The sequence below is a fragment of the Aplidium turbinatum genome, chromosome 4 (assembly GCF_918807975.1).
Source record: "Aplidium turbinatum chromosome 4, kaAplTurb1.1, whole genome shotgun sequence".
NCBI classification, from domain to species: Eukaryota; Metazoa; Chordata; class Ascidiacea; order Aplousobranchia; family Polyclinidae; genus Aplidium; species Aplidium turbinatum.
In genome coordinates, this window is record NC_137475.1 from 34,067,485 (window position 1) to 34,331,575 (window position 264,091).

General features: G+C 37.4%; 8 protein-coding genes and 1 pseudogene across 11 annotated transcripts; 4 read left to right on the forward strand and 5 right to left on the reverse strand.

Annotated features, from left to right (window-relative positions):
• The first annotated feature begins 20,425 nt into the window (after positions 1–20,425).
• Positions 20,426–28,213, forward strand: LOC145768790 (UPF0193 protein EVG1 homolog). 2 transcript variants are annotated; one of them, XM_082580385.1, is made up of 6 exons: positions 20,426–20,512; positions 21,263–21,371; positions 23,040–23,102; positions 25,673–25,858; positions 27,167–27,307; positions 27,860–28,213. In XM_082580385.1, exons 2-6 carry the CDS (start codon positions 21,275–21,277, stop codon positions 28,051–28,053), a joined length of 681 nt encoding a protein of 226 aa, XP_082436511.1. In that variant the 5' UTR covers positions 20,426–20,512; positions 21,263–21,274; the 3' UTR covers positions 28,054–28,213. The 2 variants fall into 2 exon arrangements, with proteins under 2 accessions (XP_082436511.1, XP_082436510.1); XM_082580384.1 differs by lacking the exon at positions 20,426–20,512 and having other exon boundaries at positions 21,234–21,371.
• A 198-nt stretch (positions 28,214–28,411) lies between these two features.
• On the reverse strand, positions 28,412–44,882 carry LOC145768789 (MICAL-like protein 1). The gene is made up of 13 exons (XM_082580381.1): positions 44,671–44,882; positions 44,026–44,219; positions 43,007–43,101; positions 42,728–42,861; positions 41,669–42,517; positions 39,721–40,536; positions 39,038–39,114; positions 36,072–36,166; positions 31,565–31,688; positions 30,429–30,531; positions 30,148–30,221; positions 29,553–29,667; positions 28,412–28,947 (listed from the first exon to the last, which is right to left on the reverse strand). The coding sequence occupies exons 1-13, from the start codon at positions 44,814–44,816 to the stop codon at positions 28,773–28,775; spliced, it is 2,997 nt and encodes a 998-aa protein (XP_082436507.1). The 5' UTR covers positions 44,817–44,882; the 3' UTR covers positions 28,412–28,772.
• A 14,860-nt stretch (positions 44,883–59,742) lies between these two features.
• On the reverse strand, positions 59,743–62,258 carry LOC145769089 (uncharacterized). Its single transcript, XM_082580684.1, has 3 exons — positions 61,711–62,258; positions 61,062–61,234; positions 59,743–60,857 (listed from the first exon to the last, which is right to left on the reverse strand). Exons 1-3 carry the CDS (start codon positions 62,256–62,258, stop codon positions 59,947–59,949), a joined length of 1,632 nt encoding a protein of 543 aa, XP_082436810.1. The 3' UTR covers positions 59,743–59,946.
• Positions 62,259–81,748: 19,490 nt separating this feature from the next.
• Positions 81,749–133,019, reverse strand: LOC145769090 (cubilin-like). The gene is made up of 80 exons (XM_082580685.1): positions 132,847–133,019; positions 132,527–132,656; positions 131,891–132,052; positions 130,032–130,070; positions 128,499–128,600; positions 127,617–127,720; positions 126,891–127,038; positions 126,495–126,639; positions 125,905–126,036; positions 124,896–124,991; positions 124,616–124,740; positions 124,168–124,357; positions 123,862–123,980; positions 123,576–123,681; positions 122,914–123,045; positions 122,437–122,621; positions 122,078–122,240; positions 121,642–121,730; positions 121,112–121,216; positions 120,506–120,683; positions 120,076–120,236; positions 119,174–119,339; positions 118,364–118,592; positions 117,774–117,904; positions 116,833–116,954; positions 115,843–115,916; positions 115,329–115,489; positions 114,558–114,739; positions 113,930–114,086; positions 113,104–113,288; positions 112,605–112,765; positions 112,036–112,196; positions 111,298–111,447; positions 110,767–110,928; positions 110,055–110,260; positions 108,979–109,032; positions 108,669–108,829; positions 108,153–108,282; positions 107,452–107,600; positions 107,211–107,305; positions 106,683–106,851; positions 105,998–106,144; positions 104,949–105,057; positions 104,632–104,758; positions 104,156–104,282; positions 103,496–103,572; positions 103,109–103,258; positions 102,487–102,680; positions 101,774–101,937; positions 101,351–101,447; positions 100,997–101,097; positions 100,548–100,726; positions 99,862–100,083; positions 99,539–99,679; positions 99,003–99,193; positions 97,874–98,045; positions 97,225–97,425; positions 96,779–96,928; positions 96,075–96,199; positions 95,541–95,766; positions 94,512–94,699; positions 94,068–94,218; positions 93,664–93,817; positions 92,812–92,965; positions 92,523–92,628; positions 91,416–91,567; positions 90,658–90,784; positions 90,407–90,517; positions 90,029–90,162; positions 89,330–89,462; positions 88,495–88,615; positions 87,823–87,956; positions 87,081–87,157; positions 86,530–86,636; positions 85,928–86,071; positions 85,091–85,219; positions 84,244–84,334; positions 83,792–83,887; positions 83,183–83,325; positions 81,749–82,546 (listed from the first exon to the last, which is right to left on the reverse strand). The coding sequence occupies exons 1-80, from the start codon at positions 133,017–133,019 to the stop codon at positions 82,477–82,479; spliced, it is 11,211 nt and encodes a 3,736-aa protein (XP_082436811.1). The 3' UTR covers positions 81,749–82,476.
• A 9,958-nt stretch (positions 133,020–142,977) lies between these two features.
• LOC145769672 (beta/gamma-crystallin-like) lies at positions 142,978–145,822 on the reverse strand. Its single transcript, XM_082581347.1, has 3 exons — positions 145,723–145,822; positions 143,990–144,111; positions 142,978–143,485 (listed from the first exon to the last, which is right to left on the reverse strand). The coding sequence occupies exons 1-3, from the start codon at positions 145,729–145,731 to the stop codon at positions 143,362–143,364; spliced, it is 255 nt and encodes an 84-aa protein (XP_082437473.1). The 5' UTR covers positions 145,732–145,822; the 3' UTR covers positions 142,978–143,361.
• A 21,124-nt stretch (positions 145,823–166,946) lies between these two features.
• On the forward strand, positions 166,947–180,615 carry LOC145768570 (DNA damage-regulated autophagy modulator protein 1-like). Its single transcript, XM_082580096.1, has 6 exons — positions 166,947–167,092; positions 167,558–167,713; positions 168,205–168,304; positions 174,570–174,750; positions 178,888–178,913; positions 179,326–180,615. Exons 1-6 carry the CDS (start codon positions 167,016–167,018, stop codon positions 179,509–179,511), a joined length of 726 nt encoding a protein of 241 aa, XP_082436222.1. The 5' UTR covers positions 166,947–167,015; the 3' UTR covers positions 179,512–180,615.
• A 1,968-nt stretch (positions 180,616–182,583) lies between these two features.
• On the forward strand, positions 182,584–207,238 carry LOC145769357 (transmembrane protein 150A-like). Of its 3 annotated transcripts, none has more exons than XM_082580969.1 (7): positions 182,588–184,015; positions 195,260–195,369; positions 196,988–197,143; positions 199,459–199,558; positions 200,395–200,575; positions 206,086–206,111; positions 206,839–207,238. In XM_082580969.1, the coding sequence occupies exons 2-7, from the start codon at positions 195,293–195,295 to the stop codon at positions 207,067–207,069; spliced, it is 771 nt and encodes a 256-aa protein (XP_082437095.1). In that variant the 5' UTR covers positions 182,588–184,015; positions 195,260–195,292; the 3' UTR covers positions 207,070–207,238. The 3 variants fall into 3 exon arrangements, with proteins under 3 accessions (XP_082437097.1, XP_082437095.1, XP_082437096.1); XM_082580970.1 differs by having other exon boundaries at positions 183,974–184,015; positions 195,245–195,369; XM_082580971.1 differs by lacking the exon at positions 195,260–195,369 and having other exon boundaries at positions 182,584–184,015.
• LOC145768265 (uncharacterized) lies at positions 203,060–204,107 on the reverse strand (annotated as a pseudogene).
• A 29,021-nt stretch (positions 207,239–236,259) lies between the features above and the next one.
• LOC145769091 (uncharacterized) lies at positions 236,260–250,899 on the forward strand. The gene is made up of 7 exons (XM_082580686.1): positions 236,260–236,407; positions 237,947–238,112; positions 242,483–242,606; positions 243,056–243,353; positions 244,044–244,192; positions 249,706–249,859; positions 250,634–250,899. The coding sequence occupies exons 1-7, from the start codon at positions 236,260–236,262 to the stop codon at positions 250,897–250,899; spliced, it is 1,305 nt and encodes a 434-aa protein (XP_082436812.1).
• Positions 250,900–264,091: the final 13,192 nt, after the last annotated feature.

The window sequence follows — 264,091 nt, forward strand, 5'->3', positions numbered from 1 at the left end:
TTAGTTACAATTTCTGTGCTTGTTTAATTGAAAACAGTATGTCCGTCTTTAATTACGAGCACTACTAAAATATGTGACTTTCTTTTAGGCTATATTTCACACGTACTTGACTTGAGTCAATGCAACTTTAGACACAAAAATAGATTACTGGAAACACACTTCCTGATTCAAGTTTGCCATCTTTTGTTAAATCATTATCGTATGTCCTTACATAACTTACAGTTTTGATCGAGCTCTTTTTTTCTTAATGTTAATTTGTAGTAAACCCTGTAGGATGCACGAAAAAAAGCATGACTTATAACTGTTATTTTACACAAGTTCTCAGTGCATTTATCATTGTTGCAGGTTGAATTAAATTTTTCTGTAGAAAACTTTCAGCACAATTCCAATACAACCTGAAAACTTTCTACTTCGAAGCTTATCATTGATCAATGGTGAAAATGAGTATTATCATCTTCTTTCTAATTCTGCTGACACAAAATGTCAATATCTTTGCTTCAAGTAAGTTTTGATGAATTTATTTTTGTTATTTGTTCTGCAGTTATTGAGGACTGTATTTTGCAGTAGTGTGGTCACTCTAATATCTGAAGACGACGTTCTGATATTGTTACAATGCGTGTAACGAGACTTCGAAGCAAACTGCAATAATAATTGAAAAATGAGACCTATCAAATAAAAAAACAGAGCCCAAAATGTAGATACTAAACTTATGTTCAGCAAACGTTGTGAAAACTTTACTGTCTTCATCTTCAGTGCTACAAATGTTGAAAATTTAAAGCACTGAAGATGAAGACAGTATAGGCCTATAGTTTTCGAAAAGTTTGCTGAATATGAGTTTAGTATCTACTTTTTGGGCTTTTTGTGTTTTGATGAGATCTATCTTCTTTAAAACTTTAATAGTAACTCATGCATTGTGAAATGCAGTTTTGCTTATTGAATTATTTTTTTTTAGATAGGAGAGCTCTGCCCGTGCGACCGGTCATAACACGAGCCAGCTTGTTTGCAGCTACGAGACGTTTGAAGGATTTACATGAATCGTTTAAAAATCAAACCTTGAAACAGAGTCGTGATCTCTTAGATTTGTCTCAAACAACACCTGATCATATTCAGAAACTTTCAAATAAAACCTCCAACGAACTCAACGAGGTCAGCTAGATTTTTGTTGCAAAACTGTAAAAGTCAGTTAATTGTGAAGGAAACTGTAGCATACCTGAACAGCTAAATATCCTTTCACTGCACAATAAATGCCGTGTTTATTTTAAGGAGTTTATTTATATTTACAAGTGAATGTACTGTAAATGCTTTTAATCAGAAAGCAAATTATTTATTTCAGGTAGGCTCTTATGACATACGCGCAGGAATACAATAGGCATAAGGTAGCTAAATTTTGATGTTGGATGATGAAACGGTAATTTTCCAAGTCTAAAATAGCCCACTGCACAAATATCGCTTTGAAATATTGTAAACTTCGAAATAGGAAAGTTTTTTTCGGTAAGGAATTTAAATAACAATTATTTGGCAATAATTCTTAACACACCTCTGTGCTGTTTTATGTCGTAGCAATACCGTTGGGTTGCACAGTTGCATAGTAGTATACTATAACATTAAAATTACGATATTTTAGGAATTAACCAGTGGAATGTTTATTGAGTACGCGAAAAGCTTCATGAATGTGACTAGCGATCTGCTCAATCTTAACAATATTGAAATCTGGGAGAAAATTCTAAGACAAGAAAACTCAGGTATTTAGTTACATAACACTGCTATGCGTATCAGCTACAAATAGTTTCCGGTTTAATATTAAGTTAAATATGAAAGCAGAAGATTTGAAAGTGGATAACTTTCTTTGCTTTTGATTGGATATTAAGGGGTTTTCCATTTGTTTTTCAGAACTTACACCGACGTCATTACTACGTGACGTAGACAGCGTATTGAATTTTACTGTGCAGCATCTTCTGTTGGTCGATGCCAATGGAGGGCATTCTGTGCAGTCCTTGTTTTACGAAAGTTCAGAAATTGACGTCACTTTCCTAGAAATTATTAGTGAAAATGGTGTAGTGAACGTAAGCAGTAATAGCCATCGGTTTAACAGACACAAGCGGAACTTAATGTCAGTCTCTTCTTCTAACTCTGATGCCTATACTGTAGTTTCGATTACATACAAAACGTTACCGACCATCATTGGTAAAACGTTAGTGTTGGCTTCGTGGTCAAAACGTTCGTTACAAAACGCATCGCAACCTTTTGCCAATTCCGGTGAAAGCTTGTGTCAAGACTTGGGCTATTCATTGAGCGACTCCCTTTGCTTAATGAAAAAAGATAACCTGATTCAGAAAAGTTTGCGCCGTTTGAAATCATCACCAAAACTGGCTTGGTCTTTTCTTCCAAACTCAAGCGTCCGATCGATAACAGCCTACCACAATGCTACCAAACAAATAATATCAGTTCCAGTAAGATTCAATATTGAAACGTTTCCAAGTGCTCTGGACTACAAAAATTCAGCTCTTGATTCGGATCAATTAAGCTCTCATGCTTGTGTTTTTTACAATACAACAATAGACAAATGGTCCGATGAAGGATGTAGTTTTGTTTCAAAGGATGATCAGACGTTCACTTGTTTTTGCAACCACACAACCAATTTTGCAATATTAGTTCTTGTTCCAATTAATTTTGATGGTCAAGAAAGAGCCCCAAGCAAGTGTGATTTTGTTCTGGAGGTATGAATTGCATTAAAATTATAATTAGACTAAAATTAAAAATTAAAATCTAAGTGTGACTTTTCTTTTCTGAAGTTCAAATGATTCACAACTTCAGCTTTGAGAGCGTCAATCATAAAAAACGTAGGCTACGTCACGATTTGAACTCTTTCCCATAAACGGGATTTTAGTTTCACTTAAGCATATCCACAGAACGTTGTTATCGTGAAAACATAATACTGTTTAAAGTTATCATCTTGTTTCTTCCTCTTACAATATTGAGGGTTGGAGGCAATGCGCCATTATTCACGATCATGAGCTTGTCTTAGCACACTTTTATAATTTAGTTCATGCATTTAGATTTGTTCAAATCATTCCTGGTCTGCATTTGTTTATTACCATTTACTTTCCTCTCTATTAATGATGTTTATGCTGTAGAGAGTTACTATTATTAAGCTATTCATCCTGGCATAGCCTATAACCAGGCTAGGTAAAATCGCTTACAAGAGATTTCTTTGTGAAAGATTTTGATTTGTAAACAATAGCTGTTTAATGTTTACAGGTGATCAGTTACTTTGCCGGTGCTGTGTCAATCACTTTTTTGACAGTCAGCGTTGTGTTTTTTGCTTTCACAAAAAATGGATCTCAACGAATAGCCGAACGAAACATGGTCCATTTCTGTTTGGCTTTGTCAATGTTGCTGATGCACGCTGTGCTCATAGCGGATGACATATTGACTTACGCATTTTCGGGAGAGGGGGTTTCAAAACCAATTTGGTTGTGCACTCTCATTGCCTTCTTGACTCACTTTTTTCTCCTCTGCAACTTCACTTGGATGACTGTAGAAGGCATTTTACTTTATCGATATGTCGTGGACGGAAATTTACGAAAGAAATTATTGGGAAAGTGGAAATTTGTGATTGGCTGGGCTCTTCCTGCAGTAATTGCTGGAATTACTTTGGTCGCAGGAATGGCAAGAGAAGGTGAGTACGATCGGGAGTTTCCAAGTAATCTATTTTGCATCACTGCAAGAAAGAGAAGTCGTTAAACATATGATGATGGTTAAGCCTAATGGTATTGCTTAGCACGAGATGAAAATTTTATTTAGTATTAGCTTCTAATTACTTTTCATCGCTTCTATTAATTGCGATTTTGATGTTGAAGAGCATTAGAAAGTCTAACAAAGTTAGTGCTTTACTTTATTCGACGTTTAGCTTTATCTTATGTTTTTTGAATAAAGTTAGCAAGTTTTTTTTTTTTTATCTAAAAAAGAACAGTTGCAAACATTATTTCAATACAGTATTTTGCGATAATTACTTTGCTGAAATGGACTCTTTATTTTCGGAGTAAGATAAGTTTTGCTGAAGCTGAATTTAAGCAGCTTTAAGTATTAAAACTCATTGGGCCTGGAAGACCAAGCTCAAGTTTCGTTTAGAACAGCAGTAGCTTCCGCTAGGAAACATTATTACGTTTTGTTACTTAGAACAACGACGTTTCAGTTTAAATCATGGTTTAAATGCATCGTTCAATTGATAACGTGTAACCTGTTTGTTTTTGTAGAATCATACCTCCAACTTCCTCCAAATTCAACTTTGACCGTGCTTGAATATAAATGTAAGTAGGCGATTTGTGTTTTGTTTTTAGACCTTATCATATTGTCGATGCAGGCTGCGTGCAACGAGCGACAAATGTGCAGAATATGTTTCTTGAAAGCACGTTCAATGCGCACTCTTGTGCCGACCATTCTATTACAATTTATCTAACATAGGCTAGGCCTAACAGTTTTTGGAATTAACTCACCAACTACCGTAAGCCAACCCAAAAGGACAACCGTGATCACAATGTTTCAACTTTAGTTTATAAGCTAATTTTTCCTGGAATATTACAAAGAATTTCCAAGAAACGTATTGAGTGGCGTAGCGGTCAGTGGAGTGGTGTCTCACTCTACCGGCCCGCGTTCAATACTCGGTGCGTCACGGGAAGCCTCACTTAACTCTTAAATACTTGCCCCTCAATAGGCCTATTGCAACGTCTCAATTTTATTTATTGAAATGATTCAACTGCAGCCTAATGGGTTTTTTAAGAAAATAAGATCAAACAATATAAAAACTTGAATGAAATAAATATAGAGTAGTTCAACTGTATTTATAAAAGTGATCGGAATAATTTGCCAAAAAAGTTAACAGTGTATTCATTTAATAAATTTTATAACGCAGTGCTGCTGTAGGCTACTGTATTACGTCTCACCCGTAAAACACTCGCGCAACATCTTAGTTGTCGTTGTACAAAGCACTGCTGCTCATTATAGTTTTGTGCATCAATTAATTTCTGATGCTTGGTAGTTTCCACAAAGATGTAAGAAGTATGTTTAAAAATAAAAACATTGCAACCTTCAAAATGTTTTTTCTGAAAAACAATAAAAATTTGGAATTTTTTTCCATGATAACAATGTTGATCATATGTTTTAGATAATTCTTCACAGTTTGTTTGTTATTTATCACGTGACCTCGTGTGGGCGGCTTTTGTTCCAATGATGACCAGCATCACAATCAACATCATAATAACCATTATGGTCACAAGAGTTATAGCTCGATTAACCAGAGAAAGCACTTCTTTCAAGGTAAAAAAATAACTATTTTTTGCTCGCAAGCTAGCTCCTGACAATGTGTGATGAAAACGACTCGTTTAGCGTCTGCTTGCCTTATGGCATACCCTTTACTTGAATAAACTTGATCAAAGCTGAAGGTTTAGAGTTAGACCGAAAACGTGAGGCTTGGATAAGTTATAGTCGCAAATAGTTTAAATTGACTTTGGTAACTGGTAAGCAAAATAACTTTTGTATTTCAAACCAAGCGAATACTCTCTCAGAAATTTTTGATTATAAAAAGTGACAGTTGACAATGGTTAATTCTTTGAAGTGTTGCATAGTTTATTTTACCGCCCTGTATTACATAAAGATATCAGATGCAATACAATATCAGCACTAAACTGTGACTTAGCAGAATGCATTGAAGTGTTACCAGTATTAGTTGTTTTAAATGGTTTACTTCTGTAGGTAAATTTACTTCAGAAGAAAAATCTCTGCTGTAAATAAACTGCACTAAAAGGCTACAAAATGAGCTTGTGTCGTCAGTTTGATGATTAGACTTTGCATTTTTTGTTACAGCCGTCTACAGAAGTTCCATACGTGAATCAGATCAACATAAAAGTTTTGAAGAAATCTCTGCTCGCGTTTTGCAAGCTCTATCCAACTTTAGGAATTTTGTGGATGCTCAGTATAATCGTTGTGTTTTTCCAACAAACTAGTATTTACTGCTTCGTGCAAGTTGCTCACTTATGTTTAAATGGAATGCAAGGTACGATACTGTTAAGTTTAACATGATTTTCTAAATGCAAAACTATATCATTACACATAGGCCTAACTAGTATTATCATTCCCGGCTTTTTCAATGTTTTATGGCTCGAAAAATTTAAAGAAAGGCAACATAACGTAATTGGAATTTATAAGTTACTTTTTGTTTTTTACGTTTCAATTTACGTTTTTTTATGCTAACCATGATTAAGATGATAATAATAATATCAATTCCACAATACTTTCGCAATCAGAGACATAGAGAACAGAGAAGTATTTTTTTACAAAATAGGCTTAATATTGTTTATTTGAATAAAACTTATTAAACATGTTAAATTAAAGTGCATGGAACACAAAATTAACTTGTACAACGTTGATTCTTTTAGGTGCTTTTCTTTTCTTGATCACAATCATGCAAAGCAAGGAAAATAGATCTGTCTTGAAATCCAGAGTGGATACTCTTCAGAAAAGCACGCATTGTCTCGTGGATTATTTTCGTTCACGAAGCGGAATTTCCTTCCCATTTTCATCGTCTGAGAACAGAACTTCAGCAACCGACCTCAGATCCGACAAATCTACTGAAAACAAAAACACGACAAACATATTTTTGGACTGAAGGTTTTTTCCACCTTTAAAAGAAAACAATTCTCTTCTGAACTGAATATTGTAGGCTACAACAAAAATACAAAGCATGATATCACTGCTGCTACTATTTGCTAAACGGTTGATGTTACTAAGTTTTGTGTTTCTGTGGTGCAACAAAGTGAGCTCCCTACAAAAGTTCTATGAACTACATATTCATAACATATCAATTGTGCATGCGAGGCAGAGTTGCTTCGAAGCTGAGTTGCTTGTGTCTGTCATAAAGACGCGAGCCGAACGAACAAGGCATGTTGTCATAGTGACTTGACTTGCATGTCACAAAGGCTTTGGTCGCCCGACCGACGTTCCCTTGACAGACGAAGGTAAAAATGTTTAGATGTTTGATACTCTGTCAAACAAAGTTGTTAATCTGTGACAGACGCCCTGGCTATTTTATAATTATTTGAAGCACTGATCCACATTATTATAGCCTAGTTGAACTGAATTGCAAAACTTCTACTGTATATTAGTTATTATTGTTAGTGCCATAGTCTTGCCTGAAAATTAACTTATTGTCTTACAGCTTCACTTGTTGCCATATGGTTTTTAACTGGGGCATATTTACTTCTTTTGAGTAAATTGCACCTTTCAAGAAAGTGGGCTTTATGTAGGCTATCTGTGAAACAAAACAAAAAATAGATTCAAGTAAATTGAATCTTTATTATCAAAGTAACCTTTGCAGCCGGTTTCACCCTTTGAATAAGCCCCTTCTAACGATCCCGCAAGGGTGAAACAGATTGTAAGTGTAAAAGTTACTTTGATAATAGTGATTCAACCTACTTGAATTAGCTCTGCTTAGCAGTACGCTAGGCTTTGAGCACCCTTTTGTAGTATTATTACCATTAGCCGTATTAAAAAATAGATTCCGCAGAAAATCGTCTCTAGGACTCAAAAATAATTACCTGCCCAAATGTGCGACCAGAAATCTAGTCAACGCTACACAAGGTTAAAGAATCTTTCATTTTTCAATGCAAGGATATTTCGATGACTATATTATTAATATGCTAGGCCTACAGAATTCATATATTTTTGCATGTTTAATGTTTATCACTGAATAAGAGTTTGCTGTTGAAAACGACTTAGCCTCAAAGGTTTAACAAAACGAAGACGTGATTAGTGATTACTTAATATCGACAAAAACACCGCGTGACATAGCCTACTTTGTGTACTTTCAGCTAGGTCAATGCTTCCAAATCTTTTATTGATTCCGCTGCTACTGTTAATTATTTTTCTCCCGATAACTATGACCTATGGTAGAAAAGTTACAATGAAAAAACTTACATGTAAGAAATAAAGTACCGGTTGCAGTGCCGGTCTTTGGGGTGTGCAAACCGTGCGATCGCACAGGGCCCGCAAATTAGGGGGCCTGCAATTTACTCAGAAAATGCAGTAATTTTGTCATTTCCAATGGAAAAATTAAACAAAGGAATTAGCAACGAGAAAACATAGAGACTCAACGGGTGCAACCTATTTCGTCCCCTGAACATTTCGTACCCTGAAAAGATCGAGAGAAAAAAACAGAGCCGAAGTCGCTGATTGGAGTTGCCGCAAACATTTCAAAATTTCTCTCGATCTTTTCAGGGGACGAAATAGGTCGAAATTTGATTTTGATACTCCGATTTCAGAGGAAGAAATAGGTTGCATCCAGACTCTAGATAGAAACATAGCTTTATATCCGAAAAGTGCCAAAGAAAGAATGATCTTGTCCTTTTGTTATGCCACCAGACAGCACCATTTTACAGTACCGTAATATTCATACCTAAATTTTTGTTGAACATGCTCTCAGAATGCCCCAACTTGAAAGTAATTTTTCAAAATTTTCTGGAGAAGTCCCCCAGACCCCCGTCGCTGGGTGTCGCCTTCGCCGATCACGCCGTCAGGCCTCGCCCGCCGACCGTCAAACCACCCCCCTCCCCTTTCAAAATACCTAAATACGCTACTGAATTGGATCATTGTTATTGGGACCCGCAAAGCAAATTCCGCACAGGGCCCGAAACAGGGCCCTAAGACCGGCACTGCCGGTTGCCTACAGAATGCAACAATAGAGGAAGCGAAATTTTTTGTAAGAAGTGATCGAGTCGAGACATAGAAAACCTTAGAGGAGGCCCACACGCATGGTAGCAGTCGCAGTCACGATATTAAGATTACTTAGGTCTTTTGAGTTTGTCAAGTTACAGTTGTTTGTTTGTTTTTGTTTGTTTTATCTTTATCCTGCATTGCGGGAAAGCGGACTTGAGCGCTATGCATCGGTGTACGCCTTCCGACGTACACCTGACCCACGCTGCAGCCGACGGCAATGTCTGTTTCCGGTTGTCTACTCTACTTATGACTTAAATTTGGTACTACCCATTACTTAAAATTGATCACTGGGTAGAGGCAATTATCGTAAAGTTTCTTGCCCAGAGAAACAACAGCAAGTGCGGGTGGCTGGAGTCGAACATGCAGGCTCTCGACTGCGAGCCCAACACGCTAACCACTCGGCCACTGCTGCAGTTACAGTCGAACCCACGCATGTATTGGCAACAAATGGCAAAAACGCAAAGATCTGAAAACACAGATTGAAAGGTAGGCCTCTTGTGGGCTATGATTCCGTCAAAAGATAAAAAAATTTAAAGTCACAAGAAAATTGCAATCAGAAAAGCTTTGCGTCTACTTGGAGGAAAATACTGCTTTACCGTTTAGACTTAAGATTATAACTCGCGTTTTTAGTGACTGCTTTAGAGAATTTTGCAATTTAAATGGTAATAGCCTATATCCTATCAAGTGGTAACAGAAATATAGCCTTTTTTATAAATTATTTGCTAGCATGTTGCTTGTTTTAAATTTTTGTTAAAACTTTGTTCTTTTTAGACAGAGTATCCCATTTGCACTGATTAGCCTACTACAAATCAATAGCCTCAGGCTCGTACTACTTAATTTCTGACTGTTTTACTGCTTTTTCCAAATCCTTGGTCCCTGCAGCCTAAAAACTAATTCATAAATAGGTCATAAGCTATTTACAAAAATAGATCAGAGCAGTTCCAATGGATAATACCTGTTACCCTAAAAGCGTTTCTCAACTCAGTTAACAGCTTCTTCCACAAAACAGGGAAAAGAATGAATATTTTTTGCTGTTGATTTGTTTAAATATCCTTCAAAAATCGATAACATGAGGAATCGTCTTTGCCTGGAGTTTTGTTTCGTATGCTTAGCCATTTTTTTCTGTTTGGTTTGCAAACAATGAAATGGGTTGGAAAATTTCTAAATAAACGACCACAAAACCATTTGTGAAAGACACGCCAATAGGCTTCCATGGGCGACATGAAATGCGAAGTCGTAATACGGTAGGCTGTAAAGATAAAACAAAAATTCACTTCATATTAGTAACAGATCCAAGGGTGCAAAGAAAAAAACGTAATTTTTTTCTGTCTTTGTTAAACCTTCTTGCCCGCCAAGTCACATTACGTTGAAGAAACCAATTACTAGACACATGCTTTTAGCAGCAGATTTACATAATGCCTGTCCTTGCAACAATATTGTTTACATGTTTAGGCCTACTAGTGAGAGTCCGAAACATGTCTTGCATTTCGAAAAATTTTGTTCAACAAGAAAAAAGACAGGTTTCAAAATTGCTTAGTCTGCTTGCTATACAGTTGTTTCAAAAAGCTTTTTAGTCGAACCTTTATTCACAAAAATTACTTCCTAACAAAACTAAAACAACAAATTTTTCTTCAAACCGAAGCATTCTGAAATTTCCAAATTGTCTCTTTTCAAAAAAAATTTATTCTAACCACCTAAAAGCCTAAATATTTTATGAATTATTCTGAATTAACAACGAAACGATGTTGCTGTTATGTAACTAACCAAATAAAACTAAACGAAGTTATGTCAAAGAATTTTGCTTGAAAATTTCGAAATGTTTTTGTTTGATTGCTTGCATGGCCAATTCACAAGAAGACTAAGGTTGTTCATACAAAATTTTGATAACTTTGGATACCTACGAGGACAAAAAATAAGAAGTTATCATGGCTACAACTAAGCAGCTGTCTCTCGAGAAACGTTGTTTGTTCACGTCGTATTGACGTCACGCTTTCAACAAACATTAAACACATGGCCAGAAACTGGCTTTCGGTTTCTTGGCTCATAATTTGATCAAGTGCAAGCTGGTTTTGTTTAGTTCCAGAAGTCAGCGACGCTTAACAAAGATTCTTCTTTAAACTGTTTACCGTCGTGTGTGTCTACTTCAAAAAATAGGCCACAGTTCATTTTTTATAGGCGCTTTGAAACGTCTGGACAGTGATCACCACTGTGGAAAAATAGAAAAAGTGCGCTAATATGTTAATCAAACAAGATTACTAAACTGTATTGCTAAGCACCTATTCCAGCGACAAGCGTATCACTTTGCTCATCTCCAACAAACTGAAGCAGTCGGGTATCACAATCTCTTATAGCAAGTCAAAATATTTAAATACAGAAATAGCAAGATAAAATAAAGACAGCAATCTTAAATTTTAACGCAACATAGAAAACCTTTAAAAGGGCACTTAGTAGGGTATTTAGCTTAAACTCCGTTATTGGCTTATGATTATATAGTTTATATTAGCTTGTATAAGATAACGCTCAGCCCACAGCAAACCGCCGTTTCAAACTCCATTTGCGCAATTTGAAGAATTCAATAATTGTGTTTTGCTGATTTTACACTTTTGTGAAATACTGCAATGGAAATCGAAATCTAAAAAAAGTAAAATACCGGTACTATGTTTTTTTCTAAGCATCCATTCAAAAATATAAGATCAACTGTAGGCTATCCTACTTTCGACAACTGTAGCCTAATTGTATAAAAGTATTTTTGCCGATGATAATGAAAAGAAAATTATCCAACACTAGTAGTCTTATACTGTTTTATGACGTAAGCTTGCTCGCGTAGCATATGTTCACAAAAAATTAATACGAAGCTAATTTTGTAATAAAACAAGACCACAGTGTTGCCACCTTCTGCCGATATGGCGGACAAAGATATTATAAATTCGTATCGATTTATCTTTGCTCACTTCGCAGACGGCTCTTTATCTAAAAATAAATAGAAAATGTATTGTTGACATCTTTCAATACCTTTTTTCTGTCGCTGTTATAGCCTAAAACACAGTATAAAATAAATCCTAACCGTTTTTTTAAAGTGAGGTTGACAAGTGGATGTTTAAAATGAAACATATTTCTATTACGATTAAGTGCATTAGATCAATGTTGTTAAAATTAGCTCGATGGGGTGCTAATGAGTAATGATTCGCCAAGGGTTGTTTTTTTTTCTTGAGTATTCCACTATTCTAGTGCTGCAGGAATCCAACGTTTGGTTTCAGTGGGATGCTTAGAAATTTACATTGAAGAAGACAGGGTTGCACAAAAAGTAAGCTAAAAACTTTTTAGATGCTTTGCCCTCTTTAAACGGCTAGAAAAACTTTCTGAACAAAACTTGTGTTTTTTTGTCGACTGTAGGCTATTAGGTAAGTGTAGCCTATACTTTTCAGTTTTTGTGTTATTTCATGTAAATGTAATGTAATAATACGATATCGACTTGCCTTTACTGCTTAACACGAAACAAAAACATTACCGTACATTAAGAAATGCTTAGCATGATTTGGTCGGGAATAGAACCAATACCTAGTTGAAGCAGCTACAATGGTGCTATTAACAGCTCCCAGATAATAGTCTACAAACTTTCACTACAGTTGTCTTTTTCATATCGAACCAACGTCTGGCGACATTAAAGCGATGTAAAATGTGTAGTTGTATTGTCTGGGCTGGAATCTTGGAACCTTTTCATTTGCTTGTGAGTAACGTAAATCGCCGAGATATTGCCACCAATGCCACGATGTCATTAGATTGCAAGACACATCGGATGATATGAAGGCTGGTTGAAACATAGAATCAATGTGATCGGTGATTACCATTAAGACTAAAACTGTTGTTTATGACTTGGAAGCCCATCAAGCTAAATGCCTTTCTGGTTCTTTACTCTTATTGTAGCCTACATAGTCTATCACATACAAAACATAATGCCCCAGTTGTTCTAACTTATCATTTCGTTATGGAAGTAGGCTGCTGCGGGTGCTACCTTGTGCATACTCTTATTATTTGGTAAATTAATCACACACATATCACTCGTTTGCTGATGGTAACTCGCAACCGAAGACATTGAACCCAGCTTTAGCCTTTGAAAGGAATGCTGCAATGCCGAGTAGAGTATCTAAAATTATTTTCTTCAAAAACACATTTGCTCTTTCTTGTAGGAACGACACGCTAATTTATTTCATGCGTACACTAAAAGGACACAGGTTCAGATTGTGTCATTGATTAATTGCATTTAGGAAATGATCTACAACCACTGGCTACCCTCGTAGGTTGCAGTAATCGATATCAAATTTTTCAGTCGTGTAGACATACAGTAGGTAGCCTGTACCGTAGCCTGCGTTTTCGGCAAATGTCGCCATTGATGCGATTTTAAATTACTCTTTTATAACTCTAACCTTTTTAATTTTGTCAGAGCTTCTTGACGTTAAAAAATCTAGCGACTCAAAGGCTCAAACTGAGCTGAAAGCAATCTTTTAGTCAGGCTCTATCAAAGCTATCCGATTCAAAATTCTCAAATAAAATGAAACTGTTCCCTAAAATATAGGTTGGAATCAGTGGCGTATTTAGAAAGTTTGTTAGGGGGGGGGGGGGGGGGCTAAGACGTCGTGTCATTCAGCCGCGTAGCGGCTGACTCGGCGGCTGGAGGCCAATGGGGGTAGTACTAGTAGACTACATACGGGGTAGTCTCATCGGTAGTAGGCCTACACAGAAAGCTCAAATTTGGTGAAAATGGCTGTTAATGGGTTCAAATTTTTTTTCTACTTGGGTTAAAATTAAACTTGTTTGGCCCTTTAAATAGGGGGGGGGGACTATACCAAAATGTCATACTATGCGTTAGAACGGGGGGAGGGGGTTAGCTGAAACCATCAGATAGGGGGAGCGGGTCAAAAATCAAGAGCGAATCCACAGAATTAAGTTACTGTTCCAATCAATGAACCAACAAAAGATATCAAACACTTCAAAACATAAACAATAAGTTATATAGTTCTTCCGACCTCGAATACCTTTTGAACATTCTCAGCGATTTGCAATGACAATTTACAGTTTAATGCGATGACTGCGCTTGGCAAATATATCAATCACTGCATCACACTCGAGTAGCCTACAATATCCTTGTTTAAATATTGAACATCTGAGCTAGACCATTCAAACGTGGCTTGGTCATGGTCGTGCGGTAATAATTTTTCAAGTACTTTAGTGTTCACTGAAACATCGCTCATTGGAGGCAGTTGTAACTGGAAGCGTAGCAAAGATTCGAAGTAATTTATGGATAATCGCGATAAAAGTGCCGAGTTGTTCAGCAGCTTGACACGCATCCACAAGAGTTGCAGGTCGTTTATCCACAGAAACTGCATGCCAATTCGCTCTCCATCTTCGTAATTCAATAGCTGCAAAGCAGTTGCTTGGTTCAACAACCAGCATTTAATGGTAGAAGTCGAAAATCTCGTCAATCGGGCAGTCCTCATCTTCATGAATCAATGAAGGCAGAAATGTGCTGACTTTAAAAGCTTGCGAGCAGCGCTCATTGAATCTCGTGAATCTGTGCCATTCAATTGTCAAGAAAAGGAAGAAATACTGGTCGTTTGAAATAGATCTCCGCAGTTTCAGCTGGAATGTTAGGCCGATGTTGTTGTCTAGGTGCTCTCCGGGACATTGGGATTTCTTCGCCAAAAACTGAGCAAGCCTTGCCAAAAAGTTTTTTTTGCAAAATTTGTATTTTTTTACCTGATCATTAGGGGAGGCCATCGCCCTTTATCCTCCCCCTTAAATACGCTACTGGCTGAAATGTTTCCTTATGAAACATTTTTTGAACCTTTTTTCGATATTGATGTAGCTTTGTAGGCTATCATTTCATATTAAGTTACTACATTAGGCTACACTGTAAAGCAACGGTTCTCAACCTTTTATGGCTCGGGGGCCTAATTCAAAACCTAAATTTTGTAATGGGCCGCAACAACAAAAAGTCGTAAAAGAAAATATCACTATAAAACACAAACAAGCAATTAAATGTGAAGCTTGATGTCGGCCGTGACTTTCAATAGGTTCCCAAAACGAGGAGTAGGCTTACGGTAATCTTGGAAACGCAGTAGGCTACGTAAAAGCTGACTAAGGTGATGGCTCATCAATCCGTCGCACTGTTTGGTTTTAATTTCAATCATTTTGCTGAACACGTAGGTTGAACCAAATACAGATAGCCTATACATTTTTCAGTCTACATTGGCTACCAAGGTAGGATACTTTCCCTCTTGAACTCGACTCTAAAAGATAATCACATTGAAATGCTTGTTATATCAGTTCCACGTCTGACTGCAAGTCTAGCAGCTCCAGCTGAACATCATCGGAGGGATGATTTTCTACCTTCAGCCAACATATTGTTCTCCTGGAGAAGCATGAAGAATCTTTTGAGGCATGTAGCACGGCTTAATCTGTTAATCATCCTATGGCAGTAAATATGAGCACGTTGGCATATAGGCCTAGTTATCATTAATATTCCCCAGGAAATGCTTCAACTTACGATGGTTAAGGCCGGGCATTTGCAAGAATCCAATTTACTGTTGTTACAATTTCTATAACGTTAGACGTCTTCAGGGGCTTAGCAACGATATTTTCTTGGTGTAAAATGCAGTGTTGCCACATCACATGGCAAAATTATCCTCTTCACGCTATCTATTAACGAGTCCATGAAGATCTTGATTCTTTCTTAACACAGAACGACATTTATCTATTGAAAATGAACACACTTTTGACTAGTCCAAATGTGCTTTCAGAAGAGTTGCACGAAATTGACCAAATATATCTAACTTATCTCTATTATTTTATACCGCACTATTCTCTACTCCTCTACAGCCTGTTTTGCCTCAAAAGGGGAATCATCAGGAAGTCCTTATTAAAATAGAATTTAAATAAGGACCTCCTGATGAAGTTCAAATTGAGTTTGAAGGACCTCCTGATGATCCCCCTTTGAAGGTGAAACAGGCTGCGTAGACGTGTAGAGAATAGTAGCCTAACTATATTAGATGTTATTCGCTCTGCTTGGCTTTTTGCTTGGCATTGAGCACTTTTTGTACTAGGTTATTAATAGCATACGGTATATTGTATACCGGTATGTCTTTTGTTGTGTCGTGAATGGAATGCAAAGTCAGAAATTGCTAGCAATTGTTAACGTCTGGCGTAGCCTAACTCCCCCGATAAACAAAGCTAACTGCTCTGTATCCATAATGTCTTTTTTGCCGTCAAGTGCAATAGAGCAGTAGCCTATAGCTTACATAACCTCTCTGCAGTAGAAGCTGGCTATGAAGGTCAGCGAACCCCAACCTTTTTTCTCCCGCAGATCGGTTTTAAAATGAATATAACCTTGCGAACTGGCGACGAAAAAAACAATGTTTTATATCTAGACCTAGGCCTACCCCACTAGCTCACCCCGATAGCTCAGTTGATTAGCGCGTAACTTCTGGAACGAGGAAGCTTCAAGATCAAGCGGCGCTGGTTCGACTCTCGGGGCGTGCGCTTGAGCAACACACGTTAAGAACCGCTCTCCATTCAGCGGCATCTAATGGATGAAATAACTCCCCAGCAACAACGCTTCAATAATCGGAAACTTCACTGTGTCAATCTCGGTGACCGGGCCTGCGTCAGTGATTTAAAGCCTTTACAAGTATGCAAAACTGCCAGGATTAAGCTCTGCAAGAAGCTTTCCCAGTCCGAGGATAAAGATTCAAGCAATCAATCAATCTAAGCCATAATACCACTCTAATTTTTTAGACCGGTTTGAATGCACTTCAAGCAAGATTTGTAAAACAAACAATGTATTAAGTGAGGATGGAAAAGGAAACTAGTTTAGCAAGGGGTCTGTAAGGATTGCTCTCCAGAAAATTTTGATTAATTTAACGTTGGTTAGATCACTTCCTGTACACTTTTAGTGGCCTAGTAGCCTAATGATTTTTTCATCAAAACACACGCTTTGTGTTTGACTAATATCATCTAATTAAAATTAAACTTGTTTAAAAGTTTGAGTGATAGCCTAAGTTTTGATTTGAAATAAAGTTATTTTTAATATATATAGTTTTTAAGACAATAGAAGGATTTATTTAGATGAGTCGAAGGTTTGTATAAGTTAGCATTGTTTGGCTAGTAAAATTTCTAAAATCCATCTCAGGTGCCCCCACTTTTCGTACAGGCTTATATCTTATACTTATAGAAGGCAGATTTTATCTCATATCTGAAATAGGTCAATTTAGGGACAGTGGAATATCTCTGTTATGTAGTTATTAGGCTACAAGGTTTTTTTTGAATATTTCATTCGTATTTTGGTTTTAGGGGGTCCTTAGAACTTTACCGGTGCTATTTTTAAGTTCACTGCTGAAACCATAAGTACCGTACCCAATTCCACCCGTCAGATTAATGACCGGGGATTAAGCCTGCGAGAAAATGTTGCAAAATGTAGAAAATTACTTGTAGGCTAGGCCAGGGATGGGGGAACCATTTTAAAAGTAGGTGGGCCCAAAGCCGTAGCAGTCAAACTTGATCAAACTTCTGGGGGGCTTCGCCCCCCAGACCTCCCATAGCATTGCTGCATTCCTAATACTTCAAATCGCTTATACATTGTGTTTTCATGGTTGCCGTTTGTGCCAACCACCGAAAAAATTCCGTTTTTGAGCCCGATTTGGTCAAACAAATTACAAAATTGTTGAATTGCTCTATAGCGCTGTACAAAATATGGCGATGTAGCCTACACACAAATAAAAAGGCAAAATATACACACAGTTATAATACCTACCTAGGGGAAATAATCTGCAGCATTATACAGTAGGCCTACGTGCATGCACTGCATAATACGAGTATGTTATGATATCATTGTTTTAACCTTGGAGAAGAATTAGATTGATTTATAGATTGCTCCACCAATCACACGCAACCACACCCACACGTGCTGCCCATCAACAGTGGGCTCAACAGAAAAGTTTGAAGATTAGATTTCATCATTGAGCTATCAAAGATAACACAAGCAAAAAAAAAATTTTTTTTTAAAGGGCACGGCATGGGAGAGTCATTTTAGGGTATTTCAAAGCCCCTGATTCCTAAAATGCACTTGTTTTTTTCGAGTTGGCTCTAGTTTTTAAGATAGCCTACAGCAAAAACATTTTTTTGCAATTTTGAGCCCCTAAGTTATATAGATTTAACGTCGTGTCGTTTATTACATAGACAAAACTGAAAGTAATCCCAGGCACATTTCTGAGTTGTATAAACGCCATTTGAAACCAATCACGTTGATTACAACCCAAACAAATGGCTATTTACCGTTTACTGGCCTAGTAACAATCAAAATAGGCTACGACGTGAAGCAAGCCTTAGGATGCAAGATGTAGAATATACAACTTGTGCATTGCGTTCAGGGCCGAATTTAGCTGACGGGGGCCCGGGGCACTTTTAGATCAGGGGGCCCCGTGCAAAACATTTTTTCAAGCCTACGGCGCGAAAAACCATCTCTACGTCTACAGTAGCATCAGTCCAGTACTGTAGGCTACAGCATTTTGCAGAAACTTTAAAGGCCAAAGGGAAAAAAACAACACAAAATCACATTTTTTCCACATAGGGGGACCCTTCAAAAGTCGGGGGGCCCGGGGCAACTACCTCCTCTGCCCCCCCTAAATCCGGGCCTGATTGCGTTAATATATTTGTTGACCTCAACAGTATCAGACTTAGGCCTACTAACTAAGATACTAAGTAGCCTACAAACAAAATACATACCGGTACATTGTTTTGCTTATAAGCAAAACATTTTGTTTTGCTTATCAGCAAAACAAAGCCATCGATGAACAAACGCAATTCTTTATTATGGTATAGGCTTACTATATACTGAGCAACACCCATCAAGGTACGAAGGCCATTTATATAATTACAGAATGCAAAGTTGTGTTGTTCAATAAAGTAGCTGCTTAAAATTTTATCCTTGTTACGGAAGAATGTAATCTTGGTTCGAAATTCAATTCCTGATAGTTTCAAAAATTCGAAAAAACTAAGTGCATTTTTGGAATCAGGGGCCCTGAAATACTCTAAAATGACTCTCACCTTTTGTGCCAAATTTTTTTTGTTGGCTTTTTGCAATCAAACTAGTGTGTATCAAATAAGTGAAGAGCTTTTTTTTTGGAACTCCTTCTCTAATTTGCCGTTTTCACTACCTTTTCAAAGAAATTTGGCTTTCAAAAGTAGGTGGGCCAGGTCCACCCAGAAAATAAAGTAGGTGGGCCCAGGCTACCAGGCCCACGAGGCCCACGTGGTTCCTCCATCCCTGGGCTAGGCCTTCATCAAAGTTAGATGTACAAAAAATTTAAGATTACGGTACCGGTACGGTAGCCTACATAAAAAAAAATCGAAAAATGAAACATAGTTATAGCTGTAGGTAGGCTACTGATAATAAAGTGATTGGCCAAAGGAGTGAAAAAAAAAACTTTTGCAAACAAAAACACAATCAGTTTAAAATGTGGCACAGCCGCAACACCTTTGTAGCAGACGATGTATTATTATTTTTGAGATGTGGCGTCAAGATTATAGGCTATACAGTCTGATTAATAGTTATGCCTGTAAACACGTAGACTATAACTTTTGCTAGCAATGTTTGATGAACTTGTTTCAAGGAATTATTAGCCTATATGTAATTTGAATACTTTGAAATACGTAATCAAAGCAAAAAAAAATTAGACATAATTATTTTGTAATGGTTAAAACTTATAGTATGCCAACTATTGTAAAAATAAAATTAACTTATATTAATGTTTAAAATTGGGCTACATATGTTTGCGATTTGGCATAACTAACTCCTTTTTATTTGCCTTGACTACTGCCACAAAATTGTAAATGCCAAAATTAAGTTGTAACTGATTTCTATGGATACTTTGGACTTGTTTGTTTTTGTGGTCGTTTTTGATTAGAAGTTTTTCAATCAATCAATGGTTTATTTGCCAGAAACAGAAACAGTGCATGGTCGAAATATGCAAGTTGTATAGTCTATACCAGTGGTTTTCAACCTTGTTGGTGGAACGGAACCCAATGAAACATTCCAAAAGCTCGAGGAACCCCTGTTCAATAATTTAATTGCCTTATGCAAAAAACATCGTTTGATTAATAAAACTAAATTAAAATACTCAAGTTCAGATTTATTTATGTACAATAAAAATACAAACTGTAAAAAATTACATTTATTCTCATAAAAAATTCAATGAGAAACTTGAGCCTGGTGTTTCTTGCACAAGTCTTAACAATATAATAATAATAAAATAGACTCTCGGATTTGAATGTAAACTTGCGGAACCCCTAGACTTACTGGCGGAACCTTAGGATTCCGCAGAACCCTGGTTGAAAACCACTGGTCTATACACTGCAAAAGTGGCACAAGTTCCCATACTGACAGGGAGATAACGAAACGACCATACGGTCTACTAGTAAATTGCCACCTTACAGAAATGATAACTTTGTCACTTCAGACACAAACAAATGTAACAGAGAAATACAATGTTTTCGCACTTTAAAATACACACCAAAAGGAAAACCAACATTTATTTTAGTTAAAGTTTACACAAAATTACAAGAAATAAGCAAAGATTAGGCTAGATTTCCATAACATACAATTTACGATTCTCCATAGCTTTGTAAGATTAAGACTTTGGTTACTAGTAACGTTTTTCTTCCATTTTTGTAACAGAAATGTCAACTGGAGGTAAGTTTAAAAAATATAAACCACATAAAACAAATCAGGATTTAGTAGTTTGGGTATGTGCTCCACAATTTTTTATACCAATTGCAAACTTCATTGTGAGTATTGTGTAATTGTAGCCTACGATAAACCAACATTGGTCGGACACTCACTTGGTTGTGTATCTAACTAAGAAAATTGAGAATCAAATGCAAAAAAATGATGTTGCACCTAGTTGTTTTTTTTCCTTAATATTAATGATTCTTTTGAGTTTTGGTAGAGAGTTTACTTTGTTGAACTAAAAGCAAACTGAACAACAACACGGCATGTTGGATGCTTTTTTGAATGTCCTTGTTTTTTTAATGTGCTTTCTCGTCCATCATGATAAAAATTCTACAAAAATTTTCATATGTGTCAAACTTTTATCTGTTGTATTGCATAATCCATTCTAGCAATTTTTATTTAAGTGCATTGAAAATCAGTTTTAGATGCTTAGCAAAAATCAAACATATTTACAGATTTTGATTGTTTGTGTCATACGGTAGCCTACTAAATCTTGTATTCTTGGTTAATTTTGCCTGGTTGATATTAAACTGTTTTGTGCAAGCAATTTGAAAAACATTTATCTACATTTATCTAGGCCTATTGAATATTAAACTAGTCACCATATTTATTTGAGTATAAGTTGCACTCATATAACTATTTTTATGTTCAATAATCATGCTTTTTTTATTTAAAGTAAAACAACAGATTTAGTACATCAAACTGTATTAGGTGACTGTGTAAATGAAAATGACACAACGGCAACCAGTCGCCCAAGGTGGCATGTTTGGTGCATCATCCATGCCATCAGTAAGCAATCAAACTAAAGAATTGTTAAAAGGTCAGTTGATACCTCATTAGGAAATTAATCTATTGCTTTTAAATAAAAACATAGATAACTACAAATAATATTAAATGACATATTAAATGAAAGATATTTACACGTGTGAATGTTTAAATAGAAGTTACCGTATATATATAGATAGGAAATTAAAAGTGCAAAACTCTCAACATGATGACCACTCTCATAATCCTAATTTGCGGAAAAATAGCTGGAAGAAACGAAAAGGCTACCAGTACACAAAAAGTAGAAAAGGGTCATTATTATGCAGGGTTGTCGGTATTTTACCCAACCCAAAAAAACCTGGGTGTTTTTTTTTTAAAAACCCACTTAAAAAGACCCATAAAAAACCCAGAGCTTCATATTTGTCCACTTTTTATCAGAAAATTGAAAAAATGAACCAAAGTACTACAAGGTACTTAAAACAAACTTCAAATTAGGACTTAAGGATGTGATTGTGAAGGAAATTTCCAAGGATAAATTGAAAACACAGTGGATATTTCTGTACACAAAAATCAAGCAATGCCACTTTGTACTGCACTAAAACTCATTTATGAAAGAAGGCCTCATAGTTAAATACCCCTAGTGCTAGGGGTGTTCAATTTCGATTAAGGTGATATTCGAAATTCATTTTTCGTATCGGACATATTCGAAATTATAGCCGCCCTTTCGGCTGAACGCGGTTGAAAGTAACTCGAGTGGCGCGAAATCTGTCTTGTCACATTTTGCAAGCGAAAAAAGACTTCGACGCATGCGCATCGTCGATCACGTGACTATCACATGCTCTCGCGGGTCCAACGGCCAGGGATGCCAGGTTGGCATTTTTAATGCCAAATTTTACAAATTTCTCTCAAGAGTGAAGATAGCTAGGTTGTGCAATAGCAGAAAGTGTAAGCTGAGCTTTGTCGCAGTTTTATCCATTTTTTACCGAATCCATAGGCGTCTAAGCCGTGGGGGCAGGGTCGTAGCCAGACCGCAGAGCAAGGGGGGGTCAACTTTTTTTTTAGGGGAGGTCGAAAAAATTTAAACGGGCAAAATCATTATAATTGTAGCTGTTGCTCGAGAATATGTTGATGACTGTTGATATGTTTGTGCCATGGCAGCCATCAAGGCTAAATAAATTAGATATTAATGCCAGTAGGCTATACTGTAGGCTGGAGAAGTTTCTATAATTTTTTTGTATGTTTTTTAAGGGTTTTGAACACTTGAAATGATAAGACTAATTAATAGAAGGTCATATTTGAAATGAGTGTTTTATTGCTGATTGCATTGACAGCATATTTAGATCAATTGGAATAAATTTTGAATGAACTCCTATCTGACTAGCACATTGTCAGAGTGTATGATGCACTAGTAGACCTGGACATTGTGGACATACTAAGTTTTTAACTTTTCACTACAAAAACGTCACGTTAAAAACTGTAAATTTTGTATCCTACGTTCTCCCAAATTTGCACTGTTTGAAAACATTTCTATTTGGTAACTTTATTCACATAAAATTTTTGGTAGATACTTTACAAGCACTAGTAGCCTACTAAAAACGAAACTTTTATATTGTGAAAATATTTTACTGTAATATGAAATGAGTGTCTGAAAATATAAAAATATGGTATGATATGAAATTGTGTTAATATTTCTCATGTATCATTACTTGCGTTTATTTTTCAGTTATGATGGATGAATCCAAACTAAGCAGTTTTCAAAGAAGGAAATTGAATGAAAGTGTGAAAAGTAAGGATTTGACACTTTTTAATACTAATTACTTGCTCAAAGGTTTATTTTGAGAAATGATTACAAATAATTTAATTCAAACTAATAAATTTTTGTAACGAGAGTCAATCTATAATTTTTCAAATTACTTTTGCTGATTATATTCGCACCAGGAGTTGGAAAGCTTTCCAAATCGCTCGCAAGTTTGATTACTAAACAGTGGTGGTTAGGTGAAAGGTTGCCATACCAGTCGTAATGCTGAGATATAAATTAATTAAGTGAGGATCATCACACAGTCGTTGAAATTGTTTGGTGTCATTTGAATGTCAAAAACCATCACTGTGCATCGGAATTGTTGTTTGCAGTATTACACACTGCTTTGCTACAGCATATTCATACGTGTTTCAGCAACTTTATCTATCCAGAGGACTATGGCTACTGTTACATTATGGCCGTTTGTTGGCTGCTGTATCATGACAGTGCTAGCGGTTCAACTGCTCGTTCTATTTCTAACGATACAACCAGGGCCGGATTTATCAGTAGGCACAGTGCTGTATTCGTAAAAAAAGCACAGGGTATACTGTCTCAGATTTGATAAAGTGATAAATACACAACTTGCAAAATACTAATCTTTATTCTACCACAACATGAATTATCAACATCAAAATTGGACTAGAGGTACACAATTGTTTATTTTTTATGAATAGGCCTACATTCCAAACAGCCTGCCGAGAGGAATCTACATCTTTATCCTCTTTACAATTTGGGATTTAGTATCCTTAGCTGATTGGTGGTTTGGCAGCCAGGATCTTACACATTTTTTAACAGTAAATTGAGCCACAGGTGGTCCATTGCAATTAGCCTAAGTTTAGTAAACATCGAACAGCCCACATTATCAATAAGCAAAGATGCTCTTGAACTTGTGATAATATCGTTCAATAAACTGAAACCACGTTCACATTCTGCTGTAGAACAAGGAAAGTTGAAATAGCTGTCAAGAGAGGCTTCAAATTATTGGACACAATTTCAACTTTTTCACTAAAGTCTCTTAACCGTTGGATTGACTGTATTTCATCAATGTCAAAGCGTCTACAAATTCTTCTCACCTCTGCTTCTCCATGACGCAAATTTCCTTGTATCATTATTTCAGGTTGCAAAGTTAGCAATATCAACCAGTAGCTGACCATTGTTAGTGTCGGCATTAGCACAAAGTCTCATTTGCATTCTGCTAACAATGCTCTGAATGAATTGATTGAATGATAAAACTCTCAGAACGGGTTCATGGTACACCTGTATACCATTGGTCCTCAAAGGGTTAAGTAGTTAGTTAGTAGGCTAGTTGTCAAGAATCAGTAGCCTAAGGATAACATACGCACTCTATTTGGAAAACCAGAGGGTATACTATAGTTGCTCGAAAAAGCAGAGAGTGTACTGCGTATACCGCCGTATACCTTACGAATACAGCACTGAGTAGGCAGTTGCCTAGGCCCTAGGGCGGCAAAATATACGAATATATTGCATTGATAATACTGTACGTGAATATAATAATTCACAACAAATATATTCAGATATATAGCAATTAATAAATCTGTTATCACATCACACACATTTATAAACAGTGCGGCAAGTCATCGCCCCTAGAGTACTTCACGCTTGATTGGTTTTCAACAATATGTGCTGCTTAGCGCTTCTTTTAGTTATCTGTCTCGCTTAGTGTGGAGGACTAGGCTTTGTGCAATTTTTTATTAATCTTTGTTCGGTTTGTTTCACTGTTAGTAAATTTAAAGGAGCCTAGAAAAAATGTTTTAGTCAATGTTAGGTTGATGGAAAAGTTGCAGGCTATTTTGTGTAGGCTACTTGCCTTAATTGATGCTTAAAGTATGTAAACAAGCCAAAAAGTAAGACTAATTTACGAAAGAACTTTAGTTTCATGAAGTTTTATAAAAATGGCGGCATTGAGGACAAATGCCTGTGTTGTATCGAAAATAACCATCAAAAATTTTTTTTGGGGGGGGCAGCACTTTTCTTATCCGCCTGGGGCAGCACTTAGGCAAAATCCGGCCTTGGATACAACCGACAACACGTTAGCCATTGAAAATAGACCATGCTTCGCATACTTTAGCATGTACCAGTCGTCATGATCTGTAGTGTGCGTAAACGGGCTTGTTCTTCTCTGTTTTCTTTGTTCTAAGTTTTGACGCTATGAAAATAAATAGAAACAATTGTGCACCTTTTGTTTTATTTCTTCCTTTTCTCAAACTGCAGTGAGAAGCAAACAAACGACCATTCTTTACCTCAACCAAACTAAAAACTGACGAATTTTTCTCAACGTAGTCAAAAAATGAAACGTGTAACTTACAAAAAATGTGAGATCATCTGAAGGCAAGCGCGAGACTAATTTAGTTTTTCGCGCGGGCTTGCGGTGATCGAAGCCAAACGTCACAGTAGCACATGTTCATACGGTCTTGTTTTCTTTCCCTTGTAAGTTGTCTATGGTCTTTGTCATCGCTAGCAAATGAGTTAAACTTACTGATACAAAAATATGTTAAAAACTTTATTGAAATATCTCCAACTTCTCATCCTGTTTTCAGGCGGCCGCTCCCTCCCGGTCAAGGTGGCTCCTACTTGCAGCGAAAAGCAGCAACGCATGGAGAGTTTTCCTCCTCCTCAAAAATCTTTCTCAATGGTCGGAGTTCCAATGTCATCGATGAGAAGTCGAGAGGACATCGAAGAGAGTGGAGCGTATGACCGCCCGCAATTCACACCTAAACCAACCCGTAAGCTCGTTTTACATTAACATTTCTTTATTGGTCAATGCTATTTGACATGACTAGTAGGCCATGCACAATAGCCTACAGCTGTCTGACTTTTTCCTGTGCCATACTTAAAGCACGTGCATATTTGCTCCCATTAGGATAGCCGCGCAATTTGACTATTTTAAAAACTTCGTCGGTTGTAATATCAAGATAGTTTTGATCGTGTCTCGGGATCTCAGACATTGTTGTACTCGAGTACGTTTGTCTTTTATCTGTACACAGAATGTTATCTATTCTTTGGGAAGATTAATTTGTATTATTGGACGGGGACGAGTTTTTAGAAACAACATATGACTTTAACAAGACAAAAGAAAGTGCTGAGAACGGAACCTCATGATCAATGCAATGCAATTTGCATGCCTATAGTACCAATAATTCGTTCTCTTCTCGGCTCTGCTATTCGACAACCACACCTTTTGGTCATAGTCTTGCGAATCCACAATAGGCTAGTAGGGCAAGCAATGGCCGAGTGGTTAGCGCGTTGGGCTCACAGTCGAAAGCCTGCATGTTCGACTCCTGCCATCCGCACTTGCTGTTGTTTCTCTAGGCAAGAAACTTTACGATAATTGCCTCTACCCAGTGATCGATTTCGAGTAATGGGTAGTACCAAATTTAAGTCATAAGTAGAGTAGACAACCGGAAACAGACATTGCCGTCGGCTGCAGCGTGGGTCAGGTGTATGTCGGAAGGCGTACACCGATGCATAGCGCTCAAGTCCGCTTTCCCGCAATGCAGGATAAAGATAAAACAAACGAAACGAAAACGAAGGCTAACTCATTGAATTGTGTGAAAATCGCTTTCCCTAACAGTAATATTGTAGTCAAGGCCTACATACCAGGCGTGCACAACATTCGGCCCACGAACCTTTTTACGGAGATTTTGTTTGTCGTATCCAGGCTTACGCTCGGTGATTGACACTCTTCGTGACCACCTTCAGGCATGCCTTTAAGTGTCTTACCAAAGACACAGCCGCATGCTCATGCGCGGTGTCGAACCGGTGTCCCCATCGAACGTCGTTCCAGAGCTCTCACCACTTGGCAATGCAGCCGACTTTACGGAGATGAAAAGTGATAACGATGATTTGCTACTTTACGTTGTGTTGGTAGCAACTTTTTAGTGACTACCACTCCACCGAACAGCTGTCGATCCCGAAGATCTTAATGACTGATAAATGATTTAACTTCTTTCGCTGTCCAATTGCTTACGGTATTCAGTTTTTTAGTCCGTAGACATCTCCCCCTAAGACCACGATTGTTCTTTTCTTCCTAGGTTCATTAGAACGGGAAAAAGAGAGATTATCGAACATGATGGCCTACGGAGAAGACGTCAAGCCAAAATCTCACGAGCAAATTATAAAAGAACGGCGAGAGAAAGAGGAAAGTGTAATAAAGGTGGACAGATTTGATGAAGGTGAGCGCCTGCTGGTTTCTCGTCACTACAAATGTCATGTTTTTAGAACTCTGGATACTCAGCTCACAATCCAGTGGAGCTTGTTGGGAATAAATTTTTACTCATCGTGGTGTAGCGTGAACTTTAAATTTTAGCTGAAACGACCGTCCTTGCGTCAGTTCGATGTGCAAAAGCTAGTTGCCATCAATTTGAGCGCTAGACGTACGTGTGACTTGTCCGTTTCGATTTGGTAAAATCCGTTTGCGAACAAAAAACAACAGATTCAACTCTCGACGCTTAAACAACGCGTTTCACGGGCAGCACCTAGTGGGTAGAATAATTCACAAATAATAAACGTAATCTCCCTCAATTTCGGTAACCCAGTCTTCACCAGTAACTTCAAGTCTACACGTGCGTGAAACTACCAGGGTTAAGCTCCCAAACAGCCTTTCTCAGTCTGAGGATAAAGATTCCTACGACCAAACAAATAAGTTATGTGATATTTCTGATTTCATATAGAATGCCGTAATTACTATAGCAAGTTGAATAGCGAAGTATATTTATCATTTGTAGTTCAAAGTGAAATAGAAGAACGAAAGCAGTTCTTGGAAAGGATGGAGAAAGCTGGGCAAGGAAAGAAATACCGGCCTATAATTGCTTCACAAATATCGCAGCTGATCCGAGAAATGGAAATCATTGATATGAAACGAACCAACGAACTGGTTGAAGTTCTAAACAACATTGAAGAGAAGAAAGAAAAAAGTTGAATGTTCCCTTCTTTACTTTTTTGTCACCACTCTTCGCCTTAAGATTCACGAATCCCAAGGAAACGAAACCGAGGTATAACATCCGAAGATTTGCTGGGAGAAAACATTCTGATACTGGCAATCTCTAGCAACAAGAGGACACCATGTTGATTAGAATTTTTATATTTCATTTAATCTCTATACCACAGGAATCAAAAAATTGCACATCATTATGAAGATTGCTTTTCATCCCATGGTTACTGTGAAAAAACTGTAGCAGCAAGTGCAAGTAAGATTTGGTGCAATTAGCAGCTGGTGTGTTCCGTGTACAGTTTTAGTTGTATGATATCTGCGTTAAAAAAGTATTGTAAAAGCAAGTGAATAAAACAGTTAGTATTTAAAGTTGTGTTATAATAGAGAAACACAAAAGAGAAGCTTTCGCCAAAAGCATGATCAGTATTCAGCAGCTTGTAAAATTTGTAACCGTAAACACTGCATGACGGCAATATTGCTAAACCAATTCGCGCTGCACGAGTAGCATTTGCACAAAGACGAACTTTACCACAAGTGAAAGACGAGTAATCGGAAGTGAAAACAAACAAATATTTAAAAAGCAACTAAGATATGATTAGTCAGAGCTGACCTGTACACATTATAAACGACTGTGTGATGAAGTTATAAAATACAGTATGTGAAGATGTAAATTCAGACAAAAGTAAGGGTCATCAAGAAATATGGCGTCATGTGCTGGGGGAGGTTGGCAAATCCCCTTTGGGGGACTTCGGGGGTTTCTTTCTCTTGCTGAAGATTCTCTTCACTTTGTTTTTCTTCTTCTTTTTCATTACTTCTGAGTCGTTGTGGGAATCGGTCTGCAGCATCTTCATCCTGTCATAAGCGGCATCCTCCTCTTCCTCCCTAAAGATCAAGAGATTAAAGCTAGTAGCATTTGCACGGTGTTGCGACGGTGCCATATTTTAAACTGATTGTCCTACTTTGGTATCATGCACGTTACAACGTCCGCGTTTTGTCGCTTCTACCTTTTTCTAGACCTCTGCTGTGCATATACTGCTTTTCGTTGTGATGGTCAGAAATAAAAACAAACTAAACCGAAAGGTCAGTTTCTTACAGAATGGGAACATTGTCGGTATGATGTATAACGTTGTGAATACGTTTCAAAATGGGTACCCAGCTTGCAGAGCTGATGTAAAATAGAAATTTCGTTTTCTTAGTGGGCAGATAGTGGGCAAGGATGCCATACAAAGAAATGTCTGACGCATTTGACAAGAAATGGGCAGAGATTGTCAATCGTTAAAAAAAAACAACAAAAAGTTCTAGCCAATTTTATCTATGTACAAGTTTTTTTCAAGTAAAATTCAACGTACATGAACGAGATTGGTTATGAACAAACGCCACGCACAATGCAGTTGGACATCTAATTGTCTGATACACCAAGTAATGAGTTATACTCATACCCATTATCTTATGCCAGTTAACAATTGAACTACCAAGACGGAACATACTTGACTCTGGCTTCTTCAATGGAGGTGATGATTGTGTTCCTTCTCTCAACGATGTCCATCAGTTGTGCCAGTAATTTACTTTCTTCTTCCTTCTCTTTGTCGGACTTGTTAACGTCTAATAAGAAACATTGACTGCATGATTAAAAGTCTACACACATTTAGGAATGGTTATGTATCAATGCACTGTAGTGCGTGGTTGTGGAAGGATGGAATGTGGTACTTTTAAGTATTTTTTCAGGCAATAAAATATTCTTATCAAACATTAAAGAGCCCAAAATGATGATACTAAACTCATGTTCAGGAAACGTTTTGAAAACTAGACTGTTTTCATCTTCAATGCTATTGAATATCTTTCTTATATAATACCCTCCTTGTTCGCATGCTGTAGCCTACAGTTTGAATTTTAAATGGTCTTCTGTACGCTTAATAACGAACGAAGTTGTTTGTGAATCTCTAATTCCAAGTGCAGCACGGGGGTTGTTTTCCGGGCTGCTTTGGAATTATAGATGCATGGAAAATTTCGATCCGTAAAAAGAAGTGGTTGGAAAGGAAGCGGTGGTTGAACTGCCATACTCTTTAATACGTTTATACGTACCTGGTTTGTTCAAGAGCTTTCGGATTTTAAACTCGACATCAGCGTGTTGTTGCTCTAAACGTTGTTGTTGCATTCTGAAAATAATGCAGCTTACTGTAGTCTCAGCAAGCAAAAGTTTCTTTATGTTGTTTTATCGTCTACGACGTGAAAACGGTGTAAAAAGTTAAATTTTGCAGTCAGGGGTAGAGGTAGTGACTGTTCACTCAGCCTGGTCGCACAGCAAAGTAGGTTGAACAAGTCTCTCGTTTATACTGTTGCTTAGTTAAAGAGTGTGTACTTACAAGAAAACAAGGTCAGTTTCCCTTCTCACAAGAACATTCTTCTCTTGTACGAGATCGAACCAATCTCCAAGCAACTGGTCACTCTCACTCTTAAGTTCAGCTCCTAGAAAGGCGATTATTTTACCTCATGAACGGTGACGCAACAAGCTTTTTTTTTAAATCACGTAAAAATCTACAAATCATGCTTTAGCCGAATCATTCCATCGGTCATGATGAGATGATAAACACCAGGGTATGTAATGGCAAAGAACTGACGTAAGAACATCAAAACTTACAACAGATTCGTTTCAACAATGGGGAATACAGACGACAAGAGACGAAGCAATTGAAAATAAAAACTATGTTGTGGATTTTGGTTATCTTTTTATTGCCCAAGAAGGAGTTCAGTGATCTAGACGCAACCTTGTGCCATGGTGGCAGTGATTTACTTTTGCACCAATAGTTCAGGATATGACAGTCTACTGTAACTCGCAAAACTATTATTTTTAATCGCATAAAAATGACATTTTGTAACTCTTTGAGTTAAGACAAAGGTCCCGTACTAGTTATTGAGCTTTGGGAAATGGGATGATAAGGTTCTCATTATACTCGCATTCGGCACTAACGAGAGTACGGTGGGCAGTTTCTTTCTCTCTGCGGCCTTTCCTTTAGCAACTATGCCCAGCCAATTTCTTACACCCTGGGTAGAGGTAAGCGGTGTTTTTCAACAACCAGCTGAAGCCGGAAGTTGAACTAAGGTTGCATAATTGGAAAGCCAATTGAGTAGCTTACAAGAAAAATTTAATATCGGGTATTCCATCATATCTAAAATATTAAATACTGCTGCACGCCCAACAGGGTCTGCTACTATTCGATGAGTCCGATTCAGTGAGTTCCTAACCTCTAACCCCAAACCCCTAACCCTAAAACGGCAATGATAATTAGGCTACGGTACCCGATAATTTAAAAAAAAATTGAAAAAATCCCCCGTTAAGGGATCGGACTCACCGAAACGGGCCATTCCGCGCCCAACATACAGTAGCAGCTTAACTAGTCAGAGCAGAAAATATATCACACTGCAACATTGCAGGTATGTACATTTTGTATATAATAAAAAATACAATAAAAGCTAATCAATTGTAGTTTGATATTCGAACCTAGATCCATTTCATCTCTGAGGACTTCCTCCAATTTCACTCCCTTCTTTTCTAAATCTTTCAATTGAATGTCGAGAATTGTCATTTCATTCATTATCTCATCTTCCGTCATTTGATTTTTCACCTAAACATGAAACGAAATGGAAATGGGTTCATAGATTTGAAAATAAATAGTTTATCAGTTAAACCAGTAAAACAAAACGATGAAAGCCAGTAGCCACGTTAATAGAGGTAAAATAACCTCTCTGACTGAGCTTTCCTTATACTATAAGTTATAGTGAGGTAGATTCAATAAAACATCAAAGTAATATTTAGCACTTAGTTCAATTTAATAAGTGTATTTTAACATGCATGCAAACCAGGGCTTTGCAGTTGAAGCTGGCGCAGCAATGTAAAAGTGACACAACACCGAAGCAGTGTTATACTATGCCTTTATCAAAAGCCTTGCAAGGTAGTCTCATCTCTATAGTTTGAAGCAATGAATTAATCCTTGTCATTCATGGGCACATATGTCATTTCGACGTTACATATTTTGACGCCTGGTCTAATCAAACATCGGCGGCAATGTAGCGAAATTCTGGGGTAAAATTAGCCAGGCTCAAACGATAGTTTGCATAATAATTACTGGATTGCATCGTTCAACACTATAGAATTTAATTCGTAAACAAGGTGAGTGAAGGGTGACAAGTCCAATATGGCAAGAAACTCACAGTTCGTGGTTTTCGGGCTCCTAAAGCTACATCTTCACCCAGTGAAGGCATGCTGTAGGCTACTATGCTTTACAGTAAATTAAATCTATTCAATAGATTGTCGTAAATTTACATTTCTTTTTGCAGTAGTAAACATAATAATATTTTTATTGCTGTAAAAACAATACGTCATTAAAATTATAACAAAATGCGTTTTTCTGATGATTGCACGTTAACTGAGCCTGCAGTCACAGAGAATGCAAGATATTTTTTTTTTATAATCACATGTCTGGTAAACTGTATCTCATTCTGTATTTAGTAACAAAACATAAGAAACCACACAAACCGAGAAAAAATGTTCGAGAAGTTGAAAACATGTAATTGCAGTCGGCTAATTGAATTGGGAGCATAAGATCATCACTATGATCTGTCCCAGCTGACAAATCAATCTTTTTTCCCATTGAGTTGTCTACTGGAATAATGATCTTGCAATGCTGTTGACTTGACAGAGTCAATGTGTTTTTTATGGACAGGAGACTGACTAAATCATACTTATTTGAAGATAAAATTATATAATAGAGTTGCCTGACTAGTACCATAGATCATTGCTAGTACTAACAATGACACGCCAAAGGTACAGTTATGATACACTATTGAGCTTACACCAGTATAGCTTGCCCTGACTGTTCCAACAAAAAACGTTACCACACATTGGCATGCGTACTTTTTCTGTTACAGCATTTTTTCTCTAACACTTCAAACTTACAAACAGCATTGAAGCTTCCTTCAAGCCATCTTATTCTAAAATAAAACCTTTTTCATAAGAAACTAAAAATTATACATTGACGTTGGAGAAGAAAATAGGAAAGCGAACAAGAATGACACGTATGTCCGTGAGTGAAAATCAATGTATTTGTGATTTTATGTTTGCCGATACATGTCATAAAATGACAATTTCCTGAGTTTGTTTACGCATCCTCTGCTGCACCCATTACCAATTGATACAAGAAACACAGCACATTTCTCTCTAAACAATGTGATAGCAAGTAGGCAATGTCCTTGAAAGCATTTTAGAATAGACCAAATTGTGGGACTGCTTCCAAACTAAAAATATCCACCAAGTCTAACCAACGTAACTTAGATATAGCTCCATAGTAGGCTAGATCGAACTGCAAAAATGCCTACCTAAAATCCCTACAAATTTTCGAAAATTCTCCGAAATGGATTCTCCGAATAGTAGCAGGCCGCGCATGCTCAGTAGTCAGTAGCACTCTAATACCAAAAAGGTTTTTAAACCGAGCCAAATGCATAAACTTGAAAAATACATATCGATGTGATAAGTCAACCCTCAAACATGCGTCATTATATTCTATCCTTTAAAAAGAGTAGCAGACACATTTAATCAAAAAATCGATCGTTCATTATTGATTGGGAGATTTGCGGCATTCAAAATGAAAAAATAATGAAATTAGAAAAATTTGCCATAAGATTTTTGCCACAAAGCTAATGTGACAATTTAGGGAGCTTCTTTTATGCCATAAACCTTGCTTTGCCATAACCTGATGAAGAGGTCACTTCTTTTCTGTTAAAGATGAACTACAAAGCAAATATTCGACAAGAAAGTAGAGTTTACAAAATTGTTCAAAACAACTGAGCTTGGCAGTCGTACAGAGATTACGTATATATAAACCAGGAAGTCTCTAACGAATGACCATGTTTTGTTAGAAATTTACCACCACTTTACAAAAACTTTCAGGTTGTAAAATACGGATCACAGTATAGTTATGTAAAAACTGTAGTTTCACAGCGAACTTTTTCCGCTAGATGCGAATGCTGCATTTGCAAAGCAATGCAACAACTCAAACAAACATTGATAAAAAACATGTGCCAAGATATGTCATACAATGACCAGCTGCATTGACAAGATGTCTGAGCATTGGCAACAAGCGTTCAGATGCAAAGAAATGATCCTATCTGAACTAACGTCACAAATAACGTAACTTCAACGTCAAAACTGACGCTAGCATCCCACCGTTCTTCAACAAAACAGCTGGAGTAAGCTCCATTTTTATTGATACGGTAATTTCAGTCTCCAATCTCTCTGCAATCCTACGTGTGCAAATTAAGCCAACTGAAGCCTCATGACCTTGACAATTGTACTCACATGCCTGTTTAAACGAAGTGCAGTGTCGATAGAATAGAAGGATGACGTTAGTATCGCCACTTCCGACAAACGTCAACAAACCTAGACTATGCATACACAGTACAATACACAATGCATGTTATCACCCCCTAGGTGGATTCAAATGGTTAGTTAGTGCCGAATTTTGGAGAAAGCAAGTATGCAAAACGAGGACACAAAACACGACAGCAAATACCACGATCAAAAACCACCATATCGGTGTGTTGAATCTAAAGCAAAAGTAAAACGTTCCACGAGTTGATTGCCCTGTTGCTCACATCACATGACGCAAAGTGACATGCATTCTCTTTGCTTCAGTTGCATGACAAATCGGATGGTTAGTCTAGCGCAGCATATAAATATGAACGCTTTCAGAGAAGGTACTTTAATTGACAAATTTACCTAAGACATAGCAAACATGTTATTTTATTAGGGAACGTTCAAATATTATGTAACGCTTTTTTTCCAAATTTTTGACCCCCCCTCCCCCATGTAACGCCAACGTAACGTTTTTTTTAACCCCCCTCCTCCATGTAACGCTTTTTCACTACAAATTCAGCACAACAAACTACCATTCCGTACTCGAAAGCGTTACGTAACGTTTTGCTTGAACCCCCCGATGTGACGCTAACGTAACGCTTTGCATAAACCCCCCCTCCCCCTCGAAGGAGTTACGTAATATTTGAACGAATTTATTCACACATCCAGGACAAGAAAAGCACCAGGTATATACAAAATAACTTTCCCAACTAGGCAGTGAATTAACGATGGATTGCAACATCGATCCCAATGTTATAAGCCAACAACAAAAAACATGTATTCTACAGTGGAACAGTTCATGCTTCAATGCGTCGTTCACGCATTGCCGTTCACATCTTGAAGCAATTTAATTTCATCATCCAGGCGACATTGCCTCGGCCATGCATTCATGAAAATAGAACCTTTTTGCCTCGAAAGTGTTAGCGGTCAAGATTAAAATAACCCGGCCAGCATACGAAAACAAACGCCATATCTTACCAAATTTAAGCCGAAGCGATCTTGGAAAATAAAAGTAGATTCAAGATAACATGGCATTATGAACCATTGATGCAGTCACGAGAATTTAGGAGCAATGTCACAAATTTGTCACAGGTGAGTTGACAACAAGCTTTACCAAAGTGCGAATCTAAATTTCATTGTAAGCTGATATACTTTTGATAACCAACCTTAGGCTAAATGGACTTTTTTACTCTTTGAAATGACAATTACGAGAAAACAAAGTATGATCACTGAATTTCAAATCACTGTAAAACACCTTTCACTTGTACCAGTGTTGCCATATTGTCTTGGGTGGTCGAGCACAAGTGTCAAACCTAGTTTAGTATTGGCATGATAACAACACAACAAAATAACATAAAAAAATAAATATGCACAAAAACTCTATTTATCAACTACTATCCGACTAGAAACTTTCTAACTTCTATCAAACGTAGCAGGTCAGCCTCCAATCAAATTTAAATGCGTTCGAGCGTTGACAAAAATTGTTGATACAATCAGGTCAGCAAATTATCTCTTTATTACATTGATTCCAGGTCTGTAGACGTTGAATCAATAGAAAAAAGGTCTGACTTGCTGACTGAAAGATTACCCCACTTACCCTTCGCTTAACCAAGGGGAAACCAAATCCGGGGGCGGGACGGGAAGGCTTGAAGAATTGCTTTTGAACAGGTGACTTCACCTGCTGTGTCGGACCTGAATAAAGGCAAATAAAATTCAACAAGAATTGATGTTCTGCCAATAGTACTTTCGCAGGGCTCCCATTCCTGGTTTTTTAAACCCAGATCTGGGTTTTTTGCTACCAGTCTGGGTTTTTAAGTCTTTTTTTTTTTTTTTTTATAAAATGGGGATATCTGGCTTGTTTTCTGCATTTTTAACTTTTCTTAAATATCAATTGATTTTGCAGAAAATTATAGGAATTGCGAGCTGAATTACCATTCAAAGAAATTATTTTGCTACAAAATATAGCCTAATTAAAATAAATTCTGTCTGATTTGACAGCTATAGGCTAGTTCTCCCTCTTGATCACAAATGAAGCATTCAGTTTTCAGTTTGAGTACCGGTAATGACTTTCAGTCAAGTTCAATTGCAGTTTTACCAGGATGCTCTACTGAGTGAATACCACTAGTTTTGGTTCAATTGCTAGTTTTGTTTCTACAGTGTAGGACTGATTGTTTTAAATAAATGAATAGTGGTTTGCCTGCTGATTAATTAATTGATATACCAATCAATCAATCCTTTTATGTTTCGTCATTAACGCGTACCGGTACAAATATTTACGATGTCTGAATCCGATGGGTGGTACAAAATTTAAAGATAGCAGAAAGTGCAGTAGACATCTCGAAGCTTTTCTCTTAGCTATTATAAACATGTGTTTTTTTTTAGGTAATTTGTTTTTTGTTAGATAAAATCTAGGTTTTTTCAAACTTGTGGATGTGAGCACTGCTTTCGCAGCGCTGAAACCGAGATATAGCCCAGTTGTAATGCTGCCCAGAAAAAAGTTACTTAAAATGTCTACTAACGCAAATGGACACTTGACATAACCCTGTTGAAAAGGAGCGATCATTCAATTGACTGACAAAAGCAGCGGTTGAGAACTATGTGGCAGGAACTAGTGGTGCGGTACTGATGAGCCCAGCCTCATGGGCGAAACACGTGTCGATCGCTGAGTTCCTGCTACACTCGACTGCCGAGAAACACGTGTTTTTGGAATTGTCTTGATGGCTAGTGTGGAGGCTACACCGGTATGGTTAGCGAAACACAATGCTCGCTGTTCTATAGTGAGTAGTCAGGTGGTGGTGACGCCAGGAAGATCGCTTCTTTTCAACAGTGCATATCCTTGGCGACAGTTGGTTTAGTTGTTTTCTTTCCACAAAGGTAAGAATTCAATTCACTGAAAAAAGCAGCGGTTGAGAACTATGTGGCAGGAACTAGTGGTGCGGTACTGATGAGCCCAGCCTCATGAGCGAACACGTGTCTATCGCTAAGTTCCTGCTACACTCGACGGCCGAGAAATGACATAACCCTGTTGAATGAAACTTCATTTTAATGTGTTAAGTCAATTTACAAAAGGTCAATACTTTTAACACTTTCTCCGATTCGCAATTTTAGCACCTTTACTTGCATCAAAACTAGTTTGGCCATGGCCTTTGGTTTGACATTGAGCAAGCTGTACAAAATTCAAATACACTTTCCTAACCAGAACAGTAGTCCTTTTTTATTTTGGTAATAATACGTTCACACATAGAGGGATTTACAGACTGGGAAATGACCGTAATGTTTATGCTGAAAGCTAAGATCAATTGCATCTTACAAATGTATTTCATATTCCACATGAAGGTGATTGACTGGTGCAACAACACACGGTCCGTGATGTTTTCCGTGCAGATTGCTGATTTCATTTACACAGATGGCTTCCTGCGTGGGCTCAATTGCTTTGATTTGCCGCTTTTTGTCATTTCAACATCCAGCATCGTTGCATTATTGTAAGAAGACAAAATTGTGTTTCCAATTTACCTAAAACATCTGCGATTGACATGCACATTACACACATGCTTTTTCCTAGGCAATTAAGCGTCATGTGATTTTGACTCTCCGCTTCTTTGCCATTTCATTCTTATGCTTTTCTTTTTTCGATTTTAACGGACCACATTGCCAATGTCAGAGAATTCAAGACGTTTTGATAACATAATATGACATTTTTTTCTTGGAAGCACACAAGTGTGCAGTTTTAGTTAAACGAAAATAATTAATATTAGAACCCGTCCAGATATGTTGTAGCCCAGCTTGCAAATTTTCTATTTTGACATGGTTTCAACGTCTGGCGATGTTGAAACGACGCAAAGTGGCTGCTTTGTGAGCTGAAAAGCCATGGCTCGTGATGTCACTCATACTTATTGTCAAGGGACAAGCTGTCACGTGCCAAGCAACCAGAATGCATGTGATCAAACTTCCAGCAAGTTCCAGCCAAATTGCAACCTTTTTTACGCATTGAGGCGCAATAGCAGTCTCTTGACAACTTCCTCGAGCGATTAATTAAACGATTAATAATCTAAATCTGCGTCATAATTTCATGCACGAATTTAATTTTGAAAGCAAAAAAGAGCGTTATTGCAACGTATAAAGACGGAAATAAGTAAATATCAAAAATCAAACGCTCCGCGACATTTGAGGTGTTATAACCATGGCTATCTTGCTAGCAAATCGTTACTTTCGTAACAGCTGCTCCACCGTTCTATCTTAGCTACAGATGCAAACAGTATAAAAACTTAGTTTCTCAATAGGTTTAAGATTAAGCGGGAAATAGCTGACAGGGGCAAAATGCCTCCTTTCCAACAAAGCTAAATCAGGAAACTGGGGTCTTTTTGTGCCAAAAAAACAGCATTTGAAGAAGCAAAATGTAGGCCGCAAGCTAACTTTAGCTTCATCCTCCCTGGCAAAATTCTGGGTGCACTGCTGATAAAAAGCCAAGTTTGATTGTCAATATGAAAAGACACGATTGTTTCAACAAAGAATAAAATCGAAAAAACACACTATACTTATAAATGACAGATTTAAAGTACTTACTTTTTATAATCGTTGTGTTATTTTGTGGCATTGACGATTGAACTCTCACGGCCGTATCTTGCGTTTTTTTCACTTGCCTAATGAATAAAGGTAAAGTGAAACTGAAAGTTGTTAAAGCTATTCCAGTATCTGTCATAAAGTGGCAGATGAGAATTGCACCATGTGGGTGAGATGCATTTTCGAAACTACTAGTCAACTGCAGGATATTGAAGCGTTTGCCAACAGCTTCAACAAGTTTCAAAATAACAATGGAACTTAGAATCATGTTCTAAAACTTTGCATAACCAAAACCGTTGCAAAACTGCAACATCAACTGATGGTGAAATGATAAGCTTTAACAACTTAACTTTTCACATTCGTACTTCGACATGTCATCCAGCACAATCTAAAAAATCTAACTTTGCTTAAGTTTTACATAAATACAAAACCTCTTGACTTTTTGCTATAAAGACAAAAGAACAAAGCTAAAGAACATTGATTGTGAAGCATGAGCACTGAGCAGTATAATTAAAGGATCACACTTCGCTCAACAAAGTTTCGTCGAAACAAATGATTTGTACTGCAAACTTAAGTAGAAATGCGCAACTATGAATGACCTGGCCTGTGGCGTGTAGGCTACTAAATATGCGCCTTATAAAACTGGCTGATAAAAAAAAACAAGTTAATGCTCAGTGATCACCTACTTTTTAGCAAGTTGTACCATTTCTTTGCCCTTATTCTCTGCAACTTTTGAAGTATTTTGTTTGGCATGGGTTGACAAAGCAGGTTCCTGTTTGGCAACTTTGGCAGAAGGATGTGGCGAGTTGGATTCAGACAAGTTTGGCAACTTGGGACGAACCGGTACATGAGATTTGGGCTCAGAAAGGGGTGAAGATGTGGGGGTTTTAGTAGGCGAGGGGTTGGTTAAACTTTTAACGTCATGGGTTTTTACTGAAGCTCCCTGATTTTTTTTACGAGTTGGGGGCAAAGGCGTATGAACAGTCTTTTTTTTGTCTTCATATTCATCAGTAAAAGGGTTCAATCGAGCGTCGTCGGCACTGACCGTGTTTATGGTCATTGTCCTGGACTCAACAGACTTAGATTCTAGTTTTGCGTCGTTGTCAACTTTGACTGGAACGTCTTGTTTTTGATCCATTTTCACATCCCCTGTTTCGGCGAGAGTTTTTTTCTTGGGCGAGGAGTTTAGACCTGTTGTGGCTACGCATTGTTTTTCTACTAATTCATCACCAGACAGATTGGTGCTGTTATTAGCATGTAACTCTTTAGCATCGGCGTTAAGCTTGCTGTCGGCACGTCCATCAAGAGATGGAGTTGTTTTCGTGGATGTCGATTCTGATGAGGCAGCAAATGGCTTCAAACTGCAGTTCGAGTCACCTGTGCTGACGTTGGTTTCACTAAACTGGCTATGATTTGCTTCAGAACCAAAAGATGAATTATTGGAACGCGGACGGGTTTTAGGCTTATCTTCACTTGGCTCATTCGATGAGCTGGCTCGACTCCTGAAAGAAAATAACAGCAATTAATAACTATATCCACAAAAGTGAAGTAATATCATGTGCAACTGATCAAATGGAATGTATACGATATAAACGGAAATCTTTTTCAGTAAACATTGAAAGACGGGCACAATGGCATCACTTGATATTTCAGACAAGAAACCATTCAACGATTGTCCATCTCAGCCAAAAAATGTCTATTTTACATTACTAGACGTTGAATTTTTTTTACGTGGCTGAATGTAAAAACATAAACTTTTGCAGTATTGAGTAGAACAAACAGCAATTATAAAGGATATGCATTATGCAACCACGTGCTATTGAGAGAAACGCACTGCAAGGATGCCTGATTTTACTAGTTTTATTTAACGGTAGCCTATGTCAAAACTACGTTGAAAAAAAAAACAAAAAAAAAACGGAGAATTAAAATTATGGGGCGATGAGATATTAGTTTAAAGATCTGACCACGATGGATGAGTCGGACAATGGACGACATAATATAACAAACGAAATCAGTGAAGTTATAGAACAACATGGTAGGAAAACAAATAAATGTATAACTGTTATGGTTGGTCAAACAAGTTGACCGGCTAATGCTGTAAAAAAAACAAGTACGGTATCTATCCTACAACCAATGGAAAAGAACTATATTCACAAAACAATTAATCAGAAAGTTGGAAAAAAAATGAAAAAATCGTAAGAAAAAGTGAAAGATCCTGATATGAAGTGGGCTGGTTGTTGTAGTTGTCAGAAACTACTACCTAAATATAAGACACATCAAAAAGACTTGTGGTGTGTGACATATAAGACAGTTGGAAAAAGTGCCATAGGTTACAGATAGAACATGTAATTGTAAATGAGATGTTGAAGATGGTGGACGAAAATAAGTTTGATTGAAAGCATAAAAAGGCAATATCAAAGGCAAACACCTTTTGTAATGGTGGGCTACTGAAGGATGTGATTGGTATCCGCACAGAAGAAAAAGGCCAAAACGAAAAACTTTGTGAAGAACGAGAAGTCTTATCATGAAATAAAGAAGAGAATAGTGAACCTTCCGAGATTCAGAGAAATGAGAAAGTCAACCATCCGAAATAGGAAATATCTATACATTTAAATCAAGCCATTTTCAATCTACCTCGGTTTAGCTTGTGGTGGCTTTGGAATTTCACTGATCAGTGGACTAATTGCTGGTAATTGTGAATCATCTTTGCCACCTGTTGAACTTTGTTCGCTTGAGGATACGACACGTGTCTGCTTCACGTCAGCAAGACTCTTCAGCAAGGAAGGCAGCATTTGCTTGTTTGCGTCTTTACTAACTTTTTCGTTTTCATTAAATGACTGATGCTTTGCACCTATTTCACTTTTGGACGTTGAACTAACGGTATGGCTTTTGTCTTGTATTCCATCTGCAAATTCTGCACCGGTTTTGTGCTGTTCTGAAGGTTTTTTAGACAACTGGTTAGCATCTTCACTTTTGTGTGAGGCTTGGGATGGCTTGGGTGAAACGACATGGCTACTGGTGGTGACGTCAGTCGGCACAGTATCTTGTTTGGCACTCTTACTTTCGTTTTTATTACGCGCAGTTGATGCAGCATTAGCTGTGTTTTGTCGAGTATTACTCACTACAACTTTGTTACCAGTGGAAGAATGAGCTTCTTTGGAGTCAAACTTTGTGGTTTCATCATAACTCAATGCCATGTCTAATACCCTTGATGCACGTTTTGGAGATTCATTCGCTTTCTTTTTTGGGGAATTATTCGGTGAAGTAGTCGGCTTGTGTACAGTTGACACATTTATCATTGGTGATGGAGGCTTCGGAGATTCTTTTGCTGTCTTTTTAGACGAGCTGTTTGGTGAAACCGTTGGTTTATCTACAATCAATTTTTCTGGAGCTTTAAATGGGTTTTTGCCTGTGTTATCGTTTGTTTCGTCATGGAATGGGGAAGACCTGTTCCTTTGATACATTCCGCTAAGTGATTTAGTTCTGAAAAAATATCAATTTGATTGCAAAAACTAAAAACTGTGCATCAATAAAAAAATTAGCTTAATTAGCAGAATACTACAATTCACTTACACAAATAATTACTTATATACCTTTTAACCTTTCCCACACATAACCTATTGAGTTTTATTTTATCACACATAGTTGCACACTTGATATCACATATATAAACAATAAAGAAGCTTTTCTAACCTATGGCATTGACGATGATATATCTTTCCTTCATCGACATAACGCTCCACCAAGTGAACCTTTTTCTTGCAAATTTCACAAACACTGAAGATTTGCTTTTTCTCCACCAGTACTGGAGTAGGTGAAATTGGAACCTGGATAAACAGCAGTTTATTTACCTACAATAAACTGCAGTCTAGGGACTATTGCGCAATGTTTTTCATATCATAGCATTAAATAAGCATTAAGCAATGTTAAGAAATTGTTTAGTTTGTTTTAAAGTATATATAGCCTTCGTACCTTTGATTCAGTTGATTCTGGAGTAGATTTTCTTTTTGCTTCAACGAGGTCTGGAGTATTGGTTGGTGAACTACTGCGCTTTAAAGCTTTATCTTCTGTAAAACAAGTTTAAAATTTAAGTAACTTTAATATATGTTTCACTCAAGATAATAACAAAGCACCACATTTGTACTAAAAACCACCCTGTGAGTGCCCATAGATAAAAGTTATTATTATTTGTACTGGTTCATGAAATAGAAGTTCTCATGCAAAAGTTTTCTCCTAATTTGCAGGAACAAGATTATGAACAAAGTTTTTTTTTTACATGTATTAGCCTGTATCAGGCATGTGAAACCTTTTTTTATATGTGGACCAAACATGAAACTTTGAATGATAACACGGGCCGCATCAGTTTTTTTTGAAAACAAGAAAAAATTTAGAAATGGAGAAATATTGACTACAGCAAAACATTCTCAAGTTCAGCCTCAAATTAAGCCCAAAAACTAAAAAGCTAGTTGCAAAAACCAAGCACCAAAACATACAACCGCAAATTAGAAAAAAATGACACAAACTCAAAAAATAAAAGCCAAGTTTTTATTTGGGGAAAAGGGAAAATGCAAGGTTGGCAACACACTTAGAACTGTGTGCTAAATTCGCATTGTGAAATTGCGAGCCAGCATTATTATATAACAAAGCTTCAGCGCAACATTAATACACAGCGCATAAAAATTTACACTTGCTTTATTGTGAACTACATCAAAAAGTGCGGTCAGTTATTCACAAAGTTTTTACGATTCATTACTCTCGCAGTCTTGCATTCCGGAAACAATGAAATATAATTTGAAAAGGCTAGTATACAGCATACACTTTCAGTATTATGCCGAGTATTATGCGGGCCAGTACGACCGCCAGTTGCACATGTTTAGCCTCTATAATAAACCAAGCAAACATTAACCAAAGCTATAGTTTAAAAAGGAGGTTAGAGTTTGCATATAACTGTGAAAAATATAAGTTAACAAACAAAATTGTTACTAACATACCAGCAGGCTTCATGCTATGTAAGCAGTTGTAATACTGTGAAACGTAAGTAATTATGCTTAATTTGTCTGGGACTTTCATAGCAACCATGTCCTCTGCATCAAGTAATGCTGCAATACCCAACTCCTCTTCTGCTGTACGAAAAGCAAGCTGATTGTTGTGAAGAACATTTTCTTTTGACAAAGAATTAAAGTCTCTAAAATAAAAACAAACAGTATATAAATTAAGCAGTTTATAAAAACAAAACCAATTTCACAGCTTAAGGTTTGACTGTTTGATATTATTTATTTAATAAAAAATAGTGTTGGAGTCAAATGCGGTACGTAATGTCTATCAGTTATAATTTAAAACATACTGCATTACTGGTACCAGTAATTTTTATTTGTTATTATCGACTATGTGGCCGAGTGGTGGGAGGGCCTGAATGACACTTGAAAGGAATCAGAAAAATAAGTTAGAAATTGTTCTAAAGCATGCAGCTGTGTCATAAAAATACAATAAATAACATGCAAAAGAAATGGTGTCAGCTGACTTAGCATTTCTTCACTCCTGCCAGCTGCCCTGTATTGTATCTTTGATGTGCAATGTTCTGTTTTTATTGCAAAGGGCACAAGATATGATTATTAGTATCATTACTATTCACTTACATTAAGTCAGGTCTGAAATGATGTATTAGAGCACAAAACGCAAGACCATCTCTCCATGAAGTGGTCATATTCACAACATTCACATCCTTGTATCCAACAGTGTTATTCTTACACCACATTTGCAACGCCTTCATTTTTCCCGCCATTTTATACAAATAAAACACAAAAACACTTAAAACGTCAAGCTTAGCTCAGACTACATTAAAACTGCACAAAATCTGAAATAAATTTGCAATATGTCATAGTCTACACCACATCTGCTATTCAAAATTCTTAAAATAGTGTAGTAGCACACTTTTCTTGATCGGTTTTATTCTTGTTTATGCAGTGATTCTCTTGCTTTGTGGCCCTCTAATGAAAAAATAATGTCCATGGCTTTCTACTTTAATAGAAATTCTGCTTTTCTACTTTAATAGACATTATTGATTACAAATTTCACACAACCGGGTCCGATAACAAAGAATTACTTTCTTAGTCAATATGAAATTTGCTTCTTGTTTCAACTGTGTAGACCTGTTCATTCTACTGCTCTCACTCAAATGTTATTGACTCTCTGCTAACAAATGGCTTTTAGATTTTATTTTGATAACCACCATACTAAAAAATGATTTGTATACAACATTGTAAATTGAACCGCTGTACATAGAATCAAATACCAATTGATGTAAAAAAAGTAGCCTATATGTTGTAAACCTCCCAGCATTTATTCAACTTTGAATGTGATTGATTTTTGGCAGCAATAACCTAGCTCACCATACCTATTGTCAATTACCTACTTTGAAAAAATAATATTCTATAATTGCCTATCAGAAAACTTTTGTTTTGAAAGTCGGGACTCATGTTGTCAACCTCCTCGTGGTGAGTCCCGGTAACTGCACAAAACAGGCTAATGACAACAAACAGAGACACATCAGGGCGTCTCTGGGGTGGTAAAAGGATAAACCCTCGGCCCCAGAGTTCGAAGAAAGAAGCCAGAAGTCCCAACATCCTACAGCTTAACGTTGAAGGCCTTACGACTGCTAAAATCGACGTCGTACAAAGAATAGCTCAACGACAAAATGCCCTTATCATCATCCTCCAGGAGACCCACTGCCACAGCGCAGATAGGCTAGTGATCCCAAATTACTCACTAGCTGGGTCAATCCTAAGCAGGACACACGGCTTAGCCACATTTGTCCACGAGAAGCTGAACTGGAGACTGGTTGAACAATCCCCTTCAGACTCAGAGATTGAATGGCTAAGTGTGGATGTCAACGGCTACAAAATCGTAAACATCTACAAGCCACCTCCCTCGCCATTCACTCCGACGGCCATCCCAGTGTACCCCCACCCCTGCCTCTATGCTGGCGATTTTAATTGCCAGCACGTCGACTGGGGATACCGCATCACCAGCCCTTCTGGTGCATGTCTGGCTAACTGGGCATCAAATAACAACTATGCCCCACTGTACAACCCCATAGATGAAGCCAGCTTTACATCCGGGCGATGGGGCACTGGAACAAACCCAGACATGGCCTTTCCTAGCACTGGCAACGACAATCAGCTTCCGGACAGACGTGTGCTACAGAAGTTCCCTCGGTCCCAACACCGACCTTCTCTCATTACCGCAATACCGCTCAAGACACCAATTCCGAGTGAACCAGTCAAGCGGTGGAACTTCCGTAAAGCCGACTGGAATCGCTTTAGCCTCCTTACCAACAAGTTCACAAATGAGTTACCTCCACCTAACTGTCACAATGTGGACGAGGCCTACCAGGACTTTTGCAACACCATCTTAACATGTGCCAAACAAGCCATCCCTCGAGGTCGTAGAAGTAACTACACTCCATGCTGGGATGCAGAGTGCGAGCGCCTCTACCAATCTTTTGTTAGCTGTTCAGATGGTCAAACAACACCCTCAGCCGCCAAGGCTCTTCTGGAAAGACTCGATGCAAAAAGAAAAGAACGCTGGACAGAGACTATCCAATCTATCGATCTCTCGCACTCAAGCCGTACAGCGTGGAGCACACTCAATAACCTTACGGGACGATCAAGACAATCACCCCGACAATGTCCCATTCCTGCTAATAAGATCGCATCGCAGGTAATAAAAAATGGGATATATAAGCCGTGTGATCGTACCTCCGATCGGTTTGTTACCAAAGAAGTGAAAAAGCTATGGAAGATCAACACACCCGACCAGGAGAGCATTTCTAGCTCCTTCTCACGGAGCGAATTTAATGCTGCCCTCAAGCACCTAAAACCTGGTAAGGCCCCTGGTCCAGATAGGATATGTCCAGAGCTTATCATGCACGCTGGTTATGTTCTAAAGTCCTGGTTATGCGATTTCCTGTCGTCCTGCCTGCGCCGCCTCAAGATTCCTAAAGTATGGAGAAGATCTCTGGTCGTCGCGATTCCTAAGCCAAACAAACCACTAGACGATGCAAAGAGCTATCGCCCCATCTCCTTGCTCTGCATCCCTTTCAAGATCCTTGAGAGACTGATCTACGCTCGTGTCGAACCAATAATTGACCCACTGCTTCCCAAAGAACAAGCTGGATTCCGACACGGGAGGTCAACTGTAGACCAAGTCACACTACTATAAACTCAGGATATTGAGGAGAGTTTCTCGGCAAAAAAGAAAGCGGGGGCTGTCTTTATCGACCTAACAGCAGCCTATGACACTGTTTGGCACCGTGGCCTAGTCTACAAACTACTCCGCCTACTCCCTGACAGGCACATGGTCAAAATGATCATGGAACTCATCCACAACAGGAGTTTTACCCTTACCACCGGAAGCGGAAAGCCAAGTAGACTGCGGCGACTCAAAAACGGTGTCCCACAGGGATCAGTCTTGGCTCCCCTCCTTTTCAATGTCTATATGCATGACCTACCATCAACAACATCCATAGGTGGGCAAAGTTACTTTCAAAAGTAACTGAGTTACAGTTACATGGCCAAAATAGTAACTGAGTTACCGTTACAGTTACCGATTTTAAAAAGTAACTAGTTATCGTTACTAGTTACAGTTACTAGTTACTTTCAGTCAGCCTACTCACAAACCTGAACATAAAATTCTGCACCTGGCCAGCTCTGCATGCACGTCCAGTTTAACCGCAATGTTTGATATATAGTGTTAGAGCCATCCATGCTAACACAAAACCAACAAGGTTTTATTTAAAAAAAATTCTCAGTGGCTTATATGTTTATTTCCTTTGAGAAATACGAGCATTTCAAAGTGCTCGTCACTCAGGCCTGCCCTTTTGGGCTTTAAAATGTCCTTGCCCAATCGTCGTCGTCGTGTGAGCCTCTGGGGCCGAGAGTCTATTCTTTTACCGCCCCAGATTCACGATGTTCTCGGACTACACTGGAAGGCTACTAGAGAGCAGCTAGTTTTTGGTTTCATCATTCATGACACGCAGACCTTCCACTCCGTTAGGTGGCTTGAAGATGTTACAGTCATTGATGATGTCCGCCCCAATAGTTCAATTGGTTGGCGCGTCACTTCTGGAACGAAACAGCTTCAAGATCAAGCGGCACTGGTTCGACTCTCAGGGCATGCACTTGAGCAACGCACGTTAAGGACTGCTCTCCATTTAGCGGCATCTAATAGATGGAATAATTTCCCGGCAACGAGACTTCAACAATCGGAAACTTCACTCTGTCAATCTCGGTGACCGGGCTTGCGCCAGTGATTTAAAGCCTGTAGTCTACAAGTATGCGAAACTGCCAGGATTAAGTTCTGCAAGAAGCTTTCCCAGTCCGAGGATAAAGATTAAATCAATCAATCAATCAATGATGTGGTCTGCGGTCTGATCCTCGGCACCACATTCACAGGAGGAGGAAGAGGCCATTTCCCATTGATGCATGGTTGAGCGGAAAAGCCCGACGCCCGCATGGAGACGGTTGAGGCGCATCCATGCCTGTCTTGGTAGTGTCAGGGCGATGGAGCGTGTGTCGGCGTCGGGAATGAACGAATAAAGTCTGGTGATGAACAAGTGCTGCAATGAAAACAATATTTCTACTGCATCACTTGACGGAATGGGAGTGTTATGTTTTTAAAACAGTTTTTTTCATCGGTCCAATTGTGAATCTGGATCCGCTTAACTTGTCCTCAGGGTCCGCTTCCAAATACTCCTGTAACAGATTCAACCCCCATTGCTTTCTTTTCTTGGTTTTTGCGTAAAGTGGTGCAAAAAGTCCTCCATGGCTCTACCTACCACCATCCACTTCAGTGTCGCTGCTACTTCCCTCTTCAGCAGAGCAGTTTGCTTTTTCAATTGCTTGAAGCATGTTCTGTTTTATTTTGGTCTTCAATTCAGCAGTGTCGCTTAATGATCAGGCATTAAACACAGATAAGTCTAAATTGTGGGTGGAATGCAGTCGCAAGCTGAAAGTCGCTGTCCTCGAACCAATGACCAAATCTGGTTTGTATTGCTTCCACAAGAACGTCCAACAACGGCAAGCAAACAGCAATGCTGTTGCTGGTTTTAATGTCAGACACTCTTTTTAGAGGCATTGCAAGCGTTACACTAAATGCAATAAATTTCAACTTCATGAAGGTAAATAACTAACTGACTATAAGCATCAAGAAATTGCTTTTAATCGCTGCGTGTTTCTTGATGCTTATAGTCAGTTAGTTAGTTACCTTCAACAAGTTGAAATTTACTGCATTTTTATAAATGTTTTCAGGTTCCTGATGAGGGCTTAAGTTAAATCGAAAACGTTTGACTGTTAAACTTATTTGTAAATATGTAAAATATATTATTATGATGCCCAACCCTGTTGTATTGTTGTGTCTTGCCCCTCTTTGGTACATATTGATTAATCGCCAAAAACAATTAATTTAGCCAAATCAGTTATCAAAAATCGCCAAAAAAGAGCCAAATCATGAATATGAAGCTAAACGTCTTAAAATATCGCCAGATTTCTGGACTTTGGCGATAAATTCGCCAATATGGCAACCCTTCTCCACCAGACCACAAAACAAAAGTACAACCGCGCATGCGCAGTGCTGCGCCGATACATCTGCAAGAAAAATGCATTATTGCACAAAACGCAGCAAACACGCACTAAGCAAGACACAAACACGTGCAGAGAAATAAACTGCAATTAAAAACTGAAATTTCAATACAAAAGTAACTTGTAACTGGAACTGTTGAAAAACTGCTAAAATAGGAACTAGTTACCGCGTTTCGTTACTTTTGGAAAATAGTAACGAAGTTACCGTTACAGTTACTCAAAAAGTAACTAGTTACAGTAACTAGTTACTTTTGTAACTAGTTACTGCCCACCTCTGACATAGGTGGGCAAAGTTACTTTCAAAAGTAACTGAGTTACAGTTACTTGGCCAAAATAGTAACTGAGTTACCGTTACAGTTACCGATTTTAAAAAGTAACTAGTTACCGTTACTAGTTACAGTTACTAGTTACTTTTGGTTACTCACAAATCTGAACATAAAATTCTGCACCTGGCCAGCTCTGCATGCAAGTCCAGTTTAACCGCAATGTTTGATATATTGTGTTAGAGCCATCCATGCTAACATAACAGCACAAGTACAAAACCAACAAGGTTTTATTTAAAAAAAATTCTCAGTGGCTTATATGTTTATTTCCTATGAGAAATACGAGCATTTCAAAGTGCTCGTCACTCAGGCCTGCCCTTTTGGGCTTTAAAATGTCCTTGCCCAATCGTCGTCGTCGTGTGAGCCTCTGGGGCCGAGAGTCTATCCTTTTACAGCCCCAGATTCACGATGTTCCCGGAATAGGTGGCTTGAAGATGTTACAGTCATTGATGATGTCCGCCCCAATAGTTCAATTGGTTAGCGCGTCACTTCTGGAACGAAGAAGCTTCAAGATCAAGCGGCACTGGTTCGACTCTCAGGGCATGCGCTTGAGCAACGCACGTTAAGGACTGCTCTCCATTTAGCGGCAACTAATAGATGGAATAATTTCCCGGCAACAAGACTTCAACAATCGGAAACTTCACTCTGTCAATCTCGGTGACCGGGCCTGCGTCAGTGCAAAGCCTTTTATAGTCTACAAGTATGCGAAACTGCCAGGATTAAGTTCTGCAAGAAGCTTTCCCAGTCCGAGGATAAAGATTTAATCAATCAATCATAGCCGTACGAGATCAAACCATTTTGGGGGGGCAGAACGTAAATTTGCCCAAATGTGCACGCTTTTATAGAAATTGCCCAAATATAATGTATGCGGTGCGTGATAACAGTGAAAAACTAACATAACAAGATTACCAGCAGTGGCGTAGCCAGTAATTTTGAAAGGGAGGGGGTTGACGGTGTGTTTCGCTTATGGCGACACCCAGCAGTGGGGGTCTGGGGGGCCTCCCCCAGAAAGTTTTGAAAAATTACTTTGAATTTGGTGCATTCTGAGAGCATTTTCAACAAAAATGTGGTTATGAATATTCCTGTAAAAGGGTGCTGTCCGGTGGCATAGCAAAAGAATAAGATCATGTTTTCTTCGGCATGTTTCGGAAATAAAGCTACAAGTCTCTATGATTTCTTGTTGCTAATTCCTGGCTGAGATATTTGAATGTTTGGTAATGGCAAAACTCGCTCTTTGCAATACCCCCCCCCCCCCCCCCCCTGGCTACGCCACTGATCACCAGCTAGCTAGAATTTCTTACCAAAGTAGGCTAATCAAGATAGAACAACTGAATTCATCTTTGAAGATACCTTGCTTGTGCATTGCTCGATGCTTCTGCACTTTGGCATAGTAAGTAAGAGTAACAAATATTGTTTTACACACCACAAATAATAAACAGTGCCACTTAAATATGCAGTTGTGATGTCATAAAAGACTCAGAAAAATAAACATTGCAGGAAACCGGCTCAGGGTGACCATGCGGATTCAGAAAAAACTACATAACAATAGATAAGTTATAATTAAATGTAATAAAACACAGACATACTACTTCTGTTCAAATAAACTTTGTTCAATCAATTAAAGTAGTTTTGATGATACGAATTTTAGTACAAAAATAAAAAGGTCTGGCAGCACTACTACTAAAAATATAGTTAGGCTAGGTAATTTGATGACAAAAATAACTAATATACAGTATTCTAAGTTTGCATACAGACGATGACGTAGGATTCAAAGAACCCAATTAGCCTAACAGTACGTATTTACATTGATTCAATGTCTGAATATTGAATAATATTCAATCATCGGATTTGCAGAAGGCATCGTTGGATTTTCAAAAAATCGCCGAATAGGCAACTCGCCCAAAAAGGCTCTTGCCGAATAGGGAACTCGCCGAATAGTAGCAGAACCTTTTATAAAAGCAAATAAACAAAGCTAAGCAACACCTTAACATTACTTTTAACAGGTATAACATGTTTTTGTTAAATGTTGTGGTGTTGCTTAGCTATGTCCGTTTATGGTTGAAAAAGTACAGTGACCTTCCAACACGAATTGTTTTATAAAAGTAGGCTATTCACCAGATTTATATAAATTCATATTTTGTAGTTGCCCAAATCAAGATAATGCATTTATTGATATTATGAAAAAAATTAAAGACTTAGTAAATTTTGATGCCGAGGCAACTGCATCATGCCAATTTGGGCAGTTTTATAAATAGACTATGATCAGATAATTTCATATTTTTTTGTTGCCCAAATCTAAACGATACAGTTATGTAAATGGGAAAAATTAAGGAATTTGTTCATTTTGAGGAAACTGCCTCACGCTAATTTGGGCAGTTGCATAAACAGACTAATCAGTTTCATCAAATAGCCTAATTTCATGTTTTCAGCTGCCCAAATCAACACGATGCATTTGTGAAAATTAATAAAATTAGCTATATGGCAAATTTTGCCATTTGATTTGGGCAGTTTCACAAAACTATTAGAGACATATTTTGGTGGCTGCCCAAATTGGCATGATGCAGTTGGTTAAATGCATTTCGTACTACAATTTGATCACCATGGAATACAATACATCAATACGGGTGTGCCAAATGACAATTTTGCGGCACATTTCTTGTGCAAATAAGAGGCTGTACTTAGTTTGATAGGTAAAAGTTACTAATTTATAGTTTTTCTTAATTCATGCAATTTTGTAGCTTTTTATATAGCAATTTTTGCCCTAATAATTTCAAGATTTTGCCCGAATTTGCGACGTTTTGAAACAACAGGGGGGGCGGCTGCCCCCCCTGCCCCCCTGGCTCGTACGGCTATGCAATCAATCAATGAATGATGTGGTCTGCGGTCTGTTCCTCGACACCACATTCACAGGAGGAGGAAGAGGCCATTTCCCATTGGTGCATGGTTGAGCGGAAAAGCCCGACGCCAGTACGGAGACGGTTGAGGCGCACCCATGCCTGTCTTGGTAGTGTCAGGTCGATCGAGCGTGTGTCGGCGTCGGGGATGAACGAGTAAAGTCTGGTGATGAACAAGTGCTGCAATCAGGGCCGGATTTAGCTGATGGGGGGCCCGGGGCACTTTTAGATCAGGGGGCCCCCCCGGCAAAAATTTTTTTCAAGCCTACGGCGCGAAAAAACACCTCTGCGTCTACAGTAGCATCAATCCAGCACTGCACAGCATTTTGCAGAAACTTGAAAGGTTGAAAGGAAGAAAAAATAACAAAAAATCACATTTTTTCCACCTAGGGAGGCCCTTCAAAATTCGGGGGGCCCGGGGCACCTGCCCCCTCTGCCCCCCCCCCCCCCCCTAAATCCGGGCCTGGCTGCAATGAAAACAATCTTTCCAATGCATCACTTGACAGAATGGGAGTGTTATGTTTTTAAAACAGTTTTTTCATCGGTCCAATTGTGAATCTGGATCCGCTTAACTTGTCCTCAGGGTCCGCTTCCAAATACTCCTGTAACAGATTCAACGTGCATTGCTTTCTTGGTTTTTGCGTAAAGTGGTGCAAAAAGTCCTCCGTGGCTCTACCTACCTCCATCCACTTCAGTGTTGCTGCTACTCCCCTCTTCAGCAGAGCAGTTTGCTTCTTCAATTGCTTGAAGCATGTTCTGTTTTATTTTGGTCTTCAATTCAACAGTGTCGCTTAATGATCAGGCATTAAACACAGATAAGTCTAAATTGTGGGTGGAATGCAGTCGCAAGCTGAAAGTCGCTGTCCTCGAACCAATGACCAAATCTGGTTTTATTGCTTCCACAAGAACGTCCACCAACGGCAAGCAAACAGCAATGCTGTTGCTGGTTTTAATGTCAGACACTCTTTTTAGAGGCATTGCAAGCGTTACACTAAATGCAATAAATTTCAACTTCATGAAGGTAACTAACTAACTGACTATAAGCATCAAGAAATTGCTTTTAATTGCTGCGTGTTTTTGATGCTTATAGTCAGTTAGTTAATTACCTTCAAGAAGTTGAAATTTACTGCATTTTTATAAATGTTTTCAGGTTCCTGATGAGGGTTTAAGTTAAACCGAAAACGTTTGACTGTTAAACTCATTTGTAAATATGTAAAATATATTATTATAATGATCAACCCTGTTGTATTGTTGTGTCTTGCCCCTCTTTGGTACATATTGATTAATCGCCAAAAACAATTAATTTAGCCACATCAGTTATCAAAAATCGCCAAAAAAGAGCCAAATCATAAATATGAAGCTAAACGTCTTAAAAAATCGCCAACATGGCAACCCTTCTCCACCAGACCACAAAACAAAAGTACAACCGCGCATGCGCAGTGCTGCGCCGATACATCTGCGAGAAAAATGCATTATTGCGCAAAACGCAGCAAACACGCATTAAGCAAGACACAAACACGTGCAGAGAAATAAACTGCAATTAAAAACTGAAATTTCAATACAAAAGTAACTTGTAACTGTAACTGTTGAAAAAGTGCCAAAATAGGAACTAGTTACCGCGTTTCGTTACTTTTGGAAAATAGTAACGAAGTTACCGTTACAGTTACTCAAAAAGTAACTAGTTACAGTAACTAGTTACTTTTGTAACTAGTTACTGCCCACCTCTGTATCTGGATACCTTCACCAATGGAAACTGAAGCTCAGCGAAAGTAAAACTGTGACGGCAGCCTTCCATCTCAACAACAGGGAGGCAAAACGTGACCTGAAAGTGACCGTTAACGGCAAAATTTTGCCGCCCTGCCCAGAACCTACATACCTTGGGGTTACACTTGACAGGTCATTCACATACCGTCACCATTTACAGTCACTACGCAAAAAGCTGACATCTCGCGTCGCCCTGCTGAGACGTTTGGCAGGCACAACTTGGGGTGCAGGTGCTGACACCTTGCGCACTGCAACCCTGGCGTTGGTCCACTCCACTGCTGAATACTGCGCCCCTGCCTGGTGCCGCAGTGCCCACACCCGTCTCATCGACAGCCCAATCAACGACGCATTGCGAACTGTAACTGGATGCCTGCGCCCAACTCCAACAGAGTATTTACCAATCCTCGCAGGCATCCAACCTGCTGAGCTTCGCCGAAAGGGAGCCCTTATACACCTGGCTCGCCGGGCGGGGGATCCTAACCACTTGCTTCATGCAAAACTCAACATCCCACCTCAGGAATCTCCCCGGCAATTAAAGTCAAGACACCCCTTTGTGCCAGCTGCTGTTGAATTACTACATCCATTCAGCGATCATGCCATCAGCGCAGCACACTTCATGGAAGACAATTGGAATGCAGCGTGGTGTGCCACCGACACGAAACTACATCGTTTTATACCTCACCCGGTGGCGCGCCCCCCTGGTATGGACCTGCCTCGGCCGACTTGGGTCAAGCTCAACAGAATCCGAACCGGAGTCGGTCGCTTCCATTCGAACATGCACAAGTGGGGCTTGGCTCCCTCACCGGCCTGCGAATGCGGCGCGGAGGAACAAACTGCTGACCATGTCGTTCTCGAATGTCCGATCTATAAGGCACCAAATGGAACGCATGGTATAGCAACGCTGGACGAAGCTACACTCACCTGGCTCTCCATCACCTGCCCTGAAATTTGATTTAATCTGGTCTCAAACGAAAGAAGAAGAAGAAAACTTTTGTATTGGACTGTAATAAAGCGTATTCTAGTTTCCGAAACAATTTCCGAGAACTTTTGCTTCATTATGTATATATACTGCATGTGCATAATATGCATACCAAATAAGAAAACCAATTCATTAAGTACGGTAACTTTTCACAGTACGTCTAGTCGTGTGATAAATGCCTGGAATAATTTCCCACCAACAGTCATAAATGCACTTAGCCTAAATGCATTCAAGGCTGGCTTTGACAATCACTGGAAAAGTGATCCATTAAAATTTACCTTGGAATCATCTTATGATGTATTGTACATTAAATTTAAGTTACCGTATTATTGTGCTATGTCTTTTTCATATATACTGTACGTGACTGTGTTTTTTTACATGTTGTGCTCCCATAATTATCTCTTATGAAAGTTTATTTATGGTACCGTATGTTATCAGATATTATTAGTTACGATACGAAAGTGTAGCCTAAATGTCAACCTAATGGCGACAGCAACTGCTCAGTTGTCAGTTCAGTTTGTTTTTATTTCTGACCACCACACAACTGCATTGTATACATCAGAAAGATGACAAAGCATCTCGGTGCTTACAACATCTAATGTATTTGTCATCACCAGAAGCATGCTGGCAGTTTATAAAACCACAGATAAGGCGAAGCTGGCTTACTGGCTAGTAATCAGCAATGAAAAGTCAACAGTGGCTCAACAAAAAAGTAGAAAGGGGCATTCCCTAGATGCACGCTCTTGCATGAAAATACAGTCATTAATATTTTAGTCACCTGTATTTGTTTTGTTTTTGTGGTTAAAAACGGGGAAATCTGCTGTAAAAAAGTGGTGACCGACTACAACAAGTCGAACCTTTAAAAAAACAAAAACCAAAAAATTGGGTCTATCAACAACAATTCGAAAATGAAATCAACAACTCAAAAATTATCAATAGAAACACAAAATCAGCAGAAGCCAGAAGGTGATAATTTTCGGTCAAAGCAGCGAAATTTTTTCTGTTGAAGAAGCTTCATGTTCAAAGTATAAGGGTTGAATGGAACCCAAAACTCTAGATAGAATAAAAGAGAGAAGAAACTATAAAAACAAGGAAGACTTGAAATATGAAAGCTTTTACGATAATTGCCTCTACCCAGTGATCGATTTCGAGAAATGGGTAGTACCAAGTTTAAGTCATAAGTAGAGTAGACAACCGGAAACAGACATTGCAGTCGGCTGCAGCGTGGGTCAGGTGTACGTCGGAAGGCGTACACCGATGCATAGCGCTCAAGTCCGCTTTCCCGCAATGCAGGGTAAAGATATGAAAAACAAACGAAACAAAGAAGTCTTGCAACGAATCAATAAAATGACGAAAAATAAAATGATTGATTGATGATTGAATCAAAGGAAAACTTTCTTCACAAAAAATGAGCTGCAGGCTGCAGCAGGCTAAGATAGAAATAATTCACAACCTCACACGAAAAAAGCCACATCAGAAGCCAGAAGATCAAAGCAGTAGCAAGACAATTCAAATTAGTTAGCCTAGCCTTAGATAAACCTGTGTAAATTCTAAATAGGCTAAGGTGAATTTTTTTGGATGAAAATGAGACCCTTGTAAGATCCTTTACATTAAAGTTATACGGTAATAGACGAATCGCCCACCAACCGCTACATTTAAGTTATGCTTGCAAACTCGGAGTAGATGTGATGTGAGTGTTTGGCTGATTTTTAACATGCATTCATGTTCATGTAGTCAAGTGGAGTTTCAATGGATAGTTTTTGTTATTGCTTAGTGATCAATTCTTTATACTACTTCTGTAACTAGGTGGTTGATGTGCTTGTCAGGTTTGGGCAAGAAAGCTTAGAGTAGAATATAAGAAAGCAGGGGTGGATTCAGCAGGCAGTCTTAGGGGGGCGATTTCTGCTTAACACACATAACACAGTGATGTGTTAGGTCTACATGCATGTACTGAGCTTTTATAAATCAGGTTTGGGCAAGGAAGCTTAGAGTAGAATATAAGAAAGCAGGGGCGGATCCAGCAAGCAGTCTTAGGGGGGCGATTTCTGCCTAACACAATGATAGGTCTACATGAAAATGAAACCGACAATACAAATACACCGTGAATAAAGTTTCTTTTTGGTGGGATGATTGCCCCCTCCCCTGGATCCGCAACTACAAGAAAGTCAAGTCACTCTTTAAAAGTGAAGTAATTAGGCTTGCTGCTAGGATTTTTGTTGCTTTCCGGATTTCTTATGGCATCATGTAGGCTACCGGTAGTTGTAATATAAAAACAAACAAAATTATTTATTTTTTCAGCTATGAAAGAAAACTTTAGTTCTACAAATGTCTTTACGAACGTGTTGTGTGATTGGTTGTCACAATAGCGGTTTTAAGTTAAATAAATGGAAGAAGCTGATGTGTTCATTACATAATTGTTGTTATGGGGATTATGACTGTTTATGTTTACCACCATTTCAACTGTTTCCATTTCCTACGGTGAGAAAGAACAAGGAAGCCAGGGGAAGATGGACCAACAATGTGAAACGAAAGAAAATGTTAGGAAAAGGAGATTGGAAACCAAACAATGACACTAGAATTTGTTCTAAGCATTTTCCAGATAAGAAGCCAACAAAAAAACACCCTGATCCTACCATTGCTGATGTGGAGAACTGCAAGCGATGCAAAACACAAGATTCAAAGATTGTGAATTTAAAGGAATCCCACATGATCTTATTAAAACAACTATCTCAACAAAGGTTTGGCTGCGCAAATTTGTTCAATGATGATGATGTGAAATCATATACAGGATTTCCATCTACAAATGCATGGTGTGCAGTGTTGAACCTTTTGAAGAGTAAAAGTAAAGGCATTAGTTACTGGCATGGGCCAAAGCGCTATGGCACAACCCCTACACAAACATTTTCAGAAGCACCTGTTGCAATTCGTTCGCTTTGTTTTGAAGATGAGGTTTTAATGACATTCATGTACCTTAGGCTTGGTCTTGTACAATACGACTTGGCCCGAAGATTTTGTATATCACCCACTACAGTATCAAGGATTTTAACAACTTTAATAAAATTTATATCAGCAAATATGTCATCATTAATTTGCAATCCACCTAAAGATACCGCAGCCGCTGCATTGCCACATAGCTTTTTGGTATAACCTTACAACAAAGTTCGGTATATCATAGATGGAACAGAAATTTTTGTCGAAACCCCGAAAAATCTCAGTCTTCAGAGTGCATGCTGGAGTGAGTACAAGCACCACTGCACTATCAAATACCTTGTAAGTATATATCCAAATGGCCTATTCAATTTTGTTTCGAATGGCTGGGGTGGCCGTGTCACAGGCAAGCACTTGACTCTAAACTGTGGGTTCATGGACCTACTCGAGCCTGGTGATTTAATATTGGCTGATCGAGGATTCCCCATACGAGAGGATGCACTCATAAGACATGTTACCTTAATTATGCCACCAGGCAAAAGAGGAAAAGAACAAATGACTTCTGCAGATATACGCAAAACAAAAGAGATTGCAAATCGCCGCATTTACGTTGAAAATGCCATTCGACGGTTGAAAACCTTCAGACTCATCAAACATGAACTGCCAATCACGTTGGTCCATCTAGCTGATGACATTGTTAAAATATGTGCTGCAGTATGCAATTTAATGCCTTGTTTATGTAAAGAGTGTCCGGCATCGCAGTAGATTTTGGCTTAGTTTTACCTTATTATGACAAGTACGGTAGTGATGTTGCTTGGTTTTAATGTAGGCATATGCTTACGTTACAAGTATTATACTTTGTTTAGATGCTGTGTGTTGTTTCCATGTTTACCAGTGATGTCTTTGCATCTGTAGGCCACTGCACTTGCAGTAGCCAGATTTTGGGCTTTGGCTGAGTTTTACCTTGTCACATGGCAAGTAGTGATGTTGCTTGTTTTGAATGTATTGTGGACATATGCTCACATTACAAGAATTATACTTTGCTTAGATGTTGTGTCTTGTTCCATGCTTACTAGTGATGTCTTTGCATCTGTAGGCTACTGCACTTGCAGTTTCAACACAATACAAAATTTATCTGAATTCTTTAATCTGGATTTTATTCATGTCAAACAAGACAGTAATTATTGTGCAAATCAGAAGTGACCAAGCTTTAAGATGTAGCACATAGCGAAAGAGGCAAAAAGTTTCCAAAAACATTCTACAAAGTATATACATTAATAAATCAAAAACAATTTTACATGCTCAGGTGATGAAAACAGCTACTCATGCAGTGAATGGCAATGATTCCATACAAATGTCCGTAACTTGTTGCCAATCGATATAATAATCACTCAGTTTGTCGAAGTAATGGATAAAGGTAATTTGTGAAAAAACAATCCAGCTTTGGCTTTAGATTGTTCCAAAACATTTCATCAAAGTATATACGCTCAACTATGTAGTCATGTTCGCAATAAACAAATAAGTCACACCAATTTCTTTTAGTTACAGCCAACTGTCCTTGAATCTGCGTGTAGTAAGGATGGCTACGTTTTAAAGAAAAGCTGTAATTTATTCTTTGCAAATATGGCGGTAACTTTTCCTGCAAGGAAGAGTCTTTGCAGCTGTATGGGCATTTAATTTCTACCAGCCCACTTCCACAGCATGTGCAGCTCACTGCTGCGTTTGGGCTTGCACCTATGTAAATGTTCTTGCAATCAAGGAATATGCCACAATTCTTCACCACAACATAGATGTGACCTTGCGACTGCAACATCTTAGTATATACACATTTTGCTGTGGGTTCCATATCACAACCATGTTGCACAGCTGGAATATGGTTCAATGGTTTGCTTGTATTCATAATTTTACAAAGCAATGGGTCAAAGTTTGCTGCTTGGCTTGCATTCATTTTCATGATCTTCGTTGAGACTTCATGAAAAGCAGAAGCAGTAATTCTCCCTGTCCTTGCTTTCTTCCATAGCGGATTTGATGACTGCCCTCTTGTAGCAACTTCAATAGCATTAACCGTGCTGCATGAAAGTATGGGAAGAGGGAGTAAATTATAGTTTACACATTTGTGCATGTCAACCAACTGCAGGGTATCTTCAGGCATTGTTGATTTGGGTTTTGAGAAGGCTGACACGAAGCAGCTTTCTGGGACAACCTTCTGTAGCAGAGTGACCCATTCTTGTGTTGTTGTTGCTTGACAAGCAGAAGGGTTGAACTCTTTTTTCTTTTTATCCGCAAGAACTCTAGTATCTAAAAGATTGAAAACAAGCCAATGAAGTGATGAAATGTGTAGTGGCTACGATCACAAAAGAATGAATATAGCTGAATTGTCTTCCCAATCCAGACAATTCTAAACTTTTCCATCAGGCATTAAGTTAATGTTGTAGGCACTTATACTCTTTTTCATTAATTTCAATGACAAAACCAATAGAGTAATTACAATATTTAACCTACTTGTTTTTCCACGAATGCTCTTTTTGAAGTTCATATCATTGATCATAATAGGCGACACCTTGGTTTTGTCAGCAGGAACATCCCACATGCACGGCAAGGAGGTGCACGGTAATGAATTTTTTTGTTCAATCCGAAACAACATGGCAGTGATATGATTACAAGTTCCAGAAAGACTGCAAAAAATACAAAATTATATCTTCTGGCAATGGATTTTTGTTTAACTTGAAACTACCTAATCCGCCTCTTTGACCCAGTGGTTAATGTTAGCGCCCGACTCAAAATCAAGCGGCACTGGTTCAGTTCTCGGGATGTGCACTTAAGCAACGCATTTTAAGGACGGCTCTCCATTCAGCTGCACCTGGTGGATGGAATAATTCTCCAGCAACAACACTTTAAGTAACGGTATCGGAAAACTTCACTCTGTCAATCTCAGACCTCGGTGACCGGCGCTGTGTTAAAAGCATCTACAAGGATACAAAACTACCAGGAATAACCTATCAAAGGCTTTGTCAGGCCAAGGATAAAGATTTAATTAAAACCAAACCAACCAAACTAGCTTGAATGTGTTACACAACAAGGAAGTAGAAGACTCATCATGATTGGTAAAAGTAAGACTTCAACAAATAATCTTATTTCGTGCACAACTTACCCAGCAGTACAGGAACAATATGCCTGCATTATAGAGCCAGTCGCATGCTTCACACAAATCCACATGCAGTGGGGAATGTCATTAAGTCGTTGTGATGGAGTACACTTTGACTTGAACAAACAATATTTGCCCCACCGAAAGAAGTAAACCTGTTTCATCCACTCACTTTCCAAATACTCATATGCCTTGGTTGAGGTGGTGGACAAAAATTCCATTATTTCAGCTTCTTGAATGTAGGGCCACAGAGGTACTGCAGCACTTTCTGCCATCCACACATCATCAGGAAGACCAAGTGGATTTACAATTGTGTCTCCGTTTGAAAGGTTTAAAATGTCAGTGTATTCTTTCTTTAATTGAAGCAATGAATTTTGCTTATCTGTCGAAGGCTCCACTTTCATAACTTGGGCAGAATATGCCAAAGCAATCAGTTGATCCTTGGTCTTTTTGCTAACACTTAAACCATAACGTTTGCAAAAATCCTTCAAACTGTCTACTTTCCAAGTGGATAAAACTTGCAAGTCATGAATATGATGTTTGTCTTCATTCATACTGAATACTAAATTGAGATAGTGTTATCAACAGCTAAAACGTATGATAAGATGATGAAGTGATCAAAAAGTCAATATATCATATGATATAAATATTTTTGTTAGAAAGCAATAGCCTACTTATCAAATATCAGTGCTATTGATCAGCTGTAGCAGTGATAGTAGGCAAATAATTTTACTGCACAGGACGGTACTAGGTTTGTGTCATCGCAAAATCTCGATGCTGGTTAACTATAAATTCCTGAAAAAACGAATAGCTTAACTCATAATCCATGTAAAACAAAAAAAATCACATAATTTTTCTCAAAGCACCATTTTAAAGCTTCAGTGAACCTATCAAAACCTTCAATACACCTAGAACATCAACAAGTTTCGGAGCAATCGCTTCTTCAATCCACTTCCTACTCCGAATTCCCACGGTTCCCACGCCTGGGCGATTCGTCTATTGTTTCCAATGCTGCACGAGTGTGTTACTCGGATTCCTTAATCGACACGTGCGTTTGTTACATTTCAGCTGAAAGAAGGTAGAGGCTTTCGATGTCATGCTCTTTCTGTTCAGTGGCTGCTTCTAGACGCTTCTTTTCATTCTCATTTTGAATCAGTTGAAGAAGGTCGTAGGCTACAGTATGATTCTTATTTTGACTCACTTTTTTATGACAACCTGCATTGCACTATTACAACCAGGTATGGAAATTCTATGAATGCTTATAATCACTTGATAATTCAACTACCTGTATACTTGCTTTACACCTAGCCAACTGCAAAGGTTTTGTCAAAAAAACCCCCAGCTAACTGGTAACCTTTCAACTGTCTTTTCAAACAAGTATTTTTTAAATATGTTCTACATAGGCCTAACAATTGCTAACTGCCTTGTGTAGCTGAGTGTAGCCTACCAGCTGCACTACAAAACTTTCTGCAATTTTAAAAAGAACTGCATATTTAACGCGGTAGCCTACCAACTACCGCCCTTCTAGTGTCATGAGAATCAGCAATCGCTCTGAGCCTTCGTAGCCCCTTCTTTAGATATCCCTGTTTATTTCTGACTCAATTGTTTGAGTTGCCGGTCGTTTGTAGCCTATAGCCTATACTTGCTTTATTACCAGTTCTGGCTGTATCCTTGCGCAGGGATATCTAAAGAAGGGGATACGAAGGCTTTTATTGCGTCTGACAATAGAAGGGCTTTTGTTTATCATAAATAATCTGTGTTTATCGTAAAATGACAATTGGCACTAGTTTAATAAATCTTGTTATGATAACTTGCATTGCGCTATTAGCATCAGGCCTGGATATTCACAGCATGCTTATGGTTGCTTGTTAATTCAACTACCCATATACTTTCTTTACATCTAGCCTACTACAAAGGCTTTGTTAAAAAAACAGCTTAGGACTAGTAACTTTTTAGCTGTTTTTGTAAACAAGTATTCTTTAAATATGCTCTACGTAACATTTGCTAACTGCTTACTGTAGCTCATTGTACCAGCTGCACTACAAAACTTTCTACGATTTTAAAAAGAACCACATGTTTAAAGCACCACAAACTACCGCCCTGGTAGTGTCACGAGAATAAGGCAATCGCTGCGAGCCTTCATATCCCCTTCCAGTGGCGGCTCGTGCCATGGGGCTGCAGGGCTGCAGCCCCCTCTGAAAGAAAGAGAAAAAAGGGAAGATATGTTTTCCTCTGTGTTTGTCCGACCCGATTACTTTTTTCACTTATGGATTGCGGATTGAAAATTAAAATATTTAAAAATTTGTTTGGAAACATGGCTTTGGGACAACATTCTTTGCAGCCCCAGATTTTGGATTTCAAGTGCTCTGATTGGCTAAAAAATATCCTTGAAGCTCCACCTCTTTTGGTATTTTACAGAATACATAACAGCAATTTTTGAATCTGTTGGGGCTGCATGGAAAACAGCCCCCCCCCCTAACCGAATAATTCTACAGACTTTTTAAAGTTAAGTTTTGTTTCGCAGAGTAGCGATGAGACATGACTGTAAATGTGATAGCTGTAGGATTAGGGTATTCAACAGGTTATAGGATGTACCGGTACTAGGGCAAGAAAACAACAGTGCTAGGACAAGAAACAATAGTGCTAGGACAAGAAACAATAACTTACACTGGATCTCGAACCTCAATCGTCTTAGGCTACTGTGTGACTGTGATGTGCAGTCTGACCATAAAAAGAGCTCAACACCTGCTCTCCTGGGCCACATCGAAACCTGCTTTTGCCTGAGGATGGGTTTCTTTTATGTCCGGTTTTCTTTATCCATCCTATTATTGTTATTACAAAGTGGCTATTTTTACACACTTGTTGCCATAGTTACAATCAGGTGTTGCCAGAGTTAGGATTAAAGTTAGGTAGGGTTAATTAAGGTAAGGGTTAGAGTTAGGAATAAGGTTAGGGTTTTGATCTTTGCCCAGTTTTGATCTTTGCATGTGACTCCATGCTGCTGAGGGTTGGTATAGTATTTTCTAGGGCAAGGAACGATAATTGTTTCCACTCAGTGATCCGTCAGGAGTGATAGATAGTTAAGTTAGGTGCTTCACTAGTGTCTGCCCTCTAGGTCTAGTACCGGTATGCTGCAGAAGTGCATCTACATGAATGATTTATCTTCTGAATTAAACGGTCTTTCTGTTGGCTGCTGCATTGGCAACTCCTGTCTTCAATCATTTAATGTATGCTGAAGGCTTGTGTTGTTTTGCATCAAGTGTCAAGGGACTCCAGAAACTCATCAATGTTTGTCAAATGTATGTAGTTTCTCATGACATTATATTTAATTGCAACAAAACTGTTGGTATTTTATATAAAGCCTAGATGTTGAAATTTGGCTATAATCCGATCATATATAATACGGTATTTAAATAAAAATCGTATCTGCTTTGAGACCCTTGAAATATATTGGAGTAATAATTAACGCTTCTACCTGATGATAAAGACATGAAACGACAATTACGGTCATTGTATTGTTCTGAAAACATGTTAAAAGCAAGGTTTTCCAAACGTTTGATTGCTGTTAAAAATGTGTTGTTTCGTTCCTATTGTATGCCTTTATATGCCTGTCAACTATGGTGTAACTATCTTCTATCCAGTAGTAATCGCTTACGTGTTGGATACAATAATTGTTACAGAATGTTGGGTGCAAGTATAGAATCCGCCACCCTTGTCAACATGACGTCACAAAACGGACGCAACTACTACATAAAGGGTGAAAAAAAGGATGCTGAAAAGCGGCGGAATGAAGGTGATAAAGCGGAATGGATATGGATTTTTTGACAATTTTACTGTCTTTTTACAATAAAAACATTAAACCAACGCCGAGTGTTGAATATAACTACCTAGAATGACATAAAATTTACCAAATTGCATCAATTCAGCTAAAAATTTACCGAATTAAACTTTAAAAATAAAAATAAGAAACGTTTGCAACTAAATGTGTTGTAGCTATCTAATTTCAGCTCGCATTTTAACTTTTACAATAAAAGTAGCCTACCAATCTAACGCAACTGCAAAGAGTATGTCTTGCTTTATGCACCTGGAAAGTTTCAGGTTTATATCTTATCTACAAAATGGGCAATCGTCGTTCAAACGTAGCCGCTCGGCGACACTTTTTCCCAATGCATTGTAAAGGCGAATCGATCCTTATTCAGTATAAGCCACCCCCTGTTTGCAGTGATCGTTAAATAGTGCTTCCACTAAACTTGCTGTAGTTTTCTCGTTTCTGCTCGGATTTTAACAATTTTGCCATTGTTGGAAAGCACAATCATACATCTACACGAATCAATTAAACAGTAGCACAAAATAGGTACTAGCTTTATTTTGTGATAACTTAAACTTCACCAACTTGTACCGATTCTGAGCAAATTAATTTTTGCAATAAAATAATTAAATCTTTGCAAACTAAAAGAATATGTCTTGCTTTATGCACATGAAAACTTTCAGGTTTATATCTTATCCACAAAACTGGCAATCGTCGTTCAAACGTAGACGCTCGGCGACACTTTTTTCCAATGCATTGTAAAGGCAAATCGATCCTTATTCAGTATACGCCACCCCTTGTTTGCAGTGATCGGTAAATAGTGCTTCCACTAAACTTGCTGTAGTTTTCTCGTTTCTGCTCGGATTTTAACAATTTTGCCATCGTTGGAAAGCACAATCATACATCTACCCGAATCAATTGGCTACAAATCCAAAACAAGTACTATCTTTATCTTGTAATAATTTAAACTTTACCAACTTGTACCGATTCTCAGCAATTTAATTTTTACAATAAAATCATTAATCCTTTGCAAATGGAAAGAGTATGTCTTGCTTTATTCACCTGAAAAGTTTCAGGTTCATATCTCATCTACCAAACGAGCAATCGTCGTTCAAACTTAACCGCCCAGCGAAGCTTTTTTTCAATGCATTGCAAAGGCGAATCGATCCTTATTCAGTATACGCCACCCCTTGTTTGCTGTGATCGGTAAATAGTGCTTCCACTAAACTTGCTGTAGTTTTCTCGTTTCTGCTCGGATTTTAACAATTTTGCCATCGTTGGAAAGCACAATCATACATCTACCCGAATCAATTGGCTACAAATCCAGAACAAGTATTATCTTTATCTTGTAATAACTTAAACTTTACCAAATTGTACCAATTCTCAGCAATTTAATTTTTACAATAAAATCTTTAATCCTTTGCAAATGGAAAGAGTATGTCTTGCTTTATTCACCTGAAAAGTTTCAGATTGATATCTCATCTACCAAACGAGCAATCGTCGTTCAAACTTAACCGCCCAGCAAAGCTTTTATTCAATGCATTGTAAAGGCGAATCGATCCTTATTCAGTATACGCCACCCCCTGTTTGCAGTGATCGGTAAATAGTGCTTCCACTAAACTTGCTGTAGTTTTCTCGTTTCTGCTCGGATTTTAACAATTTTACCCCCGTTGGAAAGTACAATTATATATCTACCCGAATCAATTAAACACAAGCACAAAGTAAGTACTAACTTTATCTTGTGATAACTTAAACTTCACCAACTTGCACCAATTCTCAGCAATTTAATTTTTACAATAAAATCTTTAATCCTTTGCAAATGGAAAGAGTATGTCTTGCTTTATTCACCTGCAAAGTTTCAGGTTTATATCTCATCTACCAAACGAGCAATCGTCGTTCAAACTTAACCGCCCAGCGAAGCTTTTTTTCAATGCATTGTAAAGGCGAATCGATCCTTATTCAGTATGCGCCACCCCCTGTTTGCAGTGATCGGTAAATAGTGCTTCCACTAAACTTGCTGTAGTTTTCTCGTTTCTGCTCGGATTTTAACAATTTTGCCATTGTTGGAAAGCACGATCATACATCTACCCGAATCAATTGGCTACAAATCCAAAACAAGTACTATCTTTATCTTGTAATAATTTAAACTTTACCAAATTGTACCAATTCTCAGCAATTTCATTTTTACAATAAAATCATTAATATTCTGCAAATGGAAAGAGTATGTCTTGCTTTATGCACCTGAAAAGTTTCAGGTTTATATCTCATCTACCAAACGAGCAATCGTCGTTCAAACTTAACCGCCCAGCAAAGCTTTTATTCAATGCATTGTAAAGGCGAATCGATCCTTATTCAGTATACGCCACCCCCTGTTTGCAGTGATCGGTAAATAGTGCTTCCACTAAACTTGCTGTAGTTTTCTCGTTTCTGCTAGGATTTTAACAATTTTACCACCGTTGGAAAGTACAATTATATATCTACCCGAATCAATTAAACACAAGCACAAAGTAAGTACTAACTTTATCTTGTGATAACTTAAACTTCACCAACTTGCACCAATTCTCAGCAATTTAATTTTTACAATAAAATCATTAATATTCTTCAAATGGAAAGAGCATGTCTTGCTTTATTCACCTGAAAAGTTTCAGGTTGATATCTCATCTACCAAACGAGCAATCGTCGTTCAAACTTAACCGCCCAGCGAAGCTTTTTTTCAATGCATTGTAAAGGCGAATCGATCCTTATTCAGTATAGCCTACGCCACCCCCTGTTTACAGTGATCGGTAAATAGTCCTTCCACTGAAAGTGCTGTAGTTTTCTCATTTCTGCTCGGATTTTAACAATTTTGCCATCGTTGGAAAGTACAATTATATATCTACCCTAATCGAATAAATTCAAGCACAAAGTAAGCACTAACTTTATCTTGTGTTAACTTAAACCTCATCAACTTGTACCAATTCTCAGCAATTTAATTTTTACAATAAAGTCTTTAATCCTTTGCAAATGGAAAGAGTATGTCTTGCTTTATTCATCTGAAAAGTTTCAGGTTTATATCTCATCTACCAAACGAGCAATCGTCGTTCAAACGTAGACGCTCGGCGAAGCTTTTTTTTCAATGCATTGTAAAGGCGAATCGATCCTTATTCAGTATACGCCACCCCCTGCTTGCAGTGATCGGTAAATAGTGCTTCCACTAAACTTGCTGTAGTTTTCTCGTTTCTGCTCAGATTTTAACAACTTTGCCATCGTTGGAAAGCACGATCATACATCTACACGAAGAAATTAAACACAAGCACAAAGTAAGTACTAACTTTATCTTGTGATAACTTAAACTTCACCAACTTGTACCAATTCTCAGCAATTTACTTTATACAATAAAATCATTAATATTCTGCAAATGGAAAGGGTATGTCTTGCTTTATGCACCTAGAAAGTTTCAAGTTCATATCTTATCAACAAAACTGGCAATCGTCGTTCAAACTTAACCGCCCAGCGAAGCTTTTTTTCAATGCATTGTAAAGGCGAATCGATCCTTATTCAATATACGCCACCCCCTGTTTGCAGTGATCGGTAAATAGTGCTTCTACTAAACTTGCTGTAGTTTTCTCGTTTCTGCTCGGATTTTAACAATTTTGCCATCGTTGGAAAGTAAGAGCATACATCTACACGAATCAATTGGCTACAAATCCAAAACAAGTACCATCTTTTTCTTGTGATAACTTAAACTTCACCAACTTGTACCGATTCTGAGCAATTTACTTTATACAATAAAATTATTAAACTTTTGCATATGGAAAGAGTATGTCTTAAAAGTAGTAGGTTTATATCTCATCTACCAAACTTAACCGCCCAGCGAAGCTTTTTTAATGCATTGTAAAGGCGAATCGATCCTTATTCAGTATACGCCACCCCCTGTTTGCAGTGATCGGTAAATAGTGCTTCCACTGAACGTGCGGTAGTTTTCTCGTTTCTGCATACATCTACACCAACGGTGTTCAACTTGCAGCCGTACGGCCGCATGCGGCCGTCGATGAATAATTATGCGGCCGTTAACAGGTAATTTAATAAGCATGTGTTGGCGGCCGTGCCCTGTTTTTGAAATAAAAAAATTATTTCATTGATAAAAATGAAATGTATTTTAAATATTATACAGGGATATCTAGAACCACTGGATACCCTTGTAGCTTGTAATTATACATAATATTTCAAATTTTAAAACTTGAAAAACATTCTCATCATAAGTTTTTGTAGGCTAGGCTATATTGTTAAAATCGTTTTGAGACAAAACTTTTTCCTCAACCTAATTTCATTTTAACAGTAGCCTACATTCAGTGCCGGTCTTTGGGGTGTGCAAATCGTGCGATCGCACAGTGCCCGAAAATTAGGGGGCCCCGCAATTTAGGCTACTCAAAAAATGCAGTAAATTTTGTCATTTCCAATTTCCTTTGTCATTTCCTTAGCTCTATTACCAAAAAATGTTACGTTTGAACGACGATTGCCAGTTTTGTTGATAAGATATAAACTTGAAATTTTCTAGGTGCATAAAGCAAGACATACCTTTTCAATTTGCAAAGGCTTAATAATTTTATTGTATAAAGTAAATTGCTGAGAATTGGTACAATTTGGTAAAGTTTAAGTTATCACAAGCAGTGGCGGCTCGTGCATAGAAACTGCACAACTGCAGCACCCCCTGCACATTTCAGCATTTTCTTTTTTTTATTAATTTCACGTTTTTTTTTCTCATTTTCTCTATAAATCCTACGGACTAGAAGTTTCATGATTTCTGGATTTTAAAAAATATTATGATTTTTCAAGTTTTATATTTGGAAGCTCTGAACTGCAAGCTCTGCAGTTGCGGTCTTATAAAAGAAGAACAAAGATAAATTGTGACGTCATTTTTGGCTGAGGTTGCTTTAAAATCCCACAATTCCGAACTGCAAATTTTGCAGTTGCTGGTCAGGCTAGTTGCTGTAGCAAGTATACTTCATCGTTTTCAAGCACGATATTAGGTGGCTGCGACTTATGCTGTTACATGGTTAGACTAATGTGCTTTGCTTTCTGCACAAAAACATAAAGCTTAGACTAGGTTACTAGGTTTGGTCGCTGTACAATTTTAAGATAGTAGGCTAGTAGTTTAGCTAGTACCGGTAGGCTACTGTTTTATCGATGTATATTTTAAACTTTTGGGTTTTGCCATCTTTCCCTTTTGTTGGTGTCAAATTCGTATGTTTACTGTGTCGTTCTGTACATATTTGCTCCAGCAGCAAAAAATAAAGTTGAGTGGAATTGAATTAAATTATCATTATTGTTGTTACACCTAGGTTCATTGTTAATGTTAATTACGATAATAAGTTAAGGCCAAAGGTCACATGCTAAAACAGCCTATTTAAACTTGTTGAACATCAGGAATAACCCTTTAACTGCCACGAGCTCTTTAAAGGGCCCAAGCCCTAAACATTACACACTGTTTGCAATCACCATAACTCTGGTTTTTGTTTGCCAAACTACGTGGGTCTTACTTTTTTAGAAAGAAGAAGGCTTGTATTGTCTAAAAGTTGAAAAAAATCTACTAGGTTTGTATTTGGATTTTTTCTGCTGTTTTTAATCATTTATAGAGAATTTTTTTGTGCAAAGCGAAGTTTATGTGATTCTCTCTTCGCGTACAATGTATCGGTAACGCATCAATATCACCGTGACAACGTAGAAAGCTTAACACTTGCCTGACATCTAGCGGTAACGTTTACCGCAGTTTAAAAGTTTTTTCAGACATCTAAACCGAAACAAAGAAATAAAAGAAAACACACAACATTTTTGTAGTTTGTCAGAAATTTTAGTCATTTTCAAAAAAAAAATACTCAAAATTTGTAAACATATTGTAAAAGACTGTTGAAAATGCAACAAATTTCATGTTTTGATTTTTTTCTGGCAGTTAGCCCTACCGTTCGCAAAACACTGCAGTTCAAAATCAAAGCCTTGCTCAAGCTAATTTCTGAAAAATGCATCAAAAAAGCGTGGCAGTTTTAACTGCTCAAATAACCTCAGAATGCACAAAATACCACTAAAATAAGGTAAAATTTTATTGGGCGCATGCCCCATACCTCCCTAGCTTGGCATCGCAGATTTGGCGCTCGCTCTTTCACGTAGCCTATACCTCCGGTTGCAGCACCCCTGTTATAAATACCACGAGCCGCCACTGATCACAAGATAAAGCTAATACTTACTTTGTGCTACTGTTTAATTTCTTCGTGTAGATGTATGATCGTGCTTTCCAACGATGGCAAAATTGTTAAAATCTGAGCTGAAACAAGAAAACTACAGCAAGTTTAGTGGAAGCACTATTTACCGATCACAGCAAACAGGGGGTGGCGTATACTCAATAAGGATCGATTCGCCTTTACAATGCATTGAAAAAAAGCTTCGCCGAGCGTCTACGTTTGAACGACGATTGCTCGTTTGGTAGATGAGATATAAACCTGAAACTTTTCAGGTAAATAAAGCAAGACATACTCTTTCAATTTGCAAAATATTAATGATTTTATTGCAAAAATTAAATTTTTGAGAATCGGTACAAGTTGGTGAGGTTTAAGTTATCACAAGATAAAGATAGTACTTACTTTGTGCTTGTGTTGAATTGATTCGGGTAGATATATAATTGTGCTTTCCAACGATGGCAAAATTGTTAAAATCCGAGCAGAAATGAGAAAACTACAGCACTTTCAGTGGAAGGACTATTTACCGATCACTGCAAACAGGGGGTGGCGTATACTGAATAAGGATCGATTCGCCTTTACAATGCATTGGAAAAAAGCTTCGCTGGGCGGTTAAGTTTGAACGACGATTGCTCGTTTGGTAGATGAGATATCAATCTGAAACTTTGCAGGTGAATAAAGCAAGACATACTCTTTCCATTTGCAAAGGATTAAAGATTTTATTGTAAAAATTAAATTGCTGAGAATTTGTACAATTTGGTAAAGTTTAAGTTATTACAAGATAAAGATAGTACTTGTTCTGGATTTGTAGCCCATTGATTCGGGTAGATGTATGATCGTGCTTTCCAACGATGGCAAAATTGTTAAAATCCGAGCAGAAACGAGAAAATTACAGCAAGTTTAGTGGAAGCACTATTTACCGATCACTGCAAACAAGGGGTGGCGTATACTGAATAAGGATCGATTCGCCTTTACAATGCATTGAAAAAAAGCTTTGCTGGGCGGTTAAGTTTGAACGACGATTGCTCGTTTGGTAGATGAGATATGAACCTGAAACTTTTCAGGTGAATAAAGCAAGACATACTCTTTCAATTTGCAGAATATTAATGATTTTATTGTAAAAATTAAATTGCTGAGAATCGGTACAAGTTGGTGAAGTTTAAATTATTACAAGATAAAGATAGTACTTGTTTTGGATTTGTAGCCCATTGATTCGGGTAGATGTATGATTGTGCTTTCCAACGATGGCAAAATTGTTAAAATCCGAGCAGAAACGAGAAAACTACAGCAAGTTTAGTGGAAGCACTATTTACCGATCACTGCAAACAGGGGGTGGCGTATACTGAATAAGGATCGATTTGCCTTTACAATGCATTGGAAAAAAGTGTCGCCGAGCGTCTACGTTTGAACGACGATTACCAGTTTTGTGGATACGATATAAACCTGAAAGTTTCCATGTGCATAAAGCAAGACATATTCTTTTAGTTTGCAAAGATTTAATGATTTTATTGCAAAAATTAAATTGCTCAGAATCGTAACAAGTTGGTGAAGTTTAAGTTATCACAAGACAAAGCTAGTACCTATTTTGTGCTACTGTTTAATTGATTCGTGTAGATGTATGATCGTGCTTTCCAACAATGGCAAAATTGTTAAAATCCGAGCAGAAACGAGAAAACTACAGCAAGTTAAGTGGAAGCACTATTTACCGATCACTGCAAACAGGGGGTGGCGTATACTGAATAAGGATCGATTCGCCTTTACAATGCATTGAAAAAAAGCTTCGCTGGGCGGTTAAGTTTGAACGACGATTGCTCGTTTGGTAGATGAGATATAAACCTGAAACTTTTCAGGTGAATAAAGCAAGACATACCCTTTCAATTTGCAAAGACTTAATGATTTTATTGTAAAAATTAAATTGCTGAGAATCGGTCCAAGTTGGTGAAGTTTAAGTTGTTACAAGATAAAGATAGTACTTGTTTTGGATTTGTAGCCAATTGATTCGGGTAGATGTATGATTGTGCTTTCCAACGATGGCAAAATTGTTGAAGTCCGAGCAGAAACGAGAAAACTACAGCAAGTTTAGTGGAAGCACTATTTACCGATCACTGCAAACAAGGGGTGGCGTATACTGAATAAGGATCGATTCGCCTTTACAATGCATTGAAAAAAAGCTTCGCTGGGCGGTTAAGTTTGAACGACGATTGCTCGTTTGGTAGATGAAATATAAACCTGAAACTTTTCAGGTGAATAAAGCAAGACATACTCTTTCCATTTGCAGAATATTAATGATTTTATTGTAAAAATTAAATTGCTGAGAATTGGTGCAAGTTGGTGAAGTTTAAGTTATCACAAGATAAAGTTAGTACTTGCTTTGTGCTTGTGTTTAATTGATTCAGGTAGATATATAATTGTACTTTCCAACGGTGGTAAAATTGTTAATATCCGAGCAGAAACGAGAAAACTACAGCAAGTTTAGTGGAAGCACTATTTACCGATCACTGCAAACAGGGGGTGGCGTATACTGAATAAGGATCGATTCGCCTTTACAATGCATTGAAAAAAAGCTTTGCTGGGCGGTTAAGTTTGAACGACGATTGCTCGTTTGGTAGATGAGATATAAACCTGAAACTTTTCAGGTGAATAAAGCAAGACATACTCTTTCAATTTGCAGAATATTAATGATTTTATTGTAAAAATTAAATTGCTGAGAATCGTTACAAGTTGGTGAAGTTTAAATTATTACAAGATAAAGATAGTACTTGTTTTGGATTTGTAGCCAATTGATTGGGGTAGATGTATAATTGTGCTTTCCAACGATGGTAAAATTGTTCAAATCCGAGCAGAAACGAGAAAACTACAGCAAGTTTAGTGGAAGCACTATTTACCGATCACTGCAAACAGGGGGTGGCGTATACTGAATAAGGATCGATTTGCCTTTACAATGCATTGGAAAAAAGTGTCGCCGAGCGGCTACGTTTGAACGACGATTGCCAGTTTTGTGGATAAGATATCAACCTGAAAGTTTTCATGTGCATAAAGCAAGACATATTCTTTTAGTTTGCAAAGATTTAATGATTTTATTGCAAAAATTAAATTGCCGAGAATCGTAACAAGTTGGTGAAGTTTAAGTTATCACAAAATAAAGCTAGTACCTATTTTGTGCTACTGTTTAATTGCTTCGTGTAGATGTATGATCGTGCTTTCCAACAATGGCAAAATTTGTTAAAATCCGAGCAGAAACGAGAAAACTACAGAAAGTTTAGTGGAAGCACTATTTACCGATCACTGCAAACTGGGGGTGGCTTATACTGAATAAGGATCGATTCGCCTTTACAATGCATTGGGAAAAAGTGTCGCCGAGCGGCTACGTTTGAACGACGATTGCCCATTTTGTAGATAAGATATAAACCTGAAACTTTCCAGGTGCATAAAGCAAGACATACTCTTTGCAGTTGCGTTAGATTGGTAGGCTACTTTTATTGTAAAAATTAAAATGCGAGCTGAAATTAGATAGCTACAACACATTTAGTTGCAAACGTTTCATATTTTTATTTTTAAAGTTTAATTCGGTAAATTTTTAGCTGAATTGATGCAATTTGGTAAATTTTATGTCATTCTAGGTAGTTATATTCAACACTCGGCGTTGGTTTAATGTTTTTATTGTAAAAAGACAGTAAAATTGTCAAAAAATCCATATCCATTCCGCTTTGTCACCTTCATTCCGCCGCTTTTAAGCATCCTTTTTTTCACCCTTTATGTAGTAGTTGCGTCCGTTTTGTGACGTCATGTTGACAAGGGTGGCGGATTCTATACTTGCACCGAATGTTGTTTAATCTGCAGAGACGATGCAGCATCACCTCTGCATTCGTTGATAACAATATCACCATTTTTCAAGCTTTCATTTGTAAAAAATTATATCAGTTTGTAACCCGCTGTAACTTGTCTTCCAACCAATGGATATATGAACTAATGCGAACAGACTGTTACACTCAATCTTTGTATTTGGTACATTACGACTCAGCTCTTCGGAGTTGAGTATCTGCTTTGTTTCTACTTTCATCTTGAGTCTGATGCAAATAAATAAAAAAAAAATATCATATATATATGGATACTCTTATTTTGACTCTGAATCTACCTTCATTTAAAAAAATTGACAATGATTTCATTTGTCTTAACAGGTTTATGCTATAATAATTTACACTTTAATTGGAACATTTTGCAATTTATATACAATGGATAATTCTGTAATGTCATTGAAAAAAATTAGGTTTTCCCAGTTGTCTCTGCAAGAAAAACTTAGCATCAAAGCACAAGGAAGACCCACTCCAAACCTTGACATTTCCCAATCATCCACCAGTAGAGGTAACCCTTATGCAAGGAAGTTTAACAGAAATGTGTATGATGATCATGACTGGCTGTGTGGCTGCAACAGTGAAAATGCTTTCTTTTGCTTTCCCTGTTTACTGTTTGGTGGAGATCAAGAACATTCCTGGACCAAAGTAGGTGTGAAAGACCTGAAACATCTCAGTAGAAAGACAGAGAAGCATAGTAGATCAACTTTCCACATGAACAATACTTTGAGTCTTTCAGTGCTTGGCAGAGTTAATATTGCTACACTTATAGATTCTGGATATCAACTCTCCATTACTAAACATAATGAAGAAGTAACGAAGAACAGAACAGTATTGTCAAAGATTATAGATTGTATAAAATTTTGTGGCAGATTTGAATTGCCATTAAGGGGACATGATGAAAGTCAAGGCTCAAAAAATCCTGGTGTGTTCATGGGGTTAATTGATTTTGCTTCCAATCTTGACTCACGCTTCCAAAATCATTTTAATTCTGCAAAGGTATTCAAAGGTACATCCAAAACTATTCAAAATGAGCTTTTGGAAACGATTCTTGAGCTTTGCAAAAGCAAAATTAAAGAAGAAATATCACAGTCTGAATTTGTAGCAATCATGTGTGATGAAACTACTGACATCTCAGAGAAGACACAGATGGTGATTGTACTACGGTATGAAAGTCATGGGAAGCCTGTTGAAAGATTTTGGGGTTTTTTTAATCCTGCTAACCAGACAGCAGAAGCTCTGTCTTCAATCCTATTTCAGGAACTTAAAGTTTTGCTTGGGAGCAATACATCCAAACTTGTAGCACAAACTTATGATGGTGCTGCTGCTATGAGTGGTGCAAGAAATGGTGTGCAATCAAGAATCAAGCAAGTATATAGCAATGCACACTTTGTCCATTGTTATGCACACCAGCTAAACTTGGTTATACAAAAAGCCACTTCGCAGAATACCAGTGTCAGAGTCTTTTTTAACAGTCTTTCGGGAATCCCAAGTTTTTTCTCCAAATCTCCTCAAAGAATGGCTGCTTTGGACCAAGTTGCTCAAAGGCGTATTCCTCGCCCATCAGCAACACGATGGAATTTTAAAAGCAGGACGGTGAATGCTGTATCGGAGGTAAAAGACGCACTTATAGAATGCTGCTCAACTTTGGAACAAAGCAACTCTTCGGTGACTGGCTTTGCTGCTGCTGGTATAAAACGAATGCTCATAGATCCAAAATTTGTGTTTTGGTTAGATTTCTTTTCGAAAATCATGCCTCATGTTGACATACTGTTTGCTCAGCTGCAGTCTGTGGAGCTTGAGTCATTCAAAGTGCAGTGCTCTCTGGATAATTTTCTGTCAGCAATACAAAGAATAAGGGAAGGCATTGCTGCAGACAATGAGTCACCTTCACCCACACGGAGAATGCCTGAATCCCAAATCATTGATGCTAAAGAAGTATGTGATGTTGTCTTAATGCAGTGTCAAGAAAGGTTCAAGTTCACCAATCATCTTGAAGCAAGCACTTTATTTAATTTGAAAAATGCTTCACAATATGCAAGACAGTTTCCAGAAAAAGCTTTAGAAAAATGTTGTGAAGCATACCCTATGTTAATCAAAGACAAGCTCAAACCGGAGCTGTCTGTTCTCTATTCTAGAAATGACATGCATTCAGTGAGTGGACTTGTGCAGCTGCTTTCGTTGCTAAACCTGGAAGGAATGCAATCAACTTTTTCTGAAGTAATAAAGCTAGCTAAAATTCTACTTACCACTCCAATGTCAACAGCAGAACCAGAACGTTGCTTTTCATCACTGAAAAGGATTAAAACCTTTTCCCGCAGCACCATGTGTACTGAAAGACTTTCTGCATTAGCCATGGTGTCAATAGAAAATCGCTTAATAACTGAAACCAAAGATTTCAACGAGAGGGTAATTGACCATTTTGCCATGGCAAAAAGTCGCCGAATGGAATTCATCTATAAATAAAGGTCCGCTGTCCTTTATATGTGATGCTCAGTAATGTGTAGCAAAGAGTAAATGTGGCACCTATGGCTTGAGCGAGATCAATGGTTATAATTACAATATGTGTGTGTGTATTTGTTTGTTTTTGTAATGTTAGGTTCAGTCGTGTTCTCATTGCTTTAAGAATTGGCGCTCCAATTGTTTCTGGAATGAGGAGGCGACTGATTCTTAACTAATTCATCTACTTGTTTTAAAGTGTCAGGTTTGGTGGCCGTGCTTAACTATATTTATCGATGCATATACCGCAATATTAGATCCTTTCATGCACGTCTTAAACCATTAAGGTTTTGCCACCTTTTCCTTTTGTTGGTTTTGTTACTGTATTTCTTTTTTACAATATCATTTCTTTTGCATTCTGTCAAAGAAAAATAATTTGAATTGAACTGAATTATACTTGCCATCCAGTGGGCATTTATACTTGTGATAGAATTGAGATTTTGTCTTTGTCCTTCTGTATTGTGATACATGCAGGGTTGCTAGCTGGCTTCAGCTGGCAAAAGATAATTTTTGTAGGAAAGAATAAAAAATGTTAACTTCCAAGCATTTTTAGTTCTGGAGCAGTGGGTGCATACATGCAGGGTGCTCCAAAAAAGATGTAGCTACGGTTATACTACATGTATACTGCAATATACTGTGTGTGTGCGAAGATTATGTACTTTGTAATGAGATCGTTTTTAACTGCAAAAAGTCGTTTGCTATGTATTTTCTAACTAATCACTTAAAGTTAAATTTAAATCCAATTTCACGGCTCAACGGAAGTCAAATCAAATCTGTAGATAGCGTCAGATACTTGGGTGTATTTCTTGACACGGCAATGTGTGATGACAAGGATATAAACCGACAAGTACGATCATTATACTGTTTTACCAATAAATTAAAATTTTACAAGAGCTCCAGTGAAGTTAAAAATGTTCTCTTCCGTTCATATTGTACCCCAATGTATGCATGTCACCATGGGAAAATTATCACCAACGTGAATTAATCGCTTGCGTGTTGCATTCAATAATGCATTTAGAATTATTCACCATTTGCCCAAACATTATAGCGTAGGCTACGTGAACATCAAGTCTTGTGTAACATTGTATGTCGTATAACATTTGATGCATTACAACGGAAAAGGGCCTTTTTTTTGTTGGGTAATGTGAATCATCGTCAAACTCTATTGTTGATTCCCTGATAAGGTATGACTGCTATCGTAACTCAAACTACCTCCTTCATTATAATACCACTATGTAGGCTATGCCGTTACCTAGCCTTGATGGCTGCTATGGCACAGCAGTGATATCAACATTCATCGATTGATAAAGTTTAAATTTCTTTTTATAGTTGGGTGTTTGAACAGATTAAGTATGATATTTCATTTTGAATATTGATTTTTGTTTCGCATGTTTAATTTGTGTGATATGGATCGCATGATCTGAAATGGACGATTGATTAATAAATTTATTGCTTACTTCAGCGTCATTCCTGTGAATGTACTTCTGTTTGTCTTTTGTTTCTGTGTATTTTTTTGTGTGGATCGTATGTGGACAATCGTGTGCGATGCCGGCGATCGACAATAAATATTTGCAGACAACAAACTGAGCGAACTATTGAGAAAACGACGAAGTGCATAGAACATAGTTTGATTTGTATTTAGCACTGATTTTGAATATAAAAATTTGAAATATTAGTATTTTTCAAGCTCTACAGCAGCATTTTTGACTGTTATTCCACTCCCAAATTTCTTTTGAAAATGCTCTCAAAATGCACCAAATTAAATGTAATTGTAAAAAATTTTCTGGGGGAGGCCCCCCAGACCCCCCGCCGTGGGTGTCGCCTTCGGCGACACGCCCGCAAGGTTCGCCTGATATCGCCCTCCAACAATTCTTGGATATGCTGCCTTGCAGCCCCCCCAATTCAGGAGGCCACCAGCCGCCACTGTACCCCTTCTCTAGATATCCCTGATCCTTGCGTTATTTGAATATAAGTTACACAGTCAATGATCAAACGAAGGTCTTGTGCTCGGATCACCCCTTGCGACCAGGCCAAGTAGGCCTACCATCTTGCCGGACGGACCTGATATGAGCGGGTAGCTGATTCGATACAACGCCTATAACAGATGGAAGAAATGCATTAAAGAGTTTTAACAGCATGATTTTTTTTGGTGCCTCATTGACGTAGCTTCCACATGAATAAAAATAATAGCCTATGCTAGGCTATAAGTTTATTAAACTGAAATGAGTGTGGAGCTATGCCGAAATAAACTTGATTGGTTGTAATTTGCATGGGGATTCAGAAAGTAGGCTAAGTTACAACAAAACTACCGGTATGTGAACAGTCAAATCGCGCAGGCGGGAGAAGTGAGAATTCGGCGTAAGGGAACGTTCAAATATTACGTAACGCCTTCGAGGGGGAGGGGGGGTTTATGCAAAGCGTTACGTTAGCGTCACATCGGGGGGGAGGGGGTTCAAGCAAAACGTTACGTAACGCTTTCGAGTACGGAATGGTGGTTTTTTGTGCAAATTAAATGCAAATAATTAAGTGCAAATTAAATACCTGAATTTGTAGTGAAAAAGCGTTACATGGGGGAGGGGGGGATTGAAAAAAGCGTTACGTTGGCGTTACATGGGGGAGGGGGGGGGTCAAAAATTCGGAAAAAAAGCGTTACGTAATATTTGAACGTTCCCTAAGTGAATCAAGAATGCTGTTGCCTGTTATAGTTGCTATTATTACAACATAATAAAAGTTTTGATAGGATTGCTGAAGCTTTAAAATTGCGGTACTGTAGCCTACAGCTAAATAGGCCTACCAACTGAAAAAATAAAAAAAACTGATTTCATTGCAATAGTTTACTAAAAAAAAAAAAGCTGGTAGGCTAGGCTGCAAAATTTGAACAATTAGCTTAATGTCCATACAAACTAGCCGACTGTTGAGAGTCATCATGAACAGAGTTAGAAATAAATTAGCCATCACCCAGAAAAAAATCAGTGCCAATAGGCTACGGATTTATGTCTCATATTTCCAAGATATATGTAAAGACTAACTTAGGCTATTTGTATTGGAAGAAACAGCATTAACCACATATAAGTTACGATATGTTGACGACACCGTTGTGATAGCTGACTCAGGCAAACAACTACAAAATATTATCTGTATCAATTTGGCATGAAACTAAGTTATTTATCGATTTGGCATGAAACTATAGCCTATTCACAAGCAAAGACTTTCACAGGTGCACGAAAATTCAGTTTATATCAATAATATTTTTACCAAAATAGAAGCTTAGTGTAGACTGGACATCTCCATGTTTATCACGTCAGAAGAAAGCAGATTGAACTCAACACCGCACACCCCGATAGTCGAACCAGCGCCACTTGATCATGTAGCCTACTGTTAGACTCCAGAAGTAGCCTACATGGCTTGATCTTACAGTTTTTTTTGTTCGTTAAGTCAGGCGTCTAACCAACTGAGCTATCAGGGTGGGCAAATGATAAATAGTTCGAAACAAAATCTTGTCTCGTTTTGGCAGAAAATAGTTGGTATTGGTTTTTGTAATATTGTTCCATTGGAGCTTCCGGTCATCGTTTAAAACAAAGTTTTGTTCCGCTCATCAGATAAATCGATTCAAACAGACTTAAATTACAGCAGACTAGCCTATGTGGGCGAGCATTTGACATCAATAAATGAAAATGTAACTGAACATTTTGTTTATTGAAAGACACCTAAAATTGTAAAAACATCAACAATATGTCCCAAAAATCAAAGGTCATGAACTCACAAACATATAACTTTAAAGACTGAAGTGTATTCAAAAAATCATAATTAGAACATACATGGCGAGCAAAAAAAAAAGTAGACAATCTCGAATTATTAATATCTAAACGTAGGCTAATTTGGCAAAACAAAGCACGGTTGACAGTTTATTTTCGAGGTTGCAGAAGGTCTAAAATGAATGTTGTTTGAGATAGCTTATTGGTAAATGCATTTAAACAATGATTATTTTTCCTGCATGATTACCTACTTGTGGGTCACATATCGACGCATATACCACAGAGCACAGACGGTGTTAAATTTACTTATACAAACAATATAGCGTAACACAAAGGAAAGTGATAAAATTACACCCGTTTTATTTAAAAAAAAATGTTAGCCTACTAAGTATGGGACCACCTTTACCTTTTTTATCGACGTGGGCCTACCTTTCTAGACTACAAGATAACTAAAAGATTCTATCCGATCAATTTTTCCAACATAACAAGCTTTTCGCAATAAAGTGACATGAAAAAAGTACGATTATGGTAGATTAAGATACGAAGAAGTAGCCTAATATTGCACACGCACATAAAGCTCAAAGAAAAATTAAATTTGAGTAGAAAGCAATAAGTTTGTACAAAAATATACGACACGTCGACGAAAGCAATCAGCTTTCATATTCCACTCTGAACCCAGCACTGGTTTGGCTTCCCGGGACAAAATCGCCAGTTATAAACCTGAGAATAGAAAACAACGACAATTTATTGTCATGAAATATTAACTTAATTCGGTGAAGGAAAGAATTTTTGAAAGTTAGCTAAATTACCTTGCCCAATCGCCAAGATTTACAAACAAACCAAATTATAATCGGTAGATCACAGGTAAAAATAAGCCCAGAATCGCTGTTACAACTTGACGATAAACTGGTAACTCAGTCACAGTATGACCAAAAAAATCCAGGTATTAAGCTCATATGTGGAAATTAGTAAAGAAAATGATAGGACAACTTAATCTTGTTAATGGGTTTGTTTGACTAAGTGCCATGGTGACTTAAATCTAAGTAAAAGCTCAGACAGCAACTGTAACCTACATATCGATTGGACGGCTACAGATGTAATCTAATGGAAATGTTTGCAAACAACATAATGAAGAAAAAAATTGATCATGAAGGAATTAGCATTTGTTCTTGCATGACTTTAATGACAAGGTTTGAAAACAACAACGACTTCTAAGTTCTGTGTACCATATATGTTTTGTTTTGATTGACATACGATGAATAAACTAGCACATCGTGGCCTGGATTGCTTTGAAAAAACGCGTTTGACAGATCAAAGCAAGAAAAGAACAAATGTAAAGTAGGTTGCCAGGCTCACCTCACGGTCGCTGAGTTCGTTGGACTTTTAAGATCAGACAGAGTACCGCGACCACAGTATATCCCCATCACTACAGATGAGGTTGAGGGTCCCCCATATATCCAAAGCAAGTCGTCACCACAGAAGCATCCATTGTCGTTGCACTGTTATGACATAAAAGGTTAATCTAAACCTCAAAGTTTCAGCGGAAACACTTTCGGTAGGTGGATGATTGAGTAATTCTACAAGGCATTATTACGGTAATTTCGACTTTCTTGCCACATTTAATCATATTACGCAATGGGACCGCGAGAGGTGCAGCAAACAGGGCGTCAATCGCCCTTCCTACTGACAGACAAAGCATAAAAAAATAAAACAAGGAAAATTAAAAAAAAATCCGATCAATAGGCTCACTTTGGCAATGTTTATTTCGATTTAGCGATTGCACATGATGGTTTGTAATTAAAAGTATCCGTCGACGAACTATTCGTAGAGACATTTTCACAGATCTTGAGTCAAAAACCCCATCAAAGAATGATGAGAAGTGTACGTCAGAAGTAGATCGTCGATGCAGAGTTATAAACTAATGTTTACGCCGTTGGAACATGACAAAACTGACAAGTAACTTACAGAATAGTTGATATCAATGTAAGTGATGTGGACAGTGATTGGCCTTCCGACAGGAGCCCTGATAACGAAGACGCATTCCAAGTTTGGAGCGTATGGCTGAAAGCAAATAATAATCGTACTCGTTCATATGCACAACACGGCATGTGTTTTGCAAAAACGCCATAAAATCAACAAATTGGTAGTTTGTTATACTTCAGTACCAATAAGCTCCTGGTAAAGTTTAAATGAACGTTGATTCTTTACTTACAAGCAATTATAGATTATAGAAACTATACTGGAGATTTAGCGGACTGTTCGATATCTTTTAACCTTAAAAAAGGACCTCACATTTACACAAAACAAGAAGAAACGTTATCAAATAAGCTACAAGTCACACCAACTGTAGAGAATCACTAAAGAAAGCACCACAGCCGAATTTCAAGACTGTTATCCCAGTCGGAAATTTGATTCACCTGTGGGTACATCTCACTATACACGCTGCCGTGGTCTCCAGTTATATTTCCGCCACATCCAGAGGGAGATGATGTATATGTGATGTCATGTCTACGTCATAAAGGCTTGTTAGTTTTTTTAAGAAAAGCAGTTGGAATACTTTTTGTATATCAAAATAGGATAAACAAATAAACATGCTTTGAAATTAGTCGCCTGCATATTGCGGAACTAATTCATTTCTTCAAAAAAAGATTTTCAACGGCTTACATTTTGTGAAGCAACTGTAGCGACGTTCGTTTTTGACGCAGAGTAAATTTAAGCCAAAGAATTGGCTTACCGATGAATTGACAGTGAACAGTGACAACGATAAAGCATATACAACAATCTACCTACAAGCACATAACGAGATGATAGCTGCGTTAGCTTTCAGTGACTCAACAAAGCCTGGCAACCTTTAAAAACTTAACTAACTATCCAGGCAAATTTTCATCGCTTGAAACAACGCTACAGTAATCTTCGAACACTTAAACAGCAACGAATGTTTATAGATTTGGTATTCAGACTCATAAACTTCATAATAGTAAGGAAATAGAGAAGCAGTTGGTGCTTGTGTTCATTACGTGATAAATACCCCTCATTTTACTTTTCATTATCAGGCTGTCGGGGACAAACAACAAAGTATCGGCTCAAAATGTGATATCCAGTAAGCTAATAACCACGAAAAAGTGGCAAGTGAAACGTTTAAAACCTGCACGGCCATTGGGCAATCAGCTGAGTAGGAGGACATTAAGCTGCAAAAAATACGGCAACAACACTCAACAATTGATGAATCTCCTTGGTAAAAATTAGAGCGAACGATTTTCTCACCCTTTGCCAACGATGTAAGGGTCGGTTGCCAGCTTCATGTACACAGCGTTGTTTTGGGGGAAGATCGGGTCTGGAATGTAATTTCCACACAATCGTTGTAGTTCTTCGCTATCTGCTGTGCTTCCATTTCTGTACAAAATCAACAATTGGTTCTTGATGGCTAGGCCTTGACAATATGCACAAAAAGCCGGTTTATAAATGCAGTAGGCTTACATATCAATATCATAATGATCTTCTTAGTAGCACAGGAGTAGGCTACAACGGTTTACAAGTTGTGCTGAAGCCAAGGATAGAGTCCCAGTAATTTATCATACCGCACAGCATACAGCAATAAAAACAATTACCACAAAACTCAGGCTAGATTAAAGAGGAGATAACTAGGGGTATCACTGTTAAGTAGTAAAGGGTGACTAACCAGACCCCGGAAAGAGAAAGTACAATTAATTCCCTCTTCATGCATGGTTTTCTTCTCAATAATGGCACCTAATTAATTTGTCACCAGCCATTGTTTTTTTTACTATATAAACAGACATCACTGAGCAATAACACAACATTTAACGCCATAAAAACCAAAACAATCTTGCAAACGTTTTTGGCTATGTATATAGAACCGCAATTTAGTTGTAATCTTTGAACCTTGTTTAACTGGCACGTCTAGTTAGGACGGACATCAATCGTCAAACCTGATTTGAAATTATTGGTTAGATTATTTGTATTTTGAGAAAATTAAGAAAATCTTACGCATTAGGCAGAATATTTGCAAAGGAAACCTTTGCAAACAAGCCCAGTTTGACCCACAGGTAACTGGTACGCAAAGAAGTTACTTATTGAAAGCACCTGATTTCGAGATAATCATAATTGCAATTATTTTCGAATTCCACATCGAAAAAATTGAAGAAAAGTTGAATCTTGTTGCCGGGGTCCGCATGAAGAACAGTCTCGCAGGTCAAGTCGTGCACGTATGGATCAGGCCATCCAGGGCTGTTTGAAAATACAAAATAAATAAGTTCGCTACGATGACCCATTGTCAGCTTCAGGTTACTTCAACACAGACATGACGTTTACTGTAAATGTGATCTAAGGAAACATTCGTTCGACAGTTGGCAGAGAGAAGGTATGGCTCTCTTTGTAACTTACCAAAAGAACACGGTACTTAAGCAGTAGCACTAATTTAGGATGATTTTTCCTTTGCTCGCTTTATACACTGTAATTAAACGTAGTTTGGCTTGAAAATTTGAATCTCTGCAACCAGTTTATTCAAGTAGCTTTAAGTGAAATTTAAGAGCAAAATTTATTACGATCGACCAGACAAGTTATATTAGACCTTTAATAACCATTTAAAAGATCGGGCAAAGCGTCTCATTAAACAATTTGCTAAAAGAAGCCAAGAAAGCTAATACTGAAAAGTAAGTTGCACGAAAATTTTTTTTTTCTGTCACCTGAACAGTTGTCCTTGGTTCTGGGTTAGTGTCCTTGAACAGGTTGCTAGCTTGTATTGAAGCGAAAATCCCGTTCCTGTAGCACCGATGTCTGTGCGGAAGTTAATCTGCAACAAAAACGTAGTTCATATGGCTGGCACCGAAAAAGATCCAATTTTTAGCCTGTACCATGATTCTTTTAACCTACTTTCGACATTAACCTGATTGTGTTTACTGACTTTATCCTAAACCCCTAATATGACTACTGAAATCTGAAATGTAGTAAATGGTTAAGTTAATCTAATAAATTCTTAACTTAAGAATCTTTGTTTTTCTCGAAAAGTGCACAAAACATAACTAAAACTGATATCACATCATTTGGTTGCCACGATAAATACATATTCAACCATAAGACGCAACTCATGTTCAGTAAACGGTTCGTAAACTAAACTGTTTTCATCTACAGTGGTATTAAGTGATTCGAAACGATTTTCTCAACATGAGTCTAGTATCTACATTTTGGCCTTTTTATTTTTTGATAAAACATAACTTGCGCAATGCACATGGACTACCTGCACTATTTGTCTGAAACTATAGAAGTCGGGAGGCAAGTCAGAACCACAATATTGGAACACTTGACCATAATCACCTGCAAAACATCGAATATGAAAATAACAGATCTATCAAAATGGAAACATGTTAAAATGTTTTTCGCTTATTACTTCATAATTTCTTCGTTTGAGCTTTTAAGGCCGAGAGTCAATCTTTTTTACCACTCCAGGGTCGAGATGTTATTTTGTTCAAATAGAATCGTTTGGGTTTCAAACCGGTTTTCAAGACTGGGTTTCAAGCTATCACACGTTTCAAAATCTGAGAACATCAACAATCTCGGTGAGGTACGCTCACAACGAATTTCAAACTAGCATTAAAATACGCGGATAATTAACAAACTACGTGATTAAAGTTTTCAGGTGAAGTAAAAAAACTGACTATTTCAAAACTTTAGTTAGTTAATGCACTGTGTTAGTGCCACATAAAAATAAACAATTTTCCACATCAATAGAATACGCCACTGGCCGCCAACCACTACGTCAGCGAAGAATAGTTCGCATTTCATCAGCCATGCAAAACCAAAGTGACCTGCCTATTTTATCCAAACGACTAGCAAGCAAATTTAATTTTGGATATCTTCCAAAAGCAAAAGCGTACATATCAATGGCGGATTGGACTATAGTTCATCGCATGTTTGTTCCTTTTTTACTTCTCTACGTTAAAATGAAAAAAGCTAAAGTGAAGCAATACACAGTTACACACCCAGTGGATAATCACGTAGCTCAACATAAGCTCCAATGCAAGTCGTGGCAGAGTTGGATGAAGATTGGATGTCCATGACGTCAAATTTGATCTCAACATATCGGTTTGTCACGGTACCGGCATCCAGCGTCCATCTGAAGTATGAAACGAAGATCACGACTTGAAACAATTGAAAGTTTCTGTTCTTTTCCCTGACTGTTAGAGCCATCGTAGGTAGTGAAGCGACGTACCAATAAAAAACTTTTGCTTGCTCGACTAGTGCAGTGTTTGCCTTATGTAACTCAATATCGTCGGAATTAACTGTCAGAATCAACTGTTGTAGCACAACAATACAAACCTGCCTACCGTGAGTACGACTGTTCTTAACATAAGTATTTCGACTCTTTTTCGAAACGAAACAAATTTCAGTTTTATTTTGACAAGCAAGCAACTTCACTTTGCCATGCACTCGAAACGACAACGAAAGAGCATGAGCCTCTCAGAACGAAAAAATTGGGGTAAATAGCAAGAGCATAACCTAACGCTATAGAAGAGTCACTATTTAAAAAAAAAATAAACCAAGTTTCATTTCGTTTCGAAGCAAAACGCTTCTCATTTAATGGTCAAAACTTTACACACTGTAGAACGTAAGTATAAAACATCCAGACAATAATATACACAAGTACCCAGTACCTGCAGTTCAAAGCTTGCGTGCTTGTGGATATGACTGGTGATGGCAAATGAGTATAGCTTTCGGTAACATCATAAGCCCCTCCGCATATTTGTGGTTGTGTTTTGAAAATAGCGGTAAAACCTAATAAAACCAATGTTATTTGTAAGCTGTAAATCACAGTAGATTATAATCATAAATATCAGAGTTACATGAACTGATTGAACTAAAGAAAACTGTACACAGGGTAATGCGGATTCTAAGGAGGAATATAATCAGTTGGAATTTCGAAAACAGTTTTTACTGTAACAGTGGTCGCATGACCAAGCAGTTGCAAAACGGTTGGGAATAACTGCTAAATTTTATGAAAAAACTAAAGGGCACAATACCTTCAAATTACATTGCTTGTCTACTGTAAATCAAAAGTGTTTTCATTGAAAGTTTTTAGTCATTGCTTTTTGATGAGGATACATGCGTTTCAAGCTGGTAACGCAGGCGCGACGTTCGAAAGGACGTGGGTTCAACACCGCTCCAGAGCACGCGTCTGTGTCTCGGCAAGACACTAAGCAGCATGCCAAAATAATGAGAGCAGCTGACTCGACATACAATACGTCCCTTTGCTGCTTTCAGTTGTGTTGCCTCTGTGATCGCAGAGTACTGTGTGTTGTCGCAATGAGCGTAAAAATATGATTATTAGTATTATCATGCAAAAGCATTCGCTCCGTGTGTTCTATTTGGCCGTATCCGTGAAAATTGCAAACTTCTAAAAAATCAGCACTTTAATGCTATGCGTTATCGCTAGACAACAAGGTGGAAATTGTTTGCAGCTTCACATCAAAAAACGTCACGGCTACTAACCGGTATCTTCAACCAATACGTCAGAGATGAAACGGAAAAACAATGTGTTGCCAGAAGATTGGTAGTTGGCAGGTAAGTTGACGCCACAAGCAGTAAGAACAAGGGGATCGTACTCAGTTGAGCCGTCACGAATCTGCGTACAAAGAAAGTTTAGGTTATGCTGAGTAATACACATGGGGATTGGGGAGTGATGTGTTGGTAACAAACTAATGCGCAACAAAATTGTAGAAACCGCTTTGTTCCTTTGGGTGATTTGTGTTTGCGATTCGATTCACGAATTATTAGAGACAAAGCTGCACTTTTAGTGAATAATTGTAAAATTGAAAATCAATTGTTGAAGTGTTCTAGCTCTTTAAAACTGTTTGAAATGAAAAGTTTGCCCTAACCCTTCTCAGAAGAAAGACCGTACTTAATTTGACACCACAATGTCCCAGTGTCTTGCAATACACTTGCGCAAAAGTCAATCATTCTGGTTACAATATGATCACGCAAAGAAAGATGATCTATATGTCACTTTAGAAAATCAATTTTTAACACCTCATACCAGACAAATGACCGGCTAGCGGCAGACAAAGTTGTTCCTGACTTTCAAACACACGCCAGATTCAGATAGAATGCACGAATATCGCTTATCAAACAAGCTTTGACTAATCCAGAAAAAAAGCAAAGATAAAAACAATAAAACAACTTCAAATTTACCTCCACTCTATCATAGTCGCAACCTCCAGATGCAGTCTGGTTCTCAAGTCTGAATGAATCGAACCTGATTTTAATGTTGGTGTTAACTGGGGCTTGGATTATCCAGAGGCAGTTCAGGTTGGAATCGTAGTTACCTGAAAATAAAAAATTAAAAAACATATCGAGAAACCGCATTAACTTTTCAGCAACGACCTAAAGCTAAAAAAACACAAAGTCTGCAATTCCAATATCTTCTGCTGCAGCTCAGCATAATAAAAAGTAATCTACTGGTAACTTTAGGGAAAAATATTTTTACAGTACTGTAGATTTCTATGGTAGAAAAAGTGTTTGAGAAAATTGTGGTTATTTGATCCGCAGAGTGTAAATTCCAGTTCTTACCGGAATTATCCAGATCTGGAGAAGAAAACGTTCCTTCAGTTCCTTCCAAAGTCCCACCACATCCCTCAGCTGGGCCTGCCATTGCTCTATAAGACGCGGTAAAGCCATCCCCTAATGAAGGTGGACAGAAACATCATAAATTTAATCACTTGTATGGCACTTAAAGTTAAATTTAAGTTCATGATGATTACTGTATTAAACAGTAATTCCACTTAATACAAAATTGACATGTGCGCAAAATGCCAACTAACCTGTAATGATGTCATCAGTGATATATTCAATCGTCATCTTGCTTCCGGTGCTAGTGATGTAATCCAGCACTCGGGAGCCACAGAATGTGCCGATAAGAGGGGAGTGCGTGTCTATTCCGTCATAAACCTTACCAAGAGTATACAGAAGAACTTCAAATAAGAAATTAGCAAAACTAGAGTAAAACTGAGGCACTAGTTCGATTAATTACATATCTATGAAGTTAAAACTTTAAGTTTCGATTGGTTTAACATAATTCTAGAATCTAGATGATTTGCGCACGCAGCTAAAACTAACCTATTGTGATTGGGCACACGTAGCAGCTCAAAATTTGTTTCGATTAAAGTTCCAATAAATAAAGCGATATTGTGGTAAGAGTGATAAAATAATAACAAGTTATGAGTTATAATCCATGTGAGATACCCTAGATAAGACATGTGCAAATAAAAAAAATATTTTATGCCAAACAATTTAAGTGAAAAGTTAAGAGAGTAGCATACTCAACAAAGAATTTACAGAAAATAAGGCTTTTCGTTTACCGCTTTTGAGTTTGCTAGCGTTGTGCAAACATTTCAAGATACTGTGATTTTACTTGTGATTATGTATTTCAACCTGCAAATTTGCTGCATGCATGTTATCGTTGCTTCCTGTGTTAATAGAAAAATTACCATCATTTCATGACGGAAATGCCATCACAATTGTTGAAACCATCCATGCTAAGTGCTGAAAGAAAACAATACACACTCAAAACGGATTCTACCTTGACGTAATCGTAGAGGCAGCTTGAGTGTGCTTCCAAATCAAAACTACTGAATTTCAACTCAACAATTTTTTCAGGTGGGGAAACACTGATTTGCCAGGTGCAGTTGCGGTTGTTGTGGAGGTCAGAATGAGTGAAAGCGTTGATGGAACCTGTCAATCATCATAAGAAAGTCGATAAAGCGTCACTCACATGGTTAAATTTATTTATCTATATGACCAACGATTAGTCACATGGCCAAGCATTGCCCAGCCACCAAAATCAGTGGCGGTTATGGAGCACTACACGTATGTGGCGACATTTTTAAACAGTGGTTGAAGCACCAAAGCCACCGCATGTGAGATGTGCAGTGCACACCGTACGGCTCTACTACCAACGATTAGTCTCAAGCATTTAAAGCATGGTGCGGACAAATAGTATAAAAATTAAAAAGTGTGTTTTCATCAACGAAAATATTGTTTGCACAATTCTTGTAATTTCAGATCATGGATTCATGCAGTTCATCATCCCGGAGCAGAAGATTAATCCCACATCACACCGCAAGTTAGCATTGTACAATGTACAGTCAATACTCTATATTTGCAAAGTCATTGCTCATATAGTCTGCCACCAGGCATTCAGTGCCACACTCTCTGGTCGGAGTGCTGCCAAACACATTTGTTGATAACTAAGGAAAATAGTCCAACGTGGCTCGGATCAGCTGAAGATGGTCGAACAAACAACATAATTTTGAAAGTACATCAAATACAGTTACCATTCACTAAAAGCCTTGATCAACCTGACTGACATCATTCGAAGGTTCTTATTCAAATAGAAATTATGATCGGGCCACCCCCACTAGTGGGGAACAAACCGACGATGGATTATGATGATGATGATCCCAATCAGGGTGAAACAGCCTGTTGAGGTTTTTAGTAAATAGAGTCTGTATTAGATGTAATAGGTATTTTTGCTTAGCATTGAGCACTATTTTGTAGTATTAATAGTATTTATTGTTTAATTACGAAAGTAAATGAAAACTTTTATAACAACTTTGTCAAAAAATTAAAAATGTACAACCACAATGTCTACTGGGTACAAAACCAAAGGTTACATGGCAGGACTTACCAGATGAATCTGTGAGCATTCCACCGCAGTCTGAGCTTTCAAACACAGCTTCAAATCCGTAGTCAACAATGTCTTCATCAGACTTAAACACCACGAGTATGCTGCCCTAAAGCAACGCAATCATACCATCAGTTATTTTACAGCAACTAAATCTTGCTTAACTTCCAAATCAGACAAAAACTACTAGACATTTGGTTGTAAATATCTTTATAGTTCAATCTGAAGCCTAGCATAGGCTTAAAAGATAACTATATGGTGACATTTTTATTTTTCCCAACATTGAGCTTACCTCTGACGACAGTGGAGTAGTAGGACGAAGATTTCCACAGAAACTTCCAATTAATGGACGATTTCCACTCGAAGAAGGATCACCATAAACTCGAACATAGTCAAAGTCACACACGCTCGCCGTGGAACCAGCCTCGATGTTGAATGAAGTGAATCTGAATGAAAGGGCATGACGTAATATGCCGGAACCTTTTCGAATTGCCTGCTAATGTCATGAGCAGATTGAGTTTTTTTGACCAACATAAGGACAAATCATAGACTCTTGCACAACGCCATGACCTTCTGCCAACTTGGCAAATATTCAGTTATTGCAATTAATTGCTTTTAAGTCGGAGTAATCACAGTTGCGAAAAGACAAGCAGTTGTAATCAACAATATTGTCAGCGTAGTCCATCCATGTCTTGGTGTGAACTACGGTTAGTTTAGTTGTAGCAGCGTGACGCCTTCCCTTACGACGTTAGAACATACCTGCCCCAACGGGGGCACATGCTCAGGAGAAGCATCACGCTTATCAAATTGGTTTGTCTGTGACTTGCAGTTTCTGCTTCTGATTGTCGCTATTAGCCTGGGAAAGTTTCTAGTTATCAGAATTCAGTACAACTTAGACAGTTGAAAGAAAATCTAATTGGACAAAGTATAATTTGTATCTGCACTGCTGCAGTGCTGAAAAATACACAGAACTTTTCAGTAATCCAGCACAGAAAGCTGCATTGGACTTTGTTTCAAAGTGTTAACCTTGAAAACCGTAACAAAATCAAATAAAACGTGATCCATCTCATGGTTGCGATACCACACATTTTAACAACATTCGCGAAAGTAATAAATATGTTTTTCAAACTGCAAGGGTACTTACGTTAGCCTTATGAACTTGAACTGGCTGTCATATGTGATGAGAAATTCACAGTATTCATTGACGTTGTATGCAGACGGGTAGTTGGGCGATTGTATCGTGCCACTTTCGGCTGTGATCTGCTGTCCACACTGGGCAAGCCAATTTGCTTTAAACCCTAAAATCCGACACATTCTAAATAAGTCAAAATGGCGTCGAATAACGTCCAAAACTGTTTACGTCAAAAAATGACCAGAATTCTGACGCTGACAAAAGGTTTTCTTCTGCGCATGGTTTATTAGAGTCTTAGAAGATGAGTAAATACAAGTGGGCTACATCCACAATGAAATACAGGGTTCTGAGTTTGAAAAGTGTTTGTTAAACAGGCTATTCAAGAAGGGAAGATATATTCAGTCTTGTTTTCGTACCTTTCCTTTCAGTAGAGAAATCACTTCTAAATCTCAGCGCCATGTCCTGCAACGAGCTCTTGATGGGATCTTCAGGTGGGAAGGAGACATCACCAAACGTGCCACAATACCGAGATATCTCTGGAGACAATTCTGACGTTCCGTCAAACAGCTACAAATAAAAAAATCTGCATGCCAACTGTTCGAGTTTAATGCTTAAAACAATAAGGTTCTGAAGGAAATAAGCGTAAACATAAAAGCTTTAAATTGTTTTACTATGTTGAGATTCCTCATAGTTCTGCATCACTAGAAGAGTCATGCAATTTTTTTAATAACATGGCTGCAGCCAATAAAGTAAAAAAAAAATCATAATTTGTCAAAATTTTAAGAACAGCATTTCTTTTTTGAAATAGTACAGTTTGATTCAAAATTTGTTACAAAAAGAAACTTAAAAATTAGACTTACAGCAACATAGTCATACTGACAGCCATCGTGGTATTCGATGTAGAAATCTTGTTCAAATGTAACTTCAATGTGATAAGCTGGGTCTGCTATGACTGACCATACGCAGTCTGAGTTACGTGGGTAGTTTCCAGGGTAACCGGGTGACGTGATTGTTCCAGCATGATCGTGGTAGATAATATTTCCACAACCTAAGTGGGGAGTCATTTAGTCAGCGAGGAAGTGCTTTATATCTCTCTCCAATATCTGTATAATGAGAATCTCTCCTCCACAATTATGATTTCATACAAAACGACCCAAATGCGAGCAAAAGTTGCTTTTAACTCTTTCGCGACCACGGACGTATACACACGTCTTGAGGTTTTTGCCATGATGACCAAGGACGTACCCATACGTCCAAAGGTTAAAAGGTGTTTCAAGCAAAAAAAAAATGTAAAAGATGGCAGATCCATCCATAGTCTTTACCTGTCCGTATTCATTCTGCTGTATCTTCTAAAGCATTGCGCGCAGAAACAAAGTAAAATTTTTCTCATGTGCAGAATTGTTTTGGCATTCGATTAAACTACATATATTTTCATATTATTGTATCATGCTTGAGTAGTAAAGATTATAATGAAGTATACTTATCTGCCAATTTTTAATTTTTTTAGAAATTAGAAAAAATTCCGTTTGGCAAGTTGCTAATTGTACATTGAATGTTTTAAATTTTGTTGCAAAGCTTTGCATCTTCGGGTAGCTGAAGATGTATGCTTTCATTTGATGTCAAGATTGTGCGTCTACGTCGATCACATGAGATGTTACTACGGCGTAAATCCCACAGGTTTTTGTGAAAAATGTCTGGTTATTTAGATTAAAACGTCGTGACCTCGGTGGTTGCAAAAGAGTTAAACATGCGACGTTATCCATAAATCGTTTTTATGGAAAAGAGTAACTGTAAGATAAACTAGGTGTATTTACACTGCACTTCAAGGTGCAATCATTAAAACTTTTTACATAAAACAAACAAAGCAAGCGTCCTTTCAAAAACAATACCTGAATTATCTGCCGACCACTCGACTCTCCAACCTCCGGCTGAAACTGAAAAGTCACTTTGGAATAGAATAGTCACAGTGTTGGTGCCAGATTGGAATTCTGTGGGGGCGTTGGTGCCGCAGTAAGTGTCAATGAGAGGCGAGTCGATGGTGGGTCCATTATAAAGTTTGAGATAGTCGTATATGCAGCTGTTGTGTTCTTCTATTGTGAAGTCAGTCCAGCGCAACTAAACACAAACAATACGAAAACGGATGAATTTGTAAAGCAATTGTTTTTTTAAGATTTAATTCTAATTAGTTTAAAAAAATAATAAGAAGAATCATTTTAAAAATTGCAAATTAACATTTGATCTAGTAAATATCACTTGCAAGAAAAATGAAGTTTGTAATTAAAATTACATCAAGTCACAGTCATTACTGTACTCTGTAGGCTCACACGTTGACAAGGCCTTCGCTTACTGTTGGTACCAAACCAACTGTTGTAAATACACACACACACACACACACACACATCAATCTTTACATGACTACCTACATTAATTTTATGTTCCTCAGTGACCGCTATCGTCCACAAACAATAGTCGTTGTGGTTATACACGTCTGGGAAATTGGGGCTAGTGATCACTCCACTGGTTGTCCCGGTGACCAAGCCACCACAAGCTGCAAACAACATATGTTCCTAAACTTTTCTGTTAAAATCTATACAATAACATACAGGTCAGTAACGAATATTTTTGTTTATTTATTGTAAATAGCTTCGATGCTTGACAGCTCAAAAGCAACTGGTTACTCTTCAAAACAGGCGTGCACTTTTACCCCCAATTTACAGTATCTATTCGGCTTTCTATCTGGCAATGCAAACTAATAGACAACAAATCAAGAAAATTCGAAAAAAAATTACCACAGTTACACAATGCATTTATCAAGAATCTGAATAAAGTGACTTGCGTTCTTTTGGTGAGTATAAGCTGCTAGATCATCAGAAGAACCCAAGTCACTTTATCTATCAAATGCCTATTGAACAGTTTCACTCAAGGATCTAAATGTAGTAATATTGACTTCATAAAACTACTTTGGCAAAGAATACAGATTTTGCTGTCTGGGTGTATATTAATCAAACTTTTTTGCTGAGCATTTTAAAAACAACTGCTTTTCAACGAAAACGCATTTGTTTACGATTAGGAATGGCATCAGATTGACGAAGAAAACGAACACGGTTTGATTCTGTAAATAACTCACCACTAAACGAGTACTTGGCGAAGAAGCCGGTGTCAGTTGTGTAAGGATCCGACACGAACTGAGCGACGGCTTCGGTGAACGGGACGCCAAAAGGAGCAGGTTTGGAGCGTCCGCATAGTGTCGCCACTGGGTAACCATCGTATATCGATCCTGTGGTAGTGACAATAATTGACAAAATCATTTTTTGCTTCGGATGTATCATTTAGTTTATGAAAATTAACTTTATACCGAATATCAGATAAAAAAGATGTTGCTAAAACGTTAACTTCTTCGTATGAGCCTCTGGGGACGAAGTTCTAACCTTTTACCACCCCGGATTCACGATGTTCCCGGCTACACTGAAAGGCTACTAGAGAGCAGCCAGTCTTTAGTTTCATCATTCAAGAGCAGACCTTCCACTACGTTAACTAATACTGCAAAATAGTTATCGTAACTTTTTGACAAACCTAGACTAAAGGCGAGATAATCGTATTCGCACTCGACGTGATTCTCCAAGGCAAACGTCTCGAATTGGATGTAGATGGTCGAGTTGACAGCGTTAGGGTTCTCAATCGTCCACATGCACTCCATGCGGTTATCGTAGGGTTGTGGATAGTTGGGCGATGTGAAGTTGCCACCTCCGGGAAGGTTGAGTCTCCCCCCGCATACTGAATATTTCAACAAATGAATAAAAAAAGAAAAATGTTAAAACACCGAAATTAAATTTTATGACCAGCCTTGCACAAGACCCCCATCGCCACTCGTGTTTTAAAAAGAGAAAAATGTAAACTTCATTCCTTCAAAATCAAAAACAAGATGAAAACAGTTGTCGCGTCTCGGCTTAATTTTCATACAAGCTTAAGTACAATGGTCGGACTAGTTAATCTGGCAGGGCAATACACCCAGGAAAAGGTAACGCTGATCGAAACTCTAAGTGCTCCATGTAATATCCTTTTTTACTCAAAGGCTTGGTGTTTATTATTATAGCTTAACAACTGGGAGGACATCCGGCTGCAAATATTCTGCCTAAAAAGCTCAAAAATCTAATTTAAGTTCTTTCAATAACCTTTCTAATTTAAGTTCATTCATTTACATCAAAAATTGTGGAAACATTACCTCTTGGTTGGTTGGAATCATATGTGGCAAGAAATCCGCCATTGGCCACTGAAGCGTCGGTAGAAAAGACAACCCTCATGGTGTTGCCGCTGGAGGTATATGGAGGGGGCATGTTTCCCCCGCAACGACGCCCGCTTATTGAGGGAGAGTTGGAATTAATTCCATTAAACACCTGAATAATGAAGAGGTTTGGGACATTATTACGCAATCGTTACTAAGTTGAAGTCGTCGAAACTGCATTTACATTGTCAGAGCACATGGTCTGTCAACAACTATTACGTCATCTTGCGCTGCAACTGCGAGAAACTCTCGTCAACTGTTTTTTATTCAACAGCATTGAAGATGAAAACAGTTTGGTTTTCAAAGCGTTTGCTGAACAGGAGTTTAGTATCTACATTTTGTGTGCTTTATTTTTTTATAAATTGACCAGGCGTTCCAACCACTTTGCTCTTAAGGTTAAAACCCTGTAACACCCCATGTTGCATATATAAGACAACGACTTATGGTTAAAACGCCAGACAGCAAATCAGCCGATTTTTACAATGACTCAACGTTGAATCAATGTAAAAAAGCCTGATTTGCTGTCTGGGACAGGACTTTGGGAGATTAGAATGAATTTGTAAAGAAAATAAAACGAAAAAATACTTTTAATTGACCGTTGATAGCCCGATGCTACAAATTTGCAACAAGTTGCACTTGTAAATATTCTGTGTTGGTTGCACTACACCTTTTTAAAAAACAAAATCTAATTTTTTTTTTCTTTGGGCGTTACGGGGTTTTAATTATTCTTGAAACATATTCTATAATACAATGTCTACGTAGTATGTAGGCTACAATTGACATAAAAATTGAAACGATGATACGCATACTCAAAAAATAGTTACATAACAAGCATCATCACAAAGTAGCAAGTCGCTCGGCCTACAAAGTAGGCTATCGATTACACTCATCATCATCATCAAGTTCCTTCCTCTCGTCGAGGATTGGAGAGAATGAAATATCAAGTCTCTCTCTTGTGAAATTTTTCTATAGCAGTTTTGCAATGAAGTCCTGACCAGACATTGCAAATTTTACAGCAAGTAAATAATAACAACTTTTGGTGATCTTACTAAGCAATGTCATATCTAACCTCCACATAGTCAAAGTAGCAAACGCCATCTTCGTAGGGGTTCTCTATGTTGAAGGTGTTGAATGTCAACGTCACACTGCGGTCGTCTGCCACCTTGATGTTCCACGTACAAGATCGGGAATGATCGTAAGCATTCGGAAAGTTCGGAGTTGAGATCGTACCACCGGCATCCTCGAGGTCAGCTCCACAAGCTGAAAGAAAAAGAAATACATAACGAAAGAGGTAATAAACGAACTAATAGATGATTCCTTTATACATTACTTCAACATTATGTTACATGCCAATTTTTGCAACGTTTATCAATTTTAAACAACTAGGCTACTAAAAATCGAATTCAACAAGCTTCTACAGTTCCGTGAGGAAATCAGTTGGGATGCTTGACGAAACGTCTGAAAGAACGGTGGTCATCCTTTTGAACGTATGAGTGGGGCCATAGAAAAATCAAGATAACAAAATATGTCATTTTGTGCATATTTAGCCGTAGGTACTTTGTAGTTCTACGTGACATCACATTCAAGGAAACCATCGAAGCCTACCGTCTTCACTGGCAATGAAGTTCATGCTGAATCCTGACGCAACGTCGGTTGCGTCGCTCTTAAACGTCACGTAAGCTTCGTTTGTTAGTGTGTCGACGACCAGAGGTATGAAGACCCCACAGACAGTCTTCAACACTGGCCCTGCAAAAACAACGTTTTAGTTCAACGTTTTTTCGCTGAACAGCATAAAACAACTGTTTCCACTTCGCATTGCAGTCGAATATATCACATGAGCATCGTTTTACAACTTATAACAATACAATGAGGCACAATGCCTTGGTAAACGAAAAAAACTAACCATGGCGGTCACTGCCTTTCCTTACCGGTAAAGTTATTTGATCTGATTTCAACGTAATCTCCGGTCCCGTCTCCGCATGTAGAACCGTCAGTCACAGCGAGATTGAGCGCGTTGAATGTGAACGACAGAAAATGATAGATCGGCCCTCGTATAACCCACTGGCACGAGGTAGCTGTGGGGTAGTTCATTGGGTAGTTTGGCGAGATAATCGTGCCAGATGTGCCAACCAGTGTGCCACCGCAGGCAGCTGTGGATGAAATTAGAAAAGGATGTCATTATCGCGATGGAAGAAAGATACAACAGGCTAAAAATTAACATATTCAAGCTGTGATATCCATCAAAATCAACGTAGCCTGAATATTTTACACAGAGTGCAACTGGGCAGTGAGCAAGCAGAAGAATCTTTAATTCTACATGCAGAATTTAACTCAAATATAGAACTGAAGGAAGGTACAGCCACAAAAGATGGAACACCTTAGTATTGTCCTTTGAAATGGAACTGAAGCTTTGATTTCAAACCAGTGGTACGCCAAAGTAGTGCCAGTTTAATAAGCTTAAGGAAACATTGAAAACATAGAAGCAGAAAACAAGTCTGGTCAACTTGTTATAAACCAAGCTAAATCAATGTAGAAGCATATTAGACAGTCTTTCTTGTGCAACATTGATTTAATAAAATGTTTGTTCAAACAACAATCTAACACATCCCCATACCAATGCTGTAAGTTGCTTGAAATCCGAAACCGGCCGTGAAGGGGTCCGATCTAAACCTGACAGCCATTTCGTTGCCCGCAGACTTGGTAGTCGGAGGTTGGTCGCTTCCACAAAACTTTCCCAGCACCTGGCCGTCACCAGTGTGGCCCTCGATCAACATGACGTAATCGTAGTCGCAGCTGCAATGAGTTGTTTGCAAAGTTAGCTTAAGAGTGACGACATCGACATTTCAGGTTTTTTTTTCGGGAAACAGAAAAGCAATCATTTCGCAGCTGTGTTTACCGTTTTTATAAAGTTACGTCATTTTACGTAGATTTTATTTATACAGATAACGCATTTTTGATTTTTCAATTAAAAAGCTGATTTTAAAATTCTGATGAAAATAACTGTTCCATTCGAGCCACTTGAATAGATCCAGTTTTTACAAACTAGTTAGTTTATTAAATTACCTGGGATGTTCTTCCAGTTGGAAGGCCGTAAAATCAAGCTGCACAGATTCAGTGGCAGGACAAGATATGATCCAATAACAATCAATGCCCAACGGGTAAGGCTGCGAAGAAAATGTAAAAGTTAAGTTTTCTTTTGATTCTAAAATAGTATTTTTGATGAAATCAATGTATTTTTTTGTATTGCAAACATTTTAAAGAAACATTCTTAATTGGTGCATTGTGCAATTCGCTATTATCACAGCAAACTCGCAGCATCAGGCTAAAACAGGTCGTTAAAATCTACATTGTGAAGAAACATTCTTAAAATCGGTAAAAAATATCTGTGTGATATGCTGTAACTTGAACATATCTTACATTTGGGTAGTTTGGTGAGGTGAAAATTGCTGACCTCACATCGTCAGTGAGCAGCAATCTGCTGCCGCAAGCGGCATCACGTGACGTGAAGGTCATCCTGAAAAATAATTAAAACATTGTTTTTCTGATCGAAATCCAAGTTCAAAAACGCTCTTATTGGCAAATATGTTAGACTTGATAAAAACAGGGTTCTTCGGAACCTGAATTCTAACAATGACGTAGAGAAGACTGTACTTTCCAATACAGCCCAGATTGATGAAGGCAATATCTCAAAGTTATTTTCAGCTGGAGCACGAATAGCATAAGTGTTAAAGTCACGTGAAACGCAAAACCAAGAATGACCCAGATAGCAAAATCTGTTGTAGACGTCTGTAGACGTTGAATCAATGTAAAAATAACGGATTTTGCTGTATGGGAAATTACTTGAATCCAGAGCCAACGTTGGCGCCATCCGATCGGAAGCGGGCAAAGAGGCCGTTAGAGAGTGTTGCCAAATCTTGTGGGGGCGTGTTGCCGCAGTAGCGCCCATTGCCGTTTCCCCCGTTGGGGTTGAGAGGGGGAGAATCAGAGTCTCGCCCGTTCAATAACTAAAAAAAAAACATGAAGCGATTTGAAAGAGATAAAGCATTTTCTAACTTTTTTTAAAGTTATTTTTAAATTAAAAGAAAAAAATTAAAAATCGGCAAAAAATCAACGAAAACTAATTTCTGGTTGATCTACCATGCAATGTACCGATTAGATATCTTCGTAAGTTTACCAGTGATAACCAAGTCCCGAATGGGACAAAGATATATCTAAATTGTCAAATTTTACTTGTTGCAATCAATATCAAACAATGCACTAGAATGATTTGGCCTAGAAAAAATTTTTTTGTAATTTTTATACTGACAAAAATATTAAATATAATTGAACTAACTCCTGTTCAACACCTGGGACAAACACAACACGGAAGGCAGTTTTGTCATCTTTTCTTCGTAAAATAACAAATCTTGTCCTCTTCACATCTCTTCACTGTTGTCAGATGTTGAAAGATTTGAAAACGAACCCCATTCGGTTAGCTGGGGTAAAACTCCAAGTCCTTTTTCAGACCAAAGCTCATTTCCAAAGCTGGTTAAATAAGAAACAGCACCACTCACCATTACGTAATCACCGTCGTCTCCACACTGGATGTCGCTGTTAGCAACCATGAATGGCGACTCAAACGTCAGCGTTATGTTGCTACCAATGGTTGAAATAATCTCCCAATCACAGGTTGTTGACACGGGATAGTTGTTGGGGTAGTTTGGCGACGTAATTGCTCCAATGTCTCCTTGAATAACGCCTCCACATGCTGAAAGTAGACAAGATTTAACTAAAAATTATCACAATGCTTGAATAATTCTCTATTTGTTTGATCTGCCAATACACAGATTGTTAAATTTCTCAGTAAGCTTCAACTGCTTGCAGAAACGACTATTGAAGCTACATCTCTTCTGGTTGATACTTCTACAACTATCTTGTTCAAGAGTAATAACCGACTGGCAAAATTCGTCTGCAGAAGGCGTTGAATATTGTGAAGAACGGATTTTGCTAGCTAGGTACTGCAAGAGTCGTCAGCTGGTATCGAACTGGCAGCCATTAACTTTCAACTCCACAGTCTGATCACTCGCGTCAAAACACAGACAAGCAAAAAAAATGAAGTCGCAAATATAAAACAGCGCGTAGTTTGATATTTATAGCAATCATACAACTTGATAGAAACGTACAAACTTAGCATACCTTGTTGGTAGCTGGCATTGAACCCTGCATATCCAACACTGTTGTCGGACGCAAAAAAGATTGACATGTATGATCCAGAGGATGTTACTGGACCTGGTGGACCGCGTCTTCCGCAATATCTACCCAATTCAGGAGATGTTACGTTAGGACCTGTTGGAACAGATGTCATTGTTAGGCTAGGGAATGTGCATCAATGAATATGACATGTTAAAAAATACAAACTAATACAAAATAAACTTTAAAGCTCAGTGTTTATTATGTGAAGTTTATGAAGATTTTGTTTCTTAAAAGTATTCACACAAAAAGAACAAGGTTAGTCAAAACTTCATAAGTGCCTCAGAGAAGATACAATCCAAGACATGCATCAAAGTTCGAAAAATATCTCACCGTTGTAAAAGGCGAGGTAGTCGTATTCGCAAGAGCCGATGTTTTCAATGTCAATGTAGTTAACTGTGGCAGATACCCTGGAAACAAATGCCTGGTTGATTTGCTTTGGCATCAAAAGTGTTTTGGCTCATTACAGACAGAAGAAAGACCAATAGTAGTTAAATATCTTTTTTAGAAGCAAGTTCATAAAAAAAAAAAACTTTAACGTATGGGTAAAATAAGCTAAATTAAACATCAACCAAGGAGCGCTAACGCTTATATTAATGAGCCGTGATAGTTGTTAATAGAGTTGTGATTTGTGAACGGACCCTATATTTTAAACCGTAGACAAACAAAACCTAACAACCACACGGTATTTGTCTCAAGGAATTTCCTCTATATTTTATGTAAAAATCGAAATGCAAAGTTGAACCCGACACGAAAATGTACGTAAAGTTCAAAATAGGCCAAACGTTAAATTGTGCTACAACAATAATCGATTGAAGCAATCAGGCCAACATAAAAATTTACGAAATCTATAGAATCTATGCAAAATCTGTTCCTACTGCATTTCAACCAAGCTCGAACCCAGCACGACAAAGCACCGTCCAATACATGACTTTAGCTGATGACTTTGATAACGCTGATATAAAAATCAAAGATTTTCCGGTAATTTCTCACCTGTATCCCTCTGCGGCCTCAATGACCCACACGCAATTCAAGTTGTTTGGGTAAACCCCTGGCCACCCGGGGGATACGATGGATACGGGGTACACTGCTGCCACCAAGTGGTTTGCTCCACATGAACCTGAGTATAAAAATGATAAAACATTAAGCTAATATGCACTAAATTCCAACGACTTAAATTTTGATTGTAAGTTACTTATCGTGAATAAAAATTGACCATTTGACCAACTAAACTATTGAAACTTTAAAATCCCAGTTTTAAAAGACTAAAATCCATTCATTTCAGTAAGTTCGTGCGTGGCTGCTGTACAAATTTGATGGCTGTTCACTGAATGAAAATAAACGTTTAGGATTTCAAGTTAGAACTTGAGGTTTCTCGATCTTTTCTTTCAACGTAAAGATGCTTCATTCCATTTTAAACGGGACATCAAACAACAGACGATGTCATTAATTTCAACAAAGAATTTTACCTGGGGATACGGTTGGAACATTGGTGGGGTTCGGGGGAATACCAGCCCCATCAGCGGCCTCCCAAGTCATGTAGAATCCTCTCCCGTAGGCGCCCCAATCGGTGTGGAACCACATCAGCATAGCTCCCTTAATAGGGACAAGAAAAATCACAGTGAAAATTTTTCTTAAAAACTCTAAGTAAGTATAACGAGCTATTATTACACACATTTGCATTGTGGCGAAAAAAACTCTGGTGTTGCAAATTAAAACTAAAAGAAATTAGAAAAATCGTAATTTCAGTTGAAATGCAACCACGCCACTGAATAAAAATGCTTACCTGTGATGTAGCACCATCCGGAGGCAAGAAATCTGTTCCACATCCTAAGAATAGGAACGGAAATGACGTTGCGTCGCCGTCATATATTGCCAAGTAATCGTACTCGCAACTGCAGAAAGAAAAACCTGACTCAGCATTTTACTAACAAAATCCCGCACCACCATAGGTTATCAATTGATTGCGGGAATATTTTTTTTGTTTGTCGTATCCAGGCTTACGCCCGGTGGTTGAAGATTTGGATTAAGTGGACGGGAAGGCAAGGAAGCCAATCTTCGTGTCCACCTTCAGGCATGCCTTTAAGTGTCCTGCCAAAGACACAGCTGTATGCTCTTGAGCGGTGTCGAAGCGGCGCCCTTTCGATTGCCGTTCCAGGGCTCTCACCACTCGGCTATGCAGCCGACGCGGGAATATTAATATCCTTGGACTGAGAAAGCTTCTTCGACAACTCAATCCTGGCAGTTTCGCATACTTCTGGAATCTAGAGGCTGTAAACCATTGACGCATTTCGGCTTGTTGAAGAGTTGTTGTCTGTGAATTATTTTATTCATTAGGTGCCGTTGAATGGTGCACACTAAACAGTCTTTAAAATGAGTTGTTCATGCGTGGGCTACATCCCAAAGTTTGCCGTATCTTTGTTTAGAAAGTGGGCGATCAACAAACTGAGCTATCGAGGTGGATAACATTTTTTATTCCCAAGTTTTATGACGGTCTTAAAGCAAAGGTTGAGTCATACAAGCATAAAGTATTCTAGCTAGTGCGTAGTCTAGACTTGCAGAAAATCAAGTGCTTTCTTCTACATAAAATAAAATGCCCGGAACAGGCAAGTGCATGTTAAGTACTGCGTGATCTACCCATAATAATTGTACATTTGAAAACACACAAAATAAATAGTGAAAAGAAGCTAAACACAAACTATAAACAAATCATCACGTAATCAAAATCTTTATGCACTTTCAAGACCTAGGAAGGCATGAAATTTATTTATTTTTTTGGATTAAAATTCTTTGAGTAGAACTTTGTGATCAACTGAAGCTTACACTGAGGCTTACCCCGCATCTGTTGCCTGCTCAAACTCAAAAAACAAGAAGTGGTAAGTTATAATTCGACCGACTGGAGCGTACACGTAATAATAAGCATCCACCAAGTTCGGGTATACCCCAGGGTACATAGGTGAGGATATGATGCCGCTGAATGATCTGAGATGTCACATGAAGTCGAGTTAGTCAAAGTTCTGAGATAAAATTGTCAGAATTTATACTTTACAGCTGTAAGAAGTGTAAGAATACATGTTCAAAACAAGTCGATAAGAAAATACTTTTGCTTTCAAGTTTGAATCAAGACTAAAAATTCCTATTTTAACCACCATTCTATTTTGTTATCAAAGGCCGCATCGGCTATGATACTGTAGTAGTAGTATTTTGTTATAAAGTTTTAATTGTGAATGCTTGGATAGGGATAGGAATTTCGAAATTGATAGAGAAAGCTTTTGCTTCATTTTACAACACCGATAAAAAAAAAAATCATACTAAAAATTAATGGAACTCTCAGTCAATCAAAATAAGAAGAATAAATTCCCAAATAAGTAAACTGAAGTCACAGCTCAGAAGTTTGGTTGCAAAGTGGAGACTTCTGCTATCCAATTTTAGCATTAAAAATGAAAACAGTTTGATTTTCTAAATCTTATGTTCAATTCATGTACTTTTTACTAAGAATTCTAACAACTTTGACACTGACCCAACGGACACACTCCCGTAGGTATGCTCGTAAGCAGCTTGGAAACCAGTGCCGCCTCCAGACAGATCGCTGACGAACGTGACGTATAGCACGTGACCATCTATGGTTGTCAGGTTGGAAGGAATCTCCGACCCACAAACTTGGGCAAGAATTGGTCCGTTTGCAGATCCTGAAGCAAGCGTTGTAGAATAGAAATCGATTAACCGCTTGCTGGATTCGTTCAGTTTCAAAAAAAAGCAATCAAATCACAAAAAAATAAAGCACATATATGAAGATTGAAGAGGCTAAGTTTAGCTGACGTCGTTGGTGATGTGTGTGGTAGCTTGACAAGGAAAATGGCAGCTGAATGGTTTACAAATAAAGGTAACTGAAAACATAAATTTTGCAAGTTTACAGTAGAAGTGAGTTTAAAAAATAAAAGTAGTGCTTAGATTGAAAATTTGCCCAAGGAATAACAATATCTTACTGCTCATAACTAGTGTCTTGAGCGTGACGTTACTTTTACGTACTAAAAGCAATCAAAAATACCTTCTCGGACTTGTACGTAATCAAATAGGCATGCCACGTGATCCTCAAGATCAAACGAGATGAATCGAAGATGGATTCCGTTCCCAGGAGAAGATCTGATGTGCAACACAAGAGCCACAAAAGATTGGGATGAGATAAAAAGATACTGTGATCCTCCAAACCATAGCTATCTAATAGGTCGCCATGCTCTAAACTAAGTTATAATTACACCTTAAATATTAGGGGTGTTGTCCTCACTAACTTAATTGTCCACACGCAAGTCGATTCCGACGGATAAGGATCAGGATAACTTGGGGAATTGAAGTATCCGCTTTGTGCCGTCAGATCCCCACCGCATCGAGACGTCGAAGTGGTGTACAAGGCTCGGAACCCACTCCTCTGGTACAAACTCTGCAGAAAATGAAATCCAAGTCACTGTAAGTTAATCTCAAACAAATATGACGGTGGTGACATGAAACGGTTTCAGGGTTCGGCTGAGAACTAAGAAGTAGATTGAAGGCCAGTCAAAGGATTACAATAACTCTTTTTTTCTGGGTTGCTATCCGAGTCAAAGCATAGCATCCGAGGGTAGTCAAAGGATTAGCGTTACATTAACACAGTTTTTTTCTTGATTACTATTCGCGTCACCTTGCAATTTAAAAACAAGAAAAAAAGTTAAAAAGAACAAAAGAAAATGTATATTGTGCTACATAGCTACCAAAGAAATTGCATTTAACTAATACATTCTATAATTTTCAACAAAAGTTACTAAACAACTAATAGCAATGCAAAAGAATGATCACACTTGGCACACAGCAGCACTCAATACGTTTATCATAAGGCACCACCACAGTCTCCAGAGTGGTAATGGGTGTCCCCTGAACTTTTGGGAAGTTGATAAGGTGCAAGCGATAAAGCAGAACACATCGTTGTATTGTGCATTGTCACATGTAAACACCTTACCTTCGAATACATGGTAAGAGTGAAGGCGTCACTGAACGAGGTGATTGGAGGTGGGAGGGATGTACCGCAGTATTTTGCATAAGGTGGGGATGTTAACGAAGGTCCGTCCAGAATTTCAATGTAATCATAACTAAAAACATAGGTCGAAAGCAAAATTATTATCGTCATTTCCAACTGATTATTTAAAAAAGCTTCGTTTGAACAACAAGCAAAATGAACTGGGTAGTAAAGTAGACGTTGGGGTTTGCAACCTTGGTTTCAGCTTCTACCAGACAGCAAAATTCGTCATTTTTACATTGATCTAACGTCTACAGATGTTAAATCAACGTAAAATGGCGGATTCTGCTGTTTGGGTAGATATTTCGGAGAGTCATACAATAAGATAGTGTAAGCTGAAAATGTTCGAAATTCTCGTATTCAGACGGCGATTTATGCAGCATATGTAATATGTATGTATGACAGCAACAGTATGACTGCATTCCCACCAGTTTTAACATAATTTCCACAAAATCTTACTTTTCACAAGCATTGACGTCCGTATAAGGGTCATAATACATATCCAAGTGAGTGAACGTAAGGGATACACGACCGTCTGTAATGGGTGCTTGAAGTATCCAGGTGCAATTGGTATCCGCTGGGTATACGTTCGGATAGTTCGGTGACGCAATTTCGCCATCCTGAAATGTGCGATGTCTTAAACAAGCTTTTAAGTTAACTGCAGTGAGTGAAATACTTTCATAAACACAATATTGTCAGTCACCGCTCAAAGGAGCTGCCTTCATCAAACTTTACTCTATGGAAAGGATTTTATCTAAGCTTTTGTTACCTGTGTTATTTTAATCTGCCCACCGCATGCACTGTTGAAATTGGCTTTGAATCCCTGAAGAAAAAGTACATTGTTACAACGTGGCAGCAAAGAAAGTTAGCTGTAGTCAGACCTTGTTGAATCAAAAATCAACAAAATTTAATTGCAGTGATTACAACTAGAAGATTGCATTTACTACGGGATGACCAACTCGGCTGCGATATTAGACAAGTGGAGGTGAAAGTGCTGCCAGATGTTTTTAAAGTTTTTATAAAAAATTTGTCCTTTTTAAAGTAGTGATCGCTCATGTTTGTTTAAAACTAACATGAAGTTTAAAGTTGTATAAGATTGAGTTAAAGCAATTTGTAGTTGTGTTGCTTTGCAATATGAAATCAATTTATGTACAAAACTTAAATTGAATAAAACTTACAGCTTTAAAAAGTATATTACTATGCATTTAAGAACAAAAAATACTTGAGAACTAAAAATTCACCTTAAGAATATAAAGCTTCCTGCTTTAAGTGTTAAAACCAGTAATTTTTTTTAGATATATGTTTTATGCGCAGGAGAGGTTAAATTTGCAAAAAAAATATAGTAGTCTTATAAGTAAACAATAAAATTTAGTATAGTTGTTTACGTGCAACCTTTGGACGACCACTACTTTAAAAATTCCAAAATGATGTTTTTCTAAAAATTTAAAAAATATCTGGCAACTCTACTCATCTGGCAACTCTACTTCTACTCATCGGATATAGCAGCCGAGTTGGCTATCTCTTACTTCTATCATTCAACGCATTTATTGTATGGTCTAAAATCTAAATAAAAAACATTAAGTTTGTTGTTAACTGAATGACAATTCAATAACTTTATTTTTAAGTGGGCTTTCCGCATCAATTTAAAGTTGTTCGTTAAGAATAGAAACTTATTCTAACCAAACAACAGCCCCATTTACAATAATGTAACGTCTGTATACGTTAAAGATACTGTGTAAAATGAAATAATTATCAACAAGAAATCATGTCATTGTAAGCTTAACCTTGAAACAAAGTGCGAAAAACATATTTTCACTACTATACGATCCAACAACAAACTAATACCGTATGAGTTGAGTATGGATCAGAGTGAAATTGGAACAACACATTATGGCCAGTGCTTTGGATGGGAGCAGGTAGACTGGAGCCACAAGCTTTCAACAAGAGAGGCGATGACATGTTCTGTCCATCGTAGATAGCAACGTAGTCGAAGTCACACAACGGCTCTGGCTCGATGTCGAAAGCCTCGAACGTGATCATAGCAGTTTTTCCTAAAAACGATCTTTGTCCATTGATAGAAAAAATTTATGGTATATTTGACTTTTTAGGTTGGGGCTGGCAAAGTTTGCACTGAAATAGCTAATGCTTATTAGAAACAGGCAGAAAATAAAAGAAACGTTGCACTTGAAGAAATGAAGATAGAGCAGTAGTGAATCTGCACTGAAAAACTATTAAACTCTTGAAAAGTTCTGAAGTTAGTAAACTTGTGAGAAGTATTCTAAAAAATAGCAACCTACGTATAAGGCATAAATACTCGGCAATCATTTACATGAAAGGCAAAAGTTTAATAAAAGTTTAGCTCTATCACTTTCAAACTTAAATTAAAATTGAGATCACAATTTTATTAAATCAAATCCCACATCTGGTGTTACGCCCCCTGCACAAGGCAACACACGCCAAGTACCCAGACAACAAAATCCGTCATTTTATATTGATTCAACGTCTGCAGACGTTGAATCAATGTGAAAATGGCGGATTTGGCCGTCTGGGTGCTTACCTTCCCCAACGTTGATGTACCATTCGCAATCTTGCATGGACGGGTAGTTGTTTGGGTAGTTTGGCGACGTGATCGATCCACTTAACGCCACAAAACTGCCGCCACATGCGCCAGGCACTTCTTTGTACGTAGAACTGAAACCCTTGCCATTGACGAGAGCATCTGCAGCAAAAAAAAGTCTGATCAAATAAACTTCAGACTGCACAACAAAAAGGAGGTAAGCGAAAAGTTTTATGGTCATTAATTGATTTTGGGTGTTTATAACCTTTGTCTTCTACTTTTCGAAGGATGCAAAGATGACGTAAAGCGTAGAGAAAGAACAAAAAGGATGAAAATGTTAGATTTTATGGTAAGAGAGACTAGTTAACAGATATCGTGAAATGAAAGGGAAATCCGAAGCTAGAATATGTGACAAAGAGATAAGCAGCGGACCTCCTGGGATGAAGAGAATCGATTAATAATGTGACCAGCTAAAAATGCATAACAAAACCAAACAATATTCATAAGGGGGACCTTTATATTAAGTCCTACCGGTTATAAATCGTAGAGTCATAAACGTAGAGGTGGAAGTGACCACCATCGGGATCGGATGACTGTTATCCGGAGCGTTGCACAACTTCGCCAGTTGATAATTTGAATCCACAGACAACCCGTTGTAGATTTCAAGCACGTCAAAGTCACCTTTGTAAGAGAGTTGTGTTAGAAAGTGCAATAGATTGCTTTTTTTGCTATTGTTGCGTATAGGCTGATGCTCGGCCTGCGAAGATTTGAATTTAGTAAGTTAGTTTGAAAGTTTGTTTGTTTATTTAGACAGGAAGAAAAGAAATCCAATCTTCTTGCTCATCTGCAGGCATAACTTTAAGTGTCTTTGCCAAAAGCGCAGCCATAAGCTCTCGAAAATTGTAGAAAAACTATTCTCTCGGCTACAACAAAATCAGCAAATTTACAATTTAGTACAAGAAAGTGCTCAGCATGTTGGTAAGCAAAAGTAACCGTTTGATACAACGCCATACACTTCTATGAATATCTTTCTTTTATCATCATCGTGATGTTACAAAAAAGTAACCTAGGGTCATTTGACAACAAAAACCTTGCAAAAGATAAATGTTTGTTGCACAACAACACAAGCAACAAAAACCCTGCATTAAAATATTTATAGGCCTACATTGCATAGGTCACCATGAATCGTACAATGCCAAGTCAAGAAGCACCACTACAGGTAGCCTATGGTAACTTGTAACATCTCCCAGAACTTTCAAAAATCCTTACATTGCTGGTGATGTTCTACGTCGAACAGCGTGATGGTCAACTCGACACTTGTGCCTGGACTGGTCGTGATTTGCCATATGCACTCTCTGTTGTCGTCATAGTTGTTCGGGAAGTTAGGACTCGTGATTGTGCCAGTCGGTTCTGTTCTAGTGTCTCCGCAGCTGGTAGACAAACAAACACAATAAGTTTGCTTCGACATAGGTGCTCACATAAAAGATCTAGTTTAGTTGCTGAAGTCAATGCAAAATATGTGCAGCCTTTTAACTTCAAGGCTTTAATTGCCTACACTTTTTCTCGTAGCGACCTGTACGCTTTCAAATCAGATGAAAATCAATTTTGCTTTGCTACAATAATATTAATACGGTTCACACGAGTTGACATGACACAGCCGTTGCAACTTTACAAGCAAGTGCAATTTCAGATCAGAACAGAGAAATAACCTATTCAGCATTCACATTAGTAAAAACATAAGTTATAAATAGTAAGTTTTTTTTTCAATGATGTATGAAGTCCGTCTCTTGTTCTTGAAAATGGCCATAAAATTATACGAAGCTTGTGAAAACGCTCACCCATCAACTTCCCAGAGTATCTCGAAGCCTGGAGATTGAAAGTAGGGGTCAGAGTGAAATACAACAGCCAAGTTATTGGAGGCTGTACGGAAGGCACCAGGATATTCGTTGCAAAACTTTCCCAAGGAAGGGTCAGAGGTCACATCGTCACCATCATATAACTGAAAGATTTTAGAGTGAATGAGAGTCGAAACGTGCGTTAAGATATAAACCATAAGCGTTTTCAACGAATCTTAAGTACAGCCGGCAAACGTTGATTTTTGGAACCCATCTCGTATTTATAAAAGTTAAATCACAGTAAGTACTGTTGCAGAAAAAATATTTTTGTTGCCACTGCGTTGTATACTCTTGTTATGAGCTTGTGTTTGCAGTTAGAAAATAAAAACTATTTTTCGTTTGCTATTTTTCAGAAGATGTATACTGAAACACTATACGAAACGTGAATACTACAACACATTTTCCAGACATAAAATTGTTTTCGTTGTTTAACTATTTGTACCTGGACGTAGTCACAAGCGCAATCGTCGCATGCTTCCATGGCAAAGTAGGTAAATGTGACGTTGATTCTGTTACCAACAGTTCCTTGCACCTTCCACGTGCAGTCACGGTTGGGTGGGTAATTTTTAGGAAAATCAAGTGATTGAATGTATCCCGATGATTTTGTAGTGATTGTTCGAGAACATTCTACAAGTAAAAGCAAAAATGTAGCCTACGTAAGAACGTAAACATAAGATTACTACGTCAAGCTTGCAAATAAGTAATGGCCATGCGCAGTTGTTGTTTTTGTATAGGGCAAATAAAAATCAAACGCAAAAAAATAGCTTAAAAGTTTTGTAAGTTGCAAGAACGACTGAAATTAAAAGTGTTGTTAGAACTACGTTACATTACTAAAGTTAAACCAACTCTGGTAAAAATTTTGTCAGATCACCAGTAGCCTTTTTGTTTATCAAGATTTGGTAAGCAGCCACACTGGAAAAAGGCTACAAGCTAGAAATACTCCCTTCTTCGATTACGGCTTTTAGAAACGTCTCCTAATAATTAGAATTATTCCAAGTTGGATATGTGTAATTGATGCATTATGATCCCAATAAAAATGTGTTCTGGAACTAGTAATCCGTCACTCACGCATCCTTGTCATAAAAAAGAATTTGCAAAATCTCCATTGTTGATGCATGAGTGTATGAAATTAAATCGAGACTTTTATACAACAATCGCCCGCCATATAAGATGACAAATTCTCTAAACCTTTGGTAAATTGTCGCAACATTTGAATCAAACTACTCAACAAATGGCGTTATACACTACAGTAGTTTGAGCGAACTTACCAACATGGTACTGAGCCAAGAAACCCGTTCCAGCAGTGTATTCGTCGCTTCGAAACTTCACCAACATGGTATTGTCGCTGCTTTCGTAGGGGGGTGGTAACCTTGACCCGCACTGACGCCCGAGAGATGGGTATCCAGTTGTGGGGCCATCGTACACCTGTTAAACAAGTTTGCTTGAACAGATTGCAGTCTGTGCATCAAATGTCATTAAAATATGTGTAAATATTGATTGATTGCAGGAATCTCCATCCTCATCCTCTTCAAGCGTCTTTGAAAGCTTAATCCTGGAAGCTTCGCATACTAGTAGAGCCTTTGAGCCACTGACGCAGGCCAGGTCACTGAAATTGACAAAGTGAGGTTTCCTATTGTTGAAGTATTTTTGTATGTAAGTTATTCCATCCTCTTGATGCCATTGAACGGGGAGTTGTCCATGAAGTGTGTTGTTCAAGCACACACTCCAAGATTCGAACCAGCGCTGCTTAGTCTTGTCGCTTCTTTAATCACAAAGTCGAGAGCTTAACTAACCGAGCTATCGAAGCGAACAAGTGTGGGGCGGGCTATCTGGGGTGAGTATTGATGAGTGTTAGTAATGGTAACAGCAAATGGGTGTAAAATAACCGTTACTCACTTCCACGTAGTCAAACTCGCAGTATCCATGGGTTTCAATGTCAAACGTTGTGAAAGTAAGTCGAATGGAGGATCCCTCAGACACTTGAATGAGCCAAAAACACTCGGAATTGTGGTTATAAGAGAAAGGATAGTTGGGCGATTGAAAGTAGCCGTCCGCGGATGTAAGGGTTCCACCACAACCTAAAAACAGCATAGCAAAATGTGTAAGGTGACACAATTAACTTTCCTTTCAACATCACTGGTTCTTCTAGTAATTATGACTTGGAGGTGAATTTAAGCATGCATTGCAATACTTTTTAAACTCAAATCATATCCACAATTTTATACATTTATGAACGACATTTATTTATGAAACATTAGGTTTTGTGGTCGTGCTAACTGCATATATGAACTTCACTCCAATTGTTAGTTCACGTATTACATTCTACAAGATACATCTAGATATTTACATTTTACAACATACACAAGATTTTGTCTCCTTTCCCCATTCGGGAGCTGATATATCGCTTGTTGTAGCTGGTGCTTACTTTTCCCCCAGATACGTCAATGATAAAAATTAAAGCAAACGTCATGAGATATTTGACATTGCATGTTGCTTATTCACTAGAGGGAGAAGTTATATTGTAGATCAGACGTATTGTGAAGTGCCCTTTAACTTTCAATTGAATCCCAGCCGACAAACCAGTGCTTTTTCACATTGAGTCAACGTCTGCAGACGTTGTTTCAATGTAAAAAAGAACTAACAATGTTGAAACAGAAATAATCTAACCAGTTAAGGTTCCATCATATTCCATCAGAAATCCACGATCGTTTATAAAGGGATCTGTAGATAGCTTCATGTACAACTGGTTGCTGTGGGTAGTGAAAGAGCCTGGACTGTCACTTCCACAGTATTGGCCGATAAGTGCTGAGTCATCATAACCACCGTTTCTGTAGAGTCATAGACTAAAATTTCAAGCTAATTTTTAGGAAAAACTACCATCACTTTTCATATTATATGCTAACAATAAATGGAAAATCTTTCAATCTATTTTCATTTAATTCTTTAGTGATTACTGATTAGCCATGTTTTATTTGAAACGGTTTAAACAACTTCAGTTTATCTAAGATAGCAATCTTTTAAAGCACATTCTACAGTAAATTAAATCTACAAAATATTTGCTTTTCGTTGTGGTGGAGGTAAGATTTTAGGTTATTCCTTTACGCTTTTCATTCAACAGAATCCACCCGACACAGCCTGTGTGCTCGTTAAACTCTTTCGCCAATAAACCACTCTGTTTTACCTTATTTCCAAGTAGTCGAACACACACACACCTTCCCCATCCTTTCCCTCCAAAATGAAATCGGTGAAGTTTACCTGCGTCGTATGACACGATTCATCAACGTTGTCCAAGCACGAGAACGTTAAGTTGTTGCAAGTATTCAAAAATATTTCAACATTCGTAAAAATTGTATTGAAGCTGGATTTCCTTTGTCAAACCTGTTACTAATAAGCGGAGATGTTCATTGGTACTGCACGATAACTTTACTCCCGTTCATCCCAGGTTTACTTTCGAAAGGTAAATTTTCTTGCCAGAATCTAATCGTCGACCATGATTCTATCTTTTCGCTTTATCATTTTTACTCTCTTAATTTGCACCAATAACTTATTTCTGGTTGGAAATGATACATATATTGTATAGTAAAGCAGAAAAGGTCCCTTTACCGAGATCATTTCAATAGACAACTTTATAAAGGTCAAGCACAGAAACACAATCGATAATTTTGCATTAAATGAACCTATCACGCCAAATTCAATTTTAACGGTGCAATTCAAAAAACAGTTTCATAGTTTGACAATTTAAATGTTCCAGGCAGGCTATAAAGTCTTTGTATTCTTTTTCTATCACTATAAAACGCATTTAATTTTACATGGTAATCACAGTGCAAGTTATAAGTTATTGCGTTGCAATAAAAAACATAGTTAAACATTAAAAGGCAATTTTCAAAACCGTGCAATGAACAATGTGAGCATGTTTATTTTCACATCCGTTCAAGCTCCTATTGCAATTACCCCTTGTTAAAAATGCACTAAACTCAAACGATCCTTTTGATGTGATTTTATTGGCATTTAGACGAAAGCGCATGCCACAAAACAGCAAATTCAAACAATTGATTCAAACAATTTAATGAATGTTTACCATTTAAACAAAATGTTTCATAAAAAAAACAAGTTGAACAATACATACCAGTAGGGTAGGCTACCGTACCGTGTACAAGTGAATACAGCGTACCTGTATCTGCATGCTGGAATCTACGGTTAGCGTCCATATGCAAGTTCGCATGTCATAATAGTTGTTGGGGTAGTTCGGTGACGAAACTAAACCTTGATTGTCTGTAAGTCGTTTGCCACAAGCTGAAAACAAAGAGAAAATTTTGTAAAAAACATATCGGAATACTCTGACTTCAACCTCACTCGTCATAGGAAACTCTGTTCTGAAAGCTCGTGATAAACACAGAGAAGCCGCAGCACAAGGCTGAAACAGATGGTTCTATTTACAGTTGTGATATAAGTAACGATCGTGCTGCTAAAAGCGAAACTCAATCTATATTTTTATTGTTTTGAAAGAAAAAAAAGCTTTCTAGTAACTGTGTGTGTAATTCATGGCCACCTGGAGATGCGGCCTAATTTGTCACACTTTGCAGATTTTGATTACAGCTACTGCTAGTGCTTGACTGATATTTTTTGAGATGTTTTTACTTTTTGTTATTTCATAATGACATAAAACTTTTTTGTTGCCTTGGGGAAGCAGTAGCAAATGAGAAAAAGTAAGTTGAAAAACGCAAAATCAGACTGTTATTGAAAAATTAACAGTCTTACTTAAATCTTCGAAATCAAAATTTCTTTGTTTTTCAACATGTGAGGATGTTAAAACCTATTGTGTCATCTGGGGAAAAGAGTAAAGAAAGCGTAAAAATCTAATTTTTAGAAAAATTTATTTAAACGTTCGCCCAAAGTTAGAAAAAAACCTAAAAATTTCTGCAAAATGTGACAAATCAGGCCGTATCTTCAGGTAGCCATGTGTAATTCAATGAGTGCTTCTCATCAAGGTCATAGCTATGCACGAAGCTGTAACGTCGTCTGACGCCAGCTATAGTGCCAAATCCGTAATGCTCTTATTTGATTCGAAGTACGTTTTTGCAACCATGCAAGCTACTATCAGTTGTCACACACCTGTAGTTGCATTGATGGTTGAATAAGCTGCAGCAAACCCGTCGGAATTGATGGAGTCATCCGCAGAAAAGAATAAAGTCAAATGGTAACTGCTGCTGACAGTGAGCGGTGGTGTGATCGAGCCGCAGTATCTGGAAGACGAGATGCGCTTTTACATTGTTTTGACGTCATTAAATCATAAAGGATATCAAAAACAAACGAAAAATTTGATAACAATTTTAAAGTGTTATTTTGTTCACAGTAGTACATGTTACAGACGTTGAGAAACGCACAGATTCAGTGCCATCAAAATGCACCATGGTTAGACAAAACGAAGACCCATCTGCGAATAGTTGACAAAGCCTGCAACAACGCTCGATGTAAACGACTCGATACAAGTCGTCCTATAAATAAGATGCCGTGTACGTTCTCAAGTCAGATCGAAGGCTGCACATTAAAGTGACCCTACTTCATTGAATTTATAAAACGAATATAATTTTTAGTTTTAAACACATTGAAATATTAATACTAAAAATACTTAAATTTACATTTAAAAATGCTCAACAATTTGTGTAATTTAACGAATTTACCAACAGAAAGCAGCAGCTTACCTTCCAAGGGACGGGGCGGTGATGTCACTACCATCAAATAACTCGACATAGTCCACGCATGCTCCATCACTGGAGGCTGCTTGCAACGAGAAGGCAATAAACTGGAGGTTAATGATGAAAGCAGGGTCCACAGCGATGAAGTAGGTGCAGTTGGCCCCATGCGGGTACGGAGAGGGGTGACCAGGGCTTTGAAGGGAGCCCACTGGGTCCGTGTAAACCCCTCCGCAACCTATTTCAAAACGAATTGTTCAGACGATGTAATTGGCATCGATCATTTACTGTGTGGTCTCAAATGAAAAATACATTTAGAAGTTGCAAACATCAAATCTGTTAGAATCGATAGCGATTTAGTGGAAAAATAGTCAGAAAATCAGTTCTTTTTACTTTGATTCAACATCTACAGACATTGAATGAACAAAAAAAAGGACTGATTTGCTGCATGAGAAGTGGCCGGTAGCCTCTTATGGTCGGTAGTCTTCCACCTTTTAACAGTGTTGGTAGCAATTTCTTTCTCAACCCGATATTCTTACCATCAAAAATCATAATTACGTTGTGAAAACGTCATAAAACCAATCAAGAACAAAAACTACTTCATGACTTCAATCTCTGCATAGCTCAAACTAAATAGTTAAAAATAGTTTAAAATTTCAAAAATTTCTAATTGTTTTAAAACGTATGAATATGAGCAGTTGAGCACGTATCAACGCAATAAACGGTAAAAATTTGCTCTGAAGTATACATCTTTTCTACATTTGATATTGAAATGTTTTACAGTACATTGGTTGCTTCCTATACGCAAATGTCACCCACCGGTAAACTCAGAAATATAATTCGCTTTGAATCCTGAACCTCCTTGGAATGGGTCGGTTAGAAAGTGGACCCACATGTAATTCTGGGTGCTCATGATGGGAACAGGGACACTGTCTCCGCACAACTTAGCAAGTAGTGGACTGTCTTCGCTAGAGCCGTCTCGAACCTGCACAATACGTTAAACTTAGCATTTTATAATGCTGATTCAACGTTTAAAAGTGATCAAATATACAATAGTGACACGACGGAATGACAAAAAGAAATCGAGCAGTTGGTGTTTTATTGTGTCGCCGTCAAGTTTGAGAAAAGTGTCCGAATATACATGTACAACTTTTACAGAGTAACGTTAAATAATGGTGTAAGATGGTATGGACATGTACTAAGAAGGGAAGAAGGAAGTATTCTTTGACAGGAATTAAAAAATGACTTTATTGACGAAATAACTTTAAAGATAGATGGAAAGGGGAAACGGGGACGACTAAAAAGAACATGGAAAACAGGTGAAGAATGAGGCAAACAAAGTCGGAGTAAAGGAAGAAGATGCGATGGACAAATGAGATGGAGAATAGGAGTGAAGGCAATCGCTGCAAGGAAAAAATCGGCCCCCTCCAATAGTGGGGACAAAACCAAATTTGAATGACGATGATGTTAAATGCCGTGTCGTTGCCGGATTTTATCTGCAAATAGAACTATGCAGAAAAACTACGTTGAACAGTGTTTCTTTTATGTATTTTCTATTTTTTCCGTCGTGGTTTTTGCATTTTTAAAATAATACATACCTAACAAAAACATATCAGCACCACTTCATGGAAAGCCATTAAAGATGAACGTAACGCATACAGCGTACATTAACCGTATTTAAATTTACTGAAGACACTTGTGTAAGTGCAGTCAAGACTTGCCTCAATATAATCGTAGTTACAATTAGCCTCGTGCTCAAGATTGAAATCAGTGAAGGTAAGGGTTATCACGTGACCAGGGGTCTGCCTGATGAGGTAGAAACAATCTTTGTTGTCGGGGTAACGGGACGGGTAGTACGGGGATTGAAGAACCCCGCTTTCAGCTGAAACATCATTTATAACATTAACTTGCGATAAAAAGATGAAAAACACATACAGCTCACCGTTTGCTTTCGATAAAAAAAGGTTGCAAGCATGACAAGAAGAAAACTGTTAAACATAGCATGCATTCTTGAACAAACTGCAACGAAAACACATAGAAGTGAAGTGAGCTTAAAGATTTTCCTAAGCAAATACTGAACTTAATCCACTCCGTAACATCAACCAACACATCATAATTTCTTGAATTTTACAAACACAACTTTGCACATACCAGTGTAGGTACCGCCACAAGCAACTGTGTACGTCGCTCTGAAGCCGCTCCCTGTTTGAGCCTCGTCCGATCTAAACTTCATCCACAGGTTGTTTGCTGACGACGTGTAGGCCGGGGGCAATTCCCGGCCGCAGTGTCTTGCCACAAGAGGTGCTGTTTCATCTGGGCCGTCTCGAACCTAATTCGCGACAACAATGATCTTTTCAGTTTGAAATTAAGCAAATACCATAAGATAACGATAACGTCCGTTTTTGTAAAAATCAATTGCAATTGACTTCTTTATTAGCAGATACACGCATGGCTTGTCGTATACCACACGTTTTATTTCAATGTGATTGAATTGTTCAAGCGTTCCTCTATTTTGTGAATTGTATGTTATTGTCATGTAAGCTTATTGGGCGGTAATATAGAATCTGACTAGCAAATAAAGTTATTTCTGTCTCACTCAGAAATACATTCTTGTATGTACACGTTCACGTATTGGAAAAGTAAATTCATACTATTTCGTATGTTCAGACGTCTATGTTCCTGCCAAGTTCAAGCATAACAAACACATTTATAATCTTGTCAATGATGTAACTCCATATCATTTATAAAATAGTTTACTTCGACATAATCGAATTCACAGTTTTCGTGATCTTCAACGTCCATGTGGGTGAAGTTGAGTAGGATTTGACCCAACTGCCCGACGTGGATTTGCCAAAAACACTCCTGTCAAACAAAGAAACTTGGCTATAAAATTAAAGTTATAAAATGCTATATTCAATTTTCACTTCGGTATGCCGTGAAATAAAACACGGGTGCTTAGCATAGAAAATTTGCGTCGAAATAAAATAATGTTTAGATTGGAAATTTTCTCGAAATACTTTTACACACTTTTAACCCTGGATAATTAGTTACACGATTCTTAAAAGAACACGAGTCTAGACCACCCACTTTTAACTGTAATGGCTTCGTTTTGGACAGTCTCAAAAGTTTCGTTTTGAATGGACAAAACTGCCTTTATTTTAGAACAAAACAGAATGAAACCTTTCGCTAAGCACAGAACCTAATTCGAAATGAAACAAAATCGCAATTTTGCAGGAGATATTTCGAAACTTCAAGATATTTTTATTTCGAACAACCCAAGTCTGTACCTGATTTTGGTCGTAAGGATTCGGCCAGTTAGGAGATATGATAATTCCATCATCGTCCGAAAAGTAGCCACCACAGCCAGTGATGTCAACTGAACCGTGAACAAAATTGTTTAACGTTAATTCTGTCCCAAATGCGTTATTGCGTCAGCAAGCTCTTGTCAATGATTTTTTTATGCAACACATGATTGACACAGACATTATTTAAACAAAACAACAAACATGACACTCAATAAAAAGATAAAAAGACTTTTTCACAAGTAGGAAACCGCATGGCTGAATAAATGTTAAGTTTCTCGAAGATATACGACATGACTCCCCCTGTCTAAATTTACTAAGACTACAGTTAGAAAATCACAAAATTCTACTTGTTTTGTAAATAACAAACGTACGACAAGTGTTAAATCGACATTAGGCCTAACTCAAATCGTTTCGTCACCTGGTTGGCTTGACCATACGATATGGAAACCGGTGTCGCTAACGAAAGGATCAGAATGAAAATATATCCACACGGCTGGTGCAGTGGACAGAAGAGGAGGGGGTGACTGCGTGCTGCAATACCTCGCTAAAACAGGATCCGTGTCTGAAAGGCCGTTCCTCACCTATTGGGATTCACAGCAGCTGATATTGAACCGTTCTTTTTTGGGCCAAAATGACGTTGACACAGTTCAATTAGAAAGATTAATTTATTAAGTCATAAGAAACACGAAACCGAAAAATAACACGACATTTATCATGATATGAAAAACAAAAATGGCGATACGTTTAAACGCTGCACAAAAACGTATGTCCGTTTACCTCCAAGAAGTCGTACGTGCAGTTCTCGTGGGTTTCTAAAGCCAACGTCCCGAAAAGAAGTTGTACCACGTTGCCAGGTTCAACTTGAATGGTCCAATAACAATCTCTACTTGCAGGGTAGTCGCCAGGATAGCCAGGCGAAGTTACATCTCCGTATGTTAACCCAGTGACATCAGCGCCACATTCTGGGCAATAAACACAACAGAGTTACTTGTCATTGACTAAGTGACTTCAAATGATACTTCTTTCGTATGAAATTAGTGTTCAGCACAAAAATATTTCGTTTCATTTCACACGTCTTAGATTTATTTCAATAGTTATTATTTGTAAAGAATTTCGTTTCGGCCAAAAAAGTGATTTCATACAACTCTATGGTGTGATGACATGCTAAGCATAAAATGCTTGATACTACGTGATAAAGCAAATGAAGAACCCACTCTGACGTAAGTTTGCTGTTTAATGTTCAAAGAGACTGACCCGGTTCACGTGGTTGCCAAACTACTTGGAATCCTTCTCCGGTGACTTGGGAGTTGGAAAGGAACCAAAAATACAGCAAGTTATGGGTTGATATAAGTGGATCTCCTGGCTTTGTAGTGCCGCAGTATTTGCCTGAAAATGCACAGCAGTTGAAATCTTAATTTGGACCATGAATTGGTGGAAAAAAATGAACAAAATCATTCCATGGCGATGAGGCGCATTGAACAAGGCCGATTATGTGACATTGCTCAACAAGATGAAAAAATGACAAGATCAAAAACGTGATTAAAAACTGAATAGAATTCAATAGTTACGGTAAAATACACCTAAGAGTCAAACGCCAACGCAAGCAGGCCCTAAAACCCAAGTGGTAACTATGTACAAAAGTTGCACATATGTTTTATTTTTACAAAATGTTATACAAAATATGTTTTATGTTTACAAAATGTTTTTTTAACATTAGCTGGGACAACAACCAAACAGTTACTATGAAACAGCAAATGTTTTTGCCACTTATTTAAATTTGTTTCAATGTTTTTTCTGCTTTCTTTAAATGTTGTAATAAACTTAGATATATTAAATCTGATTAAGTTACTTGGCTTCGTATGCCCGTTCCAACAAAACAAAATCTCTACCAAAGCTTTACTTATTTAAATGCTGACCGATTAGATGAGCAGATGCAGAGTTTCCGTCGTGAATTTGCAAGAAATCGTTTACGCAGTCAGTAGATAATTCGATATCGAATAAAGGAAAAGTGACTTGAATCACCTGAATAAATTTTAGAGACACATCTCAATTACTGTATACTTGCATTTAAATTGGGAAATATTTAACGTTTTAAACTTTACTCCTTAAAAAAAAAATCTTATAGTAATTTTAAAGCTAAACCACATCTGTAGACGTTAAATCAACGTAAAAAAGACAAAGTTTTGCTAGGTGAGTACATGCCTTTCCAAGGGATACTTCAATCACCCAACCGCAGCTGACGCCATTGGGATAGTTTCCAATGCTGGTGTCTGATGGCAAACTGAACGAGCCGGAGTCTTGCTTGTAATAACCACCACAACCTGTGTTTGAACAAAACTGTTTTCTTGAGGTGTTGTGCACCAATTCAACACTGTGGATTTAACATTCTACAATTATCCCTTTTTGTTACAATTTCAATGCAATACTGTCACTTGGGGGTAGACACTTTCTGAAGGTAGCTGGTAAGTAGGGTAGCCAGTAATTGCAGAATGGAAAAAAAACACTGACCCGACTGGTCCGTCTCGCAATTCTTTCCTCCGTAGTTATTCGCGCAGTCACAGAAATATCCGTTTACGGCGTCAATGCATGATCCTCCGTTCTGGCAAGGCGAACTGACGCACTCGTCGATGTTCGTGTCGCAGGAGACGCCACCCCAGCCCGGGTCACACGTGCACACTTGTGTCCCGCTGCCGTCGTCCTTCGAAAATGCAGCCAAAATTAGACACACTTCAAAGAGAAAACTTTTTCATCAAACCTTTTACAAGTTCCTAAATCCACATCGAAAAACAAAGCGCATTTGCAGGCGACAGTGAAAACAATGCAGTGGCAGACAACTAAAGCATTTTGGCTTTGTCAGCGCCACGGGAACCGAAATACTAAAAAAAACATTAAATCAATTTAAAAAATGTAACTTTTTCAAATGCATTTAACGACTTAAAAACTGAAAATTTCTTACCAAGCACTGGCCATTTTGACATGTTCCAGTACAATCGGTCGGCAGAAGAGTGCAACCGTTAGGACCATAACCATTCCCGGTGTAACCCTGTGGGCAGGTGCAGGTGAGCGAAGATGACCCAACAGCTGGAAGGGAAATATAAAAATCAATGAACAAATGTGAACAGATTGTTTGCTAAAAAATCTCTTATCGAGTGAAATTAAATACAAAAAGGCAACAAGGTGACTATGAACACTGAAAAAAATCACAAATTATTGATCTGCTGATGATTAAATTGCACCTGGATTGACAGTGCAAGTTGCGATAGGATGGCAGCCACCGTTATTAGCAGCGCACGCATCTTGGGCAGTGCATGTTTTCCCATTTCCAGTGTAACCTACAACACGAAAAATAAGTAATTGAACAGAAACACTGCATAAAGTTGAGCAATTAAAAACACTTCATCAAAAAAAAGAGCCCAAACTGTAGATATTAAACTCATGTTTAGCAAAAGTTTCGAAAACTTTTTCTTCTGGCTTTATTCCCACTTCTAGTGGGGTCGCCGGTGCAGATTGCAGTCCTCCACATCACTCTGTAAGCAACATCTTCCTCCCTCACTTCCACTATTTCCATATCTTCTGCCACACAATCTATCCGTCTCCTCTTCGACCTTCCTCGCTTTCTTTTACCCACTTCCAATTGTATTATTCTTCTTCCAACATAATCTTCGTCTCTCCTTACGATGTGAACCAACCATTTAAGACGTGTCTCTCTCAACTCGTCTTCCAGCTCTCCGACTTGCATTCGCTCTCTGATGATTTCATTTCTTACACTGTCCTGCTTTGCCAACCTTAGAGACCATCGCAACATTATCATTTTTGCCCCTAGCATTTCCAATCCTGCGTTTTCGTCAGGGCTACCGCCTGCATCCCATACAACATTGCTGGTCTTGCCATCGTTTTATAATTTTTCCTCAGCTTTTTCTGGCACTTCTGCAACACATGACTCCTATTGTTTTCTTCCACGCTTTTGAAAACTAACAAAGCTATAAAAAGTACTGAAGATGAAGACAGTTTAGTTTTCGAAACGTTTGCTGAACATAAGTTCAGGAAATACTGTAGGTAAATATTACAAGTTTGCATGATAGTTAATTGTCGTTAAGCAAAGTATAAGCCACCATATTACATATTTTTCTTCTCAAGAATATCATGTATATTTGGTTGAACATTGATGTCAAAAATACAACTTCAAATATATCAACTCAATCTCCAGATGTTTCTAGCTTTTCTATGCAAGATGTTAACAAATACCTGAAGGACACGGTCCACATGTGGAGGAGCCAGGAGTGTTGATGCAGGTGACAAGAGGGGAGGTAGAGCAACCTCCATTGTTGGTGGCACATTCATCGACATCAGTGCACGCCCAGCCGTTTCCAATGAAACCTGAGAACGACCAGTTTAGACTTTATCCTAACTATTACAAGAATGTGATAATTATCAGACATGATAGACGACAACTAGGCTACTTTTTTTCCATTTCAACATTTTTTGCCTACAATTTGAACTTGAAACGATTGATATCGCTCACAGGTAACAATACGTTAACTACAAGAGAAAAAACACAATTGGTGACCAGACTGCTCTAACGGCATGCAACAACAATTCGTAGGGTTGAACTTGAAAAAACTTTTTCACCCCAAGAACTACAAGTTTTATCAAAATAGTAACAGCATCATTCACGTCCTAAAAAGGTGGATAGATTTCATAAAAATTATACAAGTTTTCTAAAAAAAAATGCAAGTGTGATGTTGAATACAATTTTTTTTTAATGTAGCTTTTCATGGTGAGTTGTTTAATAATTTTACTACATTTTAGCAAAAAACAGTGAATTTCAACCTCACCACTTGGACAAGGGCCACAGGTGTATGACCCCGGATTGTTGTAGCAAGTGACTTCCGGGTTTTTCGAGCAAGGTTTCTCATCACATTCATTGACGTCTTGGCTACACGCGGGGTCACTGCTGCCTTGCACTGTTTGCCAGCCATCCTATGAAAAAAACGGCATTCGAATCGTGAATACTGTGATAAGTTTCCTAACCTCGCTGGCAAGTGCAAAACCAATGCTACTTTTTCAAGACAAGAGTGAAATGATTTAGAAAGATTTACGAAAATCAGTTTCGTCTAAGTATAATAGTATTAGTTAATTAGTAACTGACAGTCTCAGTTATTAATCCTTTTTTTATGTAAGAGTGTCTTCCTAAGAGTTTACAACAGACAGTTTTTCAACCAAACTTGTACCTCACAAACGCATGTGTACTTTGGAACATTGTTCTGCTCTCTTGGAGAGTCGATGCATATGCCATGCTGACACTTGCTGCTGCCATCAGTGCAATCATCGTATTTGGAAGTGCAAAAACTTCCATAAAATTCGGGCGGGCAGGTACAGCTGTGTCAACAAAAGATGTTGTCAACTTCAAAAAAGATAGAGCTTTACCGTTACATACATCCATAAATGTCAAAATTGAATTGCTGGACTTTTTTGAGACTATAGGCTACTAGTTTTATAACACAAATCAAGTTAATGTCGCTCGAAAACATTATCCACGAAAAACAAGAGTACCATATGTGAAAAACATTTATGATGGAAAAATGAAGCTAAAATAAAATGGTGAGAGCTTTGCAATTACTGTGTTCTTATTTCGGTGAATACAACACATTAGCATAACTGGTATCATACACGAGTATTACATTAATACTTGAGAAGTTGAATGCGACTAAAACCATGACAATAAAAAAAAACAAATAAGGTTCATGCAAGTACGATAATTCAACAGATTTCCACTGTCAAAAGGCCAAAATTTCTAATGTCTTGATCTACTAGAAGATTAGGACCAGAAAGGATGAACAATATTTTGTAAACTACTTTTCTAACGTTTATGCTAAATCAATAGTTTTATTTAACCTTTGAATGTAACTATAACACATATATAAAACATTTCTTTCACAACTAGATTTATTTTTAACCTGAAACTTCCAGGCGAATCAACACATGTTCCTCCGTTTTGACAACCCCAACCAGAACTAGCAAATCTACTGCATTCATTCACATTTACACCGCAAGTTGGTCCCTTAAATAAGACGCTTGTATGAATTACTGTATTAATTTCACAGTTTCATCAAGTTTATTAAGTTAAAACTATAAAAACCATCTTTTAGCCTAAATATAAATTATATAATAAAACTTCACAGTAAAAATTGCTTTTTTTGGACTTAAAAATAACTGTACCTACATGTAAATAACATCATCAGGTCATTTTATAGCAGTTTTCCAAATTGCGGTAAAGTTTAAACTTTTCTTCAGGTTATTTTTCTGCATCCAATGCGATCATCCAAAACCCAATCTAATAGCTTTTAGTGTTTATTTAAATTATGAAAATAGCACTATGCTTGAAAATCTAGTATTACTGCTGCTGAAATTGTTTTATAGTGAAATGTCTTTGGCTAGACTATGATATTTACTATTAGATTTAACTTTTTTAGCAGTGTCCTTTGGTATTTATCTGTGTATTTTTAAATATTGAATAGCATGTTGTTACCACCTAATTCCTCAGTGTCGGAATGTTGACAAATACTTTATGTGAAGTCTCATTTAATGGATATGCATACACATTCTTGTAGCCTATACGCTAATTTTGCATTTATTGCCTTAACAAAGATTTTATTACATACAAATGCTCCTTCTATTCATATCATTTAAACAAATTCAATACAGTCAGAATTTCTGTGTTTTTTTATTATACAGTTTTAAAACACTGGCATATGTTTTATTCACTGGGCATATATATATCATTTGCAGCAACTAAAAAGCATATGTTTAGATGACGAATAAAAAATAAATATTCTCACCTGCCATTGTTCTACACATTGGCACAGAAATGACTTATATAAATTAACACAAGTCCCTCCATTCTCACAAGGATTAGATGAACATTGTTTGATAGCCAGATCCTACAACATATTAAACATATACAAAATATAAATGTTATATACTAGTAATACTACAAAAAAGTTCTCAATGCCAAGCAGAGTGAATTGTATTAAATACAGTTACCTTTCACACATTTCTAACACAACAGGCTGTTTCACCCTTATTGGGATCATCATAAAGTTCTGAATGTTGTGAGTGGAGTGATAGCCTGGCCAACTGATTTTAAGGTTTAGCCTTAAAGAAGAAACAAAATTGATTTGTTTTCTTAGTGTTTTCTTGAAAGCAACGTACGAACGACTCGAAAGAACAAACAACCTCTTGAAAGCAACGTACGATGACTCGAAAGCGCTAATCAAAACAAACATCCGAACAACCAGACGAATCGATATTATAAAAGCTGTTAAGCAAGGAGATGTCTTGTCTGCTATCCTGTTTTGCATCGTAGCTGCTGCAATAATCTCAGAAACAGAAAAGGAGAGTACAACTGGATTCACCATCGGCGGTCATGTAATATCCAACTTAAGCTACGCAGACGATATGGCCATTTTGAATAATTCTGAACTGAAAATGCAGGAATACCTAGATGGCCTGTCAAAAAATGCTGCTAAATTTGGCCTCCAAATAAATGTGTCCAAAACCAAATGTATGACAACCAACAAAACTAACAACACACTCAATCTCACTCTCTACGAAAAAAAAATAGAACAAGTACCAAAATTCATATACCTTGGCCACCGACTATCCGCGACCAACGATGGAAAGACTGCAATGCAACACCGAATTGGCTTAGGCTGGGCAGCATTTGAAAAGAACAAAAAGATTTTAACATTCAATAGACTCCCAATAAAACTGAAATCAAAAATCTTCAGCACCTACGTGATACCAGTCGTGCTGTACAGTCTAGAATGCGTAATTTGGACATCATCAACAATGAAAAAACTCACTACCTTCCAAAATCACATCATGAGAAGCATGACCAACAAAAGGCTACTTGACCACACGAAAACAGAAGATCTTTTAACTATGACAAAACTACAACCAATTGCAGCAATAATAAAATCAAAAGTTTTAAAACTGTTCGGCCACACTAAAAGATCACAATTCGGAATCAGCAAAGTTTGCACAAAAGGCAAAGTAGAAGGAAAAAAAAACGTGGCAAACAACATCCAATCATGAACCGGACTCAACTTGGCGACACTGGGCAAGTTGGCTCAAAATCGCCACTCCTGGAAGCAAATAACCCATGTTGATGCGCAATCTGCTGCAGGCGGAGATGACGACTGATGATGATGCTTCTGTTTTAGATAGATTGCCCATTTGAGGAAGTGTTTTAGTACCAAATCATCTTTTCCAGTTAGCTTTTTTCACTTTTGACAAAACATATATAATATATTTTAAAGTTAAATCTGATAACAGAAACATGTATTGACATACAAAAAAATATTACTTACACTTTGAATGTCGGAAACATCAGTTTGCAGTGTGCCAACCTGGAAAAATGTTTACAAATTTATTAAAAATAGTGTTATCATAATTCAAATAGATCATTAAAGTGACACATAGCCAGCAATGCAGGAACAATTCAGATTCATAACCAAATATATATATGATTCACTTCCTAGTTGGAAAAATATAGTTTCTTATAGTTATTTTACTTAATTATTTCTTATACTTATAGTTAATTACAAAAACAGGTCTGTGATAACTCCCAAAATAGTTCTAATCGGCATCACGTTTTTGATTAAAAATTTTGACTTTTGTTGGCTTTGTGCAATGTGCATATCCCAATGTAGTTATGAATACAATGCAAATATGTAGCACAGCTATACAGCACGCAAAGCAGCTTCATGAGGTTAGGTTTTCAGATCTCGTCATTATGGTAGCCTATCTTAACTATGGTAGGCCTACCTACTAAACTAGTGGGCTAGTTCACTTTTACTCTATGACAGAAAAGGTAAGTTTGAACTCAATATGATAAACACATGTACACAAAACCTGAAAATATCTTTCATCCTTGTTGTTGTCATGACCATGTATATCCCTGTTATCCCACCAGCATTATAAAACCAAGTTTTCAAATATAACCAAGCATTTGCAATTCTTACTGAAGCCAACATTATTATTGGCACACAAACACACTTTTAAACGACCGGAAATAAAATTATGTAGGACTGCCTGATCTTCAATTTTGCAATATTTTGTCAATTTTTTTTTCTTTTTGTGAAACACCTCTCAGAGATAACAATTCATTACATTAGCCTAGGATTTTATATACAAGGTCATAAATTTGCACTAAATGATGCTTTTGATACGTGGAGATTGTCGTACATGTTTAATTTTGTCTGCAGAAAAAAATATGTTGGGTCAAAATGAAACAAAAAGTTTCAAAACTTTTTGACATGCCATGATACAATTGATTCATTTCCAAAAAAATGCCTTCTTAGCACAACTAAGTCAAGTTGATCTGATTAAAGCAAACAATGGTAGAACATTATAGCCTACTGAAAATTTTCCACCAATGAAAATTAGTCCAGTTAGTTGCATAAGTGGTTCACACCAAAACATTAACCTTGTGTATACCACTAGCACTGAAAACAACACTATAGTTGTTAAAACGTACAACATTTATGGCAAAGGTAACAAAAGTGAACAATGAACAGTGAACACCTGCTATCAACTTGAGTTTTATTTTAACTTTTGCCAAGAAACTTTGAAGCCAAAGTGGTAACAAGCATAAAAACGTAAAACTAATAAAAAAAAATGTTACAAAATAGTTTAAAAGAAAATAATTTGTCCCAGAATGATATTGATTGATTGAATCTTTATCCTCGGACTGGGAAAGCTTCTTGCAGAGCTTAATCCTGGCAGTTTCGCATACTTGTAGAGGCTTTGAATCACTGACGCAGGCCCGGTCACCGAGATTGACAGAATGAAGTTTCTGATTGTTGAAGTCTTGTTGCCGGGGAACTATTCCATCCATTAGATGCCACTGAATGGAGAGCAGTCCTTAACGTGCGTTGCTCAAGCGCCCACCCCGAGATTCGAACCAGCGCCGCTTGACCTTGAAGCTTCTTCGTTCCAGAAGTCATGCGCTAACCAACTGAGTCCATCCATTGACATGCTGATATATCAATTGTTGTAGCTGGTACTAGAATTTTTGTTCCAGATACATTTATGATGAAAAATAAAATGATATGATGTGGTTACACTAATAATAGCTTGCAGAAGTTAAACTTGCAGGAGTTAAACAGGACGAAACTAGGCTATTTCTTAAACAACTTTATGGACTACTCCAGATAAATCAACTTACATCGTCTTCAAGGTTTTTTAGTCTGGAATTATGTTGATTGATTTGATCTTGAATAAGACCAATTGTATTAGTGTTTTGATCCACTTGATCTTGCAGTCCAGGTGGTAAAGTGCCACCGCCAGTTTGTTGAATATCAGTAATGTCATCTTGATTTTTTTGTACCTGGCACAAGAGTCACAACTACAAATTGTATGCAGCTTTATACAAAACAACCAAACGTTGATTTAAACAAAATACAAAGTTGAAAAAACTTGTACGAGTGAATTTATCCAACCCAGCAAAAACAGGAAACAGCCAAAGCAAACAGCCAGCAAATTCAAAATTATTGTTGTTATTATACTTTTGCATACGGGAGATACCCTAACTTGCAATATCTTTTAGTTGTGAAATAAGATTTTTTTTGTTAAGGACTTTTGGTGAACTTAATCGATGATATGATTCAATATATTTTTTTAATAAATTTAACGACACCTGAACAACTTTAACATTTGTAGATCTTGGGTATGGGCTACATATTACCAATGTCAACCTAGACTACAATTACGTAAATAAGCAAATGCAGATAAGTAAAACTAATATCAAAACTATTCTTGCTCGATATGTAAGCTACCACAAAGTTGTACCACTTTCTCATACCTGATTAGCTATATTTGTTAAATCCATGTCGTTTAAGTTAACTCTCCCAGAACCAGCAGTTTTGAAAGATATATTGTAACTTGTTCCGGTTTGGAAAAATAAATGACCTCCATTTGTGTACATCTTTGGCCTAAATCGAAAGAACAGGATAGTAGGTTACAATGTTACGATTGGTTTTAGCCTATCACAACCTGTTTCGTCTATCAGTAGGCCTATTGCTCATAAAAACTTACTTTACCATTACGTTGGACAGCTTTCGTTTAATAGCCTACACTGAACATTTTAATAGCAAAAACTTAAGCCTAGCCTAGGCTACTTACTGTGCTTCTATTGTGTATAAAGATGCTGAAAACGGATCCTTCTCCGAATATCCTTGCAGAGCAATGGACTCATCTTCTTTTCTCTCTTGATTTGATTTGATTTTTTCAGACTTGCAAAAACACTGTGTTGTCAACAATAAACCAATCAACAAAATCCCATTTGAATAATGCATTTTGATTTGATGTTTTTTTTTGCAATACCATTTATTCCATATCAAATGCAGCCTAACGCACTAATAAGCTTAAAACATACCGGTAAATCGTAATTCAGTGTCTTTACAGACATCGAGTGTCGAAGTTTTTCTTAGAATGACAATAAACATTGGCCTATACTAATAGGCTAATTAGTAGCCTAATTAGGCTATTCATGAAATAGCATACTTCAGCTGCACCTAATGGATGGAATAATTCCCCGGCAAAAACATTTCAACAATCAGAAAACTTCACTTTGTCGATCTCGGTAACCGGCCATGCATCAAAAGCTTCTACAACATTGGTTATTAAACTGGGGCCCGCTCCTCTTGGGGGGCGTGAAGTTTTTCCAAAAGGGAAGCAAAGATGGTGGGTTGTTGCACGCACTAGTATGCTACTGTAGGCTATTGCACAAGTGGTAAACAGAAATTTTGGTATCGCACCTTTGCTCGTGTCACGATTATTTACTGGAACTGTGATTTAGTTTTGACTTTGCTTTCCGGCGCTTATTCTTGCATTTTTTTAGTTCATTGTTTGATAACAATGGTTGTTTATAGCATTTTGGTATGAAAGTAGCTTTTCTGCACTTGTCTGTGTGAAGACATAGGCTACGTTTACATGATAGGCGAAATGAAAATGACCGAAATGAAATCTCAAAGCGGCGTGAAAAAGGTTTTGTTCACATGCCATCTCATTGCGGCGGCTTTTGGTTTCGGCGAAAGGAATACAGCCTCTACGCATGAGTGATTTTCGTGCCTGTAACTAGGCTACTGAGTACGCTGAAAATAAAGCTGGTTCTTCTACCAAAAAAAGAACAACATAGATTGTACAATAAAACATGCAATTCCAAAGGGAAAGGGTACATTAACCACTACTGAAATACCACAAGTATTTTCAAAATTCTTTTGGGTCAATAGACTGACATCACAAGTTCAGAGCCAATAATTTACTTGTGTTCTTCAAGAATGGACTAGCTTAATTTATTGGCTATATTGCTATTTAGCCTACTACTAGTGCACCAGTCCAATGCATGTCTCAAATGATTACAGATGACATTGACAATAAGTCTTTGTACTCAGTCTAAAAAACAGCCAACGTTCTAGACTAGTCCCAGTTGAAAATGTAGGCTATATCATGCAGATGGCTGGTTCTAAAGCGCAACCGACATTCTAAACCAGTGGAAAAGTTTTATTATTATGACTTCAAAAACAAAACTATTTTATTTATGTTATATTCAAGTTCTTTTTACGTGTTACACTACAAATTACTACACTACCAGTTAACTGACTATAATCAAACTACTAGGGCTAATTTCATTGCTAGGATCTCATTGCGGCGTGTTTACATAGCCGCAACCAGTTGATATCGGTTTCATTTCTGTCAAAACTACCGATGTGAAATCCAGACCGCCATGAATCTCACTTCGGTCGCCGCGTGTAAACAGATTACGCGTCCACCAAACGAACCGAAATGGAAATCTTTCATTTCGGGCGCAATGAAACGTCATGTAAACGTAGCCATAGGCTAAGCTCGAAACAAACTAAACTGTGAATTTAGTCTGGCATGCGATGATGTGAGTTGTCTTCAACTAAACCACTAATTAAACTGCTGGCTTCGAAAAAGCAGCTAGCCTACATCTCCTTCTCATTAATGAGCGGGGCAAAGTAGAGGCAAAGTAGATTGCGATCCGCTTGATCTTTTGATTTATACTGTAGGCTATATAGAAAATAAACTTTGCGTTTTTCAAAAGCCAAAATGTGTAAAATTTATTTAGTTTGACTTTGATTTATAACTTAAACAAAAAAGGAGGAAGGAGCACAAAGTTTTACAAGTAGGCTATAGCCAAAGGGGCGCAACTTAAAAAGTTTAAGAACCCCTGCTCTACAAGTATGAGAAACAATCAAGAATAACCTAAACCTAAGGCATTGTCAGTCCGAGGATAAAGATTCAAAACAAAACCAAACTTCACATTTGTTTAATAATAAGATACAACCTATCTGCTTCATAAACTAGTTTAGGTTACTGCGTTTTCAAACGAGCATTTTATATAGCCTCAAGAAAACTTGATGTTTTATTTGATGTTATATCGCTTTCTTTTGTAGGTTACTTGTTTCAGTTGCCTACCGGCATATTATTACTTTTTATGTGAAATAAAGTTTGATTGTTTTCTTAACTTAACAGGCAGTCAATCAAATATTCCACGCTACATTTAGGCTACCCTACCCTTTTGTTCAGTTTGATTTAACTTACTATCAGTTTGCAATTTGACGATCACTTTCAGAATAACACACAAATAAGTAACAATGCAAAACAATTACACAATAGCGAAGAACCATTCCAACATTCAATGGAACAAATATAAATGCTTTTAGCAACTTTATTTAGCAATGTGCGCTTGTCAAAGTTAATTTCTTGAACTAACGTGACTTTGGCTGATTTTGTAGAGAGCTAAAAACAATGGAAATTCATTCGGGTCCCTACAGTTTTATCAATATTAATGCGTATAATTGATGCGGTCAGATGCGGTAAAGTACTCAGGGGTGCCGAAAGCGGGGGGGAAGGGAGGGGCGGATTCAATAAGTACTCAAGAGAGTCAAGAGGGTACTCAATATTTCTGTGGATGGGGGGGGGGCAGAGGGAGCAATGGTGCCCTTTTAAGGTCATGTAAGCTACCGCACATTTTGCAATATAACAATTTCAGCTATTCGCTTTTAGCCAATTGTAATCTTTCATTATTGCCTCAAAATAATATTCATCACACAAAAGTCTGTATCACAGTAGGTTACATCATTATAACACAGCATGATGCTCTTTCGTGCCATTGTTCTTTGTATACCGGACACTTATTATATCATTACTCGATAATGAGCTGATAGATGAGGATTATTGCTATATCTTAAAACTTAAAAAAATGGCCTTTCAGCAACAAAAGTGCCTTTTTTCATAATCCTGCCCCCCCCCCCCTCCAGTCAAAAGTCGTTCTGGCGCCCCTGAAGGTACTTCTTGTAGGCTACAGTAGATATAACGATCTTGTAAAAAAAGAGTTCAACGTTTGCTTCGAAAACTCAATTTAACAATTTTTGAACCAATTTTATAAAGCAACACTTCGTGGCGGTGACTATTTTGGTTGAAGTTCATTTTTTTAGCGAAATTAAACATATGAATAGGCTATAAAGTAAATACCACTTCGAAAAATATGTAGGCTTACTAGAAAAAAAGCACGAAGTAGTTGTTTTACGGGCGGAAAGCGTTTGACACACGCATTTCAGCTGGCGAATTTCACAATAGCATATTTCTAGAGCCAGTGGTTCCCAACCTCTTTGGGCTTACGGCACTCTACAGAAAAGAAAAATGTTTTGTGGTACTCCGTGGCAGACCAGAGATCTTTCACTCCGAATACAGCAGTTTATTGGAAATGGAACAAACCCGTTTTATATTAAAAACTATAAAAACGGTATTCATACTTTCTCTGCTTGACGTTCAGCTCCGGTGCAGTGTGGGGGAAAGTTAGCACGTTGGCTTGTTCTGCTTTTTAGAAAGTCCAATTAATAATAACATCTTCAGAAATCAACATCATAAAAACATTATAACATAGCAGTTTTACTTGGAGATTAAATGCCACTGAGAAATGGCATTTTGAAATGAAAGTAAAGTAGGGTAGGCTACAGTTTAAGTATTTCAAAGTCAGTGTAAAGTTTGTTTTTTTTTTTTTTTTGCCAATCCCCTTTAGGCTATATCTGAGTGCACATTCGATAAAGGTACCTCCATTTCTTCCTCGACTATATAAGTATCCTTTCTATTTGTTTGTTTTAATGTTTGTTAATCTCGCATTCAGTATGATTTGAAAAACTGTAGTAAAATCACTAATTGCCCTTTCTCCAGTGCAAGGATATTTATTTCGAATTTTTATCCAGAACTCAACGGAGCTGCACCTTTCAGTGCAACAGCTTTATATTTCTGTCGTTTGTCTGGTATTTCTGTCGTTTGTCTGGTCTACGCATGTCTGGTAGTTTTTCTTTTTTTTTTTGAGGTGCAAAATAACATGAGAGTCCGGTGATGAAAATGAATCCCTTAGCCATGTAAGCTATAATTTTTATTTCACAAAGTTGGAAAATAATTTTCAATAAACATTTAAAATTTTGGGTGATCAATGGAATGGTTTCTTTGCTGTTATTTTTGGAAAAGTTGAACACAGACAAAAGATGAATAGGAGAAACAGTTTGCGGCACCCCAGGGTGCAGTGGCACCCCGGTTGGGAACCACTGTTCTAGACAATTCACAATCAGGAGGCTGAGTAAATGACATGAATAAGGGTCATAGACAAATACAACCTAGCAAACACACAGTATTTAACATAATACAATAACAGGAAAATAACTATAACTTAAATTACGAACGTTCTCGGTCATACTCACGTTAGCCCTTTTCAAGTAACAAAATGTCTGATGCTATACATAAATTGCAAATGAAAATAAAACTAGCATGGGTAGGCTATGGCCGAAAACATTCGTCATTTATAATTATTTTTCTGTTATTGTATGATGTTAAATGCCGTGTGGTGGTTAGGTTTTATTTGTCTATGGTTAAAGAAAATCACCTCTTTACCAATATTATATAAATAAGGGCGATTTTCATTTGGAAACCTGTCCAGTTGACAGTGCCTACGATAGCTGCAAAACAATACACAAAGCAGAAGATTTTAAGGACGAAGTTTAGTTTGCATCTTCGATAATTATTTTTTCTAATATTATTAATGACCTTGAAAGACTCCAAGATTGCTTTTTTAGGAAACTTCTTGACTGTGCTTTGTAAAAAATGAATCAGAAAACTTTTTGGCAAGAGCACCTGTTACATCTTTTCCTAGCTGATTCTGATTCATGAACTCGAAGTAAACTGGAATCAATAATAATCACCACTCAGCAGAAAGTCAAAGACACATAATTTACTAACTTGCATAGTCTTCATCTGTTAAATAACCTACTTTTCTGGAAGTACAGGTCTTGAGTTCATGCTTTGAATTTAAAAACGCAGTGATGTTCCCGAAAATGTACATTTTAGCCACAGTTCTAGAATTTCTCTTCTTTTTTCTCCCGGTAAAACCACATTTGGTGACATGCATTGATGACACACTAATGGCATAAACCGATAACAATTTAATGTAAGCTTGCAAACACAGTTTTATTGCAGTAAATATACTTTGTAAAATTTTATTTTTCAAAGATTAGCTATTAACTTTTAATCTAATAAACCAACGAGACAACATAGCTTTCAAATCACGCGTTCCAATCGAAAGCATGTAAACCATTTTGTTTATGTAACTTTACAACATAAGACTAGTAATAAAAAATTATGTAATTTTCGAATTGACAACTGAACCAACTGGTGAACATGCTGTTACCAAGTTTACAACTTTATCACTTAAGTTATGCGTTATTTCTTATTGATGTTATTACATAACTATTGTGGTGTAAAAACAAGCAAAAAAACTCGTTTTTTTTTGGAGTAGAAAGGTGCAAAGCATTGTAAGAAAGAATAACAGCAGAAAAACGCTTCCTAAAAAGTAAGGTTTAATGTGGAGTGTGGCCTGCATAATTTTGATAATTTTAGTGCACCTTTTTTGTTTGAACACGTAGTTCAACTTTGCTGAGTGAGTGCTCGTTATTAAGCCCCCTGGATCCATTAGCCTACTAAATAAACGAAACCCTTGAGGTTAGATAAAATTCAATCTGAATGTTCTCATTCCGTGACCAGAATTCCTCATTTGTAGTCCAAAAGTTTGTTGTTAGATCAGGATAATTATAAGGAGAGGAGTTCCAACCAAAAGTAAATGTTTACTGTAATTTAATTTTACGTGACAGAAAAACTTTGCGATCCGGTAAATAACCTTGAGGTGAAAAAAAAAGATACTAGTAGGCCTATATGTTCTTGAAACAGCAGCAGAGCTAGAAAACAAACCGGAGCACTAAATTTTTGACAAAGTAAAACTTTTACAGAGAATAGGCATTGAAACCGTAGAGGTGCTCAGATGTAAAGATGCATTTTGTCATCAACTGCGCACGTCTGGAGTTGAACGATGCTGGTTTAGTTTCGCCTTTTCTTCGTTTACAGAGTCGGATTCCTCCATTGAGGTAGCCTACTGTATTTATTTACTTTCTCGTTGCGCAATCACCATCAGGTAACGAGTGTCGACTGGCACATTGTAAAATGATTAACTTAAAAGATCTGCGGATCAGTTTACGGCAATTGTTTACGACTAGTTTTATATCCTTGGTGAACTGGCACTGTGTCGCATAATGCATGAAGTTTGTTTGTTTTGTTTGTTTTTCATTGTTTTATCCTGCATTGCGGGAAAGCGGTCTTGAGCGCTATGCATCGGTGTACGCCTTCCGACGTACACCTGACCCACGCTGCAGCCGACGGCAATGTCTGTATCCGGTTGTCTACTCTACTTATGACTTAAATTTGGTACTACCCATTTCTCGAAATCGATTACTGGGTAGAGACAATTATCGTAAAGTTTCTTGCCCAGAGAAACAACAGCAAGTGCGGGTGGCTGGAGTCGAACATGCAGGCTCTCGACTGCAAGCCCAACACGCTAACCACTCGGTCACTGCTGCCTGAAAATGCATATTGCTGGCATTATACAGCTGGCAGTGTATAACATAAGTTATAATAATATTATGGAAACCCATGTACTGTATTTAGATTCAAGCAATAGTTTGCGCATTTTTCTATTTATCAACCTCATTATTTAATGAAATGCTAGGCATGCCATGCACAATTTAAAGTAAAACAAATGTACAAAAACTGCCAACACATCACAAATAAAGCAACTAGAAATTACTGAAACATAGTGACGCTCAAGACTATTAAATTAGAAAAGTTGGAATTGGCATAGTAAGGTGGCGCTTGATCGTCGGCAACCCCCGTCTTTCTTGTCGACAACACAGTGTGAGATTCACCGATTGTGTCTTTTTAAATTGCGTTTGTTTTTATGTGTTGGTTCATTCGTTAATTTATACCTTTTGCTTACAGGTTAGATATAAATAAGACACTACAATACAACAGGGCTGAGCATTATAACAATATATTTTACATATTTACAAATAGTCTTAACAGTCGAACGTTTTCGACTTAACTTAAGCCCTCATCAGGAATCCAAAAATATTTACAAAAATGCAAAAAATTTCTTCTTGAAGGTAAAATTACATTAGGAAAGGGCAACTAGCCTACATAAATAGCTACATAAAAATTTGCACCACAGGATTAGTAGCGTTTGATTAACAGTGCTTCCTGAATTTTGGTGTCACACTGGCATTTGCCTTTGCGTAACATTTTAAATGAGTCAGCAGAGAATTTTCGATCTGTGCAAAAAGAACACTCCATGATATGGTCTTTGATGGCACTTTTCTTCAACTCCCTAAAGTTCAGATGGTCCCGTACTCTCGTGGTCAAATGGCTGGTGGAAATACTGATGTACCGTACGTCAATGCCGAATCACGCGACATGTAAAACTATATAGGCCTGCGACATTTGAGAGACAAAGGCGTCTGGGACTTTAATTGAAATTACGAACTACTTTGAATGTTTTGTAAATAGGAAAAACGTCTACATCAAATTTACTGTTTACAAAATTAGTGTTGCGTTTCAAACTATTTTTGTGCTAGTTGTTGTTTTCGCACTTATTTGTGTTGGCAAACGGAAAGCCGATTCTATTTTTTCATACTTGAGAAAAAAGTCGAGATCTGTAGAAGATTGTGAGAGTGGACGTGGGGATGAGGATGCTGATGGTGCTAGTAGCATGGGGTTTACTTCAAATGAGGCTAACTTCTAATCTGATTGAGAGAACGAATCCTGATGTATCGGCTACTGGTGGGTTGTGGGCCGTGAGTGCCTTTAAGTAATAATCAAAGGGCTGGCCATTGGCCTATTGTCACTGTCACTATTGATTGATTGAATCTTTATCCTCGGACTGGGAAAGCTTCTTGCAGAGCTTAATCATGGCAGTTTCGCATACTTGTAGAGGCTTTGAATGACTGACGCAGGCCCGGTCACCGAGATTGACAAAGTGAAGTTTCCGATTATTATTGAAGTGTTGTTGCCGGGGAAATATTCCATCCATTAAATGCCGCTGAATGGAGAGCAATCCTTAACGTGCGTTGCTCAAGCGCACACCCCGAGAGTCGAACTGCCGCAGCTTGATCTTGAAGTTTCTTCGTTCCAGAAGTCACGCACTAACCAACTGAGCTGATCAATCAATAGTGACAGTGACTGAGCTATTGTCGCAAATCACTCGGGCGACATTTCATAATTAGCCCCCACTCCTAATTTTTTTTTTTTGTGTGCGCTACTGATCAACATTATTATGAAACAAAAGTAACAATGAGCCCTGTCGCTGAAAAACCTTAGCTTTGGTAGATCGACAATAAATAAACTATAACTTTATTATTGTTCGTTGTTTAGCTGACAGTGCTGTGGTGCGATCAGCAGTTTTTTCAGAGTTTTGTTTGGTTTTGCTATTCAATAATTTCTGTTAACTTTTTTAGCGTTTTGTTTTCAATTGGCAAGATAACTCCATTTTAAGTTAATAAAAGACTACATTAAGTGAAGGTGTCTGATAGTAACCTATAATGTAAGGTTATATCACTTGTCAACACAGCTCTTCCATAACGTATCGATTTGGTGTAGCCTACTCCCATTCTTCCTGCGATAGAATGTCGTTGGCTGGAATGAAATCATGCCTTTTACAATTTGCAATCTGCTCTTTAGCGCCACACATGTAGGAGAGGACAATAGTCCACGGAAAACATTCTATCGGGACATCAGAAAATGGTTAAGCAAAATAGTCTTAATTTTGTTACAAAAATAAATGCTGGGTGCTTATATGTCTGATTTGACGATGTCTTGGATCGGTAATAAAAAATATTGTTTATTTGCGGGATACTACCAAACAACACCAACAAATTTTACAGTTAGGCTACTTTAATATATATATTTTTTTTTAATACGCTCAACCTTACAACAACTCTGTCTATTATGCGAGGAATAGTTAGTTAGATAGTAACATCAAACGTCGCCTCTTTGAATACGCATGTGAAAATAAGCATTTATACGACGAAGTGTTGACTTTGATCATCATGGTGGGCTATTGTTATTATTTTTTGGTCAGAGCAATGATGTATAATTAGACGCATAAGTTGATTAGTGATATTGTTATACACCTAGACTTCGTGTAGGATAGAGGCCAGTAGTTGACAACCTTTTTGCACTGTGGACCAGTTGTGTAGAAATCTGACAATTCTTATTTTGATTCCACAGTCGGTTTATAGCCTACCAAAGATTGTTAAAATGGTATCGATAATATGCTTTTTTGATAACTCTTTTTACGCAGTGTTTCAATGTGATATATAAATCTATTTCCGATTGCTGGGCAATGGAAATGTTTGGTGCAGTGTTTTGATTTGATCAGGCTTTCGTAAAAATCAGAATATATATGTTTACAGTTACAATGAAAGAAGAAACAAAAAACTGTAACTTAGTCTACAAAGAGACAAGTGACCTTGTGTGAAATATGATTTCTGGATCGTTCATAAAACTGAGAAAATCTCAAATGGAAAAATAGCTCTACTGAAATACTTTTAAAAATGCTTGCTAAGTGTTTTTTGTTTTAACCCTGGCAGCTTGTGGGAAAAGATAAGTGACTAGTGACTATGCCAATATTATTTGCTGCGTTATGGATTTCTTACGGTATACTTTGCAAAAATAATTACCTGTATGTTCATATAATATTTTAGTAACATTTTTTATCTTGTCTGGGATGGTTCATTTGTTAATTATATTTAAGTAATATTACAATAAGTTACAATCTCGTTTAACAAACTACAAGCCCAGAAAGCCACTTTATCTGGTCCAGGTGTGGTAAAGATCTGGTCAGATTCGTACCCGACCTGGTCAATCTCTGGACCAGACAAAGTGGCTCTCTGGGACAAAAAAAAAATCGTTATCAGTAGGCTACTTTACCGTACATTTCCTGTAGCCTAAGCTAATTATATCACGTCAGTCATTTTTTCATGAAATTGTCAAAGTTCCAAAATGGCTCAAACGGTTACCGGTAGTTGAAATTATTTAATATTTACAACAAAATCTGAAACGCAGAGACTAAAGTCATCGGTACAATGATGCTGCAAAAATTGTAGTCTGTCAATTTCACTTTAATGTTAAAATGCAGCTGTAAAAAAGTTCATAAAGGTAGGTAGCCGAATTGTTATCCTTTTTTAAGGAGATCTTCTTCTGGTTTAACACAAATAAAGTTTTTCTTGTCTATTATTGCGGCTTCACTGACGACAATTCGTCGTCTTTTCCTCCCCATGCGGATGGGTTTGGGTATTCTCCTGGAGCTAATCTGTATTCAGGACCTGAAAACTCTTCGTCATCATAAACTGTCCAGCTGAAACATAATTACAAAACAATGTAAAACAGATTATCAAAAAATGTATACTGCAAAAGGGAAGCGATAATCCTAATCATCGTAGGATCAGTTTTAATATAATTTTTAATTGCAGTAGTACAGCATAATGCTGTATTAGTGTAGCCTAACTCCAACTTTTTTAATTACTTTTAGAATAAAATTGCACAAAGCTAGAAATTAAGAACACCACAGTAAGAAAAACCTCATTTCTAACTCGATAATGTCAAATTCCAGGTGTTTTAAGCACTATTTGTGTCCAATTCAGTTGCCGATCCATGGAGAGGCAACTGAGAGTATCGCTCCCTTAAAACGCAGATAAATGACTTTATTTTCGGTGTATTAACAAAGTCGGATTAAAATAAACCAATGTTTTTTGTGGTTCTAACATCACTCTGTTTTGTTGAAACCACCCTCCCTAAGACTATTTGTTGGATCTGCTCCGGGTCTAATTCCGCATCTACTTTTACTCTGTAAGCTACTTACATTCCGCTTTCTACTTTGATAGACGAAGTGATGTCGTTGAACATGTGAGCTGAAAGCTTTCCTGCTTCGGAAGTCAATTCCAATGTTCGTCCTCCAAAATTTTCGTCCTCGAACAAAATAATCTAAAATGCAGCATGGCAGTTTAGATTGGAAGCACGGCTGTTGGAGTTCGATGAAACATAGTGGAGTGCAGTTCAACACCACGTTCTCCAATACTCAAAGATTCACCTGGAATGACAGAGTCTTTCCTTCTCCGAGACAACATGAACCTCATAAAAGGTGCAATTTGGACAAATTGCCTTGTTTAGCATTATTCGGTCAGCAAAAATTGAAAAATTGAATTTGTTCTGGGATCGCAAACAAAATAAGTACAGTAGGGTAGTAATAGATTTGTATCGCTGTCGGTGTTGGGTCAATCTTGATTTTGCAGCTCATCTGTAGTCAAATCAAGTATGGGAGTTTCATGACCTTGCTTGCCTGATAGATTCTTTGGTGCTCGCAAGCCTCCACACGAAGAGAACATGTTGACCCATTTTCAGTACAAGTTTTGATGTAGTTAATCTCCTTTTTGCAGTTGAACGGACACACAATATAATTAATAGGTCTCTGCTTAGCGGAACCCAAAATATTCCATTCAAAGCCTTATACAGTATACACTTTATCGGTGGGTTCGTCATACTAGAAACTTTCGTTATCGGACTTGTGAAAGTGTCTCCCTATAAGTAGCCAATGGAAGGACATTAAAGTTAAGCTTCGAAGGTAACATTCTTTCAGAATAATGTTTTTTTATAAAGGAATGGAGTGTAATATGCCTGTCCGATTCATGTACTTCTCGGCCAGGGGAAGCACCGCCGTCTAGGAGTCCACCCATTTCCGGTCAGACCAATGTTTTTTGAAAAAGCAGAAAGATGAAATCATGCAGCCTACTGTTACAAAAGCTTGCTATTCAATAACTTATATCACACAGGGCTGCGTCAACCGCCTTTCACGACCCCTGTGGGACTCACTGCGGTCTAGGAGCCCAGCCCACCTATTTTTAGTCTGTTTAGCGATTGTTAGTTATTTGAAACATTAACAAAATGAAAAGTAGGCTATACTGCACTGCTACAAAGATCAGTATTGGTAAGTTAACATTGCATCATAGACTAGAGTTTTGTATTGTCGGTCATCATTTGGTTTGGCTATTTCAAACCAACGACACCACCAGCATAGAGTTGTAATAGATCTCTAGTAAAATTTTGTAGAGAATTTTCCAAGAAAAAACACAAATTGAAAACTGTCAAACGCTTAGTACAAAAAGTGCATTTTATTTAAAATAGCTGCACATTGTGTCAAACTTATTTTGTCTTTGTGTTTACTTGTGTCTTAGCTTTATTAATAAATAATGAGTTATAAGTCAAAGCAATTCGGTTATGCTTCTAGAAACTAATCAATTTGGAAACAGTCAAGTGTTTGACAAGTTTGTATTTTTTACGCAGCATTTCGATTTCAGTTTTGACACAAAGTGATAGGCCTAGCCATTATTAAAGTTATGGGCTGCACTTGGTATATAGGCCTACTTTAGAATAAATAATGAAAACAGTCTTGTTAAAAAAACATTATTTTTTGGGGAGTTGCTTATTTTAACTTTGTTTGAGATTTAAAAACTCTTTTCTTGCATCACATTTACTCAGGAATTACATGGAGAGTATTTGTAGCTTAACGCACAAAATCACGAAATGATAACATCTCACCTTCGCCATACTCCGATGATATTTTGTCGTGTAGAAGCAAATCGGCTGTTTACTTTTTTTCTAACAAATTTTGATCAAACCTGAAATACCCTAATCCACATAACTGTGTAAAAAAGCAGGTGAACTATTTCCTAATAAAAGTAGTATCAATGCTGAAAGGCAACTACGGAAACAATTTGCCACACTTCCTTTCCAAAAATTATTAAAGTTATGCTTTTTCGTCACATCTATCCTTTTATTGCACTGCAGCAAGGAGGTATCTCTAATTGTTTGATTGATCCAATTAGTTTAATGTTAGCTAGCAAACCTTATGCTGTAGAAAAACTGAAAAGTCGCCTTGATAAGGACTTGACATCAGGTGGGAATAGTCTGATGATCAAGCGATTGATGCTGTTAATTTCGATCTGCTATAATTCGAAAGCACGATGTTAGAAAATATTAATTTGACATATCTTAGCTTTGCACTATAGTTGCAACATTAAAATCACGAGACTATTTCAGCACACTTGCGACTCTCCTGCGGCACACAGTTTAGGAAACCCTGCTGTAGGCTACTGCTGATGTTGAACTGGAAAACGTCAATGTAGCCAATTACGCGCATCAGTTTATAAGAAATATATCGTGAACTAACCGAATAAAACATCGTTGGTTATGCAAATATGCATTGAAAAAAAAATCCTTCCCAGACAGTAACTCAGTCTTTTTTTACATTGATTCAACGTCTGCAAACTTTGAATCAATGTGAATAACGACTGATTTGCTGAGTGGGTTGGCATTTTTAAGGAGCAAATTTCTTTTTTTGCAGCATCGAACTTCTTAACTGGTTTATTAAACTACTGTAAGCGAAGCAAAATAGACAAAAACTCTTTCCCCCAACTTGTGGCCCACTTTAATGACTCATTCAAGTTTAATGAAAAATCTAAATATGCCATTGTATTCATTCTCCATCCTAATGTTGTAATGACTTGTCGTTAGTAGAACAAATAAAAAATATGTGAATGCATTAACACTATCTTCAGTGGTATGTGAATACATTATACATTAACTTGAATGGTATTGCAGAAATGGGCTTTTGATAAATGATTTCAGGCTATTAAAACAAATATGAAGAATTGATTTGAATTAAGAAGCTGTTTACATATCTGATTAGATCAAGGGTCTCAAACACGCGGCCCGCGAGGACTTTTGGTGCTGCCCGCGATGCATTTTCAAACTTTAAAATGATTAAAAATTGCAGTACTTACTTTTTCTATAGATTTAGAAAAGTAAAATTCACTCTAAAATTGCTCAAACAATATGAAAATGTCCATCAAATTTCAGACGATTTTTAGCATTATTGTGGCGCCTTTTATTGCGCGCGAGAAACTTGTATTGTTACATCACAATCACATTTCCTATTTACTTATTGTGTCGTTTTGCAACAGTAACCTTGGTATTGCTAATCAGCTCTTCAAGGGTTCAGTTTTTCCCACGCTTTCTGAAATTTGATTGTAAGGTTTTTACTCTCCAGGTCTATCGTTTCTTTGGCGTTTTTTTTTCTTTTTCGTTTGCGATTTTTGTGCACGTACAGCGTTTTGCATCGCTTTGTTTCTACTACTTTTTTTTGCGATCTACCGTTCTTGATGCGTTCTTACTACCTTTTTTATTGCGTTTTAGCTGCGTTATTTTGTTTATTGACTTCTTGTATTGTGTATTGCGGCCCTTGGGATATGAATATTTTGCCCTCATAGAGCCAATTTCAGTTGGAGACCCTTGGATTAAATGTAGGCTAGTTGGGGTTGGGCAAATTTCTTTCCTTCACATGCACTCAAATAAAACGATTTCTTTTGTTGTTGTGAAGTTATGTGATTTTTATCAAACCTTTTATTTTGCTCAAAGAAAAGCTACCAGATCGATACGCGATTTTACAAAATAAGAGATTATTTTTCATAAAAAAAATAAATATATATTCAGCTTGACGTTGCAGAAATGACACAAAAATTTTCCGTTATTAATTTTACGTTTTCAGAGAGAAGGTTTGCTTTTAAGATCTTGCTTATCTTGTTGTTTGACAAGATTTTTTTGCATGCAGTTGTCAGTTTGAACATGATTAAATATAGATAAGGATGCGCTAAAGCTGAGAAATCGACTCAACAGGAAAATACATAGAAGTTAAGGGTCGTGTGATCTGATGTTTCACTTTGTGATTGCATGTGATGATTAATAATTAATTAGGAACCTTCAAGAAATACTTTAAATTTTATATGCAAAATTCCTTTAGAAATGGCACACAGGACTGAGTTGACGCTTACTTTCTAGAGCAGTTGGAAACAAACGTTTTCAGTGTTAAAGGCATACTAAAGGAAAATTTCAAACCGGAATTAAGCATTAAAATGAGTAAACTGAACATTCAAGAATACATTTCAAAAACAATTACCCAAAAAAATTTGTTTTCAATGGCGCTGGCAAGGCCCAAAGTCCAGTGTTTCATTTATTTTCATTTTTTTCAAAATGACCAAAACGTGCAAACACAGCTCAAGAATACGTCATAAAGTCCAGCAATAACAAGAGCCACGTTACCAATCTGATGTTTTGAGCAAACTGTCTGCTGTTTTGATGTTAAAATGTGCTGTTTTGATGTAAATACATACATAGCCTACAGTCAAATCGCCCGCAGTAACAATTATTGCGTGATCGGTTGATTGCTAGACTTTATGACGTAGACTTTATGACGTTCTTTACAGTCGCACGCTTCGTTGCTCAGGCCAATCTCGTTTTGAAAGCTCTGACAAAAGCACGCGCACAATGGTGGTCAGACCGCAATGGGGCAAAATTTTATTGAAAATCGTTTTATGGTAGCATGTTAAACACAAAGAACGTGGAAAATCGCCAAGTCAGGTTTTTCCTTTAATACCCCTTTACAGAACTAAATAAAACGAAATTCTTAACAGAGAAAATAAATCTGAAACAAAATAAAACCGTGACAAATAATTTTGGTCAAAAGAAAAACCGAAATATTTTGTGTAAGCCCTAGTACTTGATAAAGTTCAGATTTGAGTTTCGCTTACTTTTTTATTTCACAACAACTTTCGCCCCAAGAGCTCAGTTGGTTAAGCGCTCGCTTCACGAACGAAGTTACTGCTGGATCAACTTGAGCTGGTTTGACTCTCGGTGTGTGCTTTTGAGCAACGCATTTCAAGGACAACGCACCATCACTGTTCAGCAGCGTCTGTTGGATGGAATAATTCATAGACAACAACACAACAACTCTTCAACGATCAACAATGGGAAACGTCACTCTGTCAAACTCGGTAACCCGGCCTGTGTCAGTGGTTCAAAGCTTCCACTACAAACATGCAAAACTGTCAGGGTTGAGCTGTCAAAGAAGCTTTCTCAGTCCGAGGATAAAGATTCCATCAGTACATAATTGCTGTTTATCAAGGCGAAATAAAACCAAGAATAATAATCTTTGAAACGAATAGTTTCAGAATATTTTTGTTTAAAAAAGTCCTAGCTCAATGCATAACGATAAGAGTGCTTCTGCGTAGGATGTGATCTACAACGTTCATACCGACACACAGGGCCTCCAAGAGCCCTGCCGGGCCCCGGTGCAGATGTTGCTGCCGGGCCCCCCAGCGCGACGTGTCGCGTGATATCTTACCAATCACAAGCAAAATTTGCAGTGCGCGTTCTTACAAAGGATAAATTAGGTTAAAGTATTAACACTCCATTATTTCACAAACAATGCACTATTGTAAATATAACTTTAAATTTACAGATACACACTAGTTATACACAAAGATAAAATGTTGTAAAATGCTAAAACACTACATTGCGTAAATATAGCTTCAATAGCGTTGTCAGATATGGAATTCTGCCCTAATTTGAGGAAAAGTTTATAGCTGTTGAAAACAAAAACTTGTATTTTGGAAATTTTTTTTAGTCCTGGGCAAAGACCAAAACCCTAACCTTTCCTAACTCTAACCCTTCCTAACTCTAGCAACCCCTGATTGTAACCATGGCAACAAGTGGGTAAAATCTGCCATTTCGAAGATAAAAATTGCAATACTATCCGACATGGCTGACATAGCATTGCATATGTGTGCTTACAGCTTTACATTAACATACAATACCATTTCTGACCTTGAAATCTGCAGAGACTAGGGCAGCAAACTTAGGATGAATGCATTGCTATTGTTCATGACATTAAGAAATACCAACTTCATATAAGGAATACCAACTTCAAAATATAAAAAAACATTTTATGCAAAATTGACCTCAACATGCAAATTTAAACAATTTATTGGCCCCCTGAACGCAAAAAAATGAAAATTTTGTTGTTCTAAAAAAGAGCATACCCATGAGGGGGGTCCATTCAAAATATAAAACTAATATTCATATAAAAATAAATATTTTATGCAAAATCGACCTGAGCACGCAAATTTAAACATTTTGTCGGGCCCCCTTAAACTCAAAAAAATTGATAATTCTGTAATTTGAAAAAAGGGCATAGCCTAGGCTACCCATAAGGGGGCTCCATTCGACATACGGAACTAATATAAAAACAATATTTCATGCAAAATCGTTGAAATTAATCTTTTTATCGCGTAAATTTAGACATTTTGTCCCCCTTGAACTCACCGGGCCCCGGTGCAATGCAGCGGTTGTCCCCCCCCCCCCTCTTGTGGGCCCTGCCGACACAGTCATCCACAGATTGGGCTTGTTTTAAAAATCGGTAAAGTTGTCAACAAAATTTTAGATAAAAAATATATATTCCCTTTGCAAATTACTACATATTGGTATCTGCATTCCTTAAAAAAAGATCTTATTTACAGTAAAACTGAAAAATGTTTCAGTTTAATGGTTCTTTATTTGAAGGTCGCCCAAGCTGCCGCTCATGTATCCATCCAAGTGGAAGCTGTCAAACATTAAAATATTCACAAATTTCGGAATATGATGAACTCTTAACGTATACACGAAAATTCGATACTGTGCAATACAAAAATTTTCCTATTAGTTAAAAATTCAAACGTTTTAAGCAGACCAGGCCAACACTAACGGCTACACAGCTCATACCCTATCCAGGGGTGAGCAACCTTTTTAACACAAGGGCCAGTTAAGAAAATGTAATGCTTATAGGAGGGCCGCACATCAAATAAACACTAATTCATATTTTCAGCAATGGAGTTTATCTTATTGAAATTTTGTACAAGAATGTCATGCTCCTGCAGTGAATTCAATTCAAGCTGGATTTCTACAGGCGCAAAACTTATTTCACAGGTAGGAGGGGAGTGAAAAGACGGTCATACCATTTCTTAAGCTTCGAAATTGTGCAAATCGAGATGAAAATAGCCTTAATTTAAAAAGCCTTATTTGGGAAAAAATAGCTTGAAGAAGATGAAGGGCCGCACAAAAACTGGAAAAGGGCCACATGCGGCACGCGGGCCGCACATTGCCCACCCCTGCGCCTATGCCGTAGGCCTACTACAAAAATAGAGCAAACCGCTGTGCTTTTTAAACTGTTCTTGCAGCTTATTTTAATTAATTGAAATCAATAAAGAAAATTTGATTATTCAAATACAAAAGTAAAAAAAATTAATATTGATAGCCGAACTTCAGTGTTGCATTATATTGCAATTCATCGTTGTTTTCATAACGGATTGAATATTATGGTCCGTCTTTTATATGTTTTCAAATTAATTTTCATACTAATGTGCATATCATACAAATCCACGCAATTATTGGAAACAAAATAACATCTTCCAGGGGCGTACGCAGAATTTTCTATGGTGGGAGGGGGCACTCGATGCAATTTTGCACTTTTTGAGAAAATTAACACTTTAGTATCTTATAGCCTGCGCAAGCTATAGCAACATTTTTGGAAGGAGGGAGCATGGCCCAATACCTGCCCCCTTGCAAATTCTACTGTCACTTTTTATTTATGTTCACTTTGCCAACGGACAACAGATTAAACTCTGAAGAAAATAAAGTACATGCGTTTAATATCTTAAAAATACTTTAAAGTAGTTTGTAAAATAACCATAGCTGTTGCAGTGCTTTCAATGACAAAATGTCAAGTTCGATGAAAAAAAATTTAAAAGAGGGTTTTTCTTATTTTGTTACATTTTTAACGCCGAAGCGCTTAACAACCGACCGCTGTCAGACGCTATTCTTAATATTTACATTTAAAATAAGAAAATCATCAAAAATTTTACTGCTCAGTTATTCTGATACCCAAAAGATATTAGTTGAGTTTTCTTTATCGTACCCTGCATCTGAAATTGCCGAAGTAAAACTGAAAAACGATCTGCAAGTGCTCTTTTATATAGGAAGTCGTTGAAAAAATAAAGCAGATTGGGGAGAGCAAGCAATGTATTTTGTATTACTTTACATCGATTTGACGTTTCCTAAAAAAGAAAAAGAAAAAAGCATTTGGTGGTTTCTTCCGATCAGCTGTATGTAAATTGATCAGGGAATAAGAAAGGCAAACCGTTTATATGAGAAAACCAATTCTGAGTGACTTTGGGCACAGATGATTTTCTGAAAAACCAAAACTTTGTGTTTACTGAACATGCATATTTAATACCGTTTAGTCGACGTAAAAAGCACACGTAGTTTTTTTGAAATCTAGCAAGGACAAATTCGATCGAAACCGCAATTAACGGTCGTGTTCTATGACAAAACCATCTAATCACTTGATCGCATATCCATTTTCAGAGCAAATGAAGGATCATATGTTTCTTTGTGTAGCCTAATAAGTCATTTTCTAATGGAAACATTTTTATAGAATTTATCTGTTGATCCGTGATATCTTTTCTAAAATCGAAAAGCAGTGTTTCCTTTTTTATATTCTTGAATAATATCCACCAATAAAAATGATAAATATAATCCGTGAACGATTTTGTCTTTGTAGACTACATCACTCTCAAGCATATATCCAAGGGGTTGACAACCGTAGGGCCTGACTCGACATTGGTTCGCAGGACATTACTGGAGCGCAAATTAGTGCTTTTTTGTTTTCGAATATCTGGACAGATTTGTGACGTTTTAAATGTACTTAAGACTGTAATTACAGATTCAGCGCTATAGAAATTTTTTTATGTTCACATATCATTAGTATTTTATAGTATGTTTGACTTTTTGCCTTTATTCTTTTCCACACCTTTTTTCTAATCAGGCAATCCTAAGTAACTTTATCGGATCCAGAGTATTGATATCAAACACACACATAAAAATACATTATAAAGTATTCATATCTAAGGTTTTTGGCACATTATAGTGTCAATGGCAAACCAAATCAAGGAAAACCAGCAGAAACATTCATGTGAAAAGTTTGATCTCTTACAAAGCAACGCTCGGAAGAACTGCGACAGTTGGCTGAAAATCGCCAATTATGGAGACTTTTTATTGACGCAATTTCACACCGAACTGATGTGAATTGAATTATTATTATATTATAGTGTTCTCAGCAAGAAGAGCAAATATAAAATTCAGCGTCATAAAGATAAACAAAGAGCATAATCATCACGTGCAATCTCAGAGACGAAGGTTGGCTGTCAATTGTTTCTACACGTCACGTTCTTCCGCTACTCTTTTTGCTTCTTCCACGTTTGACAATTCAGCCCACTGTTTTATATCGTCTCCCCGAATTATTTTCATCCATGAAAAACATCAAAATTGCCGAAAAAAACAGACTGACCAACAAACAATCAGCAAACATCCTAAAAATCAAGACAACGTCCTTCAATGCAAATGTTGATAACATCTTAGCTGGAAAACAATGTCAAAAATCTCGTTGGCTTTGTATTGTAGAAATAAATTTTTGTTTCTTTCTATGTGTGTGTTATTTGTTCCTATTTTCAAAGATGAAAGTAATTGTTTTTAATTGCTTCTTTATGTACCCATTTTTCTTGAAATTTTATAGGTTCTGCGGCCCATTGAATTATTTAAAGTGACGATTATTTCAAATGACAATTGACAGCCACTATAATAAAAGGTTGGACATTTCTAGCTTAGTGATGTGTTGTAGCCTTTCAGCAGGAGCTGGCTAGAAAGTGTCCCCATCTTCACAGATGACATTTTCACTTCATAACTTATCTCGAATCACATTGAAATTTAATAATTTAAATATTATCCATTAACTAGGCTATTTGAGTGAGCAGTGTTCACGTCGAAATATTGCATCATTTTGTTCGTTTTTTTTTTTAGACGCAAAAACTTCTCACTCCCCTAATCCCCAACTGTGCATGCCCAACATCGCCGAGATGAACGAAATATGGTTAAGCAAAAGAAAAGTTTTTATAAAAAATGGAAAGAATGTAAAATTACAAGCCGAAAAACGCTGCATGAACTAAATATGAGTGGGCCCCTAGTTAGAGGTAGGCTCCCAGTCGGGGGTTTGGAAAGCAGTAAATACGGCCATGCATGATTTAATTAGCTATTGATTATCGAGCTTCTGTGGTATTTGTTTTACTTTTTAAAACAGTCAAAAAACAGACAGACTAAAATGAGGAGACCCCAGGGCCATGGGTTCCCCTCAGCCGGGGTACGGGAGCGGTTAACACGGCCATGCATAAACTATTACGGTTTTTCCACCTTTATCTTTTGTTGGTTTTGTCGCTGTATTTTATTTCCACAATAATGACAACATCTTTTCCTGTCCATTCTGATAACAAAAAGTTAAATTAAATTTACATTATAAGCAGTGGTGCTGAAGTAGGGGGGAATGGGTAGGGATGTATCCCCCCCCCCCCCCCAATATTTTGGCAGTATCCCCCCCAATAATTTAGAAAAAAATATTTTCTATCAAAATTACAGTCAACGGTGGTCAACTGTCATGTCATCACAAAAAGTTTGTCAAAAATTGTTGCTTCTGGTCTACTGTCTACGCTAGAAGCAAAAATAAAAGCATTAAGGAATTGTAACAAGCTTAGTTAAAGCTGAAACATATTTAGGACTTGTGCTGATTTTGAAGCCTTTGGCACTTACGGAGCAATTTAGTGTCACGTTGCAAGGAAAAAAGCTTGACATTGACTCTTGTGAAGAGCTGTTTGAGACCCTGAAAATCACTTTAGAGAAATATCGTGATTTAGAGTTTGAAAACAATTACAAAAATGCAGTTTCACTTCCAGAAAAATTTGCTCCTAATTTCATCACGACTTTGCAAGCACCACGGCAAAGAAGAGACTCTGAAAGATTTGGGGGAGGCTCGATGGCAGCTACTGCAGACACTCAACTGCATTATTAAATACTTTACAATCAGTTCATGGACAGAGTTATCTCTGAACTGACCAAACGGTTTGAAAGTAGCCTGAATTCCATTTCGACAAAGTATAAAAAACTTGCACGAATTTTCAGGACCAGCTTATAGTTACTGAAATGGTCAAAAATTATCCAAAGCTGAAAAGACAATCGATAAGTTATCAAATTGATTCATTCAGAAAGGCAACAGGAGTAAAATCTCTGTACGATGCTAAAAGAGCTTACCGGTATTGTCCAAGTTGTAAAAACCTCTCTAGTCTCTATTCTCAAATACTCCAGCAGATTAAGATCATTTTAGTTTTCCTATTTTCCAATCTTCGTAGATTGAAAACCTGGCTGAGAAATACTTTGGGGCAGGAAAGGTTGAATGCTTGCATTGTTTGCAACATTCACCAAAATGTTTTTAATGACATCCGCATAAATGACATTGCCAATGAGTTTTCAATGCGCACTACCGTAAGACGCAATATATTCGGTTGTAACAAGCTCTTGTGAGTTGTGATGTGTTTGAAAGTTATTATTTTTATTATAAATTTGCAGATGTTAATTCTTCTGTAGCTTCGATTTAACTACTGACTTTGTCCTATAGTGTAGGCTACTAAGTGTAATCATTCTATTGAAGGTGAGGACAAGAAGAAAAGTATAACTTCTGTTTTTTTTTCTTTTTTTGAAAAACTAAGTATTCATTGGAAGGTCATAGGCTCGAATCTTGGTGGAGGTACCAATTTTTCTTTGCTTGTTTCTTAATCTTGTAGCAGTCATTCACAAGAGCACTGGTAGCACTTTTATCTCCATGATTTCTTATCCGTAGCCTATATTATGCCGTTAGAAGCTAATTTACCGAGGTTCGGTGATTGTTTAATAAACTTAATACCGGTACCACTAAAATTGTGTAGACTATAAAAATATGCATCCCCCCAATGTTCAAAATCGTCTAAAATTTAATAAAATGCTGATTTATTCCCCCCAATCCTCAACTAACTTCGGCACCACTGATTATAAGTTCCACAAAATACAGTATGGTTAAACAAAGATAAGATTTTGATTCCTTGATTAGCCTTGAGTTACATAACGGCGAAGTTGTTATATGCCTGGTGTTACGGACAATCTTCAAATCAAACGTCACATAGAACCGTTGTCTGCTGAACCTGACGTCTTACGTCATGGACTGTTGCTAGAAATAAGCAAAGATTGCATCACCTTTGTCACACTTGTGAAACATTACATAATCGTTAAATCTTGAATTACGAGATATGGTGTAAGCCAAATTTAACAGGTGCTTGAATAGCTTCATAATGCTTATCATTATTACGTCACAGAAGATGGTTACGTGCGTTTGAAACATCGTAATCTGTTCTCTCATTCTTAAAATTGTTGCTTGAAAAGTTGGTCGCATATTAAAACGGTTTTGCTTGTGCTTACCAACTAGACTAAATTTCCGTCTTTATCTCAGTAATTTGTATTGTAGTGACAAGTTTTAGTGGGTACGGGGTTTCTCCCATTCTTCGACAGCCTTGGGGATATTTTTACAGAAATACAATTCTTGAATAGACGTTTTCAGAAGAGTGTTTCTTTCGGTCATTGCATACAGACGAACGGATCCGGGAATTTCGTGTTACAATTTTCCCACGAAGAGATTATGGTTTACCCTTGTGACCACCTGGTTAAATTAAAACAATGCCAATTTTTGTTCGCAAATCTTCGAATTGTTATTCATTTTGAATGCAATCACAGTCTTTCAAAAACAACGTCATTTTCCACATATTAGGCTACAGTCAACAAATTGCTGTGCACAGGTTAAATAAATATGAAAATGGACTGATTTGCTGGCAAGCTATCAAACAATGCTCCGATAGAATATTGACACAAAAGGAATAGGCCTGCGCAAATTGTCAACATACCCGACAAACATATTAAGAATCAATGCGGTCTCTTGGGATTGCTTCATCAAGTGAAACTAATCAACCAACAAAGGAACAGGAATCTAAACTGACTAAGATTTTATCACCAAAAGCTACAGATAGCGGAGTTTAAATGAAATCCTGTTTATGAGTCCACAATCCGTTTTTTCGAGTGTATAATAATTGTATCCCTACATAAAATTTATATGTGTATCGGGGGTACCATGGCCACCTAAAGATATGGCCTGATTTGTCATATTTTGCAGAAATTTCCAGGTTTTTCTAACTTTGAGCGAACGTTTAAATAAATTTTTCTAAAGATTAGATTTTTACGCTTTCTTTACTCTTTTCCCCAGATGACATAATAGGTTTTAACATCCTCACATGTTGAAAAACAAAGAAAATTTGATTTCGAAGATTTTAGTCAGACTGTTAATTTTCAACAACAGTCTGATTTAGCGTTTTTCAACTTACTTTTTTTCATTTGCTACTGCTTCCCCAAGGCAACAAAAAAGTTTTATGTCATTAGGAAACCGCAAAAAGTAAAAACATCTCAAAAAATGTCAGTCAAGCACTAGCAGTAGCTGTAATCAAAATCTCCAAAATGTGACAAATCAGGCCGCATCTCCAGGTGGCCATGGGGGTACTTTATCATTTGAGAAAGATTCACATCAGCCTCATGAAGGAATTTGTCTTGGTGAATTGGCTTTGCTTAACAGTCTTTATGGAATGTCCAAAAACGAGCTGAATGAACGGCGGTGAGAACAATTTCCTTTGAAGCTTGTCAGACACCACAACAAAGTATCCTGTGAAAGCACCCATGGTAATTTTTGTTTACCTTGTTATTGCATGCTTGTTGCATTTACAACAGTGTTAACACATGTAAGTATTTTTATTTTACCTAGTTTATTCCAGTATCAGATGTTTTGCGGAAACGCCTTTAGGTGAGATGTTCTTTGGCTAGGTGGTTTCAAACATGCGGACCCTGATGAAATGAATATCAAAATATACGAAGCCAAGCAACGTTATCAAGTTTAACATATTTAAGATTAGTTTGCGTTCTTCTGGTGACTATATACTAGGTTACCTCGTGATGTTAAAGATGATAACTAGCTTTTGTATTTCCGACGTTTCGTCAGTCAGCACGACTGACTTTATCAAGGTGGCTAAAACAGGTTAACACAACCTGTTCAGCAACGATGGCACAACACAAAAACATACTGATAAAATGAGTAAAGTAAAGCAGCAAGAATCAGAATTAAAACACGCAACGATACCTAGAGGTTAAACTAAATGCAGTGAATGCCTAAAACCAGTAGGCTACTTTCCAACAGCGTAAATTTATCTATCTATTGGGCCACTGTCAAGAAACGTTGAAAAAACATCAGACGAGACAGAAAACAATGGGATTAGCAATAACAATGGTAGAGAAGACGCACTGAGAATGGAAAAGGTGAAGCTGAAGTTAAAGTAATTTTTTGTACACAGAGGGGAAATTCTGACCATCTTTTTGGTTAAGAGCATGTTGTGCCTTCTGGTTTATGTACCATTTTTCTGTGAACAATCTTTTTGTATAATCCTTTTCAGTTTTAAGAATGGTGGCGTTGGTCCAAGTAATTTTATGGTCTGAATTTATACAGTGTTTGCAAAGAGCGGAATGCTCTGGACGTTGAAATTTAATAGCTCTTTGGTGCTCGTTGATTCTAGATTTAAGATCACGTTTTGTCTGTCCAATGTAGATTAAATCACAGTCATGACACGGAACTTGGTAGATCAATCCAGAAACTTCACCTTCTTTCATGGGGTCTTTAGCGGAGGGAAGGTATTTACCTATTGTCAGATAGGGTTTGCAGATGATGTGATTCAAGCTTTAAAAGTGTGTTTTCAATCTACTGTTTTTTGTTATAAAGATGTGTTGTATCGCCAAATTTATGGTACGCCGATGGGCTCCTGCATCTCTCCAGTTGTTGCTAACATCTTCATGGAATTCGTTGAACGCAAAGCCATCAGCACTTTTCACACTCCTCCACAATTATGGGTTAGATATGTTGACGACACGTTTTGCATCATCAAAAAAACTGCAGTTAATGATTTTCACAAGCATCTTAACAGCATTTCATCATCCATTCAATTTACCATAGAACATGAAGTCACTGGCACAATTTCATTTTTGGATGTTAAAGTGGTTCGCCATAGCAACAACAAGAAACTAACCACTACCATACACAAAAAACCAACACATACAGACAGATACCTGCAGTTCAACTCACATCACCCCAAGCATCAAAAACTCACAGTGGCCAAAACATTGTACAACAGACTGGACACTCACATAACGGATGATTCTGAACGTTCACACCACAAGAAAAACATTCACAACACTTTAATGCTCAACGGCTTTCCACGAAAACTTGCTTGCATACAGCGACCCAAACCGAAACCTTCACTTCCTCCTTATAAATCTTTTACTTGTCTTCCTTACATAAGGGGGGTAACCGACAAAATTCAGCGTATCCTCTATGACATAGGAATCAAGGTTGCGATGAAACCCTATCTGACAATAGGTAAATACCTTCCCTCCGCTAAAGACCCCATGAAAGAAGGTGAAGTTTCCGGATTGATCTACCAAATTCCGTGTCATGACTGTGATTTAATCTACATTGGACAGACAAAACGTGATCTTAAATCTAGAATCAACGAGCACCAAAGAGCTATTAAATTTCAACGTCCAGAGCATTCCGCTCTTTGCAAACACTGTATAAATTCAGACCATAAAATTACTTGGACCAACGCCACCATTCTTAAAACTGAAAAGGATTATACAAAAAGATTGTTCACAGAAAAATGGTACATAAACCAGAAGGCACAACATGCTCTTAACCAAAAAGATGGTCAGAATTTCCCCTCTGTGTACAAAAAATTACTTTAACTTCAGCTTCACCTTTTCCATTCTCAGTGCGTCTTCTCTACCATTGTTATTGCTAATCCCATTGTTTTCTGTCTCGTCTGATGTTTTTTCAACGTTTCTTGACAGTGGCCCAATAGATAGATAAATTTACGCTGTTGGAAAGTAGCCTACTGGTTTTAGGCATTCACTGCATTTAGTTTAACCTCTAGGTATCGTTGCGTGTTTTAATTCTGATTCTTGCTGCTTTACTTTACTCATTTTATCAGTATGTTTTTGTGTTGTGCCATCGTTGCTGAACAGGTTGTGTTAACCTGTTTTAGCCACCTTGATAAAGTCAGTCGTGCTGACTGACGAAACGTCGGAAATACAAAAGCTAGTTATCATCTTTAACATCACGAGGTAACCTAGTATATAGTCACCAGAAGAACGCAAACTAATTTTATTACCAAATGCCTGGTGAACAGTCTCTCTCTGTTTTTATATTTAAGATTATTATATTTACAAAAAACACAAAACTACGCAACAATTAAATATCGAACGTTTTCGACATCACAAGATGTCCTCTTCAGGAATAATATACATACAACTTAACTACATCTGAATAAAATACAATGGTTAACTAAATCTATAAACAGGAAAAGACAAAAACTGCACAGTACTTCTGACTAGCTCAAACTCAACGATCTCCATGAGAATCAAAGGTAACTGCATCAAAAGGTGTTAATAGATCACATGATATGGTAGAAAGGCAAGGTGCGAAAAAACTAATTTTAAAATACAGAGAGCAAGAAAGACGACCCGCAAGCAAACAATTGTCTGTTCAAAAGTGGATTGTGACGTTTTATGTACAAGGCTTCCAAGATCTTAATTTGATACTCAGACCTGCCTCTGGACATGATCTCAAATTGCTTGATAGAAACGTTGTTTTGACATTCTGTACATGAGAAAATGTGATCTTTAATTGCGCTTTTCTGTACAGAATTCAAATTGAGGTGTTCCCCAGCTCTAGTCGATAAATGGCTTGTTGACATACCGATGTACGTCAGGCTTGCATCACGCAAACAACTAAATTAATAAACGACATTAGAACATAGAGCAAAGGGCGTAGGCTACTTCAGCTGGAAATATCTGCCTACTTTGAACGTTCTATATGCAGGGTAAATGTCACAATCAAATTTCTTTTTGACAATTTTAGCTAGATTTTTTGAAAATCTTACCGAATCTTTTCCCAAGAATGGTACATAAAAAAAAGTTGCTAAAATCGTCTTCTTCGGGTTTATCTTTCGGTTTCGTATCCAAAAAAGCTTTTAATATTTTATCAAAAAAGTATGATGGGTATCCATTTAAATGTAGCATATTTTTCAACTTGTTAGTTTCATTGTGGAACAATAAGTCCGTCGAGCAAACCAAACGGGCACGAGATAAAAGACATGCGTAGTTTTGTGTTTTTTGTAAATATAATAATCTCTAATATGTTAAACTTGATAACGTTGCTCGGCTTCGTATGTCTATGGTTCAACAAGACAAACTCTCTACCGAAGCTGAATATCAAAAAAAAAAAAAAATGAATGAATCAGTTATTGACAATGAAAAAAAAATCTGTCATCGGAGTTTAGAAGAACTTATTAAAATAAATATTGACAAAAGCTAATATTTTTATTCTACGTACAGTTTTTGTGACTTTTTCACAAATGTAGCCTGCCAAAATCAAACAATATTACTCAAAATGTATATAACTTAAATTGTATTACGCTTACTGCAGCTGTCGAATAAGAGCTCACATAAAATAACAGTCTTCAATTACTTTTCATTTAATTATTGTTGTCGGCTGCGTAGCCGAGTGGTGAGAACGTCTGCGCGATGTTCGAAAGGACGCGGGCTTGACTCCGCTCCAGAGCACGCGGTTGTGTATAGGCAAAGACACTTAATGGCAACCCAAACTAAGAACTAGTGGGAAACACCCATAATTTCGAGATTATAAACTTTAATGAAGGTTCTGCATTACAAACAATGTCCCTTAGGGTTTTTGCAAAAAAAGCGAACCAAATTCAAATTCGTTTCTTGGTGCTTTTTTTTGTACTCAGTTAAGTCTGCTAGGCTACGGCTTTTGCCTATTTCAAATACGTTGGTCTCACCCAACACTTTCAAAAACTAACTTTTTTGTTCGTTTAATACACTTAATTTTGTCTTTGCATGCCGCAAAGTGCTTTGTTGGAGAAAAAGCTTGGTTATGCAAAATTAACCACAAGTAAAAATAAAGTTTTTCACAGCGATCAAACTATGGAAATTCAAAGTTTGCGAAGTTTAAAAAGAATGCTTGTTATTTTAAGCAAGAAATAAATAACTCCGAATGTAGACACTAAACTCATGTTCAGTAAACGTTTCGAAAACTTAACTACTTTTATCTTCACTGCTATAAATGTCCATTTAATTAATTTAAATGGCGTGTTTTTAGCGCTACTTAGCGGACAATTTAGATTTTTAATCTTGGCAGAATGGTGGTTAAGTTTTTTTTTTCTTTTAAAAACATGCAACATGGTCGCGTGAATGCAAATCAGCTGAAACTTTGTAGATGAGCACAGAAAATCAACTATCGCTACGTTGCTTTGTACATCATGAAGCTTGTTATGGGAGCGATAGTGCACCGCTCATTGCAAGCCTTAGACGATTTTTTGTAGTTAAAAAATTGAGGGAATTTCATACAGAGACTCAGACTTTTTGATGACAATAAATGGGGAATTCAAGAAAGGCATTGTCTGCAGTTTGTGGTTCCGCCTGACATTTTTAGGCCGCTTAAGAAGCCAAACGCCGCTTGTTTATACTAGGATAAAAGTGGCTCAATTTTATAAATATTCGTAATCGATTGAATCATTTGAGGCGATGTAGCTTCTCTATTTGTCCGTGTTGCTTGGTATTATGTGGAGGCTGGTGTTGATGACACACCAATCTGCATTCAAAGATCTTCCATCCAGTGTGATGCGCTGGTGTTATGTCTGCTAAATGATTACACTGGGTTATTGGCAGCTGTCGTATAAGAACTTCACATGCCGGACAAATATTCGTGGTATAGGCAGTGCTGTATTCGAAGGTATACGGCGGTATACGCAGTATACTCTCTGCTTTTTCGAGCAACTATGAGTATACCCTCCGGTTTTCCAAAGAGAGTGCGTATGCTATCCTTAATTCTTGACAACTACTAACTACTTAACCCTTTGAGGACCATTAATAATGTGAGCTGTTTGATGTTTATTAATTGCAATGGACTACCTGTGGCTATCAATTTAGCGCTAAAAAATATGTAAGATCATGGTTGCTAAACCACTGATCAGCGAACAATATACAGCTAAGCTGACTGCATAGCTGGCTGCATTGCCGAGTGGTGAGAGCCCTGGAACGGCACTCGAAAGGCGCCGGTTCGATACCGCTTAAGAGCATGCGGCTGTGTCTTTGGCAGGACATTTTAAGGCATGTTTGAAGGTGGACACGAAGATTGGCTTCCTTGTCTTCCCGTCCACTTAATCTAAATCTTCAACCACCAGGTCTAAGCCTGGATGCGACAACAACAAGCTAAGAATACTAGATCCAAAATTTGTAAAGAGTTTAAAGATGTATACTGTTTGGAATGTATTTATAGAAAAATAAACAATTTTGTACCTCTCGTCCAATTTTGATAATTCATGTTATGGTAGAAATAGAATAAAGATTAGTGTTTTACAAGTTGTGTATTATTTATCATTGTGGCGAATCTGACAGTATACCCTGTGCTTTTTTTACGAATACAGCACTGGGTACAGGCCTATTAAATTTTGTGCAGAGTGGCTGTTTGGGATGCTTTTTCGGACAAGCCAAGTGAGTAATGGCTTCCTTTCATTAAATCCCAGTGGTGGGATGTCTGCAAATATAGAAAAGTAGTTCGTTGGAGTTTGGCGTAAGCACCCAGCAGTCACCATACGCAACACAGCGTTAGTCGGGCGGGCAGCACTATGGCACCAAGTGGGTGCATAGTATTCAGCTGTCGAGTGAATAAGATAAAGATTTGCCGTGCACAAAGTGCTAGCACTTGCATCCCAATTTTCCCCACTCGGATGCCTTTGTTAAGCGGAGATAGGCCATGTTAACTTTTTGCATGGTGGCTGTAGGTGGTTGTGACTTGTGAGTAACCTGATCAGTGTTACTCAAAGGCAGGGTTCCTCAATTTTTTTTAAATCTTATCATTTTAGCTCACGAAACACTTGGTGACAAAATAATTCTAAACACGGGCTTGCCAAGAGTATAAATGGACTTAGTTGTTGCAAAACACCGCCTTTATCGGTTTATCCTGGGTGTAGTAAATTGGATGGGTGTAGTTTCTGGAGGAAAAACGGTCGAAAGAAAGGAACTGCCCAGCACCTAATACTTTCGTTAGTGCTGAAAGCATAAATGTCATGATTCATGAATAGTGTATTTAGTATTGTCTCTCAGCGCTTGGTGAAAAGTATGTGGCTACCTTTATCTTTTTACAGCAGAAAGAAAAAAAATCTATTAAAAAAACTGCAAAGAAATCTGTTGAGCTCTTGCATAGAAAGCTCGAGCTTGCATTGCATTTGTTGCACATGTGAATAAAGACTTGCACTGCGTGACATATCGCTAGCCTCTAGGCATCTACAGTAGATGAAGAGAAATGTTGTCTATAAAAAGTAAAATTAACTTGAAAAAACAAATATATATCTGTTTTTTCATTTAATGTGCATTTGAGTCATTTAAGAAAGTCTCATTGGCGCTCCTCATAAGTGATAAGCCCAAGCGACGTTAATGGCGTGTCCTACTCCTGCCACAGACTCATAGCCGTAGGTGAGTAAAACATTTTTTTGGGGGGGAAACAAAATTCGCCCAAACTTTGTCTTTACAAATATATTTTAAAAAACGCAACGTTACTCGCAATCATAGCCGCATGGGACTACAGTTTCATGGAAGGATTAATTAGATTCAGGTAATTTCATATTTTTTGGGACCCAATAGGCTATATTACTGTAGCCTCACATGTTGATTTGGACAGTTTCTTAGAAAGATTAAGCAGATTCAGATAACTTCATTTCTTGTTGTGCTCAAATTAACATGTTGATTTGAACAGTTTCATTGAAATGATAATCAGATCCAGATAAATTAATATTTTGTCAGTGCCCAAATTAACATGTTGATTTGGATAGTTTAATAAAAGGATTGATCAGATTCAGATAATTTCATATTTTGTTGGTGCAAAATTAACATATTGAATTTAACAGTTTCATAGAAAGATCAAAGAGGTAGTTAATATAGCTTTTTATCGGATACTCACTATGTCCCCGCTTTTTATGTATAACATAGTTCTTCCAAATATTGTACATTTTTGGCCAAATACTTTTACATTTTTGCCGACTACAACATGCGACGTTTTTTGACAATAGTAGGAGCAGCTGCCCCCTGCCCACGTGGCTTGCACGGCTATGCTCACAATTCCTAAGGTAGTGTAGTCTAATAACTCCACAGTCATCAACTTGGCAGTGTAGGCTACGAAAACACAGGCAACAAAACGTTCAACCCAGGTAAATAAGGCTGACGTAACTTTACATTTATAGACCTGTCTGTGTCTGAGCAGAGGTAAGCTACAAAGTTTCTAAACTGGTTAAATGTTGAAAAATCATGGGGAAAATTTAATTGTCCAAATAAGTAAACATTTTTGCCCAAATGATTTTACAAATAACTGCATTAGTAGGATATAGAGAAAAAAGCAAAAAAAACTCATAAAGTTACCAGTACCCAGCAGGCTTTAGAATTCTACCGGTAAAAAAATGTAGCCTACAAGCTGGTAAATAAGCTTACCTCTGCTCGCCAATTGTACTTTTTAACACTTACTTTTTGCAGATGTTGAATCGAAACTTATCATTCTGCCCAAATTGCAATACCACATGCAATAGTTTCCAAAATTGATAATCATACATTTTGCATTCATTGAAAAATACGTATTTCATAGCTTATAACAATTATAGAAACTTTGTAAACTGGTGAGATGTCGAAACATCATGGTAAAGTTGATTTGCCCAAATACTTGGACAATTTGCTCAAATTCTCGACGTTTTTAGTTTTCAGCGGGAAATCGATCATCCCCCTTGCCCTCTATCTCCTATGGTTATGCAGAGACTTAAAGTAGACCTGACTTACGTTTTTCAAGGAGTGAAGTAGGTGATCTTTATCAACAGCTTAATTAATCCAGGGTTGTTTGTAATCAATGGAACATTTAAAAACATACGTCATCGTTTGCTCAAGGTTATTCCCAATTTAGCACTGATTTGTCTGTGAAAAGTTATAAATTAACTGTCTATTTGCTGTTGGTAAACAATTAAGGCTGGTCTGGAAAAGGCAGTGCTTGCACACACAAGTCAGAAAGAAGGTTAAGTACAACACCTTCTTTCTACTCAAATACTTTTTTCTACAAAGTCAAATGTTGCATCTTTGTGCTGGGAAGGTATTTCGGTTGCTTATAGGCTATGAAATACAGTAGAGCAAGTGACTAGATTATTGAAGTTTCATTTACGCTTATGTAGTCGTAAGCTAATTTTTTAAGTTTCAAGCTCCATACGTGACAGGCTATCAAGGTAGGCTACTTTAGTATAAATTTTTATTTTAGCATAGATATGATTCCCCAGGCGGGTGGCGTGTTGGTAGGAAATTTTAGTACTGGTAACTTAATTGGCTTGGTTTTGAATCTGTATCTTCGGACTTGATAGGGGATTCGCATTCTTGTAGAGGCTTTTGACACAGTGCCGGTTCCCGAGATTGACAGAGTGAAGTTTTCCATTGCTGGAGTGTTGTTGCCGGAAAATTATTCCATTCATTAGGTGCTCGCTGAATGGAGAGCAGTCCATAACGTGCTTTGCTCAAGCACACACCCAAAGAGTCGAACCAGCGCCGCTTGATCTTAAAGCTTCTTCGTTCATGAAGTCATGCGCTAACCTGCTGACCTATCATCAACAAGGTCATTGATGATTCATATTTTTACTTGTAACTTATTTCTTTTAAAAATGAATATTACAGAAACAATCGCAACTGCACCATATATCACAATTACCACAGTTATTATTTGTAATAGCCTACTATCAGAACTGGTCATGTGCAGATTTTCCACTACAAATTCATAGTTTGTCATTATGTATAGCATCCCCGTCGAAACCAATTTTCAGGACATTAAGTTATAGGCTATTGGTTCATTTGGTTAATCTTCAAGAACAATGAACAACTGTTGGAAATCTTTTGTTTATCTTCCGATTGCATTTCTTATTTTAATGCCTGGCGGATTCTTCATTTGGTAAGTTGCTAAAGTAAAACTGAATGAGTTATAGGCTATAGGCTACAAACTTTAGTTGGCTATGAGTCTATGAATAAAACGTAATGTATTTCGGCTTCCTTTACTTTTCTGTTACGGTATGGAGAAAGTGCATTTTCCGTACAATTCTGGGCATATTATATTTGTCCTTCTGTATCATACTATAATGTGAGATTTTTATCTTTTCATGTTAATAATTAGAATTTAGATAATCCAGCCAATAGCCTATTGGGGCTTGTTTTGTGACAAGTTGTGAAACCGACTCATCGGGTTTGCTCATCTTCTTATTATTGTCTTTTTTTACTTTGTTAGGCTTTCTGTAGTATAAAATTCGTCTTATTTACGGTACGTAGAATTTTTGCTTCAACATTTATCGTCGTTTGAACTTTTAAGGCAGAAGATTTCTCTTTTTACAACAACCTCAATTTGACGCTGTTCTTTTTTCAGTTACGGAATAGCTGTTAGCTCTGGTCATGTTGTAAGCTTACCTGACTGGCCGTACGTCAGTGATACCGGGGCCAACCCCCCAGAAAGTTGTATTTTTACACTCTTTCTAACTTGGGGTGCCTTTACTATTCTTACGACGATGGTATTATATTACAAGTAAGACACGTTTCTGCTTGAAGGTTTTAACCTATTTATTAATTGCTTCTATTGCAATAGGTTTTTTTTTTATTTTCATGATAAAAATATGCTAACGTGCCAAACGAATAAACGCCATTATAGCCTATTGATTTACAAGCAATATAAATAGAATATGCCTAACGTATCTAATTATTATGGTTGAGACAGTTAAGCCGCATTTCTAAGAGTATAAAAGGACACAATATACTTTTTCATATTCTATTCTACCAACAAAATATAGCAACCACTGTCAAAACATTCAAATTTACAGGTCACAGCACCAAAATGGTTTAAATCTTACACCATCTTTTGCAAGTCTTTTAAAGAAGGATTTTTTTTTTATAAAAACCTACTTACATAATCACAGCAGTTATGAACAAACCACAGAAAATGAGATTAAAAATAATAATATTGAAAACCCTTTTTTGCCTTTAAAAGTTTCGGGCAACCAACATATCTTTTATTTGCAGATACGTCATCCATCACGGTCATGATTCCAAATGCAATACTGCTGCTTTGATTATAGGATGCATTGCAAGTTTTGGCATTACCCTTGTTGGATCATTTCAGGTATTTCTTGTGATTTATAACAAATCTATGTTTTTGCCTTTAAACTTTGCATAGAGGGTAAAACAGTAGCGTTTCTAAAAATTTTACATTTCTACGCGGTTGCGGAATATATTTTGTTCCATAGGATACTTTTTTACAAGTCATATGCTGTATTTTCTTCCTTCCCTTCTTGTCAGTTTAAGATTTTAACTTTTTTCAATTTGACATGCATTCAGTCAAAAATTTATAAACTGCTCTAATTTGTAAATAAAAAAATGCAAATTTGGCAAGCTCCTTTTCACATAGCCCACAGCGTCAGTGGGAGGACACACCTGGGGAACCTTGTCACTTTAATAGCTTTTCAATGATGTTCTAACATTTTCTTTCCAAATTAGACAGAAGCAAATGCCTTGTGCCTTCACTTGTCTTAAAGAATAGGTCTGTCTGTAAAAAGTTTCATGCCAAAAGCCCAAAAACTTCGAGGCAAACGTGTAAGAAAGTGCTTTTGCTATTTTACAAAAAGGAATGTTGAGAAGCCATTGCCGGCAAGCACAATATTGTTGATTAAACTTAAAGCAGTTTTACTAGTTGTCACTTAGGCTATGTTACTGCCAATTTTCTTAAGTTAAGCCCTCTGCGTTCATTTGTGACTCGTTTGTTAATATTTGGATTTTTTCTCTTTTGCCGACCACTGTACTAAAAAAGCCACCTGTTTTTGTTTCTCTTTTATATTGTTTGGCCTCTTTCGCATCTGCGTTTGGCACCTGTGGTCTGTTTTCGTTAAATCAGTAACTTATTAGTCGACGATACAACGTCAGTTTTCATTGAATTATACAACCATTATGACCTATTCGTTTTTTCAATAATTGTCAATCCTTGAGAAAGGGAATTCGTAAATTGTACTGTAAATCGATTTATTTCATTCTACAAAATTGCTTTTCTCTGGACGGTCGCAAATTAAGAAATCTCAAAGTTACCTGTGTTTAAAAGATTGTCTAAAAACGCACATTAAAAGAACACGTGAAAACCAATTCAAATTCATGTGTCGTGTTGTTGGAAGCAATCTAGACAGAAGAAACTGACCAGGCAGTTCAATAGAGCGAAGGTCAACGACAAACAAAATACGTCACTGTAACGTAGCAATCAAATAGACAAAGCGGACGTTACATTCAGTTTTTAGACATTTCAATCAAGAAAGTCGTCGTTGTTGACAGTGAGCGAAGTTGAATGTCAAGAAAATGGCAACAAATTCTGTAAAGGAGACAGACGTGGCAGATAAATCAAATGCCGAAGAATCAACAAATCCAGAACCCCAAACATCAAAGGTGACAACAAGATCACAATCAAAAATGCTCTACCAAGCAGAAAATGGCAGTCTGCACCCAAGCGACAGCACCAGCAAAGTTTCCAGCAAAAGCCGCTCCTCTACAATGAGCGCTAAAATTAAGAAGGCGGTAATATTAGCTCGATTGGAATCACAAAAAAGGATCTGCGAGTTGGAACAAGAGCAAGCGAAAGCAAGGGCAGAATTTGAAACAATGGTCCTAAAACAAAGTCAGCTACGTGAAGAACAAGAAAGAAAATTCCTGCAACAAGTCCAGGAAGCTAAACTAAAGGCAGAGCTCCAAGAGACAATTGCCCAACTTTCGGAAGAATCGGAAGAAGATGCTGGTGAGCGCTATAAAATGTCTAAAGACAATGTTGATATAAACGGACAATTTCAATCGAATTTAGCAACTAATGTAAACAATAATTCTGTGTATCCTATGTTATCCCAATTAACGTTGAGTGGCGTAGAAGCCAGGTCTAACATTCACGAATCTATTGTCGTTTCAAACAAAATTAATCCTTCACAAACAGTAACAAATAAATCGTTTGTGAGACATGAGCCGAGTACGTCGTATGCCCAGACCCCTGTACTAAATCAAATAAACAATAATCAATCAGTAAACTCGAAACAAATTCCAAATATTACTATCAACCCGTCCCCACTGTTGTCTGTAGAACCCCCAATCTTTGATGGAAATTCTGCTGAATACTGTGGTTTTATAGACGCATTTGATACGTTAATTGATTGTAATTTCACAGAGCCTAAACGTAAACTTTTTTATCTGTTGCAATACACCAAAGGCTCTGCGCACACTTTGGTAAAAGGGTGTCAATACATGCTTCCCCACGAAGGTTACACAAAAGCAAGAGCTTTGCTACAACAAACCTTCGGTCAAAAATTTCAAATAGCTCGCGCATGTGTTGATTCCGTCATAAACGGCCCATCTCTTCAAAATTCTAACAAGGATTCTCTAATCAAGTTCTCTTCGGAACTAACTTCCTGCATATGTACTTTGTCTGGCATGAATTACTTACAGAAAATGGACAACATGGATACCATAACAAAAATAATAAGACGCTTGCCAAGTGGCTGGTATTCTGGCTGGTTACGCGAAGTTGACGTAATTTTGCATGAAAGAAATCAAGAAATAAGCCTTTCAGATCTCTCACGGTACGTCTCGCGCAAAACGAGAGAAACGACCAATTTGGCATGCGATATTCTAAAATCTACTAAAAAACAATTCGATGATTCCAACTCCAAACGTAGGAGCAGCGTAACCTTTGCAACGCTAATAAAATCGTCGAACCATGAAAGGACATGCCATCTGTGCAGAGATAAACATTTTCTCAATCAATGCAAACAATTTCGAATGATGAATATTGACCAAAGGCTTAAATTTGTAATCGACAACAAACTCTGCAAGTGCTGTTTAAATGCTGGTCACTGGGCATATCAATGTAAAAGGAAGGACCCTTGCATAAAACTAGGATGCACTGAACGCCACACTACTCTCTTGCATCCCCCAGATGCAACACAAATCACCACAAATATCACACCTAAAGACACAACTCAAAAAATTAATATCAATCAACCTACACAAGCAATACGCAATGGGTTTGTCAACACACGAACAAATTCTCGCAGTCTGCTTCCCATAATCCCAGTAAAGGTTCGCCTGCAAGGAAGTAATCAAACTATCACTACACAAGCGTTTTTGGACAGTGGAAGTACAACATCTTTCATAACAAATGATTTGATAGAAAAGTTGCAAATTGCCGACTGTCAAGAAACTAATATTTGTACCACCACGCTAAACAACACTGGCAAACGTAACAAGGTAAAGGTGGTCACAAATGTCGAAATGTCAGATTTTGACGAAAACAAATACATTTCTCTAAGCTCTCTTTACTCCACTTTTCAAATTCCTGTTTCAAATACAGATATTCCTACCCTAGAAGACACTAAACACTTTCCAGAATTTGCAAACATCTCGATTCCCGATGTTGACGCAGAGGTAGGACTCCTTATTGGCAATGACAATCCGTACGTTCTCCAACCACAAGAAGTAATCCAAGCAAAAGGTGGCTATTATGCCATCAAAACGGCCATTGGCTGGCTAGTGAATTGTCCTAACAGCAAACAGGATCAAAGTAAAACTAAAAATTTCTTTACCAAAACTTCTACCCATCCAATGTGCGACATGTGCTTTGACGCTGTTGACTCGATTGTTAACTGTAAACCCGAATTATCTGTCCAACAAGCTCAATTCATGAAATCTGTTAACTCTAGTATCAAACTTTTGGAAGACTCGCACTACCAAATCGACTTGCCCGTTCGAAATCCGGACCTAAAATTACCCTTTAACAAATCTCAAGCTCTCCAAAGAATTAATTGCTTGAAACGAAAGTTTAAAAAGGGACGCTAATTTTTACATGGACTATAAAAGATCTGTTGATGACATGATCATGAATCAATACGCCGAAAACGTTACTGATGTCCCTGGAATACATGGAAAAACGGCCCTGAATTTCTATGGAAACCACAATCCTCAATGGCCTAAGCAACCAGAATTTCTCGAAGTCGTGGACAATGACCCAGAAATTAAACAACCAAAGCAAACGTGTTTTGCAATCCAAAGCGAATCCCACTTTCTGGAAGATCTTTTGGGTAAGTATTCTTCTTGGTACAAGCTGAAAAGAATCGTTGCTTGGCTTTTCCGTTGTAAGCATAAATTTCTGACTTTAAGACTCACTAACCTTGCAAATAAACAAAATGCCCCAGCACACAATCTTTGCTTGTCTCCAGATGAGCTCACAAAGGCACAAGACTTTATTTTTACCTTTGTTCAGTCAAAACACTTTGCCAACGAAATCAGCCAACTGAAAGCACAAAAGCCATTAAACAACTGCAGTAGCTTAATAAAATTCGACCCTTTCTTAGAAAACAATTTACTAAGAATTGGTGGCCGCATCAAAGCTGCACCTCTCAAACACGATGCAAAACATCAAATTATCCTTCCAAATCGCTCCCAAATAGTTCCTCTCATCATTCAAGAAATGCACGACACATTTGGTCACAGTGGCAAGGAACACGTCCTGTCTGCCCTGCGCGAAAATCTATGGATTATAAAAGCCAATTCAGCAGTCCGCAAGGTTTTATCCAAATGTGTTGATTGCCGCAAAAGAAGCGGAAAACTCAGCACACAAAAAATGGCTGATCTTCCTAAAAACAGATTGACACCAGACAAACCTCCATTCACCTATGTTGGTGTAGACTATTTTGGCCCATTTATTATTAAAAAGGGTAGAACAGAACATAAAAGATACGGTGTCATTTTTACTTGCCTTGTAATAAGAGCCGTACACATTGAAATCGCAAACTCTCTTGACACTTCATCTTTTATACTCGCTCTACGACGATTCATCGCAAGAAGAGGGCAAGTAGAAGAAATTAGATCTGACAATGGTTCAAACTTTGTTGGTGGCGAACGAGAAATGAGAGAAGCCATCAAATCATGGAACAACAGTCAAATCGAAGATGCTTTAACACAGAAAAGCATCAAGTGGATCTTTAACTCTCCAAGTGCATCCCATCATGGAGGTGTGTGGGAAAGACAAATCAGATCCATTAGGAAAATCTTATCAGCTATCTGTAAAGGCCAAACTTTAACAGATGAAACGCTGACTACCTTCATGTGTGAAGTAGAAAACATTATTAACAGTCGTCCACTTACAAAATCGTCAGACGATCCTAATGACATGGAGGCTCTCACACCGAACCATTTGCTTCTTCTAAAACAGCAAATAAACCTTCCTCCAGGCTCATTCACAAACAAAAAAGAGCTTTACTCTCGAAAACGCTGGAGACAAGTCCAATACATGGCCGACGTCTTTTGGACACGGTGGGTAAAAGAGTACTTACCTTTGCTCCAGCAAAAACAAAGGTGGACCAAAAAATCTCCTAATCTGACTGTGGGGGACATAGTTTTAATCGCAGATAACACACCCCGAAACAATTGGCTCATGGGTCGCGTAATTCAAACGTTTCCCGACAAAAATGGCATTGTCCGTAGCGTTAGCGTTCAAACTAAACAGTCCTTGATTGTCAGACCAATTCAAAAGTTATGCTTGATCGTTCCTGCAAAACCAATGTAAATTTGTGCTGATTTTGTTTTCTCATGTTGTTTATACCTGTGTATTTGAACAAATGTACGAGGCCTTAAAGGGGAGGGAATGTTACTGCCAATTTTCTTAAGTTAAGCCCTCTGCGTTCATTTGTGACTCGTTTGTTAATATTTGGATTTTTTCTCTTTTGCCGACCACTGTACTAAAAAAGCCACCTGTTTTTGTTTCTCTTTTATATTGTTTGGCCTCTTTCGCATCTGCGTTTGGCACCTGTGGTCTGTTTTCGTTAAATCAGTAACTTATTAGTCGACGATACAACGTCAGTTTTCATTGAATTATACAACCATTATGACCTATTCGTTTTTTCAATAATTGTCAATCCTTGAGAAAGGGAATTCGTAAATTGTACTGTAAATCGATTTATTTCATTCTACAAAATTGCTTTTCTCTGGACGGTCGCAAATTAAGAAATCTCAAAGTTACCTGTGTTTAAAAGATTGTCTAAAAACGCACATTAAAAGAACACGTGAAAACCAATTCAAATTCATGTGTCGTGTTGTTGGAAGCAATCTAGACAGAAGAAACTGACCAGGCAGTTCAATAGAGCGAAGGTCAACGACAAACAAAATACGTCACTGTAACGTAGCAATCAAATAGACAAAGCGGACGTTACAGGCTACAATGGACCTGAGTGGTCAGTGGTCACTGTGCATTTAACTAACGACCATACGTTCAACAGTGAAAAAATATTTGAAGTACAGTATATTACAAACATTTGAAAGATACGTTGCATTAGCTGTAATTGACTCGTTTTTTTTTGTTTTTTTTTCAGTGGACAAATGTTGAAATTCCCCATTTGGTTGGTGCGTTTCTAGCTTTCATAGGAGCTGTGGTTTATAGTTGGATTATAGTCTATATTTGTTGGAACCATATGGCCCAAAATGTGCACAGAAAATCAATTGTATACTTCAGAATCTTCCTAGCAATTTTGGAAACTGTGTCTTTGTTAGTTCGTATCCTTTGATCTAGGATTGATTTGCAATAGCATTAACTTCACGTCTACCCTCATTAAAACTTAAACAATCCATCACTTTCGCTACGGTATTTTGATCATAGAACCAACTTTAACGCTAAAGTTTTTACAATTAACACTTAGACAATTACGTAGGTTAAACTTAAACGCCTGGGTGTTTCCTAATCAATATTAGGCCTATACCTACTGTAGCCTATATGATTCGCTAGTGACCATATATACATTTTTCATTTTTACATGAAGCTGTTAATGACGTGTCAGCAATATTTAGCTTTCTTTTTTTTTTTTTTTTTTTTTTTTTTAGCTTTCTTTATAGCCTATATTTTTTTTAAAAGGATGTTATTATTACGAGTTTCGATATATATATTTTAAAAATACTTTTTACGTTTGTGATACGTAGTTATATCTGTTATTTTTATCATTGCTGCCTAGAAAATCTTTGTTACGCTGTTACCGAACATGGTTCGCTAGCGCCTTTAACGTTTTTGCACTAAACGTTGAGTTCTTTTTGACCAAGTTACAAATTAGAAGACTTGGCATTTATAAAATTAAGGTGAGTAGTAACTTGTGGGAATATACAGAGTAATGCGGTGGTCAGGTGTATAGTGTGGTGGATAGGCGACGCGCCTAGAAAAATTAATTTGGATCCTTAAATGACCCACCTAGGCATTCAAGGATTAATGTTCAAGCTAAAGCAGACAGTAAAAAGCAATCGGTTTTTGTAATATTCAGATGTAAAGACTGGCTAACGAGTTTTAAGAAAATGTAATGGCTACCTTAATAAAACCACTTAAAAAATGTTCAACATCTAATGAAGTTACATTGCAAGCATTTGCAGATTCTATTGAGAGTGTTGCAAAGTAGTTAAAAGAACGTACATTTGTTTTATGTTGTTGATTGAGTGCTCTTCAACCGGGTATACTGTATACTCAAGTGTATACCAGATCAAAGCTAGTGTATACAGCTGGAGAAGGGTATACGAAGGGTATACAGCTTAGATCTGTGATAGTGGAAGTCACAACAGAGGTACGGTGGCTATCGCGAGGAAAAGTTCTTTTCCGTGTGTTTGAACTTCGCGAACAATTAGAGGCATTTTACACTGAACACGGAGACCCAAGGGCTTCCAAGTTTCGTGACATATTCTGGATTGCAAAATTGGCATACTTGGCGTCGATTTTTGATCGTAACATCAGACTTTAAGGGAGAAGGGGTGATATATTTCGGTCAACTAGCAAGGTCAATGCGCTAAAGATGAAAATTGCACTCTGGAAAGAGAATGCTTTGTCGAGAAACTTTAATGACTTTCCTGTATTAAGTCAATACATGAAAGAGTCTAGCTAGGAGTTTGAGGACTTTTCTACTGAAGATAACTTGTCTACCTTTATTGTTGGTCACCTGAAATTACTTGCCGACAATTTGACTACGTATTTTGATGAAGATAACGACCAATGTCTGGAAGCAAACTCGTGGATTATCCAACCATTTAATGAAGAACCAACTGAGGATGAGGAATTATTGGAACTACGGGCTGATTTAAATCAAAAACACTCATTCCGAGAAGTGGATTACACAGAATGTTGGGTTTCTCTTCTTGAATTTCCCGAATACAAAAATCTCGCGCAGAAAGCCATTGATGTCTTGGTGCAGATGCCTAGGGGAGATGCGGGACCAGTGGGTCACTTTTGACGTTTTTGCATGTACAGGTTTTATTTGCCTCGTAAAATGGGATTTAAAAGTCTTAACATGAACTTTAGTCTATCCTTCAACATACCACAGCATTTTACTCAAAATGTAAGAAGATAAAAGTTGTTTATTTTGCTTTCAAAAATTGCAGCTCAAGTGAACCATTGGTCCCCAACCATGGAGACCATTGGTTCAAGGGTTGGGGACCATTGGTTCACAACATCTTTTTGAAGAAGAACTCAAGCACCGTCCAATACAAATGTAATTTTTATCTGCATTATTTATTTTTATTACTATTTACATGGTCTGGCAGTTTAATTTATATTTCTAGCAATCAAAGTATATTAGGAAATTAAAGTACTTGCTTATGTCCCTTAGAAGCCATTTTGACGTCATCACTTTTGAGTTAATGATTGCATGGTGGTCTGTTAATACTTTTAAGGCTACAACCAACTTTAAAGTTTAGAGATGCCGTAGAATTTGTTCAGAAATTTGCTTATCTCTGTGGTTTGTTTACTCGGTAGGCGAACAATATTGCTGATTCAGCATTCAGCTGATCCATTGGTCCCCACCAGGTTGTGAACCATTGGTCCCCATGGCGGCCACTTGCACTTAGCATGGCCTCAGTTGAAACTTGGACTAGATTTTCAGGTCTGCTATTTGCCATAACCTAACTAAAATGCAATGAGGATTTTTCCTATTAAACCACATTCCATAAGCACTTTGCTCTAGTACAAAATACAAATTTTATTAGATGTGAAAATTTTACTTTTTTGCCTCAAAAATCGTTATACTGTCTCAAATCTTACACAGACTTCTGTTTTGTTCAAAAACTCGTAGATAAAGATGGCGTTATATGTCGATACCACAGTCAAAATTTCAAATATCTATTTTAAATGGAAAGGGGAAAAAAGCTCCTGAGTCACTGGTCCCTATGGTCCACTGGTCTCACATCTCCCCTACCACTTATTTGTGTGAAGAAGGATTTTCCAGTCTTGTTGAGATCAAGTCAAACAAACGAAACTCGATACCGGTACTTGACATTGATTCTTTAATGCGGGCAGGAATAGAGAAAGAGCTAACACCACGTTATGTCCAACTTGCCGAAACAATGCAACAACAAGCTAGCCATTAAAATCAACTTCAATTTTGACGTTTTTTGCACTTTTGCATGCGTAGTTTCTTGTGCCCAGTTCAAGACTACTATAATCACTTTAACAAACAATTAATTAATTATTAGTTTTTTTTACTTCCTGTGAACAATTAAGCATTGCTATTTGTGAGGTATCTTGTCTTTACAACCTTAGAAGAAATTTTTAAGCAACTTAACTGGGAAGAAAAAGGAATCAAAATTGATGGTGAATACATAAACCATTTACGTTTTGCTGATGACACCATCCTTACATCTGAGCAACCTAAACAACTACAAACAATGCTAAGTGAACTCAATACAGAAAGCAAAAAGATTGGCCTCCATATGAACCTTAACAAAACGAAAGTTATGTTTAACAAACTGGCAGACATCGGCAGCAATATTCTTGTGGACGGAGCGACTATCGAAAAAGTTGATCACTATATATATCTTGGCCAAAAAATTACAACCAACTCCAATAAAGAAGAGGAAATCAAAAGAAGAATATCTCTTGGATGGCAAGCCTTCGGAAGAGCAAGTTCGATATTTAAGTCAAAACTGCCTCTTTCTCTCAAGAAACAAGTCTACGATCAATGCATCCTTCCAACCGCTACATATGGTGCAGAAACTTGGAACCTTACAAAGAAATTAACACTTAAACTAAGAATTATGCAGAGAGCACATGAACGAATCATGATGGGTTTAGCATGGCGAGATAAAAAGACTGCCGAATGGATCAGAAACCAAACGAAATTACGAGATATATTAAGCACAATCAAGAAACTAAAATGGTCCTGGGCAGGTCATATAGCAAGATATCAGGACAATAGATGGACTAAAAAATTAACAACATGGACACCACGAGAAACCAAAAGAAAGAAAGGAAAACCAAAAGTGAGATGGAGGGACGACATTGACAAACAATGCAATACAACAAATTGGTACCAACTAGCACATAATCATGTAAATTGGCATGAAAAGGGGAAAGCTTACGCTCTGCAGTGGGCTCTCACAGGCTGAAAATGATGATGATTTGTGAGGTGTACGAAATTATTAAAAATTGAAAAAAGTTGTATCACGGACAAAAAGGTTGAAGAGCACTGATTAGACTACAGTACAGTTGTTCTTCTTAAACTGAAATAACTGTTTCAGAACCATACGTTTAAACATTAAAAATTATCTGACTGATGTATTATACAATGATATATTATATGACATAGATATATTATACAATGATTCTAGACTGATATATTATACAATGATGCTTCAAAAGCATTTTCTTTAACAAGAAATAATTTATAGTCATTATTGGATCAGCACTTTTGCAGGTGAGAATTTTCATTCTAGTTTTGGTAACATGTTGCTAGGAAAGTATTTAACCCACTCCCTATAAACACTAGATACTAAAACCAGGAATGAGGAACTGAAAATCTTTTTCCAAATTTTAACTTTTTAATTAAAAAAATACTTGACTAATGCAAAGAGATAAAACCGTTTAGGTCACATAGTTATTAAAAAGTTGTAAGTAAAGCCCTGAATTCATATCATAATTTAGTCAAAGATGTGGTTTCTGTTATCTGCAGCAAAGTCTAAATTGAATATTTGCCAAAATAAACTAGTTTGTTAAAAAATGATTGCACTGTGATTATTTCGAAAATATATTAGACGCGTAAGCATTAAAATAAGCACAACATGTCAACTTGAAGTCGCCTTTTTAACTTCTATAAATGATTTCCACAGAGTGACCGGAAGTTCTACAACTTTTCAACCATTTCGGAATGGTGTCTCATATATTTTGCTCTTATGTTCCTTTTTACGATGGTTTACGATCTACGCCACATAAAACGAGCTGAACTTCTGCTTTCGCTTCATGACAGGACAGAAATTGTACCACTGCAAAATGTACAATTGCAGAAAATGCCTTAAATGTAGGGCTGTTGTCTTGGCAAATGTTTAGATATTATAATTCATTTGTGCCAGTACAATTCGTTGTTTTGTTTTAATTTTTTTTTAAAGATTGCAAGTATTTCTAGAAAGATTATTATTAAAAATATTAAGGATGTTTTTTAAAAGAACTTACTGTTCAATTTTTCTTTAAATGCAACAAGAATGTGTTCTGCAGTACTAAACATTTTTGGACACAGTATTTACAATATGTATACTGTATGTTCGTGCCACCAATGGGGTTTGCTTGTTTATTTTTACAGTTGTTTATTGCAACTTGCAGGTAGGCCTAGAATGCAAGTTTCAAAAGCTGGAACAAATGCAACTGCTCTCCAGTTTGCAAATAAAAAAAGATGGAATTTTTTGTTGTGCAATTTATTTTCAAAAAGCCTAGCACTCATTGGAAATCTTTCTTACAAACAGCTCATAAATATCAGAGTAAACAACCAACCATGAGTTAGTTGAATTGGACTGACCTAAAATGCAATATACCTCGTACGTGTATCGTCTTTGTTGCTATGAAATGTTTTTTTCTCTTTCCATCTCGCATAAAATATCAAACCGCTTCTTGATTAGTTATTTTCAGATCTCTTTCACTATATAACAGCGGCGGATTCAGAAATATCTTGCGGATTCAGCCTAGGATTCAATTTTTACATAAAAAGTTACATTATATTTTCAAAAAAAAGTAACCCAATTGGGCGCCAGCCAAAAAAGCGCACCCAACGCGAATTTTGGCGCCTGGAGAAATCAAAAGTAGCCCAATTGGGCGTAAAAGCGCCCAATCTGGCAACCTTAGTTTCGACTATCACGGTATCACTCATTGCTAATGCTATACTCTTCAAGACAATGATAGTTAATTTCGCAATTATGACGCAATAATGATTCTAAGTTCTCGCCGGGCTTTTCAGTATCACGAGCTGGAATTGATCCATCGGTCGGACTTTGGACAAGCAATATCAATTTCAATTATCTCAATGTTTTGTCGTATCCAGGATTCCAGGCTTACGCGCAGTGGTTGAAGATTTAAATTAAGTGGACAGGAAGGCAAGGAAGCTAATCTTTAAGTGTCTAGTCAAAGACACAGCCGCATGCTCATTGCTCAAATGTAAATGTTACTGTATGTTATTAAAGTACTAGTTGGCATTAGAAGTACGGTAAAATGAAATATATGTGTAATACTTGTCGTTTGATGGCAGAAGGAAATTAATTTGTCGCAAGAGAGCAGTCACCCAGTTTCATAAAAGAGCAGTAGCCCAGTTTGTCAAAATAATAGTGTCATCTCGATTTCTGTAAACTAGGCCTACACACGCTTTACTTAAAGGAAGATTGATTTTCATGAGAACAAATTATCAGGCTAATAAAGTCATGCGTATTTGGTATCAACGTTAAAGTGTTATAGTCATCAAATGATGTAGGCTACCAAACCTTCCATGCCTCTATGGTGGGTAACAAGACACAACCTTGTTTTACGCGATAGGGTGTTACAAGTAGGATGTTACGTATGAAGAGTTTTTTACATCTTTTTGGATAATGGGCCTATGCAGCAAAAGTTACAGCAAAAAAATATATATATATATTTGTTTCTAGCAGCCGATTTTGTTAGATTTGGCCTTTGAATATTTTGCAGCTCCCTTAGCTTGGCTTCCTAGAAATAAGGCTTGGTTTGTTACATTTCACAAAAATATGTTTGAAGTTGGTAGGTAAAGATCTCATACTCAGTTATTGAGCTTTCACACAGCCGTTAATAAGATGCTAAAAACGGACCTAATTACTTTCACAATTTGCATAAAAATTGTCATTATTACTGCTCGCAGACTAATTTCGCAGACTGATTTGTTTCTTGGCAACCACATAACACTTTTAGCATGCTTTTAGTCATTTTCTAAAGTGAACTGCTGTCAAGTTTACTGTGCTATGCGTGGATAAAGTTGTACTGAAGTCTGAAGAGGGTTCAATACCCGAAATCGCGATCTGCAACAGAAGAATTTCAAATTGGACTTTGTCATACATTTATTTTGAACATTGAATTTCCAGGCAATGTATCTTTTGATCCATAATTGGGCTTCTCTCTTGCACCAGCTTGACTGGGCGTGTAATTGTTCTCTAATACGTTAAATTGCCTACCCCATTTTTTGCATAGTAACTAAAAAACTGTTTCTTTCCTTGTACCATTGTAGCTGCATCATAGATAAAAAAAAATTCCACACTTGTACCTACATAAAATGTAAATACAGCAAACTTTTTTCCAATTTTTTGCGTTTTTTGATTTCTTCGTGATTTACTCATTAGGCGTATTCAATTTTTCCATTATTTTTTATTTCGTCAGCAATTTTCCTTTTTCATAAATTCAATGATCAGATTTCCTCACAAGTGAATTTGCAGATCCACTCGCACTCATCGCTGACCGCCATTAGGCTACTTGCAACAACCGCAAAGCAACGTATAGTACTGTAGGTCTATGTTACAATGAACTGCTAAGATTGTTCACAACAACAGATCAAACGGGTAGCCTACGCCAATTTTTTTTTGAGTATTTATGAATCAGCATGTTACATTGGTACGGTACAGAAAATTTTAGAAATCAAATACAAATCTTTACCAAAAAGTTACATCACAATAAAATCCTGTTGAAAACATAAGCAAGAAAACTGAAAATGTCAAATATAAAGAGGACATTTGAGCATTTTTGAGTGTCCTCGGAGGACAATTTATTTTTCTTGAAAAAAGAGGACAAATCCTCTTAAAAGAGGGCATATGGTAGTCTTTGGTAGCCTTATGCTGATTCAAATTTTTGTAGCGAATGGCAACAACCAGAGACTGCAAGTCACAGGGCATCCGGTGCCGTAAAAATAGGGTTACCATATGTCCTCTTTTAAGAGGATTTGTCCTTTTTTTTTGAAAAAAAATAAATTGTGCTCCGAGGACACCCAAAAATGCTCAAATGTCCTATTTTTTTACATTTTCAGTTTTCTTGCTCATATTTTCAACAGGATTTCATTGTTATGTGACTTTTTCGCAATTTCTAACCATTTCTGTTTGTACCAATGCAACATGCTGATTTATAGATTTTCAAAAAAACATTGACGTACTATTTGATCTGCTGTTCTAAACAATCTCAGACGTTCATTGAAACACACTACATTGCTTTGCGATTGTCTTAAGTAGCCAAATAGTGGTCAGCGATGAATGCTAGTGGAACTGCAAATCTACTTGTGAGAAAATTTCCTCATTTGAGGAGATCTGATCAACAAACTTGTGAAAATGAAAAATTGGGACAAAATCAAAAAAAAAGAAAATTAAAAAATGGAGTAAATCACAAAGAAATAAAACATTAAAAAACGCAAAAACTTGCAAAAGAGTTTGACATATTTAAGCTACATTTTAAGCTTCTCACACTTTTACAATAAATTATTGTTTTACCCAGATCTATTTTGTATTAATTCAGCGCTTGTAGACGTTGCTGATTACCAACTTAATAGTTTGGCTAATTTTTCAAGTGAAGCAAATCGAAAAAAATATCCAATGTGCACTGTGAATAACATAAGTATTTCAAAAATAATTATTTTTAAAATAAATCGTGGCATGGATAGGCCTACTTACAACTTATGTGGGCGCAAATGTAGAATGAATTTAATCTATGATGCAGTCACAATAGTACAACGAAGATAACAGGCGTTTAGTTGAGTCTGTCCTTAGCATCTCATTAACAGCTGTATATATACATTACACAACTTCAATTAGGCTATATTTCATGCAAATAATTTGATGATTTCGTTAAAGCTGATGCTTTTTTTTCTGAAAAAAGTTAAGGCATGGCTACCTGCAGATAGCCTACTGCCTGATTTGTCACTTTTTTATTAAATCTAACAAATCGGCTTGCAAAAAACAAATTTGTCTGTTTTTTTGCTGCATACGTCTATAATTATCCAAAAAGATGTAAAAAACTCTTCATACCGTACGTAACATTCTACTTGTATTTTACTCGCTGGCGAAACGTGTCCTCTTTTTAGGCGATGAAAATATGGTAGGCCTAGTAAAAAGATAAACCCTCGGCCCTGGTTCCAGCGAGAGGAATTCATTTTCCTGATCCTCAGTAAGTGAAATTTTCAGTACAGGCAATTCCACCTGTCGCATGGGTCGGAGAAACACTTATACGTGATGAGCCCAAGTGACACTAATGACATGTCCTGCCACCGACTTAAAGTAAACTTGGCTTACTTGTTACAAGGAATGAGGTGGATGATCTTTATCAACAGCTTTGTTAGTCCAGGATTGCTTGTATTCAATCGAACATCTGAAAACACACGTCGTTGGCTCAAGGTTATTCCCATTTTAACATTGCTTTAACCCTTCAATGCTCAAATTAAGAAAATAATTAAACATATCTAGTTTATGCTCTTGGGTGCTTTGCAATGGATCCAAAAAATCAAAATGGCCTGTTGCCATATGGAAACATTGGAAGGATATGGGTACTTTTAGTACGGTAAGTGGTGTAGCAGGTTGACATCGTGTTTATAGTCAGGGCCGGATTTAGCCTAAGTGCTGCCCTAGGCAGATAAAAGTGTTGCCCACCAAAAAAATTTTTTGATGGTGATTTTCAATGTTTCGATGCACTACAGGCACTTGTCCTCATTGCCGCCATTTTTATAAAACTTCATGAAGCTAAAGTTCTTTCGTAAACTAATCTTACTTTTTGGCTTGTTTACATACTTTAAGCATCAAGGCAAGTACACAAAATAGTCTGTAACTTTTCCATCAACCTAACATTGACTAAAAACATTTTTTCTAGGCTCCTTTAAATTTACTAACAGTGAAGCAAACCGAACAAAGATTAATAAAAAATTGCACAGACAAAGCCTAGTCCTCCATACTAAGCGAGACAGATAACTAAAAGAAGCGCTAAGCAGCACATATTGTTGAAAACCAATCAAGCGTGAAGTACTCTAGGGGCGATGACTTGCCGCACTGTTTATAAATGTGTGTAATGTGATAATATATTTACATCTGAATATATCTGTTGTGAATTATTATATTCACGTACAGTATTATCAATGTAATAATTGTAATATATTCGTATATTTTTCCACCCCCAATAATTTGCCGCCCTAGACAACTGCCTACTCTGCCTCCTGATAAATCCGGCCCTGTTTAGTGTTTAGAGTTCTGCCTAATCAAAAGATATCTCTAAAATATGTCTACAGCTTAAACAGATGAATAATGAGTATTAGGGTGGGTCGATTTCTCCATTTATCATATAAATTTGAACATAGGTGCGGCTTTACCTTCTAAACATTTCCTCAAAGTTTAAAATCGTTTGGTGCACAGCAACCCATTACCCCAATGAACCTCTGTTTCTATAGCAGGGTTGCCAGATTAGGAGAAAAGTTGCGGAAATTTTTGTCATTTTATCTCATTTTTTTGCTCAATCTGGCAATCTTGCGCAGTGAGCGAACTTTTAATAGTTGTGCGGTTTAACACGCCACAAAAAAACTTTGTGAAATTGATTCTTTATCTTATTTATCCGATAGTAATCCGAGTTGCATGGAGAGTGTCTCAACAAGTAGTGCCTACAATACCATCCCAATCCCTTGTGTTGCAAGGGAAGCCCATCAAAAGATGGTTTCTGACGAAACAGTTTCTGCTATTGCCACTGCTACTTTGCAGGATGTGTTGGGAAAAAACTTCTCCACTGACATCATTATTGACCCACGGAAAGTGAGACATAGCCAAGTCAGGAGCCGTACTGGATTGAAACCAACCCAACATGTCGTCAATAATTTATATCGCTCTATTTTGATGGGAGAAAGGATGAATCATATGTCTTTGATGACTACCACCACAGGAGAAAAATAAAAGAATACCATTACGTTTTACTGACACAACCTGGTGACATCTACATCTCTCATGTCACAACACCAAGTGGTCGTTCAGTTGACATTTTAAATGTATGATCGACGAGAATATGAACATGGATGGAATTCGAATAACAGGTTGTGACGGGACAGCAGTGAATACTGGGAATCGTAATGGAGTAATTGCTAAAATAAAAGATCATATCCATTATCCAGTATGAAGTTCAGTGGAATATAGGCTATATTAGCCTTTGCTGCCCATCAATGAGTTACCATTGCAGCATCTAAGTTATTTGGATTATTTGGAAAGACATCTGGTCCAGAAACATTCATTGGTGAAATTGGCGATATTCTGTGGTCAAACCTTATAGCCTTGGACATGGGCGCCGATCGCTCTGTAAAATTGGTGGGGACATTTACTAGGAAAGGTAGGAAGGGGCGACGAGCGAGGCGAGCTAGAAAGACCGGGGGTCTGTTCTGACAAACAAGCAAATACAGTTGGTTCAAGTCTAATGCGATGTATATATATTTTAATTGTCAGTGTCAGCATTGGACAGCAGACGTCCAAACACTCGACAACGAGTTTCCGGCGAATTCAAAAAGAAGTCCTTGGAGAGGTCATGGAGGTTGATCCAATTCAAAACTGTGTTGTGCACATGGCAGACCATTACATGATTTAGCTGTTTCTGTGTCATGGTAGATCGTAACCAAGTATTGACACGTCGCAAAGTTGAAACTATCCGTTCAGCTGAACCCGAGCTGGCTTGGTGAAATGAGCAAAATTAAGTCACACAGAAAGTTCCATTTACGGAAACATTTGCAGATCAGCGGATGGTATCTTCTTAAATATCATTCGAAAATCTTCCACCGACTTTCTATTGTAGGCTACCGGTAGCCTACTGCTTTCGAAAGAAGCATAGTTCTTCTGCAAGGGACTCTGTGTCATAGAACTCAAGATAATTATCTACCACATGCAATTGTAGCTTTCCACTAAAGAGTGCCTCTTGTAGAATTTTGTAGTGCTCAAGATCAGTCGAATTGAAATAGTCAGTAAAATTTTTCTTGCCGCTGTCAATGTCTGCAAAATACTCTGACCGATATTTCGTCTCTGGTGTTTGAAGTTGAGGGGGTTGACCATGGCCATGTTGAAGACGATTTGAGATCTTTTTGGGACGTGACAGATTCAATGACTCAAGCCCCTCAGCATTTACAAAAACACGATGAAATTCTTCTTCACTGCGTAAATGGCGGAGTTTAGCACCTTCAAGCATGCCAGCCACAGTCGCCGTGCAACCTTGCAAGGCTTTGTTAAAACGTTCCAGACACTGAGTGCAGACAATGCCAGTAATAACCCAAGCACACTTGATTCATGAGAAAAATATTTCAAAAGCCAACTAGCACGTGTTGCTATATTTGAATCAAATTGACTCACGGCTATACTTCCAAAGCTTCCAATACTGACTTATAATTATCAAGAACTGTTTTTACAGCAGCTGCACGTGTGAGCCATCTTGTTGGACAAATTGGTTTCAGTTTTGATGCAGCCTGAGGCAAAGACTCTTCAGAATAAAGATTCAGGTAGGCTACAGGTGCTTGAATTTCCCAGAAACCTTTACGTTATAAAAATAATGTAAAAAGATGGCGGGGACATGTAAAAAGATGGTGGGGACATGTCCCCACTGTCTTATAGGGATCGGCGCCCATGGCCTTGGAGATCGCATTGTTTGATAAAATTGAAACTCCCCATTTGCCAAAGTTGGACAATTCAAAAATCTAAGCACGGACCAGATGTACCTTTTGGAAATCTGCCATGCAATCAGTTCTGGGGAATGCTCTGAAACACTCTTACACAGAGATCCTGGGAAATATAATCATTCACAGGAGCAAATCGAATGTGCCGCTATTATGTTAGTCAAACAATCAATCAATCATCAATCATTTTATTTTTCGTCATTAACGCGTCCGGGACGAAAAAGATACTAACTACAAAAAGCGATATAGACCTACCAGCACGTTAACGAACGGGAAAAGGTGGCAAAACCTTGAAAGGTTTAAAACGTGCCTGAATGGTTTAAAACCCATCCATCAGAAGACATTGAACCGATCCATTGCAACCGTATATGGGCCTGTATGGTTTGCACTAAGATGGCCACAGATATCAGCGATGCTCCAGCACTAGGCTACTTTTCCTTATGATACAACTCAGTCGTGGACTTGAGCCAGTAGAAGTAGCCTACAGTCTGTCATCGACAAATCGATCAAGTAAAATTGTTATGCAACTCACCCCGAAAACTTGCTATTATATAGCCTATATGCCATGCTTCATGACAATAGACCTCCCATTCGTGAAGTAGCGGTTAGGCGAATTCTGAAAGCACGAAAGCTTTCATCTACAATAATATGAAGATTCCATCGCCCTGCTGATCAACTGAATCTTTATGCGATGGATTATATTGATATGATCGACTGGCCACAGATTGAGGATACTGAACCACCATTATTATTACCTAAGAACCAGTGTTGTACGCGTCATTGAAATATATTGACGGCGTCAGCGTCAGCGCGAATTGCCTAAAAACTTGACGCGTAAAGTACTACGTAAGCTCTTAAAGAAATTGACGGCGTCAGCGTCAGCGCTAATTTCTAGCGCTATTTTTTGCCAGCGTCTGATAAAACGTAAATATCTCAACCAAGTTTAGGCTAACAATAGCTATAAATAAAGAGCAGGTATTATGTTTTGAGACTGTATTGTAAACTTAATTAGCTGCTTAGCTTATTAGTAAGGCCATTTTTATTTTGACCTAAAAAAAAAAATTTTGACTTTATTTTTATCAAATTTTGACTTTATTTTGACCTAACGAAATTGCTTATTTATCTAGGGCACAGTTCTTTCTTGAATTGATACCACTTACCAAAACATAATATTTTGTCGATTTCAGACCCAAACGTAATATTTTGTCGAAAAGTCAAGGTGTTTTATGGATTATAAAAAGTTCGTTGTGTTTTATAGCTACAGGAAAATCTCCACAAATCTAACTTTTGCTGAAGACAGAAGACGATTTAGCTTGCTTAGGCATTTTTGTAACTTATTATAGAATGTCAGTAGGCTATTCCTAAAATCAAGATTTTTGATCTTCGAAAAGACCATATTTGTGAAGAGGGAGTGTTTTATAAAAATTATTTAAATACATAACAATGAATAAACAATGGACAATTTGCGATAAAAGTTACTGCTGATCCGTGGTCATTGTGACATATTTCCTGCTTTTATGAGTTAATATTGATTGATTGAATTTTTATCCTCGGACTGGGAAAGCTTCTTGCAGAGCTTAATCCTGGCAGTTTCGCATACTTGTAGAGGCTTTGAATCACTGACGCAGGCCCGGTCACCGAGATTGACAGAGTGAAGTTTGCGATTGTTGAAGTTTGTTGCCGGGAAATTATTCCATCCATTAGATGCCGCTGAATGGAGAGCAGTCCTTAACGTGCGTTGCTCAAGCGCACACCCCGAGAGTCGAATTGTATCGCAGTTTCTGATTTGCAATGCTTCCACGAGGATTTTGACAAAAATTACTCTCTAGAAACACAGAATTAAGTTTGTTAAAAGCCATAATTTGTCAAATTTTGACTTTATTATCAATTTTGACCTATAAACTTCTTAGAAACAGTCCCTTAGGTGCTGAAAACAACTTTATTCTTTCATTTGTGGATAAACGAGGTCCTTAAAAATTTTTGACTTTATTGACTTTTGCGGGGCCTGCTTAGGCTATTAGTTATTTCCTTGCAGAAAAACAAGCATTTCAAAACGTTTGTCTGACAATCTGCTGTGTTTGGGACGCATATTGTCCTTTCCAAGTGAAAACATGCGTTCCACAGCAGCGCTGGTTGGTATTGGTGTGTTGTATTTCAAAAACAAGTTGAAAACGTTTAGCCTACTCGGAAAGGTATCATTGTTCCAAGCGTGCTGTGATAGTTTAGCATGTATAAATCTTTTAACGAGGTCCACTGCACCAATATCGCTCTTGTCAGGGGCATAGAGCTCTTGAAATAAAGTATCTTCAACGTCCGCGATACCATTCATGGATTTTTCGCTTTCTGTCTCTGATCCCTCGTTCTCAATAGGCTACATGGGTGATCACCATTTGGCGAACTTCTTCCGCGTGTATTCCAGGTAGCCATTCCAACCAACGCAAAAGCCGGTAATTCGAATGAGTCGCGTTGGCCAGAATACATTGTGAAACTCTTATTTTGTAACGAGATTTTCCATGAAAAAAAATGACGCATAGCGCTTGACGCTTAAAATCGGCAAAATAGTTGACGGCGCTATCACTTCCGTCAACTGAAAAATAAATTGACGGCGCTAGCCTCAGCGTCAACAAAAAGTTGACGCCGTCAACGTACAACACTGCTAAGAACTAAGACTGAGGATGAACTTTGGGATGCAATAAAGTCAGTCCCAGTAAAGTCGTCATACACACCACAGACTCAAGCCGTTGAAAGAATGATTCGTGTAGTCGCTGAGGTCAGCCTCAAAACTGTCGGAAAGAAGAAAAGGAACTCAATGATTTATTCTATCTTAGATGCAAGGAAGCAGCGGCCTATATTTGAATCAAAGAAAGACTGTGTTGTTTAATTTAACATCCAGGTGTGGCTTTAACTTATTACATTTCAATTGTGTTTCGTTTTCACTGTAGCCTACCTATTGAATATAATTTACCGTGAAGTAAAAAATTGTATTTTTCCATACCACCTGGGGTAAGTGGTTAGGAGCACACCATCACATTGAAATTTTAACACTTTATTTAGTATGGCAAGCCTCACTTAAATACCGATTTATGCGACAATCCGACAATTTTATGTGAAAATCGACCCACCCTAATGAGTATCCTACCGCATTATCATGTAATTCATCGACTGAGTGGTTGCGTTTGCTATCGTGAAAACCTCGAAAACAGAAAAATAAACTTTTTTTTATCTTGCGAACCATTTTTTCATTACTACTCTGAGCTCCAAAGTGAAAACAAACAAGAGAAAACATTTTAATGCTACATTTTAAATTCAAGCAACTTAACAACAGTGCTTTTGCAATTTGTTCAAAAAACAAAACAGTCCTTGATAAAAAAATAGTTCAATTTGCCTCCAACTAATTGGTGTGGTACGATATGAAACATTTCAGGCATAGTCCAACATCACATTTACAGCATGGGCAATTGGCACAGCGACATTTTCTTAGGATCGGTTTGACTAAATGTCCTATTCCATCTAGTCGTCCTTCATTAAACCCAGGGCGCTTTTGTGATTTTCTTTCTTGATACTTTGAAGGAAAGCCATATTTTGAGATGTAAAACATTGCCAGCTTCCGTCTAAAATCAATTTGCGGTGTAGATGTTTTTTTTTCTGAAAATTTGCCAAGCATTATGCACAGCTGCATCCAAAAGCCAAGTGAATAAACTCCACCACCACTTCTTACCCCTGATGCCAATTCTGTATTATATAGATTTATATTTTGATCCATCCTATCCGTCACACCCACTCGACTGTTGTAGGGCTGAATCACTCGAGAAATCGCTACATCGACATTTTAATGCTCGCATTTACTCCACCTTTTGATTTATCCTTTTGTGAATTCTGTCCATGCAGTGTTGATGCTACTGTTACTACAGCGTTGTCTTTCCCTCTTGTTATATGCTGTAAATTTGTCCATGATCAACATCACATGTAACTGATTCTGAATGACTACGATCTTTTTTGGTTATGGTGTTGATTGACGACAGGAAACAGCTTTACGGTATGCGAATGGTCCCTGTTGCATTCCATCCTCTTTTAAGCATCTTTTCAAGGAGTGGGATAGTGGTGAATAAATTGTCCAAACAAAAATGGTATGGTAAGGCCTTCTTATCATTGGTACGTATGTGTCTATTAGATATAAGACAATTAAAGCACTTTTACTAAACTCTGGATCAGTTTTGTCATTTCCATGAAAAGAGTTTGATTGATAAGGTTCGAAAACTCACAAGGAAACCTAAAGTTGTATTTTGACACCAAACCTTGTAGCCAAATCGAATTGGCATGTTACGTATTGCCTGCTTATATTTGTGCTTTCCAAAGTATTCCATCATTGTTTCGTCATGAGAAATGTCTTTTTCTGGTAAAAATTTTTCCATAAATTTTTTTTGCAGATCTATGTGATGTTATCATAACTTATTATGGGTCTTAATTTTGAATATTTACCCTCTTTATCAAGGGTAGAGTTTAGTGCAAAGTGTAAACATTTAATGATTAGGTCAAATCTGTTTCGCCGCATGGTTTTCGAAATGGCTTCATTACGCACATCTTCACCAGTCGACCAATACATACCCTTCTTAGGAACTTCGGAGTAGCCTACCCAGAAATATTCAGAATCCCCAAGAAACAATTAATCTCTTTTTTGGTGACTTTTACATCTGGCCAATTTTTAGATTGATAATTCTCGGTACTTTGCTCCACTATTAGTTCACTTAAATTATCATAAAAATAAAACAATTCAAATACATCCACTGGAAAAAGATTAGCATGGGAATTTTCCCAAAGAAATCATTCATTGGATTCATTAATGGTAGAGAAGAACCTCCGCCACTTGTTCACGGTACACTTCTTTTTCACGATTTTAGTTTTTTTCCTGGGTTTGATAAATAATCTTCAGTTTCATCATTAATTTTTCCAGTAATTCAGCAGTAGCACGCAATTGATTTCCGCACAAGCGATCAGGAGTACAATCATTTTCCTCCGCCCAATCCTCATCAGTTAAATCTCTCACATCAGAAGGTTCAATGTAAAATTCTGAAGGACCATCTTTATTTTGTGATATCAGACGTAATACATCAATTACAGTGTAATATCTGTAAAACATGCCGAGTATAAGAAGTAAATACGGGTATAGCAAAAACAGCAGATTTTAATAAAAGTTCTGTATTGTAGGCCTACTAATGTTGCCATATGACAACACATGAAAAAAAGTCTCGGCATTTGAAAGGATTCACACAATATTCCGCTTATAAGTTCAATCAAAGTATCAATCTCCTTCAAGAAAGCAAACAATACAGTCGGTAAAACAATAAAGTATACTTAGTGGCACTTACTTTAGCGTGGTCTCCATTTTCCGTATTATTGAAATGTGCCTCAATCAGTTTCGCGTGAAAATCTTCAAAACAGCTGTCATAAAAGGATATGACGCAACCACAAAAATGTGGTACGATTCAGGAGAGGTTATGTTAGTTTAAAAATACGCTGCCATGGCAACATGGGGAATGAAAGGGTTAACTGAGAAAAGTTATAAAATAATGGGCTATTTTGTAGTTGGCAAACAATAAGGTTGGTCATCAAAACACTTAAAAAATGTTAAAAGGAACACCTTTTCACATTCAAATACCGTTTTCCACAAAGTCAAATGTTACACTTATGTGATGGGCCGGTTTTGATTGCATAGTATAGCCTACATGAAATAGAGCAAGTGACTAGTTTGTCAAAGTTTTCATTATGTCTACTAATATTATTTTCAAAGATTTTAAGTTTCAAGCTTCATACGTGAAAGGCTATCAAGGTGCTTATTTTTAGTATAGATTTTTTTGTTTTAGCCTAGATATGATACCCCAGACGGGTTGCGTATTGACAGGAAAATCTATTATCTGTAACGATTAAATACATGGTCAATTGGTCAGTGGCATACGCCGGGGAAGCATTGGGCCATGCTTCCTCTCCTTCAAAAAATGTTGATTTTTTAGCGTAGTTTTGATTCTGCAGCGCAAACATGTTATTGTTCAAGAGTGGTCTTGGGTAGTAGTGCCGTATTAATTGCACCGTTACCCTCGGGGGGAGGGGCGGGCTGTTTAGGGGCCCACTCATTTTAGTTTGTACAATGATTTTTTGGCTTTTTAAAATGAAAAAATATTGTAAATATTGCTGCAGAAGCTGGATATTCAATAGCTTGGATCACGCACTGCCCTATTTATCGCTTCCAAAACCCCGGTTAGTGGGCGCAAATCTCTGTTTAGTGGTCCACCCATATTCATATTTAGTTGGTGCAGCGTTTTTCGGCAATTTTACATAAAATATGTGACAATAACTGCTACAAAACTGGACGTTTTATAGCTTAGGTTGCATTCACCGATTTTGTATTGTTGATCACCATTACCAATGACTATTTTAAATCGCCAAGACCAGTAAATCTAGGCTACTTTGTTAGAGTTGACAGAATAAATAATGCTACGCTCTCGCTTTCTTGGAAAGTGAAATGTTGATAGCATAAGACTTGTTCAAAATTAAATGCTCGTGAAACAACGAAGGTGTTTAATAATGGCATACAGAAGCGTTGACAAGGGATTAGCCAGCGTATAGGCTACTTTTGCATTCGAGATGATTTTTTAAATTAAAACACTTTTTTAAGAAGGGGGAGAGGGGCCTTGCATACGGAAGAAATCTCCACGTTGTCAATTTTTTTTGCAACTACCTTGTTGAAGTGGGCTGTTTTGCATTCAACCCAGAATCTTTTTTTTTTTTGGGCCAACACTGCGTCATTTTTTCCCTTAGATTTTGTAGAATGTGGAACACTGGTATAAAGAAACACACAATCGATTAGATTGGCAAAAAAGGTGAAGGTCTTTGCTCAGCAGTGGGCTACCACAGGCTGAAAATGATGATGTTGAAATTTTTTTTAGTTATTTTAGTTAAGCTCTATAACCCTGCAATCCTGCATCGTTGTGAAGTCAAATAACTTATGGAGTCCTAACAGATTGTGGAGTCACAGTCTGATATTTTTAATAACAGTCTGATATTTTTTATACGGAGTAACAGTCTTTTTTTTAGGAGTAACAGTCTGATATTTTTAATACGAATTCACAACTCATGGTTTGAAAAACATTTTAAGCACTTTTACTAAAAAGTAGGGAGCCACTAGTAAAATTTGGAGGAGGAGGGACAAGATGGTGCCCGCATGACCCTGTAAGGTAGGCCTTCTTTTTCGTTATAATGTTCAGAGAGCGATAGATTTTGTTTAAAGTACCGTAATAAATTTCATTCGATATTTAAACTTTCACAAAGAGGTTCGATTTATTCTTCAATCTGAAGACATTGCCTGTTAATCGGGCAATGTCTTCAGATTGAAGCATAAATCTTCAGATTGATCAATTACAGTTTTTACTTATCCGTTTAGGGCTGCCATCATGCTTTTCAAATTCACATATCTAATGATTCAATCCAAAAGTACAGCTACTTACGCAAAGACCGTGAGAGTTTGTATTTCATTTACAGATAGCCTCGGCTACCTTGTTAGACTATAAAGTTACATTAAGCCACTCTTGATAAAAAATGACAAGTTACATCGAACGCCCCACTCCCCCAGTAAGAAAATCTTGCATACGCCACTGAACGTATACCCTCAACACTCGTGGTTCATTGGGTTAAGGTAACTACGTCATTGACGTAAAACATTATTATGCAACGTCATGTAAGCTATTATCTTACATTTTTTTGTTTTCAATGCAAAATCTACCCAAACGAGTGAACTAGTAGCTATAAGCTAAAAAATTATCGTCAATGCAAGCTGAGTTGGTATTAGCAAATAGGTCTTTTTTCGTTTCAAATCGAAAAAAAAATTCGAATGCCCCTCCCCACCCCTTGAGAAAATCTTGCGTACGCCATTGAACATGGTCAATGATGATTCACATTTCCACTTGTGTTTCCATAAACTTGAAAATTATAAAAGCAATGATAACTAAACCATATCGCATTTATTAATTGTATTACTATCAGAGATAGTCATATGCAGATTTTCCAAAAAGGACAGTTTGCCATTACGTAGCATCCCTATCGAAACCAATTTTCAGGACATTAAGTTACAGATTATTGGTTGAGTTGGTCAATCTTCAAGAACTATGAACAACTGTTGGAAATCTTTTGTTTATCTTCCGATTGCATTTCTTATTTTAATGCCTGGTGGATTTTTTATTTGGTAAGTTGCTAAAGTAAAACTGAAAGAGTTATATACAAATCTGATTATGACTAAAACGAAATGTAATTCGACTTTCTCAGTTTCATATGATGTAGAAAGTGCAGTGAGCTTAAGCTTCATTGCATGTGTGAACCGGGACGCTGAAAGTATAATGTGGGCCGATATCAATGAGATATTTGGTTGAGAATATGTTGTTTTATTAGTGCAAAAAAAGTAAATTATTTTGTCAGACAGTATTCCATTGTAGATCGTGTGGATAGTGAAGCAATAGTTTAGCACTCTTCAAATTTTACAGTATCATCAGCTGTGGTGTTTCCTTGCATCGTTACCGAGAACATTCTTTGACGGTGCTCTTATGTTGTAATTCGAGATTTTATCAACAAACACATTTGGTAAATGACCCCTTCTTCATTCACCATCGCTATTCAATCGAATGTCTTCATTCTTGAAGTTTTATGTCAACCCGTGCTGCTCGGTCTAGGGCTGTTGAGAGGAAATTTTGGGCTCGGTACCAACGAGATTCTTGGGCCACAAATTAAGAAAGTTTTAAGAAAAACGCAATGCATCCAAAAATACGCTGTGGTTTTTTTCATGTTTCCGGGCCTCTTGAAAATGTTCCCGGCCCTTAAAATTATCTAGAGCCCTGTCAATGCTACTGTACTGTGTGTGAAAATATACAAATAGGTTATACTTAAGCTATAGGAGATTTTTATATCTTTTCATCCTGCTAATTAAATAATCTAACACAACTTATTGGAGCCTGCTATGTAATCAATAGCGAAACCGACTCATAGGGTTCGCTTATATTTTACTAGATTATTTTTAGATATCCCCTCCCACTTTGTTAGCTTTTCTGTACTTTAACATTACTTTTAACTAGCTAGAATTTTGCTCAATCATTTATCGTCGTTTGAACTTGTAAAGCAGAAACTGTATCTGTTTCTTAACCCTTTGAAGGTTGGGAGGGCTGTCAATTCAACTTTTTTGTATCAACAGTTGTATCTCTAAAACCACTGCAGTTGCGACTACGAGATTTCTTGACTTTTCCTAACTTTTATTCACCTCTATTGAGCTGAAATTTTGAGCGAATAAAGGTTATAAATTGAGAGATATAAGGCATTTCTCAGCATATCCTCTGAAATATTTCATATTCTATTTTTTAAAATTTTCCCACCAGCTGGATGAAAGTAATTAATTGGCCCATGTCTCGTTAATCCGAACTGTTTCACAGCGTGAAGGGAATTGGCTGTATGTAAAATTATGTAAAAAAATTTTAATCACAACATTGCAATGCATGTTCTTCATTACTCTACCAAAAAATAATGTGTAAACTCACGATACAATTACAGTCATAAGTCACCTCACCATTTCAACGTATATGAGCAGTTCTAAAATTCACATAGTTTTAATTTTCGCATATGCTCAGCGTGAATAACTTTACAAAGTGAATCCCAAATTTTGTAACCGTGCCTTAAAAAATAACAGAGATATCACTCCTAAAGCATAAGAAGAATCGCCGCCCCTCCCCCCAAACTGAGCAAGACTCCAGGAGCCCAACCTTCTAAGGGTTAACAACCCTGAATTGGTAGTGTTGTTTCATTATTGATTTCTTTTTCAGTTACAGAATAGCTGATAGCTATGATCATGTTGTCAAGCTTCCTCACTGGCCATTCGTCAGTCAAGCGGGGGCTTATCCTCCAGAAAGTTGTATTTTTACATTCTTTCTAACTTGGGGTGCCTTTACTGTTCTTGCGACAGTTGTGTTATATTACAAGTAAGTCACGTTTCACGGTGAGAATATTAAATCACTTATCAATTTGCTTCTGTTGTAATGGATTTTTGGCCATTTCAGTATTTTCATGTATGGACATATGTTTTAAAATATGTTAACATGCCAAATAAATAAATTGCATTATAACCTACTAAATTGCAACCAATATAAATGTAATTATATTACCTTTCAATAGAGATCATTATAATGCTGCATTTCTGAGGATAAGAGATCAACCAATTTTGTTTCCTTACAGATATTCTAAACATATTTTACCATTACTTTTAGCTAAAAGAATTTTGTTGCTAATTGAACCTTATTTGTTATTGATGGAGTGCAAATGTAAACACAATGAACACAACAATAAACACACATAATTAATCGGCTATATGCAATGCCAGTATAACCGCTAAAAATAATGGTAAACTTGGAAAAGTTTGATTGGAGCAGCTAAAGTAAGAAAAAAATTGGAGTGACACCAGAGTCAAGTCGAAACAAAAATATTTGAAAAAATGGACAAGATAATTTTTAAGTATGAGTGACATCAAAAATATGATCAGAGAGTCTGATAGCTTGCTCCCAGCACGTTTTTGATAAATTTAAGGCGGATAAGGCGTTGGCTTTCCAATTATGCAAACCTGGTTCGACTCCAGGCTTCATCTGGTTGTTGAAAACACCGCCCACATCTACCTATAGGGGGTAATAAATTCGGTGGGTATATAATTGATGAAGGAAAGGCGGCCGAGGGAAAAGAACTGGCTACCCTACTCTCCATAGAATCGAAGGTTTTGTACAAGTACAATGAGAACCTTATCTTCTCATACCCGACACTTGAATCAAGTATGGAACCACCTTTACGTTTTAATCTCCTTTGATTCGGAAGTGGTTTAAATGGTTCGAACGAAGGACGACTTTGGGCAAAATAATACCCGCCAGATAACTTTATGTAGCTGAGAAAAAATACTTTTTTACAAACAAGTTTTTCAGTTTTTGAAGGGTTTGTGACCTAACAGATCCTCTCATGCCATTAATTAATATAGTATAATGTAATGTCATAGTAATGTGCTTAAGTCAGGGGTTCTTAAACTGGGGTCCGTGGACCCCCAAGGGGTACGCGGACTAGTTTTAGGGGGTCCATGAAGACCCAATGGAAATCTTAGTGTATATATAATTTCAAAAATGAATTGTTGTTTTGTTGTCTTTGCAACGTTGTCGTTTTTATCGCTATTTGAACATTGCAAAATTTTATCAGTTGCAGCCATAGGAGTCTATGGTTGCAGCTAAGCTAGACGTCAGCTAGACTAGGTTTATAATATAGGTTAAGATTGTGAAAGGTTTATGCATATCCTCTTTTGGTAGAGAGCCGTGGCTGCTATAATCCCTTTTGCAACTACATATTTATGTGAGTCAGGATTTTCATCCTTGGTAACTATCAAAACAAGGAGTCGAAACCGATTGGATGCAAAGGATGACATGCGTGTTGCCCTATCAAAGACGAAGCCACAATTTCATGTTCTTGTTGAAAACAAACAGCAGCATCCTTCACATTAGTGAAATTAAATCGAAGATATTGAAAAACAATCTGCATTTGCTATTTCTTAAATTTAATTAAACATAAATTTTGTTACCTCAAATCAAATACGAGTTAGTTACTACTCTCCAAACCCTTGACACCCTGTTTCACCCTAAAAGGAGGATCATCAGAAGGTCCTAATTCAAATAGAAATAAATTTTGTTACCAATTGATTTTAATTTTATTGCGTTATGTCCAATTCATGCTGGTCAAAAAAGTTTCTCGAACTAGGCCATAAAGGGGGTCCACGCAAACTAAAATTTTTGTTTAAGGGGTCCGCGTTAAAAAAAGTTTAAGAACCCCTGGCTAAAGTGAACGAGATTTTTTTGCGAAAGACGGAAAAATGCATTTTTTCTCTTTGTGGTTTTCTGGCACGTAACCAAGTGACCAAGCCTCTGGAACTGCTACTCTTTGGGTGTTCGCTTGGGATATTTACAGTTTAACCAGTAAATTGTATTGCTTTGATTATGCTATATTAAAATAATTCAATTCTACCTTTTCCATCTATTCTTTCAACAAAATACCGCAATCACAACCAAAACAGTCGAGTACAAAGATCGCACAACCAAATGGGTTTAAAACTTGCACGATCTTATGCAAGTCTTTCAACAAGACAGAATTTTTTTTTATCAAAGCCTGCCTGTTTTGAATAAACCAGAGAAAATGAGATTATAGAAATAATACAAATCAATCCACAACTTTACCTTTAAAGTTTTGGGGCAACCAACATATTTTTTATTTGCAGATACGTCATTTATCACGGTCATGGTTCCAAATGCAACACTGCTGCTTTGATTATAGGATGTATTGCAAGTTTTGGTATTACCCTTGTTGGATCATTTCAGGTATTCCAAGTGATATAGAAGCAAACCTATATTCTTGCTTTTTAAACTTTTCATATGTGTAGTGTTTCTGAAAACAGCACACTTTTTAAGGCTAAGCTACAGGCTATATTTTGCTGTAGTTTTACATAAGCCAAAGGATGCATTTTCCACCACTTCTTCTTGTTGGAGGGGGCCCCTTGTCGGTTTACGTGCTTTCAGTTTTTGCATGCTTTCAGTGCATTCTGCAATTCTTTACTTTTTATATAAACAAGCCAAAAACAATACCACTTGAAATTTTTGTGCTAAACATTTTAAAAATTTATGAACTGCTCTACGTAATTTGTATGAAAAAGAGTAAAATTTACAATCTGTTTTTTGCATAGCTTATAAACAGTCAATGGGGAGTTTAACAAGAGGCAAATAAAGCCACCAGTATTGCAATCCACTTGGGTGACCTTGTCATATCAATCACTCTTTGAATGATGCATGTTCACTCGGTTTACGTTCTTTCTTTAAAATGGTAACATAGATGAAATTCTAAAATTTTCTTCACAAAAAATATAAAAGAAACTGGTTTGTGCTTTCACTTCAAGATAACTTAAAACAGGCTTGAACTAAAAATTTCGGGGCAAACGTGTTAAAAAGTGCTTTCACCATTCTAAAACTTGCGTATTGAAAAGCCATTCTCAGCAATCACAATATAGTAAATAGTTGATAAAATCTAAGCAGCCTACAAATGAGTGCTTACTGTACATTTTTCTCAAGCCAAACATTAAATAGTGAAAACCAATTGAAATGTATTACAAACATTAAAGATACGTTGCATAGCTGCAATTGACCCGTTGTTTTCTTTTCAGTGGATACATGCCAAAATTCCCCATTCGGTTGGTGCGTTTCTAGCTTTCATAGGCGCGGTAGTTGATAGCTGGATTATAGTCTATATTTCTTGGAAGCACATGTCCCAAAATGTGTACAGAAAATCAGTTGTATACTTCAGAATCTTTGTGGCAATTTTGGAAACCGTGTCTTTGTTAGTCTGTATCCTTTGATCTAGAATTGACTTGCAGTAGCACTACCTTAACGTTTAATATTTGCCTATCTACATTAAAGCTTATACAATCCACTTTCACTATTTTCATCATGTAACCAGGGCATAGCCGTACGAGGCAGAGGGGCAGCCGCCCCCCTGTTGTTTCAAAACGTCGCGAATACGGGCAAAATCTTGCAATAATTAGAGCAAAAATCGCTATATGAAAAGCTACAAAATTGCATGAATTAAGAAAAACTATAAATTAATATATTTTACCTATTAAACTAAGTAGGCTACAGCCTCTTATTTGCACAAGAAATGTTCCGCAAAATTTTCATTTGGCACACCCGTATTGATGTATTGTACTGCATGGTGATCAAACTGTAGTACGAAATGCATTTAACCAACTGCATCATGTCAATTTGGGCAGCCACCAAAATATATCTCTAATACTTTTGTGAAACTGCCCAAATAAAACGCAAAATTTGCTAAGTTATATAGCTAATTTTATTAATTTTCACAAATGCATCGTGTTGATTTAGGCAGCTGAAAACCTGAAATTATCTGATGAAACTGATTAGTCTGTTTATGCAACTGCCCAAATTAGCGTGAGGCAGTTTCCCCAAAATGAACAAATTCATTAATTTTTCCCATTTACATAACTGTATCGTTTAGATTTGGGCAACAAAAAAATATGAAATTATCTGATCATAGTCTATTTTTAAAACTGCCCAAATTGGCATGATGCAGTTGCCCCGGCATCAAAATTTACAAAGTCTTTAATTTTTTTCATAATATCCATAAATGCATCATCTTGATTTGGCAACTACAAAACATGAATTTATATAAATCTGGTGAATACTTTTATAAAACAACTCGGGTAGAGAGGTTACAGTACTTTTTCAACCATAAACGGACATAGCTAAGCAACACCACAACATTTAACAAAAGAATGTTATACCTGTTAAATGTAATGTTAATGTTATGGTGTTGCTTAGCTTTGTTTAGTTACTTTTATAAAACTACCCAAATTAAAATGATGCAGTTGCGTCCCAAAAAAAATATTTAGTTTGTTTACGCAACTGTGTCATGTTAATTTCACCAACATTTAAAATGCTACTGCTGAAATATATAATCTCAAACCAATGATAATATATTCATTTATTTTAAAGCTTTCCAAACTCAAAACCTGCCATGCAAGCTGGCAAAATATTCGCTTTGCAAGATCTTGTGTGAAACATGGCAGCTCCATTTTTTCATTAATATCTTGACTTCTGTTCTGTGGAGACAGATCCAGTTGTTTGCATTAATTTGACCTGCTTTTTCTGGTTGCAAAAAATGTTGGCAAGCTGCATGCATAGAAAGTGTTTCTTGTGATGATGTAGAAAGCATATTTTTATAGTTTTTAGCTCAAGCATTCAACAGTTACTGCTGCACGATGGCATGTATTGGTTATGTGTACCGTAGCCTACCATAGTTTACTGCAGATGTATAGCCCTCGGTTCTGATGTCGGCAGTTAGCAAGCGCCTGCAATACTGCAGAAATTTGACAATGAGAGCAACATACCTAAAACATTATATCTGAATGTGTATGACATGCTTATCTTAATTTTGATGTTACCTCATTGGCATAGATATTATACAATGGAGAATTAATTAAAGCACTTGAATGCATACTCAATGAGGTATTTTAAGACAGATAAGTTATTTTAAAGATAAGCAATGGATTCTAGAAAAAGATCGTAGCCTACAGAGCAAAGTATCTTCAAAGATAAATTCAGTTGTTCTATCTTGATTACTTTGGTAAGAAATTCTAGCTAGCTGGTGATCTTGTTATGTTAGTTTTTCACTGTTATCATGCACCGCATACACTATACTTGGGCAATTTCTATAAAAGCGTGCAGATTTGGGCAAATTTACATTCTGCCCCCCCAAAATGGTTTGGTCTCCTACAGCTATGAACCAGGGGTTCGCAAATAGTGGGTCGCGATCAAAGCTTTTGTTGCGAGATCTTCCACTATATAGCGCAAAATAACACTATGTAACACAAAATTTGTCCTTGGGTTAAAACTATTATTTTCTGATTTAATATGGCCTGAATCAACAAAAATGAGCATTCATAAAGTTCAAACTTCGGTTTTGACTTAATGAGATTCATTTAGTGGATTTTCTGGCTAATTGTGCCTTTTTAATGCACTGGCTCCCACTATATCTTTTTAAATCAATATAAAATAGTTAAATTTAAGATTACTTATTGTTGTCTGTGTTGTCATTCTAAAATAATGACGATGAACGTTGTTTCAGAGATTCTTTAAATACATAAACAAGACAAAAACATGTATAGAACACGATTTTAATTTAGGTTACAAACACGATAGAAGACCTAAAGGCCTGAATACCCTGCTACAGGTCTTTGGTCAAAATTATTACTGAGCAAACTTATGCGTCATCACGTAAAGCACTTACAACTTATAACATAATTACAAAGAATGTTATTTTTTTTGAGATTGGCGATGATATATCAGTTTTCTTTCACGTAAACGGTTCATATGTAGTCCTCCATCATACTTTCATTGTAAGCCAACTGGCCTTTATATAGCGTTCCTCAAAAACCTGATATCTTGAGCAAATCTTTCACCTTGTTTCTCTGAGGAGTCGCCCTTTTTATCTTTGAATTGATCAAGGTGAGCATGTAGTGCGTGTAGTTTCAGTGACATCCTGCATCCCATTTTCTAACACGCATCCATCTCTGAGTTGATCAAAAAGCACCCTGTAATTCTCTGTCTTGTGATTGCCCAAAAATCTGTTAACTACAGACATGAAACAGGTCCAAGCTGTCTGTTAAACTTCAGACACCAGAGGTTGTTGTTTTACATTATAAGGTCCAATCTCATAGCTGGTTCTTGGAGGCCAATTCCTCTTCTTGTAGTGAAAAGCTATGTTTCTGCTATCCCAGAGACAAAGACAGCATTGAAACTTGATAGAACCACCCTGAAGCGCCATTATGAAGACCACTATCTTGAAATCACCAACAACCTCCCAATTGTAGAGGTCCTATACTTCAATGCACTCATCACGATTTTGATGTTTTAATATTCTTCCTTCATATAAACTGAGTAAGCCGGAAGAATGGAGGGACACTTGTCTGCGTTACTCAACAATACAGCTGTGAGACTTCTAGATGAGCTGTCGGTGAAGAGCTTCCACTCAAGGATTGCAGGAAATGCCAATTTAGCCTAAAAAAGTTTTTCAATATCATAGCAGTAGCATAAACTGTCTTTAAATGTGTAGAACACTGAAAAACTTCTTTGTGAAATAAGTTGAACACTGTCATCCAATTAAGTCCCATTGCTCTATTGTAGAAATGAGTAACTCAGCAGTGGACTTATAAAGATATAGTAGCCTACTTGTTTTGGATTTGTATGTCAATGACAATTTTCCGACACTATCGTTTATATCTTTTTTATGGCGGTAGTAAGAGCGCTTTTCACCTGTAACTTGGAGTTGAAGACAAGACAAACACACCGTGTAGGGTTGCATCTCGCAAAGCAGTAAATGTTAATAAATTGCTCAAGAAAAGTATGCGACTGCAAAAATGCTCAGCCTTTTTTGTTTCATCACAAAAGCAAAACCTTGCAAGGCTTTGTGTGCAAACAGAATCCAAGTGTTACTTAATTATACCCAATTACCCAGGGGCTCTATCCACTTTTAGAATTCGGGGGGGGGGGGGGGGTGATTTTTAGACAGTGGGCTAAAATCGTCTTAGTCATTCCAAACCACTTCAATAAGTGGGGGGGTGATCACCCCCCTCACCCCCCCCCCCCCCCTTGGATACAGCCCATGCAATTACCCATTATTAGGTAACTATTGCTGGAAGCAGCTGGCAGTAAATTTTCAACGTTATGTATATGCCTATTTTCATGAGAAATGAGAAAAAATTTAAACTAATCTGAGGAACACAAACCTGAAGTTATTGTGGTACAATAAAGATTTTTTGTATTTTTTAGGCAAAAGCTAACAGAAAATAACAATTATTTCCCAAGGACAAAATTTTTTTCTTTTTTAGTTACATAGTGATAATTTAAGTTAATCATAAATATAAACATGGCATCTGCAAAATTGTTTACCACAGTTTATGATTGCAGTGCTAACCAATGTTAAGTAGTTGAGCAGACATGTCATCAATGTAAAATAACCACCGTAAAATGAACGAAATTGACTAGAAAAAAAAAGAAATGATAAGACAGGAAACCGGCAGTAGAAACAGAAAACCATTCTTGTTAATAATTTCAATAGTAAGTAGCTTAATTAGGCTATCAAAAAAAATACAGAAATTGTGAACAGAAACGAGTAGCCTTTAAAACGTAAACAACAAAATTACAAATTTATAATTATAAAACATTTTCAACAAATTAAATGTCTCCAATAAAAATCGATTTCGATCAGCGATCAGCTAGCAGCTATTTCGATCAGCTAGCAAGATTTGCAAAACATCGCAAAGGACAAAACAGAATGGAGATCCTATCAACCTTGTTGAAAGACTGATCGAAGCCAGCGGATGCCAAACGATTTGGCTACACTGGCGGCGGAGACAGTTACAATAATAGCAGCTAGATCATCTTCAATTAAGCTTATTCAAATAGATTCGATTTTTAGCTGTTTATGATAGAACTGACTCGTGTGAAAATAAATTCGTTTGTATTACAAGACATGTAACCGAGTCATTCATATCAAGCATTGTTGTGGGTTTGACACCTGTTAGAAGATATTTCATTTTCTTGATTTCTAAAAGTATAATTGCGTTCGTAGTATTTAATAAAGTAAATAAACCAACCCTTTCTGTAAGTAAGAGATATTATTGCTACAGCCCCTGCTTCAAAGGAAACAGAAGATGATACCAAGGCGACGTTACGACGCCTTCTTGGTTGTTGATACAATTTATTGCACAACGCTTGCACTACTTTCACTTAAATGTTTGCTCACTTAATGTTTCTAGCTTGCATTTAAATTACTAGAACTGGCTAAGGAATTTACTAGGCATAATGAAACCACAATAAAATTTTCACCACCTGATGAAGTTACATTGCAAAAATTTTACATAAATTCTATAGGAACTGTTGTGAAATAGATAAGAGCATCCACTTCTGTGTAAGCTATTTCTGTTATTGAATGGACCAGGGCTTCTCAAACTTTTTTATTGTGCGACCTTATTTCATAAAATAATTTTCTATGCTACCCCTTTGTAGGCAGTTTCCAGTGCACACAACCCACTGTAGGTCAATTTATAATTAGTTTGGCCACCCCAGAGTTACGAGCTGTGTCTCCTTTTGGGGTCGTGACCCATAGTTTGGAAGTTGTAATTCTTAGCTTATGAAAGACAATTTCAAGATAAACATATAACCGAAAACGCCATACGGCGCTACAAGTTTAAACAATTTAAAATTATAGACTGACATGTTTCTATGTAGGCCTAATGGTGCTTCAAAGGAATTTTCTTTTAACAAACAATTATTAACAGTCATTATTGGAACAGCACTTTTGCAGGTAAGAATATTGATTTTGATAAAAATTTTGTTGAAAAAGTATTTATCTCAACGGCTTATGAAAATACTAAAACCAGGCATAAAAGCTGAAAAACTTTTTCTTTAATTGAAAAAGACTTGACTCAGTGTAAAGAGGTCAAACTATGTTCGGTAGCAGTAGGTCACATAGTTTTTAAAAAACCGTATAAAGTACAGCCCCAACTCGCCTAACATTGTTTAGCCTAAAAACATGTTTCTCCAACTTTCTTATTTACGCCCCGATAGCTACAAGTGTCCGCTCCGAAAGCTCAGTTGGTTAGCGCGTGAACGAAGAAGCTTCAAGATCACCCGGCGCTGGTTCGACTCTCGGGTGTGCGCTTGAGCAACGCATTCTATAAGGACTGCTCTCCATTCAGCGGTACCTAATGGATGGAATAATTTCCCAGTAACAACACTTCAACAATCGGAAAACTTCACTCTGCCAATCTCGGTAACCGGCCCTGTGTCAAAAGCCTCTACAAGTTATGCAAAACTACCAGGAATGACTTGTTAATGCGAGGATAAAGATTCAAAACTAACCAAGTTTGAATCGAATATTGGCTGAAAAAACTTGTTCGTCAAAAAAGGGTTGCAGCGTGATTCATCCGAAAGATTTTAGACGCGTTTGCATTAATAAAAGCCTAATATGTCAACTTGACATATTATTATATTGAAGTCGCCTTTTCAACTTCTGTACATATTTTCAACAGAGTGACCGGAAGTTCTACAACCTCTCTACCATTTCGGAGTGGTGTCTCATATATTTTGTTTTTATGTTCCTTGTCACGATGGTATACGATCTACGCCGCATAAAACGAGCTGAACTTAATCTGATACTTCATGACAGACAGAGGCATAGCAACCGCCCTCCGAACCCTGCGATCGGAGGGGGCCCCGCAAGGAATGAGGGCCCCTCCGCCGAAGTTTTTGGAAGACTGTAGAAATACAGGATATAGGCTAACCACGTGATCACAAACGCACGCGAAATAGCAGAGCTAATTATTGGTATATTAGAGGTGTTTTCAAAAAACACGGTACGACGTAGGAAGAGAATGTTTGGTTACGAATGTGCTGATGATTCGAGTCGTCTTTCTGCTGAAAAAAATTCAAATTGCAATTTTTTCTTGTTCTCACTGATCAGGCCATGTCTTCTGTTTCTTTGCGCTTTGACCAACTCGTGGAGTGATACAAGTTGTTTGAATTTCTGTACAACGCTAGCAGCCTGTAGAAGTGACTCAGAGAAATGGTTGGGTTGGTTTTGAATCTTTATCCTCGGACTGACAAAGCCTTGATTGGTTATTCCTGGTAGTTTCGCATACTTGTAGAGGCTCTTGACGCAGTTCCGGTTACCGAGATTGACAAACTGAAGTATTCCGATTGTTGAAGTGTTGTTGCCAGGAAATTATTCCATTCACTAGGTGCCGCTGAATGGAGAGCAGTCCTGAAATGCGCTGCTCAAGCGCACACTCCGAGAGTCGAACTTGCGCCGCGTGGTCTTGAGCGGACACGTAGGCTAACCACTGAGCTAACGGGGCGGACAATGGAACCGGACAATCACTGCAAAAAAAATTAAAAGAAAAATGGGAGACATTGATGCCAACAAACTAATAATGGAATTGAATCGTTTTATTTATGTCATCGAGAAAGAGAGAGGACTTGTCACGGCAAGTATTTTTTTAACGTACAAGAACAGCCTTCAGGAGATATATCCGAATCTTTGCATTTGCACCAGAATTCTTCTGACCGACCACACCTGTTACTGTCGCCAGTGCTGAAAGGACAATCAGCAGAATGAAACTGATCAAGAATATCCTGCGCTTAACCGTGGCAGATGACAGGCTTTCTGCTCTTGCAATTACCATCGAAAACAAGATTGCCAAATCCCTGGACTATAACCCATTACAATTTACGCAGAACAAGGCTCGAAAGAAGCGCTTTGCGTAATTATGGAATATATGTCCACACTGTCACTGTAAACCTATGTATACACAGTGGTAGGCGCAGCTAATGTAAAAGCTAGCTTTCAACAAAGAAATCAGCGGATTTCCAATAAATTTACTTTCGCTAACGAGTCCGCTAAAATTTCTAAATATTAGCGAAAATGCTAATCCGCTAACCAAAGCGCGGTTAGCTTCGCTAATTAGCGGTTAGCGGAACTGTGCCCTCTACTGTGTATACATAATTTGAACCCTGCATGTTGTGTAATATAAATACCACATTCCAGTTTCTGCGTTGGAAGGAGCCCAGGACTTATGTTCGGAGGGGGCCACGTTCTTTGTTGCTACGGCCCTGACGACAGAACACAGCAGGTACTAGAAAGGATACAAATGCAGCGAATGTTATAAATGCAGGGCTGTTGTCTTATCTGTGCCAATAAAACTCGCTGTCTTTCTGTAGTTGCACTGGTTTCCAACCTGGGGTTCGCGGACCCCTTGGGTCTGTGAGACAGTGTAAAAAGGGTCCGTGAGTGTCTTGAAATTGGCTGCAAGTAGACTATTGTATTTCTCTATTGTTTGCGCAACAAAAGAAGAAATGAATAATTGTAGACTACATTCATAATGGTGTTTAATAAACAAACGATTGGGATCATTCTAGCTTTTTGCTGCATTTTTTTTTAAATGTGTCATAAACGAAACTTCCCTGACTGATGGATGCTGCTCAAAATAATAGTTATCTTAACTCTTTGCAAAAAGGAATTACTGCACACTTGGACGTTCTAAAAAACGTTGTTTAGTTGTTGTTTTAATCTGGAACACTTCTCGCAAGTTGTTAAAACGTAGGTAAAAAATGTATTTCTCGGAGTTGAATAGCATTAGCGACGACAATCTTTGCAAAGATAATCTTATTGATTGAGATCCAAATCAGTGGAGAAGTTGGCTAAGCAAGCGATTTATGTGTTGTTACCAAAAATATCTCAACACACACATCTTTGCTAAGGCGGCTGGTCTGCTCTGGCTGGGGAGCCGGAGTTGAGTCGGAGTCTTTATGGAGCCGGAGTCTATATCATCTTTGGCGTCCCAGTTTATTGTTGTCCCAAGATATCGAAAACTTTTTACTTGTTTTATAGCTGTTTCATTCATTTTAATTTGACAGATTGGAATTTCACTTTTTTTTTTCCTTGTGATTACCATCGTTTCCGTGTTCTTTTCATTCATTTCCATTCCAAATTCTTTACTTCTCTCATTTACTTTGTTCAACAAATTTTGTAGTTTTGCTTCCGAATCAGCATCAAGACAGTGTCATCAACATACCTCAAGTTATTAAAGTTAGTTCCCCCAACATTTACGCCAGCTTCATCATCAAGACATCGGAGGATGATCTCACTGTATAATGAAAAAAGGCTTGGAGAGAGCACGCATCCCTGTCTAACGCCTCTCTTGATTGATATCCAATCGCTAAGGTTGTGATTGGTCTTTATTGCTGCAATTTGATCAAAGTAAAGGTTTTGAATAATACGTAGATCCTTATCATCAATTCCAATGTTATCTAGCATCTCCAGTAATTTGGTATGTTTTACTCGGTCGAAAGCTTTCTTATAATCAATGAAAGCGATGTACAGATCTTTCTTCATTTCAATTGATCTTTGAGCGATATTTTTTAATACAAATACAGCATTTCTTGTGCCGCGGTCTGGCATGAATCCGTACTGTTCTTCAGCAATTTCATCGTTGATTTTGTTCTTGATTCGGTTCATGATAATGCGTGGTAAAATTTTTGTAATATATGATGTCAAGCTGATTGTGCGGTGGTTTTCACATTCCTTTTCTCCCAGCTTTTTAGGTAATGCTATAAAAATTGATTTGTTCATGTCGGTAGGCATCTCTCCTGAATCATATTCATATATGATATTGAAGAGTTCATGCAATGCATCCACACCTACATGTTCCAGTGTTTTTAGCATCTCAGTAGGCCTACTGATCTCATCGGGTCCCACAGCCTTATTCAATTTAGTTTGTTTTATGGCATGTTCAATTCACTTTTTAGAATATCTGGTCCTGACAATGGCTCACTGAATTTGAAAGGTTTTACAGTTCGATCTGGATCGTCATATAAATCAGATAAATACTCTTGCCACCTCTTTTGTATTTCATTTTCTTCCATTAGTATTTCTCCTGTTTTAGTCTTCAAAAATCCTGACTTTGAGGTAGAATGGTGCTTTGCAGTTAACGTCTTGATTCTTTGATGTGTTTCTCTTGGACTGAGATTATACAATTTTTCGATTGATGTGCACTCGTCATTCAAGTATTTTTCACAGGCTTTGTTACATGCTTTCTTTATTTGTTAGTTCACGGACAGGGAGTCCGTGACAAAGAATGGTTGGGAACCACTGCTCTAGTGATACATTTTGCTTTATTATATTTTTGACGTATTGATTCTAAAAAGATATTGCAGACATTTCTTGAAATTTTAATATTAAAGATATTATGAATAAGCTCTAAAAAAAACTCATTGTTCAATTTCGCTTTTAACGCAGTGCCAAAGCTTTCTGTGCTAGCATTAAACACTAATATGATGATATCACAGAAATTAAAGGCGAGTTGCAATGGCAAAAACAGCTATGACATCACATACAATGATGTGGAAACAGACGTTAAAATCACTGAGAACTCTCGTATTCCAATTGCCACATAGGCTACAGATATGAAATTTGGATATGCAAAAAACGTAACATTAAAAAGTTTTGAAATGTGGTGTTACAGGAGACAATTACGCACTAGCTGGGTGGAAAGAAAAACAAATGACTTTGTTACCCAAGAAATAGAGGATAGCTGGAGTCTAATCAACCTCACAAAATAAAGATTTTTCGGATTCATAGCAAGAAGCAACTCGTTGGGAAATTTTATGTTGACTGGGATGGTACAAGGCAAACGAACAGAACAACGCCAAAAAAAATAAATATTTTGACAATATCAACCAAATTACGCGGAATTAAAAACATGCTGGAAGTAATAGTAAAGACAGAACAAAATGGAGGGAGTTCATATGGGAGGTCACAGCTGATCAAACATGATTAATTTATTGAAGAAGAAGATTTACAGTATGTATAAGTTTGTGCCATCATTGCGGTTTTCTTACTTATTGATTGAATGAGTTTCGCTTTTAGCAGCATGATCGTTGCTTACTTCACAGTGTAGATTCAAACGATCTGTTATAGCCTGATGCTGCGGGTTCTTTTTGGCAATATCAAATTACACTAGCTTTCGGAACACAGTTCCCTAGTCATGTGCTATGACGAGTGGTGTTGAAGTCAGTGAGTAATTTTTTTTAAACCACAAAAAAAAAAAAACTACTCACTGACTTCAACACCACTCGTCATAGCACATGACTAGGGAACTGTGTTCCGAAAGCTAGTGTAATTTGATATTGCCAAAAAGAACCCGCAGCATCAGGCTATAACAGTGTTCCCGACAATTTTCACCAAATCAAACGTCATATAAAAACCGTTCAAGTCTACTGAATATTACGTCATGGAAATTCCTAAAACATGAGCCAAAATTGCACCAGCGTTAATAAGACTTGTGTCAGACCTGTTTAAATCTGTTTGGACCTGTTTGGGCCTGTTTAAACATGAATGCATTGGTTCACTAGCTCGAACACCTGTTGAATGACTTCATAATTGTTTTTCATTATTGCGTCACAGTACTGCATACGTGAATTTGAGATATTGATATCTATTCTGGTCATTCGTAAAATGATTGTTTGAAAGTTGGCCGCACATTTAACTGTTGGCTTAGTGCTTGCTAGCTGGACAAAAGTTCCGTCTTTTATCCAATTAATCTGTATTGTAGTGACAGTTTTTTTTAGAGGTGTAGGCGTTACACCTATTTTCGATAGCCTCGGGCTAATTTTACTGGAATACACTGTTTGAATAGACGTTTCGAAAGTGTGTTTATTTTTGGGTCATTGCATGCAGACGAACGGATTTGGGAATCTTACGTTACAATTTTCCCACGAAGAGATTATGGTTTACCGCTGTGACCATAAAAAATAAAAGACGATTCTCTGTCTAGTGTTTGGCACAGAAGCACTTAGAAGCAAAAAAATAAAAGACGATTCTCTGTCTAGTGTTTGGCACAGAAGCACTTAGAAGCAAAAAAAATAAAAGACGAAGTTAGTTAGTTGGTAGGCCAAGAAGCACTTAGAAGCAAAGAAATAATAAAAGAAGATCTTGTTGGTTGGTAGTCTAAAGAAGCAAAGAAAATTAAAGACATTTCTTCTCAGTTTGGTACAAAAAAAAAAAAAATAACTTTGACATTCATTGGCAAGAAAGAAGATTAAAGGCAATCCATCTGTGCTTGAAGATTCAAGTGGAAGAACCCAAGCAAGTTTTGTGGACGTTTGGACTTCACATACTCGTACAGCTACGGTATCGTGCATTTAAATTCTTTTTTGTATTTTTACGGTCTTTGCAGTTAAGTTTTTTATAACTACTGTAATTTTGTGTGTTTGTGTAACTTAATTTTTTAATTGTTAAATTTAGCCCTAACATTTAATATGTCTACACTCGGTGGTGACAGGGACTCGATCGCCGTCGACTCGACTGAGTTTAAGCCTGATGATGTTCTTTGCGGTCGGGCAGGCCATTCTGGGGAGGGACCCATTAACGATGAGGCTAAGTCAGTTCGAGAGGCCCGGCATCTTAGACGGGATATTTTGACTCAAATTGGGAAACTTTCTGTAGCCCTAGGTTCTTTGAGTGATAAGCAGGAACTGTTAATTTTTAGATCTAAGTTATCTACTTTAGAAGAGGAATTACGGCATTTCCATGCTCTTTTGAGTAAAATTGTTAACTCTGCAATCTTGGCAGAACTTCGTGATAGGGTAGATCCCGAATTTAACTCGTTAAAAAATAACTTCGAACAAAAAGAAAGTGAGTTCTCAGATAGGTTGGATGCTGACATACATCCTGAGGATAGCGCCTCAAATGTAAGCACTAGGATGTCTGAGAGCTCGTCACGGATAGTTGCACAAATTAACCTACAGTTAAGACGAGAGGAGCTCCAGATCCAAGCTGAGGCCGAAGCAAGAGCTGCTGAGGCCATCGCAAGAGCTGAAGCCATACGAGCTGAGGCTGCCGCGAGAGCTGAGGCCGACGCGAGAGCTGCTGAAGCCATACGAGCTGAGGCTGCCGCGAGAGCTGAGGCCGAAGCGAGAGCTGCTGAGGCCGCACGAGCAGAGGCTGCCGCGAGAGCTGAGGCCGAAGCGAGAGCTGCTGAGGCCGCCGCGAGAGCCGAAGCTAGAGCTGCTGAGTTCGCACTCAAAGACGCTCAGTTGAGGGCCGAACAACGTAAAGAGGTAGTTTTAGCTGAATATCGTTCTGAGTTGGGCTCCCGGCGTAGTTCTAGGAAGGGCACTTCTAGGCATTCCAGAAGTGAACATCAATCACAGTTTAATTTACCTAACCTTTTCCAGACGCCTGTTCAATCCGTAAGTGGACCTGTACAATCCACATGTTTTCCAGCTGTTTCAGGAGGTCTCGGGGCCGCGGCTAAGGGTCTTCCGAAGGCTGTAGAGCCAAGGCCTGCAAATTACAACCGAACTCCTCCCCCAGAGCGTACAGGTCACGGGGCCGCCATTAGCAGTAATGCTTTGCCCCCTTCACAGTTTTCAGCGCCGCTAGTTTTTGATCGCCCAGCTACACGTAATTTGGGTGGTTGTGAGAGGCGTATCGCGTCTCCTGATTTTAACGTGTGTGAGGATCGTGATCGGGCTGTGCATGTGACTGAGCCCACTCAGCCCCTTAAGGGATATAGCTTGTCTTCTCCCGCTAAATCGAGTTCTCAACAGCAGGATTGCTTTTTTGAATACCAAAATAGTAGGACGTTCTTCGATAAGGCGGCCTTGATTGGTTACGATGGTAATAATATGCCATTTGTCTTCTTTAAAAATCGTGTTATGGCCTTGATGGCAGCTTCGCCCTTTAAGGGAACTCGTTTGACTTTGTTGCAAGCAGCTTGTGTTAGAACAGCTGCACAAACGATTGCTAATTTGGTTTCTGACACTCCTGGCTTGTCAGAGGAAGACAGGATAGAAATGTCGTTAGCTCGCTTGTCCCAACGTTTTGGAGTTCGTGGAGGTCTTTTCGCAGAACCAGAAATTAGAAAGTATCGCTATGGTAGCAAATTGACTTCTATCTCTTCCAGTGATTTGAAAGAGTTTAAAGATGAATTGTCGCAGTGTTTGCTTTACGCGAAAGCTTATGGTCAGCGTGATAAATTAGAAGGACGTTTTGTTTTGGATTTGGCTAAGCGACTCCCGTTTGACGCTAAGCAGCGTTATCTTGACTTTTTAGGTGATCAGTATGGTAGCACTGAGGAACCTACTTTTCAGAGTTTGTTTGATTTTGTAGTACGGGAGGAAACGCGCAAGTCGACTGATTTTAGCATTATGCTAATGGGCGATTCTGGTGAGTCGCAGCATTTTAAAAAGTTTGGCAAAGGAAAATTGCCTTCATGTCCGGTTAGGCAGACGTCGGTAAAACCCCATGATAATGTGATTTCAGGGAGTTCGCAGTACTCGACTGCTGTTGGCGCACCGCGCGGCGGTGTGGCCAGACATAGTGACATACCGGCGTGTTTTTGTTGTTCGTCACGTGGTCAAGTTGAATATCATTTTTTGTCTAATTGTAAAGAATTTTTGCGCTTGACACCTAAACGTCGGAGAGATGTCATTGTGAAAGCTGGAAAATGCTTGAACTGTTTGCGCCAGCATATGGTTAGAGACTGTAATCATGCAAACAACTGTCGTAAGTGTGGACCTACCAACGATAGGAAACACTATTTTCTTCTGCATGATTTTTATGTGACGTCACGTGATTCTCTGGATTTGGTCGGTAAAGATGAGGCTGGTGCCAGAGTTCCTGTGCGTAATGTTAAGATTGGAAATGTTAAAGCAGCCTTTAACCGCGTTACTGCTGCTCGTGTTTTGAATCCAATGACTGGCAAATCGAAGTTGGTGTATTGTCAGCATGACCCTGGTTCGCAGTTGACCTTTGTTTCGAGTGACTTGGTGTGCGAACTTGGTCTTAAACCGTATGATAAAGCGTCGTTTAAAATGGATACTCTGGCTGGTCAGAAACCTACTTGTGCTGACCTTGTTAAACTCAACATCCAGTCGTTAGAGACTGATGAACTGTTTTGTGATATAACCTCGGTGGTTAACCCAGCTTGGGCTGACGATGTTAAAACTTTACCTCATAAACAAGATTTAAGTGGTTTCCGTCATTTTCATGACGTGAATATGTTTCATTTGAATGATTGTAGTACTGTAGATGTACTGATTGGCAATGACAACGCTTATTTGATGTGGGCAAAAGAAGAGCGTGTTGGTGACAATCGTAGTGAACCGCATGCTTTGCTCACTCCTCTCGGCTGGTTGGCTTGTGGTGGAAAGTCACCCTTAGTTGAAAGCGTTGCTAAAGTGTGCAGAGTGCAGACGTCTTCAGAGTCGGATGTCATCTCTGGCTTTCAGCGTAAAATTGAGTCTCGTGATATGGAAATAGCAGACCTGAATAAAGTCATTCAGGATTTGACTTTGCAAAATGAAACCTGTGAATTGTCTCGCAATGATATTTTGGCTAGAGAACTTGTCGAACCGAATATTGAGTTGAAAGATGGTCGATTTGAGATACCTGTTCCGTTGAAGGAAGATATTGATTTACCTAACAATTTTGTGTTGGCGTCAGATAGAGCTGCTGATTTAAAGAAGAAGGCTTTAAAACAATCTGAATTCCGAGGAACTTGTGTAAATGATGTAATGTCTTCTTGTCCTGAATTGTCTGACTTGTTAAACCCTCTGGCAGATGTCTTGGCTAGATTTCGGCTTGAAAGATTTGGTTTCATGGCTGATGTGACCAAATACTTTTTTCACATTTTGGACTCTTCAATTCGTAAGCCCAATTTTATTGAACTGCTTACGTACACAGGCAGTGCCGTTCGGATCGTGAACGAACGCCCTTTGGTACCTTTGAGTGATGACCCTAGGGATTTTACTGTCATCACCCCTGCCTCACTTTTGACCCCATACTTAGACCCATACTGTGCTGTTGGGCAACCACATGATCGTGACCAATTAAGAAGGGATTATCGGTTCAATTTGTCACTTTCTCAGCAGTTTTGGAATAAATGGATCGATTTTTACTTGCCAGGTCTTCAGGGCCGGAAAAAATGGCTAAAAATGGCCGAGAATTTGGAGCCTGGTCAACTTGTAGTGGTAGGTTCTCTCCAAGACATTGGTAAACGTGGGAAGTATCAACTTGGGAGGGTGCATGAGGTAGTTCCACAAATTAGGAAAGGGAAGCCTGTGGTTCGTAGAGCCAAAGTTGCCGTCTGCAACTATGATGAGAGTACGGGGAAAGTGAAAGTAGACTACGTGTTGAGGGATATTTCGTGCCTCGCCCCCGTAAAGAACACCTAAGTGTTAGGGTTTGAGCCTGGTTTTGTCTGCGGTGGCCGATCCTTGTCTGAGCCCAGAACAGTCGGTTATTATCGCAACCATGTATATAGCGTCATTTTAGCGTGTACCTATGGTACCAATTTCATGTATCGTCGTGTATTATTCCGTATTGCTGTTCATTCTTTGCATGCCCTTTGTATTTGCGTATTAACTTAAACGTGAGTGATTCAAACAATTTGTGTATCATGTGTTTTTATTCATTGGCTCACAATTGTCGTCATTTCTTTTTAGTTATGCCATGTCAGACTGTCATAACTAGGGGCCGCTATGTTCCCGACAATTTTCACCAAATCAAACGTCATATAAAAACCGTTCAAGTCTACTGAATATTACGTCATGGAAATTCCTAAAACATGAGCCAAAATTGCACCAGCGTTAATAAGACTTGTGTCAGACCTGTTTAAATCTGTTTGGACCTGTTTGGGCCTGTTTAAACATGAATGCATTGGTTCACTAGCTCGAACACCTGTTGAATGACTTCATAATTGTTTTTCATTATTGCGTCACAGTACTGCATACGTGAATTTGAGATATTGATATCTATTCTGGTCATTCGTAAAATGATTGTTTGAAAGTTGGCCGCACATTTAACTGTTGGCTTAGTGCTTGCTAGCTGGACAAAAGTTCCGTCTTTTATCCAATTAATCTGTACTGTAGTGACAGTTTTTTTAGAGGTGTAGGCGTTACACCTATTTTCGATAGCCTCGGGCTAATTTTACTGGAATACACTGTTTGAATAGACGTTTCGAAAGTGTGTTTATTTTTGGGTCATTGCATGCAGACGAACGGATTTGGGAATCTTACGTTACAATTTTCCCACGAAGAGATTATGGTTTACCGCTGTGACCAAACAGATCGTTTGAATTTACTTATTGATGTTTGTATTTCTACATTAGCCTATTGCAAGTAGGCTTATAATGCAACTTTTAAAAGTGTGGAACAAATGCAACTGCTTTCAAGTTTGCAAAAGCACAAAAATTGATCTGTCTGCTTTTTTGTTGCTATAAAATTGCTGATTTGTATCTTTATCCTTGAACTGAGAAAGTTTCTGAAAGGTTATTCCTGCTAGTTTCACATACTTGTATTCAGAGGTGGGCAGTAGCGCCGCTACTAGAGGCGCTACTTTTTTGGTAAAAGTATGACTTGAAGAGTATATAGACTTGAAAAGTGTATCCTAGTGTCATTTTAGACAAAAGTAGCAGAAGAAGTAGCGGTAGCGTGCGCTACTTTGGTCCGATTAGCGGTAGCGGGTAGCGCGCTACTTTTGTAAATTGGTAGCGGGTAGTGTGCTACTTTAAAAGTAGCGAGTGCCCACCTCTGCTTGTATTCGAACCATTGACGCTGGTCCGGTTACCGAGGTTGACAGAGTGAAGTTCACGATTGTGGAAGTGTTGTTAAAAGGAGAGAAAAATGTCATGGATACTTTTGATCAGTCGAAACTCTATACATAGTTACTTTTTTAACAACAAATTGCCGTCTTTAGAAACATTACGGGTCCCAATTGTGAAACAAGTTTAGATCTTTCAGTATGATGCGGTTACGTGTTGCTTACAACAATCCTTTCAGAGTATTGCACAATTTGTTTCGTTATGTCAGCGCCCGTGAATATCAAGTGATGTGTAATATAACAATGTTAGACGCTTTGTTAGGAAAAAACATGTTTTTGTTTATCAACCGTGGCATTCATTCCTCAAATCGCTTTATATAAGACTTGATGTCATCTGATTGTTTTTATCGTTCTGAATTTTTTCAACTCTCATTGTAGTTAAATTTGTAACAGCAGAAGTTCAGTGAACTCTAAAACTGACGACATTAATTATAGTGGTTCTCTGTAATATTTGTGTTTAAGTTATACAGTATGTGTATTATTTCGTTGTTCTGAATATGAACAGCTTTATCTGATGCAAATAAATTGTCACAATAGCTGTCATTCAGGCTTTTACTAACATAGCATTAGCATGTCAGTTCTTTCGTTTTGGGAACCAGCTCTACTGGTACGGGGCGCGTCCACAGGTGGCGGATAATGGAATGGCTTCCAAAAAAAGATGTGAGCTGCTAATAAATAAGCCGTCGCGGATTAAAAGCACAGGTTTACCAGGGGAAAAGAGCAGTCAATAAACGGTGATCCCTCTACAGTGGATGCTGGTTACTTACAAATAACTCTTTAAAGTCGATGACGAACTTAGGACAAGGTGCACGTGACCGCGTTTAAACAAGCTTATGTTAGGATTAGTAAAGATGAGGGTGGACCTGGAGTCGGGACAACGACCCATGGCCAAAAGCTCAAATGGTAGAATTTTATATTTTACTTTCCACCTAGGACAGAGACGGCAATTGAGCCAGTAACGGCAGTTTCAATGACTTGTGTTAGTTTGAGCAATTCTCCACGAGGCCTTAGGTTACAGAAATGGCAGAAGTAGGCCTATAGGCTACTGTTGTCTATAACCTCTGCACATGTAATATCTTGGAGTAAAGGATTCACAGCAATGTTATTGAAATGTTGAATTGAAACTGAAATATCTTCTGCCCGGTTAGTTCAGTGGTTACACGCTCGACTCAAGATCACCCGGCGCTGGTTCGGCTCTCGAGATGTGCGCTTGAGCAACGCATTTCAGGACTGATCTCCATTCAGCGGCAACTTGTGGATGGAATAATTTTCAAGCACAACATTTCACCCATCGGAAACTTTCCTTTGCCAATCTCAATAATCGACCCTGCGTCAAAAGTCGCCTACAAGTATGCGAAACTACAAGGAATAACCTATTAAGGCTTTGTCAGTCCAAGGATCAAAGATTCAAAACCAAATACTAATTGGCATTAAATGCAAAAATAAAATGCTTGTCTAACTCTCGCATGGTGGACCGTCGAAAGGAAATAAATTTGTCGCTCAAGTCGCAAGAGAGCAATAGTTTTCTTCCATCTTTCGCTGCGATATCTCATCATAGTCAAAATGATAATGTTGCCAGACAACCATTTTATCTCTTATCTGGTCCAGATCTGGTCAGATCCGTACCCGATCTGGACCAGATAAAGTGGTTGTCGGGGTTATTTTGTCTTCTGTAAGCGAAGCCTACACGATTTATTTACAGCGAGGAGCGATTTTCCTAAGAATGAAATAAGTACCAGTGAGCTAAGTTTAGCGATTTTCCAAAGACATAACTGAGTAGCCTACAAGTATGATAATACAGTTATGCGTTTTCGGTACAAATGTTAAAGTGCTTTTGCCATAAAATGATAACCGATAGCCAATCTGCAGAGCACAAGAACTATTGCCTATGCAGAATAACATCACCTTGTTTTCTACAATGTAGCCTACATTGCTGTTATCGCTACTTAAAACTAGGTTGTTCAAACACATTTTGTTTCGTTTTGACGCAAAGTTTATTAGACCACAATTTCTTCTTAGTAAATTGTTTTATTAGGTTGTTTCAAAATCCACACCACTTGGATCGTCATGCTTTCGTGTTGAAAACGAAACATGCAAAAATCTCAAAAAGCGTTGTAGTAGGCTATTCAAGGTGTAACCTTGCGCTACGTCCTTCAAGCTTCGATGATATTCTAATTCTTGTGACGTGTAGTGACATGGTCATCGAGTAACACTGCCTTCGTTTGCCACAGAAATAAATGTATCTACCATATTCACAGCAAGCAAACCTCAAAGTCAAAAAAACTTTTCTTAAACAAGGATAGCTAGCTACTTCTGCCACAGCTCACAGAAAACATACTTTTCCTTTTTGCTATCGTTGCTTTGCCTTATTTAGCTTTCGCCAAACGTCACATAAAAATAAAACCTTGTTGAAAATGATAGGAATGCAAAAAAGAGGACATTTGAGCATTTTCAAGTGTCCTCGGAGGACAATTCATTTTTTATGAAAAAAGAGGACAAATCCTCCTAAAAGAGGACATGTGGTAGCCCTAACGTCAATTGCTCTGAGAGAGTCGCGGTGGAAAAAAGTTGAAAACCCCTGTTGTAATCGGTTAAACTTGCGTCACGGAAAAGTGATTAGCTTACATAACCGCAGGTTTATAAAATTGGGTAGTTCAATTCAATTCAAATCAATTTATTTTTCTTTGTCGGAAAACAACAGCAATGATAAAGTTACTAATAGTTTACCTTTACGGGAACAAACCAACAAAAGGAAACAGCGGCAAAACCACAGAAGTTTAAAACGTGCTTGCGATGTAAATTTAAAGCATAGCCTACGTCGATCACGTGGACCATTTTAACTTAACTCTGAAAGTGAAACAAAATGCAAACAAACAATGATTTAGGCTTTTAAGTGTTTACAGTATATATGCACTTATTTCTAAGCAAAGATTCATTTATTTTTGACCCAAAATGTCTTCACCTTGACTTCTCTTGCTATGATATTTCGAATGAATTTTATCCCTGAAGAATTACATTTGATTTTAAAGCGCTTATTGTACTGTAGAACGAAATTATGTTTCGTTTTGTTTGGAGCAAGCAAAGTTCGATTTGAATTGGCTGTAGGTTGTTATTGAACTTGCATAAAATACCACAAATTGCCGACATTGCATTAAATTGCATTAAATAACACAAATAGCCTTTCAAAGATGCTTTTGTGATGTAATGACAATGTTGGCTTAAACCAGTGTTGTTCAAACACTAAAATTTTCATACAAAAATGTTTTTAAAAACTGTTTTTATGAAAATTTTCTGCGTACATCACTGGTCACGTGGTTCAGAAACTCGGAGAAGAGTGATCGGAGTTGGACGGCTAAATAACAATGCTTTGTGCTTCAAATTTCCAACAGAAATGTTATTTTTAACTTAGAAGTACAGTTTTCCAACGCTTGTTTGTAAAGTTTATCTCAGAGTTTGAAAATCCCCTCGGATTTAATTTAGTCCACTTTGCATCAAGCCCCCAACGCATCTCCGAAGACGCAAAATATCCCACTAATTTTTTTTAACAAAATAATAAGTTTTATTTCAGTCTAGTTTGAATAGACTATTTTCTTTATATTTACTACTATATGATTCTATTTCATTCAACATCGTATTTTTCGGGGCCCACCGATAAAACGTTTCATAATTCTTGCGGCCCACTATAATCAATAGGTTTCCCAGCAATGGTCTAAAGCCAGCCCAAAAACTGGTAGACTGTGACATTTACGATAGCACAAAAAGTACAAACTTCAGTTTTTTTAGAGAAAATAAAAATTTAAGTTCGAAGTCCTCATGTGCTGCCTCTCAAAATGTCAAGTGCTCAGTGAACTCCGTACCCTTGTTTAGTCTGTTTGCGAAAGTCGTAGTATATAGCATGAAGAAGTGATTATTTCTTGAACTAGCCTACCGTAAGCTATAATAGCCTACTGACCTTTCCAAGTAGCCCACTACAGTGAGCAGCGTGACATACTTCAGTTGAAGTTACAACTCCGTCTACGACTTAAGCGCGCATTTTACCAAATGCTAGGGTAAAGGATTCTTCTGGACAGGTTAGAAGGAGTTTTTATAGTAGTAATTTTCCAAACATGCAGTTAAAATACAATACTCCTGAAGCTACGGTGCAGTGCACATGAGGTCTATTTCTATTGCAATACAATTACAGAGTCCACAACATAGTGCAATAATGCAACTGAGAAAAGGACCTAAACGAAGTTGTAGTGATTGGCATTGCGAAGTCGTGCCCCAGCGACCCAGTATCAAAACTTATGCTTTTTGGTCATCTTTGAGCTAACATTCACTGATAAGCTGTTTAGCTACGTTAAAAGCTGCCAATTAATTGTCCTGTCATTGAGCAAATTGCTGCGCAGGTGTATAGTTTATTATTTTACTCAGGCTTTTATTTCTGTAGCAAGCGATAAGTCCTAGTTAAGTGAACTTTGAAATTGCGCATGAATTCTTTCTAGCAGCTTACTACTGTTTCATCATTGAGTTTGTTTATTATCATTTTAGGTAAAGAATAGATAGATATCTACATAAAATTCAATTTCACGGCTTGCTATTCAGTTTTAACGCAATGATTGCTCACAACTCTTGTCAAGGTTGAATCAACATAATTCAGCGTATGGTGGATGTTACCTGGTATCGCTGGAATGCCTGTAACCTGCATTCCTCCCTTGGCACCACAACAGCATGATGACGGTTATTAGAGTGGCTGGCAAGCAAACACAATGCTGGCTGTGTGAGCGATACAAAATGAGCTTGAGGTTCAAGTACAAAAGGTTATCGAAGTTAAGATTACCTTCGCAGCGTTTATTCAACGTTTGTAAGCATGCAGTTTGTGTGAAACTGTGACATTACCGTTCGATTGGTTTCGCTCTATAATGTTCAGCTGTGTTGTGCTTTTGAACACGACAATAATTTGCTTTCGGATCTAGCTGTCAATCAATCAATCAATCGTACGTTTTTGAAAGTGAGATGATGTTGTGGTTGTACCAAGACTTAGCCTACTGGTAACGTAGTCCCGCAAGCACACTATATCTCCAAGAGGTCAGTTATGGTGTTATTATCTTAAACCTTACTAGCTCAACGGCCGAGGGGTTATCGTAGGCGCTAGTGTTGATAAATCTTAGATCGATACCAGGTCGGTAGAAGACTAACTGTACCGATTGTGTTTTTTTTCGCATAACGCAATCAGAGTAAATTGGGTAATAATGTGATGACATTCTACATACAAAATTAAAAATGAGCTTTGTCGTTAAAAGACCTTCGCAGATGTAGAACGGCAATAAATAAAAACCATAACATTATCATCTTAAAGCTTGCAACTCTAAATCGGAAAACGTTTTGAATCATCCTTGCGAATTTTCGATTTTTTTTTCTTGAAACATGTGTAAACGTACTTGTTTGAAATAAAAACGTTGTTATTGAAAACATATAGCCTAACTTACAGAGAAGGCAGGCAAAATATGACGAGGTTTGCACTTGTTCTTGGCGTTACTGTTTAAAATGAAATATATCGAAAAAAAAAAAAGAAATTTCTTCCCTACCACTTAACAAAAACAAAAGACTTTTGTTACTGCTGTAGGTGTAGCCTACTAGTGTACTATGAAGAATAGTAATCTTGACCGAGTGGAATAAGCTTTCTTTTTCCGCCACGTGAACTCATGCAGCTGCAATTAACACTTGCTTACCGAAATAAGCTGAATATATTTTATTTTATTAGTATGTTAACGTCATTCTTGTGCAATAACACAGTCAATTTCCCAAAACAGATTTATGAGGCACGACATTTAGCAATTGCAAATTAATTTTGGATTTCGTCGGCACGAGCACACGCAGAAAATACTTTCTCTTAATAACAATGAGAAATATCACATAATAATAGCCTATGATAATATGTTAGTAGACTTTTAGGATGTGCGTATGTCAAAAGCCTTTTGATAGATTTCATAGTTCAATAGCGATCAAAACTTGTAAGATAGACATTGAGCAGCCAGTTTGAATTATCATTATTGATTTATTGCAAAGCAGGCAAATAAGCTACTTTTTCCCAAAGGAGTGAAAAGATGTTTATATATTCAGATTAGATTTTGCATTGGCGAAAGAAGCCTTGACATTTATACAAGCAAATAGAGTAATTTTCAAATTTTTTACTTGCAAGGGTTTATTGTAAATTTTTACAACGCCTAAAAAGTATTGCATATTATGGTATGGTCTATCAATGCGCTTGCTTTCTATCTGCGGTGCTGCTGCTGAAAAGATTGGCTATAGGTTCCTTCTTTCAAACCAAAAAATGGCATTTTGTCATGTCGTAAGATTGGCTTTGAAATTTCAAAATATTTCATTTCGGTTTGATCTGAAATTCCTTAGGCCTATCTGTAAGTGTTTGATGAAATTTTGTTCAAATGTGACATGGCGTTCTTGAGATAAGGGGTTGGCCAATACAAACAGAATGAGGTAATAAGGAAGCAATGTGTCCCTGTACAATATCAGTATGTGGAGGTTGAACGTAAAACTTGATCAGTATTGCATAACTGTTTTTTTTTAGTAACTGTTTTGATTTAAGCCGTTTTGTGAACGTAAATTTCTAGTACATCGTGGACTTAATAGAGCAGTGGTCTGATAACTACGGACATTTGTGAGTAAGAAAGTGTAAAGCGTGTTGTACTATTTAGGGTAAAAGTTAAAACCTTAAATTTGGTTGGAATTTAAAAAATCGTCTGTGGCTAGCAAAAAAGGGTTTTTATGACATGTTACCTCACAGGGAGGGAGGTTAACAACAAACGTGTCATGGTGATATTACCTGGGAAGTTAATAAAATCCAAAAAGTGTTATTATATTTCTGAACTTGCCGTCACAATACTGTATATGAGTGACCTTCAATGCCTTTGATGCCTTGTTGTCTGACTGAAGATATTATCTTGTCTGTAGAAATTATTCTCCAAGGAATGGACTGCGCTTCTTCGAAGTCTTCGCTTATTGCTACAGATCGGTTATACAGTCGGGCCTCAAAACAAATTTAATCAACTCCCAGTTTTCTCAAATTATTCAAACAACTAACGCAAGACAATTGAACTGACGCAAGAACTTCGTTGAAACGTTCTTGCGTTGAACGCAAGAACGCAATAACTGACGTTCCAGTAACGTCCAGGATTGAAGTGAACTGCAAAGAATTTTCACGCTTCAATCTCGAGAAATGTATTGGAGTATTGCACACGTAGTAACGTTTGATTGGTTGGTTTCGAATGTTTACCCGCAGACTGAGCTGATAAGTTATTTCTGGTAGTTTTGCATAGGCCTACTGGTAGAGGTTTTTTTGTTGTCTGTCCAGGGTACCGACACAAAACTGCAACCGGTGAGGAGACACCACTTACAGTATGTGGTGCTTTAGGGAATGTGGAGTTACCCCTTTATTCTCATGACTCCCAGGTCTACTCTGGCCCAAAGCAGTAGTACCTGTCAGGGCCCCAGGTATGGGCTAAATAACCGGAGAAGGCTTGGCTTTTGTCGGTGCGATGTGTAGGCGTACTACAATGTTCACGTCCTTACATACCCAAACCAAATCCCCAGCACTGGGGTAAAATGCTCCCGTGCTTTTGGGAAAGGTTCTTAAACCAGAAGCTAAGACGTGGAAAATCGGATGTAAAACCTACAACTCAAGGACCCCACTGCCATAAGCCAAGGATAGCGAACTACTAACCGGCGGGTCACAAAGTAATCCATTACAGATTTTCAATAACCCACTTGTCTTTTTTAAAATAGCAAGATTTAAAGAAATATTTCAGCAAAGAATAATGTTTCACTGAATGTTTCTAATAATTTTCTTGCTTGTACGTTTTCTTTTTTTAAGCGCTAATATCTCTATCACAGTACCTTTGCTACAAACAGTGACTGCATGCCTTTTAACTGTTTAAAATTAGTATGGTCTGGAAACAAAATTAAAATAAAAACAGATGTATACTATAGTTGTGGTTATCTTGCTGTTGAAAAAACTATGCTAAAAATATCACTCTTACATACGGTAGTGAATTTCTCTGCCAAATTTGTTTGAAACAATAAAATGATTTGCGGTAGCTTAGTCAATGTTTAGTTCTTCCTATCAGTGAGAATCTTTATTTTCGAACATGAATTTTTATAAAATCAAGCGCACAAAATTGTATCAGCTCAAATAAGAGAGCTGCAAGTGTGAAGCTGAACATTACGCATTACTATCCAAGGTTACCAGTTACTTAGGCTACTAGCTAGGGATAATCAGATTTCCAGAGAAGATGTAGCAGCAAATTTTGCATTGATGTTATAGCTTGCGTCACAACAGTCAACCTTCAAACAAAAGTCCGAAGGTAAGGCCCAATTATTGGTTCCTATCATGTTAGTCACATCCTTGATAAGTGTAAGAAGCCATTCAAGATGGCGAGTAGAATTCATGAGGTCGCAGATCGCTTTTTTGGCAACTTTATTGAAGATGTGTTGATGTTTTGTACTCCTCGTAGCCTATACTACAAATCGAATCAAAGGAGTCGCCGTAACCGTCAAGAAGCAACTGGTTTATCTTTTGATTTATTCTGTCCCTACTTTTTCTTGCCACAAGAAACGTTGACAGGGGTGTCCAGGAGATACTTTTTGGCCTGGGGTGATTTTAGGCGCCTTTCATCTTTCGAGAGGCCAAAAACTTGAAAAACCTTTGTATCTGTTGGATATAAAGTAGTGCGTTTTTCTTGGAAGTGTTTAATTTAGGGCCCAAGGATCGTGGTACCGGGCCCAAATTATTTTTTTATTGACTCTGCTTGCCAAAGAGACTTACGAGAAAAATAATGTGCGGTTCTAAGTCACATATATGCAGCTGACCTACTGAAGCGTTGATTTTGACCCGGTATTTTTTGTAAAGCTGAACAGTTGACATGTCATTCGTACTGCGTTTGTTTAGCGAACTTCCGTGTGGGCTACTGTTTACAACGTGTGTAGTTTTGCGATGTTGAGTCTGGAATTGTAGACCTAAACTCTCCTAGAGAGATCAGTTGATTTAAAATTATATCTTGGGTCAACAGCTTGGGTCATCTGATTCTTCCCCAAATTATAACTTACGATAATTGAATTTTTGTTTAAAGTAGCTACAAATAAGATGAGATGCTAAATAAACATTATTCTTTGTAATAATCAGTAAAATGAAATTAATAAACAGTTTTGGAATCGTGCGGTCGATTGTAATGCGTAAGTTTAAAATGTTCGTCGAATAGCCTACTCTATAAACTGCTTTGTACAGTCAATATTGTACAGTATAGAAATTCAGTGTTTACGATAATAGTCTATTCATAAGACCATGAGTTGTAGTTGTTTGCTAAACGCCTTATTTTTCATCATTGAAATTTGCCATAAACTCGCATTTTATGTGATGGTGTACTCTGAGTGGCTATTGTTACAAGAAACACTTCCTTATCAATGCGATAACGCTTTTCTTAGATTTTATTTATTTATAAAATATTTTTATTGCCATGCAATTAATCTCAAATTTCAAATTACAATCGAAAAAGCACTTTATGTTTCTCGGCAATCGAATGTAGCATAAATTCAGCGATAGACACGTGTTTTGCCCATGAGTCTGGGCTCATCAGTATCGCACCACTAATTCGTGCGATACTGATGAGCCCAGCCTCATGGGCGAAACAGTGTCTATCGCTGAATACATGCTACACTCGACTGCCGAGAAACACATTTTTTTAGGAAAAGTCTGGATGGCTAGTGTGGAGGCTACACCGGTACGGTTAGCGAAACACAATGCTCACTGTTCTATAGTGAGTAGTTTTGTAGTGCTCTCCTTCTCAACAGAGCACTATCTCAAGACGTCTAAACTACACTACTTCAGTCATCATCAAACGATTGGACCAGTAAAGAAACAAAATGCGAGTCCGGAAGCAGGCTATGACTTGATCTTTGTCCTATGCTCTTGATTTGAATCTGTTGTTCAAAGAACCGATCTATCAAAAACTGTGATATTCAACTTTAGAGTAGAAATTTTAAAGTAGGCTTTTATAGGCTACTTAAAGTTTGATCATCTCTGCATTGAAATTCTTCTTTTCAACAAAACTGATATGTTTAATCAATAATTCATTCTAGCTTAATCCTTGGTTATCTGAAATGCGAATGTAAGTTGTTCATCAAGACGTTGATGTTATTCTATTTCTGAAGGCCATCATTGCTTTTGAAAGTAGTCTAGTTTGCTATTTCTTTGTTAGCAGATGGGTTTTGTTAGCCAGTCTACGGTACTGTATAAAATAAATTTGTATGTTGCCAAGTTTCTGACATTAGCAACATACAAAGTTTCAGTCAGATTGACTAAAATAAACAGGATAGATTTTATGACTAGCAATGAACACAATATACCGCAGTAAATAGAGTTGTCACAAAACGTTTCTCAAAGTAGCTAATTTTTTTGAATCCATTATGGTGCTGTGTTTGATGCACAGTTTACCGCTGATGCAATGTAAATACGGTAGTAGAAGAAAACGTTAGGTTATGCTAAATTAATGAATGTAATTCGGTTACAGCTTTGAAATGGTTGATTTCCTCAGCAGGCTGTTTTTTGTTGTTGTTTTTTTTAATAAAAAAATTTAAATAAAATTATTGATAAAGTTTGTGTGGCAAGATTCTAACAAAATCTAATTCAATACATTTAAAATGCTATTTCCTTGTGTTGCAACATAAATGTAAACTTAAAATGTGGTGAGGGTAATCGTAAAGTGAGTCAGACGTAAAGTGAGTCAGACGTAAACAACTGCAGGTTCAAGCTATGAAAAACCTTCTACTCGCTTCACATGTTGCATTAAATCTTCTTCTGTAACTTGGGTTTGTTATTTTCATTACGCAATTCTATATTCCAAGGAAGTAAGGTTCGGCTTTTAAACAGAACGTTTGTTTTATGATGAACGTGAATGTTGTGTTTTGCCATTACTGCACTTTGCCAGTGTTGCTTATAAATGATGTCGTAGTCGTTAAAAAATTTCCGTCTGTATTTTTTGTTGTTTAGAGTTATTTGAATGTTCACAAAACAAGAGCAACAGTTTTTTGAAAAACTTGCGTTTGGGCATGGTTGAGTAAGTATGCGCTACCATTAAATCTTTCAAATTCGGTTTAAATTTGCAAATCAATTTTTTTAAGCTGTATGCCTTGCGTTGATAATACGCTCAATCAATAGTGTAAGTTTAATTAATTTTAGGCAGAAGTCGAAAATACAAAAAAGAGATAGGCCTACATCAAAACAACTTACAAAAAATCTTGACAAAGCCTTCCTCTGAACACCACACACAACCATCATTATCTTTCTTGTTCTTCTGCCTTGATGGTTGATGGAAATTGAAAAAACTTTATTACGGAAATACAAAATAAACAACAGGGTTTGAGACATTTAATTATTGGGTCTTAAAGGGATACTAACGGAAAAACCTGACTTGGCGATTTTCCACGTTCTTTCTGTTTAACATGCTACCATAAAACGATTTTCAATAAAATTTTGCCCCATTGAGATTAGGCTTGAGCAGCGAAGCGTGCGACTGTACACTGTACAGTCTGCGTCACTAGAGACTAGCAATCAGCTGATCTCGCAATAAATGTTACTGCGGCGATTTGACTGTAGGCTATGTATGTATGTACATCAAAACATCAGATTTCAACATCAAAACATCAGACAGTTTGCTCAAAACATCAGATGTGGTAACGTAGCTTTTGTTATTGCTGTCTTTTGTGACGTATTCTCGAGCAGTGTTTGCACTTTTGGTTATTTTGAAAAAAATGAAAATAAATGAAACATTGGACTTTGGGCCTTGTCAGCGCCACTGAAAACATTTTTTTTTCGGTAATTTTTCTTGAAATGTTTTCTTGAATGTTCAGTTTACGCATTTTAATGCTTAATTCCCGTTTGAAATTTTCATTTAGTAGGCCTTTAAACAAATCTTTAAACTTGTGCTCTAGAAATGTTGCAAAAAACTAAGAATTTACTTTGAAAACGAAGCTTGAATTGAACTTTGAATTTGCTAGTAGTATAAAGAAGCTAATAAGAATGTTTTGTGTCAACACACAACAAACGTGGTCAGAAATTGTAGTCTTTTGGTTGCTACATTAGTTTGTTCTCTCAAACCAAAAAGTAGAACTGACCAGTCTCGTAAGCCCGGCACGTTTTTCTTTCAGGCAGGGTCTCGAAACGAGTGGGTTCAGGTAGAAAAATATTGAATCGGATTCCATGCCTAAATTTAGTAACTTTCCAAATCTGTATACAGGCAGCTTGCCATTGGCAATTAATGTGATTGCTGTCTCCAGGTAGCGATGATGATTCATTTGCAAAACTTAAATTTCGATTCTATTTCTGACTTAGAGTAAAATTTCGGTTTTATGCCGAACAACTTGAGGTTACACCTTTATCATTTTAAGACGTCCTGCATGTTATTATCTGTTGTACGAAAATGTGGGAAGACAAAATTTTTGCTTAATAAAAAGCCAAAAATGTTTTCCCAGTGATCCTGATCATATCATAAATATACTGTTAAAGCTTTTGTAGAGAGTTTGCTTTGTTGAACCATAGAGAAATAAAACAAAGTAACTTCAGCGGGTTTAACATGATGTATTACATACACAAATATAACATAATTAAAAGTAAACTCAAACGTTTTCGACACGTACTTGTGTCCTCATCAGGAATTACATATCTGCATAAAATGAAAATTGTAAGGTAAATTTGACTTTGCACTATAACTGTAACTGTAGGCTATACTAACGACACTCCAGACTGAAAAGCACAAACTATACTGTTGTGGACTATTGAATAAAAACAATGAATCTGTTATTAAGCTTTAGCTCAGTTATTTTCAAGTTTCCAATGGAACCGAAACAATCACATGTCTGTCAAAGTTGCACCAATCATTGAAAGTCACATTCCCAATAACCAGCATCAAGTAAAATGATGGATGCTGCGTTGAAATATGCGTTAAATTGTTTTTTATCAAAGCAAGAAAATTAAAAATAATACTGTACTACAATTTTGTAGTCGATGAATTTTAATGACACTGGACGTATTGCGAGCAAATCGTTTCTACTGTAGGCTATATATTCTTGTTGTAGTAATATGAATTCACCGATAAGATGTCTGCAAACATGAATTAATGACAAAATGCGGATTGCGGACACTAGTAATAAGTTGTATCTACGAAGAGCAGTTGATCAATTGTCACGTGCAATCAATATTTAAACCACAGGCATGTGAAGCCGAGTAACGTAGTCAGTATTTATTTAAGTTTATTATAGCAACATTCACAGAAAAAAAAGAACAAACTACATTAAAACAACTTTCGAACGTTTTCGACATCGGATGAGTTTCACAGTATCAAACCAAGATTTTGGAAGATCTGCAAATAAAATGCAATAATCCACCTACAGACAATTGTATGCTTGTGGCTCGTCTTTCTTGCTCTGTGAATTTTTAAGTTAGTTTTTCGCACCTTGCTTATCAATACATAGGCTACCACATATGTGCTCTGTTTAACGCCGTTTAATGCAGTGACCTTTGAGATTCTCGTGTTTATTGTTTAGTGTTGAGTTTGTCAGAAGCACTGCGCAGTTTTTGTTTTTTCTTGTTGGTAAATTTAATATTTGTCCATTGTAGCCTATTTCGTTTAGATGTAAAATAAAATTACTGTCCGTTATTCCTGAAGAAGACATCACGTGATGTCGAAAACGTTTGTAATTTATTTCAATGTAGGGTGGCGGCTATAGTTTGAACACTTTTCACGTTATTTAGTCTCACAGTCATGTTTGTTTATGAAATAAAGTTGTTTTAGCTTAGTTGCATACCTATAACATTTGTAGATACCTCGCAAAAAAAATCGAAAACTTTTTACAGTTTAGATTTTATACTGAAATACAAAATATTTTTCAAGTGTTTAAACTTACCCCGTGTGAATAGCCATAAGACCATAAGAATAGCCATCACCAACTAGATAACTTCGTGTTATAATGCAGTTTCGCAGTTTAGATCAGAACAAACAGAAAAAGAACAAGGTGTATCGAAAAAACAACGCAAATATTAACAGAAAATCAAGAAAGTTTGGCCACAAGTCGAATTACAGTCTCATATCAATCAAGTGTCTCGTCGCGTGTTTTCACTCAGAATCTGAGGCACAGTTATGGCATACAAAGGCTAGTCTGGGAGGTCTTCTGTGCAGTCTTGGTGTGCCCATTGACGACATCCGCTACACCTTACCCATTCTTCACCAGGACGGCTGTTCGTATACGGCTCGCTGCACACCAGGCAGAACCACATCTCTTCACGTTTGGTTGTTTCCTTTGTTAGATATCCCAGCCTTCTTTTCGAGGGTTTGTTAGTTTTCTTTTTCTTCCTTTTAGCTCTTCTTCAAGTTTTTCTTTTTCCGGTATCTGTCAAGATTGCTGCTCTTCTTTTTCTTGCATTTTGCCTTGTTGGAGCTTTTGGCATAGGCATTATCCCTAAGGGAGAAAAGTCATCAGTCTCCAGAGAACTCCCGGCCACACAAACACTAGTGGATATGCCCCTATCTGTCTTTCTCTTATAGGTTCTCATAATTATTTCAACTAAAACAACCTCAATGTAAATAAGTTAAGAAAAGCAATTCAATAAACAATTAATAACACAAAAACGGTTTAGCAAATTTGATGGGGCAAGTTTAAACACCACGTTTAAACTTGCCCCCACAGCATCCAGTGGACATTTATTTAATTAAATTTCACTACCAAGCTAACCAGCTATCAGTTCAAATGACAGGCCATCTAAAAGTCAGTGAGTAGGTATTTTAAAACTGCAAAGAAGCTTTAAATAACTTTACTGCAGACTGCGTCATAACAGTACAAGCAAAAAATAAAAAGTTTATTTTTACCCCCCCAAAACAGTTTTTACTTTCCGGAAAGTTGCATGATCAATCTCTTTCGACTAAAATCGTTGCTGGTACTCGGTAACTATGCAAGCATAGATGGCGCAACAGAACTTCGATATATTTACTTTCGGAGAGGAGCTATTAGCAGTGTTTAAACTTGCCCCTGTTCAAACTAGCCCCACTCTCCCCTAGGTTTTTTTTCTGTAAATGTTACTCTAATAAACCTAAATTAAAATGTTAAATTTGATTACGTTACTTCGTATGCCTATGGTTCAATAAGACAAACTCTCTTCCGTAGCTCAATAGACGTTTGCCCACAAAATCGGTGGCATAGAAGATGTTGAGATTGTGTTGTGTTGTTTTTAAAATGAAGACTGTTCGTTCAGCGAATATCTCGAGGTTTTTGAACCCAGGCGGCTATTCCCCCATCACAAACTGTGCAATTATGTAACAGGAAGCAATTAGAGCTTCAAATAACATCGGCGGCCTATTTTTTTAATAACTGGACTCTCCTTTCTTAAAAAATAAAATTAGGTATCATCTAAACCAGGGGTGGGAAACCTTTTTAGCATTGCGGGCCACATAAAATGAGAAATAACACAGGTGGGCCACTAAAAATTTCGAAATTTTGTCCAATCTTTCTGGAACATTCTGTCTTCATCACCAATCTTTGTTTTCTTTCCAGAAGCCATTATACAACGTTAAATTTTGCTAATTTGAGAAGTAGGCCACTAACTTTGCAAAACACTTTTCACGAATGGCATAACTGGCAGATTAACAATAACTGGTCACATTGGGACAGCCACATTGTGACGTAGCCTACACATTGTGACGTACACATTGTTGTTACAAATGGCCTTTTATGATGGATTACTAGTCACAGAAGGCCATTTGCAATATACCGAGAATGCAGAGCCTACTCTTTTTTGAGCTGTTGTTTTAATATATTTTGGGTAAAGAAATTTTGACGCGGCCACATGGAACAGTCACGCGGGCCGCATTCGGCCCGCGGGCCGCAAGTTCCCCACCCCTGATCTAAACTTCTAAATTTTTCGAAGTAAGCTACCGTAGGTTGCTGCCTGCTGCAGTCTAATTAGCTTGTATACATTACCGTTACCGATTGGAGAAAAAACATGGTTTCATTAATAAATATGGGAAAGCCTACAGGCAATGGACTCAAGTTATCGCAATTTCATCAGACTCTAATGGTGATGAATATTTTTCTTAATGTATTTGTATTGATTAGCTGTTTGTTCAATCACCACAAACAGCTTACAGTTGTTTCGAAGTAAGGTGGATGCTTCCTTGCATTGCTTTAAAATTTGAAAATCGGTTCACAAAGCTAAGAGGATACACTAACTCCTAATGAGAAAGAAAGCTGCACGTTTGGAAAAACTGCTCGTCCAATCACTATGTAACTTCGCATTTCAATAAAGCCTCTGGTTGTGTGCAGTGACGCATGGTTTGCGACCAAAATTTAGTTTTAAGCTGACGGAAGTTGATGGTTGACTTTGGATGGTCAAATAACTTCAGCAAGTTTTGTTTGCTTTTTAGTCGTAGCTTATTTTGTTTTCAACTTTAAACTGTTCAGAACCACTTTTTTAGTTGAAACTCAGCGAAATTTTTCCAAGAGAGTTTAGTTAGAAGCGAAATTAAGACAAGCTTTGTGTCGAACCAAAATATTTCAAAATATCTTTGCACTGCAAGCCTGACAACGACATATAAAGAAATTTATTTGCTTTTTCCAACTCCCCAAGTCGTGGGTTTTTTTACTGTGCTTTCAGCAATTTGTTACCTTTTGCAAGAAACTGATTTTGATTGCTGTCGCAGTGTTCAAATCTGAATAGCTTATCACTCGATGATAAACGTCGAAAACAAATAGACCTATCTATTGTAGCTTATATCAGGTTTAGAAGTACTGTAGTGATAACTGTAGTTTGTGAAGTATAATTTTTATCAAAATGTTCTCACTGCTATGGTGGCAAGACACTATGGCAACTGTGACCCATCGAAGCTCTATGCTTTTCTCAAGCATGTTTCGATTAAATTACCAAGCTCGTAAGTGATAAGCTTGCATGATATAGGCCTAATTGGAAAAGGAAAACTTTTACAAGTATTGGTCGGGGACTTAGAGAGTAAGTCCCCGGTATTGGTTCATACAAGTTAAGCAAACATTGGTAAATTAAAGATTTTAGACAAACAAGAAACACTTTTAAGTTGTACTGTATGTAAACTGTATGTATGTAAGCTACGTTGCATTAACTTAAAACAAACATTTACATACAGATCCCTTAATACACTCGAAAACAGTGCAATTATGACGAATACCACGGACTACCCAAGCACTAATGTCACGGACTACTCACGCATTAGCACAAGTATTAATTCCATTCAGTTGGTCTGCTAATCTGCTTATATCCGAGCTAAAGTCGATTATAGCGTTGCGCTAAACAAACTACTCAACTCACTTCACGTGACCTTAGAAAAACGCTTATGGTCTTCTTTATTTTCATAAGACGAAACGTTCAGTAAGTTTAATATTGATCTCTTTATTATGGGCAGTCAAACAAACGGAAAGTGAAAGTGCTGTTTTGTACAGGTGTAAGTGAACACACAAACTCAATGTTTTGGTTGCAGTAGAAAAGCTACTTTTATTGAAGGCTCCGCTGCAACAAGGCGACTTTTTTATATCACAAAAAACTTTTAAATTTTACAATTTTCTCTCATTAAATTGGGATGTATTTGTGGCTTTCATTATTATAAGGGCTGCTTGTAGTTTGGTTTTGAATCTTTATCCTCGGACTGACAAAGCCTTGACACGTTATTCCTGGTAGTTTCGCATACTTGTAGAGGTTTTTGATGCAGGGTCTGTTACCGAGATCGGCTGAGTGAAGTTTCCGATTGGTGAAATGCTGTTGCCGGAGAATTATTCCATCCATTAGGTACCGCTGAATGGAAAGCAATCCTGAAATGCGTTGCTCAAGCACACACCCCAAGAGCTAAACCAGCGTCGCTTGATCTTGAATCGGGCGTGCAACCATTGAGCTAATGGGACGGACAATTGTAAAATGTGCTGGCGTTAAATAAAGGGCTTTCGTTGACAAAAGCACAATTTTTATTGACCTCATGATGTAGCCTACAGCTTCTTCAAGTTTCAATTACTTCAAAAATTTCTAAATTATGTTGAGTGTTATTTCCCTAACCCTTACCAATTATTAGCCTACATATCATATCTTTTTCAAAAAGTCACTAATTATAATAAAAAACTTGGAAAAACTGTCATTCCAGTTATCGTGTTTACTTAAAAAGCCACAAATTAGAAAATATTTTTCTGCTGAAATTGGCTTGCCACATTTTGAACAAATCAAAGCATTCCCACAATGAATTTTTCTAGCACAGTATCAATGGAAATATCCAACCACAATCAAAAATTTTGCGGAAAACAGGAAGGCTTTTGTGCAAAGTACAATGACGCTCCTTACTGGATATTCGGAATTGAACTGTTTATAGCAGTTTTGATTATAACAGGTTAGTCAAGCAAGATATTACAAAATTCTTCATTTAGAAAAAGTTAATCAAATAAAAATTGCAGCCGATAATATGTTTGATTATATTGATAAGCGATGTATTATTTGGTAAGTTTAAAGTTCTACTTACTTTCATAAAAAACAGATAAATTTTAGACTTGATACTGCTATTTTGCATTCATCCAATGCAGGAATTTGCACAACAATCTAACCTCTTAGTGTAATGTAGTGTAGGCTACGGTATTTCATTAAGAATTGACTTCGCTATAGTAATAGCATCATCAGCTTATACTCAGATATGGCTACTTTGTCAAGAACCAATCAAAAGCAAATGCGTCTTAATTTTTCTGATCTTGATTTGCCTAACTTTAGACTTTTCTCTTTCTTCTTATTTGGCTGGTGCATAAGTCATTCCTGGTAGTTAACACGTGAAACAGTTTTTTTGGACGGAATTCAACTGATGTAGCAATTAAAGTCTATAACAACTGCTTTAATTGTTTTCCAAGTAATTGCTTGTGGCCTGAGTGTCTTATTAGATTCTATCACTTTTTAAAATTTATTTGGCGTGTCAAAAATGCAAATCCAAAATGTGGCTCACCATAGGCTGCTAACGTTTTCAGTTTCTTGCATTTGAAGCGTAGCCTAATTGTCTAAGTCAGACATGTGCAATGTGCATTGTGCAACCGTGTGGCCCGCCATGTTGTTCTGCGCGGCCCTCGTGATGCTCAGCATAATACTGAAGTGACTATTGTATACTGTTGATACTAGTAACATCCTTATCTAGGGTTCATACTGAAAGTTCGTACATTTACCGTCCCTACTTTGCGTCACTACATTTACCACTCCATTCATACGCTATACGTTACTACTTACATTTTTAACGGCCAGTTTTTTTGCAATTTAGGTAATTTTAGTTGTTTAATTATTCAAATTTAGTTGTCAAATAAAATGTTGGTTGTTAAATCGTTGTTGTTAAAAAGAATTGGAAGTTGGAACAAATGATTGGCATTTCACTTCTCAAAGTGTAAACCTAACATCGCATTTCTGTTGTGCGCTGCGTTATTCTTAAACGACTTATGTAGGGTCAGTTAGTTTCGGTCTGAACAGAAATATTGATATAGTTTTATACACTAAATAAGAAATATTTTTTGTCGAAACAGGCCCATCAGTATCTGCCAACTAGCAAAGTCCGTCCTTTTTACTTTGATTCAACGTCTGCATGCGTTGAATCCATATAAAAAGGGTGGATATTGAGAGCTGGAATTCGATCTTGGAAAGAAAACAACTTGCTAATTGTGGAATAGTAGCCTTTATGTTAAAACTTCTAAAAAAGCGTCATAGGCCACTTGAGGTAAGTGCTAAACCCAAAGCCAAACTTTCGTATTCAAAACCAAAGCTATTAAAATGCGGTTTTGCAGAGTTTAGGAAAAATAACAGTAAAAAATCAGGATGCTGAATCGATTTTCGGCTTTTTTGCTGCAAAACTTTGTCCTGCTGTTTGCATAAGCTACGTTTGTTAAACTCTTTATTTATTTTCCAGAAAACGCCATTATTCTCTCAGCGATTTTAAGGAATTGGAAGACTTTATTGAGACAACACAATTTGTATAGATACGTGTTTTCCCTTGTCTTTGCCGACCTTTTCAATGGATTAACTCTCTTTATTTACTCCTTGTTTTGGATTGTCATCATGTTAGCAGATCAAAAGTAAGTTCTGTTGGTTGCTACATTTGCATCAGATGCACTTCATTACTCTTTTTTGTCTTTGATTTCAAGGCACATTCTAACATACTGTAGTGATAGAGAAGACAATATAAAAAAAATCGTTTTTGACAAGTATTTTAAGAATGGTAATTTTCAAAGTTGTTTGATTTTATGTACAGTATAATGGCATAAAATTTTTGTATTTCAAAAAAATATTTATTTTTGAGTCGTCGTAAATCACTCCTATTCCTCTTTAAACAAATAGCCGGTCCTTACGGTCCAATTCAATGAATTAACATCACAATCTCATTGAATTAGGTTTAAAATACTTGTAATAGTCAGTGTTTTCTGTAAGAAAATTGTACACTGCGTAAACTATTTTTTTTAATGCCCATTACGATTTCAAGGCTAAGTTCGCAGAGTGACGAGGGAAGTTTTTTAATTCTAAATTTATAGCGTTTCAAATGTGCTGGAATAAAATTTTGCTGCGCAAGAAACTCAGTGTTGCTGCACAATTGCGTGGTTGATTGATTGATTGAACCTTTATTCTCGGACTGGGAAAGCTTCTTGCAAAGCTTAATCCTGGCAGTTTAGCATACTTGTGGAGGCTTTGAATCATTGACGCAAGCCCGGTCACCGAGATTGACAGAGTGAAGTTTCCGATTGTTGAAGTGTTGTTGCCGGGGAATTATTCCACCCATTGGATGCCGCTGAATGGAGAGCAGTCCCGTGCGTTGCTCAAGCGCACATCCCGAGAGTCGAACCAGCGCCGCTTGATCTTGAAGCTTCTTCGTTCCAGAAGTCACGCGCTATCCAACTGAGCTATCCGGGCGGACAAGATGTTTAACTTAAAGGCAATATTGCTTGGAGTAGGATACTTAAATAAAATTGCCCAATGCTCAAGGATTGAACTGAGTAAAAATCAATTCCGGTTTCAAAGAGCATGAAGCAAGAATGACAAACGCACGATCAGTAGCAGCACAACATGTTTTATGACTCGTTCAGCTCTCAAAAAATGGAGGTAGACGACTTTTTGTCACTTTATCACAGTATCGTGTGAACGCCGTGTTTAAAAGCTAAAAAATAATTGAAATCATGGTCTGATGACAAAAAACGTAAATTCCATTTCTGGCAAGGCATGGAATTGTTCTCAGGTTTTTCAGGTTTACCAACAATCGCTAGTTATTTCTGTAACGTTATATTTTAGGCATATCCTAATTATGACGATATGAAATATAAGGGACATTTTTTCCCAGGGGAGAACTATTTTATATTGATCGTCCGCAAATCAGGATACGAATACATTCAGACTAGAGAGTTGAATTCACCTACACTTTGATAGTATTTCCAAACATTTAGCTAATGAAATTATTGTCACATTTCGATTGCAAGGTAAAATTACAGTCCTACATTTCATTAACACATCAACCTCACAGCAATAATGTGAACAGTTTTTTAAAAGCACTAATAAAGTCCAAAGTGTGACTGGTAGGCGCTGCCGCACGATATAATGTAAAGCCTGACACCTGTGATGATGGAGGAATTCGGACTGGCTGTATATTTTAAAGCCTCTCTTCTTGCATGGTGATACGTGTTTCCTCCAGTTTCTTCATGTTTCCTCCATCTACGGTGACCACTTTTTGGATGTTCACTTTTTTCAGTCGGCTTCAAACACACGCTAGGTATGCAGTTTGCTCAATGACTGTTCAGATCCTATCAACATATACTGATGTGATATGATATAAAGAGTCATTCTGCAAATCAAGCATGTGTTTGATACTTTCTAAAAAAAGTGAACATCCAAAAAAGGCCACCGTACGCCACTGGTTTTCTCATACTTACAGACCGCCTCAGAAACAGTGTGTTTCCAAGATTCTTTGAGCAAGATTGGTTCATCGTCAAGTTTCTGGGGAATCATAACTTTAGTAACCTTTTAGAGAATCGTTGAAGCGCTTCGTGCAGCATTAACATTACCGTGGCCTGTGGAGAGCTCTCCGAATAAAATGATCTTGGGGTGTCCACAGTAGTTATGACTGTCCTTCCTGGAGACATTGCTGACTCAACGGAGTGGTCATTTTAACAAAACCTCTTCAATTCAGGCAATAGATGCCTTTTTGAGGACTTTAGTGTCTGGAACTTGCTTGCTCTAGCGTACGTGATGCACAACAAGCTTGTTTAACGCCATTTGATACATTAAAAGGTTCAGATACAATAGGTCATTGCCATGCTATACTTTGTCATGTCGTTTTATGTGCAGTTGCATAATTAAATTTTTGAATCAGCTTCCTAAACGATCTAAGATATCCCAGTGTTAGGTTCTCCTCATTCCTCACTATGTCGAAAGCTTGGGTGAGGCTCAAAAAATGATAAAGAGTCACGTCCTTATTGTAGCCTATTCCTTACATTTCTCTTGTAGCTGACGAAAAACATTACTACTATGTCAATGGTGCTTCTGTTTGCTCTAAACCCAAACTGTAACTCTGAGAAATAAGCTACTTTTTAACTATGGAATCACCTTGACTTTGATGCGTTGATTAATTAATTATTAGTGGTCATGTGTTTGTGCTATTTCGGATTTTCCTTTTTTTTAATTTAATGACTTTTTTTTATTTATAATTCTGAATGACGTATTTTTAACTTTGATTTAGCCAAACCTAAAAATAAAGAGTATATGTTTTACCGGCACGCCGTGCCGGCAATAATTCTTTTACAGGAACAACATTCCAGACAGTTTCGGCTTACTTTCACCACTGCACCATCAAAGTAAAGGATGCAGATAATTAATCTTTAACGTAACCTCAAGCAAAAAAATTATCGAACTTTTAGTAACCAACTAATCCAACCATCAAGAACAATATATACTAATTTTCGTGAGATTAGTTTGTGTGCATTTAACTTTATTTATCCATCTCCACTTTTTGGCTTATTGAGCTGTTCTGTTTTTTTTATGTTAGCTTGTGTTCAGCCAGCAAATCCGCACGTTTGAAAAAAGAAAGATTTGAAAAACAGAAAAATTACCGATTGAAAACGACAGAAATCAAACTCCTGATACAGACATCTAGTCTGGAGTGATCACTAATCCGTGGATACAGAAGTTCAATTGAACAGATTTTTTTGCAACAACGTCTCTTCATCAACAGTTGAATGTGGCGAGCAAAGCATCGAAACGTCTTGTAATAATGCTTTTTATGGCTTGAAGACAGATCTGCAGGTGGTTGATAATGATATTATTTTTTGGGGATGCTATTCAAGTGGGCAATAACATAGGCCGTTGCATTATCCATTTGTCTAATAAATTAATCCAATAAAAGATAATAAATAGCCGTGCTCAAACAAACAATTCGGTCGCTGACCTGTTCGGGATTATACAGATTACTATAAAGACTATGACAAAGCCTTGAAATTCTAAACCACTCTCCTGGGATTATGTTGATTACTTTTCGCAACCATTGAGCTTTTTAAAATATTTTACTTCTTTAAAAGCAATCACACAATAAGCATTAGGCGAGAGGTTACTAGGCCTATAGGCCTACCTGTCTCCTTGGGATTACCTTATTGATTTGGCAAGTTTCTGGTCTGTTATTGGTGTTTTGACTTATTTTACAATCAATGATAGCCGAAAACATTTTTTGTTCTTAGTTTGAGATTTAGTTTTTATTCAAACTTGAAATTTATTCTAAGAGTTTTGTCAAATTGATTTAAGTCAAACTGATTCATGTTGGCGTTTTTCCAGTCAATTTCGAATTCGACTCTGTTTTGTATTCTTTCTTTTGACTTCCACTCAGGTCAACAACCAGCTTGAAGTCAATCGTTAGAGTCAATTATAAGACCTATAGACTTCTAGTGGTCTAAATTTAATAATTCATTTGTAGTTGGCGTCTAAATCTTGTGGAACAAAAACGGCAAGGAAATGTTGCTATAAAACGACAAACATCTTAACAAAAAAAATTACAAGTTTAAGTTTTTAAATTCAATTTATTCATTTTAGTTTTTTTGTTAGATCAAAGTTGGTGATTTTCGATCGAACTTCTTAAGGTTTCAAGTTTGTGTTAACCCTTATCAATGGCCTTGTGTTATCAAAGGGTTTACCCCCTATAAAAAATATTAAGAAGCAATTAGCAAGATCCACTGCAGTAGGAAACATTTTCAAAACAACATTCTATCTATGTTTTGAGCCATTGCTTTAATGGTAAATTTTTTTTCTTCCCCCCCCCCCCAAACCCTGTCTTGGGCTACTCCAGTTAGGTTTCATAAGTTAGTATTCCACTGCTATGACGTCAGAAGTTAATGGATGTCGCCTTAAAAAGATCAAAATACTACTTTCCATGTATTTCATCACAAACATAGCAAGAAGAAGAAAGATGATGTCTTCATTTGATATTTTTTAGAAACAATCTTCAAGGCGAAAACTTCTCAGAAGTTCTTAGAAATCTGATCACCGGCGTCCTTCACGGACTAACTTTTGCCTCACTCACAAGTGCAGCTCTTCTCAATCTGGTTCGTCTCATGACCATTTTAAGCTCAGATTGTATGCGACTTACGTCAAATTGCCCGTGTCTGTGTACTATGTTGTAGCGGCTGTAGCCAACTATAGATTATTCTTAAACATTTTATTTTAGTACTTATTCGTAGTATAGATACATATAATATTGCATTTTATTAGAAGTTTAGCTTAACAAAATACAATACTACCTTGTGACGTTTTGTCATTAGTAGCCTAACACTTGTATCGCATGCAATCTCTTCTGCGTCCCTGCCTATTAGTTTGCTAGTTATACGTGTTCTTGTTTTCATAAAGACTACAGTATAATGAAAGGCCAAGAAAGTAGAACTAAATTTAATCAGAAAACGCTTTAACGCTGTTACCTTAGTGATTATCTTTGTCATATCTAGTAAAAGATGATGGAGGAATACATGCACCTCAACTGTTAACGAACTGTTTTCAGGTACTGAGGCTAACCACAACGAGGGCTTTAGCCAGAGCAGCTGCAATCCAACCTCAAAAACAGTTTTGTCTCAAACGTATTTCATGGGTTAGAAGTCCGCGAATTTCTGTTGTAATAATTGGGTTAATGTGGACCGTGACAACTGCGTTCATAATTATTCCGCTTGTCCACCATTGCCACGCAGAAGTGTGCCATTGCTTCAACCTGAAAAATTCAACAGCACGATATTTTACAGAGGAGGACAAATCAACAGCATCAAATTTTACAAAAGAAGATAATGAAAGAGTAATGGCTAAAGGTACTGTAACAGTGTTTTTGTTCATTAGCGGACCACATGTCAATGTCATGCAATGCATGTTGTGCAAGGCTGCATCAACCAAGCTGGTGCAGCCTGGTATTTTTTGCAACAATTTTTTCGTATTCATATTTTTATAATTGAAGCAGAAAATAGAAACAGAAATAGCATTTTCTATTTCTGCTATTTGAAGCAGAAATAGAAACACAGCTCTCTAAAGCTGCAATGAAAATGCTTCTTGGCTACAAGAATCAACTGTATCGCGAAATTTCGAAATATTTCTGGGTTTTTTTCAAAAATTCTATTTTGATTTCGTTTAAAAAAAAAGAAAAGCATTTCTATTTCGAGTTCATAATAAAACATCACACGTATGTCCTGCTTGTATTAAGATTTGCTAATTATCCAGATTTATGGAAGTACAGTAAAAAATTTCGAATACAGTACATCTTGTTTTGAATTAAATTTCTTTGTGAAAAAATTTTTGACACAAAAATTAATTTCAAACAATTACACAAAGTTCAATCATATAAAATATAAAAGTTAATGTACACTTATTTGATTTCCAAAATGAAACGTTTACATACCTTTACAAACGCTAAATGAATGTGAGATAAAGGTTGAAACAGAACATCTATAATTACAGTTCAATTGTGGTTAAGCAGCTAAGCTTATAGATTCAAATTTCGATTGCAGATGATCCGACACTGTATGATTGTTCCATTTTGCGTACCCCAAGCAAAAGATCCTACTTAGTCGTGTTGAATTCTTTCATTACTTTTTCATGGTCCGTCATGTTGATATGCAATGTGTTAACTATATGCATTAAAACTGAAGTGCGAAGGGTAAGTTCTCAGTTTATTTTTTCATCTTTTGATGCGATTTTTTTTCTTGGTCTTTTTTGTAAATCATAAAATTGTATGTTTGGATAGCCTGTAGCATTATAAGCAACACATGCTTGTGATGCAGTAGAAGCCGGTGATTGAGATGATCATTCATTTTAAAAAAAATGGTCCAGAAACATTAAACTTTACGCATGCTCATTGACAGCAAGCCGTGCTTAACATGAACAGTTTATACAACCCTGTCATTGCAGGTGACCCAAGTTACAAATTACAATTTCATGTCCGCCCGATTGGCTTAACTTACGCGGCGCTGGTTCGACTCTCGGGGTGTGCGCTTGAGCAACGCATTCTAAAAACTGCTCTCTATTCAGCAGCACCTAATGGATGAAATAATTCTCCGGCAACAACATTTCACCAATCGAAAACTTCACTCTGTCAATCTCGGTAACCGGCCCTGCGTCAAAAGCCTCTACATTCTACAAGTATGCGAAACTACCAGAAATAATCTATCAAGGCTTTGTCAATGCGAGGATAAAGATTCAAAACCATTCAACCATTCCATACAACTCATGTTTGATGATTCAATATCTGTATGACGTATGTTATTGACGTCATGGTCAAAAGTTAGTGACAAAAATATGCGTTAAGCAGCAAAGCTGAAAATAAATCTGATTCATCAATACGTATCCTGTCATTGTGGTCTGAAACTATGGACAGGACTGCTGCGGCAGAATAGGATTATTCTTCATAGAAAAAGGTTGAAAACGAAAGATTTTTAGAACTCCAGTTTAGCTATTCGAACTTCGAAGGTACTTGCTCGGAGGAGAGTTTGCGTTATAAGATGTTCTTAAAATTTATTTTAGTTCATGGGTAAACCTATATGCTTGTCTTTTAAATTTGTCCAACAGTTTGCAAACTTTCACAAACTTATGTTAAATGTGAATTTCTGTTACCTCACTAAAGCAAAAATTTTGAATTGGCTATTTTTCATCATTTTGTTAGACAGCATTTAAAATCGAAACTTTTGCGGCTCCCGATAATAATATTTCATCACTCTGCGATCGGCGATAGTAAAGAGGTTTCCCATTCCTGCCCCACACAGACAAATGTTTAGCCTGCTTGATTTTGGTATCTTAAAAATAAAAACTTTTCAGAAACGCCTTTGGAACGTTGAAATTAGCATCGCCATGCTACAAACGCAAACATATAGTATAGTGTTTCTCAACCTTTTTTGGCCCAACGCCCCCTTCATGAACTGGAAAAATTTTACCGCCCCCCAACAATAACGATTAATTACGAAAATCGAATATAAAACAATAAATACTATTAATACTACAAAAAGTGCTCAATGCCAAGCAAAAAGCCAAGCAGAGCGAGTTACATCCAATATAGGTTATTACCAGTCTCTGAAACCCTTACAGCCTGTTTTACCCTAAAAGATGGATCACCAGAAGGTCCTTATTCAAATAAAATTATATTTCTATTAGAATATAAGGACCTTCTGATGATCCCACTGTTAGGGTGAAACAGGCTGTAAGGGTTTTAGAAACTAATAACTATATTTGATGAAAAGCAAATATATATTTGCGAGCATGAAAACAGTAGGCAATAGGCCTAGTGGTAGTCAGTGTGAACCTTGGGCTTGGTGAGAAAGTGCCAGTTTCTTCACATCCGGTGTAAAGCCAGTGAGAAACATTCGAAGATCACCTCATGGATATGTCAAATGGGTTTCGCTGTTTGGTATGTAGCAGAACAACACAGCTGAATCCCTTTTCCACCAGGTATGCGGTAGGAAATGCTACCACGAAGATACGAGCTCTTTAACGAAATCGTTAAGCTGGGGGGTAGATGGGGTTAAAGAATGCCTCCTAATAATCAAAACGCCCCCCTTAAGCCGAGGTAATCATACCGCCCCTCTAAAAAATCAAAACGCCCCCTGGGGGGCGGTACCGCCCCCGTTGAGAACCACTGATATAGTAGATGAAAATCTGTGTGATTAAAATCGATACTTTTGATTGGCACAGTGTAGCCTACCATTTTGTTGATCGAAGTTATTTATCGCTTAGTGGAAGTCAATAAAAAGTTAGGTTGGAATATAAAATATTTGGCCTTTACATATATCATCAGCTGCCTTTCAGATAGCCTAGGTCAGAATTTATGCCATTGAAAATGTTACCTTTTCCTCTACAAATTTTACAATTTCATTCAGTTTGAAGATGAGACAACCGCTTCTTTCCAACAATATTCAACAAAACATTTAATTTATGTGCTTTACATAAATTACATTGTATCGCCAAAGTATGAATCACGTGGCCACTTAGGCTAACATGGCATAGAGAAGTGGTTTCCAACTTTTAAATTAATTTAAGGGTTATTTGGATTGAAATCATTTTACGACATTGGCATGGATTTAAGTTTGAGTTTTCAGGCTTGGGCCTGCTTTAGACCTAAAATATAGGACCTGCTTGTAAATCTGGTCTGATAAGTCAGTATGTTTGACTGGGTCGGTCTTGGCAACACCAGCGAAATCCTGTAGGGAAAACCGAAAAATCTGCTGTGAAACAGGTTTGGCAGACGTAAACATCGTCGTGTCAGACAGGCGGTAAGGTATTGTGCAGGCAGGGCCTCCAAGAGCCCTGCCGGGCCCCGGTGCAGATGTTGCTGCCGGGCCCCCCAGCGCGACATGTCGCGTGATATCTCACCAATCACAAGCAAAATTTGCAGTGCGCGTTCTTACAAAGGATAAATTAGGTTAAAGTATTAACACTCCGTTATTTCAGAAACAATGCACTATTGTAAATATAACTTTAAATTCACAGATACACACTAGTTATACACAAAGATAAAATGCTCTAAAATGCTAAAACACTACATAGTGTAAATATAGCCTCAATAGCGTTGTCAGATATGGAATTCTGCCCTAATTTGAGGAAAAGTTTATAGCTGTTGAAAACAAAAACTTGTATTTTGGATATTTTTTTTAGTCCTGGGCAAAGATCAAAACCCTAACCTTTCCTAACTCTAACCGTTCCTAACTCTGGCAACACCTGATTGTAACCATGGCAACAAGTGGGTAAAATCAGCCATTTCGAAAATAAAAATTGCAATACTATCCGACATGTCTGACATAGCATTGCCAGGCCCGGATTTAGGGGGGGGCAGAGGGGGCAGTTGCCCCGGGCCCCCCGACTTTTGAAGGGCCCCCCTATGTGGAAAAAAATGTGATTTTGTGTTATTTTTTTCCTTTTGACCTTTAAAGTTTCTGCAAAATGCTATGCAATACTGGACTGATGCTACTGTAGACGTAGAGATAGTTTTTCGCGCCGAAGGCGCGAAAAATTTTTTTGCACGGGGGCCCCCCAATCTTAAAGTGCCCCGGGCCCCCCATCAGCTAAATCCGGCCCTGAGCATTGCATATGTGTGCTTACAGCTTTACATTAACATACAATACCATTTCTGACCTTGAAATCTGCAGAGACTAGGGCAGCAAACTTAGGATGAATGCATTGCTATTGTTCATGACATTAAGAAATACCAACTTCAATATACGAAATACCAACTTCATATAAGAAATACCAACTTCAAAATATTAAAAAATTGTTATGCAAAATTGACCTTAACACGCAAATTTAAACAATTTATTGGCCCCCTGAACGCAAAAAAAATGAAAATATTGTTGTTCTAAAAAAGGGCATACCCATGAGGGGGCCCATTCAAAATAAAAAATTAATATTCATATAAAAACAATATTTTATGCAAAATCGACCTGAGCACGCAAATTTAAACATTTTGTCGGGCCCCCTAAACTAAAAAAATTGAAAATTCTGTAATTTTAAAAAAGAGCATAGCCTAGGCTACCCATAAGGGGGCCCCATTCGACATACGGAACTAATATAAAAACAATATTTTATGCAAAATCGTTGAAATTAATCTTTTTATCGCGTGAATTTAGACATTTTATCGGGTCCCCTTGAACTCACCTGGCCCCGGTGCAATGCACCGGTTGTCCCTCCCCTCTTGAGGGCTCTGTGTGCAGGTACGCCACTTGCACGCGGTAAATCGAAGAGCATTTTACAGAACAATTCAAATATGAACTGTTGCGTTATTCTGATATTTGTGTCGTCCACCTGACATTAATATGCTCAATTCACATGGGAGATTGACAATAGAGCATTTCTGCAGGCCCGCTGAAAGCTACTGTTTAATTAGTTTACTTTAAAAACTATATTCAAATAAATGAATTCGGTCGCTGAATCAGCAAAAATTGAGTGGCATCAAACTACTGCAGTTAAAATAATAATAATGTTATGGTTTTATTTATTTTCGCTTTATAACAAATAAGGTTTTCTAACGACAGGGCTTATTTTTAATTTTATATTAGAAATACGATGTCATCACATTAATACTTAATTTATTCTCATTGCGTTATGCAAGAAAGGACACAATCGGTACTGTTTTTAAAGTCTTCAGTTTAACCCGACCTGGAATCGACCTCAGATCTATTAGCTCTAAGACGATAACCGCTCAACCACTGAGCTGGTTGTAGTTGAAATAAACAAAAACTCTATAGAATCGGAGTTTTGTAAACGCACAACACGTCTTTTGACAACGTTTGAAGCACTTCAGTTTTATTATTACTGAAACCTCTGTGCATGACAACCTAGCTGCCAAAAGTTTCCGTTTGAATATCGTTTCAGCGCATGCGACGTTGAATCGACGTTAAAGTGGCAATTTTTCTGACTCGAATATTGGCTATCGCACACACGAAGTATTGCAGTAAGACGGCTTTGATTGTAGCCCTTACATTTAGGCTACTGTTCTATTTTTCAAGTTTTCTGCTCGAATACTTTCATTTAAAGCGTGTGAGTGAAACTAATTGCTCAAGTTTTGAAGAGGAAGACATTTAGCGGCTATAAAAAAATACAGAAACACTTAAATGTCTGTTCTTCAATTTGTAAATAAAAATAGAGTAATCTGCTTTGAGAGCATGATTGTGTTTCTGTGCCAGAATATTTAATACAAAGCGTAATTTAAAAATTAATTCGGTTTAAAAGGTTATAACTATGTAAAAAAGAAATTGTCGAAATAAGATTTAATTGTAAGTATTCAGTAGCTACGTATAGTTGCAAAATTTTTTAAAGCTTTTATTGAATTCCTTACTACACAATCAGAAATCCAAAATAATAGGCATTCGATTCATTCTATGATAAGAGCAACAGATCGGCAAAAATAGTTATTTCTGTCTTATTTAACTATGGCTTTTGACGGAAATACATCAGTGAATATGAAATCGCTCAAATATGATGGCGCAAGCATTGTCAAATTGCCATTTTAAAGAAAGTATTGAAAAGCAGTCTGCAAAAAACTAAAGTGACAAACACCCAAATAGAAACAATCGAAACCGATAAAGCTGCAGAAACTTCTGGCGCAAACAATGACTTTGTATTTATTATCAACGTATTTTGCATAATGTAACAGTTTTGTCATTCATAACATCATATCATTGCTTTCAGAGCACTGCTAATGTTGATGGGGCCAACAATCTGACATTGCACCACAGCTTCGGAATCACTCGGGATTCTTCGTCATTTTTCGCTTTTGTTATAACAACAAGTTTGACGATATCGACAATACCAATGGTTATTTTCACGTTTATCACTGAAGCAGGTGATTCTGCAATATACAATGAACGTCAATGATGCGACTATCGCTATAATCCAATGGCCTTAGTTCCTCTGTATAGGATGGTCGTATTACTCAAGCCCAAAATTGTGTAGATAAAACTTAACTTAGAAAATCAGCAATGAGTGTTATAAGGAACCTTTAGCCTATGCTGTGAATTGTGCGGTCTGAATCGCTTTATTTTGTCATTCATAGATATTAGCATAGCAAGCTCACTTATAGCAAAGTCTCTAAATTGAGTCTGTCTCCATTATACAATCATTTTGGAGTGGTGGATTGATCGTGAAAAAATTATCTTCAAATCGAAAAAAGGTCTCCTCGCAAGCTAAAGTTTGGCAGTTTCGCTTACCAAAAGAGACTTTTTAACCGATGGTAGAGACACCATCACTAAGTATGACTGTTTGAAATTTCCACTTGGCGTTAACGTGTTTTTTGCCTTGAAATACTCCATGAATGCTCCAAATTACTCCATGTATCAAGTTGAAATTAAATGGTAAGTTGTCCTTAAAATCAGTTGTGCAGATAGGTGGAAAGTTGAACCATTGTTTATTCGGACAGGATTTATCGGATCGATATCCACGAGACATCCACTAATTATCGGATAACAAATGAGAAAGTTTGGACGACACTTCACTTAGTATAGGCTAATAACTAATTGTTTTAAGTCCACATTTTAACTGAAAGTGACCATATGGTCCAGTTTTTACTTTTACCAAATCTTGATTTTCCTTACGCTTTTCTCACACAAGATTCTTTCAGGTACACCGTATGAAAGAATAAACTTCGGCAGGATGATTTCTCCGACGGCAGTGAAATTCATTGAAATGACAACCTACTTTTCTAGCGCTATCAACCCCTTCATCTATACAGCCATGTTAAGCAGGCTGCGTAGCGACGTCTCACGGATACTTGGGTGGCAGAAAATCACAAGGATCCAAAAAAGTAAAAGGCAGAGGGCTTCGTTGAAACCTGGATTGAAACACGACATACGTAATGATGAAAAGAAACATGAAAATTTGGCGTAAAAGTTTTGACACAACAGATGAAAATTTTTACATAAGCGTATATTTATGCCAGTCTATAGACCGTTAAACGCAATCCAGTTAGTTTGTAAACCATATTTTCACAATGTTGCATTGTTGATAAAAATGGTTTTGATTTGATAGAGGCTATTGAAAAATAGCGAGAGGCCCGAGTGTAGTAAACATAGGCTACACTTTTATTGGTGAACAACTTGTAGGCTATTTAGACTTTATTTTTAATCAATTATAGTAACGTACCAGTTGCCTATTTCTTAAAATGACTGCAATTTTTACTTTACTTTATGGATTTTATTTTCTATTTAAACCTATTGCTAGGCAGGCCTAGCCTAAACTTAAATTAAGTTTGAGAGTCAGGTGACCTTTTTCAGAACAAATTGTAACGATACAACTTCAAAATTCATTGCTCGAGTTGATGTTTTAAACCAGGGGTCGGTAACCTTTTTCTAACAGCGGGCCAAAACCAAACTTTATCCTAGTCTTTATATGGTCTTAGCGGGCCGTAGCCTACTAATATCAGTTTTGATAGATTGACTTGAGACATGACTTCAAGACATTAGAGCAATATATTCAGAATAACGACTCCTGTAATAAGAATCATCCTTTAGAACAGGGGTGGGGAACCTGCGGCCCGCGGGCCGAATGCGGCCCGCGTGACTGTTCCATGTGGCCCGCGTCAAAATTTCTTTACCCAAAATATATTAAAACAACAGCTCAAAAAAGAGTAGGCTCTGCATTCTCGGTATATTGCAAATGGCCTTCTGTGACTAGTAATCCATCATAAAAGGCCATTTGTAACAACAATGTGTACGTCACAATGTGTAGGCTACGTCACAATGTGGCCGTCCCAATGTGACCAGTTATTGTTAATCGGCCAGTTATGCCATTTGTGAAAAGTGTTTTGCAAAGTTAGTGGCCTACTTCTCAAATTAGCAAAATTTAACGTTGTATAATGGCTTCTGGAAAGAAAAGAAAGATTGGTGATGAAGACAGAATGTTCCAGAAAGATTGAACAAAATTTCGAAATTTTTAGTGGCCCACCTGTGTTATTTCTCATTTTATGTGGCCCGCAATGCTAAAAAGGTTCCCCACCCCTGCTTTAGAATAACGAATCCCTGGATAGGAGTCAGCTGAACAAATTCTTCAACAATAAAATCTTTGTTTACTTAATGCATAAATACTGCCTGGAGAAAAAGAACTGGGGAAGGCACGGAAATTTTTGAAAAAAATAGGATACAAAAAGCCCAAGAAAAACGAAACATTAGAAAAGAAAAGCTAAAACTACCACGGCCCCACCCTCCATACAATATGTGCCTTTTGCCCACGTCTTTTCCATCATAGACTGAGCCTCCAAAAGCCTCATACGACATCACCATCCAAAACCAAATTCGATTTGAAGACAAACCAATGCTCGGACACGAGCTGGAGCCGACGACGAAGACGACGACTGCCTGCTGAGCTGTATCTGTGCTCTCATCTATCGTTATTGAAAACAACCCTAAATCTTCAAGGATCTTTTTTGATAGATTTTATGTGTTTTGTGATTTTATGTTTTTTAGATTTTATGTGCTAGAAGGGTCACAATTGGACGGTAGCCTCTTATAACATGTTCTGATTGGTTGGCGGTATCATTGGGGTCTGGCAGAATTTCTTCATGTTAAAGTGACTTCCTGCCATAATACTTAATGAAAAAGTACTTTCTTTTTTATTCGATTGTAGGTATAGGCTACCACTAGCTACCCAGTAAACATTGATTGTTGGGGCAACATTGGCAAGAAGTTGGCCGCAACATTGGCAAGATGCAGACGCCAACGCTGGCAAGATGTTTTATGCACCATTTGGATGCATCTGACCAGCGTTGGCCTCTGCATCTTGCCACCGTTGGCTTCCGCATCTTGCCAACATTGGATTATGCATCTTGCCAACGCTGGCTTCTGCATCTTGCCAACGTTGGCTTCTGCATCTTTCCAACGTTGGCAAAATGTTTTATGCACCATTTGGATGCATCTGGCCAGCGTTGGCGTCTGCATCTTGCCACCGTTGGTTTCTGCATCTTGCCAACATTGGATTATGCATCTTGCCAACGCTGGCTTCTGCATCTTGCCAACGTTGGCTTCTGCATCTTGCCAACGTTGGCAAAATGTTTTATGCACCATTTGGATGCATCTGGCCAGCGTTGGCGTCTGCATCTTGCCAACGCTGGCTTCTGTATCTTGCCAACGATGGCTTCTGCATCTTGCCAATATTGGCTTCTGCATCTTGCCAACGTTGGCAAAATGTTTTATGCACCATTTGGATGCATCTGGCCAACGTCGACTTCTGCATCTAGCCAACGTTGGCTTCTGTATCTTGCCAACGTTGGCATCTGTATCTGGCCAACGTTGGCAAGATGGCTTGTGCACCATTTGCTTCATCCGGAGCCTAAATTCTGGTTGACGTTTATGCACCATGACGCTGCTTCATCTGACCTATTGACTATTGTGATGTCCGCGCTTTGACCAAGGTTGGCCATGCGAAGCAAGCTGGTGCATAAAACATCTGAATAGCATTGGCATCTACATTTGCCAAACGTCTCTGTACCTAAACCTCGCTCATCACCAAAAGTTTATTGTTGAACCTAGCTAATCCTTGGGCGAAAGAACAGCAGCAACACGGATTTATAAGCAACACTACTCCCTTTGTGACAAAGCAAAGTAACAGTCGAGCTTCGTATATTTTCACATTTATTAGAAACAAGCCACATCAAATCGTATTGATAGATGGAGATTCATTGCACATCATCAGCTTTTTCTTATGTATCTTTATCATTCTGAATTCCTGCGAATGAAACAAAAACATCTAATTCAAGAGGGCTGTTTGGCAACAGTGTAGGATTTTGATCAGTTGTCGTCCAGGATAATACGAAGTTAATTGACAATCTGCAATATCAATGTAATATCCCTTTCTCCAACGTGCGTGACAAAAAACTTATCATTCGATTCTGTGCCACGCAGAGCGATAATCAAGTTCCAATACATTCTGTGTGTACAGTAGTTATTCAACAACTAAAGCAACACATTCGCTGTTGTCTTTCAAACATATAACAAGCTCACCAAAAGTTAGTTTTTGCCGTTTTCGGCCACCTTGCCTGTCCTTCCCATTTCGAAATCACTCTGAAACTCTTCCCCAATTTGCTGCACGGCAGCAGCTTTGTCGTGCGCCATCACCATGTCTAATCATGAAAGTAAAAAAAGAAGTGTTAAATCAGTATATAAATGCCGACCATCGACATAGCCTACTAACCACCATGTTCGTTGTTCACATCAATGCGAGTACACCACTAAAACATTTTCATACATTACTCAATATACTTCACAATTACATCATACATTAACCTGTTAAGTGCGTATAACGACAATTGTCGTCTGAGACAGTCGCTCTTGCTGTGCGTAAGACGACAATTGTCGTTTTCGTGATCGCAGCTATTCATGGCACTTTTAATTTCGCTTTCCTCCATTCGCTTTGTCTGGAAGGCGCAATTATGACGTGTGAAGAAACATAGATGCATTGTTTACACTACAATAACAATTGCAGCCTGACGGAAATCATTAATCCCTAAATCACTCTATTACACTATTAGTTAGCTTCTGTACTCACCTACAATGTAACCACAATTGCAAGAATAAAAAGGTTTCATCCTAAATATTTTTTTTCTGAAATGGATTCTTTCCGTTGTGTAAAATTTGAACCACATCATGCGCGTTCAGTCAGTGTGAAGTCATTTTGATGCAAGCAGTTTCAGAAATATTTTGTTGTGTTCGAAAACATATTTTGTAACATATAGTCAATAAAACAACAGGGTTTTGTGTTGCCGCTAATGTTAGAACAAGCGTCAGAAAATGATACAGTTTGAATATTTCCAAACTAAACTTACGTGTACTTTATTTAGTGTCCTATAAATGCTTAGAAATTATTTTGTTCTGTAAACTGATGTATTTTTTTTCTTCATAATAAACAGCTAGTTAAATAACTTCACAATGGTGAAAGGTATAATCACTTGAGAGTAATGCGATTACACTAGAAAACAATAGTCCAGCCGGAGACTTCTCCGCAATAGTCGATGAAAAAGTAAAGCAATAGACACAAAAGATAATTGAACAAAAGCGTATTGTGCTGCGTCATGGGGGTTCCCCAATATCCTAGCAAACAATAATGCGACGAAAAATACTGCGAGTGATCAAATTAAATACGCACAGTAAGGAGAGTTTTGAAAAATTAATTACGCACTTAACGGGTTAATCAAAAGAGCAAAATGGCATAGTAATGACATAATGATTTAGTCATAGTAGAAACATTTATCCGTACTCACCAAGAACATCCTTTTTCAGATTCTATTTTAAACAATCAAACGAGTGCTTAGACTTCACGATGTTTTTTTCTTTCTTTGTTCTCGACATGACTTGAACTGTGTTGTGTTCGATAATAATAGTTGGAATAAGTCCACTGATACAATCGCTTGCATTTTTGCCAACAACTTGACTTAAATTTGCCACCTGCAAAATGTAAATCGAATGTAATGACAGGGGTTTCATCCATCATATTAAAAAGCTTCAGCACTTGTTACAGAAATTTTCGACTTTTACAAATGACAGCCAACGTTTAAAGTTTATTTTGGGCTTCTAGTCGTCTGTTGTGTTGCGTATGTAGGTCGCAGTGTAGGCTACTGTAGGCTACGTTGTCGCAATGGGCGCAAAATAAAACATGTTATTATTATTATTATTCAGTTGACGGCAATGAAAGCTACATTTGCAAATACTCTACAACCATCACAGACCTATCCACACGACATAAAAATACAAACACATTCAAGCAGTCAGGCAAACACTGCCGGAGCAGCAAAATCAAAGATTGAGTAAAACCCTACACATTTTGTGGGACATCACAAGCTCTGCTACTTTGCTGATATCTTCTTAGCACTCATCTATGAGCACTGGCACTAAATTTGTCACGAGAATATTTCATATGAAAGTTTTCCGTTGGTCATTGAGTTTTATAACTTTCTTTAAATTGTGTAAACGTAGCCTAGTGACAAAAACGACTTTACACAATTATTTCAGGTTCAATGAATAAAAGACATTCACTTACCAGGTTTTCATAAACATTGTCGTAAGTCATTCCTATTGTTTCATTTTGATCATTTCTAAAACTTCTTTCGGCCATAAAATCTCAATTGAATTCGATTTTTTATATTTTCGATGCAAGAAGCGAAAATTCCTCTTAGCGCTGTTCACATAAGCATTGTGCTTTCGGCTCTCCACGTAATTGTGTATTGCGCACAACCGCCATGTTTGAACAGTCGAAGTGAATCGAGTGACGTCATAATCCCTTTAGCAAAGGATTAAGTCATGGCCTTTGTCTTCCTTCATCAAAAAAAACCAAGTTCTTCTGCTAAATTGCATCTCCTCACGTTGATATAACACATCGCCGCATTCTAAAGCTTTGTTGCCTATTTCACTTCAACGCGTCATATTGCCCAGTCAAAGTTTAAGTAGTGACGTCATAATGGAGTTTTCACAACAATTATTGTGCCTGCAGCATTGTTCTATGCACCGCGGGAGAAGAAAAAACGATTGCCGAATCGTTGAAAGTAAAAGTAGCGATCGTTTTGTGAAATCTCGCTTCGAGAAATTGAGGAGAGATTTCGACGCAACATGACTGCTCCTGAAGCTGGCCTATTGTGCAAGCTTTGCTACATTTAAAGTAAAGACGCCCCTTTGTTGGCGACACGAGAATCTCATCCACGTGGTCAAAATCAGACAGTGAGCGAGACTGCTCTCAGAACACAATCGATAAGTGACAGCGCATCAATCGATTTTTTTTTACATTGATTCAGCGTCTGCAGACAGGTCAGCAGCGCGGCGGCAGTGCAGTCACAACTCAATGATCACATGATCACCACAATCATGCTGCTGTGTCGAGCGCTACCAAACATCAACAAGTGAATTCGATTAAGCTTACAAGTTGTTTTAAATTTTCTTAAACTGCACGCAAATTTTGAGGTTAGTCCTGAAAAAATGTTTTCAAAAATAACTTATTACAACACATTATAGTATAGTTAAACTTGAAAATTAAAAAAGCTTTTGTTGAACACAAGAAAAAAATGAAGACCTGGCAACTTGAATTAGCAACCACGTTTTTAAGTTTATCGCTTGTTAGATACCTTACCAACGTCTGCAGACGTTGAATCAATGTAAAAAAAACGGATTATGCTAGTTGGGTATTGGAGGCGCCAAACCTAAACTTTCTGGATGTGCCCTCTGAATCACAAGACATTTATTGCACTAAATTATCTGAAGCAATTGAATATGAACAAACGATTTTTATCATGGCGTTGTTGCTACAAGAATACGGTATGCTAAAGAAACTGTGTTTCTCCGCTAAACCACATGAGTCATTTAGTTAAAGAGTCATTTTATTGTTGGCTATTAATATTTTCAAAGAATAAATCAAGTGAAACTGAAATGAAGTAGCCAACGTTGCAATTGTTTATTTTGTAGAAACGTGTCGGGCTAATGGAAACTTTAAACTGTTTGGGTATCAAGCACATTATCGCGTTCGCGTTTTGTTGCTCCTGCCTTTTTCTAGACCTCTGCTTCGTTTGGCATAAACAAACTTGGCAAACTGTTGGCTACACTTCTGACCAACGCTGGTCTAAAATATTCATAGTATACTTGTACGGTATCAGAAAATAATAACAGCATTGGTAGCCTATTATAAAAATGTAAAATTGTAGCAAAATGATGGTATACATTTGCATAATTTTAAAGAAAACACCGAAATTGTTATGAATTGGCACAACGCGGGCAATGCTTCTGACCAATGTTAGCCAACCACACAACTGTGTTTTGAAGCAACCACATGAAAAGAGGTTTGTGTTAGTAATTTTAAAAATTAAAACAAATAAACCTGAAATAAAATCTTTTAGACCTTTTTGAACGCATAATAAGAAATAAGCTACCCTATTGAAATTGATGGCGTATTGTTGGCAACATGTTGGACATAATTGCCAATCTTGTGCCCTCACATCCAGCATATAGCCGACGTTGCAATTGTTTATTTTGTGGAAACGTGTCGGGCAAATGGAAACTTAAACTGTTTCAGTATCAAGCACAAAATCACGTTCGCGTTTCTGTTGCTCCTACCTTTTTCTAGACTTCTGCTTTGTTTGGAATAAACGAACTAAAATGAAACTACTTTGTTGGCAAACCGTTGGCTACACTTCTGACCAACGCTGGTCTTAAATATTCATAGTATACTTGTACGGTATTATAAAAGCAATAACAGCATTGATAGCCTATTATAAAAATGTAAAATTGTTGTAGCAAAATGATGGTATACATTTGCATAATTTTAAAGAAAACACCGAAATTGTTATAAATTGGCACAACGCGGGCAATGCTTCTGACCAATGTTAGCCAACCACACAAGTTTGTTTTGAAGCAATACCACATGAAATGAAGTTTGTGTTAGTAATTTTAAAGATTAAAACAAATAAACCTGAAATAAAATCTTTTAGACCTTTTTGAACGCATAATAAGAAATAAGCTACCCTATTGAAATTGATGGCGTATTGTTGGCAACATGTTGGACATAATTGCCAATCTTGTGCCCTCACATCCGAATTGCAATTGTTTATTTTGTGGAAACGCGTAGGCAAATGGAAACTTAAACGGTTTCAGTATCAAGCACGAAATCACGTTCGCGTTTCTGTTGCTCCTACGTTTTTCTAGACCTCTGCTTCGTTTGGCATAAACAAACTAAAATAAAACTACTTTGTTGGCAAACCGTTGGCTACACTTCTGACCAACGCTGGTCTTAAATATTCATAGTATACTTGTACGGTATTATAAAAACAAAAACAGCATTGATAGCCTATTATAAAAATGCAAAATTGTAGCAAAATGATGGTATACATTTGCATACTTTTAAAGAAAACACCGAAATTGTTATGAATTGGCACAACGCAGGCAATGCTTCTGACCAATGTTAGCCAACCACACAACTGTGTTTTGAAGCAATACCACATGAAAAGAGGTTTGTGTTAGTATTTTTAAAGATTAAAACAAATAAACCTGAAATAAAATCTTTGAGACCTTTTTGAACGCATAATAAGAAATAAGTTATTGAAATTGATGGCATATTGTTGGCAACATGTTGGACATAATTGCCAATCTTGTGCCCTCACATCCAGCATATAGCCGACGTTGCAATTGTTTATTTTGTGGAAACGTGTCGGGCTAATGGAAAGTTTAAACTGTTTGGGTATCAAGCACGTTATCGCGTTCGCGTTTTGTTGCTCCTGCCTTTTTCTAGACCTCTGCTTCGTTTGGCATAAACAAACTAAAATGAAACTACTTTGTTGGCAAACCGTTGGCTACCCTTCTAACCAACGCTGGTCTTAAGTATTCATAGTATACTTGTACGGTATCAGAAAATAATAACAGCATTGATAGCCTATTATTAAAAGTTAAAATTGTAGCAAAATGATGGTATACATTTGCATAATTTTAAAGAAAACACCGAAATTGTTATGAATTGGCACAACGCGGGCAATGCTTCTGACCGATGTTAGCCAACCACACAACTGTGTTTTGAAGCAATACCACATGAAAAGAGGTTTGTGTTAGTATTTTTAAAGTTTAAAACAAATAAACCTGAAATAAAATCTTTAAGACCTTTTTGAACGCATAATAAGAAGTATTGAAATTGTTGGCGTAATGTTGGCAATGTTGGCAACATGTTGGACAAAATTGCCAGCCTTGTGCCAACATACCCAGCATATAGCCAACGCTGGCCCAGCAATCAATGTTTGCTGGGTAGGTCATTATAATATTATAAATTATAAAGGAGCTGCTAGCCGGATGACTTTTCTGGGCTGACCGGGTCCGGCCCGAGGGCCGTAGGTTGCCGACCCCCAATTTAAACCAATGTTGCCCGAAGAGCCTAATCTGCTAAAAGAAATGTCTTCGCATTTTATTAATTGTAGGCTTAGCAACAACTGTTACAAAAGCGTTTTTGTGGCCTACAAACAACGAAATACTTTAAAAATTTATTTTTTTCAGGCCACTCACCTTAAAGGACTAAAAGTAGCCATACCTCAGTTTTTAGTTGTAAAATCTGCTTCAGGGAGAAATGTCATAAAGTGACTACGTTTTCGAAATAGCGCTTTGTTTTATTAGCTTAAAATTTATTATAGCAACTATTTTCTTTGTACGAGTTTATTGTTCACTGTTGAAGATTAATGCTTTAATTAAGCTTAATACAAATCCCTTTTCGTTTTTTTTTTTTTTTCAGTGATGTTAAGACGTTCTTCTTGTTGATCCTTAGTAACTGAGTATGGGACCTTTACCATTCCTTGTTGTTCCATTTTTTTTTGAACAACAAATAATACTTTATCTTGCAACACGACGTGGAAGGTTAGCCTACTGCCTACTGCAAAATTATATTCTTTCTAAGAATGCTTTCGTTGCTAAGTTTGTTGATTTCTTAACTATTTTTCGTTTTCACAAATGTTGTCGATGTTTAGCAGAAGAAAGTGGCATTTTCTTCGGTAAAATAGGCTACAACAAATTGCTGGTTTTGTGTTCGTCCATATTTATTGCTGATTTCCGAAAGCAACAGTGTGTATTGTGTAGCCTATATGCTACATTGAATGCACCAGAATTTACAACAAAATAAAAGTTGATCGTAAAAATTGGTTAACAGAACTGACATAAATCTATCAATGATCGGGCTCTATCTTTATGGGTAGACCAAAGGAGAGACGTAGCCACGGAGAGGGCCTCTCCAAAATGTTATCTTGCCTCATCCAGTGATGTAGTAGGCTATGTGGAGACACCGTTTCTTGTGTCACGAACCTTTAAAGCAAGGGGTTCAACTCAAACACGCTGACGTGCCAATATTGGTCTTACAACTTATTCCTGTGCCAACGTTTGTCAGGCTAAATTATGTTTAACGTATGCTTTCTAAAACTAAAAAGTGTTTTCTTCTGAGAAATAAAACATTCATTGACATAACTTACATAAAAAACTTAATTTAATCATTCAAATCATTCACAATGACCAAAACTGCTTTTTTGCAAACTTTTGTTTTCAACCAAGCTTGAAAGATCGGGCTTCAAAGGCGTAGTGGCAATGCGCATCATGGCATCTGAGTGATCGCCAGTGCGCTGGCTGCATATTCAGATTTATGTTTCATGACAGAGTCTTCCTGTTGGCAACGGTATGTACTTCTAAACTGAGTAGGCTAATCCAGAAACGAGCCTTCCTCAATTGAACTGGATAGGTTTCTTCTTTCAACGAGAGTAAAATTAAAGTATCGATTGTTCCTGTCATGTGTCTTTAAGGACTTCATTCGATTTTAGATCTAAACATTCAAGCTGAAGCTCCGCGTTTGTCATTTCTTCTTCTTTAACGGTGAATGATTGTTGAAAATATAAGATGTATTTGATTAACCAGATCTTGAAAACGCTTCGCAAAACTTTTGCAAAAATCTTGATAAAATAGCCTACAGCATTTAGAGTAGCTTAGGCCCTAGGCTACTTTGCAAAGTCTGGAACGAAAGTGATCTTTGTTCTTGCCACAAATGGAGACGTGAACTTAAATTGCATCGTTTCTCCAGTTGACAACTGTAGGCTAACTGAATTCAATTTACTAAAAGCGGTATCGTTTTGAGCATTTCTGGAAACAGTTGTTCAAAGCCTTGCAGTTCGACACATAACCTGTGTAAAACTGTAAATGCTGTGTTATATCAACTGAAAAGATAAGGTCTAACACCCAGGCATGATTTGATCTTGATGAGAGCATTAAAACACCTTTACCATTTTCGTTAGATAATGTTGGGCTCTTCTCTGGCAAAAGTGTTGCATATTCGTCTTAAGCGGGAGTTAGCCAAATTTTCTCAGCGTGAAATTGAATTTCTTTATTTCCATTATATCGATACGAAAATCTTCAAAAACTACTCCACTATATACCATTGTTTCTAATTAGTATGTGTAAAAAAAATGTAAACAGAAAACACAGGCAACGGAACTTGCTCAACAAAGCATTCAATTCTTTCTGGATCTTTTGATTTGACTTTTACGATGCAAAGTTTCGAATCTCCGCATCAATTGATTAAGTCTGCCTCGTTAGCTCAGCGGTTACTCGCCCGACTCAAGCTCACACGGCGCTGGTTCGGCTCTTGGGGTGTACACTTGAGCAACGCAATTAGGAACTGCTCCCAAAAGCCTCTACAAATATATAAAACTACCAGGAATAACTTATCAAGACTGTGTCAGTTGGAGGATAAAAATTGAAAACCAACCAATCAAGATTTTGCAACGTCTGAATTGATACACAACATGCATAGGCTGTTCAATCGGCATGAGTCGATGGAGCAGGTGAATGAACAAGGTGATTGAACAGGTGAAACGTAAACAATTTTTTACAAACTCCAGTGTGCTAAAACCACGTTTTCCGCTAGCAACTGCTGGGAATAGCCTATAACTTAGATCAGCGTGGTCCAACCATGGTCCAACCTGGAGTGCGGCCCGCGTGTAGGTTTTGTGCGGACGGTGAACAATTTTTGTAGCGTATGCATAATTTCCGTGACAACATCGGCAAGTACTTAAATGTCCCTAGGTTTTACATAAAATGCATTGCATTAAAGCCGAGGCTTAAATACGTCGTAGGCCTGTAACGTCGAAGTGCAGGTCGATTAAGTTACAACAAGGTAACAATATTTTTTCATACTTTGTGACAACACAAACCTACATTGATGATCGGCCTTTGTTGTAAGCGCAATCTCTCAAGTTCTGCCGAAAGTTAGCAGTTACGAATAGTTGAAGAAAACTTAGTCAAGTCCAATGTTTTATAAAAAAAAGCGAATCCATTGCAACATAGCCTGCAGTAGAATCGAATTTGTTTGAATGACTCAGCTGGTGAAGCGAAGTTATTAGAACATTGCGTCCTCAGGAAAGGAAGATTTTTTTTCTTTTTAAATTTATGGTTGTTACAACAATCTTCCCAGCTTTGATTACATCTACCTTTGATTTCATGAAACCTATCAGCTGATTGTCCATTGAACAGTCCTTTCGCTGTATGAATAGGTAAGTTGAGTAGCCTACTTTAGGACTGTGTTTCACCATAGTTAATAATGGTTTCACACAATGCACAGAAGCATAGGAGGTTTTGAATCTTTATCCTCGGACTGACAAAGCCTTGATAGGTTATTCCTGGTAGTTTCGCATACTTGTAGGCGGCTTTTGACGCAGGGCCGGTTACCGAGATTGACATAGTGAAGTTTTCGATTATTAAAGTGTTGTTGCCGGGGAATAATTCCATCCACTAGGTGCCGCTGAATGGAGAGCAGTCCTTGGAATGCGTTGCCCAAGCGCACACTCTTAGAGTCGATGTAGTAGGTTTATTTGTTGCAATTGCTGTGATTGTTTTGTATTGCACATAAACAATAGAACAGCAATTGATTGTGCCACAAATGTTAGTTTTTGGCATATAATTTTCGCAAAAGCGCGAGTGCTCTTTTCAAATACACCGCGTGCCACGTGTTGGACACCCCTGCTTCAATACCTCGTCATGATTGGTTGGTTTTGACTCTTTATCCTCGGATTGAGAAAGCTTCTGATAGGTTATTCCAAACAGTCTTGCATGCTTGTAGAGTAGAGGCTTTGAACCACTGACGCATGCCCGGTTACTGAGATTAGAGGAGTAGCCTGAACCGGCCCTGAAGTTTCCTATAGTTCGGGTTGTTGTTCATACATTAAATTCTATTCACTCAGAGCAGTAGCGGATCTAGGGCGTGACGAATAAAAGCCCCCGAAATTAAGGAAAAAAACGAATAGGTTTTTTCATATTTTGCAAAATTTTCTCGCTTGCTCAATCACAATTTATCAAACAAGTTGGAGGTATTAGGCACCCAGGACTTCCGCAATGAATTTGAGGAGTAGAATTGTTTCACGTGGCCCACAAAACAATTCAATTGTGACCATTCTAGCACTCAGCCAGAGAGTTGATCCGTGCTTTGAACTTTGTTTGGTAATTACAGAAGAAAAATGAGTTATGGCAGAAGTGGGAAACGAATCCAAGTCATCGAAATCTATTCCCTAACTTTCTAGGTCACGCTGGCTACAGCAGAGCGTTCA

What these genes read in the sequence shown, in the direction of transcription:
- LOC145768790 (XM_082580385.1), top strand. Translation starts at nt 21,275, where the DNA reads ATGAAAATGACACAACGGCAACCAGTCGCCCAAGGTGGCATGTTTGGT. An exon ending in AACTAAAGAATTGTTAAAAG is followed by an intron (nt 21,372 to 23,039) that starts GTCAGTTGATAC and finishes TTTATTTTTCAG; the next exon opens with TTATGATGGATGAATCCAAA. An exon ending in ATTGAATGAAAGTGTGAAAA is followed by an intron (nt 23,103 to 25,672) that starts GTAAGGATTTGA and finishes TCCTGTTTTCAG; the next exon opens with GCGGCCGCTCCCTCCCGGTC.
- LOC145768789 (XM_082580381.1), bottom strand. Translation starts at nt 44,816, where the DNA reads ATGGCGGGAAAAATGAAGGCGTTGCAAATGTGGTGTAAGAATAACACT. An exon ending in CAGAATCAACTGAATCAAAG is followed by an intron (nt 42,862 to 43,006) that starts GTACGAAGGCTA and finishes CTGTTTATCCAG; the next exon opens with GTTCCAATTTCACCTACTCC. An exon ending in TCCCCTTGGTTAAGCGAAGG is followed by an intron (nt 31,689 to 36,071) that starts GTAAGTGGGGTA and finishes TTTCATGTTTAG; the next exon opens with GTGAAAAATCAAATGACGGA.
- LOC145769089 (XM_082580684.1), bottom strand. Translation starts at nt 62,258, where the DNA reads ATGAATGAAGACAAACATCATATTCATGACTTGCAAGTTTTATCCACT. An exon ending in TATTGTTCCTGTACTGCTGG is followed by an intron (nt 61,235 to 61,710) that starts GTAAGTTGTGCA and finishes TATTTTTTGCAG; the next exon opens with TCTTTCTGGAACTTGTAATC. An exon ending in GAGCATTCGTGGAAAAACAA is followed by an intron (nt 60,858 to 61,061) that starts GTAGGTTAAATA and finishes TCAATCTTTTAG; the next exon opens with ATACTAGAGTTCTTGCGGAT.
- LOC145769090 (XM_082580685.1), bottom strand. Translation starts at nt 133,019, where the DNA reads ATGCATTATTCAAATGGGATTTTGTTGATTGGTTTATTGTTGACAACA. An exon ending in TTGAAGTATCCCTTGGAAAG is followed by an intron (nt 123,682 to 123,861) that starts GCATGTACTCAC and finishes AAATTTATTCAG; the next exon opens with GTGATTCAAGTCACTTTTCC. An exon ending in GACTCTACGATTTATAACCG is followed by an intron (nt 110,929 to 111,297) that starts GTAGGACTTAAT and finishes TTTTTGCTGCAG; the next exon opens with ATGCTCTCGTCAATGGCAAG.
- LOC145769672 (XM_082581347.1), bottom strand. An exon ending in ATCAAAGTAGAAAGCGGAAT is followed by an intron (nt 143,486 to 143,989) that starts GTAAGTAGCTTA and finishes ATTATGTTTCAG; the next exon opens with CTGGACAGTTTATGATGACG.
- LOC145768570 (XM_082580096.1), top strand. Translation starts at nt 167,016, where the DNA reads ATGAACAACTGTTGGAAATCTTTTGTTTATCTTCCGATTGCATTTCTT. An exon ending in ACGATGGTATTATATTACAA is followed by an intron (nt 167,714 to 168,204) that starts GTAAGACACGTT and finishes TTTTATTTGCAG; the next exon opens with ATACGTCATCCATCACGGTC. An exon ending in AACTGTGTCTTTGTTAGTTC is followed by an intron (nt 174,751 to 178,887) that starts GTATCCTTTGAT and finishes AATAATTTATAG; the next exon opens with TCATTATTGGATCAGCACTT.
- LOC145769357 (XM_082580969.1), top strand. Translation starts at nt 195,293, where the DNA reads ATGAACAACTGTTGGAAATCTTTTGTTTATCTTCCGATTGCATTTCTT. An exon ending in CCTGGTGGATTTTTTATTTG is followed by an intron (nt 195,370 to 196,987) that starts GTAAGTTGCTAA and finishes TTTCTTTTTCAG; the next exon opens with TTACAGAATAGCTGATAGCT. An exon ending in AACCGTGTCTTTGTTAGTCT is followed by an intron (nt 200,576 to 206,085) that starts GTATCCTTTGAT and finishes AATTATTAACAG; the next exon opens with TCATTATTGGAACAGCACTT.
- LOC145769091 (XM_082580686.1), top strand. Translation starts at nt 236,260, where the DNA reads ATGAATTTTTCTAGCACAGTATCAATGGAAATATCCAACCACAATCAA. An exon ending in TGAAAGAGTAATGGCTAAAG is followed by an intron (nt 243,354 to 244,043) that starts GTACTGTAACAG and finishes TTTCGATTGCAG; the next exon opens with ATGATCCGACACTGTATGAT. An exon ending in CACGTTTATCACTGAAGCAG is followed by an intron (nt 249,860 to 250,633) that starts GTGATTCTGCAA and finishes AGATTCTTTCAG; the next exon opens with GTACACCGTATGAAAGAATA.